Below are 288,358 nucleotides of genomic sequence, written 5' to 3' on the forward strand. Positions count from 1 at the left end.
AAAAGGGTTAAAAAGACACATCATGAGACAGGTGTAAATTGAAATGAAAATATATGATTGGCTTCTTCACTTAAGCTTGAAGTAAATATTTCCCGACTATTTGTAATCTCATTATAATGATTTCATTATACTTTTTTTGGATGAATTTCTATAAGAAAGATGTACAAGCTTTTGACATTTTTCTCCCTCCTTAATCCATTTAGCTTGAAGCCACTTCCTCTGCTAACTATTGCCCATCCTGAAGAACACATGACACTTACTTACCTGTAGATTTCGACATCATGACCCAGTGTAGCACGCCCATATGTGATCTAAAATATAATCATTTCCAGCCTGTTTCTTCCCTCTGATTGGGTTAATAAATGCCTATGGATTTGTCAAATGTGTTTCTCAATATCGAATTGAAATGTCCTTTGTCCAGGTGTCAGCATTCCCTCACTGCTGATTGGTGCAGCAGCTGGTGTTGCTGCCATGGTGATAGTGTGCCTCATCGTGAAGGCCATTCAAAAGCTGGCCAGGTATGCATTCTGCTTTTCATTGTTACCAATTCCTCTGGCCAAATTGACATTGAGGGGGTGGGTAAAGCTGTCTCCTTACTCCCTGAATAAATTAATGAAATAAATATAGTGTGTTGGTAACAGGCAACAGAACAACACCAACTGAGATTGGTGGATTTTTTCCAGCTATTTTTTTACCATCCCTTCTGGCTGAGCTGAGGAAGGGATACTGCAAATCACTCCTTCTTAGCAGGTTTTGATTTGCTGATGTGGTACTGAAATATCTCCCCACTACTGGGGAATATTCTCGCTGCCGACTGTAGTATGCTAGTTTGCAAGTTGATGTATTCTTCAAGGGTTCCGATTGTATCTGTGTGGTCACGCTAGGACCCGGAACTCTGGGGTCCTCATCACACGCATGCACTTTGTTGCACATCGCTCTGGATAAATGTCTATAAACTAATGTAATGTCATTAAATATTAATGAAAGTTCAAATGTAAACACAGTAAAGGGTAAACAATCCAATCAGGAATAAATGCTAAAAATGTCAGTTGGTTCTCCTTGATGATTATAACGGGAGCGTGCCTATGTTCCCTCAGCCCTCTGTCCCCTCAGATCAATGCTCCCTCACATCAGTCCCTCCACCCAGCGTGTAGTGGTGAGAGAGAGGGGGGTGAGCTCTGTCGAATGCAGAGATTATCCCCCTTGTTTCCACTCATTGATTAATACAGTTGATGTGAAAATAGGTCATCACAATTTTTTCAAATTGACACAACATAAAGACCGTGTACACCGGTGTTAATTTTGTTGACAATAATTAATTTTGTTCCGTTATAGTTTCCGTCAACAAAATTTTTTTCACTGACGAAAATGAGAGAACTAAATAAAAATGAATTCATGATGACACTTTCGGCAATTAATAAAAATAATAGGACATAAAAAATCCAAAACATGAAATACGACAATACCTGGGTCATGAGCTGGCCCTAGGGTACTTTTGGAAGGGCCCCCTTGACGCTGAGGGAACATAGGCAAGACCCCATTATAATGACAGCAGGGCGTGTGGTTTATATTGGTAGTGATGTTGTGTGTTATTCCCAGGAAAAAAAGGGACAGCCAGTGTTGTGAAAGTGGGTGGAAGGACACAGAAAAGGTGAGTCTGAGCCCTGTGTTTCACAGTTACATTACATTACATTAATGGCATCTGGCAGACGCTCTTCTCCAGAGCGACGTACTGTTGATTGAACCACCGATCTTACGGGTCCCATTAATTTACCTTCACCACTATGCTATTGGCCGTTCACACACACACACACACACACACACACTCTTATGCCAAAACAGAGTTTAGCCAGTGAGGAAAAATATGTCTGCCTTAAAAGGTGGGAATGTATATTTCATACTCAGTATATCGTAATAAGGCAAATAAGGTACATATTTGGTACAGGTAGCAGTTGAAATTGTACTTCCCTCTAGGGTCTTTCAGCGAACTTATCCCTGGTTATGGGTATGCACTTTGTTGTACGTCGCTCTGGATAAGAGCGTCTGCAAAATGCCAGTAATGTAATGTAAAAATAAGGTATGTAATCTCACCATGTTTTCTGAACACTGAATTAGCTCACCGTGTTCAGAATAGTGCAACTTTCATGACAAATATCTAAATAAATATGTCCAGATCAGCTTTGGTTTTTGTGTGTTTGTAAAGCATAATTCCTTCCGTTTTCATTAAAACTTTGGACGAGTCACATACGCAATCTATTTCAGCATAGTGCTCCCCTGTGACAGTGTTGTGAGGAAACTGTTGCTAACGAGAGACTACGAACTGGGCAGGCTAGTAAGGTGGTGTTCGCACCAACTTGAGCTAACACAGTCTTCCAAACACAGGGACGTTGTGCAGTTATTTGTCATTTTCTCTATAATTGCATTACATTACATTACATTAATGGCATTTGGCAGACACTCTTATCCAGAGCGACGTACAGTTGATTAGACTAAGCAGGAGACAATCCTCCCCTGGAGCAATGCAGGGTTAAGGGCCTTGCTCAAGGGCCCAACGGCTGTGTGGATCTCATTGTGGCTACACCGGGGATCGAACCACCGACCTTGCAGGTCCCAGTCCTTTACCTTAACCACTACACTACAGGCCGCCCTACGGCGGCAGGTATTTAGCAGATGTTCTTATCCAGAGCGACGTACAACGAAGTGCAGATCGAACACAGGGACAAGTGTGAAGTGGACCCTAGAGGAAAGTACAGTTCCGATTTTGGTCCAAGTGGTCCAATTCACATCAGTCAAAGTGTTTCAATGTCTGAGATAGTCAATAAGCAGGCATAATCATAAACCACATTCCTCAGGAGAAAAACTACCATTGGAAGCGGCCACTTCCCTGTGTTCTGTTCAGAACACGGTGAGTTTACGTTACTAGAATGACAAGAACAATTGCAACAACTTTAGATAAACAGGTCCTGATGGTACATATAAAAGAGTACTCAAAGAGGAAGAGCTAATTGTCTATAAACCACGTCAGTTCTTTTTTTAGACTGGAAGATAATGTAATGCTAATGTAGAAGAAGACGTACCATGCTGATCCAGGTAACTACAGGCCAGTCGGTTTAACATTCGGTGAGCACTTTATTAGGTATTACTATTAGACTTGTGAGCCACTACATCTGGTCTCAGTTTCCATCTCCAGGGTTCTGGTAGTCTGGGGCGGCCTGTAGCGTAGTGGTTAAAGTAAATGACTGGGTCACGCAGGGTTGGTGGTTCTCTTCCCGGTGTAGCCACAATAAGATCCCTTGAGCAAGGCCCTTAACCCTGCATTGCTCCAGGGGAGGATTGTCTCCTGCTTAATCTAATCAACTGTACGTCGCTCTGGATAAGAGCGTCTGCCAAATGCCAGTAATGTAATGTAATGGTAGTCATCAGCCTTCACAGTGTATTCCTGGTGCTTGTTTTTAACCTTCGATATGGAGTGTACACACATGTACAGACACAAACCGACACACACCATTAGTGCATCACTGTAACCAGGTGTGTGGTATTGCTGCGGACCGTCCACTAGATACGGTAAAGTGTAATTTCGTTATTGCTAATTTGAACAATCTGAGGTTAGGGCTTGAGCCAGTCTGTTTGTTGTATTGCTGTTTGTTGTATTGTTAATCACTCATACTGGTTGCATACCTGTAGAGTGATTGAACGTTTGTTTGAAATTGCTGAGTTTGTCAGGAGTTTGTCAGGAGATTAGCGCTGATTTGATACTGCTTGTGAGCGATTTGTAGGTGCTTTAAATAGGCGTCTTCAGAGCGACGCCAGCGTCCCAGTTTGCTATGCTGTTATGTTTCACCCCATCCCAGTGTGCTCTCTCCCCCGAAGACACCCCCTGCGACGTGGGCCTCCATGGCGTCGGAACCTCTCCAACCTCAGCTACCCCCCGCTCACCCCCTGTAAGGACTTTGCTGTCACAGGGGGACTATGGAACTGCCAGTCTGCCACTCGGAAGGCTGACTTCATCCCTGCGTATGCCTCCCTCCAGTCCCTACAATTCCTTGCCCTAACTGAGACCTGGATCACACCTGACAACACCGCCACTCCCGCTGCCCTCTCATCCTCCTTCTCCTTCTCGCACACTCCCCGACCTTCTGGCCGTGGCGGTGGTACTGGTCTTTTAATTTCCCCCTCGTGGAAATTCTCTGTTCTCCCCCTCTCTGACCTGTCCATATCCACTTTTGAATTCCATTCTGTTGCAGTATCCTACCCTACTAACCTTTTTGTTGAAGTTATCTATCGCCCTCCAGGGCCCCTGGGAAGCTTCCTTGATGAGCTAGACACCCTTCTCAGCTCCTTCCCTGAGGATGACACCCCGCAGATTCTCCTTGGAGACTTCAACATCCACCTTGAAGCCTCCCAGGCTGCTGCCTTCCTACCGCTACTCCACTCCTTCGGCCTCTCCCTGCAACACTCTCCTCCAACCCACAAGGCAGGCAATGTCCTAGACCTTGTCTTTGTGAGGAACTGCTCATGCTCTGATTTCACGGTTACCCCTCTGCATACATCTGATCACCACTTCATCTCACTCTCCCTCCCTCTTCCTCCCCATCCTCCTCCCCCTCCTCCCACCTACCCTTCCTCAGCCCGCCGTAACCTCCGCTCCCTCTCACCCTCTTCCTTTGCCACCACTGTCACCGCCTCACTCCCCCCTCTCGAATCCTTCTCCAAACTCCCCACTGACTCTGCATCTGCCGCCCTTCTTTTATCTCTCTCCTCTGCTTTTGACTCCCTCTGTCCCCCTGTCTCAAAGCGGCCTCGCACATCCCCCCCGTCCCCTTGGATATCTGACACCCTCCGTACCTCCAGGGCCAGCCTCCGCGCAGCGGAGAGGAAGTGGGGGAAATCCAGAGACACTTCAGACCTCACAACTTACCAGTCTCTCCTGGCGGCATTCTCTTCCGCTGTCACTGCCGCCAAAGCTAAATACTATCAAACACAAATTCAGAACTCCGGTTCTAACCCCCGGAAACTTTTCTCTATTTTCTCCTCTCTCCTCAACGCACCGGCTCCTCCTCCTCAGTCCTCCTTCGCTGCTGATGACTTTGCTGATTTCTTCGATGAGAAGGTCACAGTCATCCGCAGATCCTTTACAACCACCGCCCCCCTCACTGTGCCCTTCCCCCCCCTCTAGGCCCATCCCTTCCTTTTCCACTTTCTCCCCCTTACAGACTCTGATGTTTCTCAACTCCTGCTCTCCCACCGCCCCACAACCTGTGCCCTTGACCCTATCCCCTCTTCTCTTCTCCAAACTATCACACCTGACATTCTCCCATTTGTCACCTCCCTTGTCAACTCCTCCCTGTCTTCTGGCTGTTTTCCGGTATCCTCTAAGAGGGCCCACATCACTCCGCTGCTAAAAAAGTCTACTCTGGATCCCTCCATCATCCAGAACTACCGCCCGGTATCTCTTCTTCCTTTCCTTTCTAAAACTATAGAACGAGCCGCTTCTACTCAACTTTCTTCTTTCTTTTCTAACAACAACCTGCTAGACCCCCATCAGTCTGGCTTCAGATCGGGCCACTCGACAGAGACTGCGCTCCTCTCCGTCAGTGAGTCACTCCATGCCGCACGAGCAGCCTCCCTCTCCTCTGTCCTCATTCTTCTAGATCTCTCTGCTGCCTTCGACACTGTGGATCACTCCATCCTCCTGTCTGCCCTGTCAGCAACGGGCATCTGTGGCACAGCCCTGGACTTGATTGAGTCCTACCTCTCTGGTCGCTCCTTCCAGGTTGCCTGGGCTGGTTCGGTATCGACACCTCGGCCCCTCGCCACAGGAGTTCCCCAGGGCTCAGTCCTAGGCCTGCTTCTTTTTTCTCTTTACACTCGCTCCCTTGGCCCTGTGATCACTGCACATAGGCTATCCTATCACTGCTACGCGGACGATACCCAACTCTTCGTCTTGTTCCCGCCGTCTGATACGCAGGTTTCAGCCCGTATCTCTGCTTGCCTGAGGGACATCCAGAGCTGGATGGACAACCACCATCTAAAGCTCAACCCAGGCAAGACTGAAATGATATTCATCCCTGCTAATACCTCTCCCCATCTGGATCTCTCCATTTCCCTCGGGGATACCACACTCACGCCGTCACCCAGTGCAAGGAACCTCGGCGTGGTGATGGACAGCAGACTGTCCCTTTCCGAGAACATTGCGGCGGTGACCCGGTCTTGCAGGTTCTTCCTATACAACATACGGAGAATCCGCCCCTTTCTCACCCCCTACTCGACCCAGCTCCTGGTCCAAGCGATGGTTCTGTCCCGCCTGGACTACTGCAATTCCCTCTTGGCTGGCCTCCCAGCGTCCGCCATCAGACCCCTCCAACTTATCCAGAATGCAGCAGCTCGTCTGGTCTTCAACCTTCCCAAATACTCGCACGTCACCCCCCTGCTTACTGCCCTCCACTGGCTGCCTGTCATGGCTCGCATCAAATTCAAAACATTGGTGCTAGCCTTCCAAGCAGTTAAGGGGTCTTCCCCAGCTTATCTACAAAAAATCATCAGACCCTACACCCCTGCCAGACCTCTTCGTTCAGCCTCCACAGGCCGCTTGGCACCTCCCCCTCTCCGAACCTCCACCTCACGCTCACGACTGCTGTCTGTTCTGGCTCCACGGTGGTGGAACGAACTCCCCGTTGAGGTCAGAACTGTAGAATCTCTCCCCACCTTCAAACGCAAGCTGAAGACACACCTTTTCAAGCAGCACCTCTCCCCATCCCTCCCTACCTCCCTGTGAACCTTAATTGTTGTCTCTGTGACTTGCTTTGTGTATTGGTATTTTTTAGTTGGCTAGGTAAGCAGTGTTTTGATAGTTAACTTTGGTCACTTTTGCTCTGTTTGTTTGTTTCTTGTTTAAAAAAAATAAAAAAAAATAAAAACTATTGGCCCTCGTCCTTATCTTTGTTGTACAGGTAGCAGTTGAAATTGTACTTCCCTCTAGGGTCTTTCAGCGAACTTATCCCTGGTTATGGATATGCACTTTGTTGTACGTCGCTCTGGATAAGAGCGTCTGCCAAATGCCAATAATGTAATGTAATGTAACACCAGAATTGCATAAACACACTTGTTTTGCAGAGTTCTCCCCAATCAGAAGAAGAACCAGTCTACTCCAACCACTCCATGGCAACCACCCAACCCAGGGACCCACAGCTGGGAGGGACAGACCCACAGCCCCTGGCAGAAGACCGAAACAAGGCAGAGCTGGAATCCATGCATTACTCCTCGATAAAGCACTCCCCCCGCTCCGTGGAGGCACAGGGCCAGGATGCCCGTGAAGGAGCCGCAGGTCACGGTGACGATGTGGTCTATTCACAGGTGGCCCGGAAGAAGAAAACCAAGAAGGGAAAGCAACAGGATGGGGATGGACTGGGAGAGGGGCAGGGGGAAAGGGAGGGGCAGCGGGAGGGCTAGGGAGTGGATTCGGGGGAGAGGTTAGCGGGTGGGGCAGGGGTATGGGGTGGGGCAGCGGGGGAGATGGGTTGGATGAAGAGAGGGTGGGACAGGGGCAGCAGTAAGGTAAGGGAGGTGGGGACAGGGGGGCAGGGGGCAGGGACAGGGTGAGGGGAAGTGTGGAGGGGCAGGGGTAGGGGATAGGGTGTGAGAAGGGGGAGGGACAGGGCACCTCGTATTGTGCCTGGAGGTGTGGTTGCTTGTAGGGCCCCACTTCAGATGCATCCAAAATGGAGTTGATGAAGTTGGGGCCAGAGTGTGGAAGTGTGCGTAGGACCTGAAGAAGGAAACGGAGTGGAATTTTGCTGAACTCACAAAAAAAAAAGTATACTTGTATTTGTTGTTAATTGTATTAATCATAGCTTATTTACTCTTCTATTGCATATTGGATGTCATTGCATAAGCACTTAAATTGCAATGTACTGTAATGTTATTAAAATGATTTAATCTTGGGTGTTTGTCCGACTCTTTCTGATGCTGTTGTCTGCCATTTTTGTAAAGCCTATGCAACATACAACACAGCACACCCAGTATTAATGTAAAATACATTGTGATCCAGATGAGTGACAAAAATATGCATACCAGTCCTGTATATGATACATATATGCAAACAATGTCTCCATCAAATTCCCTGTCCAGACTGCTTAGTCAGCCTACATCTATACAGTTCTCCATTGATTTGCAAGCTAACATGTGCATCTTGCCGTACGCTCAACTGTCTTTGAAGTAAGGTCAACCACACAGTTAATTCACCTCATCTGTGTGTGTGTGCGTGTGTGTATGTGCATGTGTATGTGTGTGTATGTCTGCATGTGTGTATCTATGTATGTTTGTGGCCATTTTACCAATGATGGAGGACAGACAGCAGTTATAGTATTTCCATTTCCTGGATCATATTTGCCCATTTGCCCATGTCATATGTCAAGCTGCATGGTCATGGTCCAAAGAACTTGTATTTTGTGGGTGTGCATGCAGGCACTGTATGCATGCAAGCTGCACACTACAACAGAACAATGCTTATCTTTTCATAAGCAAGATCAAACTAGACAAACTCACGTTACCTATTTAACACAGAAGCACACGTCTACTGTCCCCCATGACCAAGTTCAGTTTCAGGTTGAGGTCTTGCTTCCTGTTTGAGGAAAGAGTCGGGAAATTTATAGCATTATAAAGGAGTCAGATGAGCTTTGCTGAGATACTTGTTCTCTACTGCCAAGGTAAGAGAAAGCTCTATGCAAACTTCAATATACTCTTCAAGAACCAATGCCAGATAAATGCATCAAACTGTCATCACACGTACATCAATGGATATATGCTGATATACAGCACTGTATGCAAAGATGTAAGTGAAAGAATGATATATGTTTACTGTGAAATACCAGAGATACCCTCAGCATTCATAATACATTTTTAGGATAACTGTGACTGTATTGTGAGGTGTTTTTATTATTATGCACCTGATATATTTTGTTATCTATATATTAGCATCTTATAAGATACTGTACTGTCAATTGGTGTACCTTGGTCCAACATTACCAGACAGACAGAAACTTAATTGATAACAACTGTATCATGTATCAATTCATACATCTACAATCTCTTGGCATTATTTGTTTCATCTTTTCTGATTATATTTTTGCAGCATTTTTTTAAAGGTAACATCTACCTTCTGTATTATGATGTTTAGTGTATTGACACTTCCTTTATAATATTTATATAATTGGAGAGTAGGACCAGAACAATTGTAGAAGGAAATGGCATAATTAATTTCAATATAGCCTCTCTCTTCATATTCCTTAAAATTAAAAAGTAAGAGGACAAGAAATCGGCCAAAATAGAGTTCTGTGAGGGTTAATTCAGTACCATGCAATCTGATTAGTTAATATTCGCAAATAGGTCAGCACAGTATTTCTTTTTTATGTGAAAAGCTTCTTTATGATTTCATGATATCAATTTTAATATTTGACCAAGTGTTAATTTCCACTTTTTTAAAGAACCATATGGATGTCAGTTACACACACACACACACACACACCCCTCACACACACACACACACACACACACAAACACTCTCAGAACCACACACATACAAAGGAAATTACATTTTAAAGGATGTTTCTTTTCAGGGTGGGAGTCACATTTTGAGCTGAAGGCATTGATGACAAGACAGAATATTTCCTGCATTAGTACTTCCTGCTCGCAAGATGTTCAGAAACAGACTGACTAAACTGGTCTGTCTTATCCTGGCAGGTAAACCAGCAAACGTTTCATAAAGATCTTTTTTTCTTTTTTTTTGGTAACAACATTAATCGATCTGTGCACACTGTGTACTTAACTGAGTCGCTTTTTTAAATAGAGCGCTGTGTAAATGGATTGTATGTATAAACTCAAACTGGTAATGAGAGTCTAGGGCTAGAATGTAAATGTGTGGTTAATCACTCACCTGTATGATGGGGAGACTGTGAGGTCTGACACACTTGGGTCAGTTTGGTCTTCCTCTGTTCTTCTTCTTCTTCTTCTTCTTCTTCTTCTTCCTCCTCCGCAATTATTAAAGATCCATTTGCAATATTCCAGATCATTGTTTCCTTCTTCTCCTGCTCTTCTTTCAGGAAGTGTTCTGGGAGCCCTGTGTCTGCCCTGGAAGGTGGAAATGCCGAAGTCTGTCTCCGCGGTGCGGGAAAGCTGCGTGGTCGTCCCATGCTAGACCGGACCTCACCACAGGGTGACCTGGTACCAGTTGTGGTGGGAATTTTAATTTATTTCTGTAAGAAAACACTCAGAGACAAAGACAGTAAAATAATTCAATCTTTACTATGCATAGGGTCCAAGTTACATGCAAAAACAAGGACAAAGGTTTCAGGACCTTTGTCTGGATATATGTAGGTACAGAGCGCAACAAATGTACGCCCCTTCATTGGTATTCGTGCGTATTTCCAATAATCAATATTGAAGGACAATCCGCCCCTCTTCTCCTTGCAACAGATGTTTCTTAACTTTCTCCTCCCTTGAGGTATCTGTCCACGTGAATGTATGTTTTGGGAACATTCTGATGGGCCATCGCTTATCTTGTTTAAACTCCCTGTCTCCAGGGAGAGATACTCCCAGTCTCCAGGGAGAGATACTCCCCAGATCAACACTCTGTCGACGTAGAATGTTGATGATCTGCGAGAATCACAGGCACCAGCTCCTTCTCAAATAAACAGATACCATGCTGTTCCATGCCTCGTGGTGCCTTGTGGCCTTCAAGGGCCACAGGGCAGAGAAAGGAAAGAGACATCTCAACTCACACAGTTTACAGAAAATAGTTTCCATTAATACAAAGCAAGTTATACATACTTTAATAAGTGTGTATGCTCTGGATCACTTCCAGTATTGGCAATCAATAACAGTATAAGATATTAGTAAAGGATAAGCAATTAATAATATGATAAGCAACTAATAATTATATAATCACATGAATATAATTTCAACAACATTTCCCTTCTCTTTTTAATTGATTATCCGCTAACATGCCACTTCTCTCGATTTTCGACATGTGCTTCATTCACAGGTACTCTATTGTTGAAACAGGTCATTTAATGGTCCTATCGCATCTTGGTATGATCTCTCCGACATGTCAGATGGAGCGATTACTTCATTGACGTCCTGTAACGTAAACAACTGAAATTGCGGGTTAGAACTTAACATTTTTGATATCAATCCTTTAATTATGGGAACCCCACAGCAGCTACAGAAGAACAGTACTGCGAATCCTGTTAATACGAGGGTCAGCACAGATGATATTGCTGCTTTCCATCCCCCAGAAATGATCCACTGCCACCAGGAGTCATCATGTACATAGTCATTTTGTTGTGCATCCGACAGGTCTTTCAAGCGCTGCAAAGCCTGATCTATTTCTCCGCCTTTCTCATCATTTGCTGGTATGTAAGTGCAACACGAGGCTCCCACGATATGACACACTCCCCCCTGCGCCGCCGTCAACAGGTCCAGCACCATCCGATTTTGCAATGTCATTAGCCGTAAAGCAGTCAACTGTTGCTGTATGCTTCTAGTTATGTTGCGGGTCTCATTTATAAGTGCACTTAAACGGTAATTTACAGTCTCTAAACATAATATTAGCTTTCCCACCCCTGTCCAGGGAAATAGGGAGAGGGCTACCTTCTGCCCAGTTGTCCACAACTTTTCTTCTTCCGGGACATTGGTGCCCCAGATAGAATCATGAGGGGCACTGGCATCTCGCCTTCCCCGTGTGGTCTCATGCGCACTCACAATGTACGTGTGATCTCTCAATTGTACATAAGCACATATCCCTCCCCAGTTCGGTGGTAATGCCACATATATCCGATGTCCACATAACCAATACCAACCGTCCACTGCTCTCGTCCCATTCCAATGGGGCGCCGATGGGTTACATAGCGTGCCATTAGGACTACTTTCTCTACCGGTGAAAAAGGACTGCTCGTCTATGTGCGGATACCCACAGAAAGTCAGTAGTTTCCCCTGACACCCCCTGGTTTCTCCCACAAATTCAGTGCCATTTCCTTTGACACAGCGCCAAAACTTTTTTCCTGATTTATACTGGACTACCATGAGTGGAGTATTAGAACTCATATTTCCCAATTTTAGATATCCATCTTTATCGGTACAATATTTTAAACCAAAATCCATTATCCGGTTGAGTGGGGGTGTACTGGGATCCATTGAGGTTAATGTACTACGAGCAGTGGATACCGCAATAGCGCACTTTATTGTACTATTCACACTTAGCGTGGGTGCCGCGACTTGTATCACCTCTACCCTAGGTGTAGATATAGAGGCCGGCAATTGTGTGCACACATAACATTCAGTGCGGTTTGCATGATGCGCTGATCTATTTGCATATCTCCACCATGAGTTAGTAGCATATATGTGTGCAGGATTTCCTGATTCAGATTGGTGATCATCCGCTTCTATATATCTTTTAACTTTAGGCGAGGTTGGCATATGACCTTCACTGACCGTGCATGTCCCTATGAGCAACAGAAACAGGGCGGAGAGAGACATATCTGGGAACCGGCCTGGAGTCTCCACTGCACGAAGGCACATGGGGTACGCACTTGCCACTGGATCTAGGCGTTGAGAATAATATGCAACTGGTCCCTTTTTTCCCCCAAAATCTTGAGTGAGCACCGAAGTCATAAAAGTTCCCTTTATGTCTACATATTGATAAAATGGCTTAGAGTGATCTGGTAGACGCAGTGTGCTAGCTGATTGCAGAACTGTTTTGAGAACAACTAATGATTGCTCTCCCTCCTCTGTCCATACAATGGCATCAGAGGCTGCCATGGGAACAGCGTATATCAAATCTAGCAGTGGCTGCACAATGTGTGCATAGTCAGGAATCCAGCTCCGGCAGAAATTTACAGTGCCTAAAAGTGACATCATGTCCCTTTTTGTTCTAGGTTTTGGCATCTGAGCTATTGCCAATTGTCGCTCAGGCAATATAGTTTTCCCCGCCTTCGAAATATTATGACCCAAATATTGAACTGTTTCCTGCCACAATTGTAATTTACTTTTGTTCACCTTGTGCCCTTGTGAGGCTAAAAATTTCAAACATGCCACAGTATCTTCTTTACATTGTTCCACCCCACGCGAGCAAATTAATATGTCATCGACATATAGTATAATTTGGCTCCCTTGAGGAGGAGTAAATTTCGCTATGTTTGCCTCCATTGCTTGCGTAAATATTGCTGGTGATTCCACATATCCCTGCGGACAGCGAGTATATGTATATCTCTTTCGCTGAAATGTAAACGCAAACCAAAATTGTGAATCTGGGTGAATGGGCACAGAAAAGAATGCATTTGCTAAATCAATCACAGAAAAACATGCGGATTGCGGTCACATATCATTTAAAATTGTATTGGGATCTGGAGAGACAGGAGCTCTTGGAATCACCGCCGCATTTACTGCTTGTAAATCCTGCACTAATCTCCATTCTCCGTTCGCTTTACGGACTGGAAAAAGAGGCGTGTTACATGGAGATTCAGGGCAAGACACAATTACACCTTTTTCAAACAATTCACATATGACGGATTCTATGCCTTTTTCAGCTTCAGGCTTTAAAGGATATTGACGTCGATACGGACGGAAAGTTCCCTTTGGAACTATTTTTACCATTGCCACATCATGTATTAATCCAATATCATTTTTACCAGTTGTCCACAGAGGTTCAGGTACATCACTCAGCAGTTTCTCCTGCTCCAGAGTGAGGCATATTTTTTCTCACATTGGTTTACTTAGATCGACCTCCCCCATAAGACGGACCCGTGTGCCGTGCAAATTCCATTGCAGCGGGATTGCAGTAATTTTCAAATCAGTTGAGTACATTGTTAACGGAGAGTCACAGATCTGCTCCCAGTTCTGTTCCCCCACCGCAGAACGTACAACTGCTCCCGTATCTTTCCAACGCTTAGACGAAGCTTTGCCCAGTGGAATGTGGGGCAGTGTCCCACTCCGAAAGCCACCCTGATCCTCCGGTGACAACTGCAATGATGCCACTGCTAATTCATCCGTAAAATAAAACCACAGGGCTGTAGCAGAAGTCGGAGTACCCAATTTAAACCTGGATTCGTACCTCAGACCTGGACCCTGTGTTCCCCGAGAATACATAATACAGTGAGCAGTGTCAGCATCATGCAACTGCAATTGTGGCGCGTGTGTTGACACCAGCCGCAACATTTCAGTGATTGGTTTACGAGGAGGTGAATCTGCAAATTGTAACGCATAATAGGTGGTTGGGAGCCCGGTTCCGAGAACCGCCATCTGATCTCCCGCGAACTCGTCCTCCCCGTCTGTTGCCATGCGTACTGCCTCCCATGTATTTGGACCTGTGGGAACTACCCCGAGCCCCAATTTGGTCATCACATCTCTCCCTAACAGATTCACGGGACACTGGGAAGATATTATCACAGAGCAGCGCGTAGAAAACCTTTCATCAGGATCCTCAAAGTTGAGATCCTCAGTTGCTACATGCTGTTCCGTATCTCCGGACGCAGAGCATGTTCGCACCACATCTGTACTCAATTTATGTGGGAAAACGGCGTCCACCCGTCTAATTACAGTTCGACATGCCCCCGTATCACATAGGAAAGAAATCGGTGTGCCGTTTACTATCAATTTTTTCCAAGCACTCGCCGGTGCTGCCATCAACGAAAACAATTTATCTTCATCATAGGGTAATGGCTCCCCAGATGTAGATCCCTTCTCTGGGACGGTTAGTCATGCTGAATTATTCTCTGTTGGTGGAGGCTGAAACTTCTTCGGACAATCGCGCGCAAAGTGATCCTCTTTTCCACACACATAACACGCTCTAGGACCCTTCCACGGTCCGTTTCCCCCACGACCACGACCACGACCACGACCGTTTCCCCGACCTTTGTTTCCCTGGCCTCGCCCTCCCCCTTGAATTTCTTCGCTGAGATACAGCGGGGAAATCCCTTTAGTTTCACGCATTTCCCTTTCAAAATGCAAGGCGTAATCTTTGATGGGTTGGAATGCCCCCGTTTGCCAGGTTAACAGGTGTCGCCTTACCATCTGCGAAATTTCGGGATGCAACCCGGTCAGAAACGCTATCTTTAATTGTTGGGCATACGGACCGTTATCATCCCACGGATTAGGGAATTCGAGACCGCTGTTTGCTGCAAAAACAGGTTGTAGTCGATCTAAATATTCCAGACAGGATTCATCTTTTTTCTGTCTGCAATCCGAAATACGCGCATAATTACAATGCCCATGAAAAAAAATCGCGTATACGGCCCAACAATGCCGTCAGGGGTCGCCAATACACATCATTGTTCACATCATCAGGCTTCTCTCGCCATATATGCCCTGCCACATTTGCAGCAGCGGCAGCGCCAGCGCCATTTGTCCCTCGACCTTCCACAGCCCAGTTTCCCGCAACCTGACACCACTGTTGTTTCAATAGCAAACGCAGACAACGCTCTACTTCAGTAGCATCCAGCCGATAACTTTTAATAAAGGGTTCAAACCACATATAAAAAGCCTGATATCCTTGCTGTGGATGGGGACAACCCTCCATAGCCGCACGCATATCTCCGACCGTCCATGCACGATACACCCACTGTGTTCCGCCACCAGCGGCTGATACCTCTATTTGTGGGGCCAGCAGCCCCCCAGAACGAAGTTCATCCTCACTACCATCATCACTCGGCTGTTTTGCTTTCCGAGAGAGCCCTTTATTTATTGGTGAGTTTTTACTAGGCTCTCTGGGGAGGAGCCAATCAGACTGGCTGTCACTCAATGTCCAATGTGAGCTCACAGCTTTTACTTCACCATCTATGGCAGGGATCGTCAAATCACGGCCCAGGAACTGCCTTTCCATTTTTGATTTTCTACCCAACCTTTATGCCTGGGAGTCAGCTATGCAGACATTAAGCTAATTCAGCTCATTGCCAAGGAGAAAAGAAAAACAGGGTCAGATTTGGAGTCAAGGTCCAGATTTGACCCAAGGTGTGAAATACTAATCTCGTCCTTAATCGGACAACCTAATGCTGACATAAGAATCACTAGTGGTAATTGAAATGGAGTTATAGGACACTGACTTTTTTGAACAATAAATGTTAAAAATGTTAGCTCCACCAGGGAGATGGAAAACGGAGCATACAACATTCTTTACAATCAACATTTTGCACAAATATTTATTACTGTCAAATAAATAGTTATTGAGTAAAAGTATTTACTCATTAAAAAAATAAACAAATGATCATGTTTATTGCACTGCAACAGGCTTTTCTTTTAAGATAGTGTTTTCAGAAAACAAAGCCCTTTTGCAGTGCAGAGCAGGCTGCCTTCATTGTGTAGCATTTGCCCATGAAAAAAAAAGAAGAAAAATTCAGTTTGTACTATTTTACAGTATACGCAAGTGTAATTAAAGTTTATATCAATTATGCTTAATATGATATTTTTTCACGTGGGATGTGTTTACAGCAGAGATCTCAGCCCACTAAATCCCAGCCAATCAGACTCAGCTCCACTCCAGACTGTGGTGCCTGATGTTCTGTGCTCACTGAGAAGCACAAGGCATCAGATTGGTTGGATGTGTCTATTTTTGGTTTCTATGATTCGATTATTTCTGCATTGCTTAATTTGTAATATTATATACTTTCTTTGACTGATGTTATGCATATGAATAGATTTTTTTGGGGGGGATTGTTTAACAAACTGTCCTGATGTAGATTGTCCTTGTAAGCAACTATGATGTGTATTTTATAGCCTCTTGTCCAGGTCTCTCAGGCAAGCAATATAGATATTTAAATGTTAACGAGATTTGGGTAAAGGCTAAAGTGTAATGTCGGGGATAGGCAGAGAGCCAGAAGGGACTAAGGGTAAACCCCTATGTGTTCGCCACAAAATCCCGGAAGATAAAGGAACAGGGATTATACAAATACAAATGGGGACTACTCCCGGAACAGGGGGAGGAACAGAAAATAACTCGGATGAAAACTCCGACCAAATCAGAAATAAAGCCCAAAACGGCTATAAGAAAATAAAACAACCCTTAAAAAACAGGGCAGACTACCGAACCAAAATAAGTGCTTAAAGGTGAGCACTGAAAGCCCCTGACCGGGGATAAAATAAAAGTACAACCTAGAAAAAGACTAGGCACGAAAATAAAAACCTTGAGACGCAGCTCAGGAAAAAACGCAAACCAAAATACATTTACTGGGGACAACGTCCCTCAACCACAGGCTCACACAAGCATGAAAATAAAAGAGAAAGAAAACAAAGAACCTTTAGGAAGGCGTCAGCAGTGTACACACAATCGCGAACTGAACACCTTCCTTACCCTGTCCTTTTAAGTGGATCAGTAACCCAAACCAGCACATTTCCTGACTCAGCAACCACTGAGTCTTACCAGCTTTGTGCCAGAGCGAACAGTTGACACTAAAGTGTTGATAGACTGTCAGCACTGGCCTTAAATACTCTCAGGAGGTAGGCTCCCCTGGCACTAATGAGGGCCAGGTGAAAACAATGAGCCCCTGCCCTCTGGTGGCCCCAATCGGTCACTACCTCCCACCATGACATAAAGGACCTGGTTAAATCAAGGTTTAATAATAATAATAATAATAATAATAATAATAATAATGTTACCATCTTACGGCAGCTGTGTTATCAATATCATCAACTCTGTCACATGACCCATTCCAGTTTCTCCCAGCACCCTGTCTGGAGGCACCTGCGTGTGGATGGACGGAGTCTTGTGGTGCGTGTGCCGGGTTGAGGCCAACCCCGCGCCCACGGCTTACTGGACCGTGAATGGCACCGATCCCCCAGCATCCTTTGCTTCTGCTGTGGAGCAGAAGGGCGCTGTGCTGTCGGCCGTGCTGATAGGGCTTCTGGAAGAGCTTTAGTTGATTTAGTTGTGGCACTAGTAATAGTAGTGATAGTAGTAGTAGCAGCAGCAGCAGTAGTTGTAGTAGCAGGAGTAATACTAGCAGTAGTAGTAGGAATGGTTGTAGTAGTAGTAGCAGTAGTAGTAGTAATAGTTGTAGTAGTAGTACTACTAGCACTAGCTGTAGAAGTAGTACTAGTGTCTTTACAATACATTACAGCCATTTGGCAGAACGTCTTCTTTTATTATTATTATTATTATTATTATTATTATTCTATATATTTTATTTTTTTAGTAGACGTAGTAGTAGTAGTGCTCATTGCCCTAACTGTAGGAGTAGTAGGAGTGTCTTTACATTGCATTACCTGCATTTGGCAGACACTCTTATCCAGAGCGATGTACGACCTAAGGCTCGATTTGGCCGTAACATAAAATGGACACAAACAACCAGGTGAAGGAATAACAAATATTTATTAAATACTTTCTTTTACTCAAGACCTAGTCTTGAAAGAGTCAGAGTTATACCATTATATCTTATGAGCGCAGCGTGTAGCCAAGTGGCGGTCAAATCATCTGTACATAGACGTCACAATATCAATAGCAATAGCTTTCTGCCTACCCTCACCTTAATTTACCCCCCCCCCCCCCCCCCCCCTCACAGGGGCCACACGACACGTCAGCAACGACAAGCCAGGAAACCTGAGTCAGACAGACAGAAAGAGCTGGAGCTTGAACAAATCGCCCGTTGCTAACGTGCTAACATTCGCCACCGCAGGACACAGACACCGATAGAGCTTTTACCTATGAAAACTAGTGGCCTGTGGATGGGACATCACTCCTTGAACTAGGGGACAGTTTCACACTTTCTACAGGAATTGGGACCAATTAGGCAGGGGCATCTGCAGCTGCCTGAGATAGGGCTTTGGGGGGGTCGACGGTGGGCTGAACGGGTCCTGCTGAAGTATAAAGATTTTTCCAGGAATGCATTTGGGACTTTTACGGATGATTTCAGTTTATTTTCTTCTTTTTTGTTTTTCACAAATTATCATTACTGGTCAGCATGGAGGAAATAGTTTGGAACAATGGGTCGGAAGAAAAAGATAAATAAAGAAATCAAAAAGTTTTAGTTGGTTAAAGGCATTCAGTTGTGGCTCTGAAGACACACTGCAGTCAGAATGTTCCTGCTGCCATATCTCTCCAGAGCCGCTGCAGACTTACCTAGTGTGCCTGATACCTGGGTGTCCTGTGAGAACTTCCCCCCGGCAGTGTGCCAGGAGAACATGGCGTTCCATTCTTCCTGCCTTTCCTGATCTGCACCTTCTGCTAGCTCAACTTCACTGCTGTCCTGCATGGCCTATCCCATTCATGAGCTATCCAACACATCAGCTATCCCATACATAAACTGAGCTTCCAGGTACATGTGCTATCCAATGCATGAGCTATCCAACACATCAGCTATCCCATACATAAACTGAGCATCCTGTACATGAGCTATCCCATGCATAAACCAAGCTTCCCTGTACACGCTGATTGGTGCCTTGCTTGGAAGCCTATTTTCGTTCGTTGGTGTGTGTGTGTGTGTGTGAGAGAGAGAGAGAGAGAGAGAGAGAGAGAGAGAGAGAGATAATGGGTGAATGAGAGGCATCGACTGTCAAGCACTTTGGATAAAAGTGCGACGTAAATGCAGTCCATTTACCATTTACCAGGCTTGGCAAGTGTTCTGATTGTATTGACCTATTGCATATTTTCTGCTTTGATTCAAACTATGATTGTTCAACCTATGCAGCAACCTGGACTGCAAACGAAGCATATAAGTACTGCCCCCTGAACAAACTGAAATAAAGTTAATCTTAGACATGCTTTTGTTCCATTTCTATATTTCATATAATGCATGGGGAGAATGTTTTGGATTGATAAATTCATATGTTTTGATATTATCACATTTAAATAATAAACACTACAAAATATGTCAAAGTATTTCCATACACCACAAGGATAAAACATGCTGATCACATTCACCCTTGGGAATCATTTTCAATACAGTCCCTTATGGACTGGAACCTTGCACTTCATCATGAAATTATTATTGCTTTATTCAAGAAGAAAAAAAGGAAAAGTATGTTTTCTTATGAATGAGTGTCACAACTTTTCATTTACTGGCATACGAATAAGGAGTTCACCATCCGGTTTGTCGTTGATGAAAGTGATTTCCAAGGCTATATCTGGCTCAGCCCTCTTGGCTCTGACTGCATCATTTGTTGATGATTTGGGCTGGTGCCGGCGCCCCATCAGCCTGTAGAGGGAGTGCTTTATGGTGGCCTGGAAGGTGGAGGAGGAGAAGTAGAAGATGATGGGGTCCAGGCAGGTGTTTGCGGTGCTGAGGAGAAGGGTGTAGTACCTCCAGGAGGGGCTGTCTCCCTGCAGGTAGCCCAGCAGGTGGGAGAGGTTGTAGGGCAGGAAACAGACCACAAACACCAGCAGCGTGCCCAGGGCCATGCCCACGGCCTTCTGCCGCTTCCTGCTGCAGATGCGTGGCCGGGCGTACAGGAGACGGATGCAGCTCAGGTAGCAGAAGGTGCAGACCAGGAGTGGGACGAGGAAGAGGACGAAGAACAAATAAAGACGCACAGGGAGCAGGACCTCCAGCTGTCTCGCCGTGAAGTTCTCGTAGCAGACGGAGGTGTTGCCTGGCGTGTTGCCTGGCAGTAGGTGTTGGGTGAAGAAGACGATGCTGCAACTGCCGGAGCCAAAGACAAAGGCGAAGGCGCCGCCCAACGCCCCATAGACGGGCTTGCGCAGCAGCTTGTAGCGGATGGGGAAGGCCACGCCCAGGTAGCGGTCCACACTGACGGCCATCAGCAGGAGGGAGCTGGTGTAGATGGTGGAGAAGAAGAAGAAGGAAGTGACGCTGCACAGGAAGTAGGGCAGGTCCCAGCGCATGCCGGATGCAGCCTCGTGCATCTTCAGCGGAAGGAAGAGGAGGAAGAGGAGGTCTGACACCGTCAAGTTGAGCAGCAGGACGTTGGTGGGCGTGGCCTTGCTCCGGACCTTAACGCTGAAGGCGCAGAGGGACAGGATGCTGGCGGGAAGGCCAATCAGGAACGTCAGGATGTAGACGGACAGTATCACCACATGGTTCGCCCTCATCGTGAGTTTCATTGGGCAGGCTTTAGGCTGATGGTCACTGGCCGGTCTCGTGGAAGCTGAAGTGAACAGCAGGACACACTAATCATCAACTAACATGCAAAACCACATTGTCAATTTACAGCTCTGGAAAGCAAGGAAGACTGATGCCTGGAAATGTCAGGTGCACTCACAAAACAATTATATCCAACCGCCTGGCCTGACCAGCTTCAGCCAGTTGATCAGTGTGACCACCTACTCTACCAGTATAACCAGCTTTGATCAACTTTGTCCAGCGAGAGGCCAGCTTTGACCATCCACAGACCAGCTACCTCCAACCAGGAGTGTCAACACTTTAAAGGGATATTTCATGTTGGTAAATATCAATTTAAGCCATCTTAGAATCCTGGCTGGTCTAGAATATTCATCCAGGAAGAAAATTAGTTACCTACTATCTTCATTGTAGGTAACATTGCCTAGCTAACCAGGAATTGTTTCTCTGAGATACAACAGAGTACCGATAAATTCTTAAAATCTGGTAACATCACTAGCTGGCTAGTTTGTGTTTTGATACAAATCACATGGAGATTGTTTTCCAACACCATACAATACAAGGAGAAAAATGCATTTTGTATTTCAAATACAATTTTTTAAATATGATGAAGCCTATTTAAAATACTGGCCATCCACAAAAATGTTGTAATGAACAGCTGGAACAGACCAATGGAAATCTTCCAATCAGTTATTTGGTGCATAGTCCATCACACGTGCATTCTGCATTCACTCAGAGTGAAACAACCCTAGTTCTATCAGTGTTATTTACAAAAAACAGAAGTCATCCGTTAAAAAAAGCACAATAACTGATAGATGTGTTTGGGTCAGTTTATGCAGCTTTCCGTTATGCTCCATTAACAACAGAACCTATGGAGCACACATTTTACAACAGCCTGATATGATTAATCTTTCCACCATTAAATCATGGACTTCCAAATTGAACTCAAAGGGAACAGGTTAAACCAAAGTGTTCTTACCTGTGCACCAGCTCGTCAAGCCAGCTGTCAGGTCTCTCTGTTTAAATTGAGGCAGAGTGAGGGGAATTTATATGGCTCTTATTTATTTTAGTCAAAGCAGTCAGTGGTGACTTCCGTCTGATGACTTCATTTGTTTAAAGACTATGGACAAAAAATGTAGCATTCTCTATGTATCATTATCCAACAATACTCTTCTTCTTCTTCTTCTTCTTCTTCTTCTTCCTCTTTTTCATCTTCTTCTTCTATTTTGTGCATGCAAATAATTTGACTTCATAAAATAATGTATGAATAAAGCATATTGTTCCCTTGTACAGTACTGTGCAAACATTTTTGGCAGGCGCAAAAAATTTTGTAAAATAAGAATGCTTTCAAAAATAGAAATGTTAATAGTTTCTTTTTATCAATGAACAAAATGCATGAACAGAAGAAGTGAATGAACAGAAGAAAACTTTGCCTTCAAAGCAGCATCAATTCTTTTAGGTATACTTGCACCAAGTCAGGTATTTTATAGGCATATACTGTGCAGAAGTCTTAGGCACCCAAGACTTTATTATATATATATGTTTTTTTGTGTGTGTGTGTGTGTGTGTGTTAGTATAAAAGAACACATTTGAGATTTCCAAATATTCATTTTCCAAAAGATGTAATTTTACATTTTTGTATTTAATAAAAAAACAGACTGTTTACTAATTTACTACTTTTTCATTTACTACTTTTTACCTAAAAACCTGATCAAGGCTGTCTGAGATCAAAGTCTGCAGAAGAACTGTTGCAAGTTCTCCAACATGCTTGGAACAACCTCCCTGCTGATTGTCTTAGCCAACGCTGTCCTGCAGTTCTATATCTCAGAGAAGTGATGCAGGTTTAATGCTGAAGGGTGGTCACAAAAAATATTGATTTGATTCAGTTTTGAACTATTAGGACCTTTCATTGAATTATTTTTGAAAGAGTCTGTGCAGAATGTTACAGGTGCCTTAGACTTAGACTTAGTCTTTTGCACAGTACTGTAGTCAGGTGTGTGATTAACCAATTATACCAAACAGGAGCTAATGATCATCAATTTAATATGTAGGTTGAAACACAATCATCGTGTTTAGAGTCATTTATAATCATTGTGAAATCACACCAAATATTGATTTGATTTAGATTTGTCTTCTGTTCCCTCACTTTGCATTTTGTTCATTTATCACACCTGCCTAAAATGTTTGCACAGTACTGTAATGGTATAACGTAATATCATATCACTAGCGGGAGGTATGCTAACACTGTGCAGACTGACCATGAGCCTCATTCATAAAAATGGTATTGCGATCATGGATATGATCATATCTCCGTACAAAGTTTAGAGGTTAGGAGGTACTGCATATACAAGGGGTGTGTGCAAATCCCCAAAGTGCACTGTGTTTGCCCTTATATAAATAATATAAATATATATATATATATATATATATATATATATATATATATATATAAATAATATTTAATTGAGTATCAATTTTAAGCATGAAAAGTGCAAGAAACTGTATTTCAATGAAAATAGCTGAGCAATTATAAAGCTTGATCCCATGAGTTCAAATTTACGTTAATTTGAAATGTATATATCACAGGTGCGTAAGAAGCCGATTTATACCAATGTTTGCAACTTTTTGTCATTTTTAGAAATCAAGTATAAGCACAACCTGGGAAATAACCTTAGATTTATGTAAGTTTGAATCCAAATATTTTTAATAAATTAGGTCCTTGTAAATGGCCGCAGTACTGATTATTCTACGCGACAGATAACGGGTTGATTGTGGGACATTGGTCCAGGTCTGAGCTGCAAGGCGTGACTTCCTGTCACAGTGTTAAGAAACGAATCTGTTCAAAAGCTAGGAGAGATGTGCAGTTGCACATGCAACTAGCCTCTTTAGGCAGATCACTGATAAATAACCATCATTTCCTCTATCATCACAGGAAACGGTGGCGTGAGCAGATGTCTTATCATTTAAATGTCAGATTCTTCAGATTCTTTTCGAATGTTAACCCATGCAAAATGTTTCTTTAAATAGAGAAATATATTTCTTTTCAGGATAAAACCGCTTGAGATGTACAATACCATCTCTTCTTTCGAGAGGGTTCTGACAAAACATGGAACTGGTATCAGGGCCGCCGCCCTCTGTTTCAGAGAGAAAGCCATTGCAGTTGGCTGTACGTTATGCAGTGGTGACACTGAATTTGAGAATTAGACAATATTTCAGCATAAATTATTAAATATAACATCTATATATATCAATACGTTTTTGAAGCATTTTGATATACAGCATCTCCATAATCAAGAACAACTGGGATACCAGCTTCTTTTTTACTTTCATGGTAAAACAGTTCTTTGATCTGTGCAAAACACCAAGGGAACAGCAAATCTTTTCACATAGATAATAAATGTGATTTCTGATAATTCAGAGCGAATCCATAGCCCAGATATTTTACACAATTAACCTTAGTGAGCAGTGCACCACCAGATATACCTAAATATGGGCAGAAGATTTAATGAGCCTTTGCATTGTACCAACCAGCATGGTGTAGGACCTGCCAGCTTTAAACCTATATTCAAATGTTCATGGCTGTCGGCATAAGCCGCTATTTAAGATACAACTTGATCGCAATACCATTTTATAAATAAGGCACATGGTCTATCGGTATTAGTATACAACCGGTGCTAGTGATATGATATTAAGTTACTGTATAGCTAAGGATTCAAAGGGAACAGGCACAATGTGCTTTATTCAACTGAGAGCAACTGATTAACCTAGTCAAATTCCTTGTTTGCATGAAAAACAGTACTTGGACAATAAAGTTGTGTTCTGATTCATTCTGACGAATGTAGCATGTGAAATGGTGCCCTCACATGACGTTATCAGTCCTAGGAAGTCCTTGCCAAACACTGAGTAAAATAAACCGGGTCCAGTGAGGAAGTCACCTCACTCCTCCTCAATTAAAGCAGTGAGACCTGACTAGCTGATGCTCAGGTAAAAACACTTTGGGTTTAAAATGTTTTCCCTGCAATAAAAGTTCACTTTCTATGTCCACGATTTAATGGTTTAATGAAAAATGATGTCCACCGCTCGTATAATGTGCGGTTTAACGAGGGGGGGTTTACGTGCGGTTTTACATGCATTTATGACTAGGTGCGGTTTTCCTATTTAACACTGATAATAGTACTTCTTGTTAATGTTTAATTTTTAGTGTATCAGGTGTGGTGAATTTTGCACAAAAGTACAGCTTCATAAGATTTCATTGCAGTTAATTTCAATGTATTTATGTTGGACCACATATTATATAAATGCCATTTTCAAACTTTTCAGTTTACTCTTTGGATAATGAACATCTTTGAGAATATCTACATTACTAGTTGCTGAGAAAACTTAAACTGATAAAATCCTAGGCTTGCACATCTAGGGAGATGTTTTTTTCATGTAGACAGTGGCACTAAACACAAGACTGCCAGAAGCATTTAATATTGAATGATTGAATATTAAAGCCTCATCTTACCTCAAAGAATGATAAGAGCAGATCTTCTACGGACGCATTTGGTCCATTCAAGATACCTTTGTGGTGTGGAAATGTCAGGAGCGGCAGCTGACTCCCGCCCCCTCCCCCGTCCTATTATTCTCTATGCAGAATCCACCCACCACAAGGAGCTCAGGACGAAGCAGGTAAAGGGCAAAAATGTTATTTTATTTATTGTTAAAAAACACAGAGCACGCCACAACCTCGCACCAACCCCGCCCTACCTACCTCCCCCAAGTCCCACCTACTAGGCACCCCACAGAGCCCCAAAGGACGTGCTGCTGAAACAGACGCCAGATGATGAAGTTGAGGCCTACCTCGAGACGTTCAAACGGACGGCCTATCTGGAAAAATGGCCCCAAGACGACTGGGGCTCCATCCTGGCCCCATTCCTCAGCAGGGAGGCCCAGAAAGCCTCCCGGGGCCTACCTCCAGCCGAAGCCCATGACTACCCCACCCTGAAAGCCTCCATTTTATCCCAGTACGGCTACAGCCTTCCAGCCCGGGCACAGAGGTCCCACCAGTGGACAGCTCTGTCACATTTTTCCCCCCAGCATCCCCAGCATGTCTCCTTTAATTTCCCTCCGCTTTCAGTTGCCTGTTATCTTTTCATTCATTAGTTTCTCCTGTCTCTGATTATCTCTGGAAATTCTGTGCGTTCGCTACTGGTTCCATTGCTCTGAAGCCTGACAGTTTTTAGTTTTTGAGTATTGGACAGTGGCACAGTTGTTCTCATCAGCATCTGTACTCAGACTGTCATATTGGGTAATCTGTGTAGGAATTACAGTTTTCATACAGGTTACCTTAATATCAGTCACCTCTTAAAGTCATCATATTTAGTACTTGGTGAGAAAAGCTTTGCATTCCATGAATGGTGGAAACTGCACCCCATGACGAGATGCTGAGTATGTTCCCTGCTGAGGCTCTGGCCTTTACTGAAGCCACCTTCAGCTTTTATTTCAGGGGCGTTTTGCCTTGACTTCACAATGAGAGGCTGTTCACTTGGATCCAGGTCATGCTAGAACATTCCACAGATCTCCATGGTTGCTTTAGCACTATGTGCGGGGTCACAACCTTGGTCTCATAAAAGTTCTGCTGGAGGATGTAGCACTGTCCAATGGGTGTTCTTGATCTGTCGTCCAGCTGAAAGGGGGTTTTCTTCACAATTAAAAGTAGTCTTTGGTCAGCAACATTCAATGAAATGACTCCAGAGGAAAATGTCATACCTATAATTAACTCTTATACTTTTAGTTAGCTCTTTGGTGCATCAGCTAATGATGCAGGAAGATCATTACATCATACAGCTGGCTAGGAAACAAGCGAGCGGCCATTTGTTCAGTTGCTGTTAGTCCCCCATGAGACCATGGTGTTATGCATGTAAATACCTGCACTTTAAGTTTGGCAGCCTGTACTTCAACCTCATATTAATTGTTTTGTTTAAAATACAGCTTGCTGCAGCACAGAACCAAAAAATTAAAAATACATCACTCTCCAAATACTTATGGACTACACTGTAAACACACAAATACTTTGGCCAATCTGTGGCAATATGTTTTCAAAACTGCATGATTAAAAAAAAAAACATTTCAACATTTCCCAACATTGGGTATGTTTGCAGGTTCATGTTATTATCACAGAGGAAAAAGTTCATCGTAGATGGGAGGAAATGTTGCATATGGCCATATCTTTATGAAGAATATTCCAAGAATATTCACAGCATAACTTCCCCAGCATGCTTCAGGAAACGCCACACATGAGCAGTTCCCCTTTTGTGTGAGTTTGTTCTGGTGCTCTGCAGGCTGAGGGTCAGTGTGCAGTGGAGAGAGACTGGATGTTCTTCTGTTCTACAGTAAGTATATTTCCACTTGAGAGAGACTGGATGTTCTTCTGTTCTACAGTAAGTATATTTCCACTTGAGAGAGACTAGATGTTCTTCTGTTCTACCGTAAATATATTTCCACTGGAGAGTGACTGGATGTTCTTCTGTTCTACAAGAAGTATATTTCCACTGGAGAGAGACTGGATGTTCTTCTTTTCTACAGTAAGTATATTTCCACTGGAGAGAGACTGGATATTCTTCTTTTCTACAGTAAGTATATTTCCACTGGAGAGAGACTGGATGTTCTTCTGTTCTACAGTAAGTATATTTCCACTGGAGAGAGACTGGGTATTCTCTTGTTCTACAGTAAGTACATTTCCACTGGAGAGAGACTGGATATTTCTCTGTTCTACACATAAGTACACTTCCACCTGAGTAACGCTTGACTGGAGTGAAGCTCATTCATCCTCCCAAGAAGGGAAGTGTAGTGTTTATCATTTATTCTGAGGATAGATTGTGCCTGTGAATGATTTTGTTTTTGTATGAATATGTATTATGTTTGAGTACCTATTAAAATGTATTTTTTTGAATGCTAACTCATACAAGCAGTATAATGTGAATTTCAGAATGAATGCACATTACAGGCTATCCTTGGTAATATTGTTTTAATAACAACCTCCATTTTAATCTTTACATTTCACTGAAAATTGGCAGTAATATGCATATTTGCCTTTTTTCTGTTTTATAGTGTGTGCTTTCATGTTATCTTGAAGTGATGGGAATAGCAGTAGTAGTAGGACTAGTAGTAAAATGAATCAAACTTGCCATCACTTTATTTATTCAACTCTTCTGAATTTGTAGTGAAAGAGCTTTTAAAAATGAAAATGCAAAGACACCAGTGAGCCCCATGCTGCCGGTTGATAACAGGACTGAATAGGAGGTTCCCATGAACCATCTGCCGATTGGAGCATTTGATGACTGTGTTTCACCTCTCCAGATCAGCTCCACCCAGTGCTCCTCACTAATACTGAGACATGATTGGAGCAGAGAGACTCATCCTCATTGGCTGCCTGCTGCAAGGTAGGGCTTGGTGTGGGCGGGGTTATAGAATGTTCATTGTTACATTTTATGGTGATTTGACCAAACACTAATTTGAATTTCATTATGCAAAGTTGAAGAGATATGTAGAAATATTGCCAAGAGTCAGTGTTGATCATCCATTTTCTGAAATGCATGTGTGATTGTAATATTTCAAAATATAAATGTGCTCAGTGTGAAGTATTTATTTTATTCATGTTTTTTTCAGTTATGAGTTAAAAGGCATGCTACAGTGAATACATTTTTCAGTGTTCTCCTGGCTTGTACAATAAAGTGTGATTTCTGTGTGCTGTAGGATCACAAGTGTAATATTGTGCCAGTGAAGTGTTGTGTGTGTGCTTTAGGCTCACTAGTGTAATATTGTGACAGAGCTGTGTTGTGTGTGTGCTGTAGGATCACTAGTGTAATATTGTGACAGAGCTGTGTTGTGTGTTGTAGGAGCCCTGGGCAGAGAGTGGGCAGTCTGGATGCCTCAGAGTATAGACGCTCTGAGTGGATCCTGTGTGCTGATTCCCTGCAGATTTGAAATGCCAGAATATCACTCTAACTATGGGTCTACCTATGATAACTTGCTGAAACGCTATCCAGACTCCGTTACAGGACTATGGCGTAAAGATAGAAGAACAGTGTTTGATTCCAGAAGCCAATCTGAATCTCATCTGAAAGGAAGGATCACTGGAAAGCTTTTGCAGAAGAGGTGCACTACAGTTCTGGAGAACCTTCCTCAGTATTATAGTGATCAATATTACTTCAGATTAGAAACCTCTTATTTCCAATTGAATTTTCATCCAGCTGTTCAAATTATTATCAAAGGTAGGACACTTTCTGGTCGATGTCAAATTTATATGTAAACTTTGTGTCATAACTGCAATATTAGGGACAGCAGGGTCTGTTGTGTGTAGCATAACCATAGATCTGTATCAGACAGCTCAACTTCAAAATGTCATGTAAATATCTTATAAGTCAATCACACTGCTTTGTAGAAAGTATATACGGTTGCTCTGAAATGCAAAACACAAAAAACAAAACTTTGCTCCAAAGATTTGCACTCCAGTTTTTTCTTTTTTTCGTCTTGTACACTTTAGAGTTGCACGTTTTTATTTTTGTATGTTGTATCTGCTCCTCGGGGCTAAAAGTTTTTGTTTTTGTGTTTTGCACAACAGAGCCACTGTAGGTTTGATCTCAGATCAGAAAAAATCAGACAACTTTTGCTGCTACCTGTCCTTGAAAACATAATACATCATTTTGGAATACATACTGTTGATGTGGTGATTAGTATGTGCTCTGAGTGCTGTGTGACTCTCCAATCCTGAGACAGACAGTAACCCATCCTCATGTCTCCATGTCTCCTAGACTCTCCACCCAAACCCAAGTTAACCCCAGAGAAGGTGGAGGTGATGGAGGGGACCTCTGTGAATTTGAGCTGCTCTGCTGCAGCCCCCTGTCCCAAACTCCCCCCAAATCTGACATGGACCCCCAGGCTGAGTGAGAGTGTGGATCAACTGCAAGAGAATGAGGATGAAACCAAATCTGTGTCTTCTGATCTTATCTTCACTGCTTCCCACCTCCACCATGGGCAGAAGATCACCTGCAGGGCACTTTAAACACTGCAACAAGGAGGCAATCAGACGTCTGAGGCCAGTCTGACTCTCAAAGTCCGATGTAAAACAGCTATTTCACAATTATTCTTAGATTGAGTAAATCAAGGCATTATAATAATAATTGTAATAATAATAATAATAATATTTTTTCAAGCTGTTCCCATGCTTAATACATTGTACAGAATTAGCAACAAAAACATATTGCATTTGTATTCTCATATCTCTTAGATCCTCCAAAGAACACCTCAGTGTCAGTCAGTCCCTCTGGTTCAGTGTTAGAGGGCCGCTCAGTGACTCTGACCTGCAGCAGTAAAGCCAGGCCACCAGTGCAGAACTACACCTGGCATAGTGACATCCAACTCTGCATCTGCCACCCTCCTTTCATCTCTCTCCTCCGCCTTTGACTCTCTCTGTCCGCCTGTCTCAAAGCCACCTTGCACATCCCCTCCCAGTCCTTGGATATCTGCCACCCTCCGTACCTCCAGGGCCAGCCTCCGCGCAGCAGAGAGGAAGTGGGGGAAATCCAGAGACGCTTCAGACCTCACGACTTACCAGTCTCTCCTGGCGCCATTCTCTTCCGCTGTCACTGCCGCCAAAGCAAAACACAAATTCAGAACTCCGGTTCTAACCCCCGGAAACTTTTCTCTATTGTCTCCTCTCTCCTCAATGCACCGCCTCCTCCTCCTCAGTCCTCCTTTGCTGCTGATGACTTTGCTGATTTCTTTGATGAGAAGGTCACAGTCATCCGTAGATCCTTTACAACCACCGGCCCCCTCACTGTGCCCTTCCCCTCCTCTAGGCCCATCCCTTCCTTTTCCACTTTCTCCCCCCTTACAGACTCCTCCTCTGCCACCGCCCTACAACCTGTGCCCTTGACCCTCTTCTCTTCTCCAAACTATCATACCTGACATTCTCCCATTTGTCACCTCCCTTGTCAACTCCTCCCTGTCTTCCGGCTGTTTTCCGGCATCCTCCAAGAGGGCCCACATCACTCCGCTGCTAAAAAAGCCTACTCTGAATCCCTCCATCATCCAGAACTACCGCCCGGTATCTCTTCTTCCTTTCCTTTCTAAAACTATAGAACGAGCCGCTTCTACTCAACTTTCTTCTTTCTTTTCTAATAACAACCTGCTGGACCCCCATCAGTCTGGCTTCAGATCGGGCCACTCGACAGAGACTGCGCTCCTCTCCGTCAGTGAGTCACTCCATGCTGCACGAGCAGCCTCCCTCTTCTCTGTCCTCATTCTTCTAGATCTCTCTGCTGCTTTCGACACTGTGGATCACTCCATCCTCCCGTCTGCCCTGTCAGCAACGGGCATCTGTGGCACGGCCCTGGACTGGATTGAGTCCTACCACACTGGTCGCTCCTTCCAGGTTGCCTGGGCTGGTTCGGTATTGACCCCTCGGCCCCTCGCCACAGGAGTTCCCCAGGGCTCAGTCCTAGGCCCGCTTCTTTTTTCTCTTTACACTCGCTCCCTTGGCCCTGTGATTACTGCACATGGGCTATCCTACCACTGCTACGCGGACGATACCCAACTCTTCGTCTCGTTCCCGCCGTCTGATACGCCCTCGTCCCCAGCTTATCTACAAAAAATCATCAGACCGTACACCCCTGCCAGACCTCTTCGTTCAGCCTCCACAGGCCGCTTGCCACCTCCCCCTCTCCGAACCTCCACCTCACGCTCACGACTACTGTCTGTTCTGGCTCCACGGTGGTGGAACGAACTCCCCGTTGAGGTCAGAACTGTAGAATCTCTCCCCACCTTCAAGCGCAAGCTGAAGACACACCTCTTCAAGCAGCACCTCTCCCCATCCCTCCCTACCTCCCTGTGAACCTTAATTGTTGTCTCTGTGACTTGCTTTGTGTATCGGTATTTTTAGTTGGCTAGGTAAGCAGTATTTGGATAGTTAACTTTGGTCACTTTGTTTCTTTGTTCTCAAAAAAAAAAAAAAAAAGGCCCTCGTCCTTATCTTTGTTGTACAGGTAGCAGTTGAAATTGTACTTCCCTCTAGGGTCTTTCAGCGCACGTATCCCTGGTTATGTGTATGCACTTTGTTGTAAGTCGCTCTAGATAAGAGCCTCTGCCAAATACCAATAATGTAATGTAATGTAATGTAATGAAATACTTCAACTGTATGCTGTAAAGCCTGCACAACACAGTTATGAACTTGATGTAACACTGTTATTACCATTCACGACAGCTTATTAAAGTGTTTTTTTAAGTGTCTAACTTTTACCCTGATACCCTTAACTTTGGCTTACAATACTGTTGGTTTCCTACAGAAAACCTACAGCAGGATATCGTGCATCAACATAGTTTTTCTAGTGATGTGTTTCCAGGATCTGTATGACATTCAACTAAATAAATGGAATTGGAGGGTTAGAATACTCAAATTAAAGTGTAATACGCGGGGAATCAACATTCATCCTTTTCATACACAGCACTTTGTTGGGTTTCTGTCAATGAGTAATGTCGTATCAATATTGTTTAGGCATGAATAAGGTCCAACCATTCTGACTGTTTTTTCCAGGACTACACCTACTACCGCTGCTATATGTTATCATTGCAGCACTGATTTGTCTGAAAGTGCTGACTGTTGGATTCTGTCACTACAAAAATAAAAGGTCAGTACATATATATCTTTTTTAAATATTTATATTTGGTACCCAACTGGGGTGGTGAATCTTGTAAATATATTGTCTCGGCTAAATCGTGATGAACACACTGCTAACTGACGTCTAGCCTGTGGAGCTACTGGCCACCCTCGACGCTGGAACAGTCTGGCTCTGACCCGACACATTACATTTTACATTATTGGCATTTGGCAGACGATGAGGCTACAGCGGGCGTGCAATCGGCAAAAAATGTCCGACTGAAGACTGGAAAAAATGTTGTCTGTGTAACGAGTTGGAGATAGGCCCGAGTCTGAGGTGGGACTTCAACCCCGGCCTCTCACTCGGCCAAAGATGTTCGGTAGACGAACGCATTTGCATGACATTATTGGCATTTGGCAGACGCTCTTATCTAGAGCGACGTACAGTTGATTAGACTAAGCAGGAGACAATCCTCCCCTGGAGCAATGCAGGGTTAAGGGCCTTGCTCAAGGGCCCAACGGCTGTGCGTATCTTATTGTGGCTACACCAGGATTAGAACCACCGACCTTACGTGTCCCAGTCATTTGCCTTAACCACTACGCTACAGGCCGCCCTGTGGCTCATCCATGCCCCACATCATGGTGCCTTCTATCAGGCGCTCAGAACGGGGGATCCAATAGCGAGACCACAACGAAAGTTCTTTAGAAAATAAGGTCTTTATTTTCTCAGGGTAGGTTCGTACAGCGAGGGTCAATAGCCAGAAAACAGTTATAGCAGGGATAAACAGAAACAGGTCGAAAAACTACAGGTCAGAACAAGACAGAAGGAATAAGCTATGGTCAGGGACTAAACAGGTCAAAACAGGTATCAATACGAAAACGCTGGAGAGTATGGAATAAACACATAGCAATCTGGCAACTAACTGCACAAACAGAGGGGTTTTTATTCACAAGTATCGAGAGGGAATGGGAATCAGGTGGGGAAACAATCAGGAAGTGAAACAGGTGAAAAAAATGAATGAAGTGACAGGGAGACTACGGTGTGCATGGAGGTAAAAAAAACATGAAAACGCTAACAGCATAGGCTGAATACAGAACATGAAAAACACAAAACCTAACACCTTCACCGAATGAGCCATCCAGCAGCTGAGCACTGCTTTTAAAAGTGAACTTAATGCAGATCAAATATACATTAATCTGTCATTCATATTATAATATATCATATTTTATTTTTTTTCTTTAAGCAGCATTGTGAATGAAAATTGATTTGGATGGATGTAGCCAGTCATCTTGGGTCAATTGCTTTGTAACCAGGCAATTATGCTGTTAGTAAACTGTCAGTAACATTAAAACTACCCCATACAGTAAATGATTGAGGTCTGCAGAGACATACTGTGTAAACCGAGGCAATAACACATTCTCTCTCTACTCTGATTTTCACGTCTCCAGGTTGTCTAGAAGGCTGAAGGTGAGTCTCTCCATGCTTTCCTCCTCTTCCTCTTCTGAAACACACTGACTGCAGCTCAGCCTGATTTCTCCTGTATGTTACATTTGCACCATCTGTGTGACTTTTCCTTTAAAGGGAGGGAGGGACGGTGACACATACGCCAGTCTGCAGGTCGCCAACATCAGCCCTGAATATGACGTGCTGCAGGTGAATAAGTGGGACACTGAGAAATATGCAGCAGGGGGCGCCACTACACTGAGTAATCATATTTCTGAAACTGAAATGTGTGCAGAATGCCTCAGTATCAGAGATGGGTGCAGTACAGACAGGATTAGATCTGAATTTGTCTTTAATCACTCAGATGTGAACCTTACACACCTTACTGAAGGGCTGAAATGCACTGTAGAATCACATTGACTGGATTCAATCAACATTTGTCCCTGGGGTGGCCTGTAGCATAGTGGTTACAGTAAAGGACTGGGAGACGCAAGGTTTGTGGTTCTAATCCCGGTGTCGCCACGTTAAGACCCGCACAGCCTTTGGGCCCTTATCCCTGTATTGCTCCAGGGGAGGGTTGTTTCCTGCTTGTTCTAATCAACTGTAAGTCGCTCTGGATATCTGCCAAATCCCAATGATGTAAAATGCATAAGCTTGTTCTTTAAAAATGACATTATTTGGTGTTGCTTTAAATAATTGTGTGTGTGTGTGAATGTGTCTGTGTTTGTGTGTATGTATGTGTGCATGGCTGTATCTGTGTGTGGTCATGTGTACGTGTGTGTTTTTATGTCTTTGTGTGCATGGCTGTGTGTGTGTTTGTGTGTGTCTGTGCATGTGTGTCTCTGTGTGCATATCTGTGTCTGTGCGTGTGTGTGTGTGTTTGTGTGTACGTGTGTGTTTGTGTATGTGTATGTCTGTGTGTGCGTGTGTGTGTTTGTTTCTATGTGCATGTTTGTGTTTCTGTGTGTTTGTGTATGTGCATGTCTGTGTGTATGTGTGTGTGTGTTTGTGTATCTGCATGTCTGTGTGTGTGTGTGTGTGTGTGTGTGCGTATGTGCATGTCTGTGTGTGTGTGTGTGTGTGCGTGTGTGCATGTGCGTGTGTGTGTGTGCATGTCCGTGTTTGTATGTGTTTGTGTGCATGTCTGTGTGTGCGTCTGTATGCTCCATATCGTAGGTTAAAAACAAACACCAGAAAGACACTGTGACCGCACAAGAAGAGGCTGATGACAAGCAGGACACTGGAGATGGAAACTGAGACAGACGCAGTGGCTCATTAAAACTATCAGCTTGTTGTGTTTCCTTGAAAGCTGATGTCTTCAAAAATTTGGGCACCCTTGGTTTAATTGTCTAAACTTGTTACAATGAATCGGTACATGATCAAAAGCAAACCTGAACTCTAAATGGTACAGTTAAACATTCTTCCAGCAAATTGTATTTTCATTTTTTTATTATTTAAAAATTCTAAAAAGGAAAAGGGGCCTAAAAATGTGGCATTTTGGCATGCAGAAGAATATTTCTGAGCTAGTGGTGTTCTGCCCGGAAGAATGGGGAAAATTCTAAAACCAAGAATTGAAAAAATGAGTACCTCTCCAGGACACGCATTCACAGCACCAATTTACCTTTCCTTTGTCCAAGGGACACGCGCGCTCGCACGCGCACACACACACACCCTACTAACTTCCCCTACTAACTTCCCGTTAGTTTATCTGTTCTGTGTTTGTACGTTTGTTTAATAAATATATTTTATTAAACCCGGTGTCTGTTTTGGCATCACATAGACATGAGTCTTTCGAAGAACTTCCAACCTTCAGGTTATCGGTATGTTTAATCATTAATATTAGTAGTTTTAATTATTAATTAAAATACTAAATTTGTGGTTAGATATTTCTGATAACAGTAATTTTATGAGACTGATTAATTTTTGCAGTTATACTGCAACATAACATTAATTGGCGCCCCGGTTTCGTAGAGAGTAAAATCCCTACGTTATTTGGCGGCCCGTGCAAGGAACCTACATAATTTGGTGCCCTGTGCGAAGGACACTACATAATTTGGTGCCCTGTGTGAAGGACCCTACATAATTTGGTGCCCTGTGCGAAGGACCCTACATAATTTGGTGCCCTGTGTGAAGGACCATACATAATTTGGTGCCCTGTGCAAAGGACCCTACACTTATTACATATCAGTCCTGGACGGGCGCCCATTGGGCACCGGGCTAGTAAAGAGGATAAGCGGCCCTCTGACCATGCACATCGTGCGGGGCGAACACACTGAGCGCATCCAGTTCTTTTTAATTCACTCCGCTACCTTACTCCTAGTCTTAGGTCATTCATGGCTGGTCCAACACAAGCCAGGTGGGAGATGCTATCCTCCAGTGGGGCCCCCAGTGCACATTTCATTGTGGGCAGCTATCACCGAGAACCCCGGAGACTGGCGGCCCCAAGCTAGATACTGCCATTGATAGCGAGGAGGAGGAGGCTGGGTTATTGATTGATCAGGGGGGATCCCCGCCACTATTTGAAGGGGGGAAGGAGAGTTTGGCCTAGGATTTGCTTGTGGACTGGGAACCTCTGGTGGACGATTGGCCCGGCAAGGAGTTCTCCGACTCTGACCCTTTTGGGGAGGTGACACCCTTAGCTCCATCAGGAAAAGAGGGGGAGAGCGTGATGGGAGCACTCACCCTCCCATTGCCAGCAAATGTTCCCCACAAATACATTGATTTAGTGTGCCACTGTTTTACCACCCCATTGACCATATGACTGTGCAATAAATTTATATCCAGGTACAGTGCCTCCTAGGGGCTCTTTATACTCTTTATCCATCCCTGAAAGCATCGCTATGAAAGAGTATTTTCAGGAAGCACTGGCCAATGGGTTTATTAGACCCTCCACATCACCGGCGGGCGCTGGCTTCTTTTTTGTGGGGAAAAAAGATGGAGGGCTAAGACCCTGTATTGACTACCGGGAATTGAACAGTATTACTATAAATAACTGGTACCCCCTCCCCCTGATGAACTCGGCATTCGAACGTCTGCAGGGGGCAAAACTAGACCTCTGCAACGCCTACAAGCTGGTACGCATCAGGGAGGGGGATGAGTGGAAAACCGCTTTTAACACCCACAGCGGTCACTACGAATACCTGGTGATGCTAACTCCCCTTCCGTCTTCCAGGCACTTGTCAACAACGTGCTCAGAGAGATGTTGGAGAAGTTTGTCTTTGTATATCTGGACGATATATTGATCTTCTCCAAATCTCATGCTGAGCACGTCAATCAAGTAAGACAATTCCTCAAGTGCCTGCTGGATGCACGCCTATTTGTGAAGGCAGAGAAGTGTGTGTTCCACACCACATCCATCTCCTTTCTGGGGTTCATCATATCTGAGAGGCAGCTCTGAAACCGGACGCTCTCTCCCAGCTATATGATGGGTCAGAGGAGGACCGTCATCCTGCACCGATTGTCTCAACCACCCAAATAATGGCTCCAGTGAGCCAGGTCCGGGGGGCGACCCTCTGGGTCGTCTGTTCGTCCCCAACAAGACACGGGCTCAGGTCCTTCAGTGGGGTCATTCGTCCCAGATGACGGGGCATCCGGGGGTCCATCGTACCCAGGCGGTTCTGGTGGCCAGGGATGAACAAAGAGTTTGTTTCTGCTCGTGCAGTGTGCGCCCACAACAAGGGGTCAGACCGGTCCCCACCCAGTCTTCTCATACCCTTGCCCATCCCTAGCTGTCCTTGGAGCCACATTGCCATGGATTTTGCGACTGGTCTGCCAATATCAGACGGACACACGGCAATCCTGGTGATTGTGGATCATTTTTCCAAGGCGGCCCACTTTATTCCCCTTCTGAAGCTACCGTCTGCTCCCGAGACCGCCTGACTGGTGGTGGACCATGTTTTTCGGATACACGGCCTTCCAATAGACGTGGTGTCTGATCGTGGTTCCCAGTTTATGGCACGGTTTTGGCGTCCATCCAGAGACCAATGGCCAGACTGAACGCACTAACCAGTCCTTGGAGAGCACGCTTTGGTGTCTGGCCTCTGCCAATCCCTCCTCCTGGAGCCGCCAAATCACCTGGGCGAAGTATGTGCACAACACCCTGCGCAACGCTTCCTCAGGTCTTTCTCTTTCCTCTGGTCAGGCCCAGTTCGGGTATCAACCGCTACTGCTACGGTCCTGTCATGGTTTTCACTGGCTACTACTGTAAATTTCAGTATTCATCACTCTAGACCTCTAGACGGCTTGCCAGCTTAGTTCAGCAGGAGAGATTACCTCCCGCATGTGGAATGCGGGTGTAATCATGGCCAATTGCAGTCAGCTGCTTGGAGACCTATTTAAGTCTCTTCCTGGCACTGCTCTGAGCTTTGGTGTTTCAGTCTGACATGTACACAGAGCCGGTATAGAGGTATTAAGGTAGACAGTCAGATAGAGAGTGTTGAAGACTGAATTGCTTTTAATCTTGAGAAGCATTCAGTTAGAAATTAGAAATTAGAAATAGAGAGGCTTAGGGACCTAGTTTGTTTTCCTTTGGGTTGGTTAGGTTCTGAGAACCTTCCATATTTTTGTTTCTGGGTTCCGCTTCTGTTTTGAAGAGCGATTGGCAGAGTTTGGCACATAAAGTTTAGCCCGTTCGAAACTGCCGATAAAAAATTCTCGTTTTGTTTTTCCTGACCAGTATAGCTCAGGTCAGTTTTTCTTTCACTTCATGTTTTGGGCATTACTATTGGATTTGTTTAAATTAAGTTAAAAACTATTGTATATACTGTATGACAACAATTATCTTATGACTGCTCTGTTAATCTGTCGACATTACACTTGAAATAAATAAATAAAAGTTTGCTGGTTCATAATTGATTACTTCTGAAACACAAATCATACTTCCGATACACAAGCTGGTTGGTGCCTTGCATGCTGTGTGAGTGTGTATGAATGGGTGAATGAGAAGCGTAAACTGAACAGCACTTTGGATAAAGGCGCTATATAAATTCCAACCATTTACCATAGGACAACTAATATTCTCTAATATTAGTTTCATGCATTTTATAATTATTTAAATAGTTTATAATATTGTAATATTTTTACATGAATTGTAACTACATCATCTTTATAGTGGAGTGATTCGTACAGTATGCCAATAAGTACATTTGGTACAATGTGTGCGTGCATGAATGCATGTGTGTGTGTGTTTGTGCGTGCGTGTGTGTGTATGTGGGGGTGTGTATGTGCTTGCTGTGTTATGTACATTATGCTGGGAAGAAGTACAGTAAAAACAGGCAGAGAAGCACAATCTCAAAAGGACAGTAAAAATAATAACCTTTGAATCATATACATGAGAAAAGATGTTTCCATAAGGATCTAATTCTAATATATATTTCTTGAGTAAACGGAAGTAAGAAAGTAAGTCAGTCTTTTTATATAGCACCTTTTAAAACTTGGGTTACAAAGTGCTTCAAAATAAAACACCACATTCATACACAACAATGCAACTTTATAAAATCCCCCATCCCCTAAAATTTTAATGAATGAATGAACGCATGAATGGTTTCAGTTTTTCTGCATTTCATGGTTGGAACAATCTGCAAAAAACTAAAACTTTGAATAATCTAATGAATGATTCAGTGATAAAAGTATGCTTCAGCTTTTAACCTGTAATTTCTGTTACACGACTGTCACATTCCCTTTCTGATGTTTGGAACTTGACTGTGAACCATCTTGATGGGTAACATCATGCCAGATCCTGGTTAAATACAATGTAAACAGATGTATTCCTGCAGTAGCTCATTTTCAGTCTGCTGACTGTGTTTGGGCATTAATGCTGATTGAATTCTCTGTTACCGTGTCATGAAGCCAAAGTAGTTACATACACTATACACAGCAACACATGTTCCTCAAAACGCCACATAAATATGAGCACTTCCTCTTTTGTGTGAGTTTGTACTTGTGCTTTTGAGTTGAGAGAGACTGGATATTATTCTGGGCTACAGTAAGTCAATTTCTACCTGTGTAACGCTTGGCTCAGTCAAATGACTGATAATGTTTTTTTAGGCTACCACTGGCATAGCATTTAAGTAAAAAGTACTGTTCTGAAGCGCTTGCATCCTCTCAATAATGCAAGTTTATTTCTCAGGAGACGATATGGCTGTGATTTCGTTTTTTACCTAATGATATTATAAAAATGAAATTATGATTTGAGCATTGACACTGTATGTCACATATCCGTGACGCTATTCTGTAAAGGGGGGTAACAGCACAGTACTCAATTTTACAGAACACTTCATGAAGAAACTGCATCAGATTCGATTTTTGGTCAAAAAAGAGATAAGTGCAGATTTGGAATCTTTAAATTTTCGTCTGTCGTTCAGCTATAAATCCGTCATCCTTCACAATGAGAACATATGAAAAAAAAAGAAGAAAAAAGAAGTGTATGAAAAATCTATCCGAGTCCAGTCCGAAGCCCCGATCGACAGCAAACTTGATCAAGACATTCATTCAAGACGGCGCTACCTGTTCCATTAAGCCAGCAACCACAAGAAATTATAGATTGTTGCTGGAGATCAGATACCATTTGTTCAAGTTGACGACAAGCCTTTCATTTTGCTGTTGAACTTCGTATTTGGGCGTCCAGTCGCAAGTGCTGTCCACCCTCACTCAGTATCTTCAGCACCCTACTGGTAAAGAGTATCGCTTCAAAATGAGCCGTTAGCTTTGTTTACATTCCTTTAGCACTGTGACGAAGATGTTGAAGATTGGTGAGATTGATTATTGTGACGAATCATTTTTTTTTTAATTGAAAATGCAGTTGTGTTCCAGTTTGTCCTGCTTCGCTTGTTGCATGCCTCTGCACACACCTTTGCCGGTCACTCTCAATGCTCCAAATAAAACAATTTGCTCCACATCAATTTAGTAAAAATAATTGTTTATTTCAACAAACATAGGCTAACGTTACCGTCTTGAAGTTAGCATCCGTTCAACATTTCCTGAGAAATGTGGTTTATGATTATGATTATGGCAGATTCTTGATTATGGCAGCTTTTTGATTTTGGAAGATTACTGGTAAGAACAGAAAGCCGGCACAAATAATGAACATGTGCAAAATAATCTAAAGCACAACCGACCTGGTTTAAAAGTTAATGTAAAACTGGTTATGGAGCATTACATCAAGTGTATGATTGTCTGTCTCAGCTGCACCTTGAGCTATTGCGTGCATCTTTTCGGACATTTAAAACTGTGCACGATTCACAACATGACAACAACACATGACTGCAAGAGGCTCTCTGTTACAACGCGATCACAAGTTTCAGATGGAGTTCATTTTGTTAGAACATCTTGGCTATGATGCCAATAAGCAACACAATAATGTTTGTCGTCTAGTTTCATTTGCACTATATGCATTGCTAGTTTACACAGTTGTATACATACTACTGACAATCTCACTTACATACACTCAGTGAGCAATTTATTAGGTAGACCTACACACCATGTGGCAGCAACTAAATGCATCTAGAGGTCAGGTGTTTTTCAGACCAAATGTCAGAATAGGGAAGAAATGTGATCTAAGTGACTTTGACCAAGGAATGATTGTTAGTCGCCCATGAGACCATGGTGATATGCATGTAAATATCTGCCCTTTAAGTTTGGCAGCCTGTACTTTAACCTCATATTCATTATTTTGTTTAAAATACAGCTTGCTGCAGTACAGAACCAAAAAATTAAAAAATACATCACTCTCCAAAAACTTATGGACTACACTGTAAACACACAAATACTTCGTCCAATCTGTGGCAATATGTTTTCAAAACTGCGTTGGTACTCTGCCTCAGTACCAAAGCTCTCGGCACCTCCAGCCTCCAGCTCCACGCCCCGTCTCCACACTCAGGTGTATGGACACAATTTCACATATTTTTGACTCAAGGTGTCGTAATATACAGAGGGGTGCATTGTGAAGCATTGACCTGAAGGTGTGTTTAAAGGTACAAATTCAGCATCAAGACTTCTATCCTTTTATAATGATATAATTATAACAACATGACCAGGCTGACACAGTGTAAAAGTAAAAAAAAACAAAGAAGAAAAAAGCAATACATAATTAAACCTGCAAGCAGGGTTGAAGGGCGCCAAGCAGTCCAGCAGGGCAGGGTCACCAAAGCAACTTGATCAGATTGTGTCAAAAGTGATAGCAAGTTTTATGTCAAAAGACCAAAGATTGACCAAAGATATGAGCTCATGCCATGTTTAGGTTGTTTGCCTTTTATTTGGCTGTAACAGACAAATTCTTTCGAAAATCAAAAATCCATTTGATACCTAGGGGCGACATGGCTCAGGCAGTAAGAGCAGTCATCTGGCAGTAGGAGGGTTCAATCCCCCGCCCGGGCTGTGTCGAAGTGTCCCTGAGCAAGACACCTAACCCCTAACCCCTAAATGCTCCTGACGAGCTGGTCGGCGCCTTGCATGGCTGCCAATCGCCGTTAGTGTTTGAATGGGTGAATGAGAAGAATTAATTGTACAGCGCTTTGGATAAAGGCACTATATATATATAGTGAGGATTGGTCCAAACATCATCTATGGCAAATCTCGTCTTTGGGATCTCCCGACGTATGACCTGACACAAGAATCATTCTAGTTAAGGGAAACACATCAACACTTTTGAGGCTTATTGCCTATTGCAGTGCCCCCCAGTGGTCAAATGACACCAATATACCAAATGTCATATACCACCAAGTTTCGATTTCTCTTGGCTGTACTGAACAAACTATTTAGAAAATTAAAAATTTGTGAGGATTGGTCCAAAGATCATCTGTGCTAAATTTGTTGGGTTTGACACATCAAAGCGTTGCTGAGTTATGGCTTCCAAACCTGTTTGCCAACATTTGGCAAAACATATTTTTACTTATTTGCGGCGCCCCCCAGTGGTCAAATGACTCACATTTCTTTTCACGTCCTCAGGGAGGGGTACTAAGTTTATGTTGAAGACAGTCTCTAGGCCTTTCTGGCAGATGCTGAATTCTGGCTCGGGTATTATTATTTTTTTAACTATTTTTCGAATGAGGAGTTGCCTCAGAGTCATCCCTCACTCTTGAGAGTGAAAGAGTCGACAAATATGGTAAATGGTTGGCATTTATATACCGCCTTTATGACAGGGATCCCAAACTTTTGCATTGGGACTTTTTTTGAAACTAAAGAATTAAAATAAATGTGATGTTGCTTTAAATTTGAAGAAATGTGTCATGTTTAACGACTTAGAGATCAGGCTCGCTTCTGTCATGGTTTTCACTGTCTACTGCTGGAAATTTCAGTATTTAGCACTCTAGAGGGCTAGTTCAGCAGGAGAGATTACCTCCCGCATGTGGAATGCGGGTGTAATCATGGCCAATTGCAGTCAGCTGCTTGGAGACCTATTTAAGTCTCTTCCTGGCACTGCTCTGAGCTTTGGTGTTTCAGTCTGACATGTACACAGAGCTGGTCTAGAGGTATTAAGGGAGACAGTCAGAGAGTTTTGAAGACTGAATTGCTTTTAATCTTGAGAAGCATTCAGTTAGAAATTAGGAATTAGAAATAGAGAAGTTTAGGGACCTAGTTTGTTTTCTTTTGGGTTGGTTAGGTCCTGAGAACCTTCCCTATTTTTGTTTCTGGGCTCCGCTTCTGTTTTGAAGAGCGAGTGGCAGAGTTCAGCGCAGAAAGTTTAGCCCGATAAAAAAATCTAATTTTGTTTTTCCTGAGCAGTATAGCTCAGGTCAGTTTTTCTGTTGGCTGATCGCCGGGGAGTTTGATTCCCTTTTTCCGTTCTTTCCTCGCCTATGTTAGTGGTTATCCAACTTATCGTTGGTAACTTTGTGATCCCTTCCCGGTCGCTCTTGGTCTCCCGCCCCTGCTCCCTTACAGCTTCTGTTCACTTAGACATTAATTGTAAAAGGCATTTTGAGCAGGGGTGGCAAAGTCTTTGCACCCCACTCTAAATTTGGCAGTTACCTGTTTTTCTGCAAGTCTGTGAATTTTCAGAAAGGAAACCAAGAGTTGTCCTTGGAAAGGAATCTTGAATAAAGAATAAAATAAATAAGTAAATAAATAAATGTGAACGGAAATGTGCTGTTAGATGCGAAACAACTTTTACTTCCGCATGAAAGGGCAGTTTTTTATCTTTCACTTCATGTTTTAGACTTTATAAAAAAAAAGTGCACAGCATTGAGGTTCGAGCATTGAGGTTAAAATTAGATTATTTTTCCAGCGTTTCATTTTTTCTCCATCCTGATACCCATAACTTTGGCTTAAAATACTGTAGGTTTTACAGTAAACCTACAGAAAACCAATAGCAGGATATGTGGGGCGACATGGCTCAGGCAGTAAGAGCAGTCGTCTGGCAGTTGGAGGGTTGCCGGTTTGATCCCCCACCCGGGCTATGTCGAAGTGTCCCTGAGCAAGACACCTGACCCCCAAATGCTCCTGACGAGCTGGTCGGCGCCTTGCATGGCAGCCAATTGCTGTCGGTGTGTGAGTGTGTGTATGAATGGGTGAATGAGAAGCATCAATTGTACAGCGCTTTGGATAAAGGCGCTATATAAATGCCAACCATTTACCATATGATTTCAGTATTTAGGTATTTTCTGTGATGCCATGATACACACACTCAACACAGCTCTGTCACAATATTACACTAGTGATCCTACAGCACATACACAACACAGCTCTGTCACATTTTTCCCCCCAGCATCCTCAGCATGTGTGAGGGTTGGAGGTAGTACTGGTTGTGGCCACCAGGGGGGCTTATTACTTTCACCTGGTGGTCATTAGTGCTTACTTTGGGTCTACCCTCCTGAAGGTATTTAATGCCCTCATTTCCCCTCAGTCTTCGATTCGGTGTCACTGTTCGCTCTGCCACCTAAGCCGGTATTTAGCACATGGTAGACTCAGCATCTAACGAGTCAGGTATTGTGCTGGTTCTAGATTCGCCTTGTGTTCAGAAAAGGTAAGGAAGGGGTCTACGTGCTAGTGTATGTACACTGCGACCGCCTTCCTTTTGGTTCTTTTGTTCTTTGTTTCTTTTTATTTTCAGCTTGTGTGAGTCTGTGGGTGAGGGACGTTGTCCCCGGTATTTTGTATTTTGATTTGTGTGTGTTTTCGGAGCTGCGACTCCTGAATCTTTATTTTTGTCTTTTATACTGGGTTGTACTTTTATTTTGGGTTTTCCCTGGTCCGGGGTAGGAGTGCTAGGACGTTGGATTCCCAGTTTATGATTTTGGATTCTTTTTTTTTTTGTTCATCTGCCTATTTGGACTACTTGTTATCAAACTTGCCTGTGACTAGTGTTGTTTTTGGCGGCCTATTTTACTTTTAGTTTTAGTCTAGTCTTTGTGTCAAGCGGTCATTTTAGTTTTTATTAGTTTTAGTCATGTTCATACTCCTTTTAGTCTAGTCAAGTTTTAGTCGACGAAAACTGATGACACTTTAGTCTAGTTTTAGTCGACGAAAACTGATGACATTTTAGTCTAGTTTTAGTCAAAGAAAACTGTATTAATCTCTTTTCAGTAATGTTATTCTATCTAACCCCGTCAATATATGTACCTAGTGGTATAGAGATGAAACCAACATTTTATTTTAGCCAAACCCAATTGTTAGCTTATAGATTCAAGAATACATCCATTTCAGACACGGAAGACGCTCTGATTTGAATTATTATGTTCTTTATTATTATTATGTTGTTTATTTTAACAACCAAATATGTTACAAGTACACACACATCCATTTAGCTAAACAAAGCCAAAGGGTTCATCTATTAGTGAATTTACCCATTCTCATGGGTTAACTTAGCCAGGTTTGCCACTTAACCACCTTCTTGTTGGAATACATTACATTACACATTTTTGACATCATATAACCATCAGTCTCAAGTCAACAGCAAATACATAAACTGTAACCTCCTGGAGGTGTTATTTTAAGACTGGTTGTCACAAACAACAACAACAATAGTCCAATACACATTTTTGAAATGAAATCAAATAACCATCAGTCTCAACAGCAACTAAACTGTAACCCCCTGGAGGTGTTATTTTAAGACTGGTTGTCCATGTTCTATGCGTTTGTCTCGTCAGAAACAGCTCCAGTCGCTAACGTCTACTAGAGCTAGCGTTAAAATGTGAAACATTAACCAGTCTCGTCAGTTGGCACTTGGCATGAGCTTTCTAAAATATAAACGAACGTTACAATGATGTCTTGACTTACCTCAATGTCATTATGGAATGCCTTGAGATGTCTCTTAAGATTCGTGGTGTTTTTCCCTGCGATTTTGTGGCCGCATTTCTCCCCATCTTTTTCCACAACACATTCCGTTTTCTTTTCCACGTCTATGTAACGAAAGTGTGTCCAAATGTCGTTTCTTCTTTTTCTCCCAAAGACAACCCCCGGCTGGCCGGCCATTGGTCCCTTTCTCTGTGTCACCTTTATTTATTAAGCTGTGCTTATCAAGTGATAACCCACCGCAGCTGCATCTTCTGAAATTAAATAATACCGCTCGTTGGGATCGAGGAAGTGACATCGCTCAGGCAAAATAATGATAATAAAAACTAAGAGACATTTTTGTAAACCACATTTTCGTCTCGTTTTTATTTGTCAACAAAATGGCATTACACATTTTATTATTGTTATCGTCACGTGACCAGCATCTTCGTTGCGTCTCGTCTCGTTTTCGTCACGTGATAAAGGTTCGTTGACGAAGATATTTCATCATAATTTTTGTTGACGAAAGCAACACTACCTGTGACTACAACCATGTTTTGGATTTCCTTTGCTGTGTCTGTTTGCCCTGTTACTGAACCCTTGCCTGGACTATTGATTACGTGCATAATTTTAACCAGGTGTGTTGGTATTGCTGTGGACCGTCCACTAGACGTGGTAAAGTTTGATTTGTAATTGCTATTTTGAACAGCAGAGGTTAGGGCTTGAGCTAGTTTGTTTCTCTTGCTGTGTGAATCACTTATACTGGTTGCATACCTGTCAAGTGGTTGAACGTTTGTTTTAAATAGCTCTGGAATCTGTCAGTAGATTAGCTTTGATTTGATATTGCTTGTGAGCGATTGTAGACGATTTAAATAGGTGTGTCAGAGCGACGCTCCGTCCCAGTTTGTTATGTTATGTTTCACCCCATCCCAGTCTGCTCTCTCCCTCTAAGACACCCCCTGCGACGTGGGCCTTCACGGCGTCGGAACCCCTCGAACCTCAGCTACCCCCCGCTAACCCCCTGTGAGGACTTTGCTGTCACAGGGGAACTATGGAACTGCCAGTCTGCCGCTTGGAAGGCTGACTTCATCCCCGCATATGCCGCCCTCCAGTCCCTACAATTCCTTGCCCTAACTGAGACCTGGATCACACCTGACAACACCGCCACTCCCGCTGCCCTCTCATCCTCCTTCTCCTTCTCGCACACTCCCCGGACTTCCGGCCATAGCAGTGGTACTGGTCTTTTAATTTCCCCCTCATGGAAATTCTCTGTTCTCCCCCTCTCTGACCTGTCCATATCCACTTTTGAATTCCATTCTGTTGCAGTATCCTACCCTACTAACCTTTTTATTGCAGTTATCTATCATCCTCCAGGGCCCCCGGGAAGCTTCCTTGATGAGCTAGACACCCTTCTTAGCTCCTTCCCTAAGGATGGCACCCCACTGATTCTCCTTGGAGACTTCAACATCCACCTTGAAGCCTCCCAGGCTGCTGCCTTCCTACCGCTACTCCACTCCTTTGGCCTCTCCCTGCAACACTCTCCTCCAACCCACAAGGCAGGTAATGTCCTAGACCTTGTCTTTGTGAGGAACTGCTCATGCTCTGATTTCACTGTTACCCCTCTGCATACATCTGATCACAACTTCATCTCATTCTCCCTCCCTCTTCCTCCCCATCCTCCTCCCCCTCCTCCCACCCACACTTCCTCAGCCCGCCGTAACCTCAACTCCCTCTCACCCTCTTCCTTTGCCACCACTATCACCACCTCACTCCCCCCTCTCAAATCCTTCTCCAAACTCCCCACTGACTCTGCATCTGCCACCCTCCTTTCACCTCTCTCCGCCTTTGACTCTCTCTGTCCCCCTGTCTCAAAGCCGCCTCGCACCCCCCCCCCCCCCCCCCAGTCCTTGGATATCTGACACCCTCCGTACCTCCAGGGCCAGCCTCCGCGCAGCGAAGAGGAAGTGGGGAAAATCCAGAGAACCTTCAGACCTCACAACTTACCAGTCTCTCATGGCGGCATTCTCTTCCGCTGTCACTGCCGCCAAAGCAAAATACTATTAAACACAAATTCAGAACTCCGGTTCTAACCCCCGGAAACTTTTCTCTATTTTCTCCTCTCTCCTCAACGCACAAGCTCCTCCTCCTCAGTCCCCCATTTGTCACCTCCCTTGTCAACTCCTCCCTGTCTTCTGGCTGTTTTTCAGCATCCTCCAAGAGGGCCCACATCACTCCGTTGCTAAAAAAGCCTACTCTGGATCCCTCCATCATCCAGAACTACCGCCCGTTATCTCTTCTTCCTTTTCTATCTAAAACCATAGAACGATCCGCATCTAGTCATTTTCTTCCTTCTTTTCTAACAACAACCTGCTAGACCCCCATCAGTCTGGCTTCAAATCGGGCCACTCGACAGAGATCATGCTCCTCTCCGTCAGTGAATCACTCCATGCCGCACGAGCAGCCTCCCTCTCTGTCCTCATTCTTCTAGATCTCTCTGCTACCTTCGACACTGTGGATCACTCCATCCTCCTGTCTGCCCTGTCAGCAACGGGCATCTGTGGCACAGCCCTGGACTGGATTGAGTCCTACCTCTGATCGCTCCTTCCAGGTTGCCTGGGCTGGTACGGTATCGACACCTCGGCCCCTTGCCACAGGAGTTCCCCAGGGCTCAGTCCTAGGCCTGCTTCTTTTTTCTCTTTACACTCGTTCCCTTGGCCCTGTGATCACTGCACATGGGCTATCCTACCACTGCTATGCGGACGATACCCAACTCTTCATCTCATTCCCACCATCTGATACACAGGTTTCAGCCCATATCTCTGCTTGCCTGAGTGATATCCAGAGCTGGATGGACAACCACCATCTAAAGCTCAACCCAGGTAAGACTGAAATGATATTCATCCCTGCTAATACCTCTCCCCATCTGGATCTCTCAATTTCCCTCGGGGATACCACACTCACACCATCACCCAGTGCAAGGAACCTTGGCGTGGTGATGCACAGTAGACTGTCCCTCTCCGAGAACATTGCAGCGGTGACCCGGTCATGCAGGTTCTTCCTATACAACATACGGAGAATTCGCCCCTTTCTCACCCCCTACTTGACCCAGCTCCTGGTCCAAGCGATGGTTCGGTCCCGCCTGGACTACTGCAATTCCCTCTTGGCTGGCCTCCCAGTGTCCGCCATCAGACCCCACCAACTTATCCAGAATGCAGCAGTTCGTCTGGTCTTCAACCTTCCCAAATACTCACACGTCTCCCCCCTGCTTACTTCCCTCCACTGGCTGCCTGTCATGGCTCGCATCAAATTCAAAACATTGGTGCTAGCCTTCCAAGCAGTTAAGGGGTCTTCCCCAGCTTACCTACAAAAAATCATCAGACTCTAAACCCCTGCCAGACCTCTTCGTTCAGTCTCCACAGGCCGCTTGGCACCTCCCCCTCTCTGAACCTCCACCTCACGCTCATGAATACTGTCTGTTCTGGCTCCACGGTGGTGGAATGAACTCCCTGTTGAGGTCAGAACTGTACAATCTCTCCCCACCTTCAAGCGCAGACTGAAGACGCACCTCTTCAAGCAGCATCTCTCCCCATCCCTCCCTACCTCCCTGTGAACCTTAATTGTTGTCTTTCTGTGATTTACTTTGTGTATCGGTATTTTTAGTTAGCTAGGTAAGCAGTGTTTGGATAGTTAAGTTTGGTCACTTTTTGCTTTGTTGTTTGTTTGTTTTTAAAAAATTAAAAAATTAAAAATTAAAAATTCTAATAGGCCCTGGTCCTTATCTTTGTTTATTATGACAGAGGAAAACGTTCAGCAGATGGGAGGAAATGTTGCATAAGGCCACATCTTTATGAAGAACATTCCAAGAATATTCACAGTATCACTTCCCCAGCATGCTTCAGGAAACGCCACACATGAGCATTTCCTCTTTTGTGTGAGTTTGTACTGGTGCGCTGCAGGCTGAGGGTCAGTGTGCAGTGGAGAGAGACTGGATGTTCTTCTGTTCTACAGTAAGTATATTTCCACTTGAGAGAGACTGGATGTTCTGTTCTACAGTAAGTATATTGCCACTGGAGAGAGATTGGATGTTCTTCTGTTCTACAGTAAGTATATTTCCACTGGAGAGAGACTGGATATTCTTCTGTTCTACAGTAAGTATATTTCCGCTGGAGAGAGACTGGATATTTTTTCTGTTCTACACATTAGTACACTTCCACCTGAGTAACGCTTGACTCAGTTAAACTACAGATTATCTTCAGGCAGCCACTTTCATGAGCATTTAATGAAACAGAACTGAAGTGAAGCTCATTCATCCTCCCAATAAGGGAAGTGTAGTTTTTATCATTTATTCTCAGGATAGATTGTGGTTGTGAATGATTTTGTTTTTGTATGAATATGTATAATGTTCGAGTACCTATGAAATTTTTTTTTTGAATGCTAACTCATACAAGCAGTAAAATGTGGATTTAAGAATTAATGTGTATTACAGGCTATCATTGGTAATAACGTTTTAATAACAATCTCCATTTTAATCTTTACAATTTCACTGAAAATTGGCAATAATGCGCATATTTGCCTTTTTTTCTGTTTTATAGTGTGTGCTTTCATGTTATCTTTAAGTGATGGGAATAGCAGTGGTAGTAGGGCTAGTAGTAAAATAAATCAAACTTGCCATCACTTTATTTATTCAACTCTTCTGAATTTGTAGTGAAAGAGCTTTTCAAAAGAAAAATGCAAAGACACCAGTGAGCCCCATGCTGCCGGTTGATAACAGGGCTGAATAGCAGGTTCCCACAAACCATCTGCCTATTGGAGCATTTGATGAGTGTGTTCACCTCTCCAGATCAGCTCCACCGAGTGCCACTGCTCCTCACTAATACTGAGACATGATTGGAGCAGAGAGACTCATCCTCATTGGCTGCCTGCTACAAGGTAGGGCTTGGTGTGGGCGGGTTATAGAATGTTCATTGTTACATTTTGACCAAATACTAATTTGAATTTCATTATGCAAAGTTGAAGAGATATGAAGAAATATTGCCAAGAGTCAGTGTTGATCATCCATTTTCTGAAACGCAAGTGTGATTATAATATTTCAAAATATAAATGTGCTTATTTATTGTATTTATGTTTTTTTCAGGCGGCACGGATGGCGCAGTGGGTAGCACTGTCGCCTCACAGCAAGGAGGTCCTGGGTTCGAATCCCCGTCGGCCGGGGCCTCTCTGTGCGGAGTTTGCATGTTCTCCCCGTGTCTGCGTGGGTTTCCTCCGGGTACTCCGGTTTCCTCCCACAGTCCAAAGACATGCAGGTTAGGCTGATTGGAGAGTCTAAATTGCCTGTAGGTATGAGTGTGTGAGTGAATGGTGTGTGTGCCCTGTGATGGACTGGCGACCTGTCCAGGGTGTATTCCTGCCTTTCGCCCAATGTATGCTGGGATAGGCTCCAGCCCCCCTGCGACCCTGTTCAGGATAAGCGGGTTCAGATAATGGATGGATGGATGGATGTTTTTTTCAGTTATGAGTTACAAGGCATGCTACAGTGCATATATTTTTCAGTGTTCTCCTGGCTTGTACAATAAAGTGTGATTTCTGTGTGCTGTAGGATCACTAGTGTAATATTGTGACAGAGCTGTGTTGTGTGTGTGCTGTAGGATCACAAGTGTAATATTGTGCCAGAGCTGTGTTGTGTGTGTGCTGTAGGATCAGGAGTGTAATATTGTGACAGAGCTGTGTTGTGTGTGTGCTGTAGGATCACTAGTGTAATATTGTGACAGAGCTGTGTTGTGTGTTGTAGGAGCCCTGGGCAGAGAGTGGGCAGTCTGGATGCCTCAGAGTATAGAAGCTCTGAGTGGATCCTGTGTGCTGATTCCCTGCAGATTTGAAATGCCAGAATATAACTCTTACTATGGGTCTCCCTATGATTACTTGCTGAAACGCTATCCAGACTCCGTTACAGGATTATGGCGTAAAGATAGAACAACAGTGTTTGATTCCAGAAGCCAATCTGAATCTCATCTGAAAGGAATGATGACTGGAAACCTTTTGCAGAAGAGGTGCACTACAGTTCTGGAGAACCTTCCTAAGTATTATAGTGAGCAATATTACTTCAGATTAGAAACCTCTTATTTCCAATTGAATTTTCATCCAGCTGTTCAAATTAATATCAAAGGTAGGACACTTTCTGCTCGATGTCAAATTTATGTGGAAACCTTTTATTTTTGTGTCATAACTGCAATATTAGGGACAGCAGGGTGTAACATAACCATAGATCTGTATCAGACAGCTCAACTTCAAAATGTCATATAAATGTCTTATATATCAATCACATTGCTTTGTAGAAAGTATATACGGTTGCTCTGAAATGCAAAACACAAAAACCAAAACTTTGCTCAAAAGATTTGCACTCCAGTTTTTTCTTTTTTTCGTCTTGTGCACTTTAGGGTTGCACGTTTTTATTTTTGTACGTTGTATCTATAAGGGTGGGGTTTGAGTGGAGGACCAAGTGCGACTGAATAAAACCCCTCCTAGATCCCAGGGGCGGAGTACAGGGATAAATGGGACAAAAAATTAGAATAACTCCCGTAACAGGGGGGAGAAACAAAAACAAACCCGAAGGCGATTCTTAATAGGGAAACAGAAAAGGAGCCCAAAATGGCAGAAGAAAATAAAACGACCCTTAGAAAACAGGGCGAGTGTACCGACCAGTAACTGTGCTGAATAACGAGCACAGAGAGTGCCCAATCAGGGGCAATGAAATAAAAATACAACCTCGCCAAAAACAGCGTAGGCTAAACAAAAAGCTAAACAAAAACCATGAGGCGCAGCTCAGGAATAAACACAAACCAAAATGCATTTACCGGGGACAACGTCCCTCTACTGCCGGCTCACACGAGCCCAAAAATAAAAAAATGAAAATAAACCCTTAGGGAAGGCGTCGGTAAAACCACACCAAATGCCTTCCTACCTTTTAGAATAACTGTTTGTAAGTTTGGTTAAATGAACACACACCTGCACAGTACCTGACTCAAAACTCGAGTCTACCGTGTGCATTTACCGGCTTGTTGTTAGAGTGAACAGTAACACAAAAGCACTGAGGCTCATACAAAATGGCCTTAAATACTCTGCTGGGAGGTCATTCCCCTAATGCAAATGAGGAACAGGTGATAACAATGATCCTAGGCCCTCTAGCGGTCAACACGGGAATAACCTCTCACCATGACAGTATCTGCTCCTCAGGGCCGAAGGTTTTTGTGTTTTTTCACAACAGAGCCACCGTAGGTTTGATCTCAGATCAGAAAACATCTGACAACTTTTGCTGCTACCTGTTTATTTCTTGAAAAAATTGTACGTCATTTTGGAATTTTTATTTATTTATAATTGTTCATCAGGCACTGTTAATGTGGTGACTAGTTTGTGCTCTGAGTGCTGTGTGACTCTCCAATCCTGAGACAGACAGTAACCCATCCTCATGTCTCCATGTCTCCTAGACTCTCCACCCAAACCCAAGTTAACCACAGAGAAGGTGGAGGTGATGGAGGGGACCTCTGTGAGTTTGAGCTGCTCTGCTGCAGCCCCCTGTCCCAAACTCCCCCCAAATCTGACATGGACCCCCAGGCTGAGTGACAGTGTGGATCAACTGCAAGAGAATGAGGATAATACCACATCTGTGTCTTCTGATCTGACCTTCACTGCTTCCCACCTCCACCATAGGCAGAAGATCACCTGCAGGGCACTTTACACACTGCAACAAGGAGGCAATCAGAAGATGTCTGAGGCCAGTCTGACTCTCAAAGTCCAATGTAAAACAGCTATATTTCACAGAATTATTCTTAGATTGAGTAAATCAAGGCATTAAAATAATAATTGTAATAATAATAATAATAATAATATTTTTTCAAGCTGTTCCCATGCTTAATACATTGTACACAATTAGCAACAAAAACATATTGCATTTGTATTCTCATATCTCCTAGATCCTCCTAAGAAGACCTCAGTGTCAGTCAATCCCTCTGGTTCAGTGTTAGAGGGCAGCTCAGTGACTCTGACCTGCAGCAGTAAAGCCAGCCCACCAGTGCAGAACTACACCTGGTATAGAGTGAATGGGCCAGAGATGAACACTGTAGGAACTGGACAGAATCTCACCTTCAATGTGACTGAGTCCAGTGGCAGTGAACAGCACTACTGTGAAGCACAGAATGAACATGGCAAGGAGAACTCGACAGCTGTGCAGCTGGGAGTTAATTGTAGGTTTGCCATTGTGTCAATTATATGTTCATTTGAATGTTTTGTGAAATATATATTTTTATACTTTCGCTTATTATAATGTTATTATCACAGAAATATTCACAGGAACAGTGCCATCTGTATATATTTGACAGTGGTACAATTTATGTTCTGTTTGAAATGAAACAATGAATGAACTGCAGACTGTCACCTTTAATTTGAGGCTACAGGCACATTGCATGATTCATGTAGGACTTAGCTCAACTTTTATCCATAGCCTCCCTACTTCATAGCACCAAAAGTAATTGGATAGTTGGCTTCTGATTAGTCAGCTGAATTCAATCACTTTTCTTGTGCCGGTACAAGAACGTTTTCAGCATCTAGTCTTCATTCAAGGCTGTATTGCCTTTGGAGTCTATCATTGGTGTTTGTCAACATGGGAACCAGAATTGTGACGGTGACAGTTAAGGAAGCCATTATGAGGCTGAGAAATAAAGCAGTCAGAGACAAAGGACAAACAATATGTTTGCCAAAATAAACTGTTCAGAACATCTTTAAGAAAAAGAGAGCACTGGATAGCTCAGGGGCTGGTAGGCCAAGGAAGACCTTAACAGTTGATGACCAAACAGTTCTCACCATAATGAAGAAAAGTTCTCAAACACTTTTCTGACAGATCAGAAACACTCTTCGGTAGGCAGGTGTGGATGTGTCAGTGACATCTGTCCACAGAAGACTTCACTTCACAGAACACTTTGCCTTTTAAAAGACAAAATATTTTTCTTCCAGATCCTCCTAAGAAGACCTCAGTGTCAGTCAGTCCCTCTGCTTCAGTGTTAGAGGGCAGCTCAGTGACTCTTACCTGCAGCAGTAAAGCCAGCCCACCAGTGCAGAACTACATCTGGTACAGAGTGAATGGGCCAGAGATGAACACTGTAGGAACTGGACAGAATCTCACCTTCAATGTGACTGAGTCCAGTGACAGTGAACAGTACTACTGTGAAGCACAGAATGAACTTGGCAAGGAGAGCTCAACAACTGTACTGCTGAATGTGATATGTAGGTTCAGTGTTTGATAATTATATCATATTCATTTTATACAGTATAGAACTGTGTTGTTACTAACTGTGGCACCCTGTGTTCAGACATGCCTCAGATCTCTGGCTCTGGGAGCTGCAGCAGAACTGCAGCAGAGATCAGCTGCTCCTGTGAGAGCCGTGGGAATCCCTCTCCCAGCATGGAGTGGCATGTGTCTGGACTGCGGGTCACTAACTCTACTGACAGAGTCATCAGGGAGGAGCAGCTGGGGAACACAGGCCTGAGGAGCTCCCTCACCATGCGCCACTCACAGGGAGACACGGCCACTCTCCTCTGCCTCAGTACCAACGCTCTCGGCACCTCCAGCCTCCAGCTCCACGACCCTTGTCCACAGAAACACTCAGGTATGTTCATATACTGAATGGCTGTTTGAAATACTTCAACAGTATGCTGTAAAGCCTGCACAACACAGTTATGAACTTGATGTAACACTGTTATTACCATTCACGACAGCTTATTGTTTTTTCAAGTGTCTCACTTTTACCCTGATACCCTTAACTTTGGCTTACAATACTGTTGGTTTCCTACAGAAAACATACAGCAGGATATCGCGCATCAACATAGTTTTTCTAGTGATGTGTTTCCAGGAACTATCTGAAATTCAACTAAATAAATGGAATTGGAGGGTTAGAATACTCAAATTAAAGTGTAATACGTGGGGAATCAACATTTATCCTTTTCATACACAGCACTCTGTTGGGTTCCTGTCAATGAGTAAAGTCTGATGTCGTATCAATATTGTTTAGGCATGAATAAGGTCCAACCATTATGACTTTTTTTTCCAGGAGTACACCTGCAACCACTGCTATATGTTATCATTGCAGCACTGATTTGTCTGAATGTGCTGACTGTTGGATTCTGTCTCCACAAAAATAAAAGGTCAGTAAATATATAATCTTTTTTAAATATATACATTTGGTACCCAACTGGGGTGGAGAATCTGGTTAAATATATTGTATCGGCTAAATCGTAATGAACACACTGCTAACTGACTGCTAGCCTGTGGAGCTACTGGCCACCCTCGACGCTGGAACAGTCTGGCTCTGACCCGACACTGTGGCTCATCCATGCCCCACATCATGGTGCCTTCTATCAGGCGCTCAGAACGGGGGATCCAGTAGCGAGACCACAACGAAAGTTCTTTAGAAAATAAGATCTTTATTTTCTCAGGGTAGGTTCGTACAGCGAGGGTCAATAGCCAGAAAACAGTTATAGCAGGGATAAGGCTGTTTGTGTGCGATAGTCCAGGCAAAGGGTCAGTTCTCCAGCAAACAGATGTATTAAGGATAATCCAAAGAATAGTCGCGGTCACAGGAAAATCACAGGTCGAAAACAAATGGGCTAATTAAACAGAAACACAATCCAGAAACGAAAGTCGATAAACAGAAACAGGTCGAAAAACTACGGGTCAGAACAAGACAGAAGGAATAAGCTAAACTTGATGGTTGGGGACTAAACAGGTCAAAACAGGTATCAATACGAAACCGCTGGAGAGTATGGAATAAACACATAGCAATCTGGCAACTAACTGCACAAACAGAGGGGTTTTTATTCACAAGTAACGAGAGGGAATGGGAATCAGGTGGGGAAACAATCAGGAAGTGAAACAGGTGAAGTGAATGAATGAAGTGACAGGGAGACTATGGTGTGCATGGAGGTAACAAAAACATGAAAACGCTAACAACATAGGCAGAATACAGAACATGAAAAACACAAAACCTACCACCTTCACCGAATGAGCCATCCAGCAGCTGAGCACTGCTTTTAAAAGTGAACTTAATGCAGATCAAATATACATTATTATGTTATTCATATTATAATATATCATATTTTATTTTTTTTCTTTAAGCAGCATTGTGAATGAAAATTGATTTGGATGGATGTAGCCAGTCATTTTTGGCCAATTTCTCTGTAACCAGGCAATTATGCTGTTAGTAAAATGTCATTAACATGAAAACTACCCCGTACAGTAAATGATTGAGGTCTGCAGAGACATACTGTGTAAACCGAGGCAATAACACATTCTCTCTCTACTCTGATTTTCACATCTCCAGGTTGTCTAGAAGGCTGAAGGTGAGTCTCTCCATGCTTTCCTCCTCTTCCTCTTCTGAAACACACTGACTGCAGCTCAGCCTGATTTCTCCTGTATGTTACATTTGCACCATCTGTGTGACTTTTCCTTTAAAGGGAGGGAGGGACGGTGACACATACGCCAGTCTGCAGCTCGCCAACATCAGCCCTGAATATGACGTGCTGCAGGTGAATAAGTGGGACACTGAGAAATATACAGCAGGGGTCGCCACTACGCTGAGTAATCATATTTCTGAAAATGAAATGTGAGCAGAATGCCTCAGTATGAGAGATGGGTGCAGTATAGACAGGATTAGATCTGAATTTGTCTTCAATCACTCAGAGGTGAACCTTACACACTCAGCTGAAGGGCTGAAATGCACTGTAGAATCACATTGACCGGATTCAATCAACATTTGTCCTTAACTTCAATGCAGAAGTCACTTTGCTGCACTTATATTCAAAGAATGCAGGCATAATTGGACATATTTTACTCTCAATATGAACAGAAGCACTGCCCTAAGACTGCCAATTTATGCACTGAGGTGTTGCTTTAAATAATTGTGTGTGTGTGTGTGTGTGTGTGTGTGTGTGTATGTGTGTGTGTGTGTGTGCATGTACGTGTGTATGTGTATGTGTCTGTTTTTGTGTGTCTGTATGTGTGCATGGCTGTATCTGTGTGTGGTCATGTGTACATGTGTGTGTTTTTTTGTGCATGGCTGTGTGTGTGTGTTTGTGTGTGTACATGTGTGTGTCTGTGTGTGCATATTTGTCTGTCTGTGCGTGTTTGTGTATGTTTGTGTGTCTGTGTATGTGTGTGTGTGTGCATGTCTCTGTGTGCATTTGTGTGTGTGTGCGTGTTTGTGTGTGCATGTCCGTGCGTGCGTGTGTGTGTGTGTGTGTGTGTGTGTGCGTGTCTGTGTGTGCGTGTTTGTGTGTGTGTGTGTGTGTGTGTGCATGTCTGTGTGTGCGTCTGTATGCTCCATATCGTAGGTTAAAAACAAACACCAGAAAGACACTGTGACACAAGAAGATGCTGATGACTACCAGAACACTGGAGATGGAAACTGAGGCAGACGCAGTGCCTCATTAAAACTATGAGCTTGTTGTGTTTCCTTCAAAGCTGGTGTCTTTAAAAGCAACCGCTTTAGTGGAGTTGCTTTAGTGACTGTACACTGTCAGTTGTCACTTACAGTTGGGTGGAAAAATGTGGGCACCTTTGGTTGTCTGTTACAATGAATCGGTACATGATCAAAAGCAAACCTGAACTCTAAACGGGACAGTTAAACATTCTACCTGCAAATTGTATTTTCAAATATTTATAATTTAAAAATTATAAAAAGGAAAAGGGCCCTTAAAAAAATTTGGTATGCAGAAGAATATTTCTGAGCTAGTGGTGTTCTGCCAGGAAGAATGGGGGGAAATTCTAAAACCATGAATTGAAAAATTGAGTTACAGAGTACTCCCTCACAGGGTTCCCAAACTTTGGCATTTTTAAACTGTAAAGAATTGAAATAAATGTGATGTTGCTTTAAATTTGAAGAAATGTGGCATGTTTAACAAATTAGAGATCAGGCTTGCTTCAGTTCACATTAATTGTAAAAGGCATTTTGAGCAGGGGTGCCAAAATTTGGCAGTTACCTGTTTTTCTGCAACCCTGTGAATTTTCAGAGAGGAAACCAAGAGTTGTCCTTCACATGGAATCTTGACTAAAGAATGAAATAAATAAATAAATAAATAAATAAATAAATAAATAAATAAATAAATAAATAAATAAATAAATGTGAACGGAAATGTGCTGTGTTTTTTTTTTCTTTATTTAATGTCCGACTGCATTATGGATGTAGGTGAAACGTATTTACGACTGCATGAAAGGGCAGTTTTCTATGTTTCACTTCCTGTTTTAGACTATATAAAAAAAGTGCGCAGCATTGAGGTTAGAAAAAGGGAGAGAAAAAAAATGTGATTTTTTTTTTCATCATTACATTTTTTCTCCATCCTGATAAACTTAACTTTGGCTTAAAATACTGTAGTTTTTACAGTAAACCTACAGAAAACATACAGCAGGATCTGATTTTGGTATTTTGGTATTTTCTGTGATGCCATGATAAAGAAATGGATGGGCATTAATATTGGATTTGTTTAAATTAAGGTAAAAACTATTGTATATTCAGTACGACAACAATTCTCTTTTATGATTTCTCTATTAATCTGTCGACATTACACGTGAAATTTTGCTGGTTCATAATTGATTACTTCTGACACACGAATCATACTTCCGAACCACAAGCTGGTTGGTGCCTTGCATGGTGTATGAATGGGTGAATGAGAAGCGTAAACTGAACAGCGCTTTGTATGAAGGGGCTATATAAATGCCAACCATTTACCAAAGGACAACATTCTCTAATATTAGTTTAATGCATTTTATAATGATTTAAATAGTTCATAATATTGTAATATTTTTTACGTAAATTGTAACTACATCGTCTTCATAGTGTAGTGATTCATACAGTATGTCAAAAATGATGATCAGTACATTTGGTACAATGTGTGTGTGCAGGCATGAATGCATGCATATGTGCGTGTGTTTGTGAGTGTGTGTGTGTGTGTGTGTGTGTGTGCACGCATGCATGAATGCCTGTGTGTGTGTGTGAATGCATGTGTGTGTGCGTGCATGCGTGTGTGTGTGTGTGTGTGTGTGTGTGTGCGCGCATGCATGAATGCCTGTGTGTGTGTGTTTGTGTGTGTATGTGGGGGTGTGTGTGTGTGTGTGCTTGCTCTGTTATGTACATTATGGTGGGAGGGAGTACAGTAAAAACACACAGAGAAGCACAGTCTCAAAAGGACAGTAAAAATAATAACATTTTAATCACAGCACATACATGAGAAAAGATGTGTCCATAAGGATCTAATTCTAATCTATATTTCTCGAGTAAACGTAAGTAAGAAAGTAAGTCAGTCTTCATTTATATAGCACCTTTTAAAACTTGGGTTACAAAGCGCTTCAAAATAAAACACCACATCCATACATAACAATGCAACTTTATAAAATCCACGATCCCTCTACTAAAGTTTGAATGAATGCATGAATGGTTTCAGTCTTTCTGTATTTCTTGGTTCGAACAATCTGCAAAAAACTAAAACTTTGAATTTGATTTGATTTGAATAATCTAATTAATGATTCAGTGATAAAAGTATGCTTCAGCTTTTAACCTCTGCTATGCTCAGTAATTTCTGTAACACAACTGCAACATTCCCTTTCTGATGTTTGGAACTTAACTGTGAACCGTCTTGTTTGCGTAACATCATGCCAGATCCTGGTTAAATTCAATGTATACAGATGTATTCCTGCGGTAGCTCCTTTTCACAGTCTGCTGACTGTGTTTGGGCATTAATGCTGATTGGCTTATTCTGATTGAATTCTTTGTTATTGTGTCATGAAGCCAAAGTAGTTTAATGATCAGAGCAACAATTGTAATACAAATTTTGTATTTTTGTTAATACTATTGTATCATTACATAGAAGAAGTTGAAGTTTCCTAGCTTTCTCAGAAATGGGTGGAAATATCACATTAATCACACGTGCTGTGTATAGTAGCCAATACTATACCCAGCAATACATGTTCCGCAAAACGCCACATAAATATGAGCACTTCCTCTTTGTGAGTTTGTACTTGTGCTCTTGAGTGGAGAGAGATTGGATATTCTTCTGTGCTACAGTAAGTCAATTTCTACCTGTGTAACGCTTGGCTCAGTCAAATGACTGATTATGTTTTCAGGCTACCACTGGCATAGCATTTAATTAAAAAGTACTGTTCTGAAGCGCATGCATCCTCTCAATAATGCAAGTTTATTTCTCAGGAGACGATATGGCTGTGATTTCGTTTTTTACCTAATGATATTATAAAAATGAAATTATGATTTGAGCATTGACACTGTATGTCACATATCCGTGACGCTACTCTGTAAAGGGGGGTAACAGCACAGTACTCAATTTTACAGAACACTTAATTAAGAAACTGCATCAGATTCGATTTTTGGTCAAAAATGAGATAAGTGCAGATTTGGAATCTTTAAATTTTCGTCTGTCGTTCAGCTATAAATCCGTCATCCTTCACAATGAGAACATATGAAAAAAAAAGAAGAAAAAAGAAGTGTATGAAAAATCTATCCGAGTCCAGTCCGAAGCCCCGATCGACAGCAAACTTGATCAAGACATTCTTTCAAGACGGCGCTACCTGTTCCATTAAGTCAGCTACCACAAGAAATTATAGATTGTTGCTGGAGATCAGATACCATTTCTTCAAGCTGACAACAAGCCTTTCATATTGCTGTCACTCTCAATGCTCCAAATAAAACAATTTGCTCCACATCAATTTAGTAAAAATAATTGTTTATTTCAACAAACATAGGCCGTTACCGTCTTGAAGCGACCGCTTCCACCAGAAGTTAGCATCCGTTCAATGGTAGTGTTTCTCCTGAGGAATGTGGTTTATGATTATGATTATGGCAGATTCTTGATTATGGCAGCTTTTTGATTTTGGAAGATTACTGGTAAGAACAGAAAGCCGGCACAAATAATGAACATGTGCAAAATAATCTAAAGCACAACCGACCTGGTTTAAAAGTTCATGTAAAACTGGTTATGGAGCATTACATCAAGAGTATGATTGTCTGTCTCAGCTATTTTTGACACTGCACCTTGAGCTATTGCGTGCATCTTTTCGGACATTTAAAACTGTGCACGATTCACAACATGACAACAACACATGATGGTACTAGCCTTCCAAGCAGTTAAGGGGTCTTCCCCAGCTTACCTACAAAAAATCATCAGACTCTACACCCCTGCCAGACCTCTTCGTTCAGCCTCCACAGGCCGCTTGGCACCTCCCCCTCTCTGAACCTCCACCTCACGCTCATGACTACTGTCTGTTCTGGCTCCACGGTGGTGGAATTAACTCCCCGTTGAGGTCAGAACTGTACAATCTCTCCCCACCTTCAAGCGCAGACTGAAGACGCACCTCTTCAAGCAGCATCTCTCCCCATCCCTCCCTACCTCCCTGTGAACCTTAATTGTTGTCTTTCTGTGATTTACTTTGTGTATCGGTATTTTTAGTTAGCTAGGTAAGCAGTGTTTGGTCACTTTTTGCTTTGTTGTTTGTTTGTTTAAAAAAAATATAAAAATAAAAAATAAAAAATAAAAAATTCAAATAGGCCCTGGTCCTTATCTTTGTTTATTATGACAGAGGAAAACGTTCAGCAGATGGGAGGAAATGTTGCATAAGGCCACATCTTTATGAAGAACATTCCAAGAATATTCACAGTATCACTTCCCCAGCATGCTTCAGGAAACGCCACACATGAGCACTTCCTCTTTTGTGTGAGTTTGTAGTGGTGCTCTGCAGGCTGAGGGTCAGTGTGCAGTGGAGAGAGACTGGATGTTCTTCTGTTCTACAGTAAGTATATTTCCACTGGAGAGAGATTGGATGTTCTTCTGTTCTACAGTAAGTATGTTTCCACTGGAGAGAGACTGGATGTTCTTCTGTTCTACAGTAAGTGTATTTCCACTGGAGAGAGACTGGATATTCTTCTGTTCTACAGTAAGTATATTTCCGCTGGAGAGAGACTGGATATTTTTTCTGTTCTACACATTAGTACACTTCCACCTGAGTAACGCTTGACTCAGTTAAACTACAGATTATCTTCAGGCAGCCACTTTCATGAGCATTTAATGAAACAGAACTGAAGTGAAGCTCATTCATCCTCCCAATAAGGGAAGTGTAGTGTTTATCATTTATTCTCAGGATAGATTGTGGTTGTGAATGATTTTGTTTTTGTATGAATATGTATAATGTTTGAGTACCTATGAAATTTTTTTTTTTGAATGCTAACTCATACAAGCAGTATAATGTGGATTTAAGAATTAATGTGTATTACAGGCTATCATTGGTAATAACGTTTTAATAACAATTTCCATTTTAATCTTTACAATTTCACTGAAAATTGGAAATAATGTGCATATTTGCCTTTTTTTCTGTTTTATAGTGTGTGCTTTCATGTTATCTTGAAGTGATGGGAATAGCAGTGGTAGTAGGGCTAGTAGTAAAATAAATCAAACTTGCCATGACTTTATGTATTCAACTCTTCTGAATTTGTAGTGAAAGAGCTTTTCAAAAGAAAAATGCAAAGACACCAGTGAGCCCCATGCTGCCGGTTGATAACAGGGCTGAATAGCAGGTTCCCACAAACCATCTGCCTATTGGAGCATTTGATGAGTGTGTTCACCTCTCCAGATCAGCTCCACTGAGTGCCACTGCTCCTCACTAATACTGAGACATGATTGGAGCAGAGAGACTCATCCTCATTGGCTGCCTGCTACAAGGTAGGGCTTGGTGTGGGCGGGTTATAGAATGTTCATTGTTACATTTTGTGGTGATTTGACCAAATACTAATTTGAATTTCATTATGCAAAGTTGAAGAGATATGAAGAAATATTGCCAAGAGTCAGTGTTGATCATCCATTTTCTGAAACGCATGTGTGATTATAATATTTCAAAATATAAATGTGCTTATTTATTGTATTCATGTTTTTTTCAGGCGGCACGGATGGCGCAGTGGGTAGCACTGTCGCCTCACAGCAAGGAGGTCCTGGGTTCGAATCCCCGTCGGCCGGGGCCTCTCTGTGCGGAGTTTGCATGTTCTCCCCGTGTCTGCGTGGGTTTCCTCCGGGTACTCCGGTTTCCTCCCACAGTCCAAAGACATGCAGGTTAGGCTGATTGGAGAGTCTAAATTGCCCGTAGGTATGAGTGTGTGAGTGAATGGTGTGTGTGCCCTGTGATGGACTGGCGACCTGTCCAGGGTGTATTCCTGCCTTTCGCCCAATGTATGCTGGGATAGGCTCCAGCCCCCCTGCGACCCTGTTCAGGATAAGCGGGTTCAGATAATGGATGGATGGATGGATGGATGTTTTTTTCAGTTATGAGTTATAAGGCATGCTACAGTGCATATATTTTTCAGTGTTCTCCTGGCTTCTACAATAAAGTGTGATTTCTATGTGCTGTAGGATCACTAGTGTAATATTGTGACAGAGCTGTGTTGTGTGTGTGCTGTAGGATCACAAGTGTAATATTGTGACAGAGCTGTGTTGTGTGTGTGCTGTAGGATCACTAGTGTAATATTGTGACAGAGCTGTGTTGTGTGTTGTAGGAGCCCTGGGCAGAGAGTGGGCAGTCTGGATGCCTCAGAGTATAGAAGCTCTGAGTGGATCCTGTGTGCTGATTCCCTGCAGATTTGAAATGCCAGAATATAACTCTTACTATGGGTCTCCCTATGATTACTTGCTGAAACGCTATCCAGACTCCGTTACAGGATTATGGCGTAAAGATAGAACAACAGTGTTTGATTCCAGAAGCCAATCTGAATCTCATCTGAAAGGAATGATGACTGGAAACCTTTTGCAGAAGAGGTGCACTACAGTTCTGGAGAACCTTCCTAAGTATTATAGTGAGCAATATTACTTCAGATTAGAAACCTCTTATTTCCAATTGAATTTTCATCCAGCTGTTCAAATTAATATCAAAGGTAGGACACTTTCTGCTCGATGTCAAATTTATGTGGAAACCTTTTATTTTTGTGTCATAACTGCAATATTAGGGACAGCAGGGTGTAGCATAACCAAAGATCTGTATCAGACAGCTCAACTTCAAAATGTAATATAAATGTCTTGTATATCAATCACATTGCTTTGTAGAAAGTATATACGGTTGCTCTGAAATGCAAAACACAAAAACCAAAACTTTGCTCCAAAGATTTGCACTCCAGTTTTTTCTTTTTTTCGTCTTGTGCACTTTAGGGTTGCACGTTTTTATTTTTGTACGTTGTATCTATAAGGGTGGGGTTTGAGTGGAGGACCAAGTGCGACTGAATAAAACCCCTCCTAGATCCCAGGGGCGGAGTACAGGGATAAATGGGACAAAAAATGAGAATAACTCCCGTAACAGGGGGGAGAAACAAAAACAAACCCGAAGGCGATTCTTAATAGGGAAACAGAAAAGGAGCCCAAAATGGCTGAAGAAAATAAAACGACCCTTAGAAAACAGGGCGAATGTACCGACCAGTAACTGTGCTGAATAACGAGCACAGAGAGTGCCCAATCAGGGGCAATGAAATAAAAATACAACCTCGCCAAAAACAGCGTAGGCTAAACAAAAACCATGAGGCGCAGCTCAGGAATAAACACAAACCAAAATGCATTTACCGGGGACAACGTCCCTCTATCGCCGGCTCACATGAGCCCAAAAATAAAAAAATTAAAATAAACCCTTAGGGAAGGCGTCGGTAAAACCACACCAAACGCCTTCCTACCTTTTAGAATAACTGTTTGTAAGTTTGGTTAAATGAACACACACCTGCACAGTACCTGACTCAAACCTCGAGTCTACCGTGTGCATTTACCGGCTTGTTGTTAGAGTGAACAGTAACACAAAAGCACTGAGGCTCATACAAAATGGCCTTAAATACTCTGCTGGGAGGTCATTCCCCTAATGCAAATGAGGAACAGGTGATAACAATGATGCTAGGCCCTCTAGCGGCCACCACGGGAATAACCTCTCACCATGACAGTATCTGCTCCTCAGGGCCGAAGGTTTTTGTGTTTTTTCACAACAGAGCCACCGTAGGTTTGATCTCAGATCAGAAAACATCTGACAACTTTTGCTGCTACCTGTTTATTTCTTGAAAAAATTGTACGTCATTTTGGAATTTTTATTTATTTATAATTGTTCATCAGGCACTGTTAATGTGGTGACTAGTTTGTGCTCTGAGTGCTGTGTGACTCTCCAATCCTGAGACAGACACTAACCCATCCTCATGTCTCCATGTCTCCTAGACTCTCCACCCAAACCCAAATTAACCACAGAGAAGGTGGAGGTGATGGAGGGGACCTCTGTGAGTTTGAGCTGCTCTGCTGCAGCCCCCTGTCCCAAACTCCCCCCAAATCTGACATGGACCCCCAGGCTGAGTGACAGTGTGGATCAACTGCAAGAGAATGAGGATAATACCACATCTGTGTCTTCTGATCTGACCTTCACTGCTTCCCACCTCCACCATAGGCAGAAGATCACCTGCAGGGCACTTTACACACTGCAACAAGGAGGCAATCAGAGGATGTCTGAGGCCAGTCTGACTCTCAAAGTCCGATGTAAGACAGCTACATTTCACAGAATTATTCTTAGATTGAGTAAATCAAGGCATTATAATAATAATTGTAATAATAATAATAATAATAATAATATTTTTTCAAGCTGTTCCCATGCTTAATACAATTAGCAACAAAAACATATTGCATTTGTATTCTCATATCTCCTAGATCCTCCAAAGAAGACCTCAGTGTCTGTCAGTCCCTCTGGTTCAGTGTTAGAGGGCAGCTCAGTGATTCTGACCTGCAGCAGTAAAGCCAGGCCAACAGTGCAGAACTACACCTGGTATAGAGTGAATGGGACAGAGATGAACACTGTAGGAAATGGACAGAATCTCACCTTCAATGTGACTGAGTCCAGTGGCAGTGAACAGTACTACTGTGAAGCACAGAATGAACATGGCAAGGAGAACTCGACAGCTGTGCAGCTGGGAGTTAATTGTAGGTTTGCCATTGTGTCAATTATATGTTCATTTGAATGTTTTGTGAAATATATATTTTTATACTTTCGCTTATTATAATGTTATTATCACAGAAATATTCACAGGAACAGTGCCATCTGTATATATTTGACAGTGGTACAATTTATGTTCTGTTTGAAATGAAACAATGAATTAACTGCAGACTGTCACCTTTAATTTCAGGCTACAGGCACATTGCATGATTCATGTAGGACTTAGCTCAACTTTTATCCATAGCCTCCCTACTTCATAGCACCAAAAGTAATTGGATAGTTGGCTTCTGATTAGTCAGCTGAATTCAATCACTTTTCTTGTGCCGGTACAAGAACATTTTCAGCATCTAGTCTTGATTCAAGGCTTTATTGCCTTTGGAGTCTATCATTGGTGTTTGTCAACATGGGAACCAGAATTGTGACGGTGACAGTTAAGGAAGGCATTATGAGGTTGAGAAATAAAGCAGTCAGAGACATAGGACAAACAATATGTTTGCCAAGATAAACTGTTCGGGACATCTTTAAGAAAAAAGAGAGCACTGGATAGCTCAGGGGCTGATAGGCCAAGGAAAACCTTAGCAGTTGATGACCGAACAGTTCTCACCATCATGAAGAAAAATATTTTTTAAAGATCAGAAACACACTTCGGTAGGCAGCGGTGGATGTGTCAGTGACAACTGTCCACAGAAGACTTCACTTCAGAGATGACTTTGCCTTTTAAAAGACAAAATTTTTTTCTTCCAGATCCTCCTAAGAAGACCTCAGTGTCAGTCAGTCCCTCTGGTTCAGTGTTAGAGGGCAGCTCAGTGACTCTGACCTGCAGAAGTAAAGCCAGGCCACCAGTGCAGAACTACACCTGGTATAGAGTGAATGGGACAGAGATGAACACTGTAGGAACTGGACAGAATCTCACCTTCAATGTGACTGAGTCCAGTGGCAGTGAACAGCACTACTGTGAAGCACAGAATGAACATGGCAAGGAGAACTCGACAACTGTGCAGCTGGGAGTTAATTGTAGGTTTGCCATTGTGTCAATTATATGTTCATTTGAATGTTTTGTGAAATATATATTTTCATACTTTCACTTATTATAATGTTATTATCACAGAAATATTCACAGGAACAGTGCCATCTGTATATATTTGACAGTGGTACAATTTATGTTCTGTTTGAAATGAAACAATGAATTAACTGCAGACTGTCACCTTTAATTTCAGGCTACAGGCACATTGCATGATTCATGTAGGACTTAGCTCAACTTTTATCCATAGCCTCCCTACTTTATAGCACCAAAAGTAATTGGATCGTTGGCTTCTGATTAGTCAGCTGAATTCAATCACTTTTCTTGTGCAGGTACATGAACATTTTCAGCATCTAGTCTTGATTCAAGGCTTTATTGCCTTTGAAGTCTATCATTGGTGTTTGTCAACATGGGAACCAGAATTGTGACGGTGACAGTTAAGGAAGCCTTTATGAGGCTGAGAAATAAAGCAGTCAGAGACAAAGGACAAACAATATGTTTGCCAAGATAAACTGTTCGGAACATCTTGAAGAGAGCACTGGATTGCTCAGGGGCTGATAGGCCAAGGAAGACCTTCTGTTGCAGCAGGGCGGACAGAGGAACCAGAAGCAGACACAGGGGTGTGGAAAATGGCAAGTTTACTCACAGGTGATGGGGCAGACAGAGCGTAGTCACAAAACAAGCCAAGGTCAAGATCCAGGGGGTCAGTCCAAACAGGCAGAGGTACAGAATTCCACAAAACACAAAGAATAGTCCAGGGAAGCAGGCAGGGGTCAAAACAGGAAAACCAGATAAGCAGATAACCAAGGGCAAGGACTGAAGGGCAAGGGCAAGGGCAAGGGCAAGGAAACAAGGAGGCTAGAACTTGGGGAAGGAATCAAGGGCTCGGGAACAGAAACAGGACAAGAAGAACTAGCAGCGTGCAACTGAAAAGGACAGGTATAAATACACAGGGGAATGAGACAAACTAGGCGGGGCATGGGAGTGAGGGCGGTCTAACAAATAAACATCAGGTGAGACACATGGAAGGGTAATGGGACAATAACGAGGGGGAAAACAAAAACGCGGACTGGATTCACAAAGACACACATGTAAAACAAACGGCTCTGGACTAGAGAGTAGACAATGCATAGATTGACGACGTAGTGATAGTTAAGAGACAGGTGCGAACACTTCGCTGAAACAAACGAGTAATAAGGGATAGCATAGGAAGGCGGAGTTATAGAACAGCGCAGAAATGCTAAGAGATGCGTTAGTGAGTTAGTAACGTGAATATTTCTAAACTACCCAATAAAAGTGACTGTTAGTTAGTTAGACAGACAGTAAGTGTATTAATCGGATTAGTACTGTACAAAACCTAGATTAGTAGTTGTTAGTAAGAATAGTGCTTTACAACATTTAACTATCAAGAAAAAGCAGGAAGTAAGAATCGCGAGTTTAGAAAAAATGTTGAACCCCGAAAACTACCGTAACCACCCGAATAGTGGGGCACGCAGACAGGGGAGTGACTCGACTGGAAAACATTCAGACGCAGACATAACAGGGGAGGACGAGTGCAAAGACTAATGAAAATAAACAGAACCAGACATGAAATATTAAAAATACAAGAATGACAAGAATTACAAGAATGAATAATACTAAACAATAATACACTAACACACAGAACACAGGAACATAACACCTTCGCAGTTGATGACCGAACAGTTCTCACCATAACGAAGAAAAACAATTTTGTGTCAGTGACAACTGTCCACAGAAGACTTCACTTCACAGATGACTTTGCCTTTTAAAAGACAAACATTTTTTCTTCCAGATCCTCCTAAGAAGACCTCAGTGTCAGTCAGTCCCTCTGGTTCAGTGTTAGAGGGCAGCTCAGTGACTCTGACCTGCAGCAGTAAAGCCAGCCCACCAGTGCAGAACTACACCTGGTATAGAGTGAATGGGACAGAGATGAACACTGTAGGAACTGGACAGAATCTCACCTTCAATGTGACTGAGTCCAGTGGCAGTGAACAGTACTACTGTGAAGCACAGAATGAACATGGCAAGGAGAACTCAACAACTGTACTGCTGAATGTGATATGTAGGTTCAGTCTTTGATAATTATATCATATTCATTTTATACAGTATAGAACTGTGTTGTTACTAACTATGGCACCCTGTGTTCAGACCTGCCTCAGATCTCTGGCTCTGGGAGCTGCAGCAGAACTGCAGCAGAGATCAGCTGCTCCTGTGAGAGCCGTGGGAATCCCTCTCCCAGCATGGAGTGGCGTGTGTCTGGACTGCGGGTCACTAACTCTACTGACAGAGTCATCAGAGAGGAGCAGCTGGGGAACACAGGCCTGAGGAGCTCCCTCACCATGCGCCACTCACAGGGAGACACGGCCACTCTCCTCTGCCTCAGTACCAACGCTCTCGGCACCTCCAGCCTCCAGCTCCATGCCCCATCTCCACAGCAACACTCAGGTAAATGGACACATTTCTCTCCTTTAAATATGCAGACAGCATGCACCAATATAGAGGTGCACATATTGATGCCATAAAATAATAATCTTGTTCCTCCTGTTCTACTGTCCAGACCGATACTCAGTTAAAGCAAACAATTTAACTGAGCCTTCTGTTTTCCTCACATTTGACTTGTTTTTTTTCAAAATTGATCAGGATTGGGGGTTCCTTTTTCCTCCTACTCAAAACATATTATTTTCTTTGTTTCTGGAGTACAATAAGCTTCAGAAAACTAAACAGTTCCAAAAAATTACTTTATTCAAATAAATGGTTAAAGAAAATATTAACTCATAAATAACTAAATTTTCCAGCCTCTATGCCACTGGGATTGGGTGCATAAACACCAATTATTTGTGCAAAGTGTGTTTCTTGGTCTCTAACTCAAATGTCCTTTGTTCAGATTTCAGCATTCCCTCACTGCTGATTGGTGCAGCTGCTGGTGCCGGTGCCATGATGTGTATTTTCCTCATAATGCAGCTCGTTCTAAAGTAAGAGAAAAGGGGCCTGTAATGTCGGTATGAAGGGAAACGCCACTCTAATTCCACATCACTGTGTCATATTACTCAACCCCACCGCTGGGTTAATCATTTTAATCTTATCGACATGATACTTCCCCTCTCCCACATCTGAGACATGCTTCATCGCTTTCTCATGAAGAGTGCGCGTTGCTACCCTGGTGATGACAAACATGTCACGCTGGAAGATTTCTTTCAGAATTAGAGATGGATTTTCAGAAGAATGGATTTCCATGTCCAGAAGAATAAAAAGTGTAACTGAACCATGTAATCATGGTCAAATTCACGCATCATTATAATTAGTTTTTTTAGGTAATCACCATTAATCTTGGGGTGGAACCTAGCAAAAAGGATGTAACTGTAAATGATGTGTTGGCAATCTAATGTGATGCAGAGATAAGGGACAAGATGGTGGTGATGTCTCCTTACTCCCAAAAGAAGACAGATGTACATGAATCCTGAAGCATGTTGATAACACCCAGCAGAACAGCACCAGCAGAGATTGGTGGATGCTCTCTGGTTGCTTCGGTCTTTATACCTTTAATTCTCCTGGAGCAGAGGGAGGGCGGCTACAGACCACTCCTGTTTGGTGTGATGATGTGTGTGTGCTGTTGGCAGTGAGGGTGTGTGTTTTTTTCAGAAAAAAGAGACACAGCCATGGTTCTCAAGTGAAGGACACTGAAGGGCTCATTCTGATGGCTGGGGTGAGTCTGAGCCCAGCGTCATGCACGCACGAACAAACAAACACACACACTCAAACTCACATAGAAAACACACACGGACACGTGCTTGCAGAAAAGCACACACACACTCAAACACACATAGAACACACACGGACACGTGCTTGCAGAAAAGCACACACACACTCAAACACACATAGAACACACACACGGACACGTGCTTGCAGAAAAGCACACACACAAACAGACATGCATGCACGCTTCCAAACACACACACGCTCACACCTAAGAAGTAACTTTTTTTAGACTTCTTCCAGTGAACTTTTATATTTGAAACCATATGCAATACACCCTTAATGGACATTGAGATGAGGGTTCTAAAAGTACGAGACTCATTCCCAAAACTTTAGATAATAAGGCAGCAGGTCCTGCTGGATAAGAATATGAATTTTTTTGTTGTTGTTTTTTTTGTTTTTTACTTTTTGTAATGCAGAAGAAGGGGAACCATTCTAATCCTAGTGACTACAGGCCGCTCAGTATAACATGTATCTCATAGAAAATTCTGGAATTTATCATTGCAGACAAGGAAATTAAAATTATTCATTGAAATATTTTTTTGAGAGATTGCCATGGTTTTTGCAGGGGAACATTATACCTAACAAATCTCTTGCTCTGCTCTGGGAAAGCTTTGCCTTACAAATCTCTTGCACTGCCTTGGGGAAGCTACAGCATGCTTACATATGCTTATGCTTATGTTTATTCATGCTGTATATTCCAAAAAGCAAACATGACAGCTGTAATATACAGTATGTAAAGTTCTGCAGTGTTACTTATTTAATGTTTATTTGTTTGGCACCTTGTTAATACTTGCTCTGGATAAGAGCGTCTGCCAAATGCCAATAATACTGTGTCCTAACCTGCCTCTCAGGGGAGGGAGAATAAAGTTAGCATTTTTGTAAGAATGAGGGCATCCATGGTTCTGAAGAGCTCTGACAGACATTGCAGTTTGAGAATGTTCCCCACAGTGCTCCCCTCAAAACATGTTACTGCCCTGAGTGAAAGAGGAAGTGGAAGTGTCTGAGAGAGAGAGAGGAAGGGAGGAGGTTTAAGACCAAATACCAGACCAGCATAGAGAAAGGAACTATCCTCTATCCTAGCATACATAAATCCTCAAATTGTGGCCAGGGTCTTTTATTTACTGCACAAAGAACAGGCCTTTATTTGGGGCAGGCTTGTATTCGAGGCAGGCCTTTATTTCTTATGAGGCTTCTGTTGTAGAATTTTATTCTGAGAAATAAAGTAAAAGGCTACACTTAAAGTGGGCCGACACTGTTCAATACTTCCTGTAACCGTTCAGAAACGCAACTTGAGTAGCTAAACCATTAATGAAAGCCAAAACAGATGCGTCTTCAGAAAATAACAACTTGCCAGACACGCCTTCATGAACAATAACAAATTAGCGTAGATAACAGCAAGTTAAGGATCTATTTTTCCTAAAGTGCGTTTTATTGTGAGACATGCGTTTCGTTTGGAGCAGCATAACGGTAGGCTTTCAAAAGATTTTCGCTTTGGTTTGGGATTTAATTTACTTTTGGACTGTTTGATTCTATTGCTAAATGTTGCGACTGATGGGCACTGAAATCTGGGGGGTATTTGATGGTTCACTGTTAAGTTTTATGTAGTTGAAAGAGTGTCGGGATTTCCACCCGTCTGTTTATTGCAAGCCAAGGCAGCCGCTTTCATTCATTCATTGAATGTGCACTGTGCTGTAAATACATGGAAACCTTATCGCGTAGCCAAGTAGCCTAAATTGAGTTAATTTTTTATTTTGCCTGATTTACTTTTTATTAAATTCGAAGGCTGGAATGCTTCGCGGCAACAATTGTGTTTAAATGTATACTGCTTCAGCCTTTGGCAAGCTACTCAGAAGGGGGCGGCAAGCGACTGGTAGCTTCTGAGCAATGTGTTGGAGACCCATGGTGTAGGACAACGACTTTTCATTGGCAACAGTATTAAACCAACCAACAATATAAAATATTAAGAAAAGCTCTTCTTAAATCGAAACAATGTCTTTTCGTTCTCATGAACTGATAGCCGTACTGGTAGGCTATGTTTGCAGTCTTGAACGCATGTCAGATGCCTGCAAAATCTTCCAGAAAATGCCTTACTAACAGAAGCGTATCTGAATGCTTTTGTTGTGTATTTTGTTTGAAAACAGATATTTCTTTAATATTGTCAGCAGGAATTTCAAAATACACTGATTGGTTTTCTCAGTTGAAGATTTTTAAATCTATTCAAATGGACATTTCGCAAATTTGCACCTTTCTTTCTCTTTTGACCTCTTGTCATCAGATGGCCACTCAAGATGAGGAATCGGCCAACGCCAACAAGACCACGCTGTCAGACCCGGGGGCCGTGGGAAAGGGGAACGGGACCTCCCTACACTACGCCACCGTGGATTTCTCCAAACTCCGCAGCACGGGTGGCAATCAAGGAACAGGTGTTATCCGGGGCACTTCCCAACGGACTTCCGACTACGCCGTGATCCGACACAGATCCAGAGAAGAAGGTGAGGAGGTGCAGGGGGAGGTGGAGGTGGAGAAGGAGGGACCGGCTGAGCTGGGAGCAGAGAGGGAGACAGCCGAGGTGAGGGGCGGGCAGGAGGGGGAGCCGGAGCGGGAGTGTTTGCCGAATGTGAACCAGCAGCCCTCCATCAACCCTGACCCCGTGGAGGAGGCCACCTACGGGAACATCTGTCGCTCCAGGCCCACTAAGAGGGCACAGCAGGGGCAGCAGGAGACACGCAGGAACCCTGCTCCAGAGGAGGAGGAGCAGAGAGAGGAGGGGCAGGAGGACATGTATGTGGATCTCATGAGCCCCCTGACGGAGGGAGGTGGAAAGGGAGTGGAGGAGAGTGAGTACGCCGAGGTCAGGAAGCTCCAGTGACACGCCACGGAGATACTACGACCCATTGCGATGCGCTCTGCCCTAAAAAATACCAGAATATTTACTTCACAGCGTGCTACAAATGTGTTATATTTCAGTATGTTACATTACATTACAGTGCCATAGTATGCTTGCAGTGCCTATGAAAAAGCTACTGTGCTTTGTTACAGTTTTTGGCAGTTTGATCAATTTTAAGGTCCCTTTAAGTCATGATTATATTAGCAGAGAAGTGACAGCTTTGGCAGTTTTTTTTTATTTACATTGCATCACATTAATTCACCAGTTTTAAGTGTGTCTTAAAACACTTTCACAGCATGCTTTGTACATCCAGATATGTAACATCAAGTTCACATTAGTGTTATGTGACATTGCGTTATGCTACCATACAGACATGACTGTTTCCCACGTCCATGTGCAAGCCAATGTGTGAAGAGTCACATTATGGCCCATGACTTAGCCATGTTACTTTGCTGTGTGTTACATTACAAAATATGACATTATCATTGTTTTACCACACAGGTTTTGAGCAATAATTGTACAGGTTGTGAAACATCTTTTAGTGGTTTTCAGAATACATGTCATTGCACTTATTCTAATCTTAATGTGTGTTTTATTATCTAATTAAGAATGTTTGCTACTCCCGTTTGCCCTCCCAAATCCCTTCTCCTTTGCTACTGAGAGTTCTTATTCAGTCATAGACTGGCTTTTCAAATGTTGATTTGACATTCTGGGCTTACATGCTAACCACATAGCTCTGAAACAGATATATTGACCATCTGGGCACCAAGTGTTGCGCCAAGTTGTAGAAGTGTGCCGTGGACCAACTGGAATATGAGCATTTGTAATTTAATTGGTGAGAAGAGGGCAGGTTATGCATCCTGCTCTGGCGCCCCTTTACCTACAGTGTCTGCTCTTTTGTTGTTTTTTGTTTTTAATATTATCATTAAAACCCTTTTCCTGAAATAGCTTGGTGTGAGTGAGTTTGTTGTATTCATAATGTTTGTCACGGTAGCACAATACTGTGCTGTACTCTAGCCTACAATGTGAATGTGGGATTAGTCTTCACTTTTTCTGACAAGGTCTTTTCTTATAGGCATACAATACGTCTCATAATAGCGTACAAAAACAAACCCAACTTGCAGACTACACTAAGCATTGCTTTAGTTAAGCCAATGTGTATGCAGTAGCAAGGTTAATATTGGTACTAAATTATTTTCAAAGGCAAGCTGAAATGGATGTTAAAGCAGCAGTAGCTTCCGCATTATATGAGGGAACTCACAAACCCTGACACTGGTACATTTTGACATAACTGACAGGATGCACTGTCAAACCCTGAACAGTAACACAGTAGATTGGAAGTAGAGCGTAGGCCCCCCAGTACCCACTCCACTGGTGTGTGGTTTATGTGTGCCCCATGGGCATGTTAATGGTAAATGGTTTATCCAAAGCGCTGTACAATTGGTGCTTCTCATTCACCATACTCACATACCAATGGCAATTGGCTGCCATGCAAGGCACCAACCAGCTTGTCAGGAGCATTTGGGGGTTTGCTGTCTGGCTCAGGGACACTTCGACACACCCAGGGCAGAATCGAACCGGCAACCCTCCAACTGCCAGACGACTGCTCTTACCGCCTGAGCCATATGTGTGTGTGTCAGTGGACAAGCAGTAGACCATTGGCCTCCTACTGGAAGGCTATATGAATGTCTTGGCCATGGCAAGCACATTCTACCTTTTGGCCATGAAAAAGTGGTTGCATTTGCCTTATGTTTGATTAGGTTATTGACCTGCTGCAACTGCTGCACGGATAAGCACAGTCCAACGGCTTTTGAAGCATTTGGCTGGATCTGAAAAGATAAGATATTTAAGTACGTACATTCATCCTGCTTCCGTTGTCTGCAGCCACATCCTCTCTAAAGACACTCATACCAAAGCCATAACACTGCCACCACAATGCATCACAGATGAGGCCATGTTGTGTTAACTGCAGGCCTCTCTAGCCTCGGCTATAGTCAGTGTTCATAATCACACAATTAGAATGAGAAAAATTATAACTAAAGAAAATAAATTAGTCTGGGCAAGGAGGAGTAGCAAGGTGCTAGCCAGAAAGATCAGAAAGACCAATGCTCATCTCACAATTGCAAAAGACCTATCATTGTGAAGCTTATTTTTCACATCCCGTGCTGCTCCCTGTTTGGCGTTTTCTGTGTCATGTCATGCACTTCTATGTTTTGTCTGAACTCCCGCTCCGTAGCTCTCTCACTCCATTCCCGCATGCCCGTTCTCACACCTGTTTGTCATTTCAATCTCTTGTCTTGTCTTCTGCATCTGCTCCGAGCCTCGACCTGTTTCTGTGTACGTAGACTTCTGATTCCTAACCTCGCTGGATTGCTTCTCTGTGTATGAACTTTTTCCCTGAGACCACAACCACAGCATTGCCTGTCTTCACTGTGATTGTTTGCTGGTGATGGAACTCTGCTCCTCTGGACTCCGAAATAAAACAACTGTTCTGCCTACTTCCTGGTTGCACTTGGTTTCTCCGTTCACTGGCCTGACCGTTATTGGCTAGCCCTGATGACGTGGCCTTGCTCTGAAGGTTTTAGTTTTGTTTAGTTTTGAGTTCATTAACTGTAAGTACCAGAACCTCATATTCTTTGCATTGGTTTTGTTGGGAATCAAGTGGAGATATAAATATTTATATTATTTTTTATTGAAGAGGCATTCATTGTTCTTCAGTATTATTGGAGGTATCTGTTCATTATTCTTCTGTAGAGGTTTGAGCATCAATAATACACCACAACTCTTTCATGGATAGGAGGTAATTTTTCTTATGGCCACATGTTTTATATGACTATTAGGAAAAAAAATATTCACATCATCACTTCCCAAGTGCTGGGACGGGCAGTTCCTCTTTTGTGTGAGTTTGTACTTTGCAGGCTGAGGCTCAGTGTGCAGGGGAGAGAGACTGGATATTGAAGAAATTAAGATTGCCCTCCCCTCAATTCCCAAATCCTTGTTTTGTTTGATAAATGAGAGATCTAATTTTATTTGCCAAGCAGCTTAATATTTTATTGTAAAACATTTTTAAAAAAGCAAGACAAAGTGTAATGGCAGGAATCTAAAGGGTGTCAACCCCAGGAAGAGGATGCAGTGCTGATCTCTGTACTAAATTAGCACAGTGGTTCGGCCACTTGGGTAGATGAGCCTGTTCTCTCATCAGCACATAAATATAGTACATTTGCTGTCAAGACTGTACAACAAAAAGACTGCATACAATGAAAGAAAAGAATGCATCTGTGCGTTAGGTGGCATGGATGGTGCAGTGGGTAGCACTGCTGCCTCGCAGCAAGGAGGTCCTGGGTTCGAATCCCTGTCGGCCGGGGCCTCTCTGTGCGGAGTTTGCATGTTCTCCCCGTGTCTGCGTGGGTTTCCTCCCACAGTCCAAAGACATGCAGGTTAGGCTGAGTGGAGAGTCTGAATTGCCCATAGGTATGAGTGTGTGAGTGAATGGTGTGTGTGCCCTGCGATGGACTGGCGACCTGTCCAGGGTGTATTCCTGCCTTTCGCCCAATGTATGCTGGGATAGGCTCCAGCCCCCCTGCAACCCTGTTCAGGATAAGCGGGTTAAGGTAATGGATGGATGGATGGATGGAAATTGTAATAACAATCATCAGAACCAATTAAATTAACAAAAAATGCAGGCATACTTCTATTTGTCCAATCTGCCCCATGCTGCCGGTTGATAACAGGGATGAATAGGAGGTTCCCACAAACCATCTGCCTATTGGAGCATTTGATGAGTGTGTTTCACCTCTCCAGAGGTGTGGGAGAAGTTATAGAATGGTAGACATGCAGATGTAGGAATATCCTAAATTAATTAATGATTCATTAATTAATTACAATTAATGTTTCTCATTAATGTTTGAAACAATCAGTCATACTTACACTGTCGGGTGATTGCATTTCAAAATGTCCACATGCTGAATATGATGTATTTATGATATTTATACTATTTAACAAAAACATTCTTTCTCTGTTGTTGTTGTGAGTGAGGAGCAAACATCAGGACTATTTTTTTTTTTTAGGATTGCAAAGCCCACCACTGTATTATAGTCTCATAACAAAACTTAATTGCATGCTGACTATTTAATTATGTATCCACACAAATTGATTATTATTTTTTAACCAAATCTTGAGAGTAGCGAGCCATCAAGGGTCAATTATTCTCTGACCAGATACAGCGAGGCTATTTATGCTTTCGGTAAAATATCTAAACAATGAAAACTACCCCATACAGTAAATGATTGAGGTCTGCAGAGACATACTGTGTAAACCGAGGCAATAACACATTATCTCTCTACTCTGATTTTCACGTCTCCAGGTTGTCTAGAAGGCAGAAGGTGAGACTCTCCATCCTTTCCTCCTCTTCCTCTTCTGAAACACACTGACTGCAGCTCAGCCTGATTTCTCCTGTATGTTACATTTGTACCATCTGTGTGACTTTTCCTTTAAAGGGAGGGAGGGACGGTGACACATACGCCAGTCTGCAGCTCGCCAACATCAGCCCTGAATATGACGTGCTGCAGGTGAATAAGTGGGACACTGAGAAATATACAGCAGGGGTCGCCACTACGCTGAGTAATCATATTTCTGAAACTGAAATGTGTGCAGAATGCCTCAGTATCAGAGATGGGTGCAGTACAGACAGGATTAGATCTGAATTTATCTTCAATCACTCAGAGGTGAACCTTACACACTCAGCGGAAGGGCTGAAATGCACTGTAGAATCACATTGACTGAATTCAATCAATCAATTTAATTTTAATGCAGAAGCAATAAAAAATAAAAAAACATAAATTACAAATGTGAAATCATAAATCACCACAGTAAATTTGCTGCACATATAATTTAAAGAATGGAGGCATAATTGGACATATTTAGATTTTACAACTTAATGCACTGCAGTGTTCAATTAGCAATAAAACAGTGATTTGTTTTTCCACGGTTACTCTCTATATGAAGAGAAGCACTGCCCTCAGACTGTCCATGTACGCACTAAGGTGTTGCTTTAAATAACTGCGTTTGTGTCTGTGTGTCTGTGCATGTGTGTGTGTCTGTGTGTCTACATGTGCGTGTGTCTGTGTTTGGGTTTGTGTATTTCTGTCTGTATGTGTGCATGACTGCGTGTTTGTTTATGTGTGTACCTGTGTCTGCATGTGTGTATGCACGTGTGTGTGTGTGTTTGTGTGTATGTGAATGTGCATGGCTGTGCGTGTCTGTGTATGTGTGTGTGTGTCTGTGTATGCATGTCTGTGTGTCTACATGTGTGTGTGTGTTTGTGTGTGTGCGTGCATGTCTGTCTGTGTATGTGTGTGTGTTTGTGTGTGCATGTCTTTGTGTGTATGTGTGTGTTTGTGTATGTGCATGTCTGTGTGTGCGTGTGTGCATGTCCGTGTGTGTATGTGCATGTGTGCGTGTCTGTGTGTGCGTGTTTGTGTGTGTGTATGTGTTTGTGTGCATGTCTGTGTGTGCGTCTGTATGCTCCATATCGTAGGTTAAAAACAAACACCAGAAAGACACTGTGACCGCACAAGAAGAGGCTGATGACTACCAGAACACTGGAGATGGAAACTGAGACAGATGCAGTGGCTCATTAAAACTATGAGCTTGTTGTGTTTCCTTAAAATCTGGTGTCTTTAAAAGCAACCGCTGAATGTAGAGGGTCACGTTTATCTACGTCCAAAGCATATTTTATGATATGAGGAGGTGATTATTTTGTATTCATCCTGCAGAGAAGAACTTCCTCTGAGGGTAATTGGGTCATTTTTTCCATTCCAATTTTTCCTACACTTTACAGAATCCATTTTCCACACAGTGCTTTCCTTAAAATTTCCCAAATTTGACTTTTAATTGATTTAATTGATGTATACTGTAGGTTGTCAACTTAAATTTGGCAGTTCATTTTTGAGAACATCAACTCAATTCTACATCTCCATGAATTTTCAAAGAATGCACTGGGGCAGCCTAACAGTACATTTGAAGTATCCAAAACTACGACGGCGTTGCTCTACTCTTTAAATGGAACATAAACAGGAAAAAGATAATTAAGCATAGATTCATACAATTGAATCTTTAATCTTGTTTTTTGTGAATTTTTTTCTCAATTTCACATGTAGACTGTGTGTATGAAGGAATAACAAAAACTGGTTCATGACAGGGACGTTTTAAAATGTCTCACCTTTTAACAATGTGACTATTTTAATATATTTAAAAACTCACACATTAAGTTCATCAGTAGTGATACATACACTCACTGAGCACTTATTATTAGGAACATCTTTGCACCTACGTAATCATGTGACTATCCAATCAAGCAATCATTTGGCAGCAGTTCAATGCATAAAATCATGCAGATGTGGGTCAGGAGCTTCAGTTAATGTCCACATCAGCTATCAGAATGGGAAAAAAAGTGATCCCAGTGATTTTGACCGTGGCATGATTGTTTGTGCCAGACAGGCTGGTTTGAGTATTTCTGTAACTGCTGATCTCCTACGATTTTCACACACAACAGTCTCAGTTACTCAAAATAACATCCAGTGAGTGGCAGTTCTGTGGATGGAAATGCCTTGTTGATGAGAGAGGTCAACAGAGAAGGGCCAGACTGAGTCGACCTGACAGAAAGGCTACAGTAACTCAGATAACCTTTCTGTACAATTGTGGTGAGCAGAAAAGCATCTCTGAATGCACAACAGGTTGAACCTTGAGGTGGATGGGCTACAAAAGCAGAAGACCACGTCGGGTTCTACTTCTGTCAGTCAAGAATAGAAAGCTGTCGCTGCAGTGGGCACAGGCTCACCCAAACTGCACGGTTGAAGACTGGAAAAACATACCCTGGTCTGATGAATCTCAATTTCTGCAGAGGCATACAGATGGTAGGGTCAGAATTTTGCACCAATGGCATGAATCCATAACCCAACCTGCCTTGTGTCAACAGTCCAGGCTGGTGATGGTGGTGTAATGGTGTGGTGGAATGTTTTCTTGGCACACTTTGGGCCTGTTAATACCAATCATCCATTGCTTGAATGCCTATTTGAATATTGTGACTGGGCATGTGCATCCCTTCATGACCATCTTCTAATGGTTACTTCCATCATGATAATGCACCATGTCACAAAGCAAAAGTCGTCTAAAACTGGTTTCATGAATATGAGAATGAGTTTGATGCTATTCAGTGGCCTTCCCATTCTGAATCCAATAGAACACCTTTGGGATGTGGTAGATTTGGAGATTCGCAGCATGAATGTGCAGCTGACAAATCTACAGAAAATGTGTGATGCAGTCAGTTCAACATGGAACAGAATCTCAGATTGAATGTTTCCAACATCTTGTGGAGTCCATGCCACAAAGAATTGAGGCTGTTTTGAGAGCACAGGGAGGCCCTACCCAGTATTATTATAGTGTTCCTAATAAAGTGCTCAGTGAGTGTATGCAAACAGCATGTAAATCATGAGAAAAATGGCCAGAAATTCAGAAATGTGTATGGTCCCAGGAGGCTTGAATACAGTAACTATTGCATGGTAGAGTAGAAGTTTCTCAATTTCATGTGTAGACTGGGTGATGGAAGGAAGTGTTAAGCCATTAACAACTATACATGATAGGGTTGTTTTCAAAGTTTGCCTTCCTGTTTTAAGTGTGGGTAGGTTACATATGGCCACACATTTTCTCTGAAAGTTAATTAAAGATTACAGGCTCACATTCTGGGCATATTTCACAAAAAGCCACACATGAGCAGTTCCTCTTTTGTGTGAGTTTGGACTGGTGCTCTGCAGGCTGAGGGTCAGTGTGCAGTGGAGAGAGACTGGATGTTCTTCTGTCCGACACGTAAGTACACTTCCACCTGAGTAACACTTGGTGCAGTTAAACTACATATTATCTTCAGGCTGCTGATCTTATTGAAGTATATTTAAACAAACTGGATATCTTGATTAATCCTGTCTGTAATAGAAGCATTTTAGGTACATTTTTTCTCAGGATTTATTGTGGTTTTCAGGAAAAGAAATAAAAATGTGGTTTTCATTTTTTTTTTATCTATCAATTACTACTGAAACCACGAATAAAGTGTTTGCAAAGCATTAAAGGTCAAATGAAATGTTACAAATACCATCCTGCTCTACTTTATTGTGTGGCTTAAACAGCAGTTAAGTTTGTTGATTGTTCAGTTCAATGTGTAATAGATGTTAGGTCTATTTATCTTTAGTAAATATTTTTGTTCCTACAAAAGTCATACTAATGAAGAAAAGCATAAATCTTGTTGCATCTGTATTTCTCTCATCAACAGTGAGCTCTGCCTAAAATAATTAAATGAATGGATCCATTAGCATCCTGTGCTTAAGGGCCTCATGTATCAAACGTGTGCCGAACAAAATTCGTAAATGCATAAATGCATTTCCACAAATAATGTAGGATTTATCAAAGTTTTCGGACGTCAGCTTTTTCGTAGGAGCTGAACAAACTTCACGAGTGGTCTCAGCGGTTTTAATATGCCAATTGGATATTATAATTATTCATATCATATAAAAACGCAACAGGATTCAACATTAAAATGGGTGATGTTTCATTCCGGTAATCCTGATTCATTCATTCTCAAGTGGAGTCGAATATAAATTCCATAAAGAAAGTATGGGCCTACGCAACAACAAACTATAACAGTGAGTTCAAGTTCAAGGCTCACCTGTAAACATCATGGTAGGCGCTTGTTTATGAGTTTAATGTCAGAGGTTGAACTGTTTTTTCCCAGTCGGAAGGTGCTAATTCGTTCATTCTGATATGACGTGAATGCAGCATTAGGCTTTATTGCTATGGCTTTACATTACATTTACAGCTTTATAAAAAAATTTGAACCATGGCCACATAATCACTTTGTTTGAGGCTTGTGACACCTCCTTCTGGCTCTCCGCAAGGACAGGGAAAATGTAGCTATAGGCTTTTGCCGTCACCCTCCGGTAGGATTCCAGATACCGACGTCTCCAATGATTCGCCAATGCGTTCCTCCAGCACCAATGTATACTCTGTTAGTGAAGCCTGGATGGCAGCAGCTTGTCGAAATAGTAAACAAATTGCAACGTGTTTAGCAAGCTAGCTAGCTCAGTAACATAAATACAGATACATTGAAAAAACAGATCTGATTAAACATACATATATAACTGCCATTGTTCTTCTTTCTGCACCCCATTCAGTTCCTACTAAACACCTCATCACATTCAATACCTTTTTACATTTGTCAATTATCTTTTTGTATCTTTTGTTAGTCTCTCATCAAATCATAAACCTAAAAATGTGTTAAATTTTACCCTTTCTAACGCTTTCCTATATAATCTTATAATTGGTTCCATATCTTCTTCCGTGTAAAGAATAGTGATTTTTTTTTCTCTACTGAAAATGTAAAACCCCACTTCAATGACCACTCTTCAACTTTACTAATAGCTTCTTGCACCTTCTTCACTATAAACTCTACATTTCTTCCTCTTTTCCACATTGCACCATCATCAACATAAATTGACACTATTTGTATCTATATTTGCAAATACATCATTAATCATAATAAAAAACAATAAAGGACTAATTATACTTCCTTGTGGAGTACCATTTTCCACAAAGTATTTATTTGAATAACATCTTCCTACTCTAACTTGAATTGCTCTATCACTTAAGAAATCCTTTATCCACCTGTACATTGTTCCACCTATTTTAATCTAACTTTATCAATAATCCTTCTTTCCACAACATATCATACGCCATTTCCACATCAAAAAAGACTGCTACTACACTCTCTTTATTTATTTGAGCCTTTCTTCTTTCATGTTTCATGTTTCATGTTCTAAACGAAGCGTTGGGTCCGTAATTCCCCTTCCTTTCCTGAACCCGCTTTGATACTGTGTCATTAAACCTCTCCTTTCTATATAATATGTTAGTCTTTCATTTATCATCTTTTCCATTATTTTACATAGGTGAGATGTCAGTGCTATAGGTCTATAATTACTCGGGTTGTTAGGATCTTTTCCTGGTTTACAAATGAGTACGATTACTGCTTCCTTCCAACTGGTGGGTAATCTCCCTTCTTCCCACACTTTATTATAAAACTCTACTTATTTTGATGCTTCACTAAGATGGTGCAGCATAATGTAACAAATTAGATCTTTGCCTGGTGATGTTATCCCTGATTTCCTAATTACATAATTAAGCTCCACTTGAGTGAAAAGTGTGTTTATAATCTCGCTCGACTTCTCTCCCTTCGCTCCACTGTTCTCTCTAATAGTTGTCTCTCTTCCCTTTTTAATTTCGTCATTAATATTGTTTGAGCTGTGCACTTTCACAAATGTCTCAGCAAGCATTTCAGCCTTCTCCCCATGAGACACAGCTGACCTTTCTCCATTATCTAAAACTGGATATCCATATTCTCTCCTTATTCCATTCATTTTTTAAATCATCCCCCATATTTATCCTACTGGTGTGTCTCTACCAACTGAGTTACAAAAATTCCTCCAATATTTTCTTTTTACTTTCTTAACAATTTTCCTCACCATGGCTTGTCTCTTTTTATACTTGATTAAGTTCTTTTCAGAAGTCTGAAAGCCTTATTTCCATTCTTCACTGCCTCACCACATTCTTTTGTCCACCAAGGTACCATTTTCTCTTTACCCCTACCACCTTTCCTTGGAATGGATTGCTCCGCTGCTACCAATACTGCCTCACATATCCTCTGATTTACTATTTCAATAGCTTGTCTCGTGTCAATCATTGCTTGCTCACTCAACTCCTTAAATTTATCTCAATCAGCCAATTTAAAATTCCATACCTTTAGTCTCTCTGTGGTGTATTAATATTGGATAGTGATCACTACCCAAAGTGGATTCTCTTACCACTTCACATGAGCATTTCCTCGCCACAAATTCAGAGGCTAATGTAATGTCTATCGCTGTCTCCTTACCAGTATTCAAATTTATTCTTGTTCCATTTCCATCATTTAAACATACAAATTTTTTATTCCCCATTAGTTCTTCAATTACCAAACCATTGGCATCATTATGATCTCCCCACATTGTACTATGTGCATTAAAATCTCCACACCAAATTATATTTCCCTCTAAATGTGTTTCTATTTCGTTAAATGACTCAACTCCCATTCTTCTACAAGGCTTATAATTTTTTTTTTTTTCAAACTCTCTTCCATGATCCAAATCTCGACTCCTATATATTCTAATTCTTCCCCCTTTCCCGATTATTTATATTGTAATCCTTGTTTTATAAATATTGCACATCCACCTACATTTCCATTTATTCTATCCCTTCTCATACGCTCATAACCTTTGATCACAAACTTTAGCTTCGGTTTTAGCCAAGACTCTTGAATACAAACTACATCTGGAATATTTTCCATATGTTGCAGATATGCTTTAAACTCTTGTCCATTTGATACTAGACTTCTGGTATTCCATTGTAAAATCAACATCCTTGTGAAGGTCCTAGTGCGGCAGAATGTTGATTAATTCCTCAGTCACTGAAAAGATGCATAAAGCATTGGATGTTTCATGACAACGCCAGTTTAGATATTATTCATGTTTGGTATCATTTTCCTTGGCTCAGTGCGACTGGTGCAATGGTCTAATTTCCGCAACAGTATACCGAGGACATCATAACCATCCAGGAACCAAGGGAAATCGGGAAATCGGGAAATCTGGAAATCTGTCCCTGTGAAAGCAATTGTCCTCACCCCCTGACCGAAATCTCACTGGCTAGGGAGACCTGGCTCTAAATTCCAAATGGGCAAGATCAAAGGCCTGATTTTGGATTTAAGGAGACTAAACCAAGCAATCTGGGAAGATCATAACTGACTTCCCACACCGTGCATATTCTGTGTCTGTGTGTAGCTGAAGGGGGCGGGGTAAGGTTATTTACCCTGTATTTCTTTTATTAATTTCTGTATTATGTCATTGATTGATGAATTCTAAAATAATGACCTACCTGCCTTTTAATACATTCTTCTGATTTTAACTTGCATGATCTCCATGACTCTAATCCATCTTTTTCGGCCTAAATTACAACTGAATCCTCGGGGTGAAAATTGAGCAAAAACCAACTGATCAGTGGCTTAGTACTTTAGTGGAGTCCCCAAGTTTGGAAAGGCAGCCAAGTTCTGCCAGTAAAACTGGATTAGTGGTGCATGGTTCTGGTGATTTGATGTGAAGAGAACCCATGGATGTTCTACGTTGGTTCTTCTAGTTTCATTTGGAGTCAGATAACGAGTAAAACAATATTATTACATTACATTAATGGCATTTGGCAGACGCTCTTATCCAGAGCAATGTACAACAAAGTGCAAAGTGCATACCCATAACCAGGGATAAGTGCGCTGAAGTACAATTTCAACTGCTACCTGCACAACAAGGATAAGGACCAGGGCCTATTTGATCATCGGATTTCATTTTACTTTTTTTATTTATTTATTTTGTTCATACTGCGACACGCAAATGTATGAAGAAACCACTTACCTAGCCAAACACTGCGTACCTAGCCAAACAAAACATCCTAATACACAAGTAAATATCACAGGTAAAGACAACAATTAAGGTTTAGATGGAGGTAGGGAGGGACAGGGAGAGGTGCAGCTTGAATAATTGCTTCTTCAGTCTGCGCTTGAAGATGGCAAGAGATTCAGCTGTTCTGACCTCCACAGGGAGGTTACACCACCGTGGAGCCAGAACAGACAGTAGTCGTGAGCGGGAGGTGGAAGTTTGGAGATGAACCAGGCTGCCTGTGGCGGCTGAACAAAGAGGTCTGGCAGGCGTGTAGGGTCTGATGATGAGAAAGGCTCTCCATGCACTTGACGCAATTCAAAGCCCTAGTTGTATTGGAATTTGATTAAATGATAGGCCTATATTTTTCCCTTGGTCAAAATTATTCAGGGTGAGTAAAAAAAAAAACCATTCCTTGAAATCCGACGCTGATGCAATAGACCAAACGCATTTTTCTGATGTCTTTCTGTGACAGCTGCTGAACGTGTCGGCTAACTTCATACATATGATACATTGTCCATTTCTGCTCATATTATTAATCAACAGTATGGGTGACCACATTTTGCTTTGCGAAAAAGAGGACACTCAGCCCGAGAGCGCGCGCGGGGGGTGGATACTCAAAAGATACTCAAAGATACTCAAAGTTTACTCAAAGATGCTTTGTAATTGTTATGTATTTATTTAAAGTATGCCTCTTCTGTACAACATGAATAGAAAATTCAGCTATGTAACAAAATAATATTGCTCTATAACAAGTCTTAGGCTTCAGTTATCTCTAATAGAATGTAATAATAATATGAAGAATTGAAAAATAGCCTCAAAAACAAATGTTCATTTCACAAAAAGAAAAAGATCATTATTCTTCAATCTTTATTTTTCTTCAGTCTTCCTTCTCTGCCCATTCAGTTACTAAGTGCGATGCGCAATACAAATTGGTAACTGTGCGTAACCCCAGTGTGGCGCCTTATATAACATTATAAATAGTTCATGCGTAACGTTACACTTATGGAACGAAAAACGAGATTAAAAATAATAATTTTGGGGAAAAAGCAAAGCAAAAAAAAATTTTTACCCAGGAAGAGGTCATGTCCAGTTAAAAGAGGAAGTATGGTTACCCTAACCAAAAGAGAAAGGCACCTTGAAATATTATTGACAGACAACAGGAAGTTTTGTTTCAGTAGTTCCTCCAAACAATGGTAGGTATGTTGCGTATGTCACATTTCAAAAGCATGTTAATCAAATATATTCAAAGCATCACAGTAGAAGAAAATAAAACCCACACATGAGCAGTTCCTCTTTTGGGTGGGTTTGTACTGGTGCTCTGCAGGCTAGGGTTACAAAAGGTGTAACGGGGAGGGTTAGAGTGCAGTGGAGAGAGACTGGACATTCTTCTGTTCTACAGAAAGTATATTTCCACTGGAGAGAGACTGTATGTTCTTCTGTTCTACAGTAAGTATATTTCCACTGAAAAGAGACTGGATGTTCTTCTGTTCTACAGTAAGTATATTTCCACTGGAGAGAGACTGGATATTCTTCTGTTCTACAGTAAGTATATTTCCACTGGAGAGAGACTGGATGTTCTTCTGTTCTACAGTAAGTATATTTCCACTGGAGAGAGACTGGATATTCTTCTGTTCTACAGTAAGTATATTTCCACTGGACAGAGACTGGATGTTCTTCTGTTCTACAGTAAGTATATTTCCACTGTCAATGATGAGTGTTTTAAATTAATTACTTCTCAGGATACATTGTGGCTGTCAGTGATTTTGTGGTTTGCCTGAAGATGATCAATTATTGTATCAACCCTGTATGTCTCACATATTATAATACATGTAGATGTAATCAATTTTATGCTTTTACTGGGATAAATGAAATAAGCTTGACTAAGTTCAGTGAAGTTTGTACAGTGCCAACAGAGTCACAATGAAGACACATGGACAGGTTATGATATTTTCTGTGGTAGGGGGAACTTTTGGGGCTTGCGCCATTTGGGCCTTGAAAAATAAATAAATAATTACACATCTAATTATGAATTATGTAATTTGATCAGCTAAAATAGTTTACCTTTTTAAGTAACTGTTTGCAATATAACACAATAAGCCGGATTTAAACTTTGGATTCTTATTCGTATTGGTGTGACGACCATGCCTGGTCTTCCTCAGCTGAGGTTGTAGCTGTCGTCCAGCAGGGGGCAGTGCTGCGTGCTATCCCTCCCTTCCCCTGGAATGGTCTAATTGTTGATTGGATAATTACTTGATGAGTCACCAATTTTCCTGGGTGTTTGCACCTGAGAGACCCTTGATAAGTGGCTTCACCCAGATGCTCAAGAGGGTGATTCCTCACTCTGTGCTGAGCCTTTGACAGTGGTTGTTGGTTGTTGGACTTGGTCTTCCTTTTGTTACTTTGGATTTCCACAGTCCACTTGCACTCACACTCAAACACCCCTAAACTGATTCAATCTGACACGCATTCAGACAGAAACACATTATTGAAAATAAAACTCTTTAAATATATTTTCCTTTTCTGGTCTCCATGTTTTGTTGTTGACTGCTTGAATGCCGGTCGTAATATTGGCATACCTCAAAACATGAAAAGCACTATGATTGTAATTTTGGTCGGAACGAAAACCAACAAACACAGAAGTGTGTTGGGGTTGGAAACCACTGCCATGGAAAATATAGCAATATGATCAAATAAAATATAGCATATGCTGCTGTCCATTTATTCAGTGAATAATGTGTAGTTGAGTTTAAGTTGTCAAAGACCTCCCTGACATGCACAAAGAATATTCCCTTCAAGAAAAAAGATTGTCATCACAATCTTTTCCTAAATTGCGATCAAGTAGCCTTCGAAAATAAAGATGCAATGACACAGAATAACATGATTTTATCATAATAAATAAAACGCAGGTAAATAAAATGCATCTGTCCAATCAAGTCAGTCCCATGCTGCTGGTTTGATGAGTGTGTTTTACCTCTCCAGATTAGTTCCACCCAGTGCCTCTGCTCCTCACTAATACTGAGACATGATTGGAGCAGAGAGAATCATCCTCATTGGCTGCCTGCTGCAAGGTAGAGCTTGGTGTGGGTGGGGTTGTTGAATGTTCTTTGGTACATTACAGGGGCTGAAACAATGAGTGCTTTCATGGTGATTTATCAGATGAATATGAATTTCTCTAGGGAAATTTAAAGGGAAAAAAAGTTGTTGGCTGCAAAAAATGAAAAAATAAATTTGTAAGAATATAGAGTAAAGTTAGTGGTGAAAAATAAATCATGCATACTGTTTGGTCACAATATTTGAAATAAATATGCATACTTATTTTGAATAATTGATCATATTTATGTTTCTAGGTACGATATATTGTAGAAGTCATGCTAACAGAATGCTAGTTATGCATTTGTGTTTTATCTGGGTCCAATATATACCAGGCTTTGATAGTGTAGTTGTTCTGTGCTGTAGGATCACTAGTGTAATATTGTGACAGAGCTGTGTTGTGTGTGTGCTGTAGGATCACTAGTGTAATATTGTGACAGAGCTGTGTTGTGTGTGTGCTGCAGGATCACTTGTGTAATATTGTGACAGAGCTGTGTTGTGTGTGTGCTGTAGGATCACTAGTGTAATATTGTGACAGAGCTGTGTTGTGTGTGTGCTGTAGGATCACTAGTGTAATATTGTGACAGAGCTGTGTTGTGTGTGTGTTGTAGGATCACTAGTGTAATATTGTGACAGAGCTGTGTTGTGTGTGTGCTGTAGGATCACTAGTGTAATATTGTGACAGAGCTGTGTTGTGTGTGTGTTGTAGGATCACTAGTGTAATATTGTGACAGAGCTGTGTTGTGTGTGTGCTGTAGGATGAGTAGTGTAATATTGTGACAGAGCGGTGTTGTGTGTGTGCTGTAGGATCACTAGTGTAATATTGTGACAGAGCTGTGTTGTGTGTGTGCTGTAGGATCACTAGTGTAATATTGTGACAGAGCTGTGTTGTGTGTGTGCTGTAGGATCACTAGTGTAATATTGTGACAGAGCTGTGTTGTGTGTGTGCTGTAGGATCACTAGTGTAATATTGTGACAGAGCTGTGTTGTGTGTGTGCTGTAGGATCACTAGTGTAATATTGTGACAGAGCTGTGTTGTGTGTTGTAGGAGCCCTGGGCAGAGAGTGGGCAGTCTGGATGCCTCAGAGTATAGAAGCTCTGAGTGGATCCTGTGTGCTGATTCCCTGCAGATTTGATATCCCGTCTGATTGGGAAAAACATCTGCCACAGACTACAATACAATGGCTTCGTGAAAATGATAATACTGTTATGTTTGATTCTAAAAGCCAATCTGAATCTCATCTGAAAGGAACGTTCACTGGAGACCTGCAGCGCAAGAACTGCACTACACTCCTAGAGAACCTTCCAAAACGTGCTCATGATAAATATTACTTAAGATTACATGAACCCATCAAATGGTCTTATAAAGAAACATTTATTCAACTTAATATCACAGGTAGTGCCCTTTCTGGTCAATGACACATTTTTGTTTGTTTTATGAGTAGTAATGTACATAGTAATGTAATGTGTGTATAGTTAAGCGGCCATTCTTCAGAAAGCTCAACTTCAAAATATACCATACATGAATGGCATGCCGTTGCAGAACATGAGGATATGAACTAGTACAGAAAACATTTGACAACATGGGCTGCTAATTGTACTTCATGTTGGTGTCAAATTGTTTAATTCACTTTTTATGTTTTAATTTGTATGTGTATTCATCCAACACTGTTCATGTGGTAATTACTGAGTTCTGTTTGACTCTAATCCTGAGACAGACAGTAACCCATCCTCATGTCTCCATGTCTCCTAGACTCTCCACCCAAACCCAAGTTAACCCCAGACAAGGTGGAGGTGATGGAGGGGACCTCTGTGAGTTTGAGCTGCTCTGCTGCAGCCCCCTGTCCCAAACTCCCCCCAAATCTGACATGGACCCCCAGGCTGAGTGAGAGTGTGGATCAACTGCAAGAGAATGAGGATAATACCACATCTGTGTCTTCTGTTCTGACCTTCACTGCTTCCCACCTCCACCATGGGCAGAAGATCACCTGCAGGGCACTTTACACACTGCAACAAGGAGGCAATCAGAGGATGTCTGAGGCCAGTCTCATTCTCACAGTTCTATGTAAGAGAGCTGACATGCACAGTATTATTCTTTTGATTTAGTAAAAAAGAATAATCAATGAATACAATACAATTCCAAATACAATTATATAATTCATATTTTCATATCTTCTAGATGTTCCTAAGAACACCTCAGTGTCAGTCAGTCCCTCTGGTTCAGTGTTAGAGGGCAGCTCAGTGACTCTGACCTGCAGCAGTAAAGCCAGCCCACCAGTGCAGAACTACACCTGGTACAGAGTGAATGGGACAGAGATGAACACTGTAGGAACTGGACAGAATCTCACCTTCAATGTGACTGAGTCCAGTGGCAGTGAACAGTACTACTGTGAAGCACAGAATGAACATGGCAAGGAGAACTCAGCAACTGTGCAGCTGGGAGTTAATTGTAGGTTTGCCATTGTGTCAATTATATGTTCATTTGAATGTTTCGTGAAATATATATTTTTCTACTTTTGCTTATTGTAATGTTATTATCACAGAAATATTTACAGGAACAGTGCCATCTGTATATATTTGGCAGTGGTACAATTTCTGTTCTGTTTGAAATGAAACAATGAATGAACTGCAGACTGTCACCTTTAATTTGAGGCTACAGTCACATTGCATGATCCATGTAGGACTTACCTCAATTTCATCCATAGTTTCCCTACTTTTTAGCACCAAAAGTAATTGGATAGTTGGATTCTGATTAGTCAGCTGAATTCAATCACTTTTCTTGTGCAGGTACAAGAACGTTTTCAGCATCTAGACTTGATTCAAGGCTTTATTGCCTTTGGAGTCTATTATTGGTGTTTGTCAACATGGGGACTAGAATTGTGACAATGACAGTTAAGGAAGCCATTCTAAGGCTGAGAAATAAAAAAAGCAGTCAGATACATAGGACAAACAGTATGTTTTCTAAAATAAACTGTTCGGAACATCTTTAAGAAAAAGTGAGCACTGGATAGCTCAGGGGCTGGTAGGCCAAGGAAGACCTTAACAGTTGATGACCGAACAGTTCTCACCATAATGAAGAAAAGCTCTCAAACACTTTTCTGACAGATCAGAAACACTCTTCGGTAGGTAGGTGTGGATGTGTCAGTGACAACTGTCCACCGAAGACTTTGCCTTTTAAAAGACAAATATTTTTTTCTTCCAGATCCTCCTAAGAAGACCTCAGTGTCAGTCAGTCCCTCTGGTTCAGTGTTAGAGGGCAGCTCAGTGACTCTGACCTGCAGCAGTAAAGCCAGCCCACCAGTGCAGAACTACACCTGGTATAGAGTGAATGGGACAGAGATGAACACTGTCGGAATTGGACAGAATCTCACCTTCAATATGACTGAGTCCAGAGGCAGTGAACTGTACTACTGTGAAGCACAGAATGAACATGGCAAGGGGAACTCAGCAACAGTGCAGCTGGGAGTTAATTGTAGGTTTGCCATTGTGTCAATTATATGTTCATTTGAATGTTTCGTGAAACATACATTTTTCTACTTTTGCTTATTATAATGTTATCACAGAAATATTTACAGGAACAGTGCCATCTGTATATATTTGGCAGTGGTACAATTTCTGTTCTGTTTGAAATGAAACAATGAATAAACTGCAGACTGTCACCTCTAATTTGAGGCTACAGCCAGATTGCATGATCCATGTAGGACATAGCTCAATTTCATCCAGTCTCCATACTTTATAGCACCAAAAGTAATTGGATAGTTGGCTTCTGATTAGTCAGCTGAATTCAATCACTTTTCTTGTGCAGGTACACTAATGTTTTCAGCATCTAGTCTTGATTCAAAGCTTTATTGCCTTTGGAGTCTATTATTGGTGTTTGTCAACAGGGGGACTAGAATTTTGACAATGACAGTTAAGGAAGCCATTCTAAGGCTGAGAAATAAAAAAAAGCAGTCAGAGACATAGGAAAAACAATATGTTTTCTAAAATAAACTGTTCGGAACATCTTTAAGAAAAAAGAGAGCACTAGATAGCTCAGGGGCTGGTAGGCCAAGGAAGACCTTAACAGTTGATGACCGAACAGTTCTCACCCTAATGAAGGAAAACTCTCAAACACTTTTCTGACAGATCAGAAAAACTCTTCGGTAGGCAGGTGTGGATGTGTCAGTGACAACTGTCCACAGAAGACTTCACTTCACAGAAGACTTTGCCTTTTAAAAGACAAATATTTTTTCTTCCAGATCCTCCTAAGAAGACCTCAGTGTCAGTCAGTCCCTCTGGTTTAGTGTTAGAGGGCAGCTCAGTGACTCTGACCTGTAGCAGTAAAGCCAGCCCACCAGTGCAGAACTACACCTGGTATAGAGTGAATGGGACAGAGATGAATACTGTAGGAACTGGACAGAATCGCACCTTCAATGTGACTGAGTCAAGTGGCAGTGAACAGTACTACTGTGAAGCACAGAATGAACATGGCAAGGAGAACTCGACAACTGTACTGCTGAATGTGATATGTAGGTTCAGTGTTTGATAGTTATATCATATTCATTTTATACAGTATAGAACTGTGTTGTTACTAACTGTGGCACCCTGTGTTCAGACATGCCTCAGATCTCTGGCTCTGGGAGCTGCAGCAGAACTGCAGCAGAGATCAGCTGCTCCTGTGAGAGCCGTGGGAATCCCTCTCCCAGCATGGAGTGGCGTGTGTCTGGACTGCGGGTCACTAACTCTACTGACAGAGTCATCAGGGAGGAGCAGCTGGGGAACACAGGCCTGAGGAGCTCCCTCACCATGCGCCACTCACAGGGAGACACGGCCACTCTCCTCTGCCTCAGTACCAATGCTCTCGGCACCTCCAGGCTCCAGCTCTGTGTCCCGTCTCCACAGCAACAATCAGGTAACTGGACACATTCCTTAACACACATTGAGTTCATATCTTGATTTGGCTCTGTAGTCCAGTTTCAAATTTGTGATGAAAGCATTTACATTTGGTAAAAGCGCACATTTTCAGCTTTCATTAAAGGGCATTATAGATCTTGGTTTCACCATGAAGAAATGACAGCACTTTTTATTCACAGCCCCCCCATTTCCGGGAATTGTAATCTTTGGGACACGACTTCATTTCAGTTCTTTCTGATAGGTCAGATGTTCATTTTTGCCTTAGTGCATGCAGAGAAATAGGAAGAAGTCAGAGACGTTGGCCAAATCTTAGGTATACCAAAATCACGGTTTGGAACATTGCAAAGAAGAATGAGATCACTGCAAATGACCCGATAAGCTAAGGAATACCTCTATAGTTTATGCCAGAAGAAATCCCACCATAATGAAGAAAAAAAGCTCAAAAACTTGTCCAAAAGATGAGAACAGGCTATTTATACCCATCTATAGGCTATTTAAAGGGACGGGCGATCCGATTAAAGGTAGCAAATTATTTGTTCATTCAAAGTGACAACAATGTAACAGCAATCGTCATACTGACTTAAATGCAGTAATAACAGCAAAATAACACCACAGACCATCAGGTAAGTTTAAATGCCGGCTTGTTTATACAGAAGTTTAGAAAGATTTAAAAGTAGAAAGAGTCAGAAATTGGTACCATTAAACATTTTACATACAACATTTGAGAAATATTCAAAATATTTGCATCCAAATGCAAATGGATCCAGTGTAAATTATTTATCCAGTGTAAACCATGTATTCTATTTAAGGAATAGAATGAGATGATTCTCTTAGCATTAGTTTCACTTTTAAGTCTATTTGGGTTCGAGAAAATATTTAATTGAAGTCACATGTAAGGTTTCTCTAAAATATGTATTTGGTTTCTATTTCAAGAGTTAACTCAGTTTAAGTTCAATAATCTCTAATCTTAATATCTAAAGATCTTGTTTTAAATCTTAATTCAATTAAATTCTCATTTAAATCAAAATATAATTTCAATCTAATATAATAACATCAAGTTATTGTAATTTTCTCAACAGGCCTATTTTCAAATCCAAGGTCAAGTATTGCTTTTGCTAGTTGTCTGCTAATGAAACCAGTGAGCTTCAGTTTAGTCCTAGCACATAATCAAATGCATTTGCATTACCAGCAAGCATAGCAATGAAAGAAAAATAACAATCGTGAAGATAAGATTCACAGATTGTATTCACAGTTCAGCAATTCAAGAATAACATTCAACCGTAGTAAATGCATTCGAGCTTAAATTTAAAGTTCAAGTTACACTGTAGTCGGTGCAATCAACCTATGCTAACAGCTGACCACGTTGTGCAGTCCATCCGTGTACTGAGTGAATTAATCTTACCACGATATATCTCAAAAGAAAATAAATTTGTTCGTAGTCGAGATAATGATGATGATGGCATCTAGCAGTCCTACCACAACTTTTATTTGAACAGTATGTGTGTCCTTCTCCGGAATGCAGATGAAGCTGAAACACTTGCAAAAATGGAAAATAAAGGTTTACAACAATCAGTTTCGTTTCAGGTCTTAACTTTTTGTTGCTCACTTTTTCGACTTCAATGGCGTCTTTCTTTGTTACCAAAGATCTCGTCAGTTTTTGAACTCAAGCGTGAGCGAACATTACAGCCATTCTGATTGGCTGGGACAATTGCACTTTGTTAAAGTGACAGGATATCTATGTTAACATGGTAACTTACAGGTTGAACTAATAAAAATGAAATATTCATTTTAATCCTATTTATCTGACGGAATTAACCTTGCAGTCAATATAATGAAATTTGCTCAGATGTATTTTATTATTATTAGTTCAAGTATGTATTTATTTAACCTATTTTCATCTAGGTTACACCCTCCCCTCTTAAATCTATGCAAGTCCCTTTGCATATTTTAATAGTTTCCTTTTTGGTTTGGATAATGGTGTAAAACTAGGTTTTAGAAGGGATTTAGTGACAGCTGTACTCAAACTCTGAAATAGTGTTTGTACAATGGTCACTAAGGGGTTTCCCAAGTTATTATATGTCAGTCGTCTTGTCGGTTCTCTTTGTCTTGAAGATCTCCTTACTGAATTCTGAATCTCACCTCCATCTTCCTCATTTCTTTCTTCATCAATCACAGTTTCGACTTGATGTGTGGCCTCGCCATTTTCTGCAGGTTCTGACTCACTACATCTCTCTGTATCTGTTCTATTGGAAGTCTCAGGTAAGTATTCAGCATCAGTTGCTTCTGTGTCAGGTTCTGTTCTTTCCACAGATGGGTCTGCTGATTGTCTAGGTAAGTTTTCTTTTTCAGGTTGGTCACCTGTGGTGACGGGTTCCCTTTCAGGTAAGTGTTCAGGTTCCTTTTCAGGTAAGTGTTCAGTGTCAGGTACGGATGGACTTCCAGATGAGGCTTCACTAAATTCCTCTGGAGCGCTGTTGGAGACTGCTGCAGTGCCAGTACAGGTAGGCTCAACGGAAGAACTGGGCTGCTCTCTGGAAGGCACATTCCTATTGTACTCCCGGGTGAATCTTATCGGTTCAGAGACTGGATCGTAAAAGGAATACGACACAAAGTCATCTTCAACAGAGTAAAACTCTGTCTCTTGCTTTTCAGGATCAGGTTGTGGATGTTGACGTGTTCTTGGTCTTGAGGGCTTGTCTGACACAGCTGGAGGTTCTTCTTCAGAAGCTGGTAAGAAACCACATGGTAATAAGAGATCTCTGTGCAGCATTCTGAGGGGACCATCTTGGTTCTCAGGCTTGACGGTGTAAACTGGAAGGTCTCCTTTCCGGCTAACAACGACATGCACACTTTCTTCCCACTTGTCAGCCAGCTTGTGTTTTCCCCTCAGACGAACGCTCCTGACCAATACATGATCACCCACGTCCAAGGTGGATTCAGTGACACGTCTATCAAATCTGACTTTGTTCCGTGCTGCAGTCTTGGCAGCATTCTTACTAGCAAGCTGGTAACTCCTTTGAAGATGGGTTTTCAGGGCTCTAACATACTCAGAGTGAGACTTCTGATTGCGACTGTTCAATGGGACATTGAAGGCAAGATCAATAGGCAACCGAGGCTGTCGGCCAAACATGAGTTCGTACGGCGTGAACCCGGTCGTCTCGTGTTTGGTGCAATTATACGCATGCACTAGTGGCTTTACAAAGTCTTTCCAGTGAGTTTTGTCTTGAGCTTTTAGAGTTCCCAGCATGTTTAGTAGAGTTCTATTAAATCTCTCAACAGGGTTTCCCCTGGGATGATACGGTGTTGTTCTAACTTTTGTAATGCCTGCTAGATCACAGAGTTCTTTGATTGTCTTAGACTCAAAGTCTGGCCCTTGATCGCTGTGTAATTTTTCAGGAAAGCCATAATGGATTATGAAGTTTTCCCACAGGCATTTGGCTACTGTTCGAGCTTTCTGATTAGGAGTTGGAATTGCCAGTGCATACTTTGTAAAAAAGTTGGTGATCACGAGCACATCCTTTGCATTGCTTCTGTCGGGTTCTATTGATAGAAAGTCCATACAGACTAACTCCAGAGGTCTTGTGACTGGGATGTTGACCAGGGGCGCTGCCCTTTCTGGTGGTATTTTACGACGTACACAGCGGCTGCAACTCTTTATCTTCCTTTCAACGTCTGTAGCCATTCGGGGCCAAAAGAATCTGGATTGTGTGAGGTCAAGGGTTCGGTCGAAACCCATGTGACCCATGTCATCATGAAGGCTTCTCAGTACCATGTCTCTAAACTTTTTGTTGCTCACTTTTTCGACTTCAATGGCGTCTTTCTTTGTTACCAAAGATCTCGTCAGTTTTTGAACTCAAGCGTGAGCGAACATTACAGCCATTCTGATTGGCTGGGACAATTGCACTTTGTTAAAGTGACAGGATATCTATGTTAACATGGTAACTTACAGGTTGAACTAATAAAAATGAAATATTCATTTTAATCCTATTTATCTGACGGAATTAACCTTGCAGTCAATATAATGAAATTTGCTCAGATGTATTTTATTATTATTAGTTCAAGTATGTATTTATTTAACCTATTTTCATCTAGGTTACACCCTCCCCTCTTAAATCTATGCAAGTCCCTTTGCATATTTTAATAGTTTCCTTTTTGGTTTGGATAATGGTGTAAAACTAGGTTTTAGAAGGGATTTAGTGACAGCTGTACTCAAACTCTGAAATAGTGTTTGTACAATGGTCACTAAGGGGTTTCCCAAGTTATTATATGTCAGTCGTCTTGTCGGTTCTCTTTGTCTTGAAGATCTCCTTACTGAATTCTGAATCTCACCTCCATCTTCCTCATTTCTTTCTTCATCAATCACAGTTTCGACTTGATGTGTGGCCTCGCCATTTTCTGCAGGTTCTGACTCACTACATCTCTCTGTATCTGTTCTATTGGAAGTCTCAGGTAAGTATTCAGCATCAGTTGCTTCTGTGTCAGGTTCTGTTCTTTCCACAGATGGGTCTGCTGATTGTCTAGGTAAGTTTTCTTTTTCAGGTTGGTCACCTGTGGTGACGGGTTCCCTTTCAGGTAAGTGTTCAGGTTCCTTTTCAGGTAAGTGTTCAGTGTCAGGTACGGATGGACTTCCAGATGAGGCTTCACTAAATTCCTCTGGAGCGCTGTTGGAGACTGCTGCAGTGCCAGTACAGGTAGGCTCAACGGAAGAACTGGGCTGCTCTCTGGAAGGCACATTCCTATTGTACTCCCGGGTGAATCTTATCGGTTCAGAGACTGGATCGTAAAAGGAATACGACACAAAGTCATCTTCAACAGAGTAAAACTCTGTCTCTTGCTTTTCAGGATCAGGTTGTGGATGTTGACGTGTTCTTGGTCTTGAGGGCTTGTCTGACACAGCTGGAGGTTCTTCTTCAGAAGCTGGTAAGAAACCACATGGTAATAAGAGATCTCTGTGCAGCATTCTGAGGGGACCATCTTGGTTCTCAGGCTTGACGGTGTAAACTGGAAGGTCTCCTTTCCGGCTAACAACGACATGCACACTTTCTTCCCACTTGTCAGCCAGCTTGTGTTTTCCCCTCAGACGAACGCTCCTGACCAATACATGATCACCCACGTCCAAGGTGGATTCAGTGACACGTCTATCAAATCTGACTTTGTTCCGTGCTGCAGTCTTGGCAGCATTCTTACTAGCAAGCTGGTAACTCCTTTGAAGATGGGTTTTCAGGGCTCTAACATACTCAGAGTGAGACTTCTGATTGCGACTGTTCAATGGGACATTGAAGGCAAGATCAATAGGCAACCGAGGCTGTCGGCCAAACATGAGTTCGTACGGCGTGAACCCGGTCGTCTCGTGTTTGGTGCAATTATACGCATGCACTAGTGGCTTTACAAAGTCTTTCCAGTGAGTTTTGTCTTGAGCTTTTAGAGTTCCCAGCATGTTTAGTAGAGTTCTATTAAATCTCTCAACAGGGTTTCCCCTGGGATGATACGGTGTTGTTCTAACTTTTGTAATGCCTGCTAGATCACAGAGTTCTTTGATTGTCTTAGACTCAAAGTCTGGCCCTTGATCGCTGTGTAATTTTTCAGGAAAGCCATAATGGATTATGAAGTTTTCCCACAGGCATTTGGCTACTGTTCGAGCTTTCTGATTAGGAGTTGGAATTGCCAGTGCATACTTTGTAAAAAAGTTGGTGATCACGAGCACATCCTTTGCATTGCTTCTGTCGGGTTCTATTGATAGAAAGTCCATACAGACTAACTCCAGAGGTCTTGTGACTGGGATGTTGACCAGGGGCGCTGCCCTTTCTGGTGGTATTTTACGACGTACACAGCGGCTGCAACTCTTTATCTTCCTTTCAACGTCTGTAGCCATTCGGGGCCAAAAGAATCTGGATTGTGTGAGGTCAAGGGTTCGGTCGAAACCCATGTGACCCATGTCATCATGAAGGCTTCTCAGTACCATGTCTCTAAACTTCACAGGCAAAACGATCTGGCATTGAGTTTCTTCTCTGACTTGCCTCTTCCTGTAGAGAATGTCATCCTTCAACTCAAGATTGTTTATCTCTCGCAGAAAGATGGGAAGTTCTGGCAGCTCTTTCTTAACGGCAGGAGGAGGGGTTTCTCCAGTTTCCATCAGACGGAGGATCTCACAGATGGCAGGGTCAGCTCTCTGTTGTTGTTTCAAATCTTCCTCCGATATACTGGAAATGACAGGAAACCGCAGTGTTCAAAGCTGTCTGGAACTGCTTTAGCCATCATAGAAAGAGATGCAACTAGAGGGTTGATGGGACCATTCTCATGAATGTTTGTAGAGGGCAGACGAGATGTCTTTCACAGACTGTGGAAGTCGCGAGAGACCATCAACGTTGCATTTCCCTGCTCGGTACTGCAGTTGGAACTGAAAGGTGGAGAGGGCAGACAACCATCGATAGCTTGTTGCGTCCAACTTGGCTGTGGTGACCAGGTAAGTTAACGGGTTGCTGTCCGTGAGCACGGTGAATGGGACCCCATACAGGTAATCAGAGAACTTTTCAGTTACAGCCCACTGAGGGCTAGGAACTCACGTTTGTGAGCTGGGTAACGGGATTCGCTCTTCGATAATCCACGGCTTGCATAAGCTATAACATGCATGACTCCCTCCTGCTCCTGATATAGGGCTGCTCCTAATCCAGTGGTGCTCGCATCAGTGCGTAACACATATAGCAGCTTTGGGTCGGCAAATCCTAACACTGGAGCAGTGGTGAGTTTGTCAAGGATAGATTCAAATGCATGTTGACAGCTGTCAGTCCACCGTTTTCCAAAAGGCTCTTTTGCTTTGAAGTACTGGCCGGTGTTCTCTTTGGATTTGTCACTCTTTCTAAGGGGTGGGTACCCAGCAGTGAGGTCATTCAACGGCTTAACTATCTTAGAATAGTTATGGATAAACAGCCGGTAACACCCAGCAAAACCTAAAAATGAGCATAACTCTTTGAGGTTCTTTGGGCCAGGCCAGGTCTCCAGGGCCTCAATCTTTTGGGGGTCTGTTTCAACCCCATGCTGAGACACAATATGTCCTAAGTACCTCACAGATGTCTGGAAGAACTTGCATTTCTCTATGGACAGTTCCAGGGGAAGCATATATAGAGAGAAAAGCAAGGGTCCAAGCACAGATCCTTGTGGTACTCCGTATCTTACCCTGGTCTGATAAGAGGAGTCATTGTTAAAGTGCACAAATTGATATCGGTCTGAAAGGTATGATCTAAACGAAAGAGAGCCTGTCCATGGAGATCTACACGATTTTCAAGTATATCCAACAGGATCAGGTGATCCAACTGTGTTGAATGCTGCATTTAAATCTTGAAGCACAAGTACAGAGCACTTTGAACAGGGTTATAGCAGTGCTGTGGAAGGGTATAAAACCAGATTGAAAAACTTCCAGTACATGATTGGGGTGCAGGAATGAACAATGTTGTTTTACAATTAGCTTTTCTAGTACTTTAGACAGGAACGGAAGGTTTGAAATGGGCCTGTAGTTGGACAAATCCTTCACATCTAAGTTTGGTTTCTTAAGAAGTTGTAAAACCCCATGCTAACCCAACGATGGAATTCAGCGCGGGCTGAAGGTATCTGCATGCTTGTCCTTCTGGTGCTGCTGAAAGAATATTAGTACGGTTATGCGGAGAGTCTAGATCAGCCAACAAATAAACCACGATACAAAGACAGTAGTACCACTCTGCCTTCCACTCTCTACTGGTCCGGGCTGAGCAAGAATCTCCACAATAGGGCCAATATATTCACCTTTGTTGTCTGACTCCATTTGAATAAAACCAGGCCTTTGATCTTCATCTAAAAATGGTCCAAATCCAAATTTAGTCAATTTGGATTTTGAAGCATTGCTCTCCAGCTCCCTAGGTTCCTGGATGGTTACCAAGTCCTAGGTTTACTTTTGTGGAAATTAGACCATTGCACCAGTCGCACTGAAACAAGCAAAACAATACTAAACATGAATATACCCAAAACCTGCTTTGTCATGGAACATCCCATGCTTAATTCATTCCAGTGACTGAATCCTGAGAGTATTGAGACAGAGTGATTGACAAGGGAACAGATGGACTAACAAGGTGCAGAGAAGGGGCTAGGGCCCACTGGAATAGAATGGTGTGTTCTGGTGGGAGGTTGTAAACTTTTATGGCACCACCACCAGAGGAACACCGCTTCACCTACTCACTGGCTGTGTGTAACAGTGCAACTAATAAAGGGTATTCCAACCAGTCCGCCTTACGAAGTGGTTTGATGACTGCAAGTTTAAGAGCCTGTGGTATGTGTCCAGATGCTAAAGAAGCATTGACAATATGTAGGAGTGATGCTCCAATCACTGGTAGTAGCTCCTTCAAAAGCTTTGTTGGGATAGGGTCTAGAAGACAAGGAGAAGATTTTGAAGAATTAACTATGGTATTAAACTCAATGAGCTCTATTGGAGTAAAAGAGTTCAGATAAACCATCGGTCCTTCCGAGGATTCTGCATCTATGTGTTGAGTGGATGGAAGGAAAGACCCTATAGGAGGGGTGGCAGAGGAACTTTGAATCTTGTCCCTGATTTTTATAATTTTGTCATCAAAGAAATTCATGAAATCATTGCTACTAAACCATATTGAGACACAGGGATCAACATGATTCTTAGTCAGTCTGGCAACAGTTTTAAACAGGTGCCTAGGATTGTTTCTATTTTCATCAATTAAGGGAGAGAAATATGTTGACCGTGCTGTGTAGAGGGTGTGTTTACATAGGATTGTTAGGCATGACTGCTATATTTGCTATTTCTGTGTCATAAGTTAAGACCAGATCGAGAGTATGGTTACGGGACTGTGTGGACTGATGTATATGTTGATCAAAGCCAATAGATTCAATGATAGACAGGAATGCTGGTCTGAGATGATCACCTTCACTATCCATGTGAATATTAAAATCCCCTGCAAATACTACTTTATCTGAAGTTACAACCAGTCTGGAAAGGAATTCGGCAAACTCAAGTAAGAAACCACTGTAGGGGCCTGGTGGCCTGTATACAATCACAAGGACAAACTGACTGCTTTTTTGTCCGGATGTGCAAAACTGAGAGCAAAAAATCGAAGCCAGATTTCAAAGTAGCATGGAGATTGGAATTATATACAGCAGCAACACCTCCTCCACGACCCTCAGATGGGGAACATGAGTATAACTCTAACCAGGAGGGGTGGATTCATTGAGGGCAACATATTCATCAGTTTTAAGCCAAGTTTCAGTTAAACATAGGATTTCACTTTGCTGATTGGTAATTAATTCATTTGCAAGAGTTGCTTTAGGAGTTAGTGATCTGATATTAATCAATCCAATCAATCTCAGTTTGGTTAGCCACATTATAAGTAGAATGACAGGGTCTGATTTTCTTTAGATTAGCCATACAAATCCTTCATTGGCTTTTTAGCAAAGCTTAATTTAGGTTGGGGTACAGACACTATCTCAATAGTATGAAACCTGGACAGCAGTTCTTGGGAACAAGCAGAAATCTGTTTAAGACAAAAGGTCTGCTGCCTGGCCTTGGCTCTGGTGGGTCAAGAAATTTAATTTCTGACATTATAAAATACATTTCTAGAGAGAAGAGCAGCACCCTCCCACAAGGGGTGTAAACCATCTCTTCTCAAAAGACCAGGCCTCCTCCCAAAGGTATTCCAATTGCCGTTTTGCTGGGCACTGAACAGACAACCTGTGATTTTGTGATGTTAATCTGCTGTAGACCGAGAGTGTCTAATCACCACGCCGATAGTATGTTTTTCAACTCCTGTTTGATTAATCTTCTGAAGAGGGTGCAACAAGATTACCTAATCAAAAGACTCCGGCAGACTCCAGCAGACTCTGGGGCCAGCCAGAGATGCAGGAGGGAGCATGTGACTTATGTCCCTGTCACGTCATAATTTATGGGAAAAAATCTGTTTCCATCAGCCTCTGTCTGACTGGGCAGTCTAATACGCTTCTGTGGTTGAGCGCCCCCCAATCCTCAACACGTCCAGGGGAGTCCTAGTTGGAATTACATTAGATTGATTGAATTTGGGTGAACAGGGTGCAAAGTGCATACCCATAACCAGGGATAAGTATGCTGAAAGGAAGTACAATTTCAACTGCTAACAGTACAACAAAGATAAGGACTAGGGCCTATTTGATCATCAGATTAAAAATAATATATATATATATATAATACTGCACCACGCAAATATATGAACAGTGCAACTTTCATGACAAATAAATACTTCTTGATCAGTTTTGGTTGTTGTGTGTGTGTAAAGTGTAATTCCTTCCGTTTTCATGAAAACAATGTGACATTGTTGTGGGGAAGCTGTTGCTAACCAGAGATTACGAACTGGGCAGGCAAATAGATGTTCAGACCTTTGGTCTTGTGCAGTTATTTCTCATTTTCTCTATAAATATTGCTCCAATTCACACCAATCAAAGTGTTTTGGTGTCAGTAAGCAACTATAATCATAAACCATATTTCTTGGGAGAAAAACTACCATTTACGTCATTTTCATCACCACTTCATTTGCAAAGATACAGCTGATGCACCAGCAAAGAAGAATGTGGAGGACCAACAGGAAATGCAACCGGATTTCATATTTTGTTTACATTTTTTCATATTTTCTCATTGTGGTGGGTGCGGAATGGATTTATAGCCAAACGATAGACCAGTATTTGAGGATTTCAAGTCTGCACTTAGCTCATTTTTGACCAAAATCGAACCTGGCGCAGTTTCTTCAGTACTCTGTAAAAGAGAGAACTACACGATGACACACCCTTTCTCATGATGTGACGCTCTCTGTCTTGCTTAATTTCCTTGAAGTAAGACAGAGGCGTGGGACGTGACAGCAATTGTCACATTTGAATGAATATTATGACCATCCATTGCGACGTGCGTTTCTCATAGTGGTGATCCCCAAAATGGGAGGGGAAAGGGATGATAGGCTAAAACTCCTCCTACATGGGATACTTAGAGGATAGGGACCCTCAGAGCTACTACGGTAGTGAGGAGTGACAGTAGATTTTTCCCCTGTTTTGTGAATTGTGATTATTGTTAATAAATGTTAGCAATGTTGTTGAAAGTGTGTTTCTCTTGTGTGTTTCCAACTGAAATGCTCTTTGCTCAGGTTTCAACATTACATCACTGTTGATTGGTGCAGCTGCTGGTGTTGGTGCCATGATGGTTATGTTCCTCATCATGAAGGCCATTCAAAAGCAGGCCAGGTGTGTACGCAGGTTTTCATTGTCACCAGTTACAATGGCCAAATGTACTTCTGATTTGAAGGGGCAGGTAGTTTGAAGCAGAGATAATTACAGGGGTATGTTGGCTGTGATGCTTCCATCCAATTACAAGAGAGATAGTGTAAAACTGATCTCAATGGTGAAAATACTGAAAGCTGGGCCTGTGATGTATTTTGGCAGTGATGTTGTGTGTTATTCCCAGGAAAAAGACGGACAGCCAGTGTTGTGAAAGGAAGGAAACTGAAGGGGTGAGGATGAGCCCTCTGTTTCACAGTTATGCGCACATGAACAAACAGCTAAGCTTAAAGGTACAATAGGTAATATCAGACTTCTAACGGTCTAGAGAGGATTAGCAGCAACAAAAACCTTCAAACCACATCCCTCCCCCTTCTCTGTAAACGCACTGACGCTGAAACACCACTGGCTGTGGTAAGTAAAACCAATTTTCAACCAATGAACTTGAATTATTGTAGTCATGGTACAGTTTTGGTACATATTGCCGGCCCGTCAACTGTATGTTTCGGGGGAGTCAACATGTCAGTGAGCCTTTTTCAATGATAGGACCTTGTTTTAACACAAAAATCTTATTTATTGTACCTTTAACTTTTTAATCATAATTAAAAAACATGCATGGCATGAAACACAATGGAATCTATCATCACTCACACATGCACATACCCACACTCGCCCACACACATGAACATGCAGACACCTGAACATGCACACGCACACACCATTAGGGGAATTGTATCTAGAATTTCCCAGATAGGAGCAGTTGAGAAATGCACAGTTTTAAAAGAAACAGCGCTCGCTTTGCAGAGTCCTCCCCCAGCAGAAGAAGACCCAGTCTACGCCAACCACGCCAAGGCAACCACCCAACCCAGGGACCCACAGCTGGGAGGAACAGACCCACAGCCCCTGGCAGAGGACCGAAACAAGGCAGAGCTGGAAACCATGCATTACTCCTCGATAAAGCACTCCCCCCGCTCCGTGGAGACACAGGGCCAGGATGCCCGTGAAGGAGCCACAGGTCACGGTGACGATGTGGTCTATTCACAGGTGGCCCTGAAGAAGAAAACCTAGAAAGGGTAAGCAGAGGAAGGGGGAGGTGCACTGGGGGGGAGCCCAACCCCTTTTTTTCACCTGGAGGAGCGGCCATTCTTCTCGGCAAAATTGGAGGGAAAAGCAGAATGCAATAATCCACCACGGTCCTTCATCAATCTCACTCTCATCTCTCACTCTCAATCTCATCTCACTCACTCTGTTTCATCATTATTACATTACATTACATTACAGGCATTTGGCAGACACTCTCATCCAGAGCGACAAACAGTTGATTAGACTAAGCAGGAGACAATCCTCCCCGGAGCAATGCTGGGTTAAGGGCCTTGCTCAAGGGCGTGTCCCAGTCATTTACCTTAACCACTACGCTACAGGCCGCCCCGTCATCAGTCCACAATGCATTGCATTGAATGCATTGAAATGCATTGAAACATATCGGACTAACAAGAATCTACATTATTTCTGCCTTGAAGAACCCAGCAGCAGTAAGGATGTAGGAGCCGCATAACCACAGCAACACTTCCCGTCATCGTTAAAAAACACAGATTCCAGAACCATATGACCGCTACAGAGACTAGTTGCAGCTCCAATTCCAACCTCAGAATCTCTTAATTTGGAACTTCTAAATGTGCAGTCTCTCAATTATGAATTCCTCCTGCTGCGTGACTATATGACGGACTACGATAATGGGCTTAGTATTATGTGTCTAACTGAAACCTGGCATCAGCCTGGGGTCTACTCAGCCCTTTATGAGGCATGCTCCCCGGGCTACAAGTACACTGAGAAAGGCTGCCGCTCCAAACGTGGTGGTGGTCTTGCCATCTCGCACCAAGCTGAACTGCCTGAAATATATCATCTTTTGAATGTCTCACTGTTAAATGCAACCTCCTCTCCCTTCCCATCAGTATTTTTCTCATCTACTGTAAGAACCCCCCAAATACACCAAAAGGCGGAAGTATCTGAGAAGTGAAGGAAACACCTGACCAATGCTACTGGAACAGGGTTCATTTAATTTTGTTCTCGTTTATCTGACTCCAAAAGATAAATTCAACTGATCCTCTGTTCTAACAGTTCAACAAAAGGAACTGCCAATGTCCGGCAATAGTGATCGCTATCTATTTGTATAGACGCGGACGTGCCTGTGGCCTGTATAGCCTACAATAATACACTTAGTATGTATCTTGTGACGGCACTGGTGAATAGGCGAGTGACTATGGGGTGCAGGTATCCTAGGTTGTCTATGTCTGTAAGGACTCTAAACTTCTGAGTGTGCAGTGGTGCGAGTCAAGAGGAAACAATTTGAACCTGCATCCTCTTGACTCGCACCACTGCACACTCAGAAGTTTAGAGTGTGCAGTGGAGCGAGTCAAGAGGATGCAGGTTCAAATTAATACAATTTATTCGACAATGTGCATTGCAGAAATATAATTATGTGGAAAGGTGCAATATGAATGGCTATACGTGAATGGTACGCAGGAGGTCGTATTATAGAGTCTCCTCAAACTATTCCACGTTTCCATCTATATACCCTGGGTTTACAGGAAAAACAGCAAATCATCAAATAAAGAGTCACAAGACGGTGGTAACAACAATGGCCCTGCTCTGTATGTCCAACAAATCTGGTTAACCTTTATAGCACAGCTGGATGCTGACTCACAGGTAACTAGCATTACCTGTGGTTTATTCCTTCAAGATCTTTATTCAGCAACCAATGTACCACACCACCAATGACACCAAACTATTTCCCACAACACAAGCTATCTAAAGACACTAAACACTGTACGTGGAAAACCCATGATCTATAGGAGGAGGCAGCACAATGATGGGAGCAATAGTTCGGTCTTTTCATCAAACCTTGCTGACCCAGTGTCAACATGGTCAACACAGTCTGTTTCCTTTTGGGGGTCTGCAGAGAGGGACACTTATGTAAAATGCCCTACACTACCAACCCCCTAGATCCAACTCATCCCTCGCTCCTGAAATAACCCATCTTCTCACATCACTCTGCTCTACCTCAACCAATATTTCGGTCCTCTGTGATTTCAATATTCAAGTTTACTCCCCCCTCAAGCCATTGTGTGGCAACTTGCCTTGCCTTGCCTTGACCTGAAACAGCATGTCACTGTCCCTACTCGGGGGCATATACTGGACCTGGTCATCACTAATGCTGTCCCCATCAACAACCTTCAGGTTGATGACCTTGGAGGGTAGGACCAGATGGTTGTGTCAATTGACCTAGTCTCCTTGCCTCTGTTAATCAAAGCCCAAGCGTCAGATGTGTTTCCGGTACTGGAGAACCATTGACCCAGAAAGCCTGTCACATGACCACCTGAACCTTGCACCCCCCCCCCCCCCCCCCAACCTTCTCATCAGCAGTTGAATTAGTTGAGTTTTACAACAAATCTCTGAGTAATATATTCAACCTCCATGCACCCATCAGAACCCGGTGGGTTGGCCTTTCCCACTCTGCTCCCTGGTTCACTCGTGAATTGAGAAGAATTAAATCTTCTGGACGCATTCTTGAGCATCGTTACAGTTACCAGGCTCACTGTCCAGAAACTGGCTTATCATGAGCACCAAAGGACTTCTCCCAAAGCCCTGAAGGAGGCTCATTCAATGTTTTACTCCAACCTCTCCACTGACTTCCCATCTCACACCGGATCAGATTCAAAACCCTTCTCCTCTGTCACGTCTGTGCCCCTCTTCCTATTGTTTTTTCCTTTATCTGCTTTAACTCCAGTCCTTGATTTACCTATCTTTCCATTATGCATATACGCATTTCCTTCCTGTCTTGTTCCAGCTGTTTCTCGTTGTTTTTCATCCTCTCTTCCCCAGCATCCACACCTGTTAATTGTTTAGTTCATTTGTTCTTATATTTAAGCCTGCCTGTTTTGTTCTTTGGTTGCTTGTTTGTCAGTTATGTTTTCCTTTTGCCAAGTTCTAGCCTCTATTTTCTGTCCTGTTTACCTGTGTGCATTCTGCTCTGCTCAGCTCTGCTATAGGGTGTCCTGTAGCGTAGTGGGTAAGGTCCATGACTGGGACCCGCAAGGTCGGTGGTTTGATCCCTGCTGTAGCCACAATAAGATCCACACTGCTGTTGGGCCCTTGAGCTAGGCTGTTAACCCTGAATTGCTCCAGGGGAGGATTGTCTCCGGCTTAGTCTAATCAACTGTACGTCGCTCTGGATAAGAGCGTTTGCCGAATGGAATGGAATGGAATGGAATGCTCTGTTTTGTTTTTGGTTTCCTTAATGTTGACCCCTGCCTGGCTCTTTGGATTCTGTATTTTTTTGGATTGTGGATTTCTGTACCTCTGCCCTGTTTGGTCTAACTACCCGTTTTTTAGACCTTGCCTGTTTTTCTGGAATTTGTCTCGTTCTGCCTGTACTTAATAAAGCCTGCCGTATTCTCCTTATCCCTTAGTCTGTGATTGGTTCCTCTTTCCCTTGCATTCCTGACTCTCCTCACTGTTGTACGTGTATGTGCCTAAACAACAAAGCAGCCAATTATCTTTCAGAACTGCTCACTCAACAGCATTCCTATCCAGTCTTTGACTTTTCACCCTCAAGACCAAGCACTGCTCAATGGGGGATCGGGCCTTCTTTCAGCTGATCCCCATCAAATTGCGGTTAAGATTTGATCTCACATCATATCACAAGATCATATTTTATGTCACACTTTGGGATTACAACAGTGGTATGCAGAACAGCATCTGTGAAGACATAATAAATCAAACATCTAAGTAGATAGGCTACAGCAGCAGAAGACCAATAAGTAAAAACTACATCACTTTATGATGTAGACCTGTACCATCAACCTCATTATCATTGTATCCTATAAAAACCCAAAGTGCAAGAGTACAGAAATGAAATAACAGACTTTATTGTTTACCTTTTTCTGCAGTTGATACTACTGTTAATGGTATTTGTTCACATACAGTATATAGATTTCTTGAGTCTCAGGAGCTATTGCACACATTTAGCTCATTTCATATTTTTTTCTTTGGAAGTTGTTGCCAGAATTATCTACACTATGTGTATGGTGTCATGTTTCAGAGAAATGTGGTTCGGTTACATCTAGCCACACATTTCTCTGGTAGTTATTTAAAGATTACAGGCTCACATTCTGGGCATATTTCACAAAAAGCCACACATGAGCACTTCCTCTTTTGTGTGAGTTTGGACTGGTGCTCTGCAGGCTGAGGGTCAGTGTGCAGTGGAGAGAGACTGGATGTTCTTCTGTCTGACACGTAAGTACACTTCCACCTGAGTAACACTTGGTGCAGTTAAACTACATACTATCTTCAGGCTGCTGATCTTATTGAAGTATATTTAAACAAACTGGAGAGCTTGATTAATCCTGTCTGTAATAGAAGCATTTTAGGTACATTTTTTCTCAGGATTTATTGTGGTTTTCAGGAAAAGAAATAAAAATGTGGTTTTCATTTTTTTTTTTAATCTATCAATTACTACTGAATCCACAAATAAAGTGTTTGCAAAGCATTAAAGGTCAAATGAAATGTTACAAATACCACCCTGCTCTACTTTATTGTGTGGCTTAAACAGCAGTTAAGTTTGTTGATTGTTCAGTTCAATGTGTAGTAGATGTTAGGTATAAGGCCAGCAGCATCAGCGCTTCATTTAAATTAAACTTCTTTATTGAACAACATTCTTTGCTGTTGCATGTAGGTAAGTGTATTGTGGTTTTGTTCTCTCTTACCACACATAGTTGAATGATTAAACTAAGAGTTAATTTTTTTTTACAGTTTTGTATGAATCATAATCCTGCACCAAGCAAAATACCCAGCAGTCATGAGTCACACCAGTTCTGAACTCTGACCCCTGCTTTCATTCTATATCATTCTATACTGTGACAGGCTTTGGTTTGGACGGTCAGATTTTGTTGCACTGTTAAAATTAATGAAGTCAATCAAGATGGTGATACGATAAAATCTTCTTGCAGTTGTGTTTGGGCTAGAGAGTGATATTTTTCCTGTTTTTGGTTAGGGAGAAGGGAGAACAAGGCCATTCTATTGGATGTGTTTTCAGTATAGGATACATGGACAGAACACTCAAAGAGCTGCTTTCATTACTGTGAAATACACGTGTGTTCTGAGAAACTCTGAGTAGTGTGGACATTTCCAGGGATGAACGTGTAAGGGCTGAACGGTACTGGGCATGTTGTGTTTATTTCGTGAGGTCATGTGTTCCTTTTTTGGCTCTTTCAGGACACCCTGATACACATAACAGTGCATTTCACATGGATTCATTGATCTCTCAAACAGATTTAGCTTTAGGAAATTCACAGACCTGATTTGAGTTTGTTCCAAGTGTAAAACCCCACGCAAACCCAACGACGGAATTTAGCGAGGGCTGAAGGTATCAGCCTGCTCGTCCTTCTGGTGTTGCTGAAAGAATACTAATAGGGTTAAAAATTAGTGGCCCCTATGCGGAGATTCAGCCAATAGATCAGCCAATAAATAAACCACGATACAAAGGCAGTAGTACCACTCTGCCCTCTGCTCTTTGCTGGTCCGGGCTGACCAAGAATCTCCACAATAGGGCCAATAGATTCACCTTCGTTTATCTGACTCCATTTTAGAATAATAATTTAGATTAGTTGTCCACATTACGTAGATTTCTTATTGATAATTTTGACTTGATCGCTATAGGAATCCTGTACTGAGATTTACTCTCCGAACAGTCCTCTGCTGGTCCCGCCGCATGTCACATTGCGCGTTATGTGCACGTCTCACGAACTGACTAGATATCTATAGTCATCACAGAGGTCGCAGGAATAGCTACTCTTGGGTATATCTGTTTACAGCCTAGGGACCCAAGCAGACCAACCTAGCTACGGCTGTGCTCAACATGAATGAACTACCACGCGGAGGCGAGGGATTTACCATCATAGGTCTACAGGTGCTATACGCCGTGATACATTAAGCGTAAATATTCATCCTCCCTACACCAGTTTGAGGGGGTAAACCAAGCATTCCCTGTATAACATTGAGTGTCAGTCAGCGAAACCACACAGATCAAGTTTTAACAATTTATTTTACCAGGTAGGTTACATACGTAATTACACACTAGTAATATAAAAACATTAGAAGGAAACCAAATTACGGAGTCTTAAAAGTAATACCTGGTAATAAAAGCTACATACAGGAGTCTGGCTACAGACACCCTGTACATAGAAATTATGTGCACGGTGTGCACGGGAGTCTGATTGCATCCTCCCAGATTGCTTAGTTTACTGTCCTTAAATCCAAAATCTGGCCTTTGATGTTAACCCTAAAAATGGGTCACCCATCTGGAATTTGGAGCCATGCCTCCCCAGGAAACGCAGGGGGGTTGAGGCACATGGCTTTCACTGGGGCAGAGCTCCACACAGTTTCTCCCTGGTTCCTGGTTGGTTATGATTTCCAGGGTTTGCTGTTGCAGAAATGAAACCATTGCACCAGTCGCACTGAAACAATCAGAATAATACCAAACATGAATATTATCTAAACTGACTTTGTCATGAAACATCCAGTGCTGTACACATCATTTAGTGACTGAGTAAAGAGGGAGAGATCAATAAAGGGGGGTTCAAGAGAATGGCCTTGCAGGAAGTATTTCCTCACAACCTCTCTGTGCCGTAAAAAATGTTGCCCCGTCGTAACGAGTTTTACGGCTGGAGGCCTGAGTCTTCCCCAACCGGCTCCTGCCCGTATGGGTGCGGAGATAGTGGGGGTTAATGGTGCATGCACCTGGGGTTAAATTACTTTACAGCCACATTTTGCCACAATACCAGAGGAAGTCAGCAAGCTGACCAGCGCTCTGAGTGACAATGCCAGATGTTAATCATTTCCGCCTTACACAAGGGTGTTTGGCTGTAGGCCACGCAGGAAAGAAGCCAGTTTCCAATGTTTGGATATAAATGTATCGTCTAAACCAGGGGTCGGCAACCCGCGGCTCTGGAGCCGCATGCGGCTCTTCAGCCTCCTTGTAGTGGCTCCCTTTGGCCATGACAGAAAAAACATGAAAATGAATAACGGTTATTTCTTAATTAATTTTTTTATTTATATATTATTTTATTTTTGTTTCGAGGTCATACTTTAACATCGAATTTAAAAAAAGTTTTTATAATTTGTCGACTAAAATATGCGTCACATCAACGTCTATCTATATCTATAGCCCTCGCCTTTACCTGCAGGCGCCATGAAAAAATCCCAAAAAAGAAAACTCTCAGAAGAAAGAGAGTTTAATTCTGCGTGGATAGATTTGTTTGCCTTCACCGCCAACGACGCTGGCTTACCTGTGTGCTTAATATGTGGCGAGAAATTGTCAAACAACAAAAAATGTAACGTTCAGAGACATTTTCAAAACAAGCACGCAGCATTTGCTGAAAATTACCCAACTGAAGATGACCGAAAGAGAGCAATTTCGGAACTGCTACGGAAAGTTGAGCAGAGCAAACATACTTTCAAGAAGTGGATCACCTCTCCAGTCAACTACAGCTGCTAGTTTTGTGGCTGCTCAGGAAATCGTAAGGAGGGGGAAGCCGTTCACAGACGGAAAGTACATGAAAGATTCGTTCATAAAAATATCAGAGACATCGACCCATCCCTGCTAAACATATCCGCATTCACAGGAGTAAGTAAGCCCGATCTTGAAATTGAACTGGCCGACATAGCGGATAAAGATTTATGGGGTTCCAAGTTCAAAAGCCTGACAGCGGATCTTGAGGAAGTCGCCCGTCAGAAGGCCACTCTCGCTAAAGAGCACAAATGGAGTGATATTGTAAACCTCCCCAAAAACTTATTTTTGAACCATGGAGTGCCATTCCCGACACGTATATCAACATGAAAAAGTATGCATTTGGAGTCCTGTCCATCTTTGGCTCAACATACTTATGCGAGTTTTCTCGAGCATGACCTTCATAAAGTCCAAATATCGCTCCCGCCTCACAAATGAGAGCCTACAGTCCTGTGTGAAGATCAAAGTCACATTAAACAGGTGAGAACAATAACATTTATTTTTCAGAAAAAAACATTTATTTCAGACCCGGAGCTGATGTAGTTTTTTTTTTTTTTGTATGTTGAAGTGCTTCGATTGATTGCTGGCTGAGAAAGAAACCTGAAGAGGATCAGAGCACACTGAAATGGACTTGTCACAAACGTTCCTAATTTTATGTTTACTTTTTTTAAAGCTGCTAAGCTGCGGCTAAATGTTTTATTTTTATTAAAGTGGGCTAGTTTTTATTTTAATTTTACAAAATATTGGAAGGACTCAAATAGGCCTGTATAGTTCACTGTTAAATTTATTTCAAAGTAGGCCTACACATGCACACTGCACTTCTGTTTGTTCTATTCTGTTGTTGTAACAGGTAAAATTAAAAAAAGATTAAAACTTTTAAAAGTTTATAAGCTGTGTTATGTTTTGCGGCTTCAGACTATTTGTCTTTGGTGGAAGAGAGGGCAAAATGGCTCTTTTGATAATAAAGGTTGCAGACCCCTGGTCCAAATGCTTCTGCAGTCCCTTGGCCATCAGATATGTATTATATTTAGCTTCATACAGTGTATTAACATGTTAAGCTTCATACAGTGTATTAACACATTGTGGATTATACCAGTTTATCAGGGGGCCGTCCCAACATACAAATAATACAAAGACATTTTCTAGTACTTGATTTTAATAGAAAGTGTTATGTTCTCCGGAGGGTGTTGGTGCTGTGTTCTAACGTCAGTTCCTCTACTCCCCAGAGACATGATTAAAGTGGCATGGCTCATTCTCATTGGCTGCCTGCTGCAAGGTGAGTCCTGAAGGAGGAGGAGTCTAACTCTATCCTAGAGATAAATGTTTACTGTATTAAACTGATAAATTATTACTGTATATAATTACAGTATAAAAATGTGAATTCAGGAATTGTATATATACAAACTGGTATAGATAATGGGTGTGGTTGATACTAATTATTAATCCATATTTCAGTCTGCAAGGATTTTGTTTTAATATGAATAAAAATATAGACACTGAATTTCTGCATTAAGTGTTATTTGGTCTGTAAAGACGCCGTTGTGCGTGTAAAAGCTGCCCCAAATTTCCTTACACCTCATGTATTCACAGAGCTGTGTTGTGTGTGTGCTGTAGGATCACTCGTGTAATATTGTGACAGAGCTGTGTTGTGTGTGTGCTGTAGGATCACAAGTGTAATATTGTGACAGAGCTGTGTTGTGTGTGTGCTGTAGGATCACTAGTGTAATATTGTGACAGAGCTGTGTTGTGTGTGTGCTGTAGGATCACCAGTGTAATATTGTGACAGAGCTGTGTTGTGTGTTGTAGGAGCCCTGGGCGGAGAGTGGGCAGTCTGGATGCCTCAGAGTATAAAAGTTCTGAGTGGATCCTGTGTGCTGATTCCCTGCAGATTTGATATCCCGTCTGAATGGGAAAAAGATCTGCCAGGGACTACAGTACAATGGCATCGTGAAAAGGATGATACTGTAATGTTTGATTCTAAAAGCCAATCTGAATCTCATCTGCAAGGAACGTTCACTGGAGACCTGCAGCGCAAGACCTGCACTACACTCCTAGAGAACCTTCCAAAACATGCTCGTGATAAATATTTATTCAGATTACATGACCCCATCAAATATACTTTTCGAGAAACATTTGTTGAACTTATTATCACAGGTAGTGCCCTTTCTGGTCAATGGCACATTTTTGTTCGTTTTATTAGTAGTAATGTACATAGTAATGTCATTTGAGAGTGTGTATAGTTAAGCGGCCATTCTTCAGAAAGCTCAACTTCAAAATATACCGTAAATATCTCATACATGAATGGCATAGCATTGTGGAACGTATGAGGGTATGAACAAGTACAGAAAACATTTGACAACCTGGGCTGCTACCTGTTTATTTGCAGAAAGAAGTGTACTTCATGTTGGTGTCAAATTGTCTGATTCACTTTTTATGTTTTAATTTGTATGTGTATTCATCCAACACTGTTCATGTGGTAATTATTGAGTTCTGTTTGACTCTAATCCTGAGACAGACAGTAACCCTTCCTCATGTCTCCATGTCTCCTAGACTCTCCACCCCAACCCAAGTTAACCACAGAGAAGGTGGAGGTGATGGAGGGGACCTCTGTGAGTTTGAGCTGCTCTGCTGCAGCCCCCTGTCCCAAACTCCCCCCAAATCTGACATGGACCCCCAGGCTGAGTGACAGTGTGGATCAACTGCAAGAGAATGAGGATAAAACCACATCTGTGTCTTCTGTTCTGACCTTCACTGCTTCCCACCTCCACCATGGGCAGAAGATCACCTGCAGGGCACTTTACCCACTGCAACAAGGAGGCAATCAGACGTCTGAGGCCAGTCTCATTCTCACAGTTCTATGTAAGAGAGCTACCTTTTACCGTATTATTCTTAGATTGAGTAAATCAAGGCATTATTATAATAATTGTAATAATAACTATTATATTTTTTCAAGCTGTTCCCATGGTTAATACGCTGCACAGAATTAGCAGCAAAAACATATTGCATTTGTATTCTCATATCTCCTAGATCCTCCAAAGAACACCTCAGTGTCAGTCAGTCCCTCTGGTTCAGTGTTAGAGGGCAGCTCAGTGACTCTGACCTGCAGCAGTAAAGCCAACCCACCAGTGCAGAACTACACCTGGTACAGAGTGAATGGTACAGAGATGAATTCTGTAGGAACTGGACAGAATCTCACCTTCAATGTGACTGAGTCCAGTGGCAGTGAACAGTACTACTGTGAAGCACAGAATAAACATGGCAAGGAGAACTCAAAAACTGTACTGCTGAATGTGATATGTAAGTTCAGTGTTTGATAATTATATCATATTCATTTTATACAGTATAGAACTGTGTTGTTACTACCTGTGGCACCCTGTGTTCAGACATGCCTCAGATCTCTGGCTCTGGGAGCTGCAGCAGAACTGCAGCAGAGATCAGCTGCTCCTGTGAGAGCCGTGGGAATCCCTCTCCCAGCATGGAGTGGCGTGTGTCTGGACTGCGGGTCACTAACTCTACTGACAGAGTCATCAGGGAGGAGCAGCTGGGGAACACAGGCCTGAGGAGCTCCCTCACCATGCGCCACTCACAGGGAGACAAGGCCACTCTCCTCTGCCTCAGTACCAACGCTCTCGGCACCTCCAGCCTCCAGCTGCATGTCCCATCGCCACACTCAGGTATATGGACACAATTTTCTTCTCAATCATGTCATCCATCATCTTTATATTGACCATTTGCATCATATTTTAAAAGCAAAGAAATGATACCTACTTTCTGCGCCTCTGATCATTCTCCTGTTGCATACGCATGATTAAAACATGCAAGTAGCAGGTCTTTAATTAATTGATAAAATATCTGATAAACTTCAGTTGGGATTCCATCCAGAACTGGTCTTTAACGAGGGTGGAACAAGTTAATTGCAGAATGGAGCTCCTCTTCTGTAATAGGCCCTTCACACAGGCTTTTTTGTACAGTGGAAAGTCTCATTTGTTTTGTTGGAAAAAAGGGTTAAAAAGACACATCGTGAGACAGGTGTAAATTTAAATGAAAATATATAATTGGCTTCTTCTCTTGAGCTTGAATTAAATATTTCCCGACTATTTGTAATCTCATTATAACAATTTCAATATACTTTTTTTGGATGAATTTCTATAAGGAAGATGTACAAGCTTTGTACATTTTTCTCCCTCCTTAATCCATTTAGCTTGAAGCCACTTCCTCTGCTAACTATTGCCCATCCTGAAGAACACATGACACTTACTTACCTGTAGATTTCGACATCATGACCCAGTGTAGCATGCCCATATGTGATATAAAATAAAATTTCCAGCCTGTTTCTTCCCTCTGATTGGGTGAATAAATGCATAAGGATTTGTCAAGTGTGTTTCTCAATATCGAATTGAAATGTCCTTTGTTCAGGTGTTAGCATTCCCTCACTGCTGATTGCTGCAGCTGCTGGTGCTGGTGCCATGGTGATAGTGTGCCTCATTGTGAAGGCCATTCAAAAGCTGGGCGGGTGTGTATTCTGCTTTTCATTGTTACCAATTCCACTGGCCAAATTGACATTGAGGGGGTGGGTAAAGCTGTCTCGTTACTCCCTGAATAAATAAATAAAATAAATATAGTGTGTTGGTAACAGGCAACAGAACAACACCAACTGAGATTGGTGGACTTTTTCCAGCTATTCCATTTTTTACCATCCCTTCTGGCTGAGCTGAGGAAGGGATACTGCAAATCACTCCTTCTTAGCAGGTTTTGATTTGCTGATCTCCCCACTACTGGGGAATATTCTAGCTGCCGACTGTAGTATGCTAGTTCATAAGTTGATGTATTCTTCAAGGGTTCCAATTGTATCTGTATGGTCACGCTAGGACCCAAAACTGTACTGACCTCTAGGGTCCTCATCATACATCCCTGTGTTCGATCTGCACTTCGTTGTACATCATCGTTGTAAGAGCGTCTGCTAAATGTCTATAATGTAATGTAATGTCATTAAATATTAGTGAAAGTTCAAATGTAAACACAGTAAAGGGTAAACAATCCAATCAGGAATAAATGCTTAAAATGTCAGTTGGTTCTCCTTGATGATTATAACGGGAGCGTGCCTATGTTCCCTCAGCCCTCTGTCCCCTCAGATCAATGCTCCCTCACATCAGTCCCTCCACCTAGCGTGTAGTGGTGAGAGAGAGGTGGGTGAACTCTGTCGAGTGCAGAGATTATCCCCCTTGTTTCCACTCATTGATTAATACAGTTGTGTTATGTGAAAATAGGTCATCACAATTTTCTCAAATTGACCAAACATAAATTCAATGTACACCAGTGTTAATTTTGTTGACAATAATACATTTTGTTGATAATTTCCGTTATAGTTTCCGTCAACAACATTTTCTTCACTGACGAAAATTAGAGAACTAAATAAAAACGAATTCATGATGACGAAAACTATATTGACATTTTCGTCAATTAATAAAAATCAGAGGAAAACGCGATCCAAAACATAAAATACGACAATACCTGGGTCATGAGCTGGCCCTAGGGTACTTTTGGAAGGGCGCCCCCTGGCGCTGAGGGAACATAGGGCAGACATTTACATTTACATTTTAGTCATTTGGCAGACGCTTTTAATCCAAAGTGACTTACAAGTGCATAGGTTCTTCCACAAGTCAAAGCATCACATCCAGAACTAGGAAAATACATAGGAAGTGCTGTTTTAAACATATAGTCATCATAAGTGCAATTTTTTTTTTTGGGGGCGGGGTTAGACAAGAGGGAAAGGGATATCAGAAAGGGGGGCGGGGGAAATCAGGAGGGAGGACTAAGGTAGAGTTATAATGATAGCAGGGCATGTGGTTTATGTTGGTAGTGATGTTGTGTGTTATTCCCAGGAAAAAAGGGGACAGCCAGTGTTGTGAAAGTAGATGGAAGGACACAGAAGAGGTGAGTCCCTGGGAATCCCTGTGTTTCACAGTTACATTACATTACATTAATGGCATCTGGCAGACACCTCTTCTCCAGAGCGACGTACTGTTGATCGAACCACCGATCTTACGGGTCCCATTCATTTACCTTCACCACTATGCTATTGGCCCCCCACAGTTATATACACAGATACGCACATGCGCACGCGCACGCACACTCGCACACGCACACACACACACACACACACACACACTCTCTCTCATGCCAAAACAGAGTTTAACCAGTGAGGAAAAATATGTCTGCCTGAAAAGGTGGGAATGTATATTTCATACTCAGAACGTCGTAATAAGGCAAATAAGGGTTATGTAAACTCTGCATGTTTTTTGAACACCGAATTAGCTCACCGTGTTCAGAATAGTGCAACTTTCATGACAAATATCTAAATAAATATGTCCAGATCAGCTTTGGTTTTTGTGTGTTTGTAAAGCATAATTCCTTCCGTTTTCCTAAAAACTTTGTACGAGTCACATACGCAATCTATTTCAGCATAGTGCTCCCCGTGACAGTGTTGTGAGGAAACTGTTGCTAACAAGAGGCTACGAACTGGGCAGGCTAGTAAGGTGGTATTCGGACCAACGTGAGCTAAATTTCAAACCTAAAATTTCCCTTGGGATGAATATAGTATCTATCTATCTGTCTATCTATCTAACAAACACAGTCTTCCAAACACAGGGATGTTGTGCAGTTATTTGTCATTTTCTCTATAATTGCATTACATTACATTACATAACAGGTATTTAGCAGACGATCTTATCCAGAGCGACGTACAACTAAGTGCAGATCGAACACAAGGACAAGTGTGAAGAGGACCCTAGAGGGAAGTATGGTTCCGATTTTGGTCCAAGTGGTCCAATTCACATCAGTCAAAGTATTTCAATGTCTGAGATAGTCAATAAGCAAGCATAATCATAAACCACATTCCTCAGGAGAAAAACTACCATTGGAAGCGGCCACTTCCCTGTGTTCTGTTCAGAACACGGTGAGTTTACGTTACTAGAATGACAAGAATGATTGCAACAACTTTAGATAAACAGGTCCTGATGGTACATACAAAAGAGTACTCAGAGGAAGAGCTAATCGTCTATAAACCACGTCAGTTCTTTTTTTAGACTGGAAGATAATGTAATGCTAATGTAGAAGAAGACGTACCATGCTGATCCAGGTAACTACAGGCCAGTCAGTTTAACATTCGGTGAGCACTTTATTAGGTATTACTTAAACTTATATATTAGACTTGTGAGCCACTACATCTGGTCTCAGTTTCCATCTCCAGGGTTCTGGTAGTCTGGGGCGGCCTGTAGCGTAGTGGTTAAAGTAAATGACTGGGTCACACAGGGTTGGTGGTTCTCTTCCCGGTGTAGCCACAATAAGATCCCCACAGCGGTTGGGCCCTTGAGCAAGGCCCTTAACCCTGCATTGCTCCAGGGGAGGATTGTCTCCTGCTTAATCAAATCAATTGTATGTCGCTCTGGATAAGAGCGTCTGCCAAATGCCAGTAATCCAATGTGATGGTAGACATCAGCCGTCACAGTGTATTCCTGTTGCTTGTTTTTAACCTACGATATGGAGTGTACACGCATGTACAGACACATACCCACACACACCGGAAGGCGAATTGTATAAGCACACTTGTTTTGCAGAGTTCTCCCCAATCAGAAGAAGAACCAGTCTACGCCAACCACTCCATGGTAACCACCCAACCCAGGGACCCACAGCTGGGAGGGACAGACCCACAGCCCCTGGCAGAGGACCGAAACAAGGCAGAGCTGGAAAACATGCTTTACGCCTCGATAAAGCACTCCCCCCGCTCCGTGGAGACACAGGGCCAGGATGCCCGTGAAGGAGCCGCAGGTCACGGTGACGATGTGGTCTATTCACAGGTGGCCCGAAAGAAGAAAACCTAGAAGGGAAAGCCATAGGATGGGGATGGACTGGGAGAGGGGCAGGGGGAAAGGGAGGGGCAGTGGGAGGGCTAGGGAGTGGATTAGGGGGAGAGGTTAGCGGGTGGGGCAGGGGTATGGGGTGGGGCAGCGGGGGAGATGGGGGGATGAAGAGAGGGTGGGACAGGGGCAGCAGTAAGGTAAGGGAGGTGGGGACAGGGGGGCAGGGGGCAGGGACAGGGTGAGGGGAAGTGTGGAGGGGCAGGGGTAGGGGATAGGGTCTGAGAAGGGGGAGGGACAGGGCACCCCGTATTGTGCCTGGAGGTGTGGTTGCTTGTAGGGCCCCACTTCAGATGCATCCAAAATGGAGTTGATGAAGTTGGGGCCTGAAGGATGCGTAGGATCTGAAGAAGGAAACGGAGTGGAATCTCAGAATGCGAATACTCCAGCATGGTCTTTAATGATGACGCTGAACCTTATGATGTTTTTACTCTTCTGTAAATGAAGAAGCAGCCTCCAGCATTCTATATTCATTAAACTTCACTTAGGGATGTTTTTAGGGGAAAAAGAAAACTGTTAAATATTCCGTTTCAAAAATATTTTTGAAAAAAAAATTTTTTTATAAAAAATTTAAAATAATTTAAGTTCATTTTGCTGAACCCACAAAAAAAAAATACTTGTATTTGTTGTTAACTGTATTAATCAGAGCTTGCACTTATTTACTCTTCTATTGCATATTGGATGTCATTGCATTAGCACTTAAATTGCAATGGAGTGTAATGTCATTAAAATGATTTAATCTTGGATGTGACTCTTTCCGATGCTGTTGCCTGCCATTTTTGTTCAGCCTATGCAACATACAACACAGCACACCCGGTAATAATGTAAAATACATTGTGACCCAGATTGTGCATACCAGTCCTGTATATGATACATATATGCAAACAATGTCTTCATCCAATTCCCTGTCCAGACTGCTTAATCAGCCTACATCTATACAGTTCTCCATTGATTTGCAAGCTAACATGTGTATCTTGCCATACGCTCAACTGTCTTTGAAGGAAGGTCAACCACACAGTTAATTCACCTCATCTGTGTGTGTGTGCATGTGTGTGAGTATATGTGCATGTGTGTATTGATGTATGTTTGTGGCCATTTTACCAATGATGGAGGACAGACAGCAGTTATAGTATTTCCATTTCCTATATGAAGCTATATGAAGTTTTCACTCATTAGATTGAGCAATGATGCTCTGGTTCAGTCATAACCAGCTAATTTAGCTAGCTAGCTAGACCCATTCTCATAATTGAAGTGAGCTGGAAGGCGTGTGGCTGTCTGTGGCGACGGTGAGCTGGAAGGCGTGTGGCTGTCTGTGGCGACGGTGAGCTGGAAGGCGTGTGGCTGTCTGTGGCGACGGTGAGCTGGAAGGCGTGTGGCTGTCTGTGGCGACGGTGAGCTGGAAGGCGTGTGGCTGTCTGTGGCGACGGTGAGCTGTAAGGCGTGTGGCTGTCGGAGGCGACGGTGAGCTGGAAGGCGTGTGGCTGTCGGAGGCGACGGTGAGCTGGAAGGCGTGTGGCTGTCTGTGGCGACGGTGAGCTGGAAAGCGTGTGGCTGTCTGTGGCGACGGTGAGCTGGAAGGCGTGTGGCTGTCTGTGGCGACGGTGAGCTGGAAGGCGTGTGGCTGTCGGAGGCGACGGTGAGCTGGAAGGCGTGTGGCTGTCGGAGGCGACGGTGAGCTGGAAGGCGTGTGGCTGTCTGTGGCGACGGTGAGCTGGAAGGCGTGTGGCTGTCTGTGGCGACGGTGAGCTGGAAGGCGTGTGGCTGTCTGTGGCGACGGTGAGCTGGAAGGCGTGTGGCTGTCGGAGGCGACGGTGAGCTGGAAGGCGTGTGGCTGTCTGTGGCGACGGTGAGCTGGAAGGCGTGTGGCTGTCTGTGGCGACGGTGAGCTGTAAGGCGTGTGGCTGTCTGTGGCGACGGTGAGCTGGAAGGCGTGTGGCTGTCTGTGGCGACGGTGAGCTGGAAGGCGTGTGGCTGTCTGTGGCGACGGTGAGCTGGAAGGCGTGTGGCTGTCTGTGGCGACGGTGAGCTGGAAGGCATGTGGCTGTCTGTGGCGACGGTGAGCTGGAAGGTGTGTGGCTGTCTGTGGCGACGGTGAGCTGGAAGGCGTGTGGCTGTTGGAGGCGACAGTGAGCTGGAAGGCGTGTGGCTGTTGGAGGCGACGGTGAGCTGGAAGGCGTGTGGCTGTCTGTGGCGACGGTGAGCTGGAAGGCGTGTGGCTGTCGGAGGCGACGGTGAGCTGGAAGGCGTGTGGCTGTCGGAGGCGACGGTGAGCTGGAAGGCGTGTGGCTGTCTGTGGCGACAGTGAGCTGGAAGGCGTGTGGCTGTCGGAGGCGACGGTGAGCTGGAAGGCGTGCGGCTGTCGGAGGCGACGGTGAGCAGCACCAATCCCCCAGCATCCTTTGCCTCTGCTGTGGAGCAGAAGGGTGCCGTGCTGACAGGGCTTCTGGAAGAGTGGCTCGATGTGTCCTGCACCGCCCACAACTCCATGGGGAACTCCACCTGCCACCTGCCCATAGACACCGCACAACCAGGTGAAGGAATATCAAATATTTATTTTATACTTTATTTTACTCATAACCTAGTCTTGAAAGGCAAAACCAAAATGCAAGCCTTTTAAACAAGTGTCCAGGCAAACAAACAAATACAGGCCTTTTAACAAGTGTCAAGGCAAACAACCAAATACAAACCACAAGGCCAGAGAGAGGAAGGGGCATGATGTCAGAGTGAGAGATTGAGAAAAAAAACAAAAAAACTGCCTGTTATCAAATAATGTTATGAAAGAATGATGACAGTAAACAGTAAGAGATGTAACGTTAGACCACCGGGGACCGGGGTTCGAGATTGATTGTTCAACCTATGCAGCAATCTGCAAACAAAGCATATAAGTACTGCCCCCTGAACAAATTGAAATAAAGTTTTTGTGTGAATGCTTTTGTTTCATTTCCATATTTCATATAATACATGGGGAGAATGTTTTGGATTGATATATTCATATGTATTGATATTATCACATTTAAATAATAAACACTACAAAATATGACAAAGTATACAAGGATAAAACATGCTGATCACATTCACACTTGGGAATAATTTTCAATACAGTCCCTTATGGTCTGGAACCTTGCACTTTATCATGAAATTATTATTGCTTTATTCAAAAAGAAAAAAAGAAAAAGTATGTTTTCTTATGAATGAGTGTCACAACTTTCCATTTACTGGCATACGAATAAGGAGTTCACCATCCCGTTTGTCGTTGATGAAAGAGATTTCCAAGGCCATATCTGGCTCAACCCTCTTGGCTCTGACTGCATCATTTGTTGATGGTTTGGGCTGGTGCCGGCGTCCCATCAGCCTGTAGAGGGAGTGCTTTATGGTGGCCTGGAAGGTGGAGGAGGAGAAGTAGAAGATGATGGGGTCCAGGCAGGTGTTTGCGGTGCTGAGGAGAAGGGTGTAGTACCTCCAGGAGGGGCTGTCTCCCTGCAGGTAGCCCAGCAGGTGGGAGAGGTTGTAGGGCAGGAAACAGACCACAAACACCAGCAGCGTGCCCAGGGCCATGCCCACGGCCTTCTGCCGCTTCCTGCTGCAGATGCGTGGCCGGGCGTACAGGAGACGGATGCAGCTCAGGTAGCAGAAGGTGCAGACCAGGAGCGGGACGAGGAAGAGGACGAAGAAGAAATAAAGCCGCACAGGGAGCAGGACCTCCAGCTGTCTCGGCGTGAAGTTCTCGTAGCAGACGGAGGTGTTGCCTGGCGTGTTGCCTGGCAGTAGGTGTTGGGTGAAGAAGACGATGCTGCAATTGGCGGAGCCAAAGACAAAGATGAAGGCGCCGCCCAACGCACCATAGACGGGCTTGCGCAGCAGCTTGTAGCGGATGGGGAAGGCCACGCCCAGGTAGCGGTCCACACTGACGGCCATCAGCAGGAGGGAGCTGGTGTAGATGGTGCAGAAGAAGAAGAAGGAAGTGACGCTGCACAGGAAGTAAGGGAGGTCCCAGTGCATGCCGGATGCGGCCTCGTGCATCTTCAGCGGTAGGAAGAGGAGGAAGAGGAGGTCTGACACCGTCAGGTTGAGCAGCAGGACGTCGGTGGGCGTGGCCTTGCTCCGGACCTTAACGCTGAAGGCGCAGAGGGACAGGATGCTGGCGGGAAGGCCAATCAAGAACGTCAGGATGTAGACGGACAGTATCACCACATGGTTCGCCCTCATCGTGAGTTTCATTGGGCAGGCTTTAGGCTGATGGTCACTGGCCGGTCTTGTGGAAGCTGAGGTGAACAGCAGGACATACTAATCATCAACTAACATGCAAAACCACATTGTCAATTTACAGCTCTGGAAAGCAAGGAAGACTGATGCCTAGAAATGTCAGGTGCACTCACAAAACAATTATATCCAACCGCCTGGCCTGACCAGCTTCAGCCAGTTGATCAGTGTGACCATCTACTCTACCAGTATAACCAGCTTTGATCAACTTTGTCCAGCGAGAGGCCAGCTTTGACCATCCACAGACCAGCTACCTCCAACCAGGAGTGTCAACACTTTAAAGGGACATTTCACGTTGGTAAATATCCATTTAAGCCATCTTAGAATCCCGGCTGGTCTAGAATATTCAACCAGGAAGCAAATTAGTTACCTACTATCTTCATTGTAGGTAACATTGCCTAGCTAACCAGGAATTGTTTCTCTGAATTACAACAGAGTACAGATAAATTCTTAAAATCTGGTAACATCACTAGCTGGCTAGTTTGTGTTTTGATACAAATCACATGGAGATTGTTTTCCAATACCATACAATACAAAGAGCAAAATGCATTTTGTATTTCAAATACAATTTTTTTAATATGATGAAGCCAATTTAAAATACTGGCCATCCACCAAAATGTTGTAATGAACAGCTGGAACAGACCAATGGAAATCTTCCGATCAGTTATTTGGTGCATAGTTGCACACCTGCATTCTGCATTCACTCAGAGTGAAACAACACTAGTTCTATCAGTGTTATTTACAAAAAACAGAAGTCATCCGTTAAAAAAAGCACAAGAACTGATAGATGTGTTTGAGTCAGTTTATGCAGCTTTCCGTTATGCTCCATTAACAACAGAACCTATGGAGCACACATTTTACAACAGCCTGATAGGATTAATCTTTCCACCATTAAATCATGGACTTCCAAATTAAACTCTTATTGCAGGGAACAGGTTAAACCAAAGTGTTCTTACCTGTGCACCAGCTCGTCAAGCCTGCTGTCAGGTCTCTCTGTTTAAATTGAGGCAGAGTGAGGGGAATTTATATGGCTCTTATTTATTTTAGTCAAAGCAGTCAGTGGTGACGTCCGTCTGATGACTTCATTTGTTTAAAGACTATGGGGAAAAAAAACGTAGCATTCTCTATGTATCATTATCCAACAATACTCTTCTTCTTCTTCTTCTTCTTCTTCTTCTAATTTGACTTCATAAAATAATGTATGAATAAAGCATATTGTTCCCTTGTACAGTACTGTGCAAACATTTTTGGCAGGTGCAGAAAAATATTGTAAAATAAGAATGCTTTCAAAAATAGAAATGTTAATAGTTTCTTTTTATCAATAAACAAAATGCATGAACAGAAGAAGTGAATGAACAGAAGAAAAATCTAAATCAAATCAATATTTGGTGTGACCACACTTTGCCTTCAAAGCAGCATCAATTCTTCTAGGTATACTTGCACAAAGTCAGGTATTTTATAGCCATATACTGTGCAGAAGTCCTAGGCACCCATATATATGTTTTTTTTGTGTGTGTGTTAGTATAAAAGAACACATTTGAGATTTGCAAATATTCATTTTCCAAAAGATGTAATTTTACATTTTGTAGTCAGGTGTGTGATTAACCAATTATACCAAACAGGAGCTAATTTCAATAATCAATTTAATATGTAGGTTGAAACACAATCATCGTGTTTAGCCTCATTTATAATCATTGTGAAATCACACCAAATATTGATTTGATTTAGATTTGTCTTCTGTTCCCTCACTTTGCATTTTGTTCATTGATAAAAAATAAACTATTCACATTTTTATTTTTGAAAGCATTCTTTCTTTACAGCATTTTTTATCACACCTGCCTAAAACTTTTGCACAGTACTGTAATGGTATAACGTAATATCATATCACTAGCGGGAGGTATGCTAACACTGTGCAGACAGACCACGAGCCTGGTTTATAAAAATGGTATTGCGATCATGGATATGATCATATCTCCGTACAAAGTTTAGAGGTTAGGAGGTACTGCATATACAAGGGGTGTGTGCAAATCCCCAAAGTGCACTGTGTTTGCCCTTATATAAATAATATTTAATTGAGTTTCAATTTTAAGCATGAAAAGTGCAAGAAAAGTTGTAGTGCAACTGTATTTTGATGAAAATAGCTGAGCAATTATTTGATCCCATGAGTTCAAATTTACGTTAATTTTAAATGTATATATCACAGGTGTGTAAGAAGCTGAACGTTCGCAACATTTTGTCAATTTAGAAATCAAGTGTAAGCACAACCTGGGAAATAACCTTAGATTTATGTAAGCCGCAGTACTTCATGCACCTGATCCTTCTACGCGACAGATAACGGGTTGATTGTGGGACATTGGTTCAGGTCTGAGCTGCAAGGCGTGACTTCCTGTCACAGTGTTAATAAACGAATCTGTTCAGTGCCGAAGGTTCAAAAGCTAGGAGAGACGTGCAGTTGCACATGCAACTAGCCTCATTAGGCAGATCACTGATAAATAACCATCAGACACATTCTCAAAGGCAAGGCCACTTTCATCACATTTCCTCTATCCTCTCTCACAGGAAACGGTGGCTTGAGCAGATGTCTTATCATTTAAATGTCAGATTCGTCAGATTCTTTACAGATGTTAACCCATGCAAAATGTTTTTTTTTTAAATAGAGAAATATATTTATTTTCAGGATAAAACCACTTGAGATGTACAATACCATCTCTTCTTTTGAGAGGGTTCTGACAAAACATGGAACTGGTATCAGGGCCAGAGAGAAAGCCATTGCAGTTGGCTGTACGTTATGCAGTGGTGACACTGAATGTGAGAATTTGACAATAATTCAGCATAAATTATTAAATATAACATCTATATATATCAATACGTTTTTGAAGCATTTTGATATACAGTATCTCCATAATCAAGAACAACTGGGATACCAGCTTCTTTTTTACTTTTATGGTAAAACAGTACTTTGATCAGTGCAAAACACCAAGGGAAGAGCAAATCTTTTCACATAGATAATAAATGTGATTTCTGATAATTCAGAGTCAATCCATAGCCCAGATATTTTACACAATTAACTTTAGTGAGCAGTGCACCACCAGATGTACCAAAATATGGGCAGAAGATTTAATGAGCCTTTGCATTGTACCAACCAGCATGGTGTAGGACCTGCCAGCTTTAAACCTATATTCAAATGTTCATGGCTGTCGGCATAAGCCGCTATTTAAGATACAACTTGATCGCAATACCATTTTATAAATAAGATTCATGGTCTATCAGCATGGTATTAGTATACAACCGGTGCTAGTGATATGATATTAAGTTACTCTACAGCTAAGGATTCAAAGGGAACATGCACAATGTGCTTTATTCAACTGAGAGCAACTGATTAACCTAGTCAAATTCCTTGTTTGCATGAAAAACAGTACTTGGACAATAAAGTTGTGTTCTGATTCATTCTGAATGCTCTCACATGACGTTATCAGTCCTAGGAAGTCCTTGCCAAACACTGACTAAAATAAACTGGGTCCAGTGAGGAAGTCACCTCACTCCTCCTTAATTAAAGCAGCGAGACCTGACTAGCTGATGCTCAGGTAAGAACACTTTGGATTTAAGATGTTTTCCCTGCAATAAAAGTTCACTTTCTATGTCCACGATTTAACGGTTTAATGAAAAATTATGTCCGCCACTCGTATAATGTGCGGTTTAACGTGGGGGCGTTTACGTGCGGTTTTACGGTTCTAAAAGCATAGGCTTGCACATCTTTCATGTAGACAGTGGCACTAAACACGAGACTGCCAGAAGCATTTAATATTGAATGATTGAATATTAAAGCCTCATCTTACCTCAAAGAATGATCAGAGCAGATCTTCTATGGATGCATTTGGTCCATTCAAGATACCCTTGTGGTGTGGAAACATTTTTCTTAATTTCAGTAATTCTTTTTTTTTTTACAAAATTTACAGAAAATTGATTCATAGAAGAACTTTCAGTGTACACCCTGTACCGTCCAAATGTTTGGCATTGACTGCAATGATACCGTGAGGCTCAGGACCATCAAGGTTGCCTGGCATATTGTACTAGAAGGACTCAAAAGGCACTGTTGGTTTGTGGTGTCTTTGACTTCAAAGTGGGATTGTCTGCTAACCAACATCAAACCCACACATCACACACACGGGAGTTCCCTCAGACACAGTGACCGTTGTACACCTGTGTCTGGGGGGAAATTTCACGGGACCCTCTCCTCAGAATAAACACTTTTGCCACAAGAACCCATAAAGTCCACCTTAAAGCCGTCGGGTTCGGTGTTTTTCACTGTCTAGGTTTTGTTTCAATTCTGTGTTTTTGTTACCTCTGTGCGCACCGCTGCCACCCTGTCACTTCATTCATTCGTTTCACCTGCTTTTTCACTTCCTGATTGTTTCCCACACCCGATGGCTGTTTCCCTCTTGTTCCCTGTCTTATTTAAACCCCTCAGTTGGTATGTCTCGTTGTCCGATTGTTATGTGTCTTTTCCATACTCTCTTCTACGTTTTGTTTATCCCGTCTATCTGATTTGGGACCGTAATTTATCAACCTGTTTTGGCACCTCGACTTTTGTTTTTGGATTCTGTTTCTGTCTGCTTAGCCTGTTAGTTACCAACCCTTTGCCTGTGACCATGATTATGATTTGGATTATCCCAGTTATACCTGTTTCCTGGAGTTTTGACCCATTGCCTGGACTTTGTTTTATTAACTGCCTTATCCCCACTGAATCTGTTTGCTGCCTATTGACCATTGCCTATTTGACTCGCCTGAACAAAATAAAAACTCGGAACGAACGTTCTGCCTGTTGGATTACTGCGACTGGGTTTGCTTGTTCTACGGACCTGATTAAAGGATTTTCAAACATTTATATATATCTTTTGGAAAACGCTTAAAATGCCTCTTCTCCTTCAGAAATTTTGAGAAAATATGTTATTTTACTTTGTCTCGCATGCCTTTATACAAAGATTACATTTGAAGTGGTTATGAAAAAATATAGCCAAATGATCTAATTATTCTGAAGTGGGTGTGGATTCCCGGTCCTGCCAAAAAGCCGAGTTTGGCTGGCTGTTATGGAGCGGAATAATTGGCTCGCCGCTCCAAGGGAGGGACTTGGCAGGGTTAGTAGGATTGCCTCTTACAACAGTTGCTGTGTTGTAAGTATAACTATGTGCTATAGTATGCATTTTTGTTATGTTCCTGTGTTCTCTGTGTTAGTGTATCATTGTTTAGTATTATTTATTCTTGTAATTTATTATTTTTCATATTTCATGGCTGGTTCTGTTTATTTTCATTCGTCTTTGCACTCGTCCTCCCCTGTTATGTCTGCGTCTGAATGTTTTCCAGTCGAGTCACTCCCCTGTCTGCGTGCCCCACTATTCAGGTGTTTACGGTATTGTCAGGTTCACAAATAATTCCTCACTCGCGTTTCTTACTTCCTGCTTTGTCTTGGTACTTAAATGTTGTAAAGCACTATTCTTACTATAACCACTACGAATCTAGGTTTTGTACAGTACTAATCCGATTAATACACTTACTGTCTGTCTAACTAACTAACAATCACTTTTATTGGGTCATTTAGAAATATTCACGTTACTAACTCACTAACGCATCTCTTAGCATTTCTGCGCTGTTCTATAACTCCGCCTTCCTATGCTATCCGTTATTACTCGTTTGTTTCAGCGAAGTGTTTGCTATCTCTTAACTATCACTACGTCTTCAATCTATGCATTGTCTACTCTCTAGTCCAGAGCCGTTTGTTTTACGTGTGTCTTTGTGAATCCAGTCCGCTTTTTCGTTTTCCCCCTCGTTATTGTCCTATTACCCTTTCATGTGTTTCACCTGATGTTCATTTGTTAGACCGCCCTCACTCCCATGCCCCACCTAGTTTGTCTCATTTCCCTGTGTATTTATGCCTGTCCTTTTCAGTCGCACGGTGCTAGTTCGTCTTGTCCTGTTTCTTTTCCCGAGCCCTTGATTCCGTCCCCCAGTTCTAGCCTCCTTGTTGCCTTGCCCTTGCCCTTGTTCCTGAGTCCTTGCCCTAGTTTATTTGGTTTTCTGGTTTTGACCCTTGCCTGCTTCCCTGGACTCTTCTTAGGGAGGACAACCGAAAAATGTATTTCCGTAAATCAACATAAATATTATCATTATTATCTCAGTTTAACCTTAAATTAACGTGTGGTGGACAATAATTCTGCTTAGGTTGAATTTTAATGTGACAAAATGACTGTTTTTGTGGCTTTTAAGCGCTCATTTTACCAGCATTCCATCAATGTTAAATGCTGGACCCCGACGGCACCGAAAAACAGGCAGATTTCACTGCCTTTCCATTCTTTACGTATATGGAGCTCGAAAATGGTGACACAACAATAGCTTTTGCTGGTTTACTTCACGCGCTCATACATGGCAGTTGGTGGCAGTTCGAAATGTCAAAAGTGTGACTGTAGCCAGGTCAATATTTTTGCTGGGTACTCGGTATGACCAGCCTTATAAGTCCAAAGTCCCTGGTTACTTTTTTATAGTTTCAATGGATTTTGACAATAGACATGTCAGACTTCAATCATGTTAACGCTCTCGAGCGTTCGTCAAAGTTTAGGTCGCAAATAACAGTGCTGTATCCTTCTGACGTCATTTACATAGCTACAGAACTGTACGATCACGGCAAATCACTTATAGAAACAAGATGAATTAATGACGATTCAGAAAATGTATAACTTTTAAAGATTTAAATAAATCCTATGGTGGGACTTTTGCCATTTATGGACGGTACGACAGAAAATTCCGGTGCCGTCGAACTTAATCGAATGCTTTTATTTACATTGTTCGAATGACCAAGTGCCGTTAAAAAGCAAATTGTATGGCTTTGTGCTATTCGCCTATGCTAGCTACATCATGCTAACATCGTACAGGGACCAGTAAAGGCTTAGAACACACTAGCACTTAGTTATTGTAAGTTTGATCACCTCTACTGTAAAGTAAAAAAGTGGACAAATTACGTTTTCTGTGAGAAATCTATTGGCGAGCTCACGTGCACACACAGCGGTCTACATTCTAAAGCTCCACTTTGCCCTCCCTACTCTTCTTTGCTTTTTTTTGGATTTTTGTACCTCTGCCTTTTTGGACGGACCCCCTGGTTTTGACCCTGGCATGTTTTTCGACCCTGCTCTGTCTGGCCCTTTTGATATTAAATCGCCATTTTTCTGCACCCCCGTCTGCTTCTGGTTCCTCTGTTCCCCCCGGCATAACAATTTTGTTTACTGAGGGGAATAGGAAAATATTATTAGGTACTTATTAGACTTATTTTTTACTACTGCTGTTGCCTATCTACTTAAGGTTATGATGCGTTGTGTGTTCGGAGATTCTCTTTTGCATACCGCTGTTGTAATGTGTGGTTATGTGCGTTACTGTCACCTTCCTGTCAGCTTTGACCAGTCTGGCCATTCTCCTCTGACGTCTCTCATTAACAAGGCGTTTCTGTCTGCAGAACTGCTGCTCACATGATTTTCTTTTGTTTTTTGCAGTTTCTGTCTGCCCTATCTGCCACCAACAATCATTCCACGGTCAAAGTCATTTCAATTTTGTCCCCATTCTGATGGTTGATGTGAACATTAACTGAAGCTCCTAACCCGTATCTACATGATTGTATGCATTGCACTGCTGCCACACAATTGGCTGATTAGATAATCACATGAATAAGTAAGTGTAATAACGTAAAAATGTTCCTCATAAAGTGCGTGTTGAGTGTGTCATGAAAATAAATCTTACTACTGTACAATATTATAGATGACTGAACTGCCCAGTAATGGACTGATATGCTCCTGTCCCAGGTCTTTCGCTGGTGATCTTGAGGATTATGGCGAACCATGTGGTGATACTGTCCGTCTACATCCTGACGTTCCTGATTGGCCTTCCTGCCAACATCCTGTCCCTCTGCGCCTTCAGCGTTAACGTCCGGAGCAAGGCCACGCCCACCAACATCCTGCTGCTCAACCTGACGGTGTCAGACCTCCTCTTCCTCCTCTTCCTACCGCTGAAGATGCACGAGGCCGCATCTGGCATGCGCTGGGACCTGCCCTACTTCCTGTGCAGCGTCACTTCCTTCTTCTTCTTCTCCACCATCTACACCAGCTCCCTCCTGCTGATGGCCGTCAGTGTGGACCGCTACCTGGGCGTGGCCTTCCCCATCCGCTACAAGCTGCTGCGCAAGCCCGTCTATGGTGCGTTGGGCGGCGCCTTCGCCTTTCTCCTTGGCTCCGCCAATTGCAGCTTCATCTTCTTAACGCAACACCTACTGCCAGGCAACACGCCAGGCAACACCTCCGTCTGCTACGACAACTTCACGCCGAGACAGCTGGAGGTCCTGCTCCCTGTGCGGCTTTATTTCTTCTTCGTCCTCTTCCTCGTCGCGCTCCTGGTCAGCACCTTCTGCTACCTGAGCTGCATCCGTCTCCTGTACGCCCGGCCACGCATCTGCAGCAGGAAGCGGCAGAAGGCCGTGGGCATGGCCCTGGGCACGCTGCTGGTGTTTGTGGTCTGTTTCCTGCCCTACAACCTCTCCCACCTGCTGGGCTACCTGCAGGGAGACAGCCCCTCCTGGAGGTACTACACCCTTCTCCTCAGCACCGCAAACACCTGCCTGGACCCCATCATCTTCTACTTCTCCTCCTCCACCTTCCAGGCCACCATAAAGCACTCCCTCTACAGGCTGATGGGGCGCCGGCACCAGCCCAAAGCCAACGAAGGATCTAATCTCAGCAAAGGTGGCTGAGCGGTACCCCACCACAGAAAGGTGTGACACTTATTAATACGAAATTAAGGAAAAATATTATTTAAGATAAGATATAAGACATGTTGATCCCCCTGGGGTAATTTGTCCTCTGTATTTGACCCATCCTAGTTACTGTGTTATAGTGGTAGTAGTACAACTACTGTGGCTGGAGCACACCTACCTTGACATGCATGTCTTTGTGAATGAAGCAATAATAATTGAATAATAATGATAATTTAATGATTTTGAAAAAATAAAATTAGCTCTTAATACAGAAAGGTCTGCTTTTCATACTGAAATTATATTCTGAACCTTGCAAATTGTGCTCTTAATGCTGAAAGTTTTGTTCTTGAAAGCGCTGAGGAAAACTTTCTCGCTTCTCAGTGTTCCTCACACTGCACGTTTTGTTCTGAAATTCATTAATTCATTCATTCATTCATTATTCTAACCCGCTTATCCTGAACAGGGTTGCAGGGGGGCTGGAGCCTATCCCAGCATACATTGGGTGAAAGGCAGGAATACACCCTGGGCAGGTCACCAGTCCATCGCAGGGCACACACACCATTCACTCACACACTCATACAATTTAGACTCTCCAATCAGCCTAATCTGCATGTATTTGGACTGTGGGAGGAAACTGGAGTACCCAGAGGAAACCCACGCAAACACGGGGAAAACATGCAAGCTCTGCACAGAGAGGCCCCGGCCGACAGGGATCCGAACCCAGGACCTCCTTGCTGTGAGGCGGCAGTGCTACCCACTGCAACATCCGTGCCGCCTGTTCTGAAATTCTGATTTTTAAACTGGAAGTTTAAACAAATACAGAAAGTTCTGTTTCCATTCCGTTGATCTTTTTGAAATAATCATGTAAAGGAGGAGAAAAAGTGAAATGGTCCTTTTTAAAGGGAATTCAAATATCTGTTCCCAGGATTTCTTGTCTTCTCATTTATCTCATTGAGGTTGATGGTTATGAACTAAAAGCCCTGTTTATATTATGAGCCTCATTCAATGGACGTTCAAATCATTGGTAACTACGCTACTATGGTAAGATGTGAGCAACCTGTGTTACAAGTAAAATGAATGCATGCACGCACATTTCAAATGCCATGCAGACATGCAGAGCATCCCTGTTTCTTAATCCACTCGATCCCACCAATCACAATTATTTACCAGTCAGGTGATCATTCAAACAATTGGGTACTCATATAAACACTGCAAAGATGTCCCAGTCCGTAAGGAACTTTGTTTAAAATTCTGGAAAGTGTGAATCCTCGTTGTTAGTGGAAATATGTTGATATATTTTGTGCAATGTTTATTTATTTTTTTATTTGAAGCACCTCATGGACCTGGCTTGTAGCTCGCTCACTCACTCACTGACATTTAGCAAGCTGAAGATTCTCCACAAGGGGAAGCTATTAACACTCAATTTGATGAATGGTGCTTCATATCAATGACACAGTGTTTCCTTGTTAAGTAACGTTTTTACCTATGTGGTAAGTGGTAAATTGTAAATGGAAAATATGCCATTTATACAGCGCCTTTATCCAAGGCTTCTCATTCACCCATTCATACACTCTACACACCAATGGCAATTGGCTGCCACGCAAGGCACCAACCAGCTCAGGTTAGGTGATTTGTTCACGACACTTCGACACACAGCTCGTCAGGAGCATTTAGGGGTTAGATGTCTTGCTCAGGGTCTTGCCCAGGGTGGGATGGAACCGGCAACCCTCTGACTGCCAGACAACTGCTCTTACCGCCTGAGCCATGCATGTATACATGAGTTATCCTGGTTTCACACGATGTGACTGAACAATGCTGTCCCTGCACTGTTGATGAGTTTTTGTTTATAATAACAGTGTGTAAAAATGCCGACAGTTAAATTACAAGACATCTGGTCAAGCTGACGTTTCCTGTGGGAGTGGGCTGAGGAAATGTGATAACAGAGTCCTTGTCTTGCGAATGTGGTCAGATGGATATCTATCAGTGATCTGCCTCATACATCCCATGTGCAACTGCACGTCTCTCCTTGCATTTGGACCTCCGGCACTCATTCATTTCTTAACACTGACAGGAAGTCACACCTTGCAGCTCAGATCTGAACCATTGATGTGTCCCAAAATCAACCCTTTATCTGTCGGGTAGAAGAATCAGGTGCCTGAAGTACTGCGACCATTTACAAGGAGCTAATTTATTCAAAATATTTTGATTGAAACTTAAACACAACTGTAAAATAATTTCCCAAGTTTTGCTGATTGATTGACTGATTCATAAAAAGAAACTGAAAAAAGTTGCCTATCTAATTCTTACGCACCTGTGATACTCTATATACATCTCAAATGGACTTCAATTTCAACTCCCATGAACTTCACAATAAGTACAGTCAGTCTTGTGAAGAATCATCTTGTGAATATGGCAAATAACTGTGAATTTAATCTAGATGAGGCTAAATTCCAACATTTCTTCCAATCTTCATAGCAAAAATAGATTATCAATGAAATATTTGTTTTCAAGCATGCACACAGCCCCCTTAGATACATAATTACTTAGTCATGGCTTTCGCAAAAAGGCACTTAATATACATACAATTTTATCACAATGTAATTTTAGAAATGAGGCTTGTGGTCTGTCTGCGGTGTTAGCATACCTCCCACTAGTGATATTATATTAAGTTATCGCATTAAGAGGGCACAAGAACATTGTGTTTCATTCATATATTATCATATAAATACATAGAGTTCAACTGATACATCAAGTCAAACTGTATGCATAAAAAACATACTTGGACAGTAATGTCTGATTCTAGTTCTGATGATTAGCATGTGTGAAATGTTTGGTCCCTATGTGCTCTTAAAAACCCCCCCCCAAAAAACATGAAGTCATCAGATGGAGGAAGTCACCGCTAGCAGCTTTGACTAAAATACACAAAGGGCGGCAGGAGTTCACCTCACTGTGCTTCGCCTAAAATGGTGACAGCTGCCTAGACTAGCAGATGCACAGGTAAGAACATGTGGGCTTAATCTGCTTTCCCTGCAATATGAGTTCACTTTTGATGTCCATGACTTAATGGTTTACAGATTAATAATTTTGTCCTGTTGTGAAATGTGTGTTTTATAGGTTCTGTTTTCAATTGAGCATAACGTCGAAGCAGCAGAACATGACCCAAACATCACCAGTCATTGTTTTCTTATGAAGCTTTATAATTAACACCGATAGTAGTAGTTTCTGTGTAAACTTTTCACTTTTGTGTGTATCTGCAGTATGCAGATGTGATGAAATATGCATCAAATAACTGATCAGAAGATTTCCATTGGTCTGTTGCTGCAGATCATGTTAATGTGGCTATTTGTTGGGACTGACATAATTTATTTTTCATTACTTTGCAGTTTTCTCTGTAGATAAACAGATGGTTTCCTGTCCTGTCCTTTTTCTTTTCAAAACATTATTTTCATTAAAATATATATATATATCTTAATGCACACCTGGGTTGATATTTACACAATTTCAATGATGCAGGCAACATGCAGAAATCTTTAAGCCTCATCATAACTAAAAGAAATACAAGCGGATTTTACAAAGGAATTTGTTCCATGCATTATATCTTTAAACTCTCGGTTGGAGACATTTACAGAACATATTTGTAAATGCACACTCTGTACCATGAAAAGGATTGGCAATGACACCTATGATATATCAAAATGTTGACAACTTCAGTTCTGTGCTTTTAAAACATCACACTATTGAGTTGATTAATGACAGTGAGGTGCAATTGGGCAATTAATTCCTCACTCGCGTTTCTTACTTCCTGCTTTGTCTTGGTAGTTAAATGTTGTAAAGCACTATTCTTACTATAACCACTACGAATCTAGGTTTTGTACAGTACTAATCCGATTAATACACTTACTGTCTGTCTAACTAACTAACTAACAATCACTTTTATTGGGTAGTTTAGAAATATTCACGTTACTAACTCACTAACGCATCTCTTAGCATTTCTGCGCTGTTCTATAACTCCGCCTTCCTATGCTATCCGTTATTACTCGTTTGTTTCAGCGAAGTGTTTGCTATCTCTTAACTATCACTACGTCTTCAATCTATGCATTGTCTACTCTCTAGTCCAGAGCCGTTTGTTTTACATGTGTGTCTTTGTGAATCCAGTCCGCTTTTTCGTTTTCCCCCTCGTTATTGTCCTATTACCCTTTCATGTGTTTCACCTGATGTTCATTTGTTAGACCGCCCTCACTCCCATGCCCCACCTAGTTTGTCTCATTTCCCTGTGTATTTATGCCTGTCCTTTTCAGTCGCACGGTGCTAGTTCGTCTTGTCCTGTTTCTTTTCCCGAGCCCTTGATTCCGTCCCCCAGTTCTAGCCTCCTTGTTGCCTTGCCCTTGCCCTTGTTCCTGAGTCCTTGCCCTAGTTTATTTGGTTTTCTGGTTTTGACCCTTGCCTGCTTCCCTGGACTCTTCTTAGGGAGGACAACCGAAAAATGTATTTCCGTAAATCAACATAAATATTATCATTATTATCTCAGTTTAACCTTAAATTAACGTGTGGTGGACAATAATTCTGCTTAGGTTGAATTTTAATGTGACAAAATGACTGTTTTTGTGGCTTTTAAGCGCTCATTTTACCAGCATTCCATCAATGTTAAATGCTGGACCCCGACGGCACCGAAAAACAGGCAGATTTCACTGCCTTTCCATTCTTTACGTATATGGAGCTCGAAAATGGTGACACAACAATAGCTTTTGCTGGTTTACTTCACGCGCTCATACATGGCAGTTGGTGGCAGTTCGAAATGTCAAAAGTGTGACTGTAGCCAGGTCAATATTTTTGCTGGGTACTCGGTATGACCAGCCTTATAAGTCCAAAGTCCCTGGTTACTTTTTTATAGTTTCAATGGATTTTGACAATAGACATGTCAGACTTCAATCATGTTAACGCTCTCGAGCGTTCGTCAAAGTTTAGGTCGCAAATAACAGTGCTGTATCCTTCTGACGTCATTTACATAGCTACAGAACTGTACGATCACGCCAAATCACTTATAGAAACAAGATGAATTAATGACGATTCAGAAAATGTATAACTTTTAAAGATTTAAATAAATCCTATGGTGGGACTTTTGCCATTTATGGACGGTACGACAGAAAATTCCGGTGCCGTCGAACTTAATCGAATGCTTTTATTTACATCGTTTGAATGACCAAGTGCCGTTAAAAAGCAAATTGTATGGCTTTGTGCTATTCGCCTATGCTAGCTACATCATGCTAACATTGTACAGGGACCAGTAAAGGCTTAGAACACACTAGCACTTAGTTATTGTAAGTTTGATCACCTCTACTGTAAAGTAAAAAAGTGGACAAATTACGTTTTCTGTGAGAAATCTATTGGCGAGCTCACGTGCACACACAGCGGTCTACATTCTAAAGCTCCACTTTGCCCTCCCTACTCTTCTTTGCTTTTTTTTGGATTTTTGTACCTCTGCCTTTTTGGACGGACCCCCTGGTTTTGACCCTGGCATGTTTTTCGACCCTGCTCTGTCTGGCCCTTTTGATATTAAATCGCCATTTTTCTGCACCCCCGTCTGCTTCTGGTTCCTCTGTTCCCCCCGGCATAACAATTTTGTTTACTGAGGGGAATAGGAAAATATTATTAGGTACTTATTAGACTTATTTTTTACTACTGCTGTTGCCTATCTACTTAAGGTTATGATGCGTTGTGTGTTCGGAGATTCTCTTTTGCATACCGCTGTTGTAATGTGTGGTTATGTGCGTTACTGTCACCTTCCTGTCAGCTTTGACCAGTCTGGCCATTCTCCTCTGACGTCTCTCATTAACAAGGCGTTTCTGTCTGCAGAACTGCTGCTCACATGATTTTCTTTTGTTTTTTGCAGTTTCTGTCTGCCCTATCTGCCACCAACAATCATTCCACGGTCAAAGTCATTTCAATTTTGTCCCCATTCTGATGGTTGATGTGAACATTAACTGAAGCTCCTAACCCGTATCTACATGATTGTATGCATTGCACTGCTGCCACACAATTGGCTGATTAGATAATCACATGAATAAGTAAGTGTAATAACGTAAAAATGTTCCTCATAAAGTGCGTGTTGAGTGTGTCATGAAAATAAATCTTACTACTGTACAATATTATAGATGACTGAACTGCCCAGTAATGGACTGATATGCTCCTGTCCCAGGTCTTTCGCTGGTGATCTTGAGGATTATGGCGAACCATGTGGTGATACTGTCCGTCTACATCCTGACGTTCCTGATTGGCCTTCCTGCCAACATCCTGTCCCTCTGCGCCTTCAGCGTTAACGTCCGGAGCAAGGCCACGCCCACCAACATCCTGCTGCTCAACCTGACGGTGTCAGACCTCCTCTTCCTCCTCTTCCTACCGCTGAAGATGCACGAGGCCGCATCTGGCATGCGCTGGGACCTGCCCTACTTCCTGTGCAGCGTCACTTCCTTCTTCTTCTTCTCCACCATCTACACCAGCTCCCTCCTGCTGATGGCCGTTAGTGTGGACCGCTACCTGGGCGTGGCCTTCCCCATCCGCTACAAGCTGCTGCGCAAGCCCGTCTATGGTGCGTTGGGCGGCGCCTTCGCCTTTCTCCTTGGCTCCGCCAATTGCAGCTTCATCTTCTTAACGCAACACCTACTGCCAGGCAACACGCCAGGCAACACCTCCGTCTGCTACGACAACTTCACGCCGAGACAGCTGGAGGTCCTGCTCCCTGTGCGGCTTTATTTCTTCTTCGTCCTCTTCCTCGTCGCGCTCCTGGTCAGCACCTTCTGCTACCTGAGCTGCATCCGTCTCCTGTACGCCCGGCCACGCATCTGCAGCAGGAAGCGGCAGAAGGCCGTGGGCATGGCCCTGGGCACGCTGCTGGTGTTTGTGGTCTGTTTCCTGCCCTACAACCTCTCCCACCTGCTGGGCTACCTGCAGGGAGACAGCCCCTCCTGGAGGTACTACACCCTTCTCCTCAGCACCGCAAACACCTGCCTGGACCCCATCATCTTCTACTTCTCCTCCTCCACCTTCCAGGCCACCATAAAGCACTCCCTCTACAGGCTGATGGGGCGCCGGCACCAGCCCAAAGCCAACGAAGGATCTAATCTAAGCAAAGGTGGCTGAGCGGTACCCCACCACAGAAAGGTGTGACACTTATTAATACGAAATTAAGGAAAAATATTATTTAAGATAAGATATAAGACATGTTGATCCCCCTGGGGTAATTTGTCCTCTGTATTTGACCCATCCTAGTTACTGTGTTATAGTGGTAGTAGTACAACTACTGTGGCTGGAGCACACCTACCTTGACATGCATGTCTTTGTGAATGAAGCAATAATAATTGAATAATAATGATAATTTAATGATTTTGAAAAAATAAAATTAGCTCTTAATACAGAAAGGTCTGCTTTTCATACTGAAATTATATTCTGAACCTTGCAAATTGTGCTCTTAATGCTGAAAGTTTTGTTCTTGAAAGCGCTGAGGAAAACTTTCTCGCTTCTCAGTGTTCCTCACACTGCACGTTTTGTTCTGAAATTCATTAATTCATTAATTCATTCATTATTCTAACCCGCTTATCCTAAACAGGGTTGCAGGGGGGCTGGAGCCTATCCCAGCATACATTGGGTGAAAGGCAGGAATACACCCTGGGCAGGTCACCAGTCCATCGCAGGGCACACACACCATTCACTCACACACTCATACAATTTAGACTCTCCAATCAGCCTAATCTGCATGTATTTGGACTGTGGGAGGAAACTGGAGTACCCAGAGGAAACCCACGCAAACACGGGGAAAACATGCAAGCTCTGCACAGAGAGGCCCCGGCCGACAGGGATGCGAACCCAGGACCTCCTTGCTGTGAGGCGGCAGTGCTACCCACTGCAACATCCGTGCCGCCTGTTCTGAAATTCTGATCTTTAAACTGGAAGTTTAAACAAATACAGAAAGTTCTGTTTCCATTCCGTTGATCTTTTTGAAATAATCATGTAAAGGAGGAGAAAAAGTGAAATGGTCCTTTTTAAAGGGAATTCAAATATCTATTCTCAGGATTTCTTGTCTTCTCATTTATCTCATTGAGGTTGATGGTTATGAACTAAAAGCCCTGTTTATATTATGAGCCTCATTCAATGGACGTTCAAATCATTGGTAACTACGCTACTATGGTAAGATGTGAGCAACCTGTGTTACAAGTAAAATGAATGCATGCACGCACATTTCAAATGCCATGCAGACATGCAGAGCATCCCTGTTTCTTAATCCACTCGATCCCACCAATCACAATTATTTACCAGTCAGGTGATCATTCAAACAATTGGGTACTCATATAAACACTGCAAAGATGTCCCAGTCCGTAAGGAACTTTGTTTAAAATTCTGGAAAGTGTGAATCCTCGTTGTTAGTGGAAATATGTTGATATATTTTGTGCAATGTTTATTTATTTTTTTATTTGAAGCACCTCATGGACCTGGCTTGTAGCTCGCTCACTCACTCACTGACATTTAGCAAGCTGAAGATTCTCCACAAGGGGAAGCTATTAACACTCAATTTGATGAATGGTGCTTCATATCAATGACACAGTGTTTCCTTGTTAAGTAACGTTTTTACCTATGTGGTAAGTGGTAAATTGTAAATGGAAAATATGCCATTTATACAGCGCCTCTATCCAAGGCTTCTCATTCACCCATTCATACACTCTACACACCAATGGCAATTGGCTGCCACGCAAGGCACCAACCAGCTCAGGTTAGGTGACTTGTTCACGACACTTCGACACACAGCTCGTCAGGAGCATTTAGGGGTTAGATGTCTTGCTCAGGGTCTTGCCCAGGGTGGGATGGAACCGGCAACCCTCCGACTTCCAGACGACTGCTCTTACCGCCTGAGCCATGCATGTATACATGAGTTATCCTGGTTTCACACGATGTGACTGAACAATGCTGTCCCTGCACTGTTGATGAGTTTTTGTTTATAATAACAGTGTGTAAAAATGCCGACAGTTAAATTACAAGACATCTGGTCAAGCTGACGTTTCCTGTGGGAGTGGGCTGAGGAAATGTGATAACAGAGTCCTTGTCTTGCAAATGTGGTCAGATGGATATCTATCAGTGATCTGCCTCATACATCCCATGTGCAACTGCACGTCTCTCCTTGCATTTGGACCTCCGGCACTCAGCAGATTCATTTCTTAACACTGACAGGAAGTCACACCTTGCAGCTCAGATCTGAACCATTGATGTGTCCCAAAATCAACCCTTTATCTGTCGGGTAGAAGAATCAGGTGCCTGAAGTACTGCGACCATTTACAAGGAGCTAATTTATTCAAAATATTTTGATTGAAACTTAAACACAACTGTAAAATAATTTCCCAAGTTTTGCTGATTGATTGACTGATTCATAAAAAGAAACTGAAAAAAGTTGCCTATCTAATTCTTACGCACCTGTGATACTCTATATACATCTCAAATGGACTTCAATTTCAACTCCCATGAACTTCACAATAAGTACAGTCAGTCTTGTGAAGAATCATCTTGTGAATATGGCAAATAACTGTGAATTTAATCTAGATGAGGCTAAATTCCAACATTTCTTCCAATCTTCATAGCAAAAATAGATTATCAATGAAATATTTGTTTTCAAGCATGCACACAGCCCCCTTAGATACATAATTACTTAGTCATGGCTTTCGCAAAAAGGCACTTAATATACATACAATTTTATCACAATGTAATTTTAGAAATGAGGCTTGTGGTCTGTCTGCGGTGTTAGCATACCTCCCACTAGTGATATTATATTAAGTTATCGCATTAAGAGGGCACAAGAACATTGTGTTTCATTCATATATTATCATATAAATACATAGAGTGCAACTGATACATCAAGTCAAACTGTATGCATAAAAAACATACTTGGACAGTAATGTCTGATTCTAGTTCTGATGATTAGCATGTGTGAAATGTTTGGTCCCTATATCTTAAAACCCCCCCCCCAAAAAACATGAAGTCATCAGATGGAGGAAGTCACCGCTAGCAGCTTTGACTAAAATACACAAAGGGCGGCAGGAGTTCACCTCACTGTGCTTCGCCTAAAATGGTGACAGCTGCCTAGACTAGCAGATGCACAGGTAAGAACATGTGGGCTTAATCTGCTTTCCCTGCAATATGAGTTCACTTTTGATGTCCATGACTTAATGGTTTACAGATTAATAATTTTGTCCTGTTGTGAAATGTGTGTTTTATAGGTTCTGTTTTCAATTGAGCATAACGTCGAAGCAGCAGAACATGACCCAAACATCACCAGTCATTGTTTTCTTATGAAGCTTTATAATTAACACCGATAGTAGTAGTTTCTGTGTAAACTTTTCACTTTTGTGTGTATCTGCAGTATGCAGATGTGATGAAATATGCATCAAATAACTGATCAGAAGATTTCCATTGGTCTGTTGCTGCAGATCATGTTAATGTGGCTATTTGTTGGGACTGACATAATTTATTTTTCATTACTTTGCAGTTTTCTCTGTAGATAAACAGATGGTTTCCTGTCCTGTCCTTTTTCTTTTCAAAACATTATTTTCATTAAAATATATATATATATCTTAATGCACACCTGGGTTGATATTTACACAATTTCAATGATGCAGGCAACATGCAGAAATCTTTAAGCCTCATCATAACTAAAAGAAATACAAGCAGATTTTACAAAGGAATTTGTTCCATGCATTATATCTTTAAACTCTCGGTTGGAGACATTTACAGAACATATTTGTAAATGCACACTCTGTACCATGAAAAGGATTGGCATTGACACCTATGATATATCAAAATGTTGACAACTTCAGTTCTGTGCTTTTAAAACATCACACTATTGAGTTGATTAATGACAGTGAGGTGCAATTGGGCAATTAATTCCTCACTCGCGTTTCTTACTTCCTGCTTTGTCTTGGTAGTTAAATGTTGTAAAGCACTATTCTTACTATAACCACTACGAATCTAGGTTTTGTACAGTACTAATCCGATTAATACACTTACTGTCTGTCTAACTAACTAACTAACAATCACTTTTATTGGGTAGTTTAGAAATATTCACGTTACTAACTCACTAACGCATCTCTTAGCATTTCTGCGCTGTTCTATAACTCCGCCTTCCTATGCTATCCGTTATTACTCGTTTGTTTCAGCGAAGTGTTTGCTATCTCTTAACTATCACTACGTCTTCAATCTATGCATTGTCTACTCTCTAGTCCAGAGCCGTTTGTTTTACATGTGTGTCTTTGTGAATCCAGTCCGCTTTTTCGTTTTCCCCCTCGTTATTGTCCTATTACCCTTTCATGTGTTTCACCTGATGTTCATTTGTTAGACCGCCCTCACTCCCATGCCCCACCTAGTTTGTCTCATTTCCCTGTGTATTTATGCCTGTCCTTTTCAGTCGCACGGTGCTAGTTTGTCTTGTCCTGTTTCTGTTCCCGAGCCCTTGATTCCGTCCCCCAATTCTAGCCTCCTTGTTGCCTTGCCCTCGCCCTTGTTCCTGAGTCCTTGCCCTAGTTTATTTGGTTTTCTGGTTTTGACCCTTGCCTGCTTCCCTGGACTCTTCTTAGGGAGGACAACCAAAAAATGTATTTCCGTAAATCAACATGAATATTATGATTATTATCTCAGTTTAACCTTAAATTAACGTGTGGTGGACAATAATTCTGCTTAGGTTGAATTTTAATGTGACAAAATGACTGTTTTTGTGGCTTTTAAGCGCTCATTTTACCAGCATTCCATCAATGTTAAATGCTGGACCCCGACGGCACCGAAAAACAGGCAGATTTCACTGCCTTTCCATTCTTTACGTATATGGAGCTCGAAAATGGTGACACAACAATAGCTTTTGCTGGTTTACTTCCCGCATGGCAACATGGCAGTTGGTGGCAGTTCGAACTGTCAAAAGTGTGACTGTAGCCAGGTCAATATTTTTGCTGGGTACTCGGTATGACCAGCCTTATAAGTCCAAAGTCCCTGGTTACTTTTTCATAGTTTCAATGGATTTTGACAATAGACATGTCAGACTTCAATCATGTTAACGCTCTCGAGCGTTCGTCAAAGTTTAGGTCACAAATAACAGTGCTGTATCCTTCTGACGTCATTTACATAGCTACAGAACTGTACGATCACGCCGAATCACTTATAGAAACAAGATGAATTAATGACGATTCAGAAAATGTATAACTTTTAAAGATTTAAATAAATCCTATGGTGGGACTTTTGCCATTTATGGACGGTACGACAGAAAATTCCGGTGCCGTCGAACTTAATCGAATGCTTTTATTTACATCGTTCGAATGACCAAGTGCCGTTAAAAAGCAAATTGTATGGCTTTGTGCTATTCGCGTATGCTAGCTACATCATGCTAACATCGTACAGGGACCAGTAAAGGCTTAGAACACACTAGCACTTAGTTATTGTAAGTTTGATCACCTCTACTGTAAAGTAAAAAAGTGGATAAATTACGTTTTCTGTGAGAAATCTATTGAGCTCACGTGCACACACAGCGGTCTACATTCTAAAGCTCCACTTTGCCCTCCCTACTCTTCTTTGCTTTTTTTTGGATTTTTGTACCTCTGCCTTTTTGGACGGACCCCCTGGTTTTGACCCTGGCATGTTTTTCGACCCTGCTCTGTCTGGCCCTTTTGATATTAAATCGCCATTTTTCTGCACCCCCGTCTGCTTCTGGTTCCTCTGTTCCCCCCGGCATAACAATTTTGTTTACTGAGGGGAATAGGAAAATATTATTAGGTACTTATTAGACTTATTTTTTACTACTGCTGTTGCCTATCTACTTAAGGTTATGATGCGTTGTGTGTTCGGAGATTCTCTTTTGCATACCGCTGTTGTAATGTGTGGTTATGTGCGTTCCGGCACCTTCCTGTCAGCTTTGACCAGTCTGGCCATTCTCCTCTGACGTCTCTCATTAACAAGGCGTTTCTGTCTGCAGAACTGCTGCTCACATGATTTTCTTTTGTTTTTTGCAGTTTCTGTCTGCCCTATCTGCCACCAACAATCATTCCACGGTCAAAGTCATTTCAATTTTGTCCCCATTCTGATGGTTGATGTGAACATTAACTGAAGCTCCTAACCCGTATCTACATGATTGTATGCATTGCACTGCTGCCACACAATTGGCTGATTAGATAATCACATGAATAAGTAAGTGTAATAACGTAAAAATGTTCCTAATAAAGTGCGTGTTCAGTGTATAATGAAAATAAATCTTACTACTGTACAATATTATAGATGACTGAACTGCCCAGTAATGGACTGATATGCTCCTGTCCCAGGTCTTTCGCTGGTGATCTTGAGGATTATGGCGAACCATGTGGTGATACTGTCCGTCTACATCCTGACGTTCCTGATTGGCCTTCCTGCCAACATCCTGTCCCTCTGCGCCTTCAGCGTTAACATCCGGAGCAAGGCCACGCCCACCAACATCCTGCTGCTCAACCTGACGGTGTCAGACCTCCTCTTCCTCCTCTTCCTACCGCTGAAGATGCACGAGTCTGCATCCGGCATGCGCTGGGACCTGCCCTACTTCCTGTGTAGCGTCACTTCCTTCTTCTTCTTCTCCACCATCTACACCAGCTCCCTCCTGCTGATGGCCGTCAGTGTGGACCGCTACCTGGGCGTGGCCTTCCCCATCCGCTACAAGCTGCTGCGCAAGCCCGTCTATGGGGCGTTGGGCGGCGCCTTCGCCTTTCTCTTTGGCTCCGGCAGTTGCAGCATCGTCTTCTTCACCCAACACCTACTGCCAGGCAACACGCCAGGCAACACCTCCGTCTGCTACGAGAACTTCACGCCGAGACAGCTGGAGGTCCTGCTCCCTGTGCGGCTTTATTTGTTCTTCGTCCTCTTCCTCGTCCCACTCCTGGTCTGCACCTTCTGCTACCTGAGCTGCATCCGTCTCCTGTACGCCCGGCCACGCATCTGCAGCAGGAAGCGGCAGAAGGCCGTGGGCATGGCTTTGGGCACGCTGCTGGTGTTTGTGGTCTGTTTCCTGCCTTACAACCTCTCCCACCTGCTGGGCTACCTGCAGGGAGACAGTCCCTCCTGGAGGTACTACACCCTTCTCCTCAGCACCGCAAACACCTGCCTGGACCCCATCATCTTCTATTTCTCCTCCTCCACCTTCCAGGCCACCATAAAGCACTCCCTCTACAGGCTGATGGGGCGCCGGCACCAGCCCAAAGCCAACGAAGGATCTAATCTAAGCAAAGGTGGCTGAGCGGTACCCCACCACAGAAAGGTGTGACACTTATTAATACGAAATTAAGGAAAAATATTATTTAAGATAAGATATAAGACATGTTGATCCCCCTGGGGTAATTTGTCCTCTGTATTTGACCCATCCTAGTTACTGTGTTATAGTGGTAGTAGTACAACTACTGTGGCTGGAGCACACCTACCTTGACATGCATGTCTTTGTGAATGAAGCAATAATAATTGAATAATAATGATAATTTAATGATTTTGAAAAAATAAAATTAGCTCTTAATACAGAAAGGTCTGCTTTTCATACTGAAATTATATTCTGAACCTTGCAAATTGTGCTCTTAATGCTGAAAGTTTTGTTCTTGAAAGCGCTGAGGAAAACTTTCTCGCTTCTCAGTGTTCCTCACACTGCACGTTTTGTTCTGAAATTCATTAATTCATTCATTCATTCATTATTCTAACCCGCTTATCCTGAACAGGGTTGCAGGGGGGCTGGAGCCTATCCCAGCATACATTGGGTGAAAGGCAGGAATACACCCTGGGCAGGTCACCAGTCCATCGCAGGGCACACACACCATTCACTCACACACTCATACAATTTAGACTCTCCAATCAGCCTAATCTGCATGTATTTGGACTGTGGGAGGAAACTGGAGTACCCAGAGGAAAGCCACGCAAACACGGGGAAAACATGCAAGCTCTGCACAGAGAGGCCCCGGCCGACAGGGATCCGAACCCAGGACCTCCTTGCTGTGAGGCGGCAGTGCTACCCACTGCAACATCCGTGCCGCCTGTTCTGAAATTCTGATTTTTAAACTGGAAGTTTAAACAAATACAGAAAGTTCTGTTTCCATTCCGTTGATCTTTTTGAAATAATCATGTAAAGGAGGAGAAAAAGTGAAATGGTCCTTTTTAAAGGGAATTCAAATATCTGTTCTCAGGATTTCTTGTCTTCTCGTTTATCTCATTGAGGTCCATGGTTATGAACTAAAAGCCCTGTTTATATTATGAGCCTCATTCAATGGACGTTCAAATCATTGGTAACTACGCTACTACGGTAAGATGTGAGCAACCTGTGTTACATGTAAAATGAATGCATGCACGCACATTTCAAATGCCATGCAGACATGCAGAGCGTCCCTGTTTCTTAATCCACTCGATCCCACAATTATTTACCAGTCAGGTGATCATTCAAACAATTGGGTACTCATATAAACACTGCAAAGATGTCCCAGTCCGTAAGAAACTTTGTTTATAATTCTGGAAAGTGTGAATCCTCGTTGTTAGTGGAAATATGTTGATATATTTTGTGCAATGTTTATTATTTTTTTTATTTGAAGCACCTCATGGACCTGGCTTTTAGCTCGCTCACTCACTCACTGACATTTAGCAAGCTGAAGATTCTCCACAAGGGGGAGCTATTAACACTCAATTTGATGAATGGTGCTTCATATCAATGACACAGTGTTTCCTTGTTAAGTAACGTTTTTACCTATGTGGTAAGTGGTAAATTGTAAATGGAAAATATGCCATTTATACAGCGCCTTTATCCAAAGCTTCTCATTCACCCATTCATACACTCTACACACCAATGGCAATTGGCTGCCACGCAAGGCACCAACCAGCTCAGGTTAGGTGATTTGTTCACGACACTTCGACACACAGCTCGTCAGGAGCATTTAGGGGTTAGATGTCTTGCTCAGGGTCTTGCCCAGGGTGGGATGGAACCGGCAACCCTCCGACTGCCAGACGACTGCTCTTACCGCCTGAGCCATGCATGTATACATGAGTTATCCTGGTTTCACACGATGTGACTGAACAATGCAGTCCCTGCACTGTTGATGAGTTTTTGTTTATAATAACAGTGTGTAAAAATGCCGACAGTTAAATTACAAGACATCTGGTCAAGCTGACGTTTCCTGTGGGAGTGGGCTGAGGAAATGTGATAACAGAGTCCTTGTCTTGCAAATGTGGTCAGATGGATATCTATCAGTGATCTGCCTCATACATCCCATGTGCAACTGCACGTCTCTCCTTGCATTTGGACCTCCGGCACTCAGCAGATTCATTTCTTAACACTGACAGGAAGTCACACCTTGCAGCTCAGATCTGAACCATTGATGTGTCCCAAAATCAACCCTTTATCTGTCGGGTAGAAGAATCAGGTGCCTAAAGTACTGCGACCATTTACAAGGAGCTAATTTATTCAAAATATTTTGATTGAAACTTAAACACAACTGTAAAATAATTTCCCAAGTTTTGCTGATTGATTGACTGATTCATAAAAAGAAACTGAAAAAAGTTGCCTATCTAATTCTTACGCACCTGTGATACTCTATATACATCTCAAATGGACTTCAATTTCAACTCCCATGAACTTCACAATAAGTACAGTCAGTCTTGTGAAGAATCATCTTGTGAATATGGCAAATAACTGTGAATTTAATCTAGATGAGGCTAAATTCCAACATTTCTTCCAATCTTCATAGCAAAAATAGATTATCAATGAAATATTTGTTTTCAAGCATGCACACAGCCCCCTTAGATACATAATTACTTAGTCATGGCTTTCGCAAAAAGGCACTTAATATACATACAATTTTATCACAATGTAATTTTAGAAATGAGGCTTGTGGTCTGTCTGCGGTGTTAGCATACCTCCCACTAGTGATATTATATTAAGTTATCGCATTAAGAGGGCACAAGAACATTGTGTTTCATTCATATATTATCATATAAATACATAGAGAGTGCAACTGATACATCAAGTCAAACTGTATGCATATAAAACATACTTGGACAGTAATGTCTGATTCTAGTTCTGATGATTAGCATGTGTGAAATGTTTGGTCCCTATGTGCTCTTAAAAACCCCCCCCCAAAAAACATGAAGTCATCAGATGGAGGAAGTCACCGCTAGCAGCTTTGACTAAAATACACAAAGGGCGGCAGGAGTTCACCTCACTGTGCTTCGCCTAAAATGGTGACAGCTGCCTAGACTAGCAGATGCACAGGTAAGAACATGTGGGCTTAATCTGCTTTCCCTGCAATATGAGTTCACTTTTGATGTCCATGACTTAATGGTTTACAGATTAATCATTTTGTCCTGTTGTGAAATGTGTGTTTTATAGGTTCTGTTTTTAATTGAGCATAACGTCGAAGCAGCAGAACATGACCCAAACATCACCAGTCATTGTTTTCTTATGAAGCTTTATAATTAACACCGATAGTAGTAGTTTCTGTGTAAACTTTTCACTTTTGTGTGTATCTGCAGTATGCAGATGTGATGAAATATGCATCAAATAACTGATCAGAAGATTTCCATTGGTCTGTTGCTGCAGATCATGTTAATGTGGCTATTTGTTGGGACTGACATAATTTATTTTTCATTACTTTGCAGTTTTCTCTGTAGATAAACAGATGGTTTCCTGTCCTGTCCTTTTTCTTTTCAAAACATTATTTTCATTAAACTATATATATATATCTTAATGCACACCTGGGTTGATATTTACACAATTTCAATGATGCAGGCAACATGCAGAAATCTTTAAGCCTCATCATAACTAAAAGAAATACAAGCAGATTTTACAAAGGAATTTGTTCCATGCATTATATCTTTAAACTCTCGGTTGGAGACATTTACAGAACATATTTGTAAATGCACACTCTGTACCATGAAAAGGATTGGCATTGACACCTATGATATATCAAAATGTTGACAACTTCAGTTCTGTGCTTTTAAAACATCACACTATTGAGTTGATTAATGACAGTGAGGTGCAGAACCATCCAGTGACGTGATCCAAGAATCAGAGTCCAAACAGGCAAGGACCAATAACAAGTGGTCCGAGGCAAAACAGAAGGCAGGTCAAAAACAGAACACGGGGTACACAAAGGTAGAAACATGAACAGGCAGGCCGAATAGGAAATCAAAAAAACAAGCAGAACAGAAACCAAGCAGGTAAACAGACGGGGAAAGGCTTGAGGCTAGAACAAAAACAGAGACAAGCATAACTACGAACTAGCAAACAACAGAACAAGCAGGCAATCCTTAAGTACTCTGACAAATGAACGAAACGACAAACAAATGTGAGTGCTGGGGAACAGATGATGGGACACAGGTGAAACGAATGAATAAATGGCTGGGGGGGGGGGGGGGGAATATCGTCCTACACATCTTGTCTCAACACCCATCTGACATTGACAGGCATTAGTCGTCCTCACTCCCCAGACCTGCCCAATAATGTCCAATAATGTGGTTTTGCATGCGAGTTAATGATTAGTGTGTCCTGCTTGTCACCTCGGCTGCCACAAGCCCAGCTGGTGACCATCAACCAAAAGCTTGCCCAACAACACTGTGTGAGGCTCACACACATAAACACATCCTCAAGTGAAGTGACCCAAACACTGCGACAAGTAATGCAATCCCTGTGCAAGAGCAGAATTGTTGAGACAAGATGGGTGAATTCTGGCTTATTCCTTTCTACAGAGTTCTACATCTAACTCTGGTGCAACTGCTATGTTGTGCACGGTCCCTGTTTAATGAAATATTCAACTGAACTAACATCTGTAGTTGGTGTACAGGTCAATGAACCATAATGTCTGATACGTATTGGATTGTCAGTAACACTTTACTTGAAACCCTCGTGATGGTTTCTGGAATACACATGGCATAACAGCTGTCACAAGATGGCATGACAGCTGATGCCTGGTTATATCACATTTCACAAAAGAGCAAAATTTCTGACAGTAATATCTGTCATAATATTTACCGATTGTTTACTGATGGAAACAAGTAAATAAATATATAAAGAAAATAAATCTTACTACTGGACAATACTAAATGTGACAATAGTGAAGTTCCCAGTAATGGACTGATATGAGGCTTTGATTGGTGCGCTTCTCTCCCAGGTCTTTCGCTGGTGATCTTGAGGATTATGGCGAACTATGTGGTGATACTGTCCGCCTACATCCTAACGTTCCTGATTGGCCTTCCCACCAACATCCTGTCCCTCTGCGCCTTCAGCGTTAAGGTCCGGAGCAAGGCCACGCCCACCGACGTCCTGCTGCTCAACTTGACGGTGTCAGACCTCCTCTTCCTCCTCTTCCTACCGCTGAAGATGCACGAGGCTGCATCCGGCATGCGCTGGGACCTGCCCTACTTCCTGTGTAGCGTCACTTCCTTCTTCTTCTTCTCTACCATCTACACCAGCTCCCTCCTGCTGATGGCCGTCAGTGTGGACCGCTACCTGGGCGTGGCCTTCCCCATCCGCTACAAGCTGCTGCGCAAGCCCGTCTATGGGGCGTTGGGCGGCGCCTTCGCCTTTCTCTTTGGCTCCGGCAGTTGCAGCATCGTCTTCTTCACCCAACACCTACTGCCAGGCAACACGCCAGGCAACACCTCCGTCTGCTACGAGAACTTCACGCCGAGACAGCTGGAGGTCCTGCTCCCTGTGCGGCTTTATTTGTTCTTCGTCCTCTTCCTCGTCCCACTCCTGGTCTGCACCTTCTGCTACCTGAACTGCATCCGTCTCCTGTACGCCCGGCCACGCATCTGCAGCAGGAAGCGGCAGAAGGCCGTGGGCATGGCTTTGGGCACGCTGCTGGTGTTTGTGGTCTGTTTCCTGCCTTACAACCTCTCCCACCTGCTGGGCTACCTGCAGGGAGACAGTCCCTCCTGGAGGTACTACACCCTTCTCCTCAGCACCGCAAACACCTGCCTGGACCCCATCATCTTCTACTTCTCCTCCTCCACCTTCCAGGCCACCATAAAGCACTCCCTCTACAGGCTGATGGGGCGCCGGCACCAGCCCAAAGCCAATGAAGGATCCAGTCAGAGCCAAGATGGCTAAGCAGTGTGTCAGATATCATTTTTACGAGACAAACCAGATGGTCAACAAACCAGATGGTCAAGTTGACAATGGTCAATCCTTATGTAGGTAAACAGAGGTGTTACAGTCATTCACAGGAAATGTAATTTAATGATAAAGTACTGGGTAGTTCTTGAGTGTGGCATAATTTTAAAGCTTGTGCCGCAACTCATTGCTTGAGTGCAAACTTTCCAACTGAGCTACTCTGTATTCATAATTCTGTTCTTAGTCATAAAATGTTTGTATTGTAAAACGTTTCTGAGTGCAAACCTCCTCACATAGCTACTCTGTATTCATAATGCTGTTCTTTGTTGTAAAATATTTGCATTATAAAAGGTTTCTGAGTGCAAACCTCCTCACATAGCTACTCTGCATTCATAATGCTGAAAATGCTGTTCTAAATCTTTTTTCCCTTCTTAAAGCTGAAAGGTTCCCCTTTGTGAATCTTCTCAAAATTCATTATGAAGAAGAGTAATGCCATTTCAATTTATTTTATTTTTAATTTATTAGTGTTCTAGATAAAATGAAAAGTAATACTTGGTATTCTTCCTCAAAGTTCAAGGGGAAGTGAAACTGTCTGTTTGATGTGGGAGTTGAAATTCTACTTATTTCACAATATCAACCATGGACCCCCGATGTGTTTCACAGCATAGCCATAATCATAGTCTACATATCTCTTTGAGGTTCTTAAGATATAAACTATATGCAAAGTTTGAGCCTAATTCACTGGACATTGAAAGCATTGGTAACTAGTAGTGGGTAGATGGGTTTCAATCTCAGAAATAAAGTAACAGTGGAGGCATATTGTTCACCAAGGATCAAATTATATTGTTCACCAATGATCAAATTCCCCAAATCTTAAAGTAATGTTGTCTTTGGGTATAAATGGATGCAAATTAATTAGAGTTTGGCTAGGGGTACAATTCTATGTACTTGTGTACCTTTATTTCTGAGCGTGTATTAGTCTAGTAATATCTGTATTTCTACTGGGAGCCTTTTCACCTTGTTTTCAGTATCAGTAACCTAGGAGCCATTGGGAGGAATTTAAATTGTATCCATAAACTAAAATCAAAATGGTGGAGTTTTTTGGGGACATGCCAGGGGACCATGGATTGAGATTTCCCAGGGGCTCACAGAGCACCAGTGGTAATGGGAGGTATTGCAGCTTATTAAGCCTCGGGTGACAAATTTCCCCATTGAAGATAATTCAAAACAACAACCCTGGCAAATGTATAACATTTTGGACAGTACTTTTAAATTAAAAAATGTCTTTGAACATTGAACCAATTCATTGAACTAATTCCAGGGATTTTGTCTGTGCTGCACAGAAGATATAGGATTAAAAAAAATAATAGTCCTATTCATTCCTTCCCGTTTAGGTACCCCGTGCACTTGCTCTGGTACAAAAAGCCCGGTACTCAAACATGGCCACCTCCATGAACTGGCTTCATGTGCCTTTCAGCAGCTCCCATAGGAATCCATATGAAACTCCTGTTCTATATGTCGATTGGGCACACAGACACAAATCATACAAAAAATATATGAAGCAACATATTTTACGTATAAAATACACACATATTTAAGAACGTATTTGAAATGCGGGACATCACGATGATGTACTCCTTATTATCCCACCAATCACACTTTCCCAGTCATGCGATCTTTAAAATCATTGGAAGCGCACAAACAGCGGAAACCGGTTCCAGTCCATAAGGAACTTTATTGAAAATTCTGGCACTCGTGAGCGGTAACAGCATTTTCCATAAAACGGATTGATATACTGTGTGCAATGTTTATTTATTTATTTATTTTTAATTTAACGCGATGTCATCCATGCAAATGTTTCCTGGAAACCATTGTTCTCGCCAACCCCCCCACACCCCCTCCCCTCCCCTCCCACTCTCCGATGGGAAGTGCCAATAATGCATTATTATATTATAAGACGTGTCTTCTTAATTGTTCACACTCGTCTCCCTTCATCATTCCTCACGTTACCGCGGGCCAGCCATCCTTCTGCACTCGTGCATTCTGTAGGCGCACATGTAAAATATACCTGCAAAGCAAACATCCGGACTGTTAAATGTCATGTATGCATTTAAACCCTTGTGTTGCCTTAAGGGGCCAAACATGACCCGCCACTATGTTTAACAGCAGAGAAAACCCCCTAAATTATCTTTTTTCCAATTTGAAATTTGATGACAATGTTTGTGATGAGTGACAGGTTGTTTCTTCATGCAAAATAGAATTCAATTCATTAAAATTCAATTAAGCTGCTTTATTTTACGGGTTTAGTGGAAGCGTGTCATTTTTTACCCTGAGGACAAAGAGTATACAGAATGCTAAAACTACACAAAGGTTAAGGAAGTGGCCATTTTTATTTATTTATATTTAGTTGCAAAGCATAACATGGACCTGGCTTATTAATATATCTATCTATCTCTCTCTCACTCTCTATCTATCTCGCTCTCAAGCAAGATGATTCTTTTTTTCAGAATGTAATATTTTATGGATGCATTCATAGGTACAGAGGATAAAAGATCTCTAAGAGGTGATAAGAGTCCACAAATAACCACATTTAAATAATGGGTTGAATATGAGCTGGCTGCCCGATAGACCACACCAGTATGCAAACTAGACCTTCCCACAGCAGTGCAAGTTCAGAAAATGTGTTCACTTTCAACCTCATTTCAACCTGGTGATTTATTTTAGGATATGCTATGCTGTGGATTAAGAATGTATGTTTATGAGTAGGGCTGGTTCCCACAGCATGACCCCCGTATGGCACTAGTTCCCATACCAACAGCAGGCAGCGGCAACACTCGCCCAACAATAGCTGACATTACATTAGCGTGGACGAAAGTTGCCTTTAGCAAGCTAGCTAACATTAAACTCAGTCACAATGGCAAAAGCTAAATCATATATATATATTTTATGAGCATAAAGTAAAAACCACTGATGAAGTAAAATCATTTAGATTGTTCCATTTATTTGCCGTCGTAAGTTTGGTTCAGGCTCCGATTGGACGTCACCGCAGTTTTAAAAGTGATGTTTTAGCATCGGTAGCCTACCAGTAAAATCGAAACATTACCCATCACTATTTATGAGTGGCTTTGTACAGATAAAAGTTTTGACTATGAATCTTATAATTTCAAAATCAGCATTACTCAGATGACAGGGCGTTACTTCTTCACTTCCTGCTTGCTCCCACCTCCTTCTACTTGCTGTTCACACTCTGGTACTTTTTCACCCAATCTCTCTTTTTCTCTCTCTCTCTCTCTCTCTCTCTCTGAAAGAGATCTTGAGAGATATGAAGAACATTGGAGACAAAACACACATGCAAACATGCACGTAAAGATACACCCACTCATACACAAACACACACGTACACACATGCGCACGCACACACACACACACACACACACACACTTTTATACACATACACATATTTTGCCAATATTACTGTTGCCTCTTGCTGCCCCTTATGTGTAGGATGGCCTCCACTCATCATGAGTGATTCTGCTCCTTGAGCAGAAGCATTTATTAATTCATGAGTTTATTCATTTGCTGATTGGTCGTCAGTCCTCACCTGCGAAAAAGGTCATGAGGAGGCCCACCCAGCCCAGGATGTAGGACCAGGAGAAGCGCCAGTCCCCAAACCGCTTTCCCAGGAAGTTCACCGTCACGCCCGTGTAAATGGCCATCGCCAGCAACACAAACAGAGCTGCACACGGAGAGGCAGAACAAGAGGAGGACGAGAGGAGAGGGAGAGGAGGGGGGAGGAGAGGGGGAGGAGAGGGGGAGGAGAGGGAGAGGAGAGACAGAGGAGAAACAGAGGCGAGGGGGAGGAGAGGGAGAGGACAGGGGAAGGAGAAGAGAGGGGTAGGAGAGACGGAGGAGAGACGGATGAGAGGGAGAAGAGAGGGGGAGGAGAGATGGAGGAATGGGAGAGGGAGAGGAGAGGGAGAGGACAGGGGAAGGAGAGGAGAGGGAGAGGAGAGGGGTAGGAGAGACGGAGGAGAGGCGGATGAGAGGGAGAGGAGAGGGAGAGGAGAGATGGAGGAGAGGGAGAGGAGAGGGAGAGGAAAGGGAGAAGAAGGGGAGGAAGATTTAAGACTGAAGGGCTGGGGATGGAGAGGGTGTGTGTGTGCATGTGTGCGACTGTGAATATTTTGATGTGTTTTACTGTGTTAATGCTAATGGCTGTGTGTGAGTGTGTGAGTTTGCGTGTGTGTGTGTGCGTGTCTGTGTTTGTATGAGAGAGAGAGAGAGAGAGACCCACTGGAGATGAAGAACATGATCCCAGCTGCGAAGGATCGGTTGAACCTCTCGAAGGCCGAGAAGTGGGCGAAGGAGAGGATTCCAGCGATGATCCCCGAAAAACATGACATCGCCGATAAGATCATGAACGCACGAGTGGCGTTCCAGTAGGCTGCGGCAGAGAGAGGGAAAAAGAGGGTGAATGAGGGAGAAAAATACAGAGAGAAAGATGGATACTATTCACGCTTGTGTATTGAAATGTTGGCTATTTCCAGTCATAGACAAAGACATGACATGACAGGGAGATGATTAACAGTTACTAATTACCAGTGATCCCATAATTAGTCATTTTCATGAGAACTCAAACATCCTGCCTCAATCTCATCATAAATTTATCACATGCATCTCATCTCATTGGTTGCATAAAACAGTGAGAGAGAGAGAGAGAGAGAGAGAGAGAGATAAGAAAAGAGAAAATATGTGAGAGATAAATGGCAAGGATAAAAAGACAGGCAAAAACAAATATAAAGGAATGTAAAGGAACACATATATATTAATTTTGCGTTATTTAGGGAAAGGCACCCAGGCATAATTAGGTTTTTAATGGCCTCTGCACATATTGTGTTTCCTACCTTCTTTTCCTCTGATGTTTCAGGTTGTGAATGTCTAATCTAATGTAAATAAATACAGATTCATGTAAAGCTGCCTACAGTTGGATTGGTGACAACAGGCTTGTGTCTTTATTACCAATCGTGTGACTGTTATGTTTCTGCACAATACAAACAGGCACAATATAATTCTGCTAACTTATTAGGTATTCGTTTAGCATGCCCTGTAATGACTCAGTGTACTGTACATAAACTGAAATCAGACAAGGAACTGAATGAACCTCATTTCAGGTTGTTGTAAAATACATTATGAAATGTTGTCATAATGTGTTGTAAAATACATAATGAAATTCAGCCCCCCCCCCAACCAAAATAAAAAATAGTTGTCCTTCCCCTTTTCTATACATGCCAAAAACATCTCCCTCTCCCTTTTGTTTCAACAAAAACAGGAAACTGATTCACATTTGAAGAGAATTCAGATGTGAATCGCGGAAAAGTGTTTCTCTCTGATGAAGAGGCAGGTAATGAGAAAGTGAACTCTATCTCCCCCTCTGGAGACAGAGGTGCACTGCAACTCCAAGTAGCAGAGACCAATGCAGCCTGTCCTTTTCAGTCAGGTCTTTCTGCAGCAAGCTTTTCTGTATATTAATGAGTGTGTTTTGATTTTTGATTTGTTCTGGAGTATCCTCAATGTATTTTTGTTGGCTGTTTTATTTAAGGTTGAAAATTTAGGATACAGACAGTAGTCTCATTTGATTTCAAAATGGCCTCCGAGTTCCGGATTTCAGAAGAATTCTTCTCACCCACGTTTACCCGAAAAGTTTTGAGGACCCATCCTGAACTACGGCGTCGACGCTAGTGGAGATACGTGACGGTTGAGGTAAGGTAATGCGCGGCTCTTTCGGTTAAAGCACAATGCTGCGGCACGTTCGACGAGCCCCGCGGTCTCGGATTGAATTCGGTTCACGTCGGTGCCGACTGCGGCGGGCAGCTCCACAGGGCGATGCACAACTGCCGATCACGTGAGCGGGTTCTCACAACCCCCCCGCAGGTTGAGTGTGCACCCGCGGACTGCCCATGAGAGCCGCGCATGAAAGGCGCCACATCTATGTACACTCACCCGAACCACGCGTGGACGTGGCTGCGCCGGCAGGAAGTTGGCCGTTCCGCATTATCCGCGACATGCTCACGCTACCCGAATTTATTAAAAAGAAATTAACAAAGACATGAAATAAAGAATAAAGGGAATAATGGAGGACTGCACTGACCGATGCTGTCGGTCTGCATGAAACACTTGTTGGTCATGCAGTAGCGCCAGAGCCCCTGGTGGGCAACGCTGCCCGACAGTCTGTACTGCATCCAGTAGTCTGTGGCACAGGAGACCACCAGCAGGATGTTCCCCACGATGGCACAGAACAGCCCTCCTCCCATGAAGCTATACATCCTGGGAAACAGATAGAGAGAGGGAGGGAGGGAGGGAGGGGGAGAAGGAGAGGGAGAGAGGGAGAGAGAGAGGAGAGAGAGGAGAGATAGATTTAAAAACACCTTTATTGAGACATTTTCCAGAAACATAAATGATAGAACCTCAAAAGCAAAGCCATTCACCAAACAGCAAAAAAGAAACAAACCCAAACAAGAGAGAGAGCGAGAGCTACTGGTCACTGAGAGAGAGAGAGGGAGAGAGAGAGAGAGAGAGAGAGAGAGAGAGAGAGAGAGAGAGAGAGAGAGAGAGAGAGAGAGAGAGAGAGAGCTACTGGACACTGAGAGAGAGAGAGAGAGAGAGAGAGAGAGAGAGAGAGAGAGAGAGAGAGAGAGAGAGAGAGGGAGGGAGAGCTACTGGACACTGAGAGAGAGAGAGAGAGAGAGAGAGAGAGAGAGAGCTACTGGACACTGAGAGAGAGAGAGAGAGAGAGAGAGAGAGAGAGAGAGAGAGAGAGCTACTGGACACTGAGAGAGAGAGAGCTGCCAACTGGTAAACCAAACACTTCTAAACACCAGCTCAAGCACCTCAACACAACACACTGCCATAGACCACATACTGCTTTGCTGAACACTCAATACTACTATACACAACACACTGCTCAAAAACCCTCAATACTGAACACTCAATATTTCTATACACAACACACTGCTGAAAAACCCTCAATACTGAACACTCAATATTACTATACACAACACACTGCCCAGCACTTCACAATGCTAAACACTAAACATCACACACTGCTCAAAAACCGTCAATACTGAACACCAGACACTGCTTAACACTGGCAAGTACAGTGTGACTGATCACACCCTGATGCACACTACTGAACACCACTTATACTAGATCCTAATACTACCTCATGAAACATGCCACAGGACATACAATTTACCGTGAACAAAATGGCAACTGCCTACGGGGGAGTCTTCAGCTGTCATTCAGCAAGGGCCGATCCGTTTCAGGATTTTGTGACAAATTCTGCTCTCAATTATTCAAGTAACACAACCGTATCTGACATTTGATTTGACTGCAAGTGTATCCTAACGATTTTACTGTTTACAAGTACAGCAGTATGGGTCTTCATAGTTTATAGAGCTGTCAGAAAACTCAAACTAGTAACTGGTTGGTACAAAAACCAGCGTGTGGACCGGCCTGCCAGGACTGGAGTTCAGCACCCCTGAGCAAAACTGTCAGATGGCTGAACTATTATAGCTAATTAAGTCATTAAGGCCTGACGTTGGCATGAAAACTAGAAACAAATATGGCCTTTGTTGCCCACCTCTGCATCAGGCAGAGCGATCATAACACACCACAAACACAGAGCCTCTTCTCCCATGAATGTTCACACTCAGCAGAAGTTGTAGGATGGGCAGAAAATCCCTAAAATGCAAAATTTAAAATCCCTCCATATTAATGCAAATTAGTGGCAAGTTTTGCTTTGCAGGTGGATTAAACCATACACTACTACTACTACTACTACTACTACTATTATTAATAATAATAATAAAATAATAAGAATAATAATAATGATAATAATAATAATAATAATAATAATAATAATAATAATAATAATAATAGCAAGCCAAACAACCTACATTTCATATGCACATACATACATGTACAATATGTATTAGAAACTGGAGGAAAGGTTTGTTTCATTGTTTTAAGAGATTAAAGCAGATATTTTGGTAAAACTAATACCAATGTTTTAACAATACATAGATTAAATATTTAAAGATCTAATCAGTAAAGATTAGTTTGCTGTGCTGATGATTTTTCCATCAATAACTGTAATTATTATACTTTATACACAATTGCACTAAAATTACAATTTTACTTTACTATGTCGCCTTTGCTTTGTGTATGCAATATTTTATTTGTAACAGGGAGAGAGTCTCTTTCTTTCTCTAGCAAATATACGACAAAATACTGCACCGTCCACTGACACAAACACGTTAAGAGTAAGTATCACAAAATGCGAAACAATGTGAATTAGGTTCATAAATTGTCATTAACTAATTTAGTTGTTAACATGAATTCATAATGGACAAATGCATTAATTGAACCTGACATTAACCTTCAATTAGTTAATGCATTTAACAACTAATTAACATATTTGTAACATGGTATTTATACATTAGCAAACCACAGGATGAACCTTTAATTAGTTAGCAGATACATTAACTGACTTTTTCATTCCAACTAATGTTAACTAATGTAGTTGTTGCCGATAACTAAGGTTGAAGTAATGATGTACAAATGCGTTAACAGAGCTGTACAGATTAACTTCTCAGTTGTACTTAGTTAACAACTACATTAGTTCATGCCAATTCATGGAAGCTTATTGTAAAATGTTACTAATTATTCAGAGGAACATAATTACCAATGGAGTTATATTTCTCAATGAATGCTTGACAAAACATTTTCTGAATAACACAGCAGGGTATGTTATTAATCTATTGCAGTGACTACATCTCACAGTTCTCAGAAAGCATAAGATAACAGAGTATATTGTCACTGTGTATACACTGCCTGCAGGCAAATTCATAACTCGTCACCACGTGTAAGAATGCAAATCCTCAAACACGGCACATTAACTCTGACATCTAAGTGTGCCCTAAAACATTACAGGTCGCACATATGCAAAGCCATGGTGTGTCCAGATCATATGGATATCACAGTATCAGTTTCACAGGGGCAATTACACCAATCTCACCTTGTTGCTCCACAATGATTGATGATGATTAATAACAAGCAAATGTGAAGTTACATTATGATCACACTCTTCTAATGCATTTGCAGGCCACCACTTCCGGGTTTAAAAGGTACTTAGAGGTAGTACATGTAATTAAAATGTAATTAGGTTCATACAAGAAACGTGCTGAGCCCAAAACAACTATGCTTCTATAATGCTATACATTTTCATGTGAACATGTAATATAACTGTTATTACTGATACAGTACCACCAGCAAAGGGACAATCATTTTATTTACAAATAGGAAGGCAGACAGCACTACAACTCAAGGGAATCACCAATATGATCCTTACCTCAAATCTTTAGGAAGAAACCCTCTTAAATAACGGACTTTCCAGTAAGGGAGAGAGAGAGAGAGAGAGAGAGAGAGAGAGAGGGACAGTACAACCCAGCAGTGAGAGAAATGTCAAAGAGAACGCTGTAGGCCAAATTCCAAAAAGTTAACCCCCAGCGTTTCTGTTGATGAAGGCAAAATCCTTTAAAGCACTCGGCCCCCCAGAACAAATGCACTTGAGCTGGCAGGGGGCATGTGATTCTTTGTGGGGGTGGGTGGGCGTGCAGGCTGTGGCAAGGGGGTTGTGCATAGGCCTGCAGTACTGTGCTGCTCAATGCAACATGCTGAAGTGAACACTTTCATTCACTGGAGCACACACACATACACACCGCCGCAGACACACACACACATGCGCACGCACACGCACGCACGCACGCACGCACGCGCACACACACACACACACACACACGCACGCACGCAAACGCACACAGACACACACACGCACGCGCACGCACACACGCAGACACACACATGCACACACACACGCACGCATGCACACGCAGACACACGCAAACACACCACCACACACACACACACGCATGCACGCACACACACACGCATGCACACACAGCCGCAGACATAGACAACTTGACAGACACACACACACACACACACATTGCACGCAGACACACGAGCATGCTCACACACATGAACGCACACATGTATGTGCGACGCATGTGTATGTGTAAATATACGCACATTAAACACCATCCGCCGCAAAATACATTCCCCAGATGTGAGGAGCGAGCGTTCTCCATGCTGTGAGATGTGTGTAGTGACCACAAACACCTTGTCCGGGGCACACGTCTAATTGGAGGATCTTTCAATTCAATGAAAAATTGTTCTGACCCGTTGGACAGCGGAGTGTAGGCAGCCATTCACAAACCCCCCGCACCAGTTTCCCTTTGTGAAGGGCTGATTTTCAGGGCTGATTTGAGCAACTTTGTTTGGGAGAGACACTTCCGATTCCCAAACCAACGGCTTTAAGGGATAACTTTGGAATGCAGCCAATGCATGACAGACAAAAGCAATTGACACCAGAACACCAAAAAATTATTGAACTGCAGGTCCAGTTGTGTTTGTGATCATGGTAATGCAACCACTCCTAAAATGTAATACATTAAGAAAAATTAAGAATGTACATAATTGTGGGCTACTTGGCACAAATTGCAGCATTGACATGAACTATAAAAATCTATTTTATTCATACTGATACTCAGTGTACCCAGGTATATGATTTTGGGCCAGTTTCACAAACGGAGATTAAGCTTAGTCCTGGACTGTTTTGTATGGATAATTTCCACTCAAAATAGAATATAGTCAAGGCCAAATTCAGGATAAAAGATCAGGCTATTTAACTGCCAGTATTTCACAACAATAGGTGACACAACAATAGTTGAGTTAAGCTAAGAAGGCATGTGTCAAAGTACCACAGAAACACCATTTCAGCCAGATTTCACAGTCCACGGCAGGCGATACTTACTTGCCAGTGCAGAGGACACATCCCTATGATGAGAAGAGGTTGCATGTTTCAGGAACCGGCTAACGTGGGTAGTTAAACACTAAAGGACATTGGTGCCGTTGAAGGTGACCTGAAGGTCTTGTTAGCGCCTTGCTCAGGTGTAGGATCGCAAATACATGGTTAGAATGTTCTCAACTGCAAATTCTAATGCAGCTGGTAACGGAGTTACCTAAACCACTTTCAATTCTGAAAATGAAAAATCCACAAAACCTACTCTTCGAGGGGTTATAGGCAAGTGGAAATTAGGCTTCTATGTGAAGAACAGAATTGGTATTTTCTGCCAGAGGAAACTGCAGGTGACGAAGGCCACGCAGTGTCTTAACTCTAAGGAGCCCATGTCAGAAGGCTCAATGATGGCAGTCTGAGCTAAAGAACGCCCTTAGGGTGGCGGTTGCCCTTAAGATGGAGGAGGTGAGAAGGGAATAAGAGTTCAGTGTACTGATAATGCAGAGGCTGAACGCAGTGCTGTATACTTAGATTTTGTGTTTTGTTCGATTTTGTTGTAATGCCGAGTACTTTAAAGGCACTTTGAATAATAACAATAATAATGCATTTTATTCATAACGTGAAGGTGCTGCTAAATGTACATGACGGAGGTGTTAAAGGACCCTGCCTTTTTCGCGAAAGCTCAACAGGACAAGCAGCCATTCCTCGGCGTTGTTTATTCAGACGTATGGCAACTGAGGACGATGAATACGCACATCATAAACAACCCACAGCACAAAATTCATTCCCCTTTTCAGTTTTTCTTTTAAAACTAATTCCACAAATTAATTTTCATGGAAAACATACAGTGAAACATGAACTGTAAAATACAAAAACATTAACTGTTATTATCAGTCCTTTACACGTTATTTAAACGTGTAAAGAGAAAAGCATGCTGCTGATTGGATGGATGCACGGTAGAGAAGCAGGACATGTTGTTCTAGCCACACCCGATCTTCAGCGCTCTCTCAGCGTTTAGGGAGAGAACTGGTTCACCTATACGGGAGCGACACCACAAACACCAACCCCGGACCACGGCCGATATCACAGCCACTCTCCTGAATGCCGTCTCCACGTCGGAGTGGGGACTTCAGTCTCAGGAACAGGTCTACATGACATCAAGAGAACCACTCTTTATAGTACTTTTCAAACTCCAGTCCTGGTGGGCTGCAGTGTCTGCAGGTTTAAATCCAGTCCTGGAGGACCACAGCATCTGCAGGTTTAACTCCAGTCCTGGAGGGCTGCAGTGTCTGCTGGTTTAACTCCAGTCCTGGAGGACCACAGCATCTGCAGGTTTAACTCCAGTCCTGGAGGGCTGCAGTGTCTGCTGGTTTAACTCCAGTCCTGGAGGGGGCGCTGTGTCTGCAGGTTTAACTCCAGTCCTGGAGGGGGCGCTGTGTCTGCCAGTTTTCCGGAATGGTTAATCATCGATTGGTTTGAGGAGTCCACACACCATGTTCTGAACGCCTCGATTGGCCGCCGATTGAAAGAAAACTACAAACACCAGAAGACACCGCGGCCCTCCGGGACCGGCGTTCGACGGCCCCGCTCCAGCGCCTCTCGGGAGACGGCGCGCCCCGCCCCGGGCGACCCCCCCCGGTCAGACGGCCTTGTCCTCCCCGGTGACGAACAGGTGCACGGCCTTCTGGGACTGCAGCATGAGCGCGGCCCTCTCCGCGCCGGCGACGGCGGCCAGCCGCTGCGCGTCGTAGCGGGAGAACAGCGCCGTGCACGTCCAGCCGGCCTCCTCCCCGCCGCTCCCCGCGCGCAGCATGTTGCACACCTCGCTGTAGAAGTGCGCGTACGCCGGCAGCCCGTAGAACAGCAGGTTACGGATGCCCTTTATCGCGTACCTGAGGAGAGGTGTGTGAGAGCTTAAACGTCCATTCTTCATTCTTCATTACCATGCAAACGCGTCCTCCACATTAAACATGTTGTAATACTTTATTCATACACTCGCCGAGCACTTTATTAGGAACTTTATTACACCTACTTATTAATGCGATTATCTGATCAGCCAATTGTGTGGCAGCAGTGCATAACATCGTGTAGATATGGGTCAGGAGCTTTGGTTAATGTTCACATAACGACACATTATGGTATGCAGAAGAGCATCTCTGAACACACAACGCATCATAACTCTAAGTGGGCAGGCTACAGCAGTAGAAGTGTAATAAATATCTAATAAAGTGCTCGGTGAGTGTGTATATATACAGTGTACTTTCACACCAAAGTTTTTTTCCATCAATTTCTAGGAAAACATGATTTGATGTCATTGTGTACCAGCGAACGTGTGTGTCGCTCAAATGTTTTACTCGCGTATACATCATATTGCAGAAGCTACTCTGTTGCTGTAACTTCCATTTTAGCGTGTCTTTAGATTGTCTAGAGATTGTGTGAAAGGCACGTCTGTGAGTGTGATTGTGTGTGATTATGTGTGTGTGTGTGTGAGCAAATGTGCAAGTATAAAGACAGCGGTTTATCAACAATATACTAAATGGTAAATGGCAGGCATTTATATAGCGCCTTTATCCAAAGCGCTGAACAATTTGATGCTTCTCCATTCACCCATTCATACACACACTCACACACCGACGGTGATTGGCTGCCATGCAAGGCCCCGACCAGCTCGTCAGGAGCATTTTGGGGTTAGGTGTCTTGCTCAGGGACACTTCGACACAGCCCGGGCGGGGGATCGAACCGGCAAGCCTCCGACTGCCAGACAACTACTCTTACTGCCTGAGCCATGTCGCCCCTAAATGTCCTGGTACACAGAGTAGGGGTGTTGCCCTGTGTTCTGGTCAAACTCAAAATTTGAAAAGCAGGCCATCAAATCGCACACAAATTTGAGAAAATGTGGGTGTGATTAGGATTGGGGTTTTTTGGCCATTCCAACTTAGTTTGAAATTCTTTAAACAGTTTATAGCATTTTGTAAAATGCAAATGTTAGTGTTTAGGTCTTATGCCTCAAAAAATATATATAAATCAATCGTGCATTAATGCATGCCAATACCAGGGGTGTCGAAATACATTTTCATGGTCACCTGCAAAAACTGACTTTCAAAAACTAGTTTCTGTTTGTTCTAGTAGATCCAGGGCCCTGGGACGAGCCCCTCCTGCTGAAAGGCGGTACAGTTTTTAAGGGGGGCGTTCGCTCACCTCTTGTAGAAGTGGAAACGCTCGGTGAAGAGCAGGAACTGCGTGTCGCCTTTCTGGAAGAAGTGCCGTGCCCGGGACACCTCGGACTTCTTGGAGTACTCGCAGATGGAGGAGAAGTTCATGTCCTCCTTCTTCAGATAGTTGCGCAGGCGCACGTAGTCGAAGTACGACGGGACGTAGATCAGCGTGTGGGACATGACCGCGTCTCGGTACTGAGGCAGCACCTTATCCACGAAGAACTGGAACCTGCAGAGAGACGGCCACCTCTGAGTCTCTCTCTCCCTCTGTCAGTCTCTCTCTCTCGCTCTCTCTGTCAGTCACTCGCTCACACTCCCGCTCACACTCCCGCTCACACTCCCGCTCACACTCCCGCTCACACTCCCGCTCACACTCCCGCTCACACTCCCTCATACACATTCACAGCGGCAGAACGTTTTATGGCTGGTAAAGCCAGAGCATGTGTTCGGTTTAACACCTAATGCATACATGTCATGAAAACACATTTTCGCACACTTCCCAAGATCATATAACGTATACAGTACGTGTGGAAATAGTTAATACTTGCCGAAATCGCATTTAATAGGAGAAAAGACAAAATGTACCAGACATTTGCGATAAGGCCTTTTCCTTGAATGAAGAACGGGGCCCTCTAGTGTCCATGACTCAGAACTACAGATTGCTGTTACCTGGCGTCCTGATCCATGAAGCTGTCAGAACTGAACCTCTGGAAGACGTGAGGCAGCTGCACCACAACCTGGCAGATAGACCCCGTTTTAGGCAAATTCTTCACAGCAACCTGAAAAATAAACAATATCACAGCATTAAGATGTGGTATTAGATGTTGACAATAGGTCACAATTTGACAACTGAAACACAGCCATTTTGAAGGTCTGAGGTATGAAATATTGGGGATAAAAATAGCCCAAAAAGACCATTTCACTGGTGCTTCGTCAAACACTCAGCATTTGGAACGGCTGTTGGGTTGGCACAGGGAGGTGCAGGCTAACCTGGCCCCTGTAGTTGAAGCAGTGCTTGGACAGGATGTTGTTGATCTGGGGGTCCTGGATGGCGCTGAACACCAGGGTTTGGCGGTAGCACTGCGCCCAGTTATTGAGGTTCCACATGCGCACCCTGGAAAAGTCCACTCCGTGAGAGTCCAGCGGCTGCAGGTTCAGATGCTTCATCACATGCTGAAGAAAACAGAGACGTGGATTGTGGGTAAAGCTGTGCCGTTATGACAACAAAACCCCAAAACACTTCCATTCCTGTCTACTTTCGTGCCGAGAAAAAGGTCATATGACACACAGATCTACAGACCCAACAGACACTCAGAGATATCCTATTCTTAACAGTGAATTCTCTCACTCCTTCCCTTTCGAACGGACAAATCGTATTAATAATGAAGGGGTGTAGTCATGCACAACACTGTGGCAATTCTGAACAGCAACATGACGCCTTTTGTAGTCAGCAAGCAGAACAGACCAAAGGAATTCAGGTGCTTGACCATCTGGTCAGTGAAGAAAAGGCCAGGCCAACTCTGTTCCTGGAGATCCTGTAAGCTTTCATTTCAACCCCAATGTGTGCACATTAGTGATTTCACTAATTAGCACCTCAACAATATATTTAGCTGTTGAATGATGAGTGCTTTGTTAGGGTCGAAGAGAAAACCTACAGGATGGTAGACCTCCGTAAACATGATCGGGCAGCCCTGCCCCAACTGAAGACTGAGGTGAGCTTTGTCAGATTCGGAGCGAAATCCTACAGGGCGGCAGACCTCCGTGAAACATGATTGGGCAGCCCTGCCACAGGATTTATCGACAGGCGAGGAAGACGAGGGCCCTACCAGCACGTGCTCCCAGTTCTGCATGAGGAAGACGTCGGCCTGGTCCACCACCAGGAGCTGGATGGAGGAGAGGAAGTCGAAGTCGCGCGCGGACTCGCCCTCCGTGCCCAGCATGGTGCGCAGGCCCAGCGGCGAGGCGATGATGATGTCAGAGGAGTAGAAGGGGGAGTACAGGCGGACGCTCCTCCGGAGTATGGACACGCCTGCGTGGGCGGGGCAGGAGGGCACATTTGGGCAGAAGGGGCGGAAGACACTGTTCAACGTCAACATGATGGACATTAACATTGTACAAAAGCTTAATGAGATCAGTGTCCTTCAGGTAGGATCCCAGCTACCACAAAAGAGTGGCAATGTTATTCCATTGACAACACTCTGAAGTAATGACTTAAGTAATTATGAGAACATTTTGTGATATATTACTCTGCGTTAATTTAGCGGAAAATCTTATTGAGTGACGTACAATGGAAGAGCAACTTAAAATGTATGACTTACAAAGGAGGAAAACTCCATTACCAAAAGAAAGTTAACAAACAGACTCAGCAGTTAAGCTGATATTGTATTGTTGTACTCAAGGTATTCTTGCTGCCAACTGTGGTATGCTAGTTCGTAAGTTGATGTATTCTTTAAGGGTTCCAATTGTATCTGTATGGTCACACTAGGACTCAGAACCGTACTGTCCTCTCGGGTCCTCTTCACACTTGTTCCTGTGTTCGATCTGCACTTCATTGTACGTCGCTCTGGATAAGATCGTCTGCTAAATGCTTTGTAATGTAATGTAAAAAAATAAAAAATAAAAATAAAATGCCTTCTTTCAAGCCAGTAATTGGTCATATATGAGGACCATGTCAGTATTTATGCACTTCAAGGAGAACAAACACCAGAGAGATAGTGGGACAACTATTTTTGAGAAGCTTCATTTAACCCCGTAAGGTGTAAGATAACAAATACATCACATTCTAAAGCTGATGTAACAACGACTACTGGTGATTATAAGCATGTGTAATGTAAGGTGTAAGATAACAAATACATCACATTCTAAAGCTGATGTAACAACGACTACTGGTGATTATAAGCATGTGTAATGTAAGGTGTAAGATAACAAATACATCACATTCTAAAGCTGATGTAACAACGACTACTGGTGATTATAAGCATGTGTAATGTAAGGTGTAAGATAACAAATACATCACATTCTAAAGCTGATGTAACAACGACTACTGGTGATTATAAGCATGTGTAATGTAAGGTGTAAGATAACAAATACATCACATTCTAAAGCTGATGTAACAACGACTACTGGTGATTATAAGCAAGTGTCATCTTGACTTGAAAAGTGCGTGGGATGTATTATGGAAAAGAAGCAGCAGAGCCATGTTGGCATGGGAAAACCCAATAAAGACGACATTGTTCATTTAAAAAGGGGTCTCTGTCTGACCTATCCTGAAGTGGTCGTCCACGTTGCCGGAGAAGGTGGCGTGGTAGTCCTCAGGCCTGGAGAGGTTGGGCGGCCTGTCCTCCGACTCTTCTCCGAACTCGTCCTTGAACCTCTTCTTGTTGCTGACGTCCATCTTGCGGCCGCGGGACTCCAGGAGGCTGACGAGCATGTGCACCACCCGCAGGGCGCAGTCCCGGAACGGGAGCAGGATCAGGACCTGTGGGGAGAGCAGAGGGCTCACACTCAGAGCAGGGAGCAGGATCAGGACCTGTGGGGAGAGCAGAGGGGCTCACACTCAGAGCAGGGAGCAGGATCAGGACCTGTGGGGAGAGCAGAGGGGCTCACACTCAGAGCAGGGAGCAGGATCAGGACCTGTGGGGAGAGCAGAGGGGCTCACACTCAGAGCAGGGAGCAGGATCAGGACCTGTGGGGACAGCAGAGGGGCTCACACTCAGAGCAGGGAGCAGGATCAGGACCTGTGGGGACAGCAGAGGGGCTCACACTCAGAGCAGGGAGCAGGATCAGGACCTGTGGGGAGAGCAGAGGGGCTCACAATCAGAGCAGGGAGCAGGATCAGGACCTGTGGGGAGAGCAGGGGGGGCTCACACTCAGAGCAGGGAGCAGGATCAGGACCTGTGGGGAGAGCAGAGGAGGTCACACACACACTCGCACACACACTCGCACACACACTCGCACACACACTCGCACACACACACACAGGATCAAGACCGGTGGGGAGAGCAGAGGAGGTCACACACACGTGCTCACACTCACACTAGCCAGCAGCACAGAAGAACTCTATGAGCCCGTGTGGCTGCTTCATTCATGGGCGCTCACCTTGGGCCGAGTCAGGCCCTGGTCCCGCAGCTCCTCCTGGTGGTCGTCGCCGGCCTTGCGCTCCCTCAGCTGGGTGTTGTGGGCCAGGACGCGGGAGTTGGCCTTCATGACGTGGTTGAGGGCGTGCAGGCAGTAGGCGCTGCGCACCTGAGGCGCCTCCACCAGAGGCGAGCTCTCCGGGAAGTACACGTCCCGGTAGGAGCCCATCAGACCCAGCAGCTCCTGCTGCAGCGGACTCACGTCCTCTGGCGCCCCCTGGGGGAGGGAGGGCCTGTTCACGGCAGGCCAGGTGGCCTCCAGGGCCTTGTGGAGGTGGGGCTGGCTCCTGCCATCCTCCTTGCTCAGGGAGCTGAATCGCTCCACGGTGGAGGTGAACACCAGGGACCCCAATTTAGGCCACTGTGGGGCGGGGCAGAGGATAAGCACCCGGGGATCAGAACTTAGTTTCAACAAGACATTAATGCCTTCACTGCTACTGAACTACAACAGCTCTGTCATGACATTAAAGCCTTCACTGCTGCTACTGAACTACAACAGCTGTCATGACATCAATGCCTTCACTGATACTGAACTACAACAGCTCTGTCATGACATTAAAGCCTTCACTGCTACTGAACTACAACAGCTCTGTCATGACATCAATGCCTTCACTGCTACTGAACTACAACAGACCTGTCATGACAAATGACTTCAACAGAGCCATTATGACACTGAAAGAACTTCACTATTAAACTTCAAAAGGTACACCATGACATTAAAACCTTCACTACTGAACTTTAACAGATTGCATTATGCCATTAAAGCCTTCGCTATTGAACCTGGACAGATCCATCTGGAAAATTAAGGACCTCACTTTCTGACTGACTTTATATATAAACCTGACTTTATATTTTGTAATGGCTCAGGTGGTAAGAGCAGTCGTCTGGCAGTCGGAGGGTTGCCGGTTCGAATCCCACCCTGGGTGTGTTCTTGAGCAAGACACCTAACCCCCAAATGCTCCTGACGAGCTGGTTGGTACCTTGCATGGCAGGCAATCGCCGTTGGTGTGTGAGTGTATGTATGAATGGGTGAATGAGAAGCATCAATTGTACAGCGCTTTGGATAAAGGCGCTATATAAATGCCAACCATATACCATTCACCATTTGTAAGTAAAATAACCATTAGAACAAATGTGCTGCTACTTCCAGATACATTCAGATATTGAAATGCGTTGAGGGCTAGCAAAACTGCAACACGACTATGTCCAGCAGGTAGGAGACGCTTACAGCCATAGCCACACATTGTCCCATATTGGACACAGTTTAATGTAGCATCGGCCACAGCACAAGACAAAAACCTATTACTATCTTTATAAACATCATGGAATTGACATGTTCAGGAAGTCAGTGAGTCCTGAGGTGATTCTGTGGACCTGCTTCTGGTGCCTCTGGTGGAAACGGCACTCATAGCTATTAAAGTAACTGCTATTCCGTACCCTGGTCTGGGTCCTGGTTCTGCTCCCAGTTTGTGTTTGCTTCACTTCCTCTTCACTCAGCTCCGTTTCCAGGTGCTGCATGAAGGGGTCTGTGCACACAGAGTGAGAACAGTAAACTTTCTCAAGCAGGGCTCCTATTCCTGGACTCACACACACACACTCACACACTCACACACAGGATCAGGACCCATCAGATCAGAAGGCGTCTATGCACACAGAGAGAGAACAGTAAACTTTCTAAAACAGGGCTCCTATTCCTGGAGTGCACTGTAGTGTAATCGGCAGAAAACAGGGCTTGAATTGTAACATTGAGCAAGGTAGTTGACCTGAACAGTATTGGTACATCCCGCTGTGAAACATTGACACTGTAAAAATGCTAAAAAGCTGTGCAAGTCACTCAGAGAATCTGCTAAATAGCAGTAATATAAAGTAATGACACGTAATCATGATGTAATAAGTGTCCTGTAGGTTTTCATTCCAACCCTAACACAGCACACCTCTTGTAACAGCTAGAGATCTCGTTGAGCTGCCAATTAGTTCAAAAAACCTACAGTATGTCCATGAATGGGATTGGCCAGCCCTGTTCTAAAGCAATTATACTTCTTCACACGCTACAGCGACAGCGGCGTGATTGCGTGAAAAGACCACAGCTCGCTGCGCTAGGGTGCCAGTGTCCCAGGAAACTGCCGCTTACCCTGGGTGTCACCCTGCAGTAGTGGGGCCTCCAGAGCCTCTGGCTCCCCCTCCTGCTCCTCCTCCTCTTGGAAGTTAGTCTCCAGGCTGAACTGGGACTCGTGCTCTTTGTCCGTGAACTCCTCAGCCACTTTGACATCATCCCCCTCAGCCGCACCCTCTTCCTCTTCCTCTTCCTCTCCCTCCTTTTCCTCCTCTGCATCCTCTCCTTCTTGCTCTCTGGGTGCTTCATCTACAGCTTCATCATCGTCGTCATCCTCCTCGCCACTGTCACTCGCGCCTTCTTCTGTAGAAACCGGAGGAGAGAAAACGTCAGTTGTATTAGGATGCTAACTTCCAGCACACGACCCTGCTACGGCTACATTTAAAGACAAGAGAGACACATCGAGAGACTCTGCATAAGACCCCTCACCGTCCTCCTCGAGCTGCCCTTCTGCCTCACTGTCACTTTCTTCATCTTCATCTTCGCTCTCCTCCTCTGCAGCAGGCTGGCTCAGCGTTGACAGAAGCTTCTGGTAGGCGGACTCGCGTTCTGGTTCGCTCTCCGTGTCACTCTCAGCGCTGGACTGCTCCGGGCTGTCGCGCTGGTGGTCAGGGAGCAACCTTGCTAGTTAGCACAATAACGACTGTGCATGTATATGCTATCGTTATAGCCATGCCAGCGTTATGACACTGCTTGCTTTAAGGTTAGCAGCTGACGCTAGTCATGCACATGTCGATAAAGCGATACAAATAGAAAAGCTTCTTCATACAAATACGAATGAAAAACTGAACGAATACTAGCGATGTGCAACTATATTAGCATGATATTAGCGAGTTATCAAGTAAATGATTCAGCGTATTTAAATAGTGCGTATTTAACTAGTTATGGATTGATTTCATGCTTTCAACCTGTGGAAGAACCTATGCACTTGTGCGTCGCTTTGGATTACAAAAGCGTCTGCCAAATGACTAAAAGGTAAATGTAAAATGATCAACCACAGCGTTTAACGTTTGCAAGCCAACATGGAGTGTCACCGAATCAAAGCAAAATACTCCCTGTAGGAGTTGAATTAAGATTAGCAGAAATCTAGCAAGGTGAATAAACTGCAGCGCTCACCAAATTCACAATCTGTGTCTTCTCGGGCTTTTCATTGACGCTAAAGGACATAACAAAATGTTAAAAAGCTAAGCAAACATTAAACACATTTAAAACAAAGCGTCCGCGTAACTAACAACACAGTTATATTATTTTAGCTCATGAAATGTCCATTTGCCAGCTAACTTATTAGGTTATCTAAAGGTAACCAGCTATCTGGCTAGCTTGTCAGCAATGCAATTTATGGATCTGTGCTACTGAAAACTGCTTATCAGTTCCGTACTTACTTGTCATGGAAAGGGTGCTGCTCTCCGAATTCTTTCAGATGTTTCTTCTGTTTTTTAGTTAAATTACTAAAAATGTTACTTTTCTGCCTTCTCTTCCCCATCACGACTTCGACTTTACACACAAATCCCACGTGCACTGCACCGTTTCCGCTAAAGAACTCCAAGGCACATTAACCAATAAGAAATAAGGCTGCATAAGACGTATTATTTAAGCGACGTGAGTGACGTCAACAACAGGCACATATAAACAAAGTGCCCTTTCTTGCTAGTTTCCGCACTTGAAAATATATATATATAAATGGATGATAAATATTTTCGAAAAACTCAAGAGCATGATCCATGTTGATATGGTCATTTAAGTTTTTTTTTCTTATTCTGGTTACAAATGTACCATTAAATTGGAGGAAGGGAGGTTAAAGTGAGGCTATTATCTTCCATGTTGCTAAAGCTTGAAAAACGCTGAGCCAGTTCCCGTTTTAAAACATGTCAAATGGACAATGGTTGCTCCGCTTATGGCTGCATACAAGTGTGAGAACTTAGAATTGGTATGGTATTGGTATCCACAGGTATGTGTTCAGCCGTAGTTGTATGTCTAGCTACCTATGTGGTACTAACGCAACAATGGTTTCTACTAGCTGTGTTCACGTTATGGAGATGACACGGCTTAACAATACGTTTAAGTGAAAAGGCCTGAACACGTCAGAAATACAGGTCCCTCACGCCCCGCTCCTTAGCGGAAAGCCATGCAGTCGTAAGAGAAGTTACTTTGCTCTTATCCAGGGAAATGTACAGAAGTGGAGAGCATCAGTGTTACTCTAAGTAATACAGATACAACTGTATTGTATGAGATGGACGGTTTGTCGTCCAGTATCACTCTGAGATTCCTAGCAGGTGAAGAGGCTGGCATTGTGGTGCCACCCATGGTACCTGTGGATATTCTTGGTTTATTGCTGTCTAAGTCACCCAACTAGTGTGTGTATTACCACCACATGTTTGTACTTTATAGTTTATGACCTTTTTTTTTTTTTTTTTTTGCAGTGATCACCCACTCTGTGTAGCCAGACCATGTTTCATGTTCTATTGCCAATTGTTTTGCTCTCAGATGTTTATACAAAGAGAAAAAAAGACAATCTGAAATTGATTATAATCACAATGGGAAAAAAAGCTTCTCAGATAAACAAACAGCATTGTACATCATAATGCTTGTTAATCTGAGAGATGCAACATAGTCAACCTTAAAAATGATCATACTAATGTGACCATAAATGTAAATAACATTTAAAAAAATCTATAACAATATGCTCTGTGTTACATTACATTACAATATTGGCATTTGGCAGACGCTCTTATCCAGAGCGACGTACAACAAAGTGCATGCCCAGTGTTGAGTAAAGGTGTGAGATTGCCAGCCTCCGCACTAATGTTACACTAAAACCAAACATTTCTGTTTATACAACAGTTTGGAGAATTTAGCTCATCCTGAACATGGTCAGGTACTCGGAGTAAGTTCCCGCTCCGTAATCTTGAACCTCTTACCCCTGCTCTCCTGGCCAAGCAGCTGCCATCCAGAAGGGGGCAGTGAGGGAGGGGGGGGGGTTCTGTTATTTCTTTATTTCTTTGGCTGAAACGGAACACTGAAATGAAGAGTTTGAATTGTGGAAGGGGAGAGTTGCTGACAAAAATGAAGTTAATTTTACTGCAGAGCGTATGTGTGTGACTACACTGACTGTGTGTCTGTGTATGCGTGCATATGGCCTGTATTTGTGCATTTGTACTTTTGATCATTAAAAAAAAAAAAAAAAAATGGTTTCGAGAATGGAGCTCAGGTTCTTGCAGTGGCAGCATTAATGTGATTTTCATTAAGACGCATTAATGCCAAGCATAAGAATCCTTTCATCTGCACTAAAAGGGGAATGGAGGGGAGAGCCAGTTGACAGAATAGAGCATTTGTTTAAAGGGGCAGTTCACCCAAAAGTGAAATAAAGCCATGCTTCCACTTACCAGTAGTGCTACCTGTCCTATTTAGATAGTTTTCTATACATCCACTGCAGCTCAATCTGACACACAGTCAGTGTTGGTGTTGCTTTACAACATTGTTTTAGCAATGTTGACACTGCACCCCAGAGTACTGTTGTGCTTTGGCTGAGACTTTGGCAAACTTTTTAGACTAAACCATGCCCAACAAAGTCTATGGATGTTTTGCGAGTAACCTTGTCATTATATTTGGAAAGAGACATTGCTGTTGAGTTTTTCCGAGGCTAATTTCTGGCAGCACAATTGAGCTCATTGAGGTCCTTAATTTTGGGTGAACCACCCATTTAAGACAGAAGAGGCAAAGACCTCTCTGTGTGTCAGTCTGCAGGGGATGATGTAAGGGAGGGACACAGAGGGGTTTTCAGAAATCTCTCTTCAGACTTATGTCATCACTTTATACGGTATAAACAAACTAATGCAGAAGGAATATTTCTGTAACATAATGGGCTGTAACATAAACATGTGTAAAAGATTCTAAAATAATCTAGGGAAAAAGGGAAAATATGTTGGAGTGGGGCAATGTGTAAAAATCTCAAAACAAAAATAGAAGGTTTTTTTGGCGGAGGGTTCTAGCCGAGTAAATGAACTAAGAAATAAAAAAGGTGTGTCTGCATGTCTCAGTGCACGTCTTTCCATCCATGCCTTTCCGTCCGTCCGTCTATCCACACTTGTGTAGAAATGCCTTTATTACAAGAGAAACTCTGATGAACGTTTGCAAACAAAACTCAAACATTTAAGTGTTTGTTTCATGAATAAATAAATATGAATAAATGAAATTTCCTTCTGGCCAATGATGAAAAAATCACATTATTGTTCAGTGTAAATCCATAGAGATGCCATAGGTATGGTCCGCGTAATGGAAAAGAAGGAACGGACAGTGAAATGGCGTTCTCAAGTGCCCTGAAAAATGTCTCTGAGTGCAGTCACCATGACAACAACTCCACACCGGTTGCCAGGTAACAGAACTGATATTTGATGTTCATCAGACTGGCTGCCCTCTTGCTTCCAGGACCTGGCTTTGACATTGCATAATTGATTTGATCACTGAAATGAGTTCCATTACATTAAACAAAACCATCTGTGCAACCCTGTATTCATACTTGTTGTTTAGTTTTTTTCTCCTTGTGTGCAGTATTAGTTTACCCCCCCTCCCCCCACAACCATATGCGGAACTGTCCCAGTGCCTGGGATTGTGAATGCTAGTGCCATGCTTCTGATTAAAATGGCTATTAATATATCTGGGGCAATAATCCAGGGAAAATAAGTAGAGTTGGAATAAATGAAGCAGGAACTGTAGTGCCTGAAGGTATTTCATAAACACTCAAAGGTTAGAAAAACATCATATTTGCCAGCCGAGTAACCAAAGACTGGAGAACGCCTCTCCACCGCCCCTATCCCCAAAGGTTCACAGTGCGTTAGCGCTGACCAGAATCAACAGACCACCAGACCACCAGACCGGGACTCACTTTGAGCACTTGCTGCAGCTAAGCTTGGGGGTCACTTTGGACATGGTAAAGAAGGAATATTTGCCAGTGCTCTTTGCCAAAGGGAGCTAGAAGGAACAAGGAAGGAACAATACTCAATTCCCAGTAGAAACACACACGCGCACACACACACACACACACACACAGATATTTGCTTTCAGGCAGGGAGTGAATGACTGCATTGTAAAGGTGTATTTGGTGTGTAATGCTCAGGTCACAGAGCTGATGGTTTAGGGCCAGAGGAACGGGAGTGTGCGGTGTGGAGCAGGTCAGGTAGCCGTTCTGCTAAAGGAGCCTGATTGCTTGGCATGCAGCACACAGTATCGTCTGAAGGCCCAGGGCTAATTCACTCTGACCCGTGGCAGCTGCGCTACATGTGCGCGGGTTTTGTACTGCTTTTCTTTCTGTACTTTTAAAGTACTTTCCAAGTAATTTAAAAAAGAATACAGACAACCTTTTGCAGTGAAAGAAAAGAACGTGTTTATGGGGAGCTTGTTAAATTGCCCACATCGAAATCAAAGTGCATGTAGCTTTTAATAGAAGCTGTGCATATTCTGCCCCAAGAAGCCCGCCGCTTTGAGAAATCAGTATTAGCCCAAGATGTTTTTGGATTGGACGGTGGGGGTGGGCGTGGGGGGTTTTGGCTTCTCTAAGGGGGCACAGTCGGCCTTGTTATGTTTCCATGGCGACTGGAGGAGTGTAACTGGACAGCGCGGTCTGGTGCGTTCGGTGGGGCCGATGCCGGGTGTGTGGGAAACTCTGGGACTCCTGAACCGGAAGGTCGGCGGTTCAAGCCCCGGTGTAGCCACAATAAGATCCACACGGCTGTAAGGCCCCTGAGCAAGGCCCTTAACCCCACATTGCTCCAGGGGGGATTGTCCCCTGCTTTGTCTAATCAACCAGTTGCCTTGGATAATGGTGTCAGCTAAATTACTGCAATGTAATGCAGAATACAGCACTGCAAGCCCACCTCTATGAGCAGATACAGTCATGCCTTGAACACTGCCCTCCTGTTAACACCGTGTCCACTGTGGAAACGGACTTTTTTAGGTTTCTGCATCTGATATTCCCGTGGCAACAGCATATGGTGCAGTACAGCGATTTACAGGCACTTTGCATTGTAAGAAGCTTGATTACCCACTAGGCCCCTGAAATATATATTTAATAATTTCGCTCTTTCAATAGATCAGGATAAATGTCCTAGCGCTGAATGACTTCTGCGCCTTCATTAGCTATTGGCACTGCGAGGCCTGGCCTCCAATATAACATTAATCTCTGAGGTAAACATTTGGCCAATGACCTACACTCACATTTCTCTGCCTGTGTAAGTAATGATGCATTCCGTCATCCAAAATGTTGTGTGTGTGTGTGTGTGTGTGTCTGTGGGTCTGTATGTTTTGTCTGGCAACCGACGCTGTTTATTTCTGACTCTCAATGGGGGCTGAAGTATCGGAGGGGATCCAGGAAGAACCCAAACACCTGGGTTACCAGTTCAGCTCACGATTTTCCAGAGCAGCACCCCCTTGTGATTTCGCAGTGTTAATACTTGGAACAAGATACATGCTTCATTGGAGAACATGGCTAAGGATGGGAGAGGTGTACATGTATGAGACTAAGCTTGCTTACCGTCATGGAGACCGACTCATGTTTCTGTCTATTATGGGATGTTTGGCTCAGTGCAGCTGTAAAAAAATGCCCATTAGCCCTAACTTGCTTTGAATCCTCCTGAGTGATACTTCATCCTTGTGGGAGGGAGAGCACACAAGCTAATCACAATCCTGGCAGACTTGTATGGATCTCTAGTGTGTGATCTGAAATGCTGAGTTTTAACCTCATAATTAGGTTAAAGACGGTGACCGGTGAAGTGAAGTTCACCCAGTGGCCACACCCGAGGTTTAAAAGGACTCTGCTTCTGAAATATGCCTGCATACACAGTCATATTTCACAATGCTCGAGGTGCTGAAAGAATAAATTTGCCTGTATTTTTAAAGCATCTGACTGAATGACTGTTGGGCGCAAGAAGTGTCACTATCTTAATAAGAGGTTATAGGCTACACAATACACTACTACTACTACTACAAATAATAATAATAATAATTATTATTATTATGAATAATAATAATAGTAATAATAATAATAATAATAATAATAATGCTTGTACACTCCAAAAACATCAGTCATTATTCATACACTCACCGAGCACATTTTTGAGATCACATTTCTTCCCCATTCTGATGGTTGATGTGAACATTAACTGAAGCTCCTGACCCGTATCTACATGATTGTATACATTGCACTGCTGCCACACAATTGGCTGATTAGATAATTGCATGAATAAGTAGGTGTACCTAATAAAGTGCGCGGTGAGTGTTGGTGCTGGATTGAACTAAGGTAAAACACGAAATGCAAAAAGACAACGTAAAATAATGAAAATCGCATTAAACAATGAAAGACAGTTAGCCTAATTATAAGTAAACTTCCCGCTTTGCTGGGTTCCTGTGTGCCACCTTTCATCCATCTGACCTGCCCACAAAATCCATTGAGGTCGTCTTCTCTCAGTCTCAGTTCAACAGTTCATCTCGGTTATGTTCGCCAAGACACGGATCAAAACAGCGGTAGGAATGCCCTGCGTAAAAAAAACTCCGTCAAAGCGACCGTAAAACTGTCATGTCCCTCAAGGCACCCAGCTTTCAGCGGCGCTTCCTAGACAAATAACAATAGCACTACGTCTGCGTTACTGACAGGAAATAGTCCTGCCCTGTGTGTCTGTGAGCGCTCACGTATGGTAAAGTGAAATTAATGTGAATATTTAATTATCACTCATGAATATTCGTAGAGCGCAAACAGACGTGTATTCAGAGAAGGAAAAGACGAGCCAAATCCAGGAGAAACGGTTAGCTCTGATGTCTGTAGCAATTACAGGTTTCGGTAACATGATCAGGTTTCATTACCTCCTTGTTAGAAAACACTAGCCACAACATAACCCCTTCAGTGAGTCAAGCACGGCAGGTTGGCAGCAGGCGCGTCAAACTGCAGAAGGCTCGTTATAATCTTTTACTGGAGTCGCGGAGCCCGTAAACTCGCATGAACATACGTAAACATCAGTGTGTGTGTGTGTGTGTGTGTGTGTGTGATCGCAGGGCGGGCCACCGCGGTTCCGCGGATCAATGAACCTTTGTCTTCTCTCAGTAGATTTTTGACCAGGTGCCCGTTTTTGAAGCTTCCGTGGAATGCGGCCTGTTGTTTCATGACAGAGCTCCTGGCGTTTCTTAAATCTCTCCTTCTCTGGGGACGAGCCAAACTAAACACCTCTCTCTCTCTATCATTTGCATAAAACTGTCGTTTCATCGGTGATATATGCACAATCACCCCACAGCACACTGAATCATTATATAGGTATTTGTTCATGATTTATGCCTTTAAACTTGTCTACTGTAGTTCTACAAAACAGAAAGTGAACTAGAGGGAGCAAATGTGTGGCATATGGCAACAGCAATGACAGCAATGCTAATAACAATATACATTTATCTTGCTAGCAGTCACCAATAACAGTCATTAAATGTGTATTACAGGGAATAAGATTATCATAAAATCCACCTTGTTTGCCAAGTTATGTACATAAGGATCCATATAAACTTATATGGTTGTCATCAATCATTGTGCTAAAAGGAAGATAAACAAATGTGATCTATATTGTTACACATCCTGTTACTTTAATCACTCTAACAAGCACATTGCCAGAGATGCATTAACAGTGTAATGTTTGATGGATGTAATTGCATTCTTCTTCGTTATTATTATTATTATTATTATTATTATTATTATTATTATTATTATCACAGTATGACAGGATAAGTCCTTTATTGTATTTGCAAATTATTATTGTCAGCAATTGTATTGTTCTCACTGATTACCAGAACTAAAGGGTGTGGGCAGATCAGGATGGTGTGGAATCGAAGAGATGTCAATTGGCGGGTTGAGGTTCGTCTATCCCGCCCAAGGAGCTTCTTTGGAGACCTCTGATCCGAACAATATCTGAGAAGGCTCACTGAAAGCGCATATAAAACACCAACAACGGGAGCTGAACCCCCGCGCTTCCAAAGCTCCTCAGAGTGCCCGCGTTTCCACACAGGCTATTTCAACACAACGCCCCCAATGCTAGGCCTACCTGTGTCGCTGTTATTATAGCAACAGGCCACGTGGTAGCGTTTCCACATAGGCTATTTCAATACAACGCCCCCAATGCTAGGCCTACCTGTGTCGCTGTTATTATAGCAACAGGCCACATGCTAGCCTACTTTGCGAGTTATATGAAATAGTTAGCAGGAACCAGCCAACTTTTAAAAAACAGTCACTGTTGAGACTTTTTGAGGAGTTCCATTACCCCTTTCATCCCCTTTATTCGGGGGTTACGGGGAAACACCGCTGCGCAAGAGGGCCGCCTGCTCATTTTCTCCCAGTGGACACTGGTTATCCAATCCCAGCACTGTTTCAATTAAAGATGAAACCCCACACAGCTTCTTCCCCGGAGGTTCCTGTCTTGACGGCTCAGGTATGCCTATGGGGCTGGTGGACGTGCAGGGTTGAAAAATGAGCCCTTGGAATAGCAACCGGCCCGGTATTCACGCAGGTTATTTCGTAATGTTTTCCACTGGTCGACCAATTGGTTCTGATTTCCGAGGAGAAAGCGACATTTATGGGACTGGATTTTTTGCACTCGTGGAGAATCAGACGTTGTCTTTTCCAGCGTGGTTTACGTGTAGCTACAGAAGGGCACAGTTATAATAGACAAATTAAAACATAACAACAGGCCTAATCCAGGACAGTAGAGATGGCTACATCGCTTTAAATGCAGCAGTGTGATACAGCCAGTGCCGACATTCAAGGCAGGGTAAAAACAAGCTATCCATTTCCACTGTGGCCGGTTTCCCTCCCCCCAACCGTGTGCCTTCATATGTTTCCAATACTGTGTACACTGTGGGCCCGACATAGGCTATCGCCGCGCATTCTGCGTCTCATTCCCACCTATTTACTGAATATCGGCTTGTAACTTGGTACCCATGACACGCTAAATGACATCAAGATCACATCTGTCAAAGTGTTCATGGTTCATTAATATTCAGCCGTGGATTGTTTCACGAGGGCTGAGCATGACTGATTAGGTCGACTGGCTGCCAAAGTATTCGCACAGATGCCCGCTCCCGACGAGAGGACGCGGGCCTATTGCAATCGGCCGCGCAGGAGTGGCTACGCGCGTAGGGTACCCGAGCCTCGTCATGTTTCGGTGTTCCCTACCGGCGCAATCAGTGGCCGTGACGCCCTCACCGCCGACATGGCCCTCTAGATCATTGAGCATGAATCAGGGGTCAAATGGCCTTCTTTTTAAACGTGTGATACCCTGCTTCTGTAGGGCCAGATGTGCGCTCCCCTGGAAGGTTCATGCCGTAGTGCAAGAATAGTGATGCGCATTCGGCTGAAATAAATATATTATATATATACATACACATATATATATATATATATATATATATATATATATATATATATATATATATATATATAGTGACAGGTCGGGCGCAATCTTGGGCGTGGAATGAACAATCGGCATAGTTTTAACTGAATCCAAATGGATTTTTTAAATGTTAGTTACAGATTTGTCATTACACAAATCTACCGATTTTGCATATTTTTGTCAGACGTCCGTATAGCAAAATCTGATACGAATGGAGCCAAACTGTTGAGAAACGTAAATCTGAACGGATTCCAGAACAATACACTGCACTCATTGTTATATTTGTTGCCATTTCAATGTAGCATGGGAACGGCAACGGAAGACACCTGATCTTCAAGGAGAAAATGAACACTATGCAAAAAATTTTTTAGAAATCTTATGGAACAGAGAGTTATTGGAAGGTTATTTTCTATATCTATCTTGTGGTTCATAATCCATAAACCGCAAAACCGATTTGTAGTCATGTTTGTATGTTTGCAGTTTGATTGTCCCTTTAAGGTACAAAACATTTTCTTGATTGACAAGTTGATAAGTTGCCTTATGAGTCCCATTAGCCCCACCCCATCACATATTTCTTACCAGGAAGCTGGCATTATGTGTTGGTGGGTGTGTTACAGTTAAAGCATCATTGTAATGCAATATGGATTGTAATAATGTGACCACACCTTTTTAGAAATAAAATATATAAATCACACACACTCACACAGACACATGCGCGTGCTTGGGCGCACGCGCACACACACGCACCCGCGCGGTCCCGGACAACATTGCAGTGCAGCTTGCACACCGTTTACTTTAATCTGTCTCGTCTTATTCATAAGCGCAACCGATGAATTATCTCTGCTAGGGGCGACATTAACTCTGGCGGTAAGAGCAGTTGTCTGGCGTTCGGAGGTTTACCGGTTCGATCCGGCCGTGGGTGTGTCCCTGTGCAAGACACCTAACCCCCAATGATTAGTGCCTTGCCTGGCAGCCAACTGCCATTAGTGTGGGCACGGGTGAATGAGAAGCATCAATTGTACAACGCTTTGGCCAAGGTGCTCTATAAAAGCCAACCATGTATCACTCTGTCCACTAGATGGCCTTGTTCCACCACTGATTTGCGCTCCTTTAAAGGTCTGCCTGCCACGTTTTCCTGCAGCGTTCCACTTCCACTTTAAAGCCGTTGAACGCATTTCCAAATGAATGACCAGATTGAGCCACTGAAGAAAAAAACTTTTTCATTGTCATTTGTGTTGTTGTGTATGTTATTGAACCCACTGAGCTGCCACAGGATTATGTGGTGTTGCCAAACTAAACTTAACCCGTAGTATGATATGATCTCAGTGCTTCAATCATTCCAGAGTCCTATTATATTTTAAATGCACTCTCTTTCAGAAGGTGAGGAATGCATCAGAACAATAACAACCACCTGGAACAGACTTTAAAGGAGACATAAAGCCTTGCACATCTCATGCAGTGCACAATTGCCAAGGTGCAACGGTCATATGCCTTTCATATGCTTCTTTAAATTGAAGAGAAATATGTGCAAGTTCAAAAACTTTTTTTTCTAATAATATTTTTATAAAGAATGAAGGAATAAATGAGAGAAGACAAGTGTTTTTTCATACAATGGTTTTAATGCCTATTTAGTATTTTTGTGATGTGTGATAAATCATTCAGGGGGTGACTCGTTTTATTTTAAAAGTGCACATCCCTCACTTTGATGAAAAAATCATGACAGTGTTTTGCTCATTTGACTGTGAGTGTGAACTGGTAGTCATTTGTTGTGTTGAATGAACTGACAAATTGTCTATGAACAGGAAAGCAGTTTGTTGCCTTGGCAGCCAGAGGTCAAGCACTCGGGTTATGACATCACAGAGAGGAACTGGAAGAAAAAATCTCAGACATGTTGCGCAACATTCTCAGTAGGGCAGCATTAAATATCAACATGTAACCGTTACCATGTAATCAAATGCCTAAATGCTTGTGCGGTTAGCAATCAAATGTCACCTCCCTGGAGAGCTGTGTGGTAATTCCGGGGAAAAACAACGTGTACAGACAAATGCGCATTCACTGAAACTACATGATATCATTCAGACAAAACAATTAGAAACAACTTCCTTATATAAAAAAAAAAATCCCCCCCCCCCCCCCCAAGTCATATCACGCTAAACAAAAATCTCAGTCACAATTTTACAAACTTGATCACCAAAACAATCAAATAAAATAAACAATAAATAATGAATTCGTTCCACCAAACAATCGACAATACCTGAGTTAACTTGACAGTCATTGAGTCAGTCGGTCAATCTGAATGTTATTACAAAAGTGGTGTAAAATAATGTTAATGTTAGAGGCTTGTCTGGGCTGCAGCATGAGCTGAGGTTCGGTGGGTTCCAGGTTCCTATACTCTGTACCCGAACGTCAGTTAAGTGTTCCTTACTGACACTGAATGTTGAGAGTTAAAGTATCTGTTGTTTTGGAAAAGACTGGTCAAAATATAGTCCATTTCAATTAATTTAGTACTTATTTATGCATTTATTTTGCTGTAAGCTACTGATCCTGGAAATCCAAATACACACTGTGTAAGTTACTTTAGGGGCCGGTTTCACAGATTAAGCTTGACTAAATGTACTTTTTGTATGGAGAATCTGGCCCGAGTTATTAACAAGAAGAAAGCCTACTGATTTTCAATTCATACCTGCGTTGATGTTGTTTTATTTTCGCTCTGATTGCCGTCCGTCACTAACATAATAAACCGAGACAAGGGGCTGGAAAGTATTGCTGGTGTTTTCAGCGCCTTGCCCTGTGGAGCAGATGTGGTTTCAGCAGCATTATTGGAATGTCTCGAGCATTAAAGTTTTGTTTTGATACCGTGTGGTTGCTAGGTGTCGGGAGCGGATAACCGGCGCTTCAGTCACCGCAGCGCCGCGGCTGTGCGTGAGGCAGACGCGTCGACCCTTACACACGCTGCGCACGGACAACGAAGAGATAAATAAAAACGCATGTTCCCCTCTCGCACTTTGTCACGTCCGGAGACACGACCGTGCCGACTGCTTTTGGTTGACACCTGCGCGTTGTCATCACAAGTTAACCGTCGTCTGAAGGGGACAAACATGTTGTGCGGTTTTGCTTAAAATGAAGTTATGTGCTAAAATAAATCAAATTGCCACACACTTGAGGCCAAATCGGCCTTTGGATTTCAGTTGGATTGAAAATAACATTTTGACATTACATTTCCGCTACCAGTGAGCAAAAGACGAGAGGGCTGTACACCTTGGACTCAAAGACGTTTTGACAAACCCGATTTACTTACGGTTTCACCTGGATGTAGCCTGGATATGTCCTAATTGTTTAGAAACCTTTCAGTTTTCAACCGAAAATAGACAGATTTTCTAGCTAACTAGACATTCAGGTGAAAACCCACCGATATTTGGTTTAAAAGGGAAAGGATTCTAGCCTATTAGGATGTATCTGGGCTACATCCAAGTGAAACCTGAGCTAAATTGGTGGTAAATTAGTCTGTTTGCGCCAGATTTTCTCAGTCCACTTTCACACAAAAAAAGGAGAATTCCACAGTGATTTCGAGATCTTAAGAACGGCAGGGCAGCCCACCCATCAGCGATCGTTTTGTGTGCTGTGCACAATCAGTTGATTGAATAATGGCCTGCGCTTGCTTTTAGCTGGGCCGAGGGCGCTGGCACAGAGCAGCATGCGTCCAGAACTACACACCAGCCCACATTTGGTCTTCAGCACCACTCCCTCTCTTTTCCGTTGAGCGGAATCATTATTCGGACGACCCGGCGAAGAGTCTGGATGCTGATTGGATGACGCCTGGCGGCCGCGTTTCTTCTTCTTTTCGTCAAGCCGACACGTCACTGTCCCCGCTCCTTGTTTTAACTGGGTTGTTAGAGCAGAGTTTTTGGCCGTGTACTCTTTGATCGACTCACCTGCAAGCTCCACGGCAAATATGCTGACGTTCCTCTTACAGTATGCCTTTCAGTCTTGCCTATTGTTAATATAACCGCTATATAATATAAAAGCTCTTATTTCCAGGCCTTGTTTCATATTTGAAATTTGACACACAAAGATAAGCTTTAATTTTAGATCATGTAGATTTGATGTTGATTTATGTCTATTTGGAATGCTTTCATTTTTGAATGAGTACTTAACTTTAATTGAGTCCAAGCTGGACACTAAGATGTGAAAGTCACGTGACAGGAAGTGATCTAATCAATGCGTTTCCTCTCCAATACCTGGGAGAGTCACTGGTTTCCCATCACCGAGGCCTGTGTGCCAGAGCAGGCCGGCGTAAACACGGAGTTAAACAAAGGCCTTACCTCACGCCTCTATCTACTGCTTGGCCGCAGAGCGAGAACGTCGTCCGGTGACCCTGACGTGACCCCCTGGCGGAACGTGTTGATGTATGCGCCGGAATAACGGCGAAAGCCAAGCGGGAATCAGGGGCGGATTTTTCTGAGATTCGTCCAATTAGACGGAAAATTGCTCCCACATTGAAAATGACGTACAGATAGACTGCCTATTGGGGACCAGCCACGGCTAAGCCGAACACACGAGTAAGCTGTGATGTGAATTTCTTTGAATACATTTTTATTTATTTTTCAAACACAGAAGCGGGTGACAGCCGTGTGCATACTGTGAGCTGTCGCCTCGTCAGCGGTGCCGTTCGCGTCGGGCGTTTCGTGACTCGCTTCCCTCCGTTTTAACGGGCGGCTCGAGCGACCGGCGTCTTTTCCCGTCAGACCGCCGCGACGCCGCGCGCGTGCCAACCGCGCAGGCCCGGGGACGTGGTCTCGAGCGAGCGAGGAGAACACGACCGGACTCCCACGACTCGCCCACACATAAACACCGCGGATTCCCCCCGGCGCTGCGGTCCCGGCCCGCTTGCGCTGGGGCGAGCGGCGCCGTGCGCTCGTGGGCCTTCGCGGGCCCGAGCGCGGTCTTGACGTGAATGGGTTTTGACGTCCGGGCTTAATGGCTGGAAGCTGCGAGAGCCGCAGCTCTGTTGCAGTTTCGCTCTCTCGCTCCGAGGGGCTCCTGGGTGGCCGCGCTTCCCCTCTCTGTCTGTCAGTGCCCTCGTGTGGCTCCGCGCCATCCTCTCCCTCCCCGCCGTGCCCCATCACGACTTCCATCTGGCAGGCTGTGTCGTCCCTACCTCCCCCCTACCCCCCCCCCGCCCTCCAGTGATGGCTTCCTTCCTCTCTTTCACTTTCGGCCCCGCCCCCTCTCTGTGCTGCCTCTCCTACAATGGAGAATCAAGTCCTCTCCAGGGAGCATTAAACATGAATGTTGCTCTCTCTCTCTCTCTCTCTCTCTCTCTCTCATCCCTCCTTCCCTTCTCTCACCAGGGTTTCCCCTTCTCTCTCCACACCCTCCCCGGTGACCTGGCCATTTCTGTGGCGATGGCGGTTCCTCCCAAGCTCTGACTCATCCCTGTGATCTCAGCGTGGCCTGGGCCTGGGATTGCTCACTACAGCTATCCTGAACACACAACAATACACTCATGTATGCACATACATGTACACATACACATATAAACACACACACACACACACATTAACACACACATACACACAAACCCACACACACGCACACACACACACAAGCACACACACACACACAAACACACACACACACAAACACACACACAAGCACACACACACACACACACACACACAAGCACACACACACACATCACACACACATATATCATCTCCTGTATCTCAGTATCCCCATCACTGCATTGTTGCGCAGGGTCCAGGGAGTTAAAACGTTTTCACAAAGCACAAAAAACAACACATTCCCCATTTGGTTAGTGTTAATGCATCCGATGGCTACAGAAAACAAAAGAAAGGGAGATTTATTGGTGTCAAAGGCACCCAGAGAGACATATTTACAGAGTACAGTGTGAGATCTTTTTGCGATGATGCATCAAAGGGCAAAAGGCTTGCACTGAAATACTCCCATGCTCTCATGCTTTAGAACTGAATCCCTGATCACGTTTTCAGTTTTTTTTGTCGGTGAACGGTATGCTATTTCAGTGACCTGTTCGCATGAATAGGAAAGTGGACATTTTTAATCAAAGGCCGATTCTGCAGTCACGTCTGATTCCCATCAGCAATTGACACATATTCCGTAATCAGGCAGCCTGCTTCCGTAGAAACTGGACTGTGCGTGTTGACTAATGTGTTTCCGAAAAACCAACTGAACTTGTTGTTCTTGGTCATCCTCCAAGCAGAATAGGACTGATAAAAGGCCAACCCAACAAGCACTTATTTATTCCTTCCAAAAACAAAGGAGAAAAATCCGAGCCCACGCCAGACTCGCACCAGCTAGGCAAACATCGGGAGATTGCAGGCGATGTGTTTTGGGGGGAGATCGACTGTTGTTCTTTCCCTTAACTAAGCAGCAAATGACTCTACTGCGCTACTGCTGAAGGCAGCCATTTTCTAATCCTTATCACCCTGGATAATCAGGCCTGGTACCAGAGACGTTTTTGGATGCAGGTCATTAGTGGATTGCAGAAGCCGTTTTAGAGATATCTTGCCATCTTTCTCGAGATAAGACTGCTTGCCAGAGCCCTGTCCCTGCTGCTACAAAATAATTATTGCTTGACCGATATCTTCTGCCTTGCAATTATACAACTTTCCTTGTCTTTGTTTTTTTCATTATTAATAGCACTGGAGTCAGCTGACTTGCTTTTGGCTGACGTCTGCATGACACGTATCTCACATTTTTAGAGCCTTGTAAATGTGAACCAAATAATTATATTTTTAGTTTCCATATTTTCTCTTTGTCAATATTTAGTCTGTTTTTTCCAGTGTCAACTGCAGCCAATAGCCCTGCAGCATGACACACAATTGGCTCTAGCATCTCCCAGGGAGGGAGAGATTGAGTCAGGGCGGATGGCAACGTCTCATCGTGCACCAGCACCCCCTGCTGGCTGGTTAAGTAGACCTGTGGCGCTGCACTTAAAGTGTCTTCCTCTGACTCATGTCTGTGTAAACCAAAACCAAAAACTGGTTGAATAAGAAAATGGTGAAATTTCATAAAAATGTTTTGTCCATCTATTTTTTTGACAAAGTCAGCAAACTTTGAATACACAATCAAGAGGTTGAAGTAAAGTAAATGCAAAACACATTCCTGGTATGTATTAGAAGTCTGACTTGATTTCACTATTGCAGTAAACATGTTGGATTAGTTACAGATACCATGCATTCATTGTAGCCTTTGTATAGATATTATATTGTGTGTCTTTACAGCAATTCTGTGTGCCTCTGTATGCGCAATTCATGTCATATACTTTACTTATATTTTGTAGGCCAACAAATATTTCAAATATATCATAATCTCTAAAACATGAAAATTATCTAGCATAATTTAGCATTGCTTCCTGTTTGAACTGTAATTGCGCTCATTGCTTCCGAAACGCGTTCAACTGCGACGCTAATGGTGCATTTTAAAACCGTCGATAAGGCCGTTAACGCAACACGACGCGTAGAAAAGTGTGATAAATTAGCGGGCAGCGTCGGCAGAGTGGGGCCTTTACACAGTGTGCAGAGGTAGAGTTTAAGCATTAACATACATTTTCGCACAGTTTACGAGGCAGTAGGGTATCCCTGGGGAGCGCCGTGACCCTAGCCACAGCCTGAATCTATTACGGTGAAAGAAGGAGCTGATTGGCCATTGACAGAAGCGGAGGGGGCAGGCTGATTGGAGGCCCGTTTTTCATCTGCTCAAAGCCAAGTCAAGCCACGGCGCTGAGCAATGCCCCTCTAATCTCCCCGATGTGTGTAATCGGAACTCCTCCGCAAAGCTTCCGTTTCACCCTAGGTAATTGATCAATTCACTACAAGGGAGAAGAAAAAACGGAACACACGATCATCAGCAGATTATTGCTTTAGGGAAAAAACGGCATAATTCTATTCTACAGTATTCTTGTCATAAGGAAATTAAAAACGAAACTTATTTTGAGTATAGCAATAGGAGGCTTGTTCAGTTCATTTCTTCCAATGTTACTAGCGAGTATAGAACTAACACAGGGCCTAAGCTACTCTCAGCTGAAATCTATGGGCATGTCTCTGTGGAGTGCATGTCAATGTAATATTACTGTGTCGGCCAGACAACAAACCACAACTCTATTGAACCATTGGACAAGGCATCGCTCCACCTGATTGGATGTATAGTGCAGCAATCCACTGCATTGGTCAGAGAATGTAGCTCTCCTGCTGATTGATGGTCTGACTAGATTGAGAGCATGCCACTCAGTTAAGGCTGATATATGCAGTATATTCGGGTGGCCTGTAGCCTAGTGACTAAGGTACGTGACTGGGACCTGGAAGGTTGGTGGTTCAATCCCTGTATAGCCATGATAAGATGTTGGGCCCTTCAGGAAGGCCCTTAACCCTACATTAATTCCAGGGATTGTCCCCTGCTTAGTCTAGTCTCAAACTGTAAACATAATAAACGATGATGTTATGCAGACAAAAACAGCAGAAATACATTTTGGGTATATTGCATGACAAAAAAACAATCTCATACACCCTATAGTAATGTCTACAGGATAATAATTACTTATATAATATATGCTCAGCGTTCCTTACACCCAAAGTGTCTTCTGTTGGGAGTGCAATATGGTCTTTTGAAAGTCTACAGACAGTTGCTCTGGAATTCATTGGCTGCTTTGTGCCACCAGTGGATTTGTGGTCATGCGGTGATCCTGGGGTCACCCTCAGGAAACGTGTCCGAATAAGTGTGTGATCTTTATGTTCCCATGGCAACGGCACGCCAGTTTGGTGATGGTGCTTTTTTCCTTTGAAATTGAGACATGATGATGCGTCGAAGTATTCAAAAGGGAGTAAGCAGATATAGCGGACTCAGTTGTTTTCTACACAGAAAAGTGACTAATATTTCCCTTGTATCAATGGAGAGACAATGGAGAAACTCACCAGGACACTGTATTGAACCCAGATGTGGGTCTCTGTGGTGAGTCAGGCCTTTAGCACCTTGAGGCCAGGACGACAGGGAATAAAACGGGGAAAAAAACGGTTTAATATAGGCCAACTGTCATCGCCAGCTTAAGCGGATTATTATTTCTCACACCGCGGCAACTGAGGACTGAGGTGAGAGCTTTTAGGTTTCCGGCTCCTGAAGGAGACCGGGGACCGGCCTCCCCTTAACCGCGCGGCCAGACCGTACGCAGCGGGCTGCGGGCGGCGCAGTTTTGCGGTCGAGCGGGAAATGCCTTTTGTACGTGCTTAAGCTAGCGCCCGCGCGCCAGAGCTAACCGCCGCCCGGGCTATCCCCGTCGCAGCTGCCATCGGGGGGGGGGAAGGGCTCAGCACTGGGCTACCGTTAGCGCCGCTGTCCTCCCGCCAAAAAAGCGAGGGAGGTGGACGAACGCGGGGATCGGCGGGGCCTCCGCGAGCCGGCTGTCAGACCTCTCCGCGGCTCTGCAGTCGTGACACTTCTGGGCAGCGGCTCGTTTTCCCCGAGCACTTAAAGACACGGCCGCCCGCTGCGATCCTCGAAATGGAGGGAGGCCGGTTAGCTTCGCTGTGACGCTGGCCGGCGTACGCCGACTGACTTAATAGAATTACGCTTCAAGGTCTGATTGCATGACTCGGAGGGCATTAGCCGTTGTTATGCATTCCGTTGCCGTGGAGGTGCCATCTGGTGATGTCACAGTAAGGGTCTCTCCTGTGCCGATGGTTTGAGGCCAGTCCACACTGGCTGTTAGCGAGTATAAGGGGCCCGAGACCACGAACACAAACATCAAAAAAAAGAAATACGTTCAAGAAACTTGGAAAACAAAACTGTATGTGAAACTGGTAGAATGTTTGGCAGGATTGTTTCTTTATTTTTAATCCAACATTCTGTCCAGACTCAGTTTTAAGAGTTTTTTTTACCTTAAATAAACAAGTAGAAGCTCAATATCCATGTCATAATGGAGGGGGGGGAAAGGTTAAGCGAAATTAGACACTGTGCTTTTTAGGTATCTTTGGAGAAAACACAACAGCATACAATAATCACCTTGTGAGCTTAATTTAATTGTCCAGTTGCAGTTAAAGTTTCATTCAAAAGGAGAACTGTGAAACTTCCAGGTAAGTAAGTGTAGATGTGCTAATCCAAATCTGTTAATGTGAATACAAAATAGGTCAAATCAATTGATGATACAAAAAAGAAAGACATATTGTTCCATCAAACTGACTGTCTTCCTCTTCAAACTTCTGCATCATGAAATCTTTGGTTGCGTTAAAAATCCAGCTCCTTAAATGGCCCAAAACCCTTATTAGCATATGTACAATCACAACATTTTGCCTGGAACTAAATGTATGTTCCAGACTTTGCTGTTTAAAGAGAGTGGCGAGTTAATTAGGGACACATCCTACGTGCATATAGCGGCATTCTTTCTGAATGCACAAACAACATACATTGCCTACCCACCAACAACAGCACCTGCTTATGGAGAGTCACAGCTGGAAATAATGTTGACATGCATTTTTCCACGAATACCCGGCCAATAATTTAGCTTCACGCCCCCCACGCACAATTCAGTTCTCCCCTTGTATAACCTGAGAATGAGGACCATAAATTGGAAAGCGGGTCACTTTGGGATGAATCAACAAATGTGCAGTTTTTACAATGTGAGATAATTTCTCCAGACGTTTAATCAGTGAAATAAGGGACGTCCCTCTAATCTCTTCCTTGCTGGCAGCCATGTTCTTCTTTAACATTTTCTGTGTCAAACAGCAGGGTTGGGCTTGGTTAGCACGTGGACGGGAGACCTCCTGGGAAAACCAAGTTTAGAGTTATTGATGGATCCTTAGGCCAAATAAACCCCTGTGCCCCAGCAGAGTGATGGGGACTCTGTGTCCATGAAGGTACTATCATTAAATCACCTACCTCAAGGCATTGTCTGAAGGACTACCCTGCTGTAAATCCAGCGATGCAAGCTTCACCAGCTTGAGAATTGAGCTGGTTATAAAGCAGGTCTAGCTGGGTATGAGCTGGTCAAACAGCATGACCAAGCTGGTCATAAAACTGGTCCAGCTGGGTATGAACTGGTCATAAGCTGGTCTTGCTGGGTATGAGCTGGTCAACCAGCATGGCCAAGCTGGTTATAAAGCTGGTCTAGCTGGGTATGAGCTGGTCAACCAGCATGGTCAAGCTGGTCATAAAACTGGTCCAGCTGGGTATGAGCTGGTTATCCAGCTAGTACTGGTAGTTTGTTTGAGCTGGTGGCTGGTTAACCAGCTGTTTCAAAATATAACTTGAGCTGGTCAAACCATGTCGAGCTGGGAGCTGGTCTGAACTGGTCAACCAGCTACCAGCTGTTGTGAAACCTAGCTTGAGATTCTTTTTTTTTTCAGCAGGGTAAGGACATGAATCCCCGGCATTCCCTCAGAAACTGCCTCTCTCCATCTGGACGTCAGTATGACTACATCTGACTAGCTCGTCCCATACATTTCCTGCTTTGAGTCGATTCCCGAAGGTCCCCAGTGAAACTGACAATTGAGTCGTCAGTTGACGTGCCTGATTAAATAAAGGTACATTTCCTCCTTGAAAACCTGTGAAGGTGGAGTCTGTTATTTCCCAAAAGAAAGCGTAAGAGGATAAATCTGTTATGTAGATGAGCAGTTATTCACACAGTGTTCGAGTCTGGCCGCTTTGTCTTTTTCTGAAGCACGTCCAAAACACGAAAAGAATAAAAAGGAAAAGGAGTGTGAAACGATCGCAGGTGTCTTCACACGTTCCTCTAAATGCAAAAACAACCTGTGGGGGTGTGGGGGTCGCGTGGAGGGGTGCAACACCGAAGGTGCGATTCTCTCACTGCTCGTACAGGTGGCCTGCATGCGTGTACTCTACATGGAATTTATCCAACAATGTGGTAAATAACATCTGCCAGCCGATGCTGAGGCCGGTCATTTTACACACAGATTCAACATTAAACCCCCCCCCCCCCCCAATGCAGGACCTCGTAAACAAAGAGAAGATCCCCCCCCCCCCTTCCACCCAAGGGGGCTTCTGTTATTGCAGCCCATTACCGTGCACATGCTTTTGATTTATCAAACGCTTTAATGGGGGCGCTAAAGTTCTTTTACGGGCCCGTAAATTAGCACGTGCTGGAGGGAAATATTCGCCTCGCCCTTTGATCCTCGGCGAAACCCTCGTCCTGCCGTCGGGAGGTGGCTGAGGCACCTGTTTGGCTCACTGGCTCGCTTTCTCGCTGGCTTGCTGTCGCGTGTGGCACGACGGTGCGGTCCACAGTCACCGAATCCTCCACCAGGAGCCGGCGAGACAGCTTTCTCAGGCCGTTAAGGGGTGACCGTCTGACAACGCTGCCTGCCCGACTGACTCATCAATTAGGAGCAAATCTAACCAAAACAATATGTGTGGTAATTCTGTTGGGCAGAAAGGTCTGTTATCATCATTGTTATGTTAGGCTATGCTATGTTACTTTATCTTATGTCCATTCAGAATGTCCATTTTAGAATTAACACTAGCACATTCACTTTAATAAGAAGGTAATTTATTTAATAAGAAGGACATTCTTCTTCTGATTAAATGAAATTAAAGTTGCATGGGATCAATCATCCTTTTTGTTACATTTGGCCGTCTGAGCAGGTTCAGATTCACACCAGGACGCTCATAATTACTGCATTTGGGCAGCAGATGTTGATAGATCTGCTGTTAAAATAACAACAAAACCTGTAATTAAATAGAAAATGTGTTTCTCCAATTAATTTAATTTAAGGGGAAAAATGCAATATGTTGCCGTTTAAATGTGGAATGTTGGTATTATGAAACCCACAGCTATCAAACGTATGAATTCTAAAATGTCAGCAATATGTACAATGTTAAACCTGAAATGCTCTTAGCCCAATAGTTAAAAAAAAAATAAAAAAAAATTTTGCAAGCACTCTTGTCCAGGGCCACCTTACAAAGCTTACATTGTCAGTGGAGTATTGGGCCAGCTACGATTAGCTTCATATTCATATTTACTGTCACACATCTGCTCTATAGGTAGAAACAACCATGTCCGTGTGTCTCTGTGTCTCTATGTCAGTTGTCCAGGGACCATACACTGTAGCTCTGAGGGGTGTTAAGTAAAGTTGTGTTGAATGGTACTGAATTTGTGAGCAGGGCTGTACAGGGCTGTACTGTCTTAGGCTGGACATCTGTGCTTCATCATCATTATTGTAATCGTTATCTTCAGTGGAAATGTGTGGTGCAGTGCTCACAGTCAGTCGGGGCTCCATTGTCATTACTGCCTCCGGCCACTAGGGGTCTCTCCGTCAGCCACTCGAAACAGATACAGCATTGATGACTGTCATTATCATCAGGCAGGTGGGAGGGCGCTGTTATTACGGTCACCTGTGCTGGTCACTGGGGTGGTCTTTGGGCAGGGGAACGGAACGCAGAGGGGCCAGGAGAGCCCACCGAGGCGGGCACAGCTGCTGGTTTCCTAATCTGCGCAGTCCTCCTGCAGGCGGGCCTCTCGTGGCGGGGCAATCAGCAGAAAACTGTGCTTAATGACCCCTGTCTGTAAGGAGAGAGGGCGGGGGGTCTGCAGTGCGGTAAGCTGGGAGAGTGTCGCTCGGCTCTCCTAAACATCCACCACCGTCATCAGACTGAGCTCTCCTAAACATCCACCACCATGACCAGACTGAGCTCTCCTAAACATCCACCACCGTCATCAGACTGAGCTCTCCTAAACATCCACCACCATGACCAGACTGAGCTCTCCTAAACATCCACCACCATCACCAGACTGAGCTCTCCTAAACATCCACCACCATGACCAGACTGAGCTCTCCTAAACATCCACCACCATCACCAGACTGAGCTCTCCTAAACATCCACCACCGTCACCAGACTGAGCTCTCCTAAACATCCACCACCATGACCAGACTGAGCTCTCCTAAACATCCACCACCGTCACCAGACTGAGCTCTCCTAAACATCCACCACCGTCACCAGACTAGGCTCTCCTAAACATCCACCACCATCACCAGACTGAGCTCTCCTAAACATCCACCACCGTCACCAGACTGAGCTCTCCTAAACATCCACCACCATGACCAGACTGAGCTCTCCTAAACATCCACCATCGTCACCAGACTGAGAGAGGTATCAGCAGTGATACAGTAAATTATCACCTGTGTTTGTGTGTGCATGTGTGTGTCTCTATGTGTGTATGCGTGTATGTGTGTGTGTGCGCCTGTGTGTGTATGTGTGTCTATGTGTGTGTGCACATGTGTGTGTGTGTTTGTGTGTGTGTGTGTGTCTCTATGTGTGTGCGCTTGTGTGTGTGTCTATGTGTGTGTGCATGTGTGTGTGTTTGTGTGTGTGCACTTGTGCACACATGTCTGTGTGTGTGTGTGTGTGTGTGTGTGCCCAAATGAGGCATCTAAACAACATCACCCCACAAAGTTAATCACACGTGTGAGACAGAGTGTACTGGATCATGTTTATAATCAGGAGTCAACCTGAGCATGGTAAGATCTCACCACACACCGGGCACACCAGGCGATTCTCCTCACACACCCTGCGTTAAAGAGTCCAGAGGCCATCTTGGCTCTATATTCCCCAGCTGGCTCTATAAACACTGAAATATTCTCCTCACACACCCTGCGTTAAAGGGGCCATCTTGGCTCTATATTCACCAGCTGGCTCTATAAACACTGAAAGATTCTCCTCACACACCCTGCGTTAAAGAGGCCATCTTGGCTCTATATCCCCCATCTGGCTCTATAAACACTGAAAGAATGAGGAGAAGCATTAACAGGAGAGTAATGAGTTGGCCTGGTGCAAAAAAAAAGAAAAGAAAAAGTTAAATAAATAAATACAGACTGGAAAAATATATTGTTTACTTTCTCACCAAACAGGTGCATGAGAAAAAAAAGAGCTTCTCATTAAATATCAGTGGTGAGGGTGTATTTTCCACAACATCAGGCTATTAGTAGGGCCTGTACCCCTCCTCCCTGACACCCCAACAATTCTCCACAACTCCCTTCCCCTCTCCAGCCATGTCCAATAAATCATAAATCGATTGCAGGCCCTGCTCATTCCCAGAGGTAAAAGTTCTAATTCCCGGAGGTAAAACTGCTCATTCCCAGGGATAAAACTGTTAATTCTCGGAGGTAAAACTGCTCATTCCTGGAGGTAAAACTGCTCATTTTCGGAGGTAAAACTGCTCATTCCCGGAGGTAAAACTGCTCATTCCCGGAGGTAAAACTGCTCATTCTCGGTGGTAAAACTGCTCAGTCCCGGAGGTAAAACTGCTCAGTGATGGCCACAGATGCAGACCCAGCCAGCGAACCGTCAGGAGGAACGACACAGCGCACCTGGGCCACCCTGGGGTCTAACGGAAGGTGCTAAAACACCAGGAGCGCTGGTCTGCTGGAGACACGTTTGCCTATTAGCCAACAGGTGCAAAGCTTCACATCAGAGCTCAGGATCATGGAGACCCAATAAACTTTTAAAGTCTTCATGCTTCACTCCTTCCAACAGTAAAAGTCAGGCTTGTTTTCTTTATTTTTTTAATAGTAATAAAAACTCTTCTATGCTCTACTTCCTAAAGTTAAAGGTTTCTACGTCGTTGTTTGTATATACACTCGGTGAGCAGATTATTAGGTAGACCTGTACACCAGCTTGTTAATGCAAATATTTAAGCAACCAATCATGTGGCAGCAACCAGTAAATGCATAAAAGCGTGCATACGTGGTCAAGAGGTTCAGCTGTTGTTCAGACCAAATGTCAGAATGGGGAAGAAATGTGATCTAAGTGACTTTGACTGTGGAATGAGTGTTGTTCCTAGACGGGGTGGTTTGAGTATCTCAGAAACTGCTTATTTTGTGGAAGTTTCACTCACAGCAGTCTGAAATTGCCTTCTGCTTCAGTCCCTCAGTATTCTCAACCATATCTATTAGTTACATTTATTCAAGGATAACTGAAATTCAACTGAGAGCTACAGCTATTTAAAAAAAAACAGGCCACCATGAAAACCTTTTTTTGGTACTGTAATAAAATATGTGGCCAATAAAATTGGAGACACAAAAAACACATGCCATGTATAATAAATCATTCTACATGTGAGCTTCTGCTCAAGCAAATCAATAATGTGGTTTAATGTGTCACACAGTCATTGACCGGTTCCAAATGATGTCGTGCACGGTACCATGTAATTCCCAAACGAACAACAGATGTCATGACAAGCGCATGGAAGCAGTCCCCAGTGCTTCGGCGGCTGGGCCTGGGCATCAGGGGAAGTCATTGTGCAGTACCTGGAGCGCCCCGCTCTCGGTCCACAGGTAAGTCTGCCTGTTTTCTGTTTATTCTCTCTGTGTCTTCAGCGTGTGAACAGGCTGTTGATTTATGCGCCCTGTCGTTTCTCTGGGACGAACAGGCCCGAGCTCGACCCGGCTACTGTGGCCCACAGGTCCGGGGCCCATTAAAGGCTGGTTCCCCTCCAAGTTTTTATATGGCTGCTGTACAAAGAGCAAGGCTTCCACGGTGGCGGTGGAGGTACACAGTGGGGTCCAAAAGTCTGAGGCCACGTTGAAAACCTGGGATTGTTTTTTTTTTCCACGTAATCCTGGAAATGAACAGAAACTTTTAGGATTTTGAAAATGTTTAAACAAATCAAAGCTACTTCAAAGCTTTGCAAGAACTACTCGAAGGCCAAAGAAGAGCAATGAGTGCTGTACAATGCAGAATCACCTGACCGCAACCCCACTGAGCATTTATGGGGACACTTGAAGACTGACAAAAACTGGGCATTCGGCAACATTATAAGATGCTCTTTGGAACATTGTCAAATAATGCTGGAATAACATGGAGCATCAGGTTCAGTCCAAGACAGCTCAAGTGCACATTATCATTGAGGCAAAAGGGGGACATGCCAAATACGGAGAAATTGTCAAATTAATGTACATTTTTCAGATCCACCTTTTCAATCAAATTGTTATGCTAATAATATAATTTGTAAAGAAAAAGTGTGTTTTAAGTTAAGAAAAGAAACCAAAATGGAAGCATTTTCACAAATGGTCTTTCACAAGACTTTTGGACCCCACTGTATTTGTACGATTGCCTCCAGATGGCTGGGAACCCTTTCTCAAGTGCAGAAACAACAACTGTGCCAAAGACCAAAACCATGCTAATGATGAGACCCAGCTTTAATACACATTAGTATCTGTGCTAAAGATCAAAACCATGCTAATGGTGAGATCCAGCTTTAATAAACATTAGTGTCTGTGCCAAAGACCAAAACCATGCTATTGATGAGACCCAGCTTTAATACACATTAGTGTCTGTGCTAAAGACCAAAACCATGCTACTGATCAGACCCAGCTTTAAAACACATTAGTGTCTGTGCTAAAGACCAAAACCATGCTAATGATGAGACCCAGCTTTAATACACATTAGTGTCTGTGCTAAAGACCAAAACCATGCTAATGATGAGACCCAGCTTTAATACACATTAGTGTATGTGCTAAAGACCAAAACCATGCTAATGATGAGACCCAGCTTTAGTACACATTAGTGTCTGTGCCAAAGACTAAAACCATGCTAATGATGAGACCCAGCTTTAAAACACATTAGTGTCTGTGCTAAAGACCAAAACCATCCTAATGATGAGACCCAGCTTTAATACACATTAGTGTCTGTGCTAAAGACCAAAACCATGCTAATGATGAGACCCAGCTTTAATACACATTAGTGTCTGTGCTAAAGACCAAAACCATGCTAATAATGAGACCCAGCTTTAATACACATTAGTGTCTGTGCTAAAGACCAAAACCATGCTACTGATCAGACCCAGCTTTAATACACATTAGTGTCTGTGCTAAAGACCAAAACCATGCTAATGATAAGACCCAGCTTTAATACACATTAGTGTCCCTGCTAAAGACCAAAACCATGCTATTGATCAGACCCAGCTTTAATATACATTAGTGTCTGTGCTAAAGACCAAAACCATGCTACTGATCAGACCCAGCTTTAATACACATTAGTATCTGTGCTAAAGATCAAAACCATGCTACTGATCAGACCCAGCTTTAATACACATTAGTGTCTGTGCCAAAGATCAAAACCATGCTAATGATGAGATCCAGCTTTAATACACATTAGTGTCTGTGCTAAAGATCAAAACCATGCTAATGATGAGATCCAGCTTTAATACACATTAGTGTCGGTGCCAAAGACCAAACCAAGCTCATGATTAGAACCAGCTTTAATACACATTAGTGTCTGTGCTAAAGACCAAAACCATGCTCATGATGAGACCCAGCTTTAATACACATTAGTGTCTGTGCTAAAGACCAAAACCATGCTAATGATGAGACCCAGCTTTAATACACATTAGTGTCTGTGCTAAAGACCAAAACCATGCTACTGATCAGACCCAGCTTTAATATACATTAGTGTCTGTGCTAAAGACCAAAACCATGCTACTGATCAGACCCAGCTTTAATACACATTAGTGTCTGTGCTAAAGACCAAAACCATGCTAATGATAAGACCCAGCTTTAATACACATTAGTGTCTGTGCTAAAGACCAAAACCATGCTAATGATGAGATCCAGCTTTAATACACATTAGTGTCTGTGCTAAAGACCAAAACCATGCTACTGATCAGACCCAGCTTTAATACACATTAGTGTCTGTGCTAAAGATCAAAACCATGCTAATGATGAGATCCAGCTTTAATACACATTAGTGTCGGTGCCAAAGACCAAACCAAGCTCATGATTAGAACCAGCTCTAATACACATTAGCGTCTGTGCTAAAGACCAAAACCATGCTAATGATGAGACCCAGCTTTAATACACATTAGCGTCTGTGCTAAAGACCAAAACCATGCTAATGATGAGACCCAGCTTTAATACACATTAGTGTCTGTGTCAAAGACCAAAACCATGCTAATAATGAGACCCAGCTTTAATGTGCAGTTAATCTGAGCTCAATGCTAAATAAGACCAAGGCCATGCTAAATTTGAGACCCAGTCAATGGCCTCGCTAAGCAAGGCCAAAACACCATACTGTTTACGAAACCCAGATTTAATTCACAGAAACAAAGTGCAGGCACTAAACAAGATTAATTATTGATACTTATAATGAATGGTTTCATATGCATACTTATAATATACAGCAAATCAGTGCCCGTGATAAACTAGACTAAAACCATACCAATTATGAGTCCTAGGTTTAACACACAGACGCACAATGCACATGCTTAAAAAAACCAAAACCTGAATTATGAGACACAGTTTTAAAGCATATTAAATCAGTGCTCTCACTGAACTAGACCAAAATCACACATTAAAATGAAATACTTTTGATGCACAGAAACCCAACACCCTCAGTAAACAAGACCACCCGCCCCCCCCTCCCTACACACACATACACACACATTTTGAGCTCATAACTGAACTGAGGAGCTGAGTTCAGTCCTTATACGTCCATCCAAGTGCTGAAATATAAGCCACGTGCAGTCAGGCTGTGTAAAAACATCTCAGTTGCGGTCAGGGAACCCCTCACATGGCACTGAGACCTGGACCTGCCTGGGTTTTGGAAAGAAAATGTCCAAGTTCTCCAGAGCGTTCTCCATCTCCGAATGCACTCTGGAAGAGTGATTTTTAATGTTGTAATGCTGCAATTTCTCCTCGAGAGATGGCGGATTTAGGTAACATTTACTCCCTCTGTGAATGATCCCAATATTGACCTGTATTCCACATTATAATTCCAACTTTATACAAAAGTATATTTCCAGTACACTGTGTAATATAATATAATATATGTCTCTGTTTCCTCTGTGTGAATTATGAATGATTGTAAAATCATAAATCATCATAAATTCCCTGACCTAATGGCCAATACATGTTTTAGTCTCACCAAAAAACATCCTGGTTTTGAATCTGGACTGGGCTCTTTCTGACTGGCATCTTCCAGTGTGAGTGACTTTACATTTTACATTCATGTACAGCTCTTAATCCCTGTACCAAACATATCCCTCTCACTTCTCCAATACAATTTACTTGTGGGTGGTCCATTATGAGAGGAGTTGAGGAGGGAGGTGGGGTGGTGAGGCGGTCCAGACCACACCCATACCATCCTGACATTATTTTCAATACAGATTTTATGTCTGCCTTGAAAGGAGGTAGGTGGAGCTTGGAGTGAGGAAAGGAAGCGAAGAGGTAAACATAAGCGATTGGTAAGAGCCCCATGCCTCAGCAGTGTCATAGCTCCTGATCAAATCAACATCTTCACAAAAGAAAGCAAAATAGGGAAATGAGTTGGTGAAAAAATAAAATTACATTTAGATCGCAATTATCCAATACCATAAGCATAAGAAAACAAGTAGCAGTCTTAATGTTGCATGATTGCTTTTACCCCGAAAAGGTCCAAAGGTCACCTTGCTTTTGGGGTATATGTGTACTTTTGGCAGTTGGAAACATATGACTGCCATCCATTTCAGCTAGAATGAAAAAAAAAAAAAAAAAAGAAAAAAAAAAGAAAAGCTACCCATGAAATAATTTGATCAGAATTTTGGCCGCTCCAAGAACCCTAGACATTTGATCCATCATAGTAGGCCTTTTCAGAACCCCTAAAATGTTTTGGAAAGATGAAAATCCATGCAATATCTAATAAATAAAGTTGAGTAAATGGAATGAGTCATTGCAGACTCCTTACATTACCTGCTGTGTGAGTGTGTGTGTGTGTGTGTGTGTGTGTGTGTGCTAACTGCTAACGTATGCAACTGCACTAAGGCCCCTAGCTTCCATCCAGCTGTGAGAATAAGCCATGATACTGTCCAATGGCAGGATATGCAAATGCATTTACATCATTTACAGCTCCACAAGTGACAGAGGTTAGAGTTTGAATTCCTCTTTATTTAGACATTGTAAATCTTAAAATCCCACAACAGCACATACAGATTTGAGCTATCAGTTAACCTTTGTGTTGTCTTAAGGGTCAAAACATTTAATGTGTTGACCCCTACAACCATTTAAGTCAGGTGACATTGGTGACAAGGTGACATTACCCAGACCTTATAGCAGCATTTCGGAAAAAGTGTAGACCATTATATATTTATTTTCTTTTTACATTTCGTTACGTTTATCAAAACTGAGTTCACTTTTTCATAAACTCTTCACACAGTTAGCACAGCAGCAATATGAAAATGCTGGGTCCACATGGGGGCGCTGTGAGATTATGTGGGCTCAGAGCATGAGTGCCATTCCAGTTCATTGCGTTTTATGAGACACCGTTCATCCATCTACTGAAAATGCAGAGGGCAAAGCAGGGGGAATCCATAAACACACGATGGGATAACGTGGGGAGGCAACACCTGTGAGCACTGTGTACTGTGGTCGTTACTGCATTGAGCCAATCGAGGCTAAATGCAGAAACCTTTGCAAAAAAACCCCCCCCAAAAAACTTGCTGTGATGATAAACATAGTTTAAACGCATAGTTAAAACTATAGTGTCTTTTTTGTGGGCAAGGGTGTCCAGAAAAATGTGAGGCCGCAGCGAATAATTTCACAGCAGGCGAGTTATTTATATGTCCAACATGATGTCATGAATTAGTGTTGCAATTTTTTTCTCCTTTTTTTTTCTTCTTCTTCTCGCGGGAGAGTTAACGGCGGTGCCAAAACACAGCTGCTCATCTGGTAATGAAATGTAAAAGCGTTTAAAATGGCATGGATAATTTAAAAAAATCTGAAAAGGGAAAAGCAGAGGGACACCTGCAGAATGAATCTTTAAGATGTTCTTTTAGACACTCCATTCTCCCACTTCTTCTACTGCTGTTTTCTTACAGTAATCAAGTCCTGGTGCTGCTGTTCACTTTGTCCCTTTTAAATCTGTCAACAGCTCTGAGAAAAAAATGATTATTTTTACAGCAAGGATTCTGGCGGCCATTTTGTTTTTCCCATTACACATTCCCATCATGCCTTTCTGCTTCTGCATTCAAGTTCAGCTGGAACTTTCTCTATCTCCTGCTCTTCCTTTCCCTCCATCCCTCCATCCCATATCATCTCACTCACCTCACTCTTTCCTCTCTTTCTCTCTCAAACCCCTTCTTCATCTGCTCCCTTTCATCCTCTTAATTTCTGTTCTTTGTTCCTTAGGAAATGTTGTGTAAATGAATGCCATTCTAACAGAGTTTCTATGGGTGCCAGGGGGATAAAATGTGCCCTCTAAGAGTAGATTTTTTTACTGTGCACCTCATGCCCCACCACCCCATCACTCTGTCCTGTGAAGAGGACCCCTATTGTCCCCTAATCCTGAGAATGGGGGCCACCTGAGAGATGCTCCATTGCTGCTCCATGCCTTGAGATTAGTGGGTCTCAGGAGGGGTACACCATTAACTCCCTCATCGTATGACTGAGCTGATTGTGACACGTGAGGCCACACCTGTACCTAGTCCCTGACCGCTACTGCCTTAGAGAGAGAGATAGTGTGTGTTCATGCTTGTTTGTGTGTCAGTCTGGGTGGGCACTTCCTCATCCAAGCAAAACACAATAACAGTATTGACATTCCTTGAATTGAATTGAATTGAATTGAATTGAAATTCCCAACTTGGAATATCTGGAAGGCCTGGTGATCTGTAAGGAAAAAAACATGATCATAAAAAAATTTAATAAAACTTGATTCTTCTCTCTCTCTCTCTGTGTGACATGATGTGGAATAATTTATTTCACTCACGAATAACGGACTAGAGGATTAGCATCAGGTATGTTAAGTATTCCAATATGTCCAGGGTAAACTTAGACTACACATCTATTATGTTACAGCTGTAAGACAGTGCCGATATTTTGACATTCATAGGATGGCCAGTTAGGGAATCTTAACTAAAACCAAGAGGATTCTTCCCTGCTGACGGAGGTGTGGTGCAGGTATTGTGGAAATTCCTCCTGGACATTTTTGGCCCAACTAAGGGGCCTGGGTGGTTTGGGGGGGGGGGGGGGGGGGGCAATGGGTTCGGTGTGAAATTGAGAGGGTGGGGGGGGGGTCAGCGGGCGACAGCATGGGGTAGAATGTGTGCAGAGGCTTTCCAAGCCCAGTGCAGAAGATTACAGCAGGTAACCAGCAGAAGGAATGATGAGACGGGTCTGATAGTCCACTAGGTCTGTGGAAGACTGGCGGAAACCCAGACAGAGCAGCGTTAGGTTTAAGAGGAGGTACGACATTTTTTACCCAGAAAGGTGCCGTGGCCCTGCCATCCTGCTGCTCATTTCATGGGCATAATGCTTACCACACCTGTTTTGTTTGTTTGTTTGTTTTCTTTTTCCTCCTGTTACCTGGGGAAATCCAGTGCCTTTTATTTTAACTGCATGTTTAATGGATGCGAAAAGTACAATAGAGTAGTCTTCGTTTAGCCTTTCGTTTTAAGTCCATGAGCTCTGAGTTTTATTTGGTTTCGACTGCGGAGCTTTTAAAGAGTGAGGAATCGAATCGGCCATTTTGACAAATTGTTCTGGAAAACGGTTTCAGGAGCGAGAAATTGATCTTTATTGCTCGAAGATTGCGGCATAATAAAACTAACCATTTTGTGGCGCTAATAACACTGAAGCTGCATGTCTCATTGTAGGAACAATGGCTATACAGTTACTGTAAATTAAAATCTTCGGTTTTTGGAGGGAAGCCACCTGCAATAAGAAGTCTGCTTGTTTTTTCTCTGTGAATGGATACATGAGAAGGTGCTGGAATTCAGTTATTTGCCCTACTAACATACTGTATACTAGTATAACTTTCTCTCATGCACTGACACACACACACACACACACACACCCACACACTTACACACACAAACACACACACTGACACACACACACACACATGCTTGCACACACACACATTGACACACGCCCTCTCACACTCAGTCGCACACACACACACAGACACACGCACACATACACACACACACACACATGCTCGTATATACACACACACACACACATTGACACACACTCACAGACATACGCAGGCTTTAACACACAAACACAGGATAAATAGCAGTCAGAGATAGACTGACATAAGGTCCAGGTGTTGCCTCACATGTCACACTCAATTCATTATTAATCAGACAGAGAGCAGGGGTGTTAGACAGAGACCACTGTGTGTATCCCCTCCTGAGACCCCCCTAATCTCAGTCCATGAAACAGTACTGGAGCCTCTGTGTATCAAAGACAACTTCTCAGAACGACTTCAATACCCGTCACAGCTCTGAGTGAACCAGAGCATGAACCAGAGGCCGAGGTATTTCATTTTTTTCTCTCCTGTGGTCCATTACTACTGTACATTATATGACTCACTGCTTCCCCAAACATCGCATGACATCACGGGCTCTTACACCTGCTCGCGCAGCGAAGAGAGCGTCCGCGTTCTCGGTCCGCACCAGCTTCCCCCGCGCTCGCCGGGCCACCTCTGCCCTGGCGAGGCCGACCCCGTGACCCTGCGCTTTCCGCGTCCGGGAGTCCGCTCCCCGCGGCCCCGCTCCCACGCCGGAGCCACGGGGATCTGCTGGAGCGAGCTCTGACGATCTCGGGGGGGTCCCACCCCGATTCCGGGAGTCCAGCCCCGAGGTTTTGGATCAGTCGGAGCGAGCGTTGTTGTGCAACCGGTTTGGGAGCGAGCGCTGGGCCGCCGAAAAGACCCAGCGCGCCTGTACAGTGTAACGTCCGACCCCGGGGGTGCGGAGGAGGGCTCTGGCTGCCAGAAACAAAGGCCTTTAATCCTCACCTCGCACTCGTTTTTCTTCTCCCTCGCTTAACGGATAAAAACAAAACCTTCTGCTCATTTCTTCCCTTTTTTCCTGTTTTGTTGGTCCTCGGTTTTATTACGTAAGGAGTAAATGTCCCTCACATTTCTGCCACTGCATTGATTAGGCCTTTAAGGGGTACCTTAAAGGATTAGTTTTATCACTGAAGCATGAGCTAAGAACTGAAAGGCCGCAGTCTATTCCGTCTCATGTTGACACATGAATTTGAGTAGGTTCTGGTGAGTTGGTACCCTTCCGAGTAGCTTATTTTGTAGCGTCTTTCTTGGAGCCACGGCGAGGAGTTAAAGATTTGCACGCTACAAAATAAGTATCCTCAGAGCCAGTCCTGCTGGACTGGGTTCGCAAGGCGAATGGCTTCGACGATGCCAAACCCCCGAGGCCTGGCAGGGAACTCTGGGAGGTGGCAGGAGGAGAGAGTGACAGGAATCTCACAGAGAGATGCACAAATGTGCGGAGGACAATGTCCCCTAAATAACAGACGGAGAGCTCCTCTCTGTCATCTGACCATGGACGAGAATACCCCTGCACAAAACCACTGATTATTGCACAGCATTTTACAATTTGGCAGACACTTTTATCCACTTTTATACTTACGAAAAGTATATTTAACATGGTGAGCAAACACCACTGGAGCCGTTCCGCTCAGCTTTGCATTTCGATGTAAATGGTTTTGAATCGAATACGGGCAGCTACTGGGTGCCAGGGACAGTGTACATGGTATGGCTGAAGACCAGGCTTGCAGTAGGCCAGGTGGCACAAGGCGATAAGCCAGCCAGCAAGGCATTGCAGTAGGCCAGATTGGAACAGCACAAGTTGTAAGTGGTCTTGCGAGTGAAGAAGGTACAGATTAACTCCTGCAGTTCTCTCACGAGAGTGGGACGGGGAGGTGCCAAATGGCAAAGGCAGACTGTGGAGGATCTGCTGTCCATCACAGGGGAACTGGAAAATGCACATGATAGCACACTGGAAGGGCAGCACATGCACACGGTAGCTAACACAAGCAAACAAACAAACAAACAAATAAGTAAATAAACAGTGGGCAAGTAGTTATGAAGCACATTTAAATCGAGCAGTTGTTGTACAGAATATGTGCATATGAGGTGCATACCCTCTATACTGTACGAACACAAACAAACACGGGACAAAATGTAGGACTTTTGGAAATGCTTAATAAATAAATAACGTGTTTCTGTGGCGTCTCCGTGATGCATGCCTGTGATCTATCACAGCACAGTGGGCTCAGGACTGGTTTTGATGTTCCGCGCTCGGGGTTAGGCGTGATTACAGGCAACTGAGTCACCCGCCCAACCCCACAATCTCCCAACCGCCTACCCCCTCTAATACCCCCCAAACCCCCCTATCCCACTTCCCTACACCCCAACCCCACAACCCCCCCCATCCCACAACCACACAAACCCCAACGGTCTACCCTCCCCAATATCTCAACCCCCCATCCCACCTCCTGACCCTACAAACCCCAACCCCCTACCCTCCCCAATACCTCAACCGCCCCCATCCCACAACCCCACAAACCCCAACCCCCTACCCTCCCCAATACCTCAACCCCCCCATCCCTCAACCCCACAAACCCCAACCCCCTACCCTCCCCAATACCTCAACCCCCCCCATCCCACCTCCTGACCCTACAAACCCAACCTCCCAACCCCACAAACCCCCAACCCCCTACCCACTCTAATACCCCAAACCACCACCCCCATCCCACCTCCTGACCCTACAAACCCCACTTCCCAAGCCCCCAACAGCATGCAGCAGTTAGTTGCCATGGTACACTTATAATGTTACATTTGTTTGTGAAAAATGAAATCTTGTACACACAGCTCTACTGAAGCAGACTGCCTCCCGCTCCTGATTAAATACAGTAGGTTTATGCGTCATTTTTTTTTTTTTACTGCTTTCTGTTAGGGTTTACCCCCTGCGTACCAGGCACAGCATGCCAAAATACTAAAGAGCATTGCTCAGCCATACAAATACCTTACTGCAATGACTACTGTTTCTGCTGCTCTGCATTGTCCTGTTCCCCATTATAACCCATTAGCCCTCAGGGAATCACATATGACTGAAGCATCGCAGTAAATACCTAGCGTTGCGCCCGATGAGGGCACCCACTGCCTTTACCTCCAATAAAACCCGCTAAATTTGTTTCAGACAGTGCCTGCTCAGACCCAGTTAACCTTCCGAGCCAGACTCTTAGTCACGTGTAATTATTTGGCGTATCACGTCGAGCGAAGCGGTCGTTAGGCGAGTAAACGGACCGGTGTGAAGGCTAACGAGGCCGTTACTCGCCAACACGCCGCTCAACGCGAGAAATGGTGCGCGGGGGAAATCTTTTCCAGGGGGGGAGGGAGGATCGGTCTCACGCAGCAATCAATTTCCCCCGTCTGAAGCGGGGCTGACGGTTTTAAGCAGGCGCTTTGATTGTGGACTACGTTTCGTTCCACCCTGTATATGTTCTTGGCAAGGCTCTTCCCCCCCCCTCCGGTTGCCGCTGGCTCCCGGTGAGCTCATTTTAGTCAGCGATATTTAGCAAGAATTAAAAAAAAAATTTTTTAACAGTATTTATAATTCAAAATGAAAACACTTAAAATAGTTCTGCTTTTACCGGTGGTGTTGTAGCAACGCAATTGGCAATTTCTTTTTTACAGAATTCATCAAGAAGGCCCCTGCTGGATTTTTCAACTGTTACAGTTTTTGGAATATAACATCAAAACAAAGGCATAAAAGTGATGGCAGTCATTAAAAGAACACGGTATAAAAGTTTATGAAGAGCATGGCTGCCACAACTGTGTTGAAGTCCGAGCGCAGAATGAGTGCTGGGCTCCTACTGCGGACTGCAGCCAGGCAATAAAACCCCACTGCAAACAGCAATGCATCATGGGCATTACGTTACATTACATTACATTACAAAGCATTTCGCAGACGCTCTTATCCAGCGACAAAGTGCAGATCGTACGCAGGAATAAGTGTGAAGAATTTAAGTGAACCTAAGTGAACCTAATGTCCTCTAATGAAGACCCTAGAGGACAGGACGGTTCAAGCGTGATCATGCAGATACAATCGGAACACTTAAAGAATACATCAACTTATGAACTAGCATACCATGGTTGGCAGCTGGAATACCCTGAGTACAACAGTACAATCCAACAATATCTACATTAGCTACATTAGCTAGCTATATATATACACTCAGTGAGCACTTTATTAGGAACATTTCTACTTTATTACACCTACTTATTCATGCAATTATCTCATCAGTCAATTGCGTGGCAGCAGTGCAATGCATATAATCATGTAGATACAGGTCAGGAGCTTCAGATAATGTTCACATCAACCATCAGAATGGGGAAAATATACACACATGTATATATAAATATATATAGAATATGTATACTGTAGACAATTACATTGGTACATGTAATGAGTAACTATTGATGCTCATTTTATGTCCACCTCTTCATTAATGCTTAAAAGGCATTATGAATGTTAAGTGATAAAGTAGTTTGATGTGAGAAATGCATGCTGTAAGTGTTTCCCCTCCGTTGAGAGATCCGTGCTTAGCATTTAAAACACTTGAGAAACGAGTGAACAGAAAGGAAAAGATGTTCTCCGTGGCACTGCTGGAAGGCCAGCCAAAGGCTGCGGAGCGGAACGTAAGCACGGTTGTAACGCCGCCGTAATCAGCCCTCTCTGGAACCTCCTCTCCGCGAGGATGAGACAACGCGCCTGGCGAAATGGATATCTTTATAATGACAAGATTAATCACCCTGGCACGTATTGCCTCTTTAAAGATCAATTGTACAAGAAGAATGTTGCTTAAGGGATGCCAGTTGGAATGTGGTTTGGATCAAATTTTATACCAAAAAAAAAAGCAGTGATGAGTGGGCTTTTCTGTGGAAAATTGTGTGTGTGTGTGTGTGTGTGTGTGTGGAGGGGGGCACAGAGGTGACCGCAGGTACAAGTGGCAATTCCTAAAGAGAAGGGGGGGGGGGGGGTGCTTGAATTGACTCAATGACTGAAAAGGCATGCATTAGGCTAGACCCCAGCGGTTTGACGTTTGAGCGTGGGTGTGGGGAACACGCATTGTCACTTTCACTCGTCGTTTAGACCATTGCAAAATGTCAGGGGACAGTCTTCTGGCTGTCATTCGGGTGCTTATGAAGAAATGGAGCCAACAGAACGTGTACATACTAGGGCTAATCAAGGCCAGAAGAGAACCAGAAACAGATATAGGCCTCATTGTCCACCTCTGAACTGGAATAATATGTGTACAGGTGCAGGAGGCCAGAGGCTAAAGCTAGCACGTACTCATAGATTCCTCACATGCCTGCAGTTGGTGAGAAGCCATGAAATCGGCCATTATGTTGCATTGCATTGCCGTCACTTATCAGACACCCTAGCACCTAGGGTCTGAAGTACAGAAGTACAGAAGTACAGAAGTCGACAGTCAGGATTTTGTAGAACTGAAAATAAAACGATCTGTCGAAGATTTGTTCATAGTTATCAATAGCTTGGTGCGGGGATGTTTTAGTGTTGTGTTTGAATAATCGAGTTTAGCTTCGCTGGACTTATCGGGGAAGCGATCTGCTCTGTTTGCGCGCTGAGAATTGTATCTCTCCGTCTCAGGGCTTAACATTGAAACCAGCGACTGCTCGCTCTAGAAACATTATTGTTTAGTTTTTTTTCCCTCTTCGCCCTTCTCTCCTGTCTTCGCTCTTCTGTGAAAAGACTCCCAGGGTTAGGGATCGAGGTGCTCATTGCAGGCTAACACAAAGCCAATGGGCCTCACCCTTTACCGCTCTCCCGTTGTGAGAAATATCGCCCGTGAGAGTAGAGTTTACTGAGAAAAGAAAAGCATCAGTGTTCTGGCATGTTCTGTGATGAAATGGAAGCAGAGCACTTCCACCATAAGAATGTTACACAGATGAGACCACGCAAAAGGTTAGCCAAAATGATTTAGTGTGTACATCCCCCCCATACCTCCCCCCATAACAGAGCCTCTAGCTCACCATCCCCTGAAGATTGCCTTTTATTTTTTAAACCTTCCTACGGATTCTAGCTGTAACACAGTGGAAGGGCTAGCCCCTCACCATTACTTGAACATATTGTTTCACATCAGTACTCTGAAAGAGAGAGAAGAGGTATGGATTGTTGCAGGGACATTGAAGTAAGGTAATAACCGTGCTAAAACCAGACGTTTTGGTCATACAGTTAACAACAAATAACACAACACAAAATAAAGTCCAGGGAGGAATACGTTAGAGGAGACAAAATCACTTTGACTACTATCTACTGTCTATGATGACATCATGTCACTGAAGTCATGGGACTGATAACCTTCTGTGAAACAGCTCAAGTTTCTGGGCTGTATTCTGAATTGATGGGTCGATCTTTATGTTTATAGAATCACGCTTTCTGGAGTCAATATAGGCACAAAATAACACAGAACAGTCATAGCCTAACGCTCAGTTTGGTGAGTTTATTTTGTTGATTGCAAAATTAAGTTTGTGAAGGAAAAAAAAAGGTTAACAGTCATTTATTTGTAAGTGAAAGTGAAGGATACTTCATATCCCAGACTGAATCATAATACAGTCAGTGATCACATTATTAGGTAGACCTGTACACCAGCTGGTTAAAGCGAATATTTAATCAACCAATCATGTGGCAGCAACTAAATGGACAAAAGAATGCAGACCTGGTCAAGAGGTTCAGTTGTTTATCAGACCAAATGTAAGAATGGGGAAGAAAGGTGATCTAAGAAAGGTGACTTTGACCATGGAATGGTTGTTGGTGCCAGACCGGTGGTTTGAGTATCTCAGTAACTACTGATCTCCTGGGATTTTCATGAGTTTGCAGAGAAAGGTGCGAAAAACAAAACAAATATCCAGTGCAGGCAGAAACGCGTTGTTAATGAGAGACATCAGAGGAGAAGGGCCAGACTGGTCTAAGCTGACAGGAAGGTGACAGTAACGCAAATAACCGCACATTACAACAGTGGTATGCAGACGAGCATCTCTGATCACACAACACGTCAAACCTGATAGGCTACAGCAGCAAAAGACAAAAAAATAAGTCTAATTAATGCCTAATAAAGTGCTCACTGAGTGTATATGTTTTTAAAACATGTGTTACATAGTAGTAGGCAAGGTAACACATGACCTCTGCTAACACATGTGGAACTGAGAGATTGTGCAGTACGAAGTCTTGATTAGACCAAGTCAGGTCTCGACCGAGCTGCCTGTGAATATTAGCCAGACATCACAAAACAATTTTAAGTAATTGTTTGGAATATGTAATACCACCACATTGCTGTTTAGTTATGTTTTCTCATTCATTCTGTTTGTAGAATAATAACACACAGGATGAAAGAGGTTAATAAGGGGGTGGTATTCATTAAACAAAGGAGTTCATTTTAATTATAATTATTTAAATGACTTACAGATGTGGGCCTCTGTGCTTACATACTGTATACACACGCATTCACGCCCTGAATGATTTCCTTGGATGATGGTATTCAATGGTTAAAGTCGAAGTCTGCAATATGCCGGGCACCTTTATGGATTCATTGCATGTTAGCAGTTTGGATGATGAAAGCAGTCCATATGCTTGCCAGACCCCAGCCTTCAAATCTTTAAACGAGGGGGGGGGGGGGAGCTCGCTGCTAACATGAACTTTAGCGCTGAAACACGCCAGTGGCTTAGTCATTTACAGGGTAATGTACACGTGTATTTATTATATATCTGCTCCATTTACCAAAGTGCATGTCAGACACAACAACGCATTAATCAATCACAATACATTTGACACTGCATTACTCACAGTGAATTGCCCTCAGGGAATTGTAGCAGAAAAAAAACATGAATAATATAGAAGTAGCAGATTATACAAGTACAGTCTCTAATATACATATAAATATATACAATTATACAATTATAGGACTGTTGTTTTCTAATCACAGTTCACAATTTCAGTTCTGGGGCATATTTGAAACATCTACAAACTTTCTCTTTCTGAGTTGTTAACATTCACATCAGGGGCTAGCCAAGCCTGTACTTACAGAGCTACCATCCCGGTTTAAATCCAACAAAAGCACACAACAAAGCACACCTCAATCAACAGCTAGTGATCTTGGTGAGCTGCTAATTAGTAGAATCAGCTGTCCAAAATGAGGGGCGACATGAAGACTGGACAATGAACCTCCAGGAACAGGTTTGGGATTTACACAATTACCACGACACTGTATAATTCAGCAGGAAAATATAAAAGATGTTCCACAAGGGTCAGTCTTGGGTTCAAATATTCTAATAACATATTCTAAAGTATATTTCTCAATAGATTAAAAGGATAGTTATAATGCATTAGTATATAAAAATCTCATGTCCCCACAGATACATTTACTTAAGCATGCTGATACGCTTTTAGACAAATGGAAAATGACAGTGATTCCTGTAAAAGAAAATAGTGTCTCACCAGTGTTCATCTCTGCTTCCTCCAAAGGTTTGATGAGTAAATGAAATTAATTCTCAGACCGCTGTCCAGAACACCTGCAGTCATGTTGCATTTACCCCAGTAGTTAGGCTTTGACACAGAAATAATCGAATACCGTAGAGAAGCTTTTATGGCACATTTTAACCTAATAAATTAATTACAGTTCCTGGAATTATTTCATTTTCTGTTTTGCTTGGAAAATACAATTATCCAAAAAGTATTTCTCATGGCAAGATTATACCAAAAAAGTCAAGTCAGAAGAGCTTTGACCTTTATCCTCCTGGGTAGCGTATTAAATCAAACTGAAGAGAACATGAATAATCATAACAATTACAGACGTTCAAACAGGCATTGGATCTGTGTGTATATATATATATATATATATATATATATATATATATATATATATATATGTATATATATATATATATATATATATATATATATATATATATATTTAACTTCAGTTAACTCGCAGAGAGCTTGGGAACACAGTGTCAGTGTAACACTAAACCCAGATAAATAAAGTCAATATTCTTGCAAATGGCTGCCACCCAGTGCACAGTGTAGGTGTTCATAACTGTGGTGGTGTGTTGCGGATAACCTGGGAAAAGGGGAAAACTGTAATGTGTCTCAGTGGCAATTTCAGCTTTATTTTAATCTGGGGATCAAGCGGTAAACTACTGAAAATGAAGTATAAAAAAGCAATAGTTTTCTATCCTCTTACATGCTTTTGAAATACTGTCAGAGATATTTGGAGGTATTGTTCTCAGCGGTTGCTAGGTCCGCTGAGGGACGGAAGAACATGGTTGTAGAATCAGATTTGCGCACAAATTGTTCTTGAGTTGTGAGTAAAAACAGATGTGTTGCCTGATAGGCAGTCCAAATAATGCTCAGTAATCTGTATGTCCGAGATAGTCCACTGTGCTCCTGAACATCTGCCTTGGCAGACGCAGTGTGATACATTTGAATGCACGGACACAAGCCTCAAGTATGGGTCAGCCAATAAAAAAAACATTTTTTAAAGCATGTTTGTCTTTTAGTTTCCCTAAAGCACTTGTCTTTTTTTTGTCAAATTTTCATTCCAAAAGATTTTTTTTTTTTGTAAAAGCTGCAACAACTTTGCCCTGGTCTCATAAATAAAGGTACAGTGGAGGTGTATTTTTGCTTGCAAATCCACCCTGAAAGTACAATGATAGCCAATGTTAGTACTTATGCGTACCTTTTACAGGAAAATAAGGCACAATTTAATTAAGTGCACTCTTCTGGTTATGAGGGTTATTTGGTTTCATTCCATAGGGGTAGCCTTTTTAATTATTTTTGGAAACTTATGTCATTGGCATGGAGTGTGAAAACTCTATACAAAGAACCATTGCTCGACAAAGAACCCATTAACTAGATAGGGTTCTTCTGTGGAACCCCAGGGTTCGTATTGCAAACATTTTTCTTTAAAGTGTATTGCTGGCTATCCTATGTACCAATAGAGTACCACCTGAGTGTCAAACAGTTCGACCTGTTTCGGTACTTTTTCTTACCTTGTTCTCTGGTTTGTTGAAATATTTGGACTTGCTCTGAAGCCGTACAGCTGACCTGAACTTCAGCCACTCATAAACTAGCAGGAGGAAAGAGAACGGGGGCCATGGTGCTGGTAGGAGGGAACTATCAAACTGCAACAAGTTTCCATTTCCCCAGGGGCTAATTATGATTGAGCATTGGTGGTATTGCTAACATGATTCACTTGCGACTTGTCTAAAACACGCAGCGTTTTGGGAGCTGGGTCGTGTGGGTTCAGCCAGCCTCAAATGTCTTTGATTAGCCTCGTCCAAGTATCGCTGCTCGAGGAGCAAACAGAGAGATGCAACATTTTTTTTGTGGGAATCCGCGGCGAGGCAGTCGCCCCCTTACATAACGCCATGTCTAATGCACTGCAGGTTTAACCCTTTGAAGAGCAGGTACTACGGAGAGGTTTTTTCCGACGTTCTAAGTCAGTGTTCCGGAACTCCATTGCCTTAAATCACCATTAGCAGATTGTTGCATCAGCAGCACAATGCCGATTCGCACATTTGGGTTCTCCAAGCACCTCCGACCCACGGACAAAGCTTCACTTCACAGAACGGGGAAGCAAGAATTTTTTGAACTCCCGCATCCCCTCCGTGATTAGGAGAGCGGTCCGAACGCGAGCTCTTGGCCGACACACACTCTGCCCGAGGGACCCATTGAGCACAACCACATTCACCTCATAAGTCTCCTGTTTGTTTTTACATTGCGACACGGCTCAGGCAGTAAGAGCAGTCGTCTGGCAGTCGGAGGGTTGCCGGTTCGATCCCCCGCCCAAGCTGTGTCGAAGTGTCCCTGAGCAAGCCAATCGCCGTTGGTGTGTGAGTGTGTGTATGAATGGGTGAATGAGAAGCATCAATTGTACAGCGCTTTGGATAAAGGTGCTATATAAATGCCAACTATTTACCATTTACCATTTACATTGCTGACTTAAAGCAAGTAAGTACGTAAATGAGTGCTCAGCTGTGAAGTGCTACCATGAACATTTAAACACAGAGTTAAGTGATGCCCAATACAGGTAAAAGTTGACTTGTTGTGCCACTTAGCTTACCATCCCTCTGATGCTTCACACACACACAGACACACACACACACACGCATACACACAAAGAAATGCACATGCGTACAGCAGTGAACGCAAGTGAACATATGCACTCACACGAACACACACACACACACACACACACACACACACACATCTGACCTCTGCAGAACCTGACAGGCCTCTGAGACCCCAATCCTGCATCAGATGCGAGGCAGAGCCAGTGAGACTCCGCCAGGCTGCACAGATCTGCGTCGCAGGGCTCCTGCGCTTCCAGGTGGCTTCAATACTCACAGGGCCGGCCCATATGCCCCAGCACCTTGGGAAACCACTTCCAGGTGCCGTATGTAAATACAAACCAATGTCCAACAGTAGCGCACGGGCTGCTGGGCATCGTACAATGGGCCTGGCTTCAATACTGGCTCTGAGAGATGGGGGAAAGGACCTCCTGATACCGTGAGTGCCTACTCAGAACTTTTTTTGTGCTTTAAGAAAGACGATTAGCTGAGGAGGTAAGAGCGGTCGCCAGGTCAATCCCCAGCCCCTGGGTGTGTCGAAATGTCCCAGAGCAAGACACCTAACCCCACGATTGCCCCTGACAAGCTGTCCGGTGCCTTGCATGGCAGCCGGTCGCGGTTTTGGCGAGTGTGTGTGTACGTGTGATTGGGCGAATAAGAGGCATCGATTGTGAAGCACTTTCGATAAAAGCGCTGTATAAACGCAGACCGTTTGCCGTTTGAAATTAGACATGCGTGCGGTGACGTATCGAAGGACCACTGTGCTGTCTCGCTGTGCCTCCTCTTGTTCACCCTGAAGCTCGAGTTTGAATAAAAACTTCTGGAAACGGCCGCAGAGGCAGCGGAGAGGACGAAGACGATCTGAGCTCGAACACTAGCGGCGGTCCGGGGTCCTGGCCGCAGCACCCGCCCTGTTGCGAGATAAAAACTATAAAAACGCTCATCTGGTTTCGTAAAACTGCTGGAAGCGCTCTGCTTTGGCTCCTGCAGCGGGGTGTTCAGATGGTCGTTTCTCACTTTCTGGAGGAATAACACTGTCAGATTCGCATGTACATGCGCGGCTATCGCTCGCAGAAGATCTGGAAAGCTGAAACGGATGTTTCACGGCTGATTTACTTTTAGATATGTTATTTTAAAAAAAAGGGATATGTAATTTTCATTCTTTAGTCTCGTACAAAATGTGAATGTAGCGAGGCGGCTAATTTGTTGTTGGACTCGTTCGAATGCAGATGTTTAACTTTCAAAAGGCGATAAGTATGAATGGGAAATTGCTCATGGTGTGTACAACATTGAGGTTGCACAGATTATTTTTCTCTCTCCTTTCTCCAAACTGATATGTTCAATATTTGGCATTTTGCATCTTCCCAGAAAGGGGCTTCATTCGTCATGACAACACATGTTAATTTCATCCAAATCCAAATGTACCATACAAGCCAAAGCCAACAGCGATGTAAAAAGCAGGAAGTTAATCAACGCTTCTGGTTCAGAAACATTAGCTATGTTGTTTCAGTGGTAACAGCCCCATGTAATACATCACTGAAGGAATTCTGTGATTCATTGTCGCAAGGAGTACAAAAGTGATCTGCTTTGTATTAAAGCTAAATCTTTATAATATGCTTTAAAGGTTTTAGAGAAAAGAGAAAATCTATTTGCTGAAACTAAATATCTTTATATCCATGGTCTTCATAGGCAATATTTCTAAACAAAAAAAAATGCTAAACTGCAAAGGAACACAACAATATAATACAGCAACACAGCAGTTCATGAGAATCGTGCTAATTCACTCGTAGCGACTGTGCTGCGTGCCTCATCCAAACTCTAGTGATGTATAAGCCATCCCCCCTTGCCCGTTATTATCTCATTTTAATTCATTTCTACGGTTTATTTATGGTGAAGGGTTCAGAGAGTTTAACTGCATGTCATAATAATGCGCTAACAGCCCCCAGCCCCCTGTCCTCTCTTCTCCCCCGGTGCAGAAGCAGGCTAATGAAGGCTAACATATCGCTCGGTCATTAATAAAGGTATGGAGCGGCGTCTAATGGATCCTGAACAGCAGCCAACTTGACTTTCTGGACCTTTTCTTGGACAAGAGAAAAAATCTAAATCCAATCCCGCAAGTATCCAATCTGTGAGGTCATGGTGTTGTCCCGCTCCAAACACGGGGAGGGTAAGGAGGAGGAGAGGGTCCGGGGGGTTTGGGGGTTTGGAGGGTGGAGCCGGCAGTTCTGCACCTTTCACACAATCCTCACGTCTGACCCTGTGATCACGAATGCTCCAGAGCGGTGTGGTTGTGTGTGTGTGTGTGGGTGTGGTGTTTGTGTGTAGGGTGTGTGTATGTGTGTGTATGTGTGTGTGTGTGTTTGGTGTGTGTGTGTGTGGGGTGTGTGTGTGTGTTTGTGTGGTGTGTGTATGTGTGTGGGGTGTGTGTGTGTGTGAGTGTGTGTGTGTGTGGGTGTGGTGTATGTGTGTAGGGTGTGTGTATGTGTGTGTGTGTGGTGTGTGTGTGTGTGGGGTGTGTGTATGTGAGTGTGTGTGTGTGTGTGTGTGATTATGTGTGTGTGTGTGTGTGTGTGTGTGTGTGTGTGCGGTGTGAAATAGGAGAGAGGCTGGCCAGCGATGAGGCCGGAGCGTGAAACCAGCCGAAACGTGGCCCGCACGTTTGAGCTTAACACGCTCTGACACTGTCTGGGTCACTGAAGTATTCTCTGGAGTATGTGTGCATTATTGTATCTCTTTTTAAACTCAGCTATTTCCTGTTACTAGTTTTGATTTCTGTTCAAATTTAAAAAATAAATAAATAATAGAACCGGTTTCTCTCACTTTCAAGTCCAGAATCGATGTTTCCAGAAGTAAAACTTCGGCAGCAAGAACAGAGAAAGACGGGAGAGAACCCTCTGGCACAGAGTTGAGGAGATTAGTTATGGCGGATGGAATCCCTTACAGAAACTGAATATTCTGACAACGAAGTAAAATATATCATCAAGGTATTTCAGCACGTGTGCACTTTCATTACTAATACTTACATTTTCAGGAAAATATCTGGTATATTCCATTTCTAGAAGTGATGGACTGCTTTCAAGACAAACAGTCCTGCTTAAGGATGATCCACGCTGACAAATAAAAGGCTACCCTTTTTCCCCCTCACAATCATCAGCGTTACCCTCTCCCTGCTTTAATGCTGGTTCCAAATTTCAGTTATGCACGTTAAATATGTCTGATTCGGCGTCAGTCTACCCCTGACGGAGGCCACAGCCGAGAGTCACCTATAATTACCGACACACAATATGTCAATGTGTCACATCAATTTCAGTCTAATCAAGTGAAAACTAAACTCTTAACTTTTTTTCAAGTGATCTTCATCACCACAGCTCACTGAATTTATTTTCCACTGGTATTGCTGTTCAGGGGACATAACTGCTGAGGGCAATAGGGAGGAGAGCCTGGGGTCTGTAGAGTAATGGGAAAGATTTATCATTTCAGTGCATTTCAGTGCAAAAATTGTTGAATATTTATTTATGTATTTATGTATTTAAATAAATACAGATGCAAAAAAAAAAAAAAAAAGAAGAAGACGTTTTATATCTTGATTTCATGTCATGGTAATATTGTTGTTGTTTGCAAGACATGGATGAACTAATGTATTTTGAGCTGAATGTCCCTGTATAAACGAATCAATTGTTTTGTCTTGCTAGGCAGAATTTGGCAAGAGATTTCTGCTTTGTTGAATAATTAGTTGAAATTCGCTTGTAAAAGAAAAAAAAGTTCAAATCAAAGTACTTGTGGTTTATAATTCCAACAAATTGATCCGATGATCAGAAAATTTTTGCTCACATTGCAAAGTATTATGGAAGACAAATCACACAAGCCAACATGCTTGAGGTGGTGGACATATTAGATTTGATGGAAATCTGAAGATATTTGTATTTTTTTTTCTCAAAGTAAAGTAGCCTGCCAGGCAGTGGGATCGCGGCCATTTTAAGAGTTTTTCTCCCCCTCTGTGATGTCACAATGGAATACCGCTCACATTGCCTCCCTGATTGCTGATTGGCCCCTGGGTGACGCAGCCTGCTGCCGTGCTCTGAAACTGAGTGTCTGCGGACGGCGGGCACCTCTGCTCGGTCACCGAACGAGGTCACACGCCCGCCCCGCCGCACGTGACCCCAGCGTCGGCTGCGGCTTCCTGGCGGCTCCCGGGGTGAGTTAGGGCCGGCGTGTGGGTCTGGGGGCCTGAGGGGCCCCTGAGGCCGTGAGCCTGTGCTGGAGGTCAGGGCTGAGTGACCCGTACCCCTCCTCCCTCCGTACCCTGGTGGTGTGTGGAGCGTGTGGGGGGGGGGGGGGGGCACCAGCGCCCCGCCGTCTGACATGACCCACCGGGCCTGCGGTTGATTTACAGGTCTGCCCGGGGCAACTGCTCAAGCCTACTGGGGCTATTAGTGCAAATCAGAGCTGTTTAGCCCTTTCAGTAGCCAATCCAGCGGTCAACTGACACCGATGCCATCAAATCAACAGCATTAGCTACTAACTGGATCCATACACAATCTACACCGTAACCTTTTTAGATTGGAGAACATTTTGAATTAAAGAGTTTGTAACACTCCATTACCTATTGGTGTCCACAGTGTTTGCGATGCCTGTTTGTGTTTGTAGCCCCATCCATTTCCCATTCCTCTTGCAAGCAAGACTTGCATTCCTATATCTATGTTCTTAACTTCATGTAGTCCGATCACCTATTCTTCTTGCGCTAGAGTTTACACTCGGTCAGCCGCAAGGTCGGTGGTTTCGATCCCCGGTGTAGCTGTTGGGCCCCTGAGCAAGGCCCTTAACCCTGCATGCATAGCTCCAGGGGGAAATTGTCCCCAGCGTAGTCTAATAAACTGTGTGTCGCTTTGAATAAAAGCGGCAGCCAAATAAAATGTCACATCACATCACGCTGGAGTTTACATCAGAGTTTAAACTCGAGTTACACGAGAGTTTGCACAGAGTTGAGCAGTCACTACACCTGAGCTGGCAGGTTGCAGCTGGCAGAGGTAGGCAGGAATTATGTAAAAGGTTAATTTTCTGCCATTAATATTAATGTGACAATAAAGTCATGAAGGAGAGTCAAAAAAAGCTGGAATTCAACCCAGAACTGCAGAATGCTGAGAATTCTGGGGGAGCTATCCAATTCATTCAGGAAACATGTTTTAAACATGTGTTCCATGGCATTCTAATTGTAAATCACAATTTGAGTAATCACTGTCATAATGGCTCGCTTGAGGAAGAAGAAGAAGGAAAAAAAGGCTATTTGCAGGTGTTCCTAAGCCACGCAATTAAGTCAAGATGACGAAGTGCAGCGCAGCGTTTTAGCCAAATCTGCGTCCAGCTGCTGCAGGGTATGTATTTCCACACTGATTCACCAAATAGCTGCCTTATTCTTGGCCGCTTCGGGCTACGGGGGTGCAGGTGGTGCCTCGTTTTTGGGATGGCCGTAATGGCGTGTAAGTGTAAAAGTCGGGCGTTTTCCGACGTTGATTTCGGTGGTGAATGCGCTGGCTAATTCAATCCCAGTGAGCAGTGACTTATACATGCTGTAACACAGGACCGAATCAGACTCCACTGCCCCCAAAACAAGGTTTACTGCAGGCTTGCTTTGTTTTTGGAGGAGCTTTTTTACATTTACGGGGGAAATGCTATCCTCCGGCAGGCTAAAGTTTAGCCTTTAAACCATTACATCTTCTACAAATTCTTAGACAGTGTTGAATGGCTTGCAGTCAATAATGGTCGACTTTGTTATTAGCCGTGGCAGAAGGCAGTTAAGTTGATGTGCGGTACGATATGTGGGTTTCCCGCATTTTAAAATGGTCCTCTGAAAAAGACAGACTTTTGCTCTGGGTAAAGGAGCTGCCTCTAATTAGATTTGGGCAGAAAGCGCATGTTTAGCGTGACAATGTTGCCGCAGAGTATTCCAGATGAGATGCGCTTTGATGATACTCAAATTCAGACTGACAGCAGTTTTTTTTTTTTGCTTTTCTTGTACCCAAACATTAAAGAACCATCTGGAAGATTTCTTTATTTATTTTTGCTTTTAATTAATCTTCCTCCCCCTGCAAATTCTGTTTTGTTCTCTTTCGACTGAGCATTGGGCGAGGTACATCACAGAACATGCACATTAATTTAGCAGACACTCTTATCCAGATATACTTGTAATGTATGGGAATGTGAAAGCCTGAAACAACATTGCCAGACCAATGACAAAAATCCCAAATTCAGATGCACACAGATTCCATCCATAGCAAATCCAGTCAGTGGAAACAGGGTGTTAGAAGTGCAAGAAAGCTAGGAGCTATTAGCACCCTGTGAATAATTCACAATTATAATATATATATATATATATATTTTTTTTTTTTTTCAAACCTGAATTATGTGACCCAGGGATGGTTATGGCCCTGACTGACCGCTGACAGTGGAGGTACAATTTCTTACAGTGGATGCACACTGTTTGTTCTTGAAGGATTGTATTCCCCATATATGCCCTCAGAGTACAGTAGTTGCCACTTTGGTTGGTTGGTGCCTTGCACGCCAGTCAACCGCTGTTGGTGTGCGAGTGTGTGTATGAATGGGTGAAGGAGACACTTTGCATAAAGGCGCTATATAAATGGCAACCATTTGCCACTTAGCTGTGGTCTCCAGAACTGATGAAGAACTGCCACAGGAGTGACCGTGTTCCACTCCCTGAGAAAATAAAGTGCTTTGGGTGGAAAATAAAAACTTTAAAAAAACGTGTCTGAGGTGGTGTGTGGAGACTGTGTGGAGTCTCAGACCATGTACTAAGCGCCTCCCGTGCAGCATTGGGGTTTCTGTCCTGTGATTTTGATTCGCCATCCTGGTACTCTCAGTACTGCATCCCTCTGTGCCTTTCCTCAGTCTGAATAAAGTGATTTTTAAAAAGTGCATATTGGTGGAAGTGCATATTGGTGCAGTAAAACATAATAAAAAATTGCAGAACCATATGCCATAGCTTCTCACAAAGTGAAAGAATCATTGTGTACATAATTAGAGCATAATTATCATGATTCCAATTAAATTAATTGTAAAAACATGAAAAAGCATATCCAACAACAAATTAAATAAGTGAACGACTATTAGCGTGTGAGGCTTGCAAATCTGTTAAATCTAGCAGTTTTAAGAGTTCATGGGCGGTGCGCATGAAACCCAACTTTATAATGGGGTAAGACTGGCACCAACAACGGGTAGAACTGCCACAGAAGAAGTGCAATTCACTGACTTGAACCAATCATTGTGTTTTGAGCAAAACCTCTTTGATTGGTTCAAACAAGCCAGTGATTGACAGCTAAGTGTCGCCCCGTCCCTTTTTTGGTGTCATGATGATACCTCATTCACCTCCCCCCCCGCTATGTTGATGCAATCAGGTAATCGCGCCTTAGAATGTCCGATTCCTGTATCCAAGCTCTCAGCAGCCCATAGGCACACAGTGCATCAGGTTTTGGGGGTTTTGAATGATCCTTGGGCGGGTCTAAGTTTTGATTTTAAATCAGAGCCAGGCCTCGGCCAATTCAAAACACGGCCCCACCCGTTAATCAAAAATGAGACTCCTGTCCAATAGCAATTTTTTCCCTCTTAGCTCTTTCATATCCTTTCCTGTCATTCCAAACGTTGTGAAAGGAGAGGACTGGGTTTGGGGTTGAGGGTGGGTCTCTGTTTTGAAATGGTGTGGTCGTGGGGGCCTAGATCCACGAATGGTCAATCGGTAACCTTTTTCTGTTTTTTTTCTTTCTTTTTTTCCCTCTGTCAAAGAATTATTGACTCTGCCCCACCGTAGAAACCTGCAATCAATTTTGAAAATTCGTGTTTGGCAGGTGGGTCAAATTTTGGATCTAATCCTTTCGTCTGAATGATTAATGTTTGTCCAGGTCCCAGTGTTCAGGGCTGCCATTCCTCAGCAAGTGAACTGAACCCGGGCACTTAGCCTTTCTTCCTCCACAAAGAGCCACTTTCTAGGCCTTTTAATTAACTGGGGCCCCAGGAGGAATTTCATCATTAGGGTTCACTGAATGGGCCATCCCGGGGGACTCTTCAGAGGGGTGCAGATGTACTGACGGCCTGCAGACCTATCTCTGCGGCCATTAAGGGCCAGCGCGGCAATTACAACGGCAGCAGTTTCCTCTTTCAGCTCCCCAAATTAGGAAACATCGAGTCCACCAAGGCCCTGTAGGAAACAACTACCAAGGGATATATTTGCAGAGAAGACAAAATACTCTTAGCCTAGTCGATTGAGAGAGAGGGAGAGAGAGGATGCGAGGGAGAGAGATTCTGGGTCAGTGGGACACTAAACCGGGACTTCATTACCCGGCCGCACACACAGAGTAAATCAGCTGCATCTCGGCTGTCTCGGCATGAAACATCTGGTGGGACATGAGATGTAAACATTAGACAAATCCGTTCAAATCAACAAACACAAATACGGGTTGTTTCTTTCAAGATAATTATTATTCTCTGTGAAATATTGCACTTTGGTTAGAGTATTCACTCAACATTTACAGCTTAACTTTTAAATACTGGTAAATGCAAATGTATATATTTTGTTTTCATACCACGTGTATCTGTTGCTTCAGTCTATTCTGCTTGCATTTTTAAAAGATGTCCACCTAACCTAATAATGCAAAAAAAAAAGCTTTGCTGTTATAGATTTTAGTATTACAATTACAGGGTCCAATCAGACTTGTGTTTGGACTGGACACGTGGGGTTTCTGTCCAATTGCAGAAAGCTTATCACAATGATATTCAAGTGTATGTATCTTTTCTGCAGGACTGCCCGAGTCGAGGCTCTGAGAATATTTATTTTCTGCAATGGGAGCGTTGTGTTTTTGCAATGGGTGGAATAAGTCATGAGCATGGGTAATTTGAGAAATTATAAAACTTTCTAAAATTGTATTTAAAAAAAAAGAGTGGATCTTTCTCTGGGAGTCGCCTCTGCAATTTACAGTTCAGACAATATAAATATATCTCTTTCAAACAGAAATGACTTGGTCTTTGAACACCCTGAACGTGTGTTTCTCTGCACGGGGAGCACACATGTGAACATGATGCTCCTGGGGGGTACGTGTGCTGAACAGCAATAAGGCCACCCCCTCCCTGGGAATACATGCTCTTCAGATTTACACACACAACCGTCACTTTAGATCAGCTGCTGGACCACCAACATCCCACTGCATGCTGGGAGCAATTCGCTTCTTATTTATTTATTTTTGGGATGTCAGTCCCTCAGGGAAAATGTTGAATCCAAAACATGTAAGTTGACACTACCAAAAGAATCGGGCTCCTCAGCCAAAGCTCTTGAGTTCTTTATCTTGTTGTGCTACTTGCTGCTCGGTCCAAAATACCTTTTTCAAGCGCTACACATCTTACTCGGGGTGGATTGGCCATGCTTTCCGGGGTGGAGGGAGGGTGAGCATTGCACCACTGTGATCCACTGAAGCTACCTGTGTGAACTATTGGCTTTTGCAAATAAAATGAGCCAGATCAAGATAAAACACACAGACTCAGACTCAGTTTGAGGGGAGAAAAAAAGTTGCTGGTAGGCCAAACTGAAGACAAAGTGAAGATAAGGGGGTCTTTGCTGCAGCTGAGCGGAGATATTGTTACAAACTCAATCGATATGGATTTCAGATTAATCCAGAGATGCTCGCATACAGTAGGACTACATATAAATATCCGATATACCCTGACTTACTTGGATGGCTGGTGCTCGCTAATTCACTCTGCGGATTTCTGGGTAAAGATGGTAGATAGGTAAAAATGTATGGAGCAACTATGAAATAGCTCTTTCTTAGGAAAACAACAAGGTTAAATATGCTACATAGAATGTAACATGATCAACGTGAATATTTGTGAGTTGAAATGAACCACTGACTTAATTTGATTTCATGGAAGCTGGGAAATGCAATAGCCGTGCTTGCCATTGATTTATCTTGATCTGAGTCTTAGCAAAAAGCAAATAGCTTCAGTCACTTTGAGCTGCAGAGCTGCCTTATATTTCATTTTGGAATCTTGAATCTATATGTTGGCTTCTACAATTCTTTGCAGGATTTGAGTGTGTTTGTGTGTGTGTGTGTGTGTGTGTGTGTGTGTGCATGCCTGTTTTATTGATTTTACTTTACCTTTGCTTTTCCAGAAAGTCCCATCAAGATAAGGAACAGCAACCAGGCCTAGAATGCAGCAAAGTCTTAAAAGGATGTTACCGTCATGGAGATATCACAGAAGTAACAAATACAGGGAGAAAAACATGCAGTTAAAATAACAAGATAATGGACAATAAAAAGTAAATATCTATTTTTTAAATTAAAATACAGCTTTTACTGTTCCAGCCTTTGAACGTTGGTGTTACAGTGGTTGTAGCGATATTAAATGATAAATACTTAATTTATTCTTTAGCTGACGCATGTACATGTATCCAAAGCCACTGACAGTTGATTAGGGGACAATCCCTCCTGGAGAAATGTGGGGTTAAGGGCCTTGCTCAAGGGCCCAACAGCTGCGTTGATCTGTTCATGGCTACACCAGGACTTGAACCACCAACATTCTGGGTCCCAGTCAAGCACCTTAACCACTAGGCAACATGCTGCCCCAAATGATAAAGAGAGGAAAGATATCAACAGCAATCAACCCCCATTCCATGCAGCTCATGGTGTCCCTTTCTCATACTGGGCTTGACCCTTGACCTAGGATCCATTATTACCTTACATTACATGAATGGCATTTGGCAGACGCTCTTATCCAGAGTGACGTACAGTTGATGAGACTAAGCAGGAGCTTCCCCTGGAGCAATGCAGGGTTAAGGGCCTTGCTCAAGGGCCCAACGGCTGCGCGGATCTTATTGTGGCTACACTGGGGATCAAACCATGATTTACCAGAGAAATCCCCACTGCAGTAAATTGCCACTGCACCCATTCTCCCCCAAACGTAAAGTGGTTAGCACAATAACACACTGAACACTGCCCTGATAAGGTCCGTTTTTGTTCACTACATGGGTATTTTGAGCTAAAGTACAACAAAAACGCTGTTTTCATTGTGTGTGAACAAAAGTGGACTGATATCCACTGTCATCTTGCACACACACCACATAAACTTTGACAGCTGAAATCAGCATTCTTGATTTCTTTGGGGGGAAAAATAAGATTAAATGCTATTGCAGAATGGCAATCATTCTGTTATTGCTGTTATTTTCAAAAATGATCATGCTCCAATTCCAGCCATTGTTTCATTGGGTGATTTCGTTTCAAGCGTTCAATTTCTGTGCCCGCGGTTTGGACAGACGATGAAAACCGAAATGGCCAGAGGGGATTTGGGAAAGTGTATGACAGCGTTTGGTTGGATGTAGCCGGAATGTACGCACTGTGAGCATATTCACCCTAATTTCATTTCCTGTGGGAATCTAGGCCTGAGCAAGGCAGGTTTGACCCTGCAATACAATATGTTGGTTTTGGGCCGGGGCCTGTGACTCCGATCGTTCACTCCAGTTGACCTTTGGAAGGACAAAGAAACAGGAGATTTATTTTCAATTGACACTAGCCTTGGGGTGAATATGGTCAGGTAGCCAGACGTGGCAATAGGTGGCAGTTAACTGTTGGCACAGTCTCGCTGGATCTGAAGAAAAGTCAGGCCTGAGTGTTGCTGTGCTTACGGAGTTGAGCTTATATAAACATTGACAAAGACACGCAATCAATCCGTCAATTCAATCAATTCAAAGTCATCATGCCCATCCATGCCTGTTAAGTCAGTAAACACTGTATAATTTGTCATCCCTTAACACATGACAGACATGCAAAATGATTTGAAAAACTCTTTGAACGTTGAAAAACCTTTACTTTTCCGTTCAGCATGTTGATGTAATTTTATTTTTCATGGCCTATTTGAATATTTTTTTCATTCTTTCTCTGCTTAAAAAAATAAACAATTTCAGTTTTCAGACAAAAATGGTATAAATACCACATATCCATCCATCCATCCATCCATTATCTGAACCCGCTTATCCCGAACAGGGTCGCAGGGGGGCTGGAGCCTATCCCAGCATACATTGGGCGAAAGGCAGGAATACACCCTGGACAGGTCGCCAGTCCATCGCAGGGCACACACACCATTCATTCACACACTCATACCTACGGGCAATTTAGACTCTCCAATCAGCCTAACCTGCATGTCTTTGGACTGTGGGAGGAAACCGGAGTACCCGGAGGAAACCCACACAGACACGGGGAGAACATGCAAACTCCGCACAGAGAGGCCCTGGCCGACGGGGATTCGAACCCAGGACCTCCTTGCTGTGAGGCGGCAGTGCTACCCACTGCACCATCCGTGCCGCCCTACCACATATTATTATTATTATTATTATTATTATTATTATTATTATTATTATTATTATTATTATTATTATCATTTATTATTATTACTGATTTAAGGGTTTGTATTTTTAGTGTTTCTTTGCGTTGAGTATCATGGAGAAGGTGCGGGGAGAGGCCCTCGTGCTCTTTGTGTTTCAGGGTCCTACCCGACAGTATGATGACAGACTGAAAGGGCTTAACCTTTCTGACCCCCACGTGCGGTAGCTGCCGGCCGGGGAAAGCAAGACTGAGGTCAAGTGACAAAGCGAAGCAAGATCAAATTCAGCGGCCTGTCCGTACCGGCCTCGTAAAACAACCGGTGGCACCGAACAAGACGGCTTTAAAACCCAATCTACTGGAGTCCAGAAGGGGGGATTACAGTGGTAAACACAGAGTGAAGGATTATCGGGTGGAAAGGAGGAGACAGAACGACCGGCTTTTCGTTCTTATACGCGTTCCGCTTCCTCACACCAATCCTCCCCCCGAATCCGGGCAAAAGAACAAAATCCTCACCCAAAATTTGAAGCGTGGAGAACGCGACCTTTGAAGTCCTGGGGGCGGTGTGGGCTGTCCCGGTGTTTGCAGAAGGAAGCGGGCATGTGGAGCGGTTTAGACTCTGGTCGCAGGGCCTGGCTGCACTGCCTGCCGGTCATTGGCTGCCGCATGTGGAATCAATACCAGACACAGCCCCAGACCGCCGTTGTTTTCACAGGTAAGGGTGAGATCCATGTTTCACCTCATAAAACGTTATGGTGTTTTAAACAGAAACCGCCGCCCGCGTCGTAAAATCCCGTTTAGCGCGGCGGGGTCTCTCCGGGACACGTTTCTCTTCTTCTGCCCGACACTCCTTTTTCTTTGCCGTGCTCCCTTTGTTTTCAAGATCTACACCCTCTCTCTTCCTCTCTCCTCTTTCTGAAGAAGGAGAACCTGCAGGAAAAAGGCCTGGTGCTCCCCCCCCACCCCACCCCACTCTCCCATCCAAACCCCCCCACCCCCCAGCCCGCCCGCCCCCTCCCACTATCAATCAGGACATTTTAAATCAGGAAATGTGAACGACAGCTCTTTTACTCCGAAACGCAAACCACATGTGTCTAAACCTGCCACGGTCCGTCCGGCAGGATGGGAGCCACTCACCCGAAATGAGATCAAGTCGCTCACTGCTTCTGGTTCACTGAGAAAGCAGGAGCACTTTTCCTCCCCCTTTTCTTTCCTGGAGAAAGCATAAATTCAAACGACATGTAGATGGAAAAAGGCGAAAAAGAAGAGCCTGAAAGTTTGACCATTTGCCCTGTGTGTTTCAGTACTGCTGCAACAGCTTGTCAACACATTCTGCTTGCGATATATAATTTTCTTTACGTAACGTGCGTTTACAGTACGTAAAAAAAAGGTGATGTTCTGAGAAATGATCTGTGTCTTTGTAGAAATACTTTGAGTGATTCCCTCGCCCCCCCCCATATTGAAAAAAAGTGTGTCTCTGTAGCCCCACCCCAATGCTATTCCACTTCACCTGGGTGGCAAAGTTTCAGGGATGCGTAACACTAAATCATACCTAAACCATCAGAGCGCTCCTTTTTGGAAACAACAATGCATGTTCAAGGAGTGAAAACATGAAGAACATGAACATTCCAGATTTCATCTGCCGGGCTCGTGGGATTGCTCTGTGGCTACGTTGTGCCAAACCGGTGCATCTCTCCCTTTCTCAAACTGTTGAGAATGTTCTGGATTAACACACGTACTTTAGGTGGTGTGCGCCAAATGTGTTCTGTGCGGTGCGTGACCTCATCTGGGTGAACAATCCTCACTCACCTCACTGATAAATGCCCTTACACCAGCCTTGACTGTTATAATCACTTAATTATTCAGTAATAAGTGTTTAATAAGTGCTTAATATGCTCTTAATAAGGAATGCTTCAATTCTATTAATTTATTATAAAGTCTATTTAAATAAATTATTGAGATTGTATCTACTGGACCTTTTGTGTTTGTAATTGTTTTTAAATAATATTTAATAAATATTTAACATATTTTTAGAGGGCATATGAAAAGTGTGGCCTAAAGAAGCAAAACACATTATTTTTTTCATGACTGGGTGAAAATCTTTTTTTTTATTAATGTGTTAAAGTGTTTCATTATTGGCATTATCATCTAAATAATGGATATAGAAACCTGGATGTGAGCAGCCATATTCCCTATTTGATGGGGTTTCCTGATTCGGCCTTGTGTTCTGAGAACAGAAAAAGTCTGCTGCCAAATTATATGCCTGTTTTATGTTAACCGTGTACTGGAAAAAAGACCAAAAATAACAAAATAAAAATAAAATAATAATAATGAGTAAAAAAAAAAAAAAAATCCATATGGGGGCAAAAAGTGCAACTGCAGCAAGTTGAAATAAACTGCCTGTTTTGTCTGCTGTCGAAAACGTGACGTCTTGCCAAACGGTTTACGGACCATGCGTGCAGCGATACGTGCTGAGGCAGACCCATGCACACTGGATTGGTTCCGCATGTACATACGGGAGACCCAATGCACACACAGGAAACATGCGCTCCGAGACAGTCTATATAGTGAGAGTGGTAACATTACGCACACACACATACATACAATCTCATACACAAACACAAACACACGCATACAATCTCATACACACACACACAAACACACAGAAACACACACGGACAATCTCATACACAAACACAAACACACACAACCACAGACACACACACACACAAACACACACATGCAATCTCTTACAATCACATACACACACAAATACAATCTCATACACACACACACAATTGTACACACATACAATCTCACACACACACAAACGTACACACACATACAATCTCATAGACACAAACACATGCACACAACCACAGACACACACACAAACCCAGGAAACGGGCTCTGAGACAGTCTATATAGTCAGACTGGTAACATTACACACACACACACACACACAAACACACGCACACACATACAATCTCATACATGCACAAATGCCCACACAAACAATCTCATACACACACCAACACACGCACACACATACAATCTCATACACGCACAAATGCCCACACAAACAATCTCATATACACACACCAACACACGCACACACATACAATCTCATACATGCACAAATGCACACACATACAATCTCATACACACAAATACACAGACAAACACACAAACACACGCACATACACACACAAATGCACACACAAGTACACACACATATTATTATTTTTACTCTCACTTCCGAGTCTGAATGTATAGTTTCAAGAATCCATCTATGTTTTTGTTCATTTTCTTTATTTTTTAATTTATTTGTCTATTCATTTCTTTGGACAGGTTATTATTGTCTTTAGAAAGACAGATGGCCACCCGTGTTGTTGCTGCTGCTGAACACACACCTCCCTCACACGTAGAAAGTGTGTTTTCAGGTGAAAAGCTTTTGTGTTTCTCATGTGTTAAGACACACACACCTGTTTTGCTGGTACTGTCACACAATTTCAAACTGAGCGCTCAAACGTGTGAATGCGTTATGAAGAGAAGATACCTCCTGATTCCACCTAAATAAATATTACTATAAATATGAAGAACATGTTAGTCTGTCATAACCTTCAAATAACTAAATACGTATTGATTATAACACCCAGATATGTTATGCTTATTTTAACAGCATGCATGCTAATATGTGTTTGTATGAAAAGTGCTGTTTTGGTGTTAGATGTACCGTTCATTATAGGTGGTTCATTATTCACGTTTAGAACTGTCCAATGTGTTTTTGGAGAAAGAAAGAGAGAGAGAGCGAGAGAGAGAGAGATGCACTTATGAGTAAGTGTCGTATGTGCATGTTTAATCTTTGATCACCTACAGGGATTTGGTTAGTGTTCAATGAACTCTGTTTGACAACACTTACATTAATAGACTAGGTATTGTCTATTATACTGGACTCAAATAGCCTCTATTAAATCTCTATCCATTGTGACCCTTCATATACCAAACCATCATTGGTCGTTTCAATAGCAGAACCAGCACATACAATTATGCTTTGGCCCCACCCCCTTTTATGAACCCAAATCTAATAAAGCAGGACTTGTTCAAACTCAGGGAGAGAGAGACGGTAGCCTCATCAAGCCTCCCAGAGTCGTGTGTGTGGCGCACTCTGTGTGATTTGATTAGAAATATGGAGCCTAGAGCCACATTACAACTGGAGGTTATTCAATTAACCAAAATAGGAACTCAATAAAGCACATTTGTGCTTGTTAGCTTGAATATAGAAAAAGATTAAAGGCCCTTCTGTTTATATACCTTCATTTGCACCTCTTTCTTTGGTGTGTTACCACCTTACAGGGGCTGAATACTGGGACTCTCCCTGGGACCGGTATAAAAATAAGATAAGAAGAAGATATACTTCACTGAACCAGATATGCTATTATTTGACCCCTCCTAGTTACTGGGCAACAGCATGTGACACCCAAGGAGCAATGTGGGGTTAAGGGCCCAACAGCTGGGCAGATCTTATTGTGGCTACACCGGGGCTTGGACCACCCGGGTCCCCGTCAGGTACGGCAGCCACAAGCCGGCGGCCTGTAGCGTAGTGGTTAAGGTAAATGACTGGGACACGCAAGGTCGGTGGTTTCGAATCCCGGTGTAGCCACAATAAGATCCGCACAGCCGTTGGGCCCTTGAGCAAGGCCCTTAACCCTGCGTTGCTCCAGGGGAGGATTGTCTCCTGCATAATCGACTGTACGTCGCTCTGGATAAGAGAGTCTGCCAAATGCCAATAATGTAATGTAATGTATGCTACAGGCTGCCGCGATTGAATTCTATAATACAAGCCTGTACAGTTCATGGAACTTATGGAAATATATGCATGTCTGGTTCTATGCATAGATCAATAGATCAGGTGAAGGTCCTTGAAAATATTATTTGGGAAGAACAGGAACATTAATACTTACAGGACACAAAAAATAAAGAGTGTTTCCAGTACTTTGAGAGCAAAGGTGAAACGCGAATTCCCAGTACAGGATACTCAATATAATCCTGTTGAAGGAACTTGCACTCGGCTTAAAGGAATTTAATAAGTTTGGTGTCATGTTTTTGTTGGGATTTCAGCCATTGTTTTGTCTAAAACCCCTGACTCACATTTGAAGCTGCTAAGTTTGCCGTTTTATTTTTTCAGAAAGTTTTAATACTTTTGCCAGTTTTGCTGGAAGCACTGTTCGGTCTGTACATGTGCTGGCTGTCGTCCTGAAAACTAAAGCCAACACGAGAAGAGGAGATTAATGAGGTTTTCCTTCTTTCTGTCATCTCATCCAAAGGTTATGTGTTCTTTAGCATACTCACTGTGCGGGTCACCAGCAGGCCTTGCCTTCGAATGGCTGCAAATACAGTACAGGTGATACAGGTGTCCGAAATGGCTCACTGTTCACCATACAGTCCATTATTGAGGGAATCGGCCATTTTGTAGGGTGTCTGAATTTTTAGTATCGAATCTTACTCCCTAAATAGTTCACTCAATATTCCCCACAATGCAAATGTAGGGTACAAACGATGTACACTACTCGATCAGCAGGGAGATTTTTGTCAAGATGGCGACAGCTAAGCCTGCTACACTAATCTACAAATGTAACGCTAGCAGAACCAACAAAAATAGCTCACACCAACAAAAATAGCGACCACAACTTTTTTGTCAAATACTTTATTAGTTAATAATCACGGATAAACAATTAGAACAAGTACAAGGCAGGAAAACTTGAAACTTGACAAGCCTGATATATAATGTCTTTTAAAAAAGAAAAAAAAGAAATTGACATTGGTCAGGGTAATGTCATCTCCCCCCTACTGGTCCACCGTGGATCGCCGAGATTCCCAAACGATCCTCTCTATGCCACACGCAGTGTTCTGCGCACTGACAGCTACTATGCTACATTACATTACATTTTATTTAGCCCACGCTTTTATCCAAAGTGAAGTACAATACCGATGGCGATTAGAACAACAAGAAGGTGGATGAGATTCACAATTCGCTGAGAATCGGTCGTCTACAGCCCTGAACATCAAGTCTAGTACATATGGTAAACAGGCCACGTCAGTAAGAAATAAGGCGAGCAACTACGGCACCGAGATGAATACAAATGCAATCGATTAAAGCCCAAAGAGCAACAAGAGGGCTAACATATTGAGACAGGTGATACATGAACGATAACAGATTAGGGCACTCCTGCAGTGAAGTATCGCTATTATACCAAAAAAAAAAAGAGAGCAATAAATAAAGAAATAAAAACTTCCGTGGCACTGTAGACGGAATCCAGAGCCGGTGCGCTCAGCTCCGACACGTTCCACGGAAAAACATCGTTACCGGCTGGAGGGAAAGCCGGGAATAACTGAAGGCAGACTAAATATGTGTAACGTTTGAGCTGGATTTTTTATTTTATTTTATTTATTTATCTTTTGTTTTGAACAATGCACGTGGCATGTGGTTCTGTTTAAAATCCAGGGGTGGTCCCGCAGATATATATATTTATTTTAATTGTAAATTAAAGTTTCGCTCCACATTTATTCAATCCAGGTGGTTCCACAGAGCGCACATAAGTAAGAATATAACAATCTTTCAACGCCTTTAATTCGCAAAACCGTAGATGGAGAAAATAATGGAAACGTGATATTTTTATGGAACGCATTTTTATGCCCAATGTAATATATTTATGGGCAAAAAAAAAAAAAAGGCAAATTATATCAAAATTCAAACCACCTGCTAATCAGAAATTGAATTTTAGTTATGACCAAGGGCCAGTTGATGCATAAAAATAAAATAAATACCATATATTAATGCATACTTAAAGGTGCAGTAAGCAAGACCCTTAGCCAGCTCACAGGCAGAGTTGCATTGTGGGCTCACGGCTCCAATGACTTTGTTCTGTAACCTCATACAATGCACCTATATGTTTGCCCGGCTGTTCTCAGGACAGTGCTTTTCCCTAAGAAGTACACAGTAACCGGACTTTTCTGTGCCATCACTTCTGCTTACACAGAGGCCCTGGTCGGGCAGTCATAGCACTACGCTGTAGGTCAAATAAATCAAATCAATGCGGAGTCTGCGTTAGAATCAGCTTCATCCAGGCCATCCCGCATATTAAATTATGCGCGATATTTCACTTTGTATGGCAGGGAAATGTTTTAATGCGCTCGGAGAATGTAAAATTGTCTTCAAACGGCAGAGCTTCCTGCTGGAAAACGAGTCTCTCGCTGGAAGAGGCCTGCAGTTATTAAGGCCTCGTGCTTCCTTTAATTATGCAGAGTGAAGATCAAACGAGGCCAAGGCCTCGGCTCCCAACACCATTACAGCTTAACGCATATCACGTTATTCAGAGTCTGCCAAGTCTCTCTAAACTGTGAGGGCTACTGTTCAGCTTTTTAAAAAATATCCTAAATTTAAGTAAAAAAAAAAAAAGAATTTGAATTTTGGATCAGATTTAATTAATTTGTTTTTGGGGTTTTTTGTTTGATATCTTCCTCTTGCTACGTAGTTACATCACTTGAGCGCCAGTATTTTTATTTTATTGCTGAAATAGGCTAAATAGAATTATCCAGAATAGTCATATTATTTTATACATTTTTGAGACTTTTACTTCTTCTTAATGACGTGTTCGCTTTAATGAAACCTGCCTGCTGAGAAAATGTCAGTGAAAATACACTCACTGAGCACTTTATTAGGAACACCTACTTATTCATGCAATTATCTAATCAGCCAATTGTGTGGCAGCAGTGCAATGCATAAAATTATGCAGATACGGGTCAGGAGCTCAAGCTAATGTTCACATCAACCATCAGAATGGGGAAAAATGTGATCTAAGTAACTTTGACAGGGGAATGATTGTTGGTGGCAGACAGGGTGGTATAAGTATCTCAGAAACTGCTGTTCTCCTGGGATTTTCACGCACAACAATCTCTAGAGTTCGCTGAGAATGGTACGAAAAACAAAAAAACATCCAGTGAGCAACAGTTCTGTGGGCAGAAACGCCTTCTTAATGAGAGAGGTCAGAGGAGAATGGCCAGACTGATCAAACCTGACAGGAAGGTGACACTAATGCAAATAACCACACATTACAACAGTGGTGCGCAGAAGAGCATCTCCTAACATACAACACATCAAACATCTAAGTGGATAGGCTACCGCAGCAGAAGACTTAATAAGTCTAAAAAATAAGTCTAATAAATACCGAATAAAGTGCTCACTGAGTGCATATTTCTGCAATCGCAGTGCAGCTGTTTTAAACATATTGTTTGCTTTTTGTCTTTGTTGTTGCGCTTCATATGTTTTGTTGTACAACCATGAAAAAGTGATGTCATTGTCTTCTATGATTGACAGATTAAAAATATAATTGTTGTTCTCCTGGGCATGAAGCTAGATTTCTGAGAAAATTATAAATCTCCTGAAATGGAAATGATTATCGATTGCCCCCCTTTTACACTCTGTAGACTTATGGTAATTTATGGAATTCACATCTTTTATTTATTTTTTCCACAGGACAGCATAATACTTTTCAGAAATAATATTTTTGCATCATAGCAGCAGGCAAACATTTTCTTGTTTGTTTTTCAGAAGATTGTGTCTTGGGGGCTCCTGGATGTAACTTTTTGAGGTCAGATTGAGATAAGGTTCAAAAGCTTTAAATACAGGAATGGGGGCATGTTTTAATAACACTGGTTAGAACATGCCCCCCAAACTGATGAAGCAATTGAGTATTTGTGTACATTGTTAACATGAGCGGGTTAACAACCTTTTTCTTAGTGTTTCATGACCAGAGCAATTCTAGTGATGTCACAACAGAGCGATTCCCATCTCACCATGGTAACCTATTGTAAATGGCATGGGCACTGAAGGTCCATGATGTCACATCCTGTCACATGAACATGCATTGTTACCCACATATGTCCTTCCCCATAAGGCCTACAGCTCACCTATTTTAGGAGGATTGAACATGTGAAATATAACAGCTGACTAAAGAAAATGAGCAGACAGCCAGTTTTAACACTTTTTTAACTGGAGCCACTCCAGCATATAGAGAGTTATTGTCTTTTTTTCATGAAATATGGTAGATATTTTTTCTGTAAACATTTGATATTTAGAGGGGAATATAAAATGGGGTCACGTCACTGAAAATGCTTTCTATAGTGTTGTCAACATTTTTACATTTCACATTTTTGTCATTTGGCAGACGCTTTTAATCCAAAGCGACTTACAAGTGCATAGGTTCTACCACAAGTCAAAGCATCACATCCATAACTAGGAAAATACACATGGAATGCTGTTCTAAACATATAGTCTTTTTTTTTTAGACTTAGGATAGGGATATCAGGGATAAGGATATCAGGGGGGCGGGGGAATTCAGGAGGGAGGACTAAGGTAGAGTTTGAAAAGGTGTGTTTTGAGTCTGCGTCGAAATAGGGGGAGAGATTCTGCTGTCCTGACAGTGGTAGGCAAGTCATTCCGCCACTGATGAACCAGAACGGAAAACAGGCGTGAACGTGCAGCTTGACCGCCAGGTGCACGTAGAGAGGGAACCATAAGGCGACCAGAGCTGGCTGACCTGAGTAGTCTAGCTGGGGAGTAGGGAGTGATCAAGGATTGTATGTATGTAAATGTATATCAATGGTGTTTTCACCGTCTTCCTCAGAAATATTGACTCAGATGAAAGATTTGTTGGAACTCCTCCAAAGGAAGTCCTCTATTTAGATGTTGGCATCGCAAAATATATCTTATGTTGTAAAGCGTCAACATTTTAATGCAAAAAAACCCTCACCAGCCCAGCCCTGTGTAATATCTACAATACTGCTTAATTTCATTATGCACAAGTCGCATGATTAACACATTAATACGGCAGCCTGTAGCGTAGTGGTTAGGGTAAATGACTGGGACACGCAAGGTCGGTGGTTCTAATCCCGGTGTAGCCACAATAAGATCTGCACAGCCGTTGGGCCCTTGTGCAAGGCCCTTAACCCTGCATTGCTCCAGGGGAGGATTGTATCCTGCTTAGTCTAATCAACTGTACGTCGCTCTGGATAAGAGCGTCTGCCAAATGCCAATAATGTAATACAAGTGATGTAATTATCCATAACTGGAATAGCAGTATAACCATAAAGGACACCTAAATCATTTTCACTTCAGCATCTTCAAGCAGGGGCTTAAAGTAGATGGTAATCCCATGACACATGTTTTCACACCTCAAACACTATGAGAAGCAGCCCCAGTTCCACCAAACCCGCCGTCTTTATCAATTATGAAAGACTGCAACATTGCCAGCTTTGTGCAGCTTTTGCCAACAAACTATCCCAGAGGCACAATATTGTTCTTCATTGTATGTGGATGACTTCAGTGTTGTATAATCATCAGAAAACTGGGCTTGGAACTGAAAGGGTGTGGGTTTCAAACCCAGTTGGAATGCCGTAGTTTGCATGCCTGAGTAAAGGGTCTTGACCTAAACTGCTTCAGTAAAATGTCCAACTGCATAAATGGATTGTATGTATTCAGTTAAACTTTTTTATGTAGTGCTTTTCACAGAAAACTGTCCCAAAGCTGTTTTACTAGAAACAGAAGGGAAGAGAAAAAAAGGGGGTAATACCAGCCCAAAGCCCCCAAATTGCACACGCAAAGATAAACTCCCTCATGGGGAGAAAAACCCTCAAACTGTGGTGAGAAAAAACTCCTCGATGGGAAGAAATCTTGGAACCCGGCTATAGGGGCATGGCCATCCTCCGCTGGCCTACTGGTTGAGATGGTAACAGTTCAGGTATTAAACTGGCAGGGAAACTAGAAAGTACACATAGAGGGATTTAAAGTATGCAGTTCAGTGGGATGGGGGGATGGATCTGTACTGTATCTCCAGCATGTGTCGATGTGTGGGCAAAAATGAAACGTAATGAGTATGAGTTCCTCTGGATAATGCAGAATTCATCATATATATTAATTCAGATGCATTGACTCTAAACATTGTGTGGATAACAGACAAGGTAAGGTAAGACTGTCACCTGTGGCATGTAAAGCCCTCGGAAACCAAGCTGTACTGCTAAAATACTCTCTCATTCCCCATGTTTCACAGAGGAGCCCATTTTAAAGGAAAGCTTTAGCACACAGCCCCAGGTTTTTATGGCTGCAATAAACGCACTGCATGTCCAAAAAATATTGCATATCATATGTATCCATGTTATTTATAAACTAAGCTATGATACCAATTATGGAACAGTGGCAGACGTGCTGCCAAACTCTGATGGTGTATTTTTAGGCCAGGGGTTGGGTGACTGAGCATAAGCAGTCTAGTGATGATGTCATTGGATGAACTGGGCTTAATGTACAGCTTAGAGTCACATGCCAAACCGTTTCTTCTCACAGAGCTAGTGCCGTTGAATAATTCCATGGTATGGTCTGAACCAGGAAATTAGTGGCCATGAAAATGCCTCTGTGTGTATTTTATTTTATTATTTTGTACTGTGTTATACTGTATACATACAGAGTGCCCATGCATATTACATGTCATTTGGTTGACACTTTTATCCAAAGCGATGTACAGTTGATTAGACTAAGCAGGAGACAACTCTGGATTGGGGATTAAGGGCCTTGCTCAAGGGTCCAATGGCTGGGTGAATCTTATTGTGGCTATACCAGGGATCGAACCACCAAACTTGCGGGTGCCAGTCATGTACCTTAACCACTATGCTACAGGCCACCTTGTACTAAATGTGCACTAGTGTACATCTATAAGGATTGGAGTAAAATTAGTTGCGCGGGGAAATTGGTATAAAAAACGTTGATTAAAACTACTATTCTGCCTTTGTTTTATCATTTGTGTATTTTCTTAATAAATTTTCCCTTTTTTCTCCCAATTTGGTAGCCAATTGTACCTCGTCTGATTCAATTGGAGGTAGTAGTATTAGATACACCGCCCGTACCCCGTCCCTCGGCGGCCCGAAGGAGAACGACACGCCTTCGTCAAGCCGTCTCGTCTAATGCCGTTGCCGTGATTCCGAGGCGCTTATTGTGCGGCGATCTACTAACCCTGCCAAGTCCCTCCCTCTGGAGCAGCGAGCCAATTATTGGTTATTGGCCGGCCAAACTTGGCTTTTTTGGCAGTTGCACCCCGGTCCCCGGTGTGCAACTGCAGCAAACTGCAACCGCAAGTCTGCTGCGCCTTAGCCTGTTGCGCCACCACGGCTCTGTGTTTTTGTGTCTTGAGGTTGGCCATTCTGATTCAGGATTATGGTCATTGGAGATGACAGAGGATAGAGTGATCTGTTCCAAAGAGCTGGAGCATCAGTCTGGATAGGCCGAGCCTATTATTATGCCATTACTTATAAATACGGATGCACGTTAATAACTTTTATTAGATGGAATTTTTATGAATACGTTGGAATATTGCTATTTTTCGTATTAGGAACTAACAGCTTTTGCATGAGTCTTTGGAATTACTAAAGCACAATACCATACAGCGTCCTCAGGTTTCCCTGTTCATGGGACACTTTACAATGCATCCCAGAGGAACCTCCGAATGGGTCTTCTGATTTGTGTTATAGGGGCTACTGTCTTTCCATGCCATCAGCCACATAAAGGAAACACGCGCACATCAAAGGGGAAGAGGAAATAAGCAACTTCACAGTCGCCACGTGGGCCGGCAGTAAATCACAGACATGGCCGCCGTCCACCACGTCAGAAATAAAGAACAGAACGATATATTTTCTAAAAAAATCAGTAGGTCAGACATTTAGCAATAAATATGTCTGCTCGGCGAGGTTAAACTTTTATCTTTTTATTTTTTTATTATTTTGCTCCGTGTATTTATTCCACTGTCACTGATGGGATTTAGCGTTTGCTATTGTTCTGGTGCTCATCTGCGTGATGGAAACAGGAAATGCCGCAGTGGTTTAGTTCAAACGCAACGTCTTCCTCCAAGGCCAAATCCCCTCCTGGTCACAGACCTTTAAAAATGCTTCTGTCTTTTGAAGAAGTGGATTTGCAGGGGATGAAAAATCAGAAGATGGGGCGGGGGGGGGTTGGTTGTTGGCTCTTGGAGTCGGATCGGAACACATCGTCGGGTGATTTCAAGCCACTGGAATCCCCGAAATGTCCCACGTCCCACAAGCTGACGAGGCTTTTTGATGGTTGCGCAGGTGTTCGTTCTGTGGTGAAATGCCGTGATAAGGCTGAGAATATTACCAGCTCCGATGGGAAAACATGCCACACTCACACACCCCCCGCATGTCCGGCGGCTACTGGAATACCCCAGCAGCTTGAATACCCCTGGAAGGTACGCTACAGGCCCTAGGGCAGCCTGTAGCGTAGTGGTTAAGGTACATGACTGGGACCCGCAAGGCCGGTGTTTCGAATCCCGGTGTAGCCACAATAAGATCCGCACAGCCGTCGGGCCCTTGAGCAAGGCCCTTAACCCCGCGTTGCTCCAGGAGAGGATTGTCTCCTGCTTAGCCTAATCAACCGTACGTCGCTCTGGATAAGAGCGTCTGCGAAATGCCACCGATGTAATGATGTAAAAAAAGGGGAAGTACCCGCAGCATTCCCGGCTCCCCGCGCTCCAAACACACTTGTCCCCGTCTGTGCCTGCTGTTTCTTAGATTTAGGGTTTGGCCTACGCTGTCAGAGGAGCTGTGATATACATTAAACACAATAACGCACCGCCAGAGGCCCGCGGTGCCTGAAACCATTCGATGCTGTTTAACAGTGGCAATATAACATTGTTTATGACAGGATCCCTTCGTTCTTTTCTCTCCCGTTCTCTCTTCTTCAAACCCCTGGATGCGTCCACCGCCGCAACGTGGAAACAATTACGTACGAGCGCAGATGTCGAGTCCGGCAATATCCTCGGAGCAGAAAAATAGACTTTCAAATTATTTACAAGTGATGCAAAAAATATGTTTGCCATCTGCTTCGCTCCGTGATAAATCGTACTCCCAACCCCGTAAGTTTTGATGGCAAATTGAGAATGTGTTCGCAGTTGGGAAAGAAGAGCCACTGGGATTGCAAAAGTCATGGGCTTACGGAAACGCAGCTTGCAGGATGGCGAAAGAGAAATTTGAGGAATTTCTCGAGGATGGATAAAAGGGAGAAAACTGTTTATGGCGACCTTGCGACTGCACAGGCCAGGAACGGAAAGCCATCCCCTCAGAACCTCTCTCTCTCTCTCTCTCTCTCTCTCACCTGCTGGGTCTCCACCATTGGAGAGGAGCAGATGTCCGGTGAACCCGACGTCCGCAGACTCCCGGAGTGTTGGGAGGCACCACGTGAGACCAATGGCTTTCTGCTCGCTTCCGCCACAAGATGGATGCCTTTAAGCGCTGCCCACTGTCCCCTGGAGGTGCGGGGCTGAGTCACTGCTACGCAGTTCTGCCTTCTTTTCTCTGCCGTACGCTTTTATTAATGGCATTAACTGCTTATCCAGGCATCGGTGGTGAATTTTAAAGTTAAGTGGGTGGCTCCCTTGTGGGAATTCAGGGGGGAAACTTCAGCCCAAAACAAGGCCTGAATAATCCCTGTATGGACTGTACCATTTATTTGCATTGAACGGGGGGGGGGGGGGGGGTTGACCTCATTTTAAATAAATAGGCATAGTACAGGTACAGACTGCTAATCTGAGCCTGGTAGTTCTGGTCTGGCATTTATTTTTCTGTATCAAGCATCCCCCTTCCCCCATGTGCTGAATGAATTTTGTCGTATGTTCGGTAACTTCCAGTTCTGCATTCTATTTATATTTCTCATAGCTTGCAATAATAGAAGGGCCGGTTTTTAGGGTATGACTAAAATACCTCCTGGAACAGCCCTGGAGTTACTCCACGGAACGGTACTGAGGAAAGTAAACCATGAGCACCATCCACCAGCCCAAACGGAATTAAAGAGGCAAGACACCCTGCAAAACAACAACACAGATGTTCTCTTTTCTCCAAACACAACATTGAAAAGATATGTCCAATTTTCTATCTGGTGAAACAGATCAGAAAGGAGAAAACATTTGGTAATAAATTTAATATCATGACTAAATCTTCAGGTGAGATGAGATGCTGAACTAGAGCCCTATTAAGAAGGAAGTTTAATAGGCCTCTAGTTTTAAAGCAGCCAACTGTAATTCTATACATGACATTTTTATACTGACATTTCATTCTTTCATTCTGAGGCCCACCCAATGATACTACAAATCTGTTGTTGTCAAAAAAGTTGTCATGTCCCTTATGAAATCCTTCCAGAGGTGCATCACTGATGGACTGATGAATATAGAGCCCCTCGCATGGACAGAATGCCACCAAGAGTTATCATCAACCCACCATTTTGGCTCCATCTTGCCATTGAGAGTAATAGTAAACCCACCATTCGGGCTCCATCTTGCCACTGATGGTAAAAGCAAACCCACCATTCCGGCTCCATCTTGCCACTGATGGTAAAAGCAAACCCACCATTTGGGCTTCATCTTGCCACTGACGGTAAAAGCAAACCCACCATTCGGGCTCCATCTTGCCACTGACGGTAAAAGCAAACCCACCATTTGGGCTTCATCTTGCCACTGATGGTAAAAGCAAACCCACCATTCCGGCTCCATCTTGCCACTGATGGTAAAAGCAAACCCACCATTCAGGCTTCATCTGCCCTGCAGGCCGAGTGAGATGATGGGACAGGGCTGATGAAAGGACGTCTGGTTCCTGTAAGCGAACCCTAGGAAAAGCCAAGGAGAGCTCCAGGACATTCCTAGAACCTTCCAGATTTAAGCCTCCTTTCCCACACTCCTTTGACAATAAAATCGCCCTTAAAAGGGGCTCGCTATCATGAGACACCTTGACTTTTATTGAAATCTCCTGGAGGATCCACTGACATGAAACATTCCTGTTATACTAAATCCTGACAGCTCCCAAAACCACTCCCCCCTCATTCACCAACAGTACATCGCCCAGTGTCTGCCTCAAACGCCTCTCCCTGCCATCAGACCCCACCAAAATATCTCTGATACACATTACATTATTGGCATTTGGCGGACGCTCTTATCCAGAGCGACATACAGTTGATTAGACTAAGCAGGAGACAATCCTCCCCTGGAGCAATGCAGGGTTAAGGGCCTTGCTCAAGGGCCCAACGGCTGTGCGGATCTTATTGAGGCTACACCGGGATTAGAACCACCAACCTTGCGTATCCCTAGTATTTCCCCCACTCCACTGCCTCTACCTTTTTTGGGTCTTTATCCTTTTGATTATTATTATTTTTCGTACATTATCTGCAGCCTCCCTGGCTAGATAGACAACTTGTGTTGTGAAATAATGATTCAATAAATCATTTCAATCTGTCAATCTTCTTATCAGCTGAGATTACTCCAACTGCACAGAGAGGTATTACAATTCAGAAGATCTCTAAAAGTTACATTATTCATTCACTTTTTATTGTAAAAGGCTGTGGGCAAAACAAGCATGCTTCTGAGACTGTAGGATGGGCATGAAATGGTTTGTATCCGTCTTACAGCTTGCCTCTTAGTTCATCTGTTGGAGGGGGGAGATCAGGGATTTTCTAAATCTACCTTGACAAATTCAGTCTTATGTCAGGTTGTCTGGCTTCAATAAACGTGATTATCCAAACTGGTCTGATCCGCTTTAAAGATACCTGTTCCAAATCAACATGATCCAGCTTACCTAAGCCTGGCTTGTTCAGCTGAGATCCAATCACGATGAAGTCTCCAAGGTACACAGTGAAATGTCCGGTGTTAATTCAACTCTAAGATGGTACATGTGAATCTGTTTTGGACCATATGTGTTTAATTTAACACTGAATATTTGACTGGGTATTGTTGATACCGACCATTTGGAGAATGGGTTAAAGGGAAAGCCAAGAGTGATATTTATCTGCCAAAATGTGACATGAAGTGGGGTAACAGCGCTTTAAATGCCCATGTGCTCATTCATTACCGGTGACCGAGGCTTTTCAAAGCAATCGACACTCGTTAGCATGCTAGTTGGTTAGCAATCGTACGCAGTGTAGCAGTTCAGATCAACTGCCACAATTTGCCTGCAATGGTTTATCATGGCTGTAGTACAAGTAATGATAAAAAAAAAAAAAATCATCATTTCACCCCTTTGTGGAATATATTCAAATTGCTGCAGCTTCTTTGATGGTGTGTTATTTATGTCGACGGTAAAGGAGAGGGGTTCATTGAGATTTTTCGTAAAACTGTTTCCAATTCAGTGGCGCATGATGTTGAGCATAAACTAATCATAATGCTAACTCCTCCAGTACTTCAGGTGAAAAATGGCTTTTAAGATTGAAGATTTAGTATTATTAACCCTGCTTGAGCTAAAACAGAAGCCTTTTTTGACAGAGATATTTTTGAAGCGCGACAGTGATGATTTAGTCAACAGATGGTGCGGGGTTAGGCGGTCTCCTGAAAACGTTATGATGAGTCACGGAATCAAAGTCCTGCTAATCTGGACCCGGGGGATGGATTTGACCGTTATTTAGGTGGGGATTTTCTAAATTTATGTAGCCGCGCTTTCAAAGGCATCTCAGAATTTCAAATCTGCAGCTGAAGACGGGAAGCTCACTTTCCACCTGTAACAGAAACTACGGCCTGAGTGGCTATAAAGCACAGCACGTGTGCATTTTTCCGGGGGTATTTGCTGACAGCATATGCGCTTGTGGAGGACGGTAAAAAGTCCAGTGTAAATTAAACTCTGACAAGAGTCAGTAGGAGTGAAATAGGGACCGAATGCACTCTGTAAGAGTAACAACGAACATTTGAAGTTCTAAGTAAATACTACATGTAATAAATAATTACTATACAGTATGTAGTAAATACTGACTAGGATAATTAAAGCTGGGGTTGGTGATCTTTGGGCAGAAGAAGAAAGATTTATAATCTATAGGGCGGCAAAAAAAAACCACCCCCCACCCATGTTGATATTGCCATAGACTGTAATGGCACTTATATAGTTGTATAGATGTTGTTTTTTGTATTAGTTATTGTATTGTTGTACTCGGGGTATTCTAGCTGCCAACTGTGGTATGCTAGTTTTCAAGTTGATGTATTCTTCAAGGGTTCTGATTATCTGTATGTTTAGACTAGGACTCGGAACTGTACTGTCCTCTCAGGTCCTCTTCGCACTTGTACTTGTGTTTGATCTGCACTTCGTTGTACGTCGCTCTGGATAAGAGCGTCTGCTAAATGTCATGTCATGTAATGTTTCTAGGGCCATCAGCCTCTCAGGGACGCCTGCCACACTTGAGATAGGCAGGTAAGCCCGCCTCCTGGCTGAGAGCTGCTCTCATTGGATGTTAACTACAGGTAAAAAATATGGAAGTCCCTGAAAATCTGTCACAGATATCTGACTTTTTTTCCAGAGCAGTTGGTTTATTGCTAGCTGTCGGAATGTGAAGGAATTTCACCAAATACTACCAAGAATCACCTACCCCAGTATTATTTTGTCTTTCGTTTTCATATTTATCCGCAAAATGGTTCGGGGGGTTGGGGGTGTTCCAACCATCAGTGCTAAATGAATGTCTCGGCGTGAAGGTAACGGAACATCACGTGGCTCACCTGTTCTCCTGCCAGGGCTTCCTGTAACAAACCTAGGCACCTGGCGACCGGAGTTATCCCATTTTCTGTGTGGTTGATCTTTAGCCCTACAATAACAAATGACTGTACCTTGGAAAATGGCAGCTATTCCGATTAAATTCAAAATAGAAATTAAACAGATGTTGGGATGGAGAGTCATCTTGATTTTATCTTTCTCTCTCATGACTGTATAACTGCAAGGCAAATTAATTTGTATTTCAAGAGATCACCATTTATCTTATCTAATAAACAACGTAACCACTTCATGTCTAGATTATGTTAGTTTTGTTCTGCTTTAGATTTTAGATAGACTATACCGTGGAAACCAGAATAATCTTCTTGAGAGTGAGGACATCTGATGGTGCAGGGAGATGTCCTCATCTGTGCTGGACAGAAATTAATTATTTAAAGGCCCTGTTCCAGTTTGCTATGTATAAACAGTCCCCTCAAATCCATCATTAGCAAAGTACAAGTTTTAGTACATTTGTATATCTACTGAGACCAGTGTCAAGAAATAAATACATAAATGTTGCTAAATGCTGACATTGATGTATCTTCACCAGCTACCTATTATTTTTATTATTTTAAGAAGGTATTTTAAAATGACCTGGGCCTGCTTCTCAGTGCTAGCCCCCTGATGCGTTGCCGTTTCCACGGGGGACGCTGATCCTCCGGTGGGTTTTTTATGGGGGTCGTGCCACACGGTTACGTCAGGAGGACTTCTCCTTAGACCCTGCTGCAGCCCCGGGCCTGTGCTGCTACTGATCTTCAGCGTTCGGGGGTTTGAAGTTTAGCTCCAGTGTGAGCTCCGGGAAACACTCCTCCCAAAGCACGGCGGCCGGAGCACGTGTGCAGGAGTGGCCGCCCGTGGGAGTGTGGTGGGCAGATGTGCGGGGCGCTCCTTCTTCCTCAGAACTGGGCCGGAGTATTAATACAGTCTGTGCCTAATGGTATCACTGTGTGCCAGGGCATGTGTGTGTGTGTGTGTGTGTATGTAGGTGTGTGTGCGCATACTGTTTGTATGTGCGTACATGCATGTGTGCATGTGTGTGTATGTATGTGCGTACATGCGTGTGTGCATGTGTGTATGTGTGTGTGCGTACATGCGTGTGTGCATGTGTGTGTATGTATATGTGTAGATGCATGTGTGTTTGTGTGTGTGCGTGTGTACATGCGTGTGTGCATGTGTGTATGTGTGTGTGCGTACATGCGTGTGTGCATGTGTGTGTATGTATATCTGTAGATGCGTGTGTGTTTGTGTGTGTGCATGTGTACATGCATGTGTGCATGTGTGTATGTGTGTGTGCGTACATCCGTGTGTGCATGTGTGTGTATGTATATGCGTACATGTGTGTGTGCATGTGTGTGTATGTATATGTGTAGATGCGTGTGTGTTTGTGTTTGTGTGTATGCGTGTGTACATGCGTGTGTGTGTGTGTGCGTACATGCATGCATGTTTGTGTGTGTGTGTGCATATGTGTGCGTACAGACGTGTATGTGTGTGTGTGTGTGCGTACATGCGTGTGTGTGTGTGTGTGTGTGTGTGTGCGTGTGTGTGCGTACATGCGTGTGTGTGTGTGTATGCATGCGTGTGTGTGCGTACATGTGTGTGTGTGTGTGTGTGTGCATGCGTGTGTGTGTGTGCATGCATGTTTGTGTGTGTGTGTGCGTATGTGTGCGTACATACGTGTGTGTGTGTGTGTGTGTGTGTGTGTGTATGCATGCGTGTGTGTGCGTACATGCGTGTGTGTGTGTGTGTCATGGTGGCTGGCGGCAGGCAGCAGAAACACCTGAGCGCGATATCTATCACTTTTTTTATCATCCACGTGCACAGCATACACTCGTTGTAACTACCAGCGTTAATGTAGTAAATGCCCATTATTATAAAGTTGTGGAAACTTGTATAGACTAAGTGTTAATCCTGCAAGTGTCCATGCCATTATTCTGTACTGTGTGTCCATGTTGCTTATGTCCTTCATTGTCACTTTGGTATGTGGACATGAATAAAAGTATTCAATGTGTGCCCATGTATATGTTTGTGTGTGTGTGTGTGTGTGTGCGTACATGTGTGTGTGTATGTATGTATGTGTGTACATGTGTGTATGTGTGTGTATGTGTGTACGTATGTCCGTGTGTGTGTCTGTGTGTGTGCATGCATACATGTGTGTGTGTATGTGTGTGTGTACATGTGTGCGCATGTGTGTGTGTGTGCGTGCGTACATGTGTGTGTATGTGTGTGTGCATCCCCTCTTCCTTCCCGTTTTCTCTGCAGTAATGCTGATTGGTACTGAAAGCAGCTCCAGTGCTGTACTCTCAAGGATTCAGAGCAGCAAAATGGTTCCATTCAGGGCAGTTAGAGAGGCTGGCTCTCTTAATATTCCTGTATAATCTCTCAGTGATTCTGTGTCATGGCTGCCGTTTTACCAGGGGAGAAAGCCTCCTCATGATCAAAGCACCAGGCTAACCAAATCTGACCCACAGGTAGGCAAGACCCAGTTCCTGCTGTAGCTCTGCTGGCAAGAACTTCTGTTGCCTTTTTTCTTCCTCTGGTTTATTAGAAAAAGATTTAGACTGCTACTGGCACAACCTGGAAAAAATGACCTGCTTGAAATGCCAGCTACCAGCTGTTTCAATACATAGCTTGAGCTGGTCAAACCATATTTGCACCATTCTCTGCAAACTCTTGACTGTTGTGCATGAGAATTCCAGGAGATCAGCAGTTTCAAACCACCCTGTATGGCACAAACAATCATTCCACGGTCAAAGTCACTTAGATTACATTTTTCCTCCCCATTCTAACATTTGGTCAGAGAATACTGTAGAGACGATCATGTGCTCATAAACACAGGCCATGAAGAAGAGAGAAACAGAGAGAGAGAGAGAGAGAGAGGGACAGACAAAGAGAGAAGAGACAGTAACCTTTCAAACAGGTTACGTTTTCCCACGGAACACACAGCAAGCTGTTTCTCATAAACGGCAGATTCGCACAGCAGCAGTGCAGGACAATCGGCCAATAGCGCGCTGCGAACGGAGGAGATCTCTCCCCGGAATGGTGATTCACACAGCCCCTCCAATCAAACCCAATCAACGAAAGCCTCACATCATCTCCAGCCGAACGGGACCTTGTCCAAGAGGCTGGGTAAGGTAATGTGTTTGCTGCGTTTCGTATTAAGATCAGGTGTCTTCTGCTACGTCTTAACGCCATTATTTTGTTGTTTAACATGATTTTGATTTTAGATCAACTACCGTACCGATACAAGTGCAGACGAAAACATCTGTGTAGAACAGATGACTAAGATCTATCCGTCTGCCCTGTACAGTATACAGCATGTAGTATGTACTGTATACTAGCAATAGGAATATGAATTGGACACAGTAGGAGGCAGTGGGGTGGTATATAGATACGCTGGCAGTCTCTCTGCGGGCTCTTCCTGCGCTTTGATGGGTCAGGCACTGCACAGACCAACGTGTCTGCATTACCACTGAGCCGCGGATCTAAAGTAAGAAAATACTGTAAATCTCGCACAGTTCAACATAGCCCACGGACCACATTTTCCCCTTTGAAACGTCGGCTGACTCCTGGAGCGTTCCTGGGTCGTATCTAATCTCCTTCGTGTTGTTTTTAATCCTGGACTCCGACGCTGACAAGTGAAAACAAAACCCAAAGTGTGCGTAATCATAAAGACGCGCTTCCTGCTCTAAGAATATATAATATGAGTAATTTTCCCTAAAATTGTAATTACCAGCGGACAATTTGCCCCCCTTGGATCCCCGGCGAGTTCCACGGCCTGTGCGGTAATGAGCCAGGGAGCTCTGCTTTAACTGAAAACTTAAAAAAAAAGAGAGAGAAAGAAACACAGCAGAAAAGAAAAAAAAAAACAGGGGGAGGGGGGAAGGAAAAGAAAGTTGGCGCTTCAGCCCCACTGTCATGTATTCTCACTGACATCATCATTGCAAAATTAGGAACCGGTTTCTTCTTTCCTGCAGATGTGGGAGCTTGAAATCACATTCCATGGGACCCTGCCACATTTCAGCATGTTTTTTTCCCTCCGCTCTCTCCAAAAAAAGAGAGAGAGATGGAGAGAGGGAGAGATAGAGAGGGAGAGAGAAAGAGAGGGACAGAGAGAGAGTGAGAGAGAGAGAGGGAGGGAGGGAGAGAGGGAGAGAGAAAGAGAGAGAGAGAGAGAGAGAGAGAGAGAAGGGGGTGGTGGGACGGCATGTGGTCCCAGCCCATTTACCCAGCAGCCTCCTCTGCCTCAGAGCGCCGGGCGAGGCCCCAGCAGCAGCGCACCTGCAGCTGATTGGACCCTGCTGGAGTACAAAGCGTCTGATTTACGGCGGGCGGGGGGGGTGGGGGGCCTGGCCGCAGCTGTGCGGCGGCAGGAAGGGGAAGTTGTTCATCATGCGCCGTGTATTCCGCTAACAATGGTGCGTCCCACCCCCCCCCCCAATGCTAATGCTAACGCTGAAGCTAATGCTAACGCTGCGCTGGCACTGCATCGTAGCTGGGTGGGGTGGGGTGGTGTGTGTGTTTGCTTGCGTGTGTGTGTCGGTGTGTGAGATAGGGGGAAGGCGGGAGAATAGGGGAATTGAGGGAGGAGTGCGTGGGAGCTGGACCGGCGGGGTTTGTGTGTTTGCTTGTGTGTGTGTGTTGGTGTGTGAGACAGGGGGAAGGCGATCACCTTAGATTCATCTCTAAGCCAGAATGAAGGTGTCAGTGATTTGTGTTCCAGTTCCCAGGACAGAGGGCCCTTCACACACACACACACACACACACCCACACACACACGTTCCCACTGTTCCTGCCATCTTCTTCCCCCAGGCTCCTGTGCAGATTTTCCATCCCTCTCTCCTGCTCTCTCTCTGCCTCTAACAGGCCGGTGGAAAGCCTGTCAGTGCTCTGGGGTTCCCGACAGTCACATCCGGTCACATCCGGTCACATCCTGTCCCATTCTGCCCTGATTGGCTGTCAGAAGTGTAGTCTGCTACTGAATCCATCATCAGAAGGAGAGCGGGTTTAAATATCATGAGTTACAGAGATCATGTCCCCACCGCAGTTCCTTTTATTTGAAGGACGGGTCAACATTAGTGCTGTGTGAAGTGAATGGATGTTCATTGCAAATGACATACGCCCATATGAACTGGATCACTTTAAAGAGCCATGGAAGAGCTCTCAGTGGCATCACGTCTGGCAGTGTGCAGGGTCACACACACACAGTGTCTGTGTGTGCGCTTGTGTGTGTGCTTATGTGAGTGTGTGTATGTGTGCTTGTGTGTGTGTGTGCGCTTGTGAGTGTATGTGTGTGTGCGCATGCTGTGTGCATGTATGTATATGTGTGTGTATGTGCATGCTGTGTGCATGTGTGTATGTATGTATGTGCGTGCGTGCGTATGTGTGCTTGTGTGTGTGCAGTTGTGAGTGTATGTTTGCTTGTGTGTGTGTGTGTGTGTGCGTGCATGTGTGTGTGTGCGTATGTGTATGTGTATGTGCGTGTGTGTGTGTGTGCGTATGTGTATGTGCGTGCGTGTGTGTGTGTTTGTGCGTATGTGCGTGTGTGTGTGCATCTTTGCCCGTCAGAGAGCTGTAGCCCTACGTTTTTCAGGGAAAACCACATGGCACACATGCACTCCATACCAAACACAGAAAGACTAAAATAACACTGACGGGATTTTTTTTTGTCAAAGAAATATGTATGTACTAACTTCCCGGTCATGCATTTAATGGGGGAATGCACTCACTCTTCTGCTATTTTCATTGCCAGCCCTGACGTGGGAGACCGGCGCAGAAGGCAGGCCTGAAATGCTATTGCGTTGCGTTTGTTGAAAGGCGTTTGACAGGATGAGCTCTTCTGCATGTGTACCCTGGAATCAGCAGCCCTGGGTCCAAGTCCACCGGAGAAAATGCATTTGTGCGGGCGCTGTAAAAACCGCTTCCTAACCGCACATCTTTTAGACAAAATCCATCTCCTGTTCACACACGTCTGCCAGGTGAAATCCTGAGAGTGCCGCGAAGAGAGGTCCCCTCTTATAAACCCGCCGATATATTACGATTTATATTCAACTCTGACATTGCAGCGGTCTTATTGAGGTTTTCTAATATATTCCCTCATATAGCGCAATGTTCAGTGGAAACTGAATTCTGTTAGGTTACTATTACCACTACATTAAGAGAGTGAAAGTGGTTCCAGTGTAGCCCAACCCTGTTCCTGGAGAGCTACAGTCCTGTAGGTTTTCACTCCAACCCTAGTAAAGCACACCTCAGTCAACAGTTAGATATCTCATTGAGCTGCCAGTAGAATCTAGAATCAAATTAAGATTGCTGTGAAAATCTGAAGGCTGGCCTGTCTCCAGGAACAGAGTTGGGCTGCCCTGTATTAGACTCCTATAAACTCCGTCAAGATTTATTCCACACTAAGAATTATGAATAATAAATGATGAAGTTGAGAATACAGCTGTGCACTTAACATATAACATATTGACTTCATCAGAAACTAACATATTAATGTCCCAGGGAAGTTATATTTCAAGGGCATTTCCTTCTTTAAGAAAACTTTTCAGATTTAAGTTCCCCTCGCGGGACTATCGATGTGCATGATTTACAAAATAACAATTCTATATACCGCTCTTGTACAATCAAGTTATTTTATTCACGTCAACATTTTCTTATGTTTTTAACATGTGTATATGGCTAGTTTTATTTTTCTTCCTGCAATAAAGCCAGTTAGTCATACTTAATAAATCTGTATGTGGACCATTGTTAGCCTCTCCTGGGGAAAACCCTGTGATGGCCATACCAATTCCAATAACTGATTAGCATCCAGTGGAGCACTGTAGCACTTAACGCTACAGATGGCTTTCCTGACCGACCTTACCTCAAGTCTAATATGACACTCATTTGAATTTTGCTTGAATGTTTGGAGAATGTTCACTGAATTGGTAATTGTGCTGTGTTCCTCTAAATCTCTTGCTACCCTCAAAATTTCAGTTAGCAAATCAGAATAGTTTGTATGCTAATTGAAGTTTGAGTATCAGTACTGCCGCATAATTAGCAAAAATCTATTTACTTGCCTTATTTGTCAGTTAGAGTTGACCTACCAGAGCTGCCATTTGAAACAAAAGGAGAAATATGTCATTTCCCGTGCCTTGTCTCCACTAAGAAATCAAACGGATTTAGCCATGTTTTCCTTCGTCTCCTTGCTTGGGACAGTCACACAGGATGTTGGTGATTCACATTCAGGGATCAATGGAGGGGAAGTCTTACCCTTTCTGGGAGATATAAAGATGTCACCGAGTCACTTAGGTCACCAACAAACTATTTTTAATCAGACCTTCTTGCCTGTGGATCTGTGGGCTGCGCGAGGCGTCGTGACCACAAAGCCTGGAAGGCCATCCCGCTGTGAACGTGTTTTCCACACAAACTCAGCCTCCACTCGCTCTCCCTGTCTCTCTCTCTCTGTTATACCGCAGGCCCGTCTGCACATTGTGTGCGGTACACTGCCTGTCTGTTCGCGTTCTCCCCGTAAGGAATCACGGGCCACCTGAAGACACTGACTGTGGGAAAGGGGTCCGCGTAATGATCGCGCTAGAGGCTGCCGCATCGTCTTACAGGAAGCGCCGATAGTCTTAATGGCTCGGTCGCTCTGATTCCCGCCATCTGTTCCTGCGCCGCTGTAGTTTGTCATCGTCCGGGCCCTGATTGCAGAAGGGCCACGCCCAGGAACGAGCCGGAAAAGGCCCTTCTGTCGAACTCCCAGCGGGCGTATCCCTCAGGACCCCCGCGCCGTGCTGGGGATCATCTGTTATAATGCTTCATAGTCACCGAGCTGATGAGAACGGACTGGCCAGGCAAAACCCGGTTTGATTATTTATTTTTCTCAAAAAACAGACAGGATTCATGTCCCTACATGTCTTCTCATCGACTTTATTTCAGCAGGAAAGCCAGATCTGGAGCCTTGCATGCAATGAGACCTGGCGGGAATACTCACAATTTAGTATTTTTACTTGCTCAGTTTTATTTTTATGTTTCGTCTGTTTCCCCATGAACCGTATCTACTGGACAGGACCTTACCGAAGATCTTCTTAAACCAAGCAGTTATGACAGACAGTTGCTGATATAAAGCTCAGTTTAACTGTGTAACTTCCATTAAAACACCTGCATACTTGCAGATGCTTTATGCAATGTATTTGCTAAAATATAAGAAAAATATAAGAACAAAGGTAAAGAATAAAACAGAAAAAGCATTTTAAGAATAAAAAGGATCTCTTATGAACAATACGGGTACATAACTTCTCCAATCTGAAAGACATTTATATGCGTGATTTGCTTCAATGTGGGTTTATGTGTCTTGCACAATATCTTCACAACGACTGTTTATGACATCAGATAATCGGTAAAAAGTTATAAGTGTGGCCGAGACAGTGTTTACAACATGGCTGCGAAACTGTGCTTTGGGGGATGAATAAAGACGGGTGGGGGGGGGGGATCATTGTAAAAGAGTTGCAACAAAGTTTCTGTTCTCCCGTACCGAATTACAACCTGCTCTAACGTTGTAAAAACGTTTCCTGCTCACTGGGACGGGAATGTGTGCATCGTATAAATGCTCATTGCTGCTTGTAAAAACACCCTGTGATCCTACCTGTGACCCACTGCGGGGTGACATCACAGGCAAAGCCTCCCTCAATCATCTTTCTTTGTGTTATCGCCATGACGACTGCATATCTTTGCGTAATGAACACTGCACTCCGGGTGTCGAGTGAAGCATGCGACTCGATCCCTCGCAGACCGCCGTTCCAAGATATTCCGCCGTTAAATGCGCACGGAACTCAAACGCAGATGTTCTCCAACTGGCCGCGTTCCCGCGCACACATTTCGCATGCCCCACCCCCCCCTTTTTTTTTTTTTACACTTTTTATGTGAAATTCGCGGAAAAAAAGAAACCCTTAGTTACGTTAATAAAGACCGAGCATGCACCTGCATCAATTAAAAACTGCAGGCGCTGCCTCCTCAGCACGTCTTAATCAGCAGCCGGGCTGCGGGGCTCAGGAAACATGTTTGCAGTGTGTGTAAAAACAACACGGATCCCAGGATTGCGATGAGGTCACCGCTCCCCGCTCCACTTGCTGCCTGATGCAATGGCTTATTTTTTCCTGATGTTGCACTTGTTATGAACACAACATTCCATAACCCGGAGTGCCTGTTGCGTTGGCTCTCCGGTGTTACTGCTGATCAGGGCTACTAACTCCCTGAAGCTCCCGGGGACCCGGGACCCATCTGTGAGGTCACCTGCGCTCGCGGTTATTAATCGATTTAGCCAGTGTGCTCAATCGTTTTAACAGTTTTTAAATGGATTTCATCGCGTGTGCGTGTGGTGCACGTGAGTGCGTGCGAATGAATCTGTCAGTGACAAGTCCTCAGCACTGCATGTCTGTGTATGTGTATGTTCATGTGTATATGTGTGTGTGTGTGCGTTCATGCGCTCACATGCATACTCAGTACTATGTGTGTGTGTGTGCATGCATGTTAGTTGGGGTTGCCAGATTTAGAATATCTCAGCCTGATTCGCGCAGCTGGAAGTGTGATCACAAACACAGCCGGGAGCTGTCTGATCTTGGGGGGCATTGGGGGTTACCGACGTCAGATAAGGGAGCCACTGACACACGAAGTCGTTACAAACCCGCGGTACATTTCCGGACATGTACAAATCGTCTGAAAATTGTACATGGCAGTTGAAAACTCATGCAGCCCTAGCATGAGTACTTATGTGCAACCGTCAGTCACACACCTTCACCGCCGCAACCGTTCCGTGCAGTGTGACCAGGCCTACGTGAGGAGTCTGACGGCAGAGAGCAGGGCTGCCTTCCTTACACAGCGCCAGCCAGCCAGCCCTGAGGCTGTGCTCCTTCTGCAAGTCTCCGGACAGATGCCTCCAATTTGGGCTTCTGTTTGGATCAAACAAGGCCGTTCTGTTCCCCGCTGATATTTTGGACCATCATCAGACATCACCAACGGGGATAATTTGTGCGACTATCATTAAATTATCCACCCGTTTTTTGGTCCTCTGTTGAAGCATCAGAAGTCTGAAAAAGTTATAAAGTTCACGACCTTTAGATTTTTTTTTAGTTTTTTTTTGTTGGATTAATGAAAAGATGCTTGTTTGCTAGCTGTGGCTTAACATAATGGCATAAAAATGAATCCCGAGAATTCACCAATGTGATGACTGAAAGAATGTTCCGGAATCAGTCGGAAAAGCCAGGAATTCCAACATGAAAGCCTTTCTCAAAAGAGCCACAATTACATACACTAATATTAGATTTGGAGCAGAAGCTTTCATATTAAATCTAATGTAGATTATTTGGGCAGATGTTAAACTTTTGCACTGGGCCCCCTTCCTTTTGTATAATGTATAAACAGTAAAAAATGTTAATAAAAAGCAATCTTGCTTTAAAATTTGCAGAAAGGTCCCATGTTTAAATCTGTATAATTTAGAGTTCAGGTTTTGTTTTGATCACATACAGATTCATTGTAACAGACCTTTAAACTAGGGCTGCCCATATTTTAGCACCCCACTGTAGCAGTGTACATCATATACAGATACACAGTATAAATCAAATATCCACATGCATGCATCTATACATTATGCAATACTCTAAAATACAGTATAATTTATATGATTAATATATAACTAATTAATAAGGGCATGAAACTCTTACCAATGCAAGTAATATAAGTGTGGTTACTTCATTACCTTCTTATAAAGGCATTGTTACATATTAATAAATCAGGCTTTTGCAAAAATAGTGTCTACATATTTCAAGGTTGTGGTATTACATTTTGGAAACCACTTTTCACGACGTTATGTCATTTACATTTTTACATTTTTGTCATTTGGCAGACGCTTTTAATCCAAAGCGACTTACAAGTGCATAGGTTCTACCATAAGTCAAAGCATCACATCCAGAACTAGGAAAATACACATGGAATGCTGTTCTAAACACAGTTGTAATTGCAAATTTTATTTTTTATTTTTTCTGGGGGGGGGGGGGTTAGACAAGGATAGGGATATCAGAAAGGAGGGGCGGGGGAAATCAGGAGGGAGGACTAAGGTAGAGTTTGAAAAGGTGTGTTTTGAGTCTGCGTCGAAATAGGGGGAGGGATTCTGCTGTCCTGACAGTGGTAGGCAAGTCATTCCACCACTGATGTCATGCTTCACACGTAATTACACCTCCTCACTGGAACAGACTGGAGAGGAAGATGTGATGTTCTGGAGAGTTAGGGGCCACTGGTGATTAAGAAGTCCTGGTTTTACCTACCTTGAGGTGTAGATGAACTACAGTCGTAGTAAGAGGTTAGTAGTAGTAGTAGTCATAGTAAGAGGTTAGTTAGTATTACTGTAGTGAGATAGTCCTCAGAAGTGTGCATTGTTCCATAAATAAGACATTACATTACATTACATCACATGGCATTTAGCAAACACTCTTATCCAGAGCGACGTACAATGAAGTGCAGATCAAACACAAGGACAAGTGTGAAGAGGACCTAAGAGGACAGTACGGGAGAAGTGCAGGTGTGCCGAGGGGGAGGCGCCAGATGGCACGAAGTGGCAGAACGTAGGGGTCTTGCTGGTGTATAGGTCTTGATATGTGAAAATAAGAGTGATATGATGCAGAGATAAATCTTTGAGTACTAGATTCTAAACACCTTGCCAAGAGCATCGGGGCTCTGTGGAGTATTATTGTGTAATATCCATTAATATCCATCCAGTACATTTGTCGACCCACACAGGGGGTTTATGAACCGTATAAGCCCACCTGTAACCCTGTAATTCTCCCTGATCTGCCAGTGGGCACTAGGTTAGACCACTAGTACATCCAAAAAAAAAATGAAGAATATAAAAATCAGATAAGTAAAATTCTGGAGGTGTCAAAAGGAAAGATAAAGAGTCTGTAGCAACAGTAATTTGTTATTTGGCAGACTTGTTTATCCAAAGTGACCTACAGTTGCGGGGTTAAGGGCCTTGCTCAAGAGCCCAACAGCTGTGCAAATCTTATCATGGCAACAGTGAGGGTTGAACCACCGACCTTGTCCCAGTCATGTACTTTAGCCACTCGGCTGCCCTCTTCTGCCTGCATGTGCACTCTGGTCTCCATGTGTTTTTAAAGCTTTTTAGCTGATATACGACAACACACACTCAATATGCCTGTTGCTTTCATCAGCCTTTGAAAGCCACATTTATATTAACTCATCAGCACATTTTTTAACATAGCCCGCCATAAATCTGCAACCAAAAATAAAGTGAGGCCATACTCATGGTAATAACAGCTCTATAATGGCGTAATTACCTGAGATCAAGGACTTGTGAACGTAAATCAATTCCTTCTCTGCAGTCTGCGATCCAAAAACATTTTTCTATTCAACATTTTCCATCTTTTCCCCGGCAAGACAAGCATTAAATGCAAGACAAGTCCATTAATTTAAACACTTTTCTTTCCATTGTGTGTTATCGTTTTGTCACTGAGAGAAAAGTTATTACTGAAATACGTAATTCTGTGTGCGGGAGCTTCCTACCGAACCCAGCTCCTCCAGTTGTAGAAAGACACAGGGCTGGGTGTTATAACTCATCTCTAAACAACGGGAGGCAGAGGTAGCCCAGGATAGACTTTGGTGTTTCTTCTGGCGGCAGATTTGTGGTCTTTGAAGGGGCTTGATGGATAGGTCTTGTGTGAATGTAAGTGTAGCAGATCTCATAACTTTTGTTGTTTGGTTACCGATGCACCCACCGAGATTGAGGTGATGAATCAGATTGCGTTTATCGAGATGACGTTTTCGCTTGATGGAGGAGGTGATCCTTGCGGAAAAAGATGTTCAGTGATGGACTGGCACCTGTTATTGATCTCGTCCTTCAGATTTTCAATAGGGTTGTCTGTCTCAACATCTGACAGTGCATCCTTGGGCCACTCAATAAAGCCATCCGTGTTCCATATTTCACCAGATGAGGAGTCTCCTGGTGCTTATTGGCTGTGGGAAGCAGTGTATTACAGCGGTTAGTGAACTTGGTTTGTGACCCAAAGTTTGTCTGAAATTCCCAGCTGCGGCACTGCTGTTGTGCCCTCGAGAGTACTACGAGAGACCTGAACTACTTAAAAAATGTATGAATGAATGAATGAATTGTGTGTAAGAATCAACGTAACTAGCTCTGGAAATGTTTCTCTAAGTTCCAAGATATAATGGTAGGGGACGGGTTTGCAACCAGTTGCTTGGCCACTAAAAAAGTGTTGGTAATAGCTTGCGTTTTGGATGCATAACCATGATGACTGTTACACATTTAATTATGAAATTGGTTGTCAGTGTGTGGCATAATACAATGTTAACAGAATAGCTGCATGAATTGTTTCTATTCAGATTTTTTGAGACAGGCCAGCTCCAGCATTAAGCTCAGAAACTGGTGTGATGCCAATCAGGTTTATTAACAAAACGCTTCATCAACAAAATTGCGACTTACCCGAATTGCTTTCTCTTCATAGAGCTATTTTGGAATGAACCTTCCATCACATTTTAACCTCCATTTTCATGTTCTGGAGTGTTTTGATTGGCTGTGGGCGTTTGGTGCTCCGCACTTGACAGACAGTTGAGTCTACATGTTTCACATATTGGAACGTGATATAATGGAAATGAATCTGCCACATCCCCCCCCCCCCATGTCCTGAGCAAACTGCAACAACAAGAGAGAGCTCTCTCTGAATGACGTGAAGGAAGGTTCCAGAAGCAGCGGCAGCTACAGAGCGCAGCTTTCTTCTCCATCTGCTGGAAGTTACCCCAATTTCTCTAATTGCGGCCAATTGAGGCGCTGTCAGTGATTAAAGCTATTAGGAGGAGGAATGGACATTAATACCAGGGCGGTCATTAGATCATTGATTACAATAATGCGGGAAATTGCCCATCGGAATCGAATGTTGAAAACTCAAACACCTGGCTCACCTCTGTGAGAACATCTGAGCTTCAGCAGAGGGCGACGGGGACCTCCGTGCGCTCTGCACAAAAATGCAAAAGTAACGTTGCCTGAGTGAAAAGGCGATATCCAATTGCACCCAGAGTGTCCAGGTCACTCGGTACTGTTTTTTCTGAGCGAATGGGAGCAGGGAGCCTGCTTCGGTGCCAATCCGACGTGTTAGCTGTACAAGTGAACAGGGCGGCCATTTTGTATGCGATCATTGCTATTCCAGCGAGGGGAACCTTGTCATATTTTGCATTCGAGCGTATAATTCATTCGGTATTCAACCATGACGATTTGAAAATTGCTGGGGGAATTGGCCAGGGTTCTGCGAAGGATCATCTTACCAGCTTGGCTTAGGAAATGGAAACGTGTATCTCAACAGAGATATCAGATAGCTTTATTGACATTAGTCACTAAGTGTAAAAAAAAAAAAAACATGACAGTTTCTGCATTATATTTAACATAAATCTTATAGCAACTTTTGTACAAGTAGCTCTGGGCAGCTCATAATTTTTCCCTATTATGATGTGGAGAGAAATGAATGTTTGAGCGGCAATCAAATTTAATTTAGTTTTATTTCACTGGAGAAATACACCTCATTCTTGTTGAAAAGGAAGAATGCTGTATGTTTTGCTTATATAAACCACATCCATAGCTAGGTATATTACAATTCATGCTGACATGTTGTAAACTTAGGTGAATGAGAAATCATCTTCGCAATTATGGAAGGACATGAAAGAAAGAATAATGAATGAACAGGAGCCCAGGTAGCAAAACTTCACTAGCCGTGAAATCCAAAATACATACATCCTGGTGATACAGGCAGATTGGAGTCCACAAATCTGCTGGCAAATAATTAAAAACATATGGAAGTAATTTAAGATTATGACACATAATAATAGAAGGAAGATTCATGTTCTATAAAAAAGCAGATGAATGCATTCTTTTTTGTAGGTTCATATTTGAGCAAGACCACATACGAGTCTCAGTTAACCATATATATGAAGACAAACACACACACACACACGCATGCTCAATGTGCACACACACATTTTCTAGCTGAGCTGTGAGAATTTGTTTCTCTGATGTACTGACAAAACCATGCAGCTCAGTCACTGTCATACTTTAATTGATTATTTAATTCCCTCACCAATCCTAAAAAAGTAACTGAAATAACCCTTTCACTGAATAGAAACTGGCAGTAAAGGCCAACATTTTATTTTATTTTGAGCCATGAATCAAGCCCCCCTTTGAACTGTACTTCTAAACTTGAAGTAGTCTTGCTGCAGTTCCCAACCACTGGACACATTTGACTGTAAGACCATGAAAATGCAGACAGAAAAAGTTCACAGTGCTAGAATATTCCACAGTTGCTGGGTAACTTGATAGAAAAACCCAACTGTCACCCAGCTGTCATGCTAAAAACTCAACTGTCAACAATGACAAGCTGAATGGAAACAGGTAATATCATTCACAACTGATGGTATGAGATTGTGAACCAGTTTTATGAAGTTATTAAATGAATGACAAACATTGTTGGTTGTCCCTGTTGTCTCTGTTAGTATTGGTTATGGATGCATTTGTTCCTGGAACCAGTTTGTATCTATGTGCCCATGACAGACCCATTCTTTACCATTGTACTTTAATTGTAATTGAACAGTGGCTACCAGTCACCAGTCACCAGGCTACCAGATAGATACATGGTTACACCACGCATCTATCGCAACACTACTTCTCCATTGTATTTGATTAGTACTAGGCCAATATATGTTTTTCAGAAATTAGGAAATGTGCATTGTTGAAGCAGCTCAAGTTTCCAGTTTTGGGCTGTCAAATGGGCTGTGATATTTCTGTTTATACAGGTTTAAAATGTACATAATTATTATTGTTAGTATTATTATTGAGGTTCTCAATTGAGGTAGAATGTACTCCCTCGGAGTTAATTTAACAAATGTTGAGTGTCTGCTCGGACACTTGTCTGCGGTGGCAAAGGTAGTGGCAGTCAGGTGATGCTCTCATCCCAATTGGTGGACGCATGCGCCAGAGGAACCAATCAGAAAGCGGGAACTTTGATCACGGTTGCCAGGAGACGGCCCACGGCCTGTGATGTGTATTTTGAAAAGACGGCTGTTGTGCTTGGCAGGCAGGGGGCATACCGCCGTGGATAACGATGTCGTAAGCGCAGAGATCTTCCCCAGCCCCCCCCCCCCCCCCCGGCAGACGGGTGCGTGGTGTGTGTGTGAGTGTGTGTGTGTATGTGTATGTGTGAGTGTGTGTACGCTGGGGGGGGGGGGGGGGGGGGGGGGGTGACATGCACAGGAATCTCCAGTATGAACGCAGACGATCTCTCTGAATCTGTGTGTGGGTGTTTTGAGGAGTGTGCGGAATGGACTGGGAGAATCCAGCTGCTCGCCCCGGCCTGGACCTACCTGCTGTTCATCCCACTCTCTTATTTACGCATTCTGGGAGATTAATTACCACATTTCATCCGTTTCACAGATGCCTTCCTCCAGCCAGGCTCATGACGTGAGCGGGCCGGCAGTGCAGTGCGCGTTGCTGTTGCCTCGCGGTGAGAAGGTGCCCCGTGTTCAGACCTCTACCCAGAGCCTTTCTGCGAGGAGTTTCTCTTTCTGTGTGGCCTCCCCCCCCCCCCCCCCCCCCCGTGTCCCCTGAGTGTTCTCCCACGCTCCAAAGACCTGACGATGGAGAGCCTATTCCGCCCGCTGGTATGAGTGTGTGAGTGAATGGTGTGTGGGATCTGCGATGGAATGGTGTCCTGCCACGGGGAATGCTGGGATAGCTACCTAGTTAATTTACTTGATGTAATTTGCCATCTCTTCTTTGACGCTTATGAAAATGCTTTGCTTCAAAAAGAAGTTTGATCGAAGCTTTGATTAGAAATTCAATCTTTGTGTTTTTTTTGTAATGGTACTCTTCCTTCATACATTATGAGAAAAAGGGTTCTAAAAAGGCTCAACTCTGTCTCCATAGCAGAACCACATCTAGTCCAAGAGTACTTTTCACACTTTCCAGACATACCACTGATGGTTCCATAAATTAGGATTAGCATATGAAGATAGGCTAAAGAACTGTTTCAGAACCATTTATTTTCTAAGCATGGCAGAACAGGGTCAAGTTAAATAATGTATTTAGAAAAGCGAAAAGATAAATAAACCGTCCTCAGCTGCACCGTCATAAGAACATAGTAACGTTTCTAAGATCAGGCAATTCACTTTTATCTCTGTTTCTCTGGTCTGTATCTCAAGAAGCACTATGCTGAAACCAACACTACATGGGACATTAAATTAAAAAACGCATACTTTTTTTTCTCCCCGGGCTCAGGGGGAAAATACATGCCGACACAGACAGAGAGTGGAGACGTTAAGCTAATTAACGCAGTTGGCTGGTTTAGGGGAGCTGATGTGTAAGTGGAAGTTAATGGCCGGTTTATTTGTTCTTCGTCTGGATGACTTTGGACGGCAGGGCCAGACTCCCCCCGCCTGTGAACGGGGGCTGGCAGGCCCTGTTCCACTCGCGCCACGGCGGAACTCGTCTGTGACCATGTTGTGTTTCCCAAGAAAACGATTATTTGGATTCACACACAGTGGTGAGATTACTCACTCCGACAGGCAGGTGGCGATGTTCAGATTTATAACGGTGGCACGAAGAGTGCTGAGCCAAACTGAACCCCCAAAACAATCCCCAATGGGGAAAAAAACTGAAATACCCTTTAAGGTGAAGATTTTAAGTCTGGAAATGTCTGTCATTGTAAAACCCATACAGAGGGATGCATTAGGTGCATGAGTTTCACTTTTTTTGTTGAGAGCATTAGTATCCACAGTGTTCACTCTTGCTAGGAATGTTCAGTCACTCATGAACACAGCCCAAGAAATGTACTAGTTCTTTAGAATCCACCGGCCAAAACTAATGTTTTCAGTACTGCTCTGTGGACATGCCTTTTAAAAGTATGTAATTTTGCACGTAAAAATGTAAATAGATGTAATCTGTGGGGAACGGGTGAGCCACATTTTAATGACATCATATCTTGGGGTTCACACACACAAAATAACGGGGGGAAAGAAAATATAACTCTGCAAAACGTCTCTCGCACCGTTCCTGTCAGTCAATGACGCATTGATTGCGCTGTCGAAATACGTGCCACCGTAAACATTTTGGGGGAATAAAAAAACAGGAACGCGGTAGAAACACTCTGGAGTCTGGAGTGACGGGGTCAGAGCAGAACACGGGGGTAAAGCACGCATGTAATTGAATCGTTCTCGGAGGGTCGCAAGTGTGCCCCAAGTGTAAATTCCTTGTGATTGGGCAACAGGATCCAGGGAGATGTAGGAGTCCTGTGGGGAGAAACCGGACCCATCGGAACGAGCGGGCTGATTAGAGGGAGCCTCACTGGGGGTGCTGCCCCACACGCTGGGGCTAACAAGCCCAGCTCCCCCAAGGGCCCGAATACGCATCATCTTACCCGCGGAAATGCCGTTACAACCTTACAGTACAGGCCCAGACCTAATCTTGTATCCTCCGCAATGCTGTTACAACCTCACAGAACAGGCCCAGACCTAATCTTGTATCCACAGCAATGCTGTTACAACCTTATAGAACAAGGCCCAAATCCAGATCATCTCACCGATGGCAATACTGTTACAACATTACAGTCCAGAATCCAAACCTCATCTTACTCACAGCAATACTGTTATAACCTTACAGAACAGGGGGAGGACCACATTATCTTACCCTCGGCAACACTGATAGATAGCTGGATAGATAGATAGATAGATAGATAGATAGATAGATAGATAGATAGATAGATAGATAGGGAATAAAGACAGAGAGAAAGTGAAGGAGAGACAGAGAGAGGTAGAGAGAGACAGAGAGGGAGAAATAGAAAAGTGGAGAAAGAGGGAGAGATACAGAAAGAGAGGGATGGCGGAGGAAGAGAGAACTGATTTAACACTGATGGAGGGAGATGGACTCGGGACAGAAAGACCGAGAGAGAGAGAGAGAAAGGAGAAAAGAGGGAGGGGTGGTGTGTTTTTGGATACATTTGTTTCATTCTCCCTGGCATTTGTTCAGCTTTAATACGGTTCTCCAGGGCTCCATCATAAACCAGGAATGTTTCAGTGCATAGCTGGGCTTATCAGTCATCATGGCAAAACTCGCCTGGAATCACGCTGTTTACATTAGCCGCTACTTATTACGCTGGCATTAAAGTGAAATGGGAGTTCACAGATAATAAATAATTTTCTTTTAATTTATTTTCCTTTTCATATTTCAGATAGGAGGCCTGGGTAATGACAAGCTGGAGAAACACACAGGCGGAGACGGTGTAGTATGGAGATTAAGTCCTCGCTCTAACCTACATCGGTAGCATGCATAAGCAAACGGACTTAACAAAACAATCGAGTGCGGTGATATATGTGTGGGGCTTCTTTTTTTGCCCAGTAGAAATGCTTTATGTGCATTCAAGAGTATGTGTTTGAACCAGGTCTATACAATTATTTGTACTTATTCCAGGCGCAAGGAAAACTGTCAGAGATTTGCTTTTCATTGCACATTACCTATGTACTGCTTCGAGTGACTTACTTCGAGTGTTGAACGTAAAGAAGATACATCATAATGTGCTCCTAACGGTATAAATGAACGGCAGTTGCGTTGAGGGAAATGGTTGGAAACAATTGCACTGTGCGCCGTGTGAGGAATCGTTTGAAGTCCCTCACAACGGTCTCCGTTCTCTGTACAGTTGGGTTCCAGTGATGCCGAACGCTTCCAGGGGTGCGCTCCCGCCCTCTTCTTTTTCACCTCGTCTTTCTGTGTCCAACGCAAAACAGATGCAGCGCCACCTACGTGTCATTACCCGATCCCTCCCGTCTCGTCTTGGGATCAAGTGGCGCGCAATTGCTTGTTTTGAAAACAATGGTCTAAACAGGGGGGACAAGCATGTGCTGGTTGCACAGGTTGGGGAATGCTATCCCCCTTTCCTGTCCATACGTGATCCCTCTCTTTCCCTCTCTGATGCTTGCACACAGGCACAGATGCACACAGGCACAGATGCACAGATGCCCAGATGCACACATGCACACAGGCAGAGATGCACATATGCACATATGCACACATGCACACAGGCACAGATGCACACATGCACACAGGCAGAGATGCACATATGCACATATGCACACATGCACACAGGCACAGATGCACACATGCACACAGGCACAGATGCACACATGCACACAGGCACAGATGCACACATGCACATAGGCACATATGCACTCTCAGGAATAAAGGCACGAAACGTGCTGAAGAAGACACCAATGCTTGTCTCTGGGGCAGTACCCTATAGGCGCATAACATTGTAGCCCAAGCCAGCAGTATAGCATCCTTAATTTGTACCTTTTTTTTTGCTTGGAAAATGTACTGATTTGTACCCAAAGAGAACATTACTGTACTTTCAGGCTACATTTGCTAAATGTGGTCCTTGAAGAACAAAATCATGACTTTATTGCCAGGTTAATTATTAATGCGTGCGACTGGGGCGTGTTCACTGCCCGGACAGAAGTCTGGCTCACCACAGCACCGTGCCGTGTGCCTGTGATTAGCGGATCTCTGCGCTATCGCAAGGCTACACAGGTCGCTCTCTACATCAAACCCGGAGCTTCTGTCCGCTTAAGTTCGCCCACGGCATCCCGGGGAGCTGAAGAGCGCCTTTTGGCGGGGCCTGATATATCACGGAACCCGATCCTTTCATCTCCTAACGAGACGCTGTGCGTCTGCACGCCATGATTTATAATACCCAGCCATACAGGGGCCCCAATCACTTCTTGTAGCCAAGACGCTTGCACACAGTCGGCTTTTGATGAATCTCCCGGTATACATCTTATGGTATTACGGCGGGTTTTTACGTCTTCGTGCGGTGCTGTGAACTACAGCAGTTGCGGCATAACTGTTCTCTTGCCAAAAAGAAACGAGATTAGCCACAATGCCCGTCCATTGCGTGCTCCCGGAAGAACGGGTTCCAACGCTGCGTCTACGCCGGGGAACCCTATCTAGTTCAAAGGTTCTTCGTCTGGGAAAATGGTTCAATCTGGGCGCTTTCACACCTCTCATGCAGCGCTCCACAAAGAACTGAAGAGGTCCCCTATGGAGACTAGTCAACTGATCCCATCTCCTGAGAATGTAGTGCTCAGGCCTTTCTTTTAGAAGTGTCCTTGTGATTCATATTTGAGGAAGAGTAATTTATGAAAGCAACGAACAGGTTATTTATTGTCCAAGACTGAGGCCAAATGTTCCTGGCATGTCCCATATAAATTCTTGATGATTTTCATTCAGTAACATTCTTTGAAATCATAATTAGAATGGCTTAAACATGAATGGCTTTTCACCTTCAATTAATTTGTCAAATGAAATGACAAAGCTGATTAGCATTTTTTAAGATTATACCTGCTATGTCCATTTAAATTTAAAAATAACATTCAATGACATCAGGACATATTTGGAACTGTTTACCTTGAAGTGTAATAAAACCCAAACATTCTTAGCTGATTAATTTAAGCATGCGGACAATTATTTTGTGCTGGTGAGAACAGCCGGAGAACTGGAATGAGTCTACCACGCACGCTCTGTGTGGATTGTTCCCCCTTTACCCACAATCCCACAGATGCCTCTCTCCTGCAAGTACTTCAGCGCCAGAGTTTAATTCCGTCCCTACTAATCATCACCTCTCAGCCGTGAGGCATTTTTTTCAGTCTCCAAAAATATTATCTCTTGTTTTTTTCTCTAAATTATTACTTGAAGCTGTCACTGAAAAAAAAGGCACTAATAAAATGAGCGTAGGGTTTTCCATGAGAGTTCAGCTGAGACCAACTCGCTTGCCTCTCGGGATTTCTCTGGATTTGTGTTTGTTTTTCGTGCCGGATTCATCACAATAATCAACATTTCCATACAGTTTTGTGTAGAGTCCCCAGGGCTTATTCCAACCTCTATATGCTAACATGAGAAATAAATAATTTCTACTTAAAAAAAAAAAAAAAAACAGTTTGAATTGAGGTCACTTCTCAGACCTCCACTTAAGTTTAAGCTGTTGACTGTTTGAACGCCCGTCAAGACGAAACACAACTGACCGAAGGTACCGAACACGCTCGCACCCCCGCTCACTCGCTTACACGCGACACGCTAGCGTGTACTTTCTTGTATGTCGGCACACCTGGTGCCGAAACTGGAGGAGCGTTTGCGACTCGTGTTGCGCGAACGCGGGGCGGATGGGGCTGGGTCCGGGGCCCGGGTGCCTGGGGCGTCCTGGCCCTCGCTGTGAGCGTGCACGTGCACGTGCGCAGACCGGCCGATCTGTCACGGCCGTGGAGGGTCCCGGGACCGGAGGCGTGGGCGGGGGCGCACCTGCGTCTCCCCGCGCGTGATTAAAACCAGCCCCGAGTAAAATACCGCACCGCGTCCAAATGTGACGAAACGGCGCTACACCCAGAAAATACCACTCAGCAAGAGTAACAACCAAACACCAAACTATCGCTCAGCAACTCTCTACGATGACCAAAGACCTATAAGCCCCTCTAAAACAACCAAACGCCCAAATACATCACTGCCACAACAAGTTAACAATAAAATGCCTCTCTACAGCAGTGACATCCAAACACCAAAACTCCTCTCGAGAGCAACAAAAACCCAAAACAGATTCTGATTCTGTGAAACCCAAGATGCTTTTTTATCCTCTTCTCTCTACGACTATACTGTGTGAACTTTTTACATTTTCTTGGCTTGAGACCTGCCATATTTTTCCAATTCAATTTATTCTACCCTCTTTGTCAGTTATGTAGTCATTTGAATGTCCCTGATATACTGAAATGGATCATTGTTTGTTTGACAACACCGTTTCGCCTTGCTGTGGTGAAGGATGGTCTCTCCATGGGAGCGCTGGAAGACAAAAGACTGTTTTTCCTCTCTCCGGGCTTTGCTCCGTTTCAGACAGTCTCCATAAAGACACACAGAAGAGCGGACGGTTTTAGAGACTGTTGCCGTTTAGGAGTTACCGGATCGTACATCACGGGGTCTCCTGCCGTCATGCGTTGATCAGGAAGATTGGAGTGCAGCATTAATAACTGTAGTCTCTCCTTAGGTCTAGAACAGTGGGGGAAGGGTTCAATGTAACCCCAGAAGAAGCTGAATCAGAAATGTATAAGTACTCAGTCTCAAATGTTGTGGTAATGTTTTATGTCTAATAGGGCTCGGGCTTATTTGGTGTTTTGTGCGAGTTTAGTCCTTTGTCTGCATTGAGGACCTTACAGTTTCTTTTTTTAGGCCAGAGGGCCTTAATGTTGGCCACACACTATTGTGTGGGTCATCTCCGCCCCCTAAATAAAGACATCAACATGTTCCATTTAAGCTACGCTTGTCCAATCCAATAATGCTTCAGAAAACACTCTGAATGATTCCCAAATCCAAAACAACTCAAGCCTCTGTAATTTATATTATTTTGTTAACCAAGCAGCCAGAACTGCTGTGGAATATGAACAGCTGCACATAACAATGAGATGCTTTCATCCAAATAAATAAATGTCTGCCTTTTGTTTGGTCTTGTTTTTTTGTGTGTTTTTTTCCAGATTCTTCGAATCTCCTTGAATCATAAAGGGCAACATTCTCTAGATTTTACCAGGTGGGTCATGAAGCACCCAGCTTTCTGGAGACCCAAGGGTTTTGGGTGGCTGAGGGCAGCCTGTAGTGTAGTGGTTAAGGTAACTGACTGGGACACTCAAGGTTGGTGGTTCTAATCCCAGTGTAGCCAAAATAAGATCCGCACAGCCGTTGGGCCTTGAGCCTTGAGCAAGGCCCTTAACCCGGCATTGCTCCAGAGGAGGATTGTCTCCTGCTTAGTCTAATCAACTGTACGTCACTCTGGATAAGAGCGTCTGCCAAATGCCAATAATGTAATGTAATGTAATGCATTGACAGATATTTTTTTCTTGGACATTTTTCCTGGAAGATTATAATTTTTATTTAATGGTAGGCATATTGAACCCTATTTATGTTAGATCCCCATGCCGCCTCTGATTTTACCATGTGGGTTTCTAAAGAGCTCACGTGATATCATGCAATTTCCCCTCACGTGTCCTCTTGAGGAATTGTCTCAGAAATTTCACGAGGAGTCAAAAGCCTTAAACGTCTGATACGATATACCATTTTAATAAAAGGTAATTTAAAACTGTTGGATCTCCAGTTGCACTGAAACTCCGCCAAGCCGTCAAAGAGTCCGGAAGATTCTGAACTGGTGCTATAAAATGCATGTTCATGGTTTAATGTGCCCTGAGTGCTTGTAAGTCCTTTCATTAAAGACGAATAAGAAAATTATAGTCGGTATATTTTTAGAATTTACTTTCATATTCCCTTTTCAAATATTAACTGATTTATATGATGATATATTCATATTCACTCAAATGCATGTATATATTATACTTTTTCCATTGTTGCTTTTAATTTCCTTTACACACATCATCAAAGTAAGCTAATGCCCAGTAAAGCAATGCCTTTGTGCAGTAACGAGCATATGCTGAAAATATGGGAAATTTCTTGAATTGAGACCTGACATATGTGAACACAAATTCCAAATATCGCTGCATGCTGAGCAGTAAAATTATGTGACAGCACTGGATGAAGTATGGGACAGAAAAGAAGGCACGGGCCAATGTTTCTTGGTAGCCATCTGGTTCTTGCCACATTAAGCATGCAAATCAATCAATTGCGGTGAGGGTTTGATATTGTCCCTGTCATAAAGCTTGGAGTTCATTCTAAAACCAGCGCTGCCCAACCCAGTTGCTGGAGATCTACCGTCATGTAGGTTCTCACTCCAGCCCTGACAAAGCACACCTCATTCAACAGCAAGAGCAGGGCTGTCCAACCCTGTTCCTGGATATCTACCATCCCGTAGGTTTTCACTCCAACCCTAACAAAGCACACCTCATTCAACCGCTAGAGCATTGAAATAAGAAATCTTCACCCCCACCCCCCCACCCCTATACAAGCAGGAATATTCTGGGTTCTTTGTGTGTGCTGAGGAAGCGTTTAATACCCTCCCCAAATCTGCAGTGAAGCAGCTGAAATACTCATCACTTTCCCCCAAAAGAGCGGGAGCAGCACTGAGTACTTTCATACTCTCCCCGCTCGTAAAATTGGGGAAAGATCTCATCCTCCCCAACGCACACATACATAAGGCATACACGCACGCACATACACTCAATCCCTGTGCTAGTAGTCCTATCCTACCACACACACTCTCTCTCTCACACACACACACACACACACACACACATAAGGCATACACGCACGCACATACCCACAATCCCTGTGCTAGTAGTCCTATCCTACCACACACACTCTCTCTCTCACACACACACACACACACACACACACACACACACACACATAAGGCATACACGCACGCATATACCCACAATCCCTGTGCTGGTAGTCATATCCTACCACACACACTCTCTCTCTCTCACACACACACACATAAGGTATACACACACGCACATACCCCAATCCCTGTCCTGACTAGTAGTCCTGTCCTAACACACTCTCTCTCTCTCTCTCTCTCTCTCTCTCTCTCACACACACACACACACACATAAGGTATACACATACACACACACACACACATACCCCAATCCCTGTCCTGACTAGTAGTCCTGTCCTAACACACTCTCTCACTCACACTCACACACACACATACATATACATGCACACTCCTTCCCTCCCCTGATCTTTACACTAACAGACACCAATACACACATACATACGTACATAGATACACACATACGTACATAGATACACACATACATACATACACCTGCACGCATGCACACATACACCTTTCCTCTCCCAATACATATACATGCCCTGATCCCTGATCTTTACACTAACACACACAGATACAGACATACGTACATACACACATACATACATACATACATACATACATACACCTGCATGCATGCACACATATACCTTTCCTCTCCTGATCATTTACATTTATATTTACATTTTAGTCATTTGGCAGACGTGACATACAAGTGCATAGGTTCTTCCACAAGTTGAAGCATCACATCCATAACTAGGAAAATACACATGAAATGCAGTTCTAAACATATAGTCATCATAAGTGCAATTTTTATTTTTATTTTTTTTGGGGGGTTAGACAAGGAGGATAGGGATATCAGAAAGGGGGGCAGGGGAAATCAGGAGGGAGGACTGAGGTAGAGTTTGAAAAGGTATTTTGATCATTACTCCAATCCTACACATGCACACACAGACACACACCTTTCTTCACTCTCTCCCACACCACTTTGATCCTCCTCCAAACCCCCCTCCCACAAAGAAAGAGAACGTTCCTCACAAAGGTGGACATTACCCCCCCCCCCCCCCCAATGACCCTCTGACTACCGGCCAACCATCAGCCTGATCCACAGTGCCAAACAGAACATACCAAAAGGGCCACATTTCTGATTCAATGTCCTCCACAGAAATCTGCTCTGCGGCCGGGGAACTGAAATAATGTGTTTTTCCATCAAAAGCTTGCGACTCAGGGCCTTGCTGCTCCCTCAGCTCTCGTCCGTTTCATAATCTAATAACGCGTTTAAGTGAACGTGGAAAAAAAAAAATCAAAAGTGTGCTGCGTTATAGCGGATGTGTTGGATCAGGTTGCGTGGTAGATCCCTGGGAAACTGAATCCACCTCTGGACTTCAAACGTCAGTTAAGCTGTTAAGTTTAATTCCATTTGATTTAATTCCATGTCTTGTTGATGTAATTGCATCAAGATGTAGTCATATTGCTTTGGTACAGTACAATATAACAGTGAGGCTTGGTTTTCAAAGTGTGGGGTCATAGGGGTGAGGAGTGTGTGTGTGTGTGTGTGTGTGTGTGTGTGTGTGTGTGTTGAAGGGGTGAGGGTGGAGGGGGGAGTGGATAATGTTCTTTTCACCTGTTACTGACGACTAGAATCAGATACAACCACTCTTAAATTTCACATTGAAATGATTTGTGTTGAGCCATAATGGATGCGGTCCCATCTCTGTTTCCACTAAACGGAACTGAAGTTAGACTTTATCACTCATCTGTATCCACACACACCCATCACCTTTCACTGCAAAGAGAGATGAGAGGATGAGGATGGAAGTTTGTGATTGGTCCCTTTTTTATTTAGCAAGGGCCAATCATCTGTGACAACCTGGTTTCCAGCTAAAAAAAAAAACAAAAAAAACAAAAAAACACTTTAAAGGGGGCTTTGTAAAACCTCCCGAAACAAGAGCCAGAGATGGACGTTTTCCTGTTCCTGAAACTACTGTTGAAGGAAGGAGAGCATGGCATTAAGGATTCTGTTTCCTGTGGAATAATCAGGCTAATGAAATGATTAAAAGCAGACCTTGGTGGAGAGGTCTCAGGTTATGGAGATCAGAAGGATTGGCAGCATGGGCGACCCTACGCAGACCTGCCATTCAACTTACCCAGCATGCTGTTCAACAGGGCAAATCACGGCCAGATTTAAGAGCCACAGACACTACCACCATCATCATCATCGTCATAAATATATCTATCACCATAACCATCAATTTTCACCAAGATCGTAATCATCATAACCAGTATTTCATCGTCACAAGCATTAACATTCGTATTTGTATTAAACAGCCAACATCTTTATCATACTCAATCAAAGAAAGCATATCACCCTTGATGTAACGGAACTGTTGCCCTTGATGTAACAGTACTATTACCCTTGATGTAACAGTGCTATTGCCCTTGATGTAACAGTGCTATTGCCCTTGATGTAACAGTGCTATTGCCCTTGATGTAACAGTACTATTGCCCTTGATGTAACAGTACTATTAAATTAAATTATTGGCATTTGGCAGACACTCTTATCCAGAGTGACATACAGTTAATCAGACTAAGCAGGAGACAATCCTCCCCTGGAGCAATGCAGGGTTAAGGGCCTTGCTCAAGGGCCCAACGGCTGTGCAGATTTTATAGTGGCTACACCAGAATTAGAACCACAGACCTTGTGTGTCCCAGTCATTTACCTTAACCACTACGCTACAGGCCGCCCCACCTACTATTGCCCTTGATGTAACAGTACTATTACCCTTGATGTAACAGTACTATTGCCCTTGATGTAACAGGGCTATTGCCCTTGATGTAACAGTACTATTACCCTTGATGTAACAGTGCTATTGCCCTTGATGTAACAGTACTATTGCCCTTGATATAACAGTACTATCGCCCTTGATGTAACAGTACTATTACCCTTGATGTGACAGTACTATTGCCCCTGATGTAACAGTACTATTGCCCTTGATGTAACAGTGTTATTGCCCTTGATGTAACAGTGTTATTGCCCTTGATGTAACAGTACTATTACCCTTGATGTAACAGTACTATTGCCCTTGATGTAACAGGGCTATTGCCCTTGATGTAACAGTACTATTACCCTTGATGTAACAGTGCTATTGCCCTTGATGTAACAGTACTATTGCCCTTGATATAACAGTACTATCGCCCTTGATGTAACAGTACTATTACCCTTGATGTGACAGTACTATTGCCCCTGATGTAACAGTACTATTGCCCTTGATGTAACAGTGTTATTGCCCTTGATGTAACAGTGTTATTGCCCTTGATGTAACAGTACTATTGCCCTTGATGTAACAGTATACAGCAGGTATCACGCACAAAGCCAACAGGGGGACCTTCCACAACTGAAGCACTGAAAGGCGGAGTGAGCAAGGCACCCGACCTCATTTGGGCTGAAAAACCAGAAGCCAAGCCCACAATCTCGGTGAGCAGAAGCCCCGTCTCTCTGTCAGATGATTTCATTTCAAGTAAGGAAAGGTATGGGAGTCTGGACAGCCCACCGGCCTGAATATTCATTACAGTTCCACATGATGAAGCAACAGGATGTGACACTAAAGCACGATTACACTCATCCCACTCCTTAATGTGTCCATTAGCGTGAGGAGACATTATTATTATTATTATTATTATTATTATTATTGGTGTTGTTTTGTTGTTATTAGCTATCTGCAGTGGTAACAGTGTCTATATTAGTGTGCAAGCATTTTATTTGTGCTGTGACAGTGCAGATTTATAGTTATAATTATATAAAACATTTATTTAGTTGTTATTTTTGGAGGATACTTTTTCCATTAAGGGGAAGCAGGAGAACAAACAGCAATCATTGTTTCTTCCCCCGCTCTGATTGGCTGAGACTGCCTTGACCGTGTGCATTTCGTATCTTGCTAATTTGATTAGAAAACGTATTTGCTTATTGGACTTGATTCGCTGACCCCTCCGTCGCTGGGACACAAATGCTTCGTCACATAATATCCAGAGGATGTTTTAAGTGGAGTGTAACGCAGCATATGGAAAAAGAGGCATACGCGCTCTTTGCCTTTTGGGAATCGCAGCTTTAAGGCTTCATGGAAAGTGATTGGGTTAAGAAAGCACGCCATAAAAACAAATCGCCAGAAGAGCACTTTAGCGTGTCAATGGTGTGTGGGGAAAACATTGCTTCCGTGCACTTGCCGTTTGTGGGAAAGGCTGTAAGACGCCTGTTGCACCTATGTAAATCACCACGGATACGAATGACCGCTAAATATGAGATAGGATTGTCAAGGCCTTCCTGTTTGTGTCCTGCCATGTTTTTAATGGAATGGAATGCTGAGCTCAAAAAAGCGAAACCTCCACCCGAATTAGCGTTGGATAAGCGATCGATCTTGCGCTCTGAAATGCCTCTAAATCGCCCGAGATTTTAAATCGCTTTTTTATTCCGTTTGTCGATTAAATGGTCCGAAATGGTCTTGCCTCCAATGACAGCTCATTGTCTCCTTTTTAAATCACTCGTCAGGCTGAAAATGCCAGTTCCCCCGCTCCTCTTCAGACAATGGTTACACCATACTCTCCGAACAGACCAGAGCTCCCCGTGCAGCGTCCCGTTGGCAGCTGGCTATCCGATCTCCACCGGAGCGTCGCAGCCGCTCATCGCGGCCTCGTTTCTTCTGTGTCCTCCTCCCCCGATGCTGGAACGATATCAGGACGGTTCCCCACCCGCAAATCTGTTAATTCTGATCATAATGGGATAAACACATACATGGATTTTGTCCATCTTTATACTGTCATCCGAACAGGCACTCTCTCATTCGTCGACGTCTCCACTTTAAAATCAGGACGTGCACACGCTCGCAGACACACACACACACACACACACACACACACACACACACACACACATTGGTATATGCTTGTATCATTTATTTAGTCGATGAATGAGTGAATCAAAGAACTCAAAGATGGTATTCTATTTCATGTGTTCATTAGCAAGATCACGTTGGTTGAAATAAAACTGCATAAAGTAAATTCGCATCATAATTACTTTGCAATTGTTTTTATTTCATTTTATTTTGTTAGGCTCAGTTGGCTACATGAAATACATATACAGACTAAACTGGAACAACATAAAAAAAATCTCTAAGGTAACAATATCCATTTTAACATTGTTAAGTTGCTTGTCAAGTTAGCAAAAAAAGTCAAATTAAATAAGGGTATTGATTCAAATAGGCCTAGTGTACATGGTTTATGTGATTTAACACACCATTTAAAGGGCAGTCCAGGTGAAGTTAAAGCACCTGCTTTGATTGTTTCTGCAGATTCATCTGCCTTTCGCTGATTTTGGTGGCCCATGGATTTTTCCCAATTGCTTGTTAACGCAAGGTCCAAGCCGTTGCGTTAACGTGGTGCAATGAGACTCAAAGACGTCAGGATGTCCTCTTTTGGGCACTCTCTGAGCATGTTTACCGGCATCAATCGCCAATCTAGGAAGAGCCTTCTCAAGGCAAGTCTGCGCTCCATCATACCGTACTCCAATCACATTCCACTGCACCCCAAACACACCCAATCACATTCCACCCAACCCGAAAACACATCCAATCACATCCAACCACACCCCAATCGCATCCAATCACTTTCCACCACACCCAAATCACATCCAATCACATCCCGCTGCAGTCCACTCTCGTTCAACCACATCAGATATAGACACAGAAAAAGAGGTGCAGCGCAACTCACACGTGTTAACACCCGGCTCAGATTAGAGAGGAGGTAGCCCCATTCCCTGCTTCCAAAATGTTTACAGAGCTGCTGGAGACGGGAGCTGGCAGGACGAGGGGCGCGTAATGAAAAACAAAGCGGGGAGAGGTCTGTGAAGCGCGCGCTAGGCCCAGTATCTTTGCCTCGGAACATTTTTCCGCGAAATAACGGAGGCTTCTCCAGAAGTGGAGCAGCGGCCACATGCTGCCGCAGCCCCACACATGGATCACATTACGCTTCGGCGATCCTCCGTAAGCTTCGCTGTAGCCTACTCCGCGCCGGCAGCTGCTGCTAGGCGAAAATGTAGAAGCTGGGCCGCTGCGAACACGAAGAACATGCGTCCGTCTGTTACGTGCGCAGGGGAAACAGACCGGTGAGCAAGAGACGCACGCAGGTGCCTGGACACGCGTGCGCGCGCACGAACATTGGCGCAAGCGGGGAAAACACATGCACATGCACACAGGAATGGTGGCGAGCTGTTGGCTTTCTACCGCGAAGGTTGTTGGGTGGTGGAGAAGCCTGGCACTCATCTGGGCACCTGTTATATGGTAGATTATTGTTTCTTGGGTGTTGGTGGTCAGGCCGATTCTCCTGTGTGCAGTTATAGCAGCCTCTGGAGTGTGAGCTACCAGGGCACAATCATCGGCATACTGTAGGAAGGAAAAACAAATATGATAATCTGTGATGACCAAAAACAAGATAATTAATCTATACCTTGAATGTCAAATGAGTAGATTAATGAATTAAAAAGAGACAACCAAGAGACCCTCAGCTATGCATCAAATTCCATAGGAAATTAATATGGGTCCATTTGGGGTATTCAATATGTTGTGCATTCTAAGGCACATCACAATAATTTCTCATTTGTCATTATAGGTTATGCAAAAGGACATCACACTCGTGCAAAAATATAGATATAATTTCATTTAGTAAAACAAACATATATGACTTTTACGAAACTAGTATATGGGTATAGAAGCACACATGGATGAAAATGTGCTGTGATAGTGGTTTGTGAGTGAGGTGAATGTTGACTTACAGTAGACACAGTGTTTAAAGTGATTACCCCATGCATTGGTTCAGAACATTTCTTAGTTTACACGAATTGTCAATGTAATATGAACAATATGTATATGACCGATATCAAGTTGACCACAATTAAAAGGACAGAGCCTCTTAACAATTACAATGATTAATACAATAATAACAAAAACTGAGGATTCACAAATGATTGCATCTCCGATTGAATATCGATTGCAGATTAAATATTGTTTTATAATCATGTTAAACTTTGGGATATGGCTGCTGACACGTGGCAGCTATATTTAAGTTCTCCTCCTTTTGTGAAAACATGGGGGGTTCCTGCCCCAGCACTTCATTAACCTTCCTGTCAATTACACCAGCTCTCACACAGAAACCTACACTACATCCATTAATCTAATCGCAAACAATAATACTGCAGTTAATGGCCCAAAATGTCCCGTAGCAGTAATGAGTTCATCCTCTGGCACTGATTAAACATTAGTTGGAGAAACAAAAAAGCCCTCTCCCTTTACTAGTTGTTATAGCCCTGTTATTATTGTTATGAAAAAAAGAGTAGTGGAGGAGTGGAATGCTTTGGGAGCCTGACTTGAAGCTCCAGGTTGATGGCTCTTTTCCCAGCGTGGGTGCCCTTTAGAAAGGTACGCATTCAGCCTGTAGCCTAGTGCCTACAGCACGTGACAGGGACCCAGAATGTCGGTGGTTCAAGCCCTGGTGTAGCCACGCCATTGCTCCAGGGGGAACTGTCCCCTAATTAGTAATTATCAATTTTCATAAATAGACTGTTTGTAAAGAATCCAACCTGCTAAATGCCCAAAATGTAAATATTTGAGGGCCAGGCTCTATAACATAAAGTGTGTGTTTTTGTTACCTCTGATCCATCACTTTTCCAGAACTTAAATTGCCTCTACGTCAACCCCCTTTTCCTCAAATACTTGGTAACTGATGTTATGATAAATGGAATTCTCCAATGACCACATGCAGGTGTACATGCCCTTGATCCATCGCAGTTTTGGCCATTAGACACAAACAGTTGAGAGCCAAACAGGCAACTTGATCGCACAGAAATGCAAGGGAGATTTAGTGCTTTCTGTTGAACAATTCTCTCACTGGGAGTGGGCCATGAACTGAACAGTGCAGAGCCTCATGGGATCATGGCACAGACAGAGGCAAGTTTGAGCCAAGATGGCCTCCCAGGGCTCGAAAGTGTGCAGGTGTTTTCCTAGAAGCTGACTGAATACCGCTTATAAGTATGGCTTATAAGCATGTGACTTTGACACCTCACACCATGACCGGACACTCAGTCTATCGCCTTATTTAATAACAGTGAAAAGGCAAACATTTTGGTGTCATAGAAAGCCTCGTGTGCGACATGGCTCAGGCAGTAAGAGCGGTCGTCTGGCAGTCGGAGGGTTGCCGGTTCGATTCCCTGCCTGGGCGGTGTCGAAGTGTCCCTGAGCAAGACACCTAACCCCAAAATGCTCCTGACGAGCTGGTTGGCGCCTTGCATGGCAGCCAATCGCCATTGGTGTGTGAGTGTGTGTATGAGTGTGTGTATGAGGAGAAACCAAATGGCTACTGTGTGAACAGAAGGTAAAGGGACGTGCAGGTGTACGCACCTCTCGCCTGTCGGAGAAAGCTAGTGTGTGCTCTCCGTGGTACTCTCTGAGCATGGATGTAGGTGTCTAATTTGCTTGAGGTCACAGCAAAAAGAGCAGTGTGTGTGTTTGTGTGTGTGAATGTACACTCAGTGTGCAATTTATTAGGTAGACCTGTACACCATCTTGTTAATGTAAATATTTAGTCAGCCCATCATGTCATGTAACAGCAACTAAATGCATAAAAGCGGGCAGATGTGGTCAAAAGGTTCAGCTGTTGTTCAGACCAAACGTCAGAATGGGGACGAAATGTGATCTAAGTGACTTTGACCTTTGAATTATTGTTGGTGCCCGAGAGGAGGGTTTGAGTATCTCAGGAACTGCTGATCTCCTGGGATTTTCATGCACAACAGTCTCTAGAGTTTGCAGAGAATGGTGCGAAAAAAGAAAAAAAAACATCCAGTGAGCAGCAGTTGCAAAATGTTAAAGGCTCACTGACACGTTGACTCACCCTCTGCCTGTGTTTATAGTCCTTAAATTTGGGTTTCAAAATATACAGTTGATGCTCCACACTCTGTACACAGCTGTACAATAATTCAAGCTCATTGGTTGAAAATTGGTTCTAATTGACACAGCCAATGGCGTTTCAACCTCAGTGCATTCACAGAGAAGGGGGAGGGATAAACAGCGTTGTGGTTTGAGGGAGTGAGTTTGTTGCTGAAATTACCTATTGCACCTTTAATGAGAAAGGGCCAGGGAGAAGGGCCAGACTGGTCAAAGCTGGCAGGAAGGTTACAATTAGGCAGATAACCAGGCATTACAACAGTGGTATGCAGAACCGCATCTCTGAACATCAAACCGCGTCAAACCTCTAAGTGGTTAGGCTACAGCAGCAGACGACCAATATGTCTAAAAGGATATGTTTAATAAATACTAATAAAGTGCTCACTGAGTGTATGTGCGTGCTTGTGAATGTGTGTGTGTGTGTGTGCTTGTGTGTGGTTTTCTGCCAAACATCTGAACCTGTTTTGTTTATGTTCCATCAGTTAGCATTACAGTCACACATTAGCAATGTTGGAATGCTGCTCCACCTACCAGTGAGTTCTGTTTCCAAGCAGTTGACAGGTCAGTGAAGAGCAGGGTCTCTCATCTCTCTTCCTAAAAAATGTGTATTTATTAATCTATTTATTTGTTTATTTATTTCTGTTTACATTTTGATGTACCCGGGAGTGCAATAATGTGCATTACTTGACATCGCTTTGTAGCATTTGGCAGACATCCTTATTCCAGTTATTTTTTTTACGACACAGAGGTTAACATTATCATTAAAATGGTGCGCAAAAATCCACATCAATGTTTGATATTAACTTT

The 288,358-nt window shown here is 43.3% G+C and overlaps 10 protein-coding genes and 1 long non-coding RNA gene across 27 annotated transcripts in view; 9 read left to right on the forward strand and 2 right to left on the reverse strand.

Moving 5' to 3' along the window:
• LOC133139079 (myelin-associated glycoprotein-like) overlaps positions 1-7,449 on the forward strand; it is a 10,664-nt gene extending 3,215 nt beyond the window's left edge. The window contains exons 5-7 of the mRNA XM_061258401.1: positions 422-518; positions 1,600-1,651; positions 7,114-7,449. Coding sequence (XP_061114385.1) covers positions 422-518; positions 1,600-1,651; positions 7,114-7,449 — 485 coding nt within the window. The remainder of the gene's footprint in view (positions 1-421; positions 519-1,599; positions 1,652-7,113) is intronic.
• Positions 7,450-20,020: 12,571 nt separating this feature from the next.
• LOC133139148 (free fatty acid receptor 3-like) lies at positions 20,021-21,046 on the reverse strand. The gene has a single exon (XM_061258530.1). The coding sequence runs from the start codon at positions 21,038-21,040 to the stop codon at positions 20,021-20,023; it is 1,020 nt and encodes a 339-aa protein (XP_061114514.1). The 5' UTR covers positions 21,041-21,046.
• A 6,529-nt stretch (positions 21,047-27,575) lies between these two features.
• LOC133128594 (myelin-associated glycoprotein-like) lies at positions 27,576-30,489 on the forward strand. Of its 2 annotated transcripts, none has more exons than XM_061242240.1 (4): positions 27,576-27,622; positions 28,398-28,480; positions 28,937-29,311; positions 29,852-30,489. In XM_061242240.1, the coding sequence occupies exons 2-4, from the start codon at positions 28,435-28,437 to the stop codon at positions 30,100-30,102; spliced, it is 672 nt and encodes a 223-aa protein (XP_061098224.1). In that variant the 5' UTR covers positions 27,576-27,622; positions 28,398-28,434; the 3' UTR covers positions 30,103-30,489. The 2 variants fall into 2 exon arrangements, with proteins under 2 accessions (XP_061098224.1, XP_061098231.1); XM_061242247.1 differs by having other exon boundaries at positions 28,937-29,195; positions 29,852-30,089.
• A 2,139-nt stretch (positions 30,490-32,628) lies between these two features.
• LOC133128679 (uncharacterized) lies at positions 32,629-35,855 on the forward strand. Its single transcript, XR_009708774.1, has 4 exons — positions 32,629-32,725; positions 34,144-34,162; positions 34,277-34,348; positions 35,315-35,855. It is a non-coding gene; the product is annotated as an uncharacterized LOC133128679 (long non-coding RNA).
• A 10,024-nt stretch (positions 35,856-45,879) lies between these two features.
• Positions 45,880-123,353, forward strand: LOC133128295 (uncharacterized). Of its 10 annotated transcripts, none has more exons than XM_061241699.1 (18): positions 45,880-47,578; positions 47,702-47,905; positions 51,051-51,274; positions 51,480-51,648; positions 52,134-52,508; positions 53,827-54,138; positions 54,313-54,582; positions 55,349-55,618; positions 55,705-56,001; positions 56,443-56,536; positions 116,677-116,726; positions 117,257-117,604; positions 118,001-118,309; positions 118,478-118,747; positions 118,834-119,124; positions 119,867-119,963; positions 121,333-121,384; positions 123,067-123,353. In XM_061241699.1, exons 4-18 carry the CDS (start codon positions 51,489-51,491, stop codon positions 123,328-123,330), a joined length of 3,459 nt encoding a protein of 1,152 aa, XP_061097683.1. In that variant the 5' UTR covers positions 45,880-47,578; positions 47,702-47,905; positions 51,051-51,274; positions 51,480-51,488; the 3' UTR covers positions 123,331-123,353. The 10 variants fall into 10 exon arrangements, with proteins under 10 accessions (XP_061097683.1, XP_061097675.1, XP_061097699.1 ...); XM_061241691.1 differs by having other exon boundaries at positions 47,720-47,905; XM_061241715.1 differs by having other exon boundaries at positions 47,720-47,905; positions 51,186-51,274.
• Positions 60,645-76,006, forward strand: LOC133128349 (B-cell receptor CD22-like). 6 transcript variants are annotated; one of them, XM_061241797.1, is made up of 12 exons: positions 63,153-63,230; positions 63,885-64,108; positions 64,324-64,492; positions 64,933-65,307; positions 66,614-66,925; positions 67,094-67,363; positions 68,121-68,390; positions 70,211-70,480; positions 70,567-70,863; positions 71,303-71,390; positions 72,058-72,121; positions 74,450-76,006. In XM_061241797.1, the coding sequence occupies exons 3-12, from the start codon at positions 64,333-64,335 to the stop codon at positions 75,041-75,043; spliced, it is 2,700 nt and encodes an 899-aa protein (XP_061097781.1). In that variant the 5' UTR covers positions 63,153-63,230; positions 63,885-64,108; positions 64,324-64,332; the 3' UTR covers positions 75,044-76,006. The 6 variants fall into 6 exon arrangements, with proteins under 6 accessions (XP_061097791.1, XP_061097781.1, XP_061097772.1 ...); XM_061241788.1 differs by having other exon boundaries at positions 63,162-63,278; XM_061241807.1 differs by lacking the exons at positions 63,153-63,230; positions 64,324-64,492 and adding an exon at positions 60,645-61,445 and having other exon boundaries at positions 64,020-64,108.
• A 12,134-nt stretch (positions 123,354-135,487) lies between the features above and the next one.
• Positions 135,488-136,408, forward strand: LOC133139218 (free fatty acid receptor 2-like). Its single transcript, XM_061258657.1, has one exon. The coding sequence runs from the start codon at positions 135,494-135,496 to the stop codon at positions 136,406-136,408; it is 915 nt and encodes a 304-aa protein (XP_061114641.1). The 5' UTR covers positions 135,488-135,493.
• Positions 136,409-139,333: 2,925 nt separating this feature from the next.
• Positions 139,334-143,548, forward strand: LOC133139297 (free fatty acid receptor 2-like). Its single transcript, XM_061258776.1, has 2 exons — positions 139,334-139,408; positions 142,608-143,548. Exon 2 carries the CDS (start codon positions 142,634-142,636, stop codon positions 143,546-143,548), a length of 915 nt encoding a protein of 304 aa, XP_061114760.1. The 5' UTR covers positions 139,334-139,408; positions 142,608-142,633.
• Positions 143,549-149,765: 6,217 nt separating this feature from the next.
• LOC133142102 (free fatty acid receptor 2-like) lies at positions 149,766-151,216 on the forward strand. Its single transcript, XM_061263084.1, has 2 exons — positions 149,766-150,707; positions 151,153-151,216. The coding sequence occupies exon 1, from the start codon at positions 149,772-149,774 to the stop codon at positions 150,684-150,686; it is 915 nt and encodes a 304-aa protein (XP_061119068.1). The 5' UTR covers positions 149,766-149,771; the 3' UTR covers positions 150,687-150,707; positions 151,153-151,216.
• Positions 151,217-153,581: 2,365 nt separating this feature from the next.
• Positions 153,582-156,814, forward strand: LOC133141122 (free fatty acid receptor 2-like). Its single transcript, XM_061261531.1, has 2 exons — positions 153,582-153,686; positions 155,584-156,814. Exon 2 carries the CDS (start codon positions 155,610-155,612, stop codon positions 156,522-156,524), a length of 915 nt encoding a protein of 304 aa, XP_061117515.1. The 5' UTR covers positions 153,582-153,686; positions 155,584-155,609; the 3' UTR covers positions 156,525-156,814.
• A 1,645-nt stretch (positions 156,815-158,459) lies between these two features.
• utp25 (UTP25 small subunit processor component) lies at positions 158,460-178,445 on the reverse strand. 2 transcript variants are annotated; one of them, XM_061261512.1, is made up of 15 exons: positions 178,292-178,445; positions 178,026-178,065; positions 177,339-177,510; positions 176,928-177,212; positions 176,234-176,322; positions 174,759-175,157; positions 173,922-174,138; positions 172,487-172,689; positions 171,651-171,833; positions 171,330-171,439; positions 170,644-170,889; positions 162,676-162,851; positions 160,822-160,971; positions 160,129-160,263; positions 158,460-158,595 (listed from the first exon to the last, which is right to left on the reverse strand). In XM_061261512.1, the coding sequence occupies exons 1-15, from the start codon at positions 178,390-178,392 to the stop codon at positions 158,534-158,536; spliced, it is 2,568 nt and encodes an 855-aa protein (XP_061117496.1). In that variant the 5' UTR covers positions 178,393-178,445; the 3' UTR covers positions 158,460-158,533. The 2 variants fall into 2 exon arrangements, with proteins under 2 accessions (XP_061117496.1, XP_061117504.1); XM_061261520.1 differs by lacking the exons at positions 158,460-158,595; positions 160,129-160,263; positions 160,822-160,971; positions 162,676-162,851 and adding an exon at positions 168,145-169,337.
• Positions 178,446-288,358: the final 109,913 nt, after the last annotated feature.

This window comes from Conger conger, chromosome 1 (genome assembly GCF_963514075.1).
Source record: "Conger conger chromosome 1, fConCon1.1, whole genome shotgun sequence".
NCBI lineage: Eukaryota > Metazoa > Chordata > Actinopteri > Anguilliformes > Congridae > Conger > Conger conger.

Excerpts from the sequence above, each read along its gene's own strand:
- LOC133139148 (XM_061258530.1), bottom strand. The coding sequence starts at position 21,040 with ATGAAACTCACGATGAGGGCGAACCATGTGGTGATACTGTCCGTCTAC.
- LOC133128594 (XM_061242240.1), top strand. The coding sequence starts at position 28,435 with ATGATTGGAGCAGAGAGACTCATCCTCATTGGCTGCCTGCTGCAAG. Across the intron at positions 28,481-28,936 it reads CATTGGCTGCCTGCTGCAAG|GAGCCCTGGGCAGAGAGTGG; the intron begins GTAGGGCTTGGT and ends TGTGTGTTGTAG. Across the intron at positions 29,312-29,851 it reads TGTTCAAATTATTATCAAAG|ACTCTCCACCCAAACCCAAG; the intron begins GTAGGACACTTT and ends CATGTCTCCTAG.
- LOC133128295 (XM_061241699.1), top strand. The coding sequence starts at position 51,489 with ATGGCGCAGTGGGTAGCACTGTCGCCTCACAGCAAGGAGGTCCTGGGT. Across the intron at positions 54,583-55,348 it reads TGTGCAGCTGGGAGTTAATT|ATCCTCCTAAGAAGACCTCA; the intron begins GTAGGTTTGCCA and ends TTTTTCTTCCAG. Across the intron at positions 56,537-116,676 it reads TGTCTCCACAAAAATAAAAG|AGACATGATTAAAGTGGCAT; the intron begins GTCAGTAAATAT and ends TCTACTCCCCAG.
- LOC133128349 (XM_061241771.1), top strand. The coding sequence starts at position 64,210 with ATGAAGAAATATTGCCAAGAGTCAGTGTTGATCATCCATTTTCTGAAA. Across the intron at positions 64,493-64,932 it reads CACAGTCCAAAGACATGCAG|GAGCCCTGGGCAGAGAGTGG; the intron begins GTTAGGCTGATT and ends TGTGTGTTGTAG. Across the intron at positions 70,864-71,302 it reads ATCTCCACAGCAACACTCAG|ATTTCAGCATTCCCTCACTG; the intron begins GTAAATGGACAC and ends TCCTTTGTTCAG.
- LOC133139218 (XM_061258657.1), top strand. The coding sequence starts at position 135,494 with ATGGCGAACCATGTGGTGATACTGTCCGTCTACATCCTGACGTTCCTG.
- LOC133139297 (XM_061258776.1), top strand. The coding sequence starts at position 142,634 with ATGGCGAACCATGTGGTGATACTGTCCGTCTACATCCTGACGTTCCTG.
- LOC133142102 (XM_061263084.1), top strand. The coding sequence starts at position 149,772 with ATGGCGAACCATGTGGTGATACTGTCCGTCTACATCCTGACGTTCCTG.
- LOC133141122 (XM_061261531.1), top strand. The coding sequence starts at position 155,610 with ATGGCGAACTATGTGGTGATACTGTCCGCCTACATCCTAACGTTCCTG.
- utp25 (XM_061261512.1), bottom strand. The coding sequence starts at position 178,392 with ATGGGGAAGAGAAGGCAGAAAAGTAACATTTTTAGTAATTTAACTAAA. Across the intron at positions 175,158-176,233 it reads GAACCAGGACCCAGACCAGG|TGGCCTAAATTGGGGTCCCT; the intron begins GTACGGAATAGC and ends CCCGCCCCACAG. Across the intron at positions 174,139-174,758 it reads AGGGCCTGACTCGGCCCAAG|GTCCTGATCCTGCTCCCGTT; the intron begins GTGAGCGCCCAT and ends CTCTCCCCACAG.